Below are 248,158 nucleotides of genomic sequence, written 5' to 3' on the forward strand. Positions count from 1 at the left end.
CACACACACACACACACACACACACACACAGAAAAAGGAATCCAAACATAACACTAAAGATAGTCATAAAATCACAAGAGAAGAGAACAAAAGAAGAAGAAAGAAACAAAAACAGACCTACAAAAACAACCCCCAAACAATTAACAAAATGGCAATAAGAACATATATATCAATAATTACTTTAAATGTACATGGACTAAATGCTCCAATAAAAAGACATGGAAGGGCTTCCCTGGTGGCGCAGTGGTTGAGAATCTGCCTGCCAATGCAGGGGACACAGGTTCGAGCCCTGGTCTGGGAGGATCCCACATGCCGTGGAGCAACTAGGCCCATGAGCCACAATTACTGAGCCTGTGCGTCTGGAGCCTGTGCTCCGCAACAAGAGAGGCCGCGGTAGTGAGAGGCCCGTGCACCGCGATGAAGAGTGGCCCCCACATGCCACAACTGGAGAAAGCCCTCGCACAGAAACGAAGACCCAACACAGTCAAAAATAATTAATTAATTAATTAATTAATTAAAAAAAGTTTAAAAAAAGACATGGAGTGGCTGAATGGATACAAAAACAAGACCCATATATATGCTGCCTACGAGAGACTCACTTCAGATCTAAAGACATAGGCAGACTGAAAGTGAGGGGATGGAAAGAAAATCAAAAGAAAGCTGGGTTAGCCATACCTCTATCAACTAAAATAGACTTTAAAGACTGTTAAGGAGACAAAGAAGGATACTACCTAATGATCAAGGGATAAATCCAAGAAGAAGATATAACAATTGTAAATATATATGCACCCAACATAGGAGTACCTAAATATATAAAGGAAATATTAACAGACATAAGGGGAGAAATCAACAGTAACACAATAATAGTAGGGGACCCCACTTACATCAATGGAAAGATCATCCGAACAGAAAATCAATAAGGAAACACTGGCCTTGAAGTAAGTCAGAAAGAGAAAAACAAATACCGTATGCTAACACATATATATGGAATCTAAAAAACAACAACAACAACAAAATGGTCATGAAGAACCTAGGAACAAGACGGGAATAAAGATGCAGATCTACTATAGAATGGACTTGAGGATACGGGGAGGGGGAAGGGTAAGCTGGGACAAAGTGAGACAGTGGCATGGACATACATACACTACCAAATGTAAAATAGATAGCTAGTGGGAAGCAGCCACATAGCACAGGGAGATCAGCTCAGTGTTTTGTGACCACCTAGAGGGGTAGGATATGGAGGGTGGGGGAGAGGGAGATGCAAGAGGGAAGAGTTATGGGGATATATGTATATGTATAACTGATTCACTTTGTTATAAAGCGGAAACTAACACACCATTGTAAAGCAATTATACTCCAATAAAGATGTTTAAAAAAAAAAAACCTGAACAAATTTTTAACAAAAAGAAAAAAGAAAAAGGAAACACTGGCCTTAAATGATACATTAGACCAGATGGACTTAATAGATATATAGAGAAAATTCCATCTGAAAGCAGCAGAATACATTCTTTTCAAGTGCACATGGAACATTCTCCAGGATAGATCACATGCTAGGCCACAAAACAAGCCTCAGTAAATTTAAGAAAACTGAAATCATATCAAGCATCTTTTCCGACCACAACGCTATAAGACTAGAAATCAGCTAAAAGAAAAATACTGCAAAAGCACAAATACGTGGAAGATTAACAATATGCTACTTAACAACCAATGGGTCACTGAAGAAATCAAAGGGAAATTTAAAAATACCTGGAGACAAATGAAAATGAAAACACAATGACCCAAAATCTATGGGACGCAGCAAAAGCAGTTCTAAGAGGGAAGTTTGTAGCACTACAATCCTATCTCAGGAAACAAGAAAAATCTCAAATAAACAACCTAACATTACACCTAAAGCAACTAGAGAAAGAAGAACAAACAAATCCCGAAGTTAATTAAAGGAAAGAAATCATAAGGATCAGAGCAGAAATAAATGAAATAGAGACTGAAAAAACAATAGAAAAGATCAATGAAACTAAGAGCTGGTTCTTTGAAAATATAAACAGAATTGATAAACCTTTAGCTAGACTCATCAAGAAAAAAAGAGGGCCCACATCAATAAAATCAGAAATGAAAAAAGAGAAGTTACAACCCACGCCACAGAAATACAAAGGATCATAAGAGACTACTATGAACAACTATACACCAATAAAATGGACAACCTAGAAGAAATGGACAAATTACTAGAAAGGTACAATCTCCCAAGGCTGAACCAGGAAGAAATAGAAACTATGAACAGAACAATTACCAGTACTGAAATTGAATCAGTAATTTAAAAACTCCCAACAAACAAAAGTCCAGAACAAGATTGCTTCACAGGTTAATTTTACCAAACATTTAGAGAATAATTAACACTTATCCTTTTGAAACTATTCCAAAAATTTACAGAGGGAGGAACACTTCTGAACGTATTCTATGAGGCCACCATCACCCTGATACCAAACCCAGACAAAGATATCACAAAAAAAGAAAATTATAGGCCAATATCACTGATGAGCATTCATGCAAAAGTCCTCAACAAAATACTAGCAAATCAAATCCACCAATACATTAAAAGGATCATACACATGATCAAGTGGGATTTATCCAAGGATGCAAGGATTCTTCAATATCTGCAAATCAATCAGTGTGATACACCACATTAACAAACTGAAGAAAAAAATCATATAATCATCTCAATAGATGGAGAAAAAGCTTTTCATAAAATTCAACATTTATTTATGATAAAAACTCTTCAGAAAGTGGGCATAGAGGGAACAAACCTCAACATAATAAAGGCCGTATATGCCAAAACCACAGCAAACATCATACTCAATGGTGAAAAACTGAAAGTATACCCTGTAAGATCAGGATCAAGACAAGGATGCCCACTGTCACCACTTTTATTCAACATAGTTTTGGAACTCCTAGCCACAACAATCTGAGAATAAAAACAAATAAAAAGAAACCAAATGGAAAGGAAGAAGTGAAACTGTCACTGTTTGCAGATGACATGATACTATACATAAAAAATCCTAAAGACACCACTAGAAAACTACTAGAGCTCATCAATGAGTTCAGTAAAGTTGCAGGATACCAAATTAATATATAGAAATCTGATGCATTTCTATACACTAACAGGTATTATTAGAAAGAGAAATTAAGGAAACAATCCCATTTACCATCACATCAAAAAGAATAAAATACCTAGGAATAAACCTACCTAAGGAGGTAAAAGACCTGTACCCGGAAAACTGTAAGACACTGGTGAAAGAAATTGAAGACAACACCATCAGATGGAAAGATATTCTGTGTTCTTGGATTGGAAGAATTAATATTGTTAAAATGACCATATTACCCAAGGCAATCTATAGATATTGCCTTGGGTAATATGGTCATTTACCATAATATTTCTGTGAAAAATACCAAGGGCATTTTTCACAGAACTAGAACTAATAATTTAAAAATTTGTATGAAAACACAAAAGAACCCAAATAGCCAAAACAATCTTGGGAAAGAACAGAGGTGGGGGAATCATGGTCCCTGATTTCAGACTATATTACAAAGATACAGTAAGCAAAACTGTGGTACTGGCACAAAAACAGACACATAGATCACTGGAACAGAATAGAGAGCCCAGAAATAAACCCATACACTTATGGTCAATTAATCTATGACAAAGGAGGCAAGAATATACAATGGAGAAAAGCTAGTCTCTTCAATAAGCAGCCAGCTACATGTAAAAGAACGAAATTAGAACATTCTTAACACCATATACAAAAATAAACTCCAAATGGATTAAAGACCTAAATGTAAGACTGGAAACCTTAAAACTCCTAGATGAAAACATAGGCAGAACAGTCTTTGACATAAATCATAGCTATATTTTTTTGGATTTGTCTCCTAAAGTGAAGGATACAAAAGTGAAAATAAACAAATGGGACCTAACTAAACTTACAAGCTTTTGCACAGCAAAGGAAACCATTGACAAAACGAAAAGGCAATCTACTGAATGGGAGAAAATATTTGCAAATGATATGAACAGTAAAGGGTTAACATCCAAAATACATAAACAGCTCATACAACTCAACAACAAAAAAACAAACAACCCAATTAAAAATGGACAAAAGATCTAAGTAGACATTTTTCCAAGGAAGACAAGCAGATGGCCAACAGGCAAATGAAAAGATGCTCAACATCATTAATCATCAGAGAAATGCAAATTAAAATCACAATGAGATATCACCTCACACCTGTCAGAATGGCTATCATCAAAAAGAACACAAATAACAAATGTTGGGACTTCCCTGGTGGCTCAGTGGTTAAGAATCCACCTGCCAATGCAGGGGACACGGGTTCAATCCCTGGTCCGGGAAGATCCCACATGCCACAGAGCAACTAAGCCCTTGCACCACAACTACTGAGCCTGCACTCTAGAGCCCACAAGCCACAACTACTGAGCCCTCTTTCCGTAACTACTGAAGCCCGCATGCCTAGAGCCCATGCTCCGCAACAAGAGAAGCCACCACAATTAGAAGCCCACACAGCACAACGAAGAGTAGCCCCTGCTCGCCACAACTACAGAAAGCCTGCGTGCAGCAACGAAGGCCCAACACAGCCAAAAATAGATAAATTTATAAAAAAAACAAAAAACAAACAAAAGTTGGCAAGGATGTGGAGAAAAGGGAACCCTCGTATGCTGTTGGTGGGAATGTAAATTGGTGCAGCCACTGTGGAAAACAGTATGGAGGTTCCTCATAAAACTAAAAATAAGGACTTCCCTGGTGGCACAGTGGTTAAGAGTCCGCCTGCCAATGCAGGGGACACGGGTTCGAGCCCTGGTTCGGGAAGATACCACATGCCGCGGAGCAACTAAGCTCGTGCACCACAACTACTGAGCCTGTGCTCTAGAGTCTGCCAGCCACAACTACTGAGCCTACCTGCCACAACTACTGAAGCCCGCACGCCTAGAGCCCATGCTCCGCAACAAGAGAAGCCACCGCAGTGAGAAGCCCGTGTGCCACAATGAAGAGTACCCCCGCTCGCCTCAACTAGAGAAAGCCCGCTTGCAGCAATGAAGACCCAATGCAGCCAAAAATAAATAAATAAATGTATAAAAAAAAAAAAACTAAAAATAGAGTTGCCATATGATCCAGCAATTCCACTCCTAGGTATAGGTCCAAAAAACAAAACAAAAACAAAAACAATAATTCAAAAAGATACATGCACCCTGATGTTCATAGCAGCATTATTTATAATTGTCAAGACAGGGAAGCAACCTAAGTGTCCATCGACAGATAAATGGATAAGGAAGATGTGGCATATATATATATATATATATATATATATATATACACACACATACATACACACACACACAATGGAATACTACTCAGCCATAGAAAGAGTGAAATTTTGCTGTTTGCAACAACATGGATGAATTTGGAAGGTATTACACCAAGCGAAATAAGTCAGAGAAAGACACTGTGTGATATCACTTATATGTGGAATCTAAAAACTACAACCAACTAGTGAATATAACAAACAAGAAACAAACTCACAGATATAAAAAACAAACTAGTGGTTACCAGTGGGGAGAAGAAAGGGTATATTGTACAACACAGGGAATTTAGCCAATATTTTATAATACCTATAAATGGAGTATAATCTTTAAAAATTGTGAATTACTATGTTGTACACCCGTAACTTAACATAATATTGTACATCAACTATACTTCAATAAAAAAATAAAATTCCCCAACAGTTGGGAATTGGCCAGACAGGGACGCCAGGACCTTACCCACCTGGGTGCAGGGTAGGACTGTGCATCTCAGCTCCCTTGAAGTCAGATGTGGCCGTGTGACTAGCTTTGGCGGATGAAGTATGAGCCGCAGCGATACTTCTGGTGGAAGCCTCATCCTTCCTTTCCTCTGCCGTGGCAAACATCAACGCTCCAGGTGGTGGCAGTTGTGCCAGCCTCAGTTCCAGAGTGAGCTGTGTGGAGCAGAGGCCCCAGCTGAGCTGGGATGGACGTGCTCCTCAGTGAGAAATAAGTCTTTGTGGTTTTAAGCCACTGACATTTTGGGGGTGTCTGTTACTGCAGCATAATCTAACTTATGCTGACAGATAAGTGGATAATCAGATGGATGAATTCTGGCTGATGGATCCTTCGGCTAATGTGTTATATATCCCAAGAAACAACATAGATTAACCTAATTAAAGTACAAGTCATTTCCAAAATTAAGTCTTTGTGGTAGGCATTGCAAGCACAATTGCAGGTTAGTGGTGGGGGGAGAAATTTGGGAAGTGGCTCTGAGCCTGCTGAAACCCCACTGCTTACTCTGCCGGGCCTAGACGATTCCCATACGTAGGGCGCCCAAGGACGGTGATGGGTCAGGTGCTTAGTTCTCTAATGAGTGAATGGAGACAGCTGCCTTTTACCCTCATCTACTAAAGAGGCAGAAGCACGGTCACAGACCACTTCGGTAAAAGAGGAGAAACAGGTCCCTTTAATGGGTGGGTCTCACCCTTGGCTGCGCATTAGAATTACCTGGGAGCTGAAGATCCCCACCCTCGGGTCACGCCCCAGACTAAGTCAGAGTCTCTGGAGGTGGGATCAGCGTGGGCAGCTGGTGAAGCTCCCTACGTGATCTGTGTGTGTTCCAGGCTGAGCACCACAGCCGTGAAGCCTCTTCGTCCTCCAACAGGGGCCATATTTTAACCAATGTTTGAGGCAGTCATTTTATAGAATTCTCCTGCCTATACCTGTGGCCTGTGTCTCAGGCTGCGACAGATGTTGGAAGGAAAAGGCCTGGAGATTCACCGCAGTCTCCTAAGTGCAAGTGCTCCTATGGGGAGATCTCGGAGCCTGACAGCCAGCCATGGTCCCCTCCTAGCAGGATTTGAGAGTAGACAGACCTGGACTTGAACCCCTGCCCTGCTCTTCCCCATAACAGTTCTGTGACCTCAGACAAGTTGCTTGACATCTCTGAGCATCAGTTTCCTCAGCTGCAGTGTGGGGATAATCTAATACCAACCTAACTGGCTTAGCACAATTGTCTCTGCATAACTACCAGCTAGTTATTATTTCTCCCAGGTGACTTTCCTTGAATGATGAGGTAGGTTCAGGAATATAACAAATTCCATCTGCTGCCTTTACTTGGCGCTCACTCCTTCAGTGGTGAATGGAACCTCGACTCCCCAGCTGCCCCAGTCAGAAACTGGGGAGGATTCTGGACTCTTCAATTTCTCTTTCAATCCCCACATCCAGTCCGTCATTAACCATGATGTTGCTGCCCGCTAAGAATGTCACAGACCCATCCAGTTCTCCCTATCCCTCCCGCCACTCACTCAAGCTTGTGCGTTGTCTGAATAACGCAGTAGCCCCCGGTGGGTCTCCCCAGCGTCACGCTGCCTCTCCTCAAATCCATTTCCCAGAATGTAGTCAGAGTCATCTTTCTAAAATATAAACCTGCCTATTAGATATTAAAGCAAATTTTTAAGTTGTAGTAAATAAAACAGTGGGGATGCTAGTAGATGAATAGACAAACTTATCAATGGAAAGAAAAAAAGTAAGTCTAGAAATAGACCTACATACATAGAGGAAGTTGGTATATTACAAAAGTGACATTTCAAATCAGTGGAGAAAAGATAGATTATTCAATAAACAGCATAGGCACAACTGGGTAGCCATCTTTGCATAGAAATAAAATTGGATCCATACCTCATACTTTACACAAGGAATGGTTCAAATACATAAATGTAAAAAAGTGAATCCATAAAAGTACTAGAGGAAAACATAGTATATCTCAAAGCAAAATGGGCCTTTTAAAATAAGATTCAAAATACAGAAGCCAAAAAAGAAAGCATCAAGAAATTCAACTACATTAAAAAAATTCTCAATGGAAACAATCACTATAGGCAAAATCAAAAGACAAACTGGGAAAAGTATTTTAACTCATATCACAGACCAAAGGTAATTTCCACAATATAAAAAGAGCTTCTACCAATTATTAGAAAAAGACCAACAACCTGATAGTAAAATGGGCAAATATATGGACAGATAGTTCAAAGGAAATTACGAATGACTATTAAGCATATAAAAATATGCTCACCCTCACTCAAATAAGTGAAATGCAAATGAAAAGGACATATATTATTTTTCACCTATTAGATTGGAAAATATTTTTTAAATTGGTGACATAGGAATTGCTGAGAGGGTAAGAAATAAAGCACTGTCATCCATTGCTGCCAGATGTATAAATCTATGGAAGGCAACTTGGGAAAAGTTAGCCAAATGACAGATGATCAATGTGATGGCTATCAGCTTGGCAAGGCTCTAGTACCAGTTATTTAATCAAACACTAATCTAGGTGTTGCTGTGAAGGTATTTTGTAGATGTGGTTAACAGCATCTATAGTCAGGTGACATCAAGTAAAGGAGAGTGCCCTTGATGATGTAGGTGGGCCTCATGCAATCAGTTAAATGTCTTAAGAGCAAAAACTGAAGTTTCTAGGAGGAGAGATTCTGCCTCAAGACTGAAGCGTCAGTTACTGCCTGAGTTTCCAGTCTTCTGGCCTTCCCTACAGATTTCAGACTTACCAGCCCCTACAAATGAGTAACTGCTTAAAATAAGTCCCCCATATCTATCTATCTATCTATCATCTATCTATCTATCATCTATCTATCTGTAATTTATCTATCTGACTGGTGTTTCTCTGGAGAACACTGATATAATACCCTTTAATCTGGCAATTCCACTTTCTCACTTGTGGGAACACTTGTACATATGTGAAACGACCCATGTACAGTGTATTTCATCATAGCTGTGCCTGTAACAGAAAGAATGAAGGCAGCGTGAGTGCCCATCAGCACAGGACTAGTGAAATCGCACTAGCTCAGAGAGTCGAGCCCTGAGCAGTCATCAGAAAGTATGAGGCAATGATAGAGAGTGTTTTCCAAAACTGATCTAAGTGGAAAAAAAGAAAAATAGCACACAATGACAAACACTCTGCACATTGTGCTCTTTTGTGTGTAAAAGGAGAGAAAATATATCAGTGTTTGTAAATGTATAAAATATCTCTTGGTGGCTACAGAAGAAACTAACTCTGAATGCCTGGGGGTGGGGTGTGCTGAGTGCCTGGGGCAGGAGGGAGGCTTTTCACTTAGGCTCTTTGTTCCACAAAACCAGAAACCTAGGGCTTCCCTGGTGGCGCAGTGGTTGAGAGTCTGCATGCCAATGCAGGGGACACGGGTTCGAGCCCTGGTCTGGGAAGATCCCACGTGCCGCGGAGCAACTGGGCCCGTGAGCCACAACTACTGAGCCTGCGCGTCTGGAGCCTGTGCTCCGCAACAAGAGAGGCCGCGACAGTGAGAGGCCCGCGCACCGCGATGAAGAGTGGCCCCCGCTTGCCGCAACTAGAGAAAGCCCTCGCACAGAAACGAAGACCCAAAAATAAATAAATAAGTAAAATTCAAAGTACGTTTAAAAACAAACAAACAAAAAAAACAAACAAAAAACGTGCTAAGCAAGATAAGTCGGACACAAGAGACCACGTAGTGTATGATTCCATTAAAAAAAAAAAAAAAAAGAACCAGAAACCTCATATCTGATCATATTGCTGGCAGGCAAGGGCAGCTACGGTCGTTAAGGTGCAGTCTACACTTTTCACCATGGTTAACAGGGCCCTTTAGGACTCTGCCACTGGCTCCAGCCAGTCCCCAGCCCCTAAACCCACCACTGCCCAATTCTCCATTCCAGTCGTCTGTTTCCTTATTTCTGTTCCTCAGATTCACAAGCTCTCTCTTGCCCCCAGATCTGGAATGCTCCCAGGCTCTCTACAAGAACTACTTTTCATCGGGGTTGCTCCCTCTCTTCAGAGGAAGCTGGGAGGCTTGGTGGGTGTTTGACTTCCTGCTGGGAAGAGAGCAACACCCCTTATTCCCCTGCTGCCCCCTCGTGGACACCCTGGCACCTGGGCTCATATCATTCAGGCTAAGAGACTAAAAAGACCCCCCAGGGGGCCTGATGGGGCATCTCAGGTTTTCTCTGGGTGGCACAGGACAGATGGCTCACTGTCACTGGACTTTACCTACCGGGTCCAGAAGGACCTTGGTTCTTGTCCCTTGCAAAGTATCCTCTGTTTCCAGACATGCAGCTGGTCAGCACCTGGTCCCCAGGAAATCCTGTTGTAGGAGGAAGAGAGCAAAACTGGGGTCTGTTCCCTGAAGCCTTTTCTGGGAGATGGGTTGGATATGAACACTTTGGAAGCACCTCTGGATAAATGCAGTGACTGCAGTTGAACAAGGGCTTGGATTCTGTGTCTTAGGAGAGCAAAGTGGAGTCAGTTAGGAGATGAAGCCATCTAGACCCCAAAGCACAGAACAGGAGAAGGCATATAGGGTGTGTTTTCTCCGCCCCGGGTTGGATATACGCATTTGGTAATGGATGGAGGGAAATGATGTCATGTATGCATTTTATTTCTCTCATCCACAATTTGCTGTCTTTGGACATATTCCATCTTGGATGAGTAACACAGTTATAGGTCAATGCCAAAAGGGACTCAGTCAGGTAGAGGTACTGGAAATCCATGCTTAGCTTTTTCCCAGTGAAAGATCTGGGATAAGCTTAACAGAAAGCAAAGTGGAGAGGTCCAATTGGATAGATTTGATCTTGGGGTTTTGTAGGTTCATCTGACTTCACTCCAAGCCTGTTAGAATTTTATGGCATGGAAAACTGGAATTATCTCCCAAGGATGCTGGCACAAACAGGGACACCCAGTCCCGGCTATGGTCCCCACAGGGAGGTTTAAACTGGAACCTTTCAGCTGTCTTGAGTTCCAATAGCTCTGGTGGGACCATTTCACTCACCAAAGCTCCGATTTTGTTTCTCCTGGATTGGACTTAAAAACATAAAACCTCAAAAAACTGTGGAACACACTATTTTAAAACATGTGCTCTGAGTCAAATGTCAACACAAAGCTGTCTTTTTATAAAGTCTGAGCTTTATAACGTTGCCAAAATATTTCTCTGTGGGTTTTAAAAGTTGAAGTAGAAACCACTGAAGAATGAAAAATATTCCTTGGAGGAAATTCTCAGTCATCAAATGGCCAGGTTCATATCACAGAGAAGTCACTGTCTGTGCACAAGGGCCCCTTGGGCAAGGCTGGTGGGCTGACACCCGGGAGGACAGGGAAAGATCACGCGCTCCAGCGGAGCCCCTTGGTCATAACTGAGATGTCGTGCTGATGTTTGCCAAAGTTTGCAACTTCCCAGGCACCCGCATTTCCTACATTATGTACCTGTGTCCCAAATGCGTGGGCAGACCCCCCCCCGCCCCCCCCCGCCACACACACAGAGGGGCCACCCTCCGGTCTCAAGACACCTGGGCCAGAAACTGAGAGGAGGAGAGTGAAGACCACTGCTCAAAGTTACCATGGAAACGGTGCTCTTTCACGTGACCCATTTCCAAGCCCTTTAGGTTTGGGCTCTAACCTCCCACCACCGGTCCCATTACCTTATGGACCCTCCTTTTCCTTCCCTGCTGACATGTCCCCTTTCTCAAGGATTGCGTTTTTAGCTCTTAGAAATGCCCAGTGAACGAAGCACTTGCCACTTGTTTTAAAGATTTTTTTTTTGATGTGGGCCATTTTTAAAGTCTTTTCTTGAATTTGTTACAATATTGCTTCTGTTTTATGTTTTGGTTTTTTGGCCCTGAGGCATGTGGGATCCTAGTTCCCCAACCAGAGATCGAACCTGCACCCCGGGTATTGGAAGGCGAAGTCTTAACCACTGGACCGCCAGGGAAGTCCCAGCACTTGCCGTTCTTGAGCCAATGTCTATGCATCTCTCAGATGTGATGGTTACTCCCCTGCTGTATGGCAGGCACTGTTAGCCCCGGGGAGGGAGATGTTGGCGTCAGGATTTCCACCGTCTCATCCTGAGGGCGATCTCCCAGTCTGATTTTGCAGGCTGATCCCAGAACTTAGGGAGCCACAACAGGACTACTTTTTAGCAATTTGACAAAATAATTTTGTCTTTTGAATCTAGCATGAGATTGGGGGATTGTGATTTTCTTTCTTTTATTTTTCTTGTATTTTAAAAAAGAATTAGACTATGTGGGTTGGAAATAAACAGCCACCCCCTACAACTAAAATTCACAGGTGGTTTGAGAAGCACCGAGTGAGCTAGGCCATCCTAGAGCTACAGTTAAGCATCCAGAGGCTGAAATGCCCAGGGAAGGGGTAGTTTTCAAGTTTTGTGATGTGTGGATGGAAGATAGAAAATGAGAGTGCTTGCAGAAGCCTGTGGAACGGTACCTGTGAGATCAGTGCCTGAGTTTGATGTGCTAGCACAGCTCACTGGGAAAAGGGGCCTGGACAAAGTGTGGGCTGACACACTGTGCTTGGTGGGGGGGGGGCCAGATCCACCCTGACTGGTCATCTTTCTAGAGGATTAGGTTCTGGTTATGGATGAGATTTTCGATACCCCCAGGCCCTCCCCGCAGCCCCTGGGGACAATAGGTCTTGGACTGATCAGGAGTCAGGGCTACATATAGATGTAGTGACTGTTCAAGGGACAAAACCAAGGTACTTTCACAGGAGTTTGGTCCCTTTTTCTGTTCCCCCGGGCTGCCATTCTCATTAGCTTGGAGAGTATGAGTTGATTGTACCCATCTGTGCTGCTTCTGGATTCTTGGCTCAAACCCATTGCAGCCTCTTCCGAGCCAGTACGCTATATAGATATTCATCCCCCTTCAGTAAATGCAATTAAATCTCTTTTTGGGAGGGGCTGCTAGGGGGATTCCTGAAAACTTTACTACAGGAGTAACCTTTTCTCTAGGATTGAACATTCCATTACAAAGATGGCTGACAAAGAGCTACAGCTCTACTGATAAATTGCTAACTAACCCTGTTTTGGGCACCGTGCTGAGCCCTTTATGGTCCCTCTAATCTCACAACTCTCTTATCTCCCCTCATTCCACACATTTCAAAAGTGAGGCTCAACTTTTCTCTTGTACACTATCTCCTCCTCACAGAATACCGAGATAGAGCTCATTTGGGTTATGGGAATTTAACTGTAGGAGGAATTTCATTTAATGTCTCAGCTTACGAGGCATTTCTTCACTTTTCCAGGGATCGTTTTGGATTTTGCCAGTCTCTTGAGCAGCTTGAGCCTGGCGGAAAGGCAGTCACTGGATGGTCACTGTCACAATGTTAAGCTGTGGTTGCCTCAGAGAAATCTCAGGTTGCTAGGTTTTGGTGGTAATAACCTCCGTATCCTATGTTTTATTTTGTCTTTACCTTTCTTTCTTTCTTTTTTTTTTTTGGACTAGAGTTTTAACTACACAAACCTTGAGTGTCATAGGCCAAAACCCAAACCAAACCCAAGGCTCAGAGAGGTTAAGTAACTTGCTCAAGATCACACAGCCAGAGAATGCTGGAGCCAGAATTCAAACCCAGGTTTGTCTCTCCAACCATATGCTTAACTGACACATTATTTAGAATTTATATTAATGTATATTATATATCTTACTGGAATTAGAAGTATTAAGATTCAAGCCATGTGTATTTAAAACCACAAGGCTCCAAGGAGGCTACTGTTTATGCTGTGGTTAAGGGGTAAAATATGATTTCAAAGGCACTGAGGGTGGAGAGCAAGCTATAAACAGTACCACCTGCAAGGTTAGAGTTTTAATTTAGAAACATGCCCCTAAGTCAGGTGATACATTTATTGGTTACTCTGGGCACAGATCAAGCTGCATAAAATTTTACACCTCTCTCCCTACCTTTTCGTTAAAAAAAAGTAGCTCACGGTTGGAAGACACAGTTTTCATAGAATGGTCAGGGGGGAACAGTCTACAGGGATGTCAGGCTTATTCTTCCTGGCTGGCTTATTTCTAAGATTCAGTTCTTGTTTTCTAATCGATCATATTGACGAAAATGAAAAAAGACACACACCAGTGTTACAAAACCTTGTATTAATCATTTCCCTTCACTTTCAATATAACGTTGATATGAAATATAGCCATGATTCTTAGTTACATGGGAGGAAATGAGTAATAAATACATTGTAGCAAGTTTAAACCACAAGGGTGTTTCACTGGTAACATTTGAAAACTGTACACTTGCAAAGAACAGCTTCTTCAAACATTAGTATATCTGTATATCAGTAAAGCTTTTACATGTAACAAACATGCTATTTCCATATATGACAAATTTAAAAAATATGCATTGCTTGGCAACATGAACTAGGCAAAAATAGTTCTTTGTTCACTAACTTTATACAGGAAAACAGGATGAAAGGCATGCATGTACAATAGGGATGCCTGCACGGGGCATGCAACAAAAGAAAGCTTTTTAAAAGTCAGCTTACATTAGGCATAAATACATGAGGGTTATATATTAATAAGGGAGGAAGTCTTCTGTTTGACATTATTAACATTCCTGTTTTCTTCCTATTCCTCCCAGAGGAATACACATTCACCTTTAAGTAAAGATAAAGGAATTACAAAAAAGTAAAACTCACTTTGCAAACATCTCTGATGACTTGTAAAACAAAAAATCAACATTAGTGTTATCACAGCCCCATGTGCAAATTATCCTTCCCCAGGGCCTTCTTGTAACAGGCACACCTGAACGCCTTGGTTAGGCTGCTTCCCTGCACCCAAGCTGGGGCCACCTGCCCAAGACATCCCCAAAGGGCCACTGAGATGGGGGCTGCTTTCTCCTCCCCTTGCTGCCCTTCTGGTTGTGCGCCTACGCATTCAACCCAGCTCAGCCCCCAGCCCAGGCTCTCAGGGAGAGCCCGGTTCCAGAGGGGGAACGTGCATCTACAAACCTTGCACTGGCAGTAGCTACAAGAGGGGCAGAAGAACAGAAGACCCGGAGAAGGCTCCCATTCCGTAAAAGGCAGCCGACGACACCTCAAAAGAAAACCTTGTTTCCCTCAGTGTCTCTTCAAATGAATGGGAGAGGGGGCCCAGCTCTAGCTCCAATCCTGAGTACCAAAAAGGGACCGTCAATACACAGCATTGGAGAGCTTGGTGCAAACAGCCGCCCTCTTCAGGGCATCTATTTTGTTTGCTGGCCCTTGGTTTAAAAAGTGAAACTCAAAAAGCATGTGGAAAACAAAACAAAACATATCAGCAGCAATGTTTCATTTCTTGTACACAGTTCATGTGTGTCTTCCTACTGTTTCTGGTAAGAAACCACTATGAATAAAAAGCACCAATAAAACATCATACATGATAACAATATCGTAGAACACCACTGTCCCTGGGACAATGTAGAGATGTCAAATACACACTGCTTAAATCAGAACAAGGGGAGAAAAAAAACCCATGTAGTGAAATAGATTTTACTCTGAGATTTTTAATGTTTACTATTTACTTAATATAAAACAGTTGCATTTGGGGGTCAATGGGTAAATACAAAAAAAGGCACTGCCGCTTTATTACTAAATATCCGACTTCACAGCCTTATATGCATGCAACTGTTTGATTTTTTTTTTTTTTTATAAATAAAGTTCCTTTGCTTTAGGATTTTTAGATTGAGCTGTATACCTGCAGTCAACACAGGACTCAAAACAAGGTGGGGACAGGCTCCTAAAATTTATCAGAACACTCAACTTAAAAAAAAATTAAAACTAAGAGCAAAACACAACTAAGTAGATAAATCTATACACAGTCAATGAAAAATAAGCTTTTCTTTTAAAAAAAGAATTATGTTGTTATTAATAACAGACTTTATCATGGTTACCAGCCATAGCAAGTTAATAAGTAACATATCCAAAATAATATCTCTAATAATCAGATAACCATTGTTTCTATATTCAGTGAAGGAATAAATAGAAATTCAGATTTGCAAATACTTTAAGGTCTTCTTCCTTTTAAAGGATTCATGCTAATGTGATTGTGTTCACAATCTGTTTTCTGAACAACCCGAGTGTTTATGGATATATGTGTTTTGCAGCAGATCTGAATGCTTTTTAATTTCTCCACAAGATGTGTTATACCATTGTTTTTTTCTTCCATTAACGTTCTTAGCATCCAAAACACACCTTCGCAAACCCTCTGGTCTTGCCTTTGGCCTTCAACATCTTTGACCTGTCCTTCCCGGCTCACACATGATCGTCCATCCCAACACATTCCCCAAGTAACCCTAAGCTTGCTTAGAAAAGGGGAGTGGAGGATGAATGTTAATGGCACTTGGTTAAAAAATATCAACTAAAAAATGCTGCCTCTTTCTGCAAATGAATTTGCATCTTTAGAACATAGTCACCCATGGAGAGCCCCACTCTTTTTTAAAAAATGCAGTGCAGGATGTTGTGGATTCATGTGTTCTTTGCTTGCTAAAGGCTCTCTGTGGTTAAGATGTTCCCACATTTTAGACCTTAAGAAGACTTTGCAAGCTTCACAACATCCAAGGCTGTGTTGGGTGTACATTTTCAATCTTGAAGGTAGAAGAAAGCTGTTTGGGTTTCATTAAGGCCTTTTAAATTGTATTTACTTCATTATTTAAAAAAATAACCCCAAGCAAACGCAGTGATTTTCATGGTCTGATCTCTTTAATTTCGACTCTGACTTTGCTAAAAAACAAACCCAAAAAATTGTACCAGACACCCATTCAATAAACATGCCTCCTACCATCTCCCTGATCTCGCCTCTGGCTGAGCTGTCACACCATCACTTACACAACCCAATTTTCCAGCGCAGAGCACATTTCCTCTTGGATTTCCTCTAATACCCTCCATTGCATCAAATTCCAAACGTAGTCTTTCTTGCCCTTAAGAAATAGAGCTATTACTTCGTGGTAGCGTAGTTTGTTAATCTCTCACCATGTAAGTAGTAGTTTTGTCTCCCTTCCGTGTGGGTGGATAAATCAGCCGACAACACAGCAAATCCCTGACGTACGGGATAGAATCATCATTTCCATCATGAAGTCGACCTTTCTCACATCTTCTTCCACTGCCCACCTGGGACGTCTCCCCGCAGCTCTCTCTGCCACTTGCTGACTGACCGTTTATACACTGTTGCCGGACCTTGCTCTTCTCCTCCTCTTGCTCAGCGGTGAGCGAGCCAAGGGGCTGCAGCCCCCAGGCTGGGGTTCCTGCGAGCAACCCCCCAAAAGCGGCCTTTTGAGCTTATTATCTGGGTATTAAGGCCTCTTGCTAGGGAAAAATATCCATCCTTGCCTTTTCTCCTCCAGTGAAACTTGTACCCACCTGTGTGTGTGTGTGTGTGTGTGTGTGTGTGGAGAGAGGCCAGGAGTGATAGGATGACACCCCATGGTAGGGTGGGGAGAAAGAGGTTCTCCGGGTGAGAAGCAAATCCAGCGTAGAAAGGGCAGCAGGATTCCTTTAGACTCTCTAGGTGACTGCGCGCAATCCCATAACCGATCACATGGTGGCGCCCTTCCCACTGCTCCGCCCACTCCAGCCACATCCTCAACTCCACCTACACACTTCTCCCACCTACAGGTGGGAGACACAACTCAGGCCTACGTGACTGCTCCGTCTTCCCGACAAGCAGAGCTTGGCAGCCATTTAAAAAGACGACCCTGCTGCTATTATAAAAATAGAGGAAATAAATGAATCCATAGCAACAAATCCTTTACAAAAACCATAGTATGAAGAAAAGTTCTATCCCAACTCTTTACACATTATGTACCCTTTAAAATTGTTATGTAAACAATACACAAATCAAAGTTTATCTGAAATTTTGTTGGAGGGAATTTCTCCCTTCCTGCCCCCGTTGCCATGTGGACTTCTTCTGCGGCTGGATTTCAAGCAGGGGCCTCAGGGAATCCAATCAGGGGAGACATAAAAGAGCGAGCCGCCGTTGTGCTTTGGTCGCAGGCATCCGTGCCTTCCTCCTGGGGCCTGACTCTGAAGGCAGGCTTCTGAGAAGGCTCCCAAGGGCTGGGGCTTCTGCCTCCCTCCCAAGTCTCTCATCTCTTTCCAAGCGGTACCCTCTTTTCTTTCCCCCTCATTTCCATCCAAGAAGCCACTTGCATTCCCTCCACCCGCTCCCAGTCCTATGTTTCCCTTAGAGATCCCTCCCCATGCCCCACACCAAGCCATCCCACGACAGAAACAAATGACAAAATAACCAATCCCAGGTCTACTGATATGTTTACAAGGACGACCTACGCTCTCATAAAATCAAAATGGGAGAGGGACCAGGGGAAAAAAAAAGGCTGCAAAGTATCTTGGAGGATTCTGTGCAACCCTGAAGATGGCTAACACTGGACCCGCAGCAGTCGATTTCACGGCCAGCGCGGTCACTCTCATCTTCAGCTCTAGATTGTGGAGGTCCGGTCAACCCCGTCTGGGAGAGAAAGAAGGACACAATGGGCACAGGTGAGCAAAGCAATTCCATTCATGCCCACCGATTCCAGCGTCATGCATGTTGGACCTGCCAGTCTCTGAGGACAGATAAGGGTTAAATTCATCCATCCATCCATTCACTCATTCTTCACATACCCACCCACTCAACATAGCTATTTTTGCCAGGAGCCATACTGAGCCTGGAAACCAAGACGAAAAGACCTAATCCTCACACTTAGTCCAAGTATATATATATCCTAGACAGGACACAGACATGTAAACTGACAATGACATATGAGGGATAGTTGCTGTAATGGAGTATGTACCAGGCACAGCAGGAACATGGGGGAAGGAGTGTTTAGGTTGCCCTTGGAAGTCAAGGATGGTTTCACAGAGAAAGGAAATGACTTTGTAGATGGTCTGGTAAGAGAAGAAAAGAGGAGGCAGGAGAGTATTAGGGTGGGGAGGGCATACAGCTCATGTACAGGCGTGATGCTGCTCATCAAATGGGGGGCCTGGGGGCGGGTTGGAGGTTTAGGATGAAGGACAGGAGGAGTGGCAGGAGATACGGCAGAGAGCCAGCTAGGTTTTGCAATACACATGCAGGTGGACCTGTCCAGCTCATGTCCCTTTCTTTGGGAGCATCTCCCTCTCCCCCTGAGTCCCTGCTAAAAGGCCGGGGACGAGGTGGTGGTGATTGCGATCCCTGATCACAGCTGAGCAGACCAGGGGGATGCAGCTGACCCAAACTGATCCAGATTCTCTGTCTCAAGAATCTGATCGGGGGCAGAGACACCAGGGTGAGATTTTTTTTTTGGCACCTGGAACTGAAAGATCCAGTGGACATGGAAGAGCGCTGAGGCCACCCAGCATATGCCATGTCAGTGTTATGGAGAATCGGTGAAACCAGGCTATAGAGAAGGTGGGGGACATGCCTGTCAGAGAGGAGAGGCCGTGAGTGAGCCAGACCACAGAGGGAGCCGACGGCTGCCCAACCCCTTTTCACACGGGACTGTGGGAGAGTCCCCAGAATCAGACCATGAGGGTCTTGTGTACTATTAACAGGAGCTTGGACATAGGTATTTGGGGATTTATAAGTGGTAGAGTAACCAGATTTGACTTCAGAATGGTTTCTCTGGCATGGCTGGTGGCAGGAGGACCAGTTAAGAGGTCCCTACAATGGTCCATGCTAGAGTTTCTCCAGTGAGCAGAGAGAGGCATGGATTAGTCATAGGAGGTAGAAATGACTATGTTCAGTGACCACTAAATGAAGGCCAGGATGGGATGCAGGATGCCTCCCTGGTTTCGCTGATGTCCGCATGTCAGTAGATGTGTTTTGGTCTAAACCTCTGCATCACAAGGCCCGTCTAGCAGAGGTGCGTCTGGATGCAGTGGGCATAGCTCAGGTGTGAGAGGGGCGTGGCCAACTGTTCCAGGGAAAGCTGGAGGACCTAAGTGACACAGAGGAGCACTGAGCCCACTGCAGGGGTCTCCTGGCCGCCTCATGGGTGGTGCCAGGCTGGCATCTTGCCAGCAGGGACTTGGAGGAAAAATGTTTCTTTCATTCAGATTTTTAATGAGATCACTGTAGGTCCACATAAGAAATAGCACTCTGTTTCTGGGTTTGCCCCTAAGGTAACATTTTGCAAAAGTATAGTATAGTATTTCCACCAAGATAGTGACATTGATGTAATCTACCCATCTTACAGATTTTCCCAGTTTTACTTGTACTCGTGTGTGTGTGTGTGTGTGTGTGTGTGTGTGTAAAGTTCTACATGATTTTTTAGAGATTTTAAAGAAGGGAAGCAAATGGCCCCTGAGAGCATCTGTTGTTTCAGATTATCAATCCTAGAGGTCCCCAGATGTGAACGAATCACCTCTCCCCGCCTTCCACGCATGTCAACCTTAGCCTCTTGAGTGGTGGCTCAGCAGTGGTAACTGGCTGTGGGAGAACAGTGAGTGTGTGTATGTGTGCACACACACGTGTGTGGGTGGGGTGAGGGTGCAGAGGCCACTCCCTCGTCTGTAGAAGCGCAGTGCACACTCTTGCTGGGCCTCACTCGTCCATTCATTAATGTCAACCTTTCATAGTTGTTGAAGTGAGAAGCTGAAAACAAGAAAATCTCAACTAACCCAGCCCCAAGTTGCATTTTCACAGAATTCTCACCCTATACCTCATCCTCCAAGGGTGATGGTCGGTATTCACCTGCAGGGAAATGACCAGTAGGTTAAGTCCAGACTCACCATTTACAGTTGTGCGGGTCGTGCACTGCACAACTCAAAGGGGCACCATTCACATGCAACCATCATAGGTTTTATAATTATTATGGCAAATTTCAAATGAAAGGCAGAATAATGTCTTGAGAAAGTGGAGCCTTTTCCCGATTTGCACTTATATCGGCTATAAGTGGAGCTTTAAGTCCCAAGAAGAAGTGAGGAGAGAAGGTGAGAAGGAACGACAACGGGATCAGGTGAAGCACAAACCCCAGAACGTCCGAGGATGGACCGTGCATTCCTCTTTATGGTTTGATTCACTATGGACGCCATTCTGCCGGGCGGAGCCTCGCAGACTCATTCTGCTGGTACTGAGTCTCTCTGAACACCTGGGGCCACCAGTCAGGAGCAAGCCCAGCAGAGCCAGATGAAAGCCTTAAATAAAGACTCACAAACCAAGATGGCAGAGGCAACCCACCCCCTGGGCTTCCTCACCGGTTCTGTCGGAGGGGCCTGGGGAGAGAAAAGAAGAGATGGATAGGGAAGGCCAGGGAAAAGTAGCTTAGACCAACACCGAGAGGGCAGCAGTTACTGGAGGAGACTGAAAGAGCAGAGATGCCAGCACAAAACGATGGGCCCCAAGGCTTGGGGCCCGGGGAGCAGCCCCATTAGAATGGCCATCCTGGGATGTGGTGTCCTAGGAACTTGGACACCTCTCCCCTCTTTTCTTGAGATGCCAGCAGAGGAACATCTTTTACTACTCTGCTTTCCTCTCCCTAGTCATTCATCCTCGTGTAAGATAACTTCACTCACTGGCAGAAATTCTGTTCCCAGCAAAGTCATCTCCGTTGGCACCTGGCAGGGGTCGGCCAGCAGAAAGGTGCTGTCACAGTGGGAGGGCACACCGCTGCCACCGCACCCAACTGGGCCACCCTGAACCTAATTTGCATTCCCTGCTCAGGAAGCTGCTTACGAGGCTTCCCACCAGAGAGGATTATTGAGAAAAAACACAGCAATAAAAAGGCTTAGGAGATTAACAACATGAAAACATTAGCAAAAAAAACAGTTCACAGATGTTTCCTGTAAAAATAGAAGAACAGGCTAAAAATGAAGTCTTTCAATGAAGACCTCCCTTTAATAAAGAGCATTTGGCATTACTGCTATTAATGATGATGATGATGTTAGTACTTGGCGGATTGATAAGAGCTTCCGACACACCAATTACCTGAGATCTGTCAAGCCCGGGGGGAGGTCAGTCCTCCTGGCTGACTCTCACAGGCAATGCAGGACTGAGTGGAGTCGCCCCGCAAGCCAGCCCCTGTCAGGTGTCAGGTGGGAGGGCACCTGGGCTGCCTACAGGGGGCTGAGCTTGGCCTGAAGGCTCAGGTCCGGAGGCCTTCCGTTTAGGACAAAACTGAGATATAATTTGCACGCCACAAATTTCACCCTTTTAAAGTGTACAATTCAGTGGTTTTGAGCATATTCACAAGAGTTGTGCAGCCATCATCACCATCTAATTCCAGAATATTTTGTCACCCCCAAAAGAAACCTGGTGCCCATTAGCAGCCACTCTCCATTCCCACCTCCCTCCAAACCCTGGCAACCACCGATCTGCCTTCTGTCTCTGTAGGTTTGCCTCTTCCGGACATGTCACATTAAGGGAATCATACGCGGTGTGGCGTTTTGTGTCTGGCTTTTTCACCCATTAGCATAATGCTTTCACAGATCAGCCACGTAACAGTACTTCATTCCTTTCCAAGGCTGAAGGACATTCCACTGAGTGGCTAGAGTGCATCTTGTCCGTCCATATTCATCTGCTGATGGACCTTTGGGTTGTTTCCCATTACTCCTCAGGGGCTGTCAGGGTGCTGACCCAATCTCCTTGGTTACCTGGAGAAGAGGTGCTGGTGGCACCACACGCAGAGGTACCAGGAGTGAACCAGTGATGCTGCGAAGCTTCTAGGATCTGAACTGAATGGCCAAGGGAGAGAGTGGTGTTTGCAAAGGGGGTGCCCCGGAACCCCAGCGGGGGGTCACGGAGGGAGCTGTGCACCCCACTGTCTGCTCAGCAGCCCTGGGAGGCCTTCAGCTAGCTCCCTTCTGGTACTGAGCGGAGGCTTTCTCCAGGCTATGGAGAACCTCGCATGGGTGAGGTCAGGTGGGTGCAGTCCCGGCCTGTACTCTGCTCCACACAGAGCATTTACTTTTGTCCTATTTGGTTTCAGGATAAGACTGTGTTTGTAGAGACTAAAAATCTAAACATCCCTGGTCAGGAGGACAAAGCTCTCTGGAGCAGTGGCTTATGACAGCCTTTCTTTTTGCTGCTGCTGCTGGGCTAGCACAAATTGTGCCTCTCCGTGTACCCATCTCTGGCTCTGGGGTGGGTGAGCACGTCCAGACCGGACAGGGCTGTCGGGAAGGGTCACAGGAGGCCTGTCTCAATCTCCATGACTCACAGCCTCCCTGGAGGTTGGCAGGAAGGGGCGGACATCTCTCCTCTGCCTGCCAAACATCCCCAGGGCTGGCAGTGAGTCCAGGCCAGAGAAAGGCACACGTTTAGTACCAGGAGGGCACTGAAGGCCTCCCAGGGCTGTTGTGATGATGCAGGGCTGCAGACCAAACACACAGTGGGACGACCCAGCTGCTTCTGGGAGCTCCTCCAGGGGCTGCAGCCCTGCACACCACTGGCGCATCCAACTAGACCGTCCCTGTCACACTGCGAAGGACGCCTCGGACTGCTTGGGGCCCTGGGCGTCGTGGAAGCCATTGGAACAGGGAGATGTAAAAACAAGGAGGGATTTTGGTTTCAGAAATTCTATTTTTAGAGCAAGTTGGGATATGCTTGGACCGGACTGGGGGATCTAGTGCCGAGAAGGAAGGAATCCAGTGCTGTGGGGGAATGTTTCCACTAAAAGCCACGTCTTGTGTTCCTGGCTCCTCCAGCGCCCGCATTGGGCTAGGACAGCTGCGGGGCTGGGACTCCAGTGTGCCCTGGGGGGTGGAGCCTCTGGGGAAAGAGGGCAGCCTCGGTCTCCAGGGACCCGAGTCACCTCCCAGAGAAGGAGGAGGAGCAGGGCGCTGGGGGCCACTGTGTATGGTGTGGCTTGACAAGGGTCCGACAGCACCCTGCAGCCACTCTCCCTCTCCCTCCTTGTCCCCTGCCTCCCCGGCCTGTGCCCTTCCCTCTCTCCCGAGCTGTGGAGGATGGCACGTGGCTGGGGGTTCTCCCAGGTGTGCAGTGCCATGCGGGGAAGATGCACTCACCTCCCAGGGCGTGCTCGGTCATACTGAGGCACAAGGACTCCAGCCTGTTGTTGATGTCAGGTTCAGTCACGGGAAGCTGGAATTCTGCAAGGGACAAAGGGTTCCGTTGGTGACAGGGGCTCTGAGAGCAAGGAGGAAGTAGGCATGGTGTTGCTGGCTCCACCTGCCAGGGTGAGGGTTTGGAGTGCCTCCCTGGGAGGACTTGGGGGACGGGGTGGGAGAGACCAACAGGGCCGGCGCGGAGGGTGAACTGGACGCGGGTTCAACCAATCTCTGAGTCTGTTAGACACACTGAGTCCATTGCAGCTGGAAGAAAACTGGTGACTAAAAATAGCTGTCATGGTCACAGTCTGCCAGGCCTCTGCTCAGACCCCTCCAGCGGCTTCCCATCGGAGTAAAAGCCAGCCCCTTGCCATGGCCTGCAAGGCCCCGAAGACCTGGCCCCTTGTTACCTCTCTGCCCTCGTACAGCAACCCCTTCCTTCACTCCCTACCAGGCCCTTTTCTACCCCAGGGCCTTTGCACTGCTGTTCCCTCTGCCCAGAATGCTGGTCTCTGGACATTTCCATGGCTCACTCTCTGCCTGCTGTCACGTCTCTGGCTCTACTGTCTCCTTGGAAAGGACTTTCTGTTCATTGTATGTGAACAGAATTTTCCCACCCCATCCCTTTTCTCTGCTTTATTTTTCTTCATAGCCATCACCAACACCTGACATGTGTGTATTTGTCACCTCCTCCCAGTTGAATGTTTGCTTCATTGGAGCAGGACTTGGCTTTGCTCCCTGTGCCTAGAACTGGGGCCTGGTGCACTTCTGCTTCATTGCAAGGAGCAGGAAATGGAAACCACAGCCTGGCAAGAGCCTCTTCTGAGTCCAAGACCCTGCTCGGTATCCAGTTCTCAAGTGGGGCTCCCAGAGGCTAAGTGACTTGTCAAGGCTAGCCAGCTGACACGGAGCTGGGACAGGAACCCACACGGGTCTCACCCCAGAGCTGGTGCTCCACTGCACACTGCATGCCTGCCGTGCCTGTCAACACTCTCAAACTCCAAGCACTGAGAAGCAAGGGCTGAGACGTCTGCTCTGTGGGTTCCCGCTACCCAGGACAATACTGTGCATTCGAACCACAAAGCCCCCCCTCTACCATGTGCACCCTCCCTATCTCTCCAGGCTCTGATCCCTCCTCCTCCAAGGGGGAGGCACCCCTGAGCCTCCTCTGTCGTGCTGGGGCTCACCATCAGCACCTCCCCCATCCTCCCCATCCTGTGGAACTCTTGAACACCCTTAACTAGTTTGGAAGTGCCTTGCAGACAGCAACGATGCTCTCAGATTTCTCTGACTCTCCCATGATACCCAGCCATGGCCTTCTGCACACCTCATACCTGTCTATGGAGTGATGAAAAAGATGGAAATAGAAGGAAACTGACAGCTATTGTGAAACTCGGACAGAACTGTGAAAGCCTATGGGGGAGGGCAGAAAAAATCAGCAGTGGGATATGTTCTGAGTGCCTGGGGAGCCTCAGCCTTGCCACTGCCTTCCTGTGTGACCCCGGGAAGCTGTTCCCTTCTTTGGGCCTTAGCTCTCCCATCTGTAAAGTGGGGAAAGGATCCTGCGGCCCAAACTGCAGGCCATTTCCTGGCTCCTTCGCATCTCCACTAGGGGGCGCTTGGGGCCAGAGCGGGGAGGGAATGAAAAATGAGGTTGATGGTTTGGTAGGAGAGGAAGTTGAAACCAATGGCAAAACCAAAGTATTTGTTTTCCTCGAGGAGCTATACATTTCAGCCTTCCCTGCAATCTGTGTTCCCCATTACCAGCTAATTCAGAGGCAGATGTCGTTTCCGTTATTTAAAATTCTCAAAAGAGAAGGTTGGCAGAATGGATCGATATGAAGAACACCGGGGAGCAGATAAGGTTCTTTCTGACACCAGTTCCAGCATCGATGGGTCTGAAAGACAACTGTGCCAGTTCATGAGCAGACAGAGGACGACTGGGCTTCTAGGGAAGCTGGTTTCCCCACACCCGCATCCACCACTGCTCTGAGTAGGGTCGGGCAATTAGACAACCCAGAGGGAAGAGTATTTTAGTATTTTCATCCATTCATGTGAAAATCATATGCATGCAAAAATTAGCAGCCTTCAGGGTGTGAAATCTATAAAATAGAAACACAATTTTATATATAGCCAGTAGGCAAATAAAAAAAAAAAACACCCCAGCAGTTACAGCCATCCATATGCTCATTGTAAAATTTAGTTTACTCTCTAGCACTCCCCTTTAAACAAACACTGTGGAGAGATTTGGATAAATAAAGATGCTCGACATTTGGAGAGAAGTGTTTCAGCTGCAGGATTTCTTGCCAACACGCAGCAAAATGGCATTTTCCAAGCCTGGGATTGCGTGTTCCAAAAAAGGGGGGCTGAGAAATGTGGAGCTCTCTGCTCCAGAATCTCCAAACCCTAGTGGCTGCTCTTTTAGGCTGAAAGTCGGCGTGCTTGCTTTTTATCCTCCAGCTCTCCCTCTGTTGCACGGGGGAGTCATGGCTCCCAATCACTCTCAGAGCAGCTTTGAAAAATTCTAAGTCTTGGAAGAAGCCCGTATGTTCACACTCCAGAGTTTCCTAATAGTGTGACTTTTTAATTGTGTATTTGATAAAAACAGATCCGTGGCATCCCCCTGCACACATGAGACAGCGGGAGACCAGACGGGTGAAGAGCAGCTTCCATCTCGGCTGGAAGCCCTCAGCCACGGGTGGCTTGGTGGGCAGAGCTCTCAATGCCCGGACTAAGCGTTTGGGCAGCTCCTGCCCACAGGTCCACATGGGCCACAGGCCAACTCTTGTCCTTGCTCCTGCTCAGCCTGGGGGCTCATCGCGTTTATCCTGGGCCCCCAGCTGTAACGGACTGGGCAGGTGTAGTTTCGAGTCTTCGGGAGGGCAAAAAGGATAGACTCTGAGCCTTCTGTCCTGTTGCCCTAGCAGGCCTGTTTCCTTAGCTCGGATGGCATCTCTGAGTACGAGGGATTCTTCCCCTCCCCATCAGACTCTTCCAGTATTTAGCATGTATTTGAGGATCCCCAGTTCTAGGATGCCCAAAGTCTAGGCTGATGTGGGACTTTCAAATTGTGCCTTTTCAGAAGTCCCACAAGAACAGGGACTGCCATCATTCAGGCCCAGGGTCAAGAGGATTCCGGAAGGAAGCAGCGCCCTTCCCTAATGAGGTGTTGCTGCAGGGTCCACCTGGGGGACCCCCACGTGGCTTTTTCTTGGCCGAAGCAGCCATTGCAGCTGAGTCTCATGGCTGTGGCACCTGAAGTGTCCTTCTGCCGCTCTCTCCAAGTCCCTGAGGCTGAGGTAAAGGGGCCAATGTTTTTAGGACTTTAGAATAAGAAACAGGTTGGGGCATTCTAGGAAAAACCTTGAGAATCCCACTTTGTCAAGGACAGCTGAGGCCACTCTGCTGAGTAAACCAGGAGGGCTTTGAGTCTGGTTGAGTGAGAAGTGGGTTGTTGGAAGGCGAGAAATTAGGAAAGTCAGGCTCTTGAGGAAGGGGCAGGGAATGCAGAAGTGGGAGCTGCACAGCTGTGATGAGGGGAGGAAGGAAGATAAAGGGAAGGCGGGAACCAAGAGGAAAGGGGGAGAATGGTGTCAAAAGGAAAAGAGATCAGTGCGGGCAGGGAAATGGGCCAATGCGGCCGTGCAGAGCTGGTAGTGGTGGGCGGGCGGCAGGGAACACAGGTACTCAGTCGCTCCCTGAATCTGCTGTGGGGAATGGAGCTCTTCTCTGGGGACCTCACTCCTAGACCTGCAGAACTAAGTGCTGCGGAAATCCTATGGGACCCACGTTTTCACAAAAAACGATGAGGAGACTATGGCACACAACACTATTGTACCATCTTGCCCCAAGTCGGTCTCCCTGAATTTGGCTCTCAGAAGCAGCGGGGCACAGACCCAGCTGGGTTCTTGGCTGTGAAAGAATTGATTCATTTGCCAACCTCTCTGCCCATTCTCTGCCAGTCCTGAGCAGGGCTGTTTGCCTTGGATTACTAGAAGGAGGGAGCAAATGTTGATCAGGTGCTCTAAGTGGGTCCCTGTTCTGGCCTCTGCTTCCGCAGGGCAGCCCCTTCCGTCCCCTCAGTGGAGCCAGTGCACTGACGGCCCTCCCCCTCTCCCCTCTCTTTCTAAAGGCAGTTCTCTGGAAGGAGTCCGAAACTCACTCACACTAAGGAGAAAGGAATGATAACAGCTTTGTGCACTATGCTCCCAGGTATTCTAACGATGGAAGGATTCCAGCCATGAGCCGCTGCACAGGGGAGGTTTGCGATGGAGAACAGATACGTCACATCATGAAATGCTGCCAGGTAAGGCACTGCCTTACCCGTCTCACATCTGGGTGGTCCAGTACCAAAGGTAGTTTGCGCATGGTTTTGTGCAAGGGAAGGATGAGGTCCCCTGTGAGGCTGCCCAGTCTACCTTTCTCCATGCTTTTCCTTTGAAGTCAGCTGCTGGCCCCCTCTGCCCTTTCCTGTCAGGCCCTCTAGGTGGCAAGGAGCCTCCGTGGCCTCCTAGTGTCACGCCAGGGCTGCTCTGAGATCCTCTCTGATCCCAAGGGTGGCGGAGCCCAGGTCAGCAGGCTCTGCTTCCAAGATAAGGTGTCATTCTGCAAGCAGCTTCCAAACTAATTTTCCAGTTGGGAAAACACCCTACCTCTCGGAGAAACATGACCCCTCTCGCCAGGCGCCACCCTGATTTTGAGCTTGTCACCCCCCGGTGATGGTATCAGACCCTGTCCTCCTCTCTCTGGGAGGACCAGCTTCGTGTTTCTTACTCATCCCACAGGCCAGCAAGAGGCAACAATCACCGATGGCTCTCCTGGCTTGTCCTGAGAAACATCTCAAATCTGTCCACATGGGAATGAAGTGAAGAACCACCCCTCCTGCCCTGGCCTCCAAGGGGCCCACGGATTCTGTAGGTCCAGGAAAGAAGGAAGTGTCTCGCAAATTCAAGCACGGTGACTGATGAATTGATATACAACTTGGAGGCTGGTTCTAGCCCCCTGGCTTTTCTTTATTCTTTGGAGACATTCCATCATCTTGATGGGATTATTTTAAGTGTATAGAATCCAAACTTCTTTAGAATGTATTGTAGTCTTCAAGATTTGCTCAGATGGTTCAAAATGGGTGCTTTGAAGACATCTAATGGCCAGGAGGAAACCACTATGTTGGAATGTAGCACAGTTTTCTGAGTATTTAATTTTGGGTTGGTCACACATCTCTATTCCACTTTGCGTTCACAATTACTACTGCTTGTGTAAAGATGAAAGCTGCTTTCTGCCTTCCTGATTTCTGCCTCCCTGATGTGATGCTTATGGTCTAGTCCCAGCCCCTGGCCCTCAGGCCCTAGATGCAAAGGCTGAGGAGGAACTTTCTGCGCCCATGGGGGGACTTTCTGCAGCCTGCTTTCCCTTTAGCCAGGGATCCTGGGTCACAGCTGTGCCCTGCCTTGCCCTTCATGGCCATGTCTCAGGAAGAGCCACCCCACATGGGCCAAGGGTGCTGGGCAGGACTGAGGAGTGGCTTCTGCTGAGCCCTACCCAGGGTATTTGCAATCAGGAAATATGGAGCAGGCCTGTCCCCATGCCGTGGTTACTAGAAATGCCGTGGCTCATCAGGGCCTTGCTGGAAGTGGGTTTGTCATGCTCAGGTGAGAGGTTAATTAAAACAACAGCAACAACAATAACCCAAGGGTTCTAGGGTTCTAGAGTTCTAAGTCCAGTATGGGAAGAACATTATTGAGAGACTTGCAGATAACTACCAGGAAAACTGAAAACAGTTGGAAGTGCTGCTTCTGGAGATGGGACTATGGGCTGGGAGGGGAGGGCAGGGGGAGTCACTTTCTCTTACAAGCCGTTTGGTATTATTTGATTCTTTAACTGTGGGAACAAGAGGCTTCATGGGAAGAGGGTGGAAACAATCTTAGGGTCATAGCTGACCTGAGCATAAGCCAACTGTTCAGCATTGCTGTATAACAGCAGAGGGGAAACATAGTGCAGATGTAGGATTCATATCAACAGACCCAAATGGTTCTTCTCCCAGGGATGGCCCAGCTCTTCCTGGTGGGCCTGGTCTGCCCAATTAAGATGGGGGACAAAGAGGATGACTGAGGACTTGGAAGAGAGGTTCAGGGAGGTAAAAAGAGGTAGGAAAGAATGGAGAAGGCCACAAGTGTGTTAGGATTGGAAGAGCGTGGTCGGCTACGCGAGGGCTCCCATGAGGTTGCACGGTGGCTGGGCTGCAGTCCTGGGGCTGAGGTCAGGGTGAACTATTCATTTAAGGTGAAAGGTCTCGTGCCCAGGATGTCTTCAAATCTTGTCCAGATTCTCTTGTTACTGGCAATGGATCCTACATAATTCTACATGAAAACAGAGGCTGGGACTAAATGACCCAGGGAGAGGGCCTTCACAACCCCCAAATTTTATCAAGTATTTCTTCCTGGGAAGAAAAATAGCAAGTATCAAAATGAAGAAAAGGAGCTTTAAAACAAAAATGCACGAATATGTATAGAGTTCTAGAAGTCAAGAAGCAACTTTCAACCAGCATCTGGAGTATGTGGGTGTCCCCTCCTTTCCTGACATACCTTGTGCCCGGGTGGTTCCCTGCTATCAACACCCGCCCTTCTCCCTCGTGGCCTCTCCTCCTCCAGCCTGCCCGCCCTTCACTCCTCCATGCTTAGCCCTGTCTCACCCCCTACTGCTCAAAATCTTTTATCGATTCCCCACTGAGAGCAGCTGGAGTCTGAGCTCCTCGGCCTTGGATTCAGGGTCTCACCTTCGGCTGCAGTCTTTCCAGCTCCCTTGGTCTACTTGCCGCTACTTCAGCCTGACCCCTCTGCCGAGCCGCCGCGGGACTCGCCGTGGGACTTGATACCCTTGCAGTCTTGCTCTCTTAGCTCCTTCGGCTTGCAACGCCACCCTCCTCTTTCCATCTCTTCACCCTCTGCTCCCTGAAGCTCACCTATGACTCTAAGAAGCTTCCTTGCCCACCCAGGCCACAGTGACATTTCCCCTCAGACTCCTGTAAGACATGGTACAGAGCACGTCTACCCAGGGTGAGGACCTTCTTCCAGGTGCAACCCATGTAGTAATTGCTTGCGGGGCTTTGTATGACTCATGGAGTCTAAGAGGTCACTGTCTGCACAGAAAAAGGGGCAGGCATCTGTTGGCCTGCACATGTATGTAATTCTGGCTACTCTGTTTGAGGAGGCGTGGTCAAAGGTGAAATTGACACGAGGTGCACCAAGCTGCTCTTTAACCAAGTAAAGGGAAGATGGCTGGACCAGCGGTCACGTGTGCAAGGAACTCCCAAACCAGGGAGAGGTCTCTCAGCATCAGCACCGTCAAGTTTTCTTTCTCTGTCTCACTATCTACACATTCCCCCACGTATATACCAACGACACACACACTACACATGAAACCCCTCCCAACTCCCCCCTGAAAACCCCCCAGTAATATCTCTGGGTTAATCAATCTAGAAATATAACTAGGATCAAAAACACCCCCAACAGATCGCAACCAACTCGAGCTCCGTGTGCTGGCTCCCAGCCAACCAGCCGCTATTCATGCTGGCAAGGCACGGTTTAAAAAAGGAAAGGCTTCTATAAGCTCAAAAGAATGCATGGTGACAGTTGAGGCTAAGCACTTTCTGCCTGGGTTCACTGGGGCATCTATTTTGGCGACCTGGCCTCCCCGAGAGGAGAGCGAGGGATGGAGGGCTGGGCCCTACCTGGCTGCTGGAACATCAGCATATTCTGTGGTGAAGTGTGCACAGGCAGCGAGCGGGTCCTTTGGACTGAGCTGTGGGTGCGGCTTGGCATGCTATTGCTGCCCCCGGGGTTGGCGAACCAGAGGTTCTAGGGAGAAACACGAAAGCAGAACCCGTTAGTCCGGACACCTGGGGGGGCCCCCAGCCAGAATCCAGGAGGCAAGTACCCTGGGAGGACTCTCTGCTAATTTCTGAGAAAGGGCTTATAGGCCAGCGCAATCCATCTGCTTATTTAGAGAGAGGGGCTTCAGATTCCGTTCAATCTCCCCCTTCCACCCCCGGCGAAACCTCCTCAGCCCCAGTCTCCTTTCTAAGCCTCAGCTTAATCTGGACACCAATCTCCCTTGCTAGCTCCAAAACTCTTTTTATCCCTTCTGTTGCCTTTGCTTTTCCTATCACTTTTCTAGGAAATGGGGGGAGTTCTATAAATGTCTGCAACGAAGAGCACAAACTATTTCAGGGCTCTCATTTGATTTTCTCTGTGAGATTCTTACAATTTACTACAAAGCAAGGAGGAGAAAAAAGAACCTCTCAGCTGGCAAAGAGCTGGCACAACTCAGCTTCTGTGTTTATTATTACGCGGGTGTCCTAGCAGTGATTTCCTCTTGGACCCATCTGGGGGCTTCCCACAATGGTCAGAGAGTGGGGCTTTTTCCTACCCTGTGCTGCGTCCCTGGGGGGAGTGAATCTTGCCCGTCTTGCCAGGAACTGTTTCCTGTTTTTAAATCAAGCTCTCATCCCTTAGTTTCTCATGACAACCCAGAACCTCAGACTCACTTGGTGTCCCTCTACCCCCAGCCCCGCCCTGCAGAGTCCCCACAAAGCAGGGGCTACACAGGTGGGAGGCACTGGGTGGGAGGGTGGGACTAATGGGACGAGGAGCCAGGGGACAGAGGTTGGCTCTAAATCCCACGGCGAGAATCTCTGGCAGCCTGGCCTTGACCGACTGAGAATGTTTCAATTCTCCCTCTGACAGCCTTTCTCAGGCTCCTTCCTGTGGGTTCTCCACCACAGCTGGGACCACGACAAAGGAGCTATTTGCCTCAGATAAAAAGGCTAAGAAAGCCCTTAGATGCTCTGGAAGCCAAATTTGGAAGGCAGTGGGATCTGCTGGGGCAGGTCAAGGATCAAGGCAAAGAAGAAATAGGTCTTGCATTTCTTCCTGAAGGCCCCCCGTGTGCAGGGCCCCCAAGGTTAAAGCGGTCGTGGGGCAGCCTACACAAATCCCCACAAAGCCAGTTGCTGCCGTGGCCTCGCTTTGTCTTCCCGAGAAACAGTGCAAACAACCTCTGAGCCACAGGGACAACTGTCCTCAGTCTAGCCCCCCTGGGCCTCTCCTCTCGCCTTGGGGTTGTCTGGGGGTACGTCCTGAGCCGGGCCCGCCCACCCTCCTCCCCGGGGCCAAGCAGACCTGTCTTCCTTGTTTCATGATGGTGGGGTTGGCTGTGGTGTTGCGCTGGGTGGAGCTGACGAATCCGCTGGTGCCCAGGAGGCCAAGGCGGGCGGAAGGGACATTCCGGGAGGGGATCTGGTACTGGCGTGGGTTCCGTCTGCCCATGCCACCGCCCACAGAGCCAGCCGTCGGGAGGGAGTTGGACTGCCCGAAGCCGCGGCTGTGAGAGCCAAGAGGGAAGAACAGAGGCCATCAGTCACCCTCAGCCCTTCCCAGCCCCCGGGCTGCCAGCAGGATGCCTCCTTGGGGTCTGCTCACAGTTTGACCGTTATGAGGTCTATGGGGGTCAGGGTTCTATGACTAAATGACAGCTAACATCTGAGAGCTAACATCACGGGCACCGCCCTGGGACTTTGATGTTGATTCTTCAATCCTCACGACAATCCTATGAAGTAGGCACTCTATCTCCATTTACAGCTGGAGAAGTAAAACAGAGAGCTTAATAATTTCTCAAAGGTCACACAGCCATTGGGGGGCAGGGCTGGAATATGAGCCCAGAAGGTTAACCCGTGTGCCCTACAGCCTTCTTCCACTGTGTCACGGGCCCTGAGCACTCACGTTCCCGTCAAGAGGCCACACAGCAAGAAAGCGGCGGAGCCAGGATCTGTGCCCCTTCCTTCAGACCACAGTCCGGTTCTGATGTCTGTCTGTACAGCAGACTTGGAAGGAGTGGCCTCTGAGCCCCACTAGGATGTAAGCTCCATGAGAAAAAAGATGGTGTCTGTCCTCATCAATCCTGCAGGTCCCCCCTGCCTGGATCAGCTCTTGGCAGTAAATGCAGGTTGCGTGAACGAGTGAATGAGTCTCTGGCGTTATAATCACCTCTCCAAATGGGAGAGCTGACCCCATGTCTAGGGCTCTGACTCCAGGTGAAGAGGAGCGATATGAGAATGAAGATGATGATGTTTGCAATCGCTCTGGACCTAGGACACCAACTGCTCCCCACTCCTCAGGCCCTCCCCGCAGAAAGACCCGGAGGTCACAGGCTTCGCCTGGGTCCACGCAGGGAGGCGGCCGCGGACCCGTGGCATCATGCTCGGACACCGTGCTCCCATTGGTCTGGTGACCTCAGCGCTGAAGAACTCGTCCTCTCCAGCAGGCCTCAAGTTCTGGGAGGGTGCACAGCAGCCAGCAGGGTTTCAGGAACCAGCACATTCTTTCCAAGAAGAGTCAGCTTTAGTCATTCACTGATGTTTCAGTCAAAATGCTTTACCTCCGATGGCCACAAGATGGAATAGACTCGCTTTCCCAGCTACACAGGGGAGGTTTGTACCAAGCCTGTGAGGAGACTCCAGGAGACAGGGCTGACGTAGTTTAACCAGATGATGGGGAGGGGAGGTGCTGCAAAACAGTTATTTCCTGAGGGAGAGAGAGGTGTGTGTGTGTGTGTGTGTGTGTGTGTGTGTGTGCGTGCGCGTGTGTGTGTGTGTGGTGGGGTGGAGTATCTAAGTCATCAGCACAGTTGATCTCAGAAAGTGTTTCTTCCTTAGAATTCCTAAATTTCCTGGGGGGCGGGGGAGCAGGGAAGAGAACGCCACAGTGAGCTGGTGGCAACTGATTTCTGGGCTGTGTTTTTCCACTTCTAGGCTTTTGTGACCCAAAAGAATGGTTCCCGATTCCAGTCAGAGGCTCACGTACACATGGTGAGAAGGACACTCACAGGTTCTAGGTCTCTTGGTTTATCTCATTCTTTCTCCCATTTCCCCCCTTTCTTCCTTCTTTTACTAAGGTTTAAAATGTTTGGTTTGAAAGAAGAAATTCGGGCCCAGAGGAGTAGAAGTAATCTCAAGTGATGGAAGAGACCTCCTCTGGAGTATGGACAACATGTGACAGGTGGGGACAAGGATCAAGTGGCTGTTTTTTTGGGTTTTTTTTGTTTTTTTGTTTTTTAAACTATGAAAACTAGTCCTTTGGTTTTTGGAGTCAGAATTTTGGCCACCTGGTATGATGATTTAGTATTCTCCTAAGATTTTTCCTTATTTAGTGCAGACAGCTTTTTTGCTCATCTTCCTTTTTGGTTGGATTTTTCAAAAGTTATTTCATATGCAAAACAGAGCAGTCAGCGAGTGATGCAAAAATGATTTGTGCTTCCAGGCAGGCAAGACTATATTCTTAAGCAATATAATGTAGGCAGAGGATTCTGTAATGGGACACTTAGTCACGGGAGAAACGTGGACTCCTAAAGTTAGCATTCACAGAGCTGGTAGAGCCCAGAACATTTTGGGGATAGGCTGGACGGAGGGGAGAATTTGGTTCGGCCATCAAATGATGGTGGATCTCACCGTGGTGTCCTAAACTTGGTTATTACAAAGTCAGACTTATTGAGGGTTGCCACTGCTGGTAACCAGAGTGAAAGCTTAAGTCACTTAAGATCGCTAGGCTTAATGAAATAATCATTCTTTCTAGGGAGGGAACAAAGTGACAAACGTAAGTTTTCATTTCTCATTTTCTTGCTCTGCCCATCTGTGTCTTTCTGTGCTTTCCTAAATCTAACCAACTGAGTTCATTTCCTTGAAATGCATGAGAAGACTGATAAAATAACATTAATAAGAACCAATTAATTTGGGATTTGTGATAGTTCAAGGAGGGGCTGGGCTGCAGTTACCTTTGTATTATGGGAAAAACAGGTCTTCAAAGCAAATTAATAGCATAAAAAGATCCCAGAGGTAATATTTATGAGAATGAATTATTTTCTGGAGCTTTAGCAACTTCCAATTGACCATCCATAATTGATGACTGAATTCATTCAGATCTAATCAATAAAAGGAGGACCAATCTGGCAAACCTTGGGTTAGCCCAATTCAAGCGTCAGTTAATTACACTGTAGAGAAGTCAAGGTTAAGGGCAACAGTGATGTGGACCAAGGACAAAGCAGGGCAGACAGAAGCAGCGGATGGCACTTTGGGGAGGAGGAGCAAAGAGCCTGAAAGCTCTGTTTTCATCGTCAACTTCTGAATTCCTTCTTCCTCTTGGAACTTGTCTCCCAAGGGCCTGGTGTTGCAAGAGGGGTCCGGATCTTCCTCCTCTTTCTTGGGGGTTTTGCTGACCTTACAAGAAGAGGGAGAGCCTGGGAAGGGGGCAGCCTCAGGGAAGAAGGCTAAGGAGCAGGGCTTGCCTTTCATCTGGGCCCCCAGGAATCCTCAGGGTGCACAGGTGGTCCAGCCCAACCCTCCAGGGAGGCTTGGGGCCAAGGAGCTGGCAATAGAGTATTGTTTTGTCTGACTCTCTTTTCTGCACATCATCCGGGGACCAGGAGAGCTGCCCGCAACCGCAGAGGTTAAGAGCACTGACTCTGGAGCTGGCGCTGGCCTGCCTGGTCCAAATCCCGGATGCCACTGCCTCCCAACTCTTCTGTAAATTGGGGTTAATAATAGCACCTCTACCTCATATGGCTGTTGCAAGGATTAAATGTATTAATATTCTTAAGTGCTTGGATACCCACTTGGCACAAAGTACATGCTAAATGTTTGTTTAATAAATAACTGTGTTATATATGCTGGAATATGATAACACTTCAATTTTTACATTAATCTTCAATGAAGACTTTTCACAAATTCCAACTGGCCTTATCTCCCTGAAGTAACTTATAAAACAGTGATGTTTCAAGGCACACTTATGCAAATAAATGCCAAACATTTTAACACGGACCGAGCTTCTACATATGCACTGAGAAATGAATTCAGAACTTTCTAGGTGCAAGCGAAAAAAATGAGTATTTATCTGCTCATGTTGAAAAAAAGTAAAATAGAATGTTGATTTTTCAGCATATCTGCATCATCATCATTCCCTTGTCTCCCCCAAAACTCCCTGTCATTGTTCAAGGCTTCACTCTACCCCTCCCCGTGATTCCTCCCCCAGATTGTCACTGTAATTCACCTTTAATATGCAATTAGATTCCTCAATTTCAAACCAGATTAAGGTAATGGGTTCTAAAGTACGACGAGGCTTATGTTTAACTGCATCCAAGAAGCTGAAGTACTATGAAAAATCAAGAATGGTACCGCTTTACTCTTAGATTGCAGCTCAGACCAAAATAGACCAGCACTGGGCTCTTCACCCTGCCACCAACTATAATTAGCTTGTCTGCAGCAAGAAGGGAGAAAAAATTACACTACCACTTAAGGTGCGGAGAGAACAACCCGTTTTTGTCCTTTCAGAGCCCCCTGTTGTGGATAAACCACCAAGTGTTTTGTGGGCATTCATTAAATCATACCCACTCCCCACTCGATGCCCACCCGGACTAACACCGTCATTTTGACCGTGTAAATTGAGTTGCCGAAGATCACATTCAGCTCTTCCTCTGGGAATCCTTTCCCTCTACAGCTTTTTCCCAACCCCACCTGTTTAAGGAATGAGATCTGGACTTGTCATAGGGCGCCCTGATAAACAAGGAATGATGCCCTGTGTAGTCCTGCCCCTGGAACCTAAGCAGACAGTGAGGTACTGGAACCACCACGCATTACAAAGACTGAAATCCCAACATACTTTCTTTGCTGTCGATATCCTGATATGTCTAGAAGGGTTTTCCGAGGGAAAGACCGAAAGAGCTTCTGCACCTGCTGTTTCCATGACAACAATCGTTTTTTCTGTGTCTCTGTAAATGCCTGCAAAAACAAACAGGACTTTTTAATGGGTGACGCAGCCTGGCATTAGAGGGAGAAACACGCGATTAATAGGGGAAACGTAGGAGTCCTCCAGCTGCCTTTTCTTCACCTTGTTTCCAACCTGGTCCAAACAGCAGTCAGTTTTATTTGGGAGCTGCCTGTACTGACAATTCAAGTTATTTGACATTGGAGGCGCCTGGTAAGGTACATGCCTTAAGCTTTTGACAACCCTCGATTTTGGTTGCATTTCTGGCAAATCCATACCCACCTTCCACTTGCCCCTGACTCCACTCTGGACTCTGTTTATTAACCAAGAATGAATTGCAAAATTGATTGTTGACTACTCGGGCTTTTACAGGCATTTTCATAATCCATGGAAATGCTAAACCACTCCAAAAAATCAATCTGCTTGATGGTGTGTGTTCACCCTGGAGTGGTCTGTGGGGCTTCAGAAAAGGGAATGTACTCTCTGCGTGTCTGGGCTCTGCTGAGAAATCTCCAGTTAAAGGGCCCCATGCTCTACACAACCCCAGGGCACCATTCCTCACCTAAATTTTGTCTAAGGTTTAGGAAAATGGGTAGATCTGATGCCTTCTCAAGTCTTTTCTAGTAAAACAGGTGTTTGGGGATGCTTTGCCTACTGCCCCATACGTAACGCACTCTCACCTATATCACGTGTCTTTGTGTGTACAGCCTATGTACTCAAGCGCAGCCCAGGGAAGGACTTCACAGGGGCTATGAGACCCCAAGGCGGGGACTCTCAAATTCATGATATATTAGGATCCCACCAGGAGACTGTTAAAATGCAGATTTCTGAACCCCCTCCCCCAACCAGAGCCTGATTTCATAGATATGGAGAGGAGTCTAGGGGGTTTGTGTTTGCAGCAAGTGCCCTGGGAATTCTGCTGCAGATAGGCCATGGCCATGTAGTGTTCTAGATGGTGAGGACCACACATGCAATATAGGAAACCCCTGTCAAGTGCCTAGAACTGTGGTCCACGCACTGTCATAAATCCACCAGATCTGACTGATTAGCAGTAACAGTGATGGAGATATCATACCCAAGTAGTTTTGTCAATAAAGCATGAAATACTTTAAGTAGAAATAAATGAATACTTAGAGTAACAGACTATATGTCTGTTTCCCATAAAGGAAACAGATTCCTTAAACAGACAGAAAAAAATGACAGCTTTATTTTCTTCCAATGACATTTCATCTTTAAGGACCTGAACACAGGAGAGCTATGTGAACAAAAGCAAGAAGATGTTAGTCATATTGTGGAAAAGGTACTGACGACTTGCCAACCCCTTCCTCCTGGGTGACCTTAGCCAGATGCCACTGAGCAGAGTCATCAAGGAGGACTTCCCCAGCAGGCACTCAGTGCCCCGTTAGAGAAAAATGTGCTGACACGCCTTAAGGTGCATGGTGGATGGTCTCACGGCTAAGAGGTGAGTATGTGGTTCTCCTCTGTGGTCCCTCTCATTTGCTGGTTATGCTCAGCGAGTGTCCAGCTATACAGGAATAGCTCCAAAAGCTGCAAAAGGCAAGCATTTCTGCTAGACTAATAAAGGGACGGGTAGATTCTGCTTTTGACCAGCTTATTCAGCCAAATGTTGAGCGAGGACACAAGATGCAGGTGTGCTGCTCAAGATGACTTGGGGAGGAGAGTCCAGCCCAGTGGGTCAGTGGAAGCCTCTGGATGCAAATGGGCAGGGCTCGAATCCCTGCACATCTTTTTTTTTTTTTTTTTTTTAAATTAATTAATTTATTTTTATATTTATTTATGGCTGTGTTGGGTCTTCGTTTCTGCACGAGGTCTCTCTCCAGTTGCAGCAAGCGGGGGCCACTCTTCATCGCGGTGCGCGGGCCTCTCACTGTCGCGGCCTCTCTTGTTGCGGAGCACAGGCTCCAGACGCGCAGGCTCAGTAGTTGTAGCTCACGGGCCTAGTTGCTCCGCGGCATGTGGGATCCTCCCGGACCAGGGCTCGAACCCGTGTCCCCTGCATTGGCAGGCAGATTCTCAACCACTGCGCCACCAGGGAAGCCCCCCTGCACATCTTTATGCAAGTTCCTTTACCTGAGACTCAGCTCCTTCTAAAAACTCAGGTTAATAATACCTCATCAAAGGGATGTTGTAAGGATTAAATGAAATTCACACACAAAGGGCACTTAGGACACTCAGAACACGCCTGGCTCTTCGTCATGGTTCACTGTGTGCTGCCCACAGACGCTCTGACTAGGTTTTTCGGTTGCATGGACCGACCCTTTGGTGGCTTCATAAGCTTTGGTATTCAACCATGCCTTAAACTCCAACCAATGACTTCGAGGTCTCAAAACTACAACATTGAGCTGGTCTGGAGCCCACCTGAGTTTCCAAGTGACAAAGGAGTAAATGGCTCACTTTACAGATGTGCATTCAAAGTGCTTCCAGGGACACTGGTTCATATGTGACATTTCCCATGGTGGCCAAGAGCACCCAAGAAGATGGAAATGTTTACGCCCCCTCAGAGAGGTCAGCTCAGCCACTCAGCAGCGGGCCAGCAGCTCACATAGCTGGGGCTGCAGATGGGAACGGGCCCCTTAGGCGTGCTCAGTGTGTGGCTCTTCTTCTCAGTCCTGGGAGCTGTGGCTGGGAGGCCTGGAGAGGAGCTAGACCATGGCTGGTAATGAGCAATTTCTGAGAGCTGGTTCCCGTGTGTGCCTGCAAATAGCACTCAGTTGTGGGAGCTCTGCTCTCGGCTGGGATGCCAGCACCTCACCTCAGCCCGCTCCAGGCAGCTCTGGGCTGCGCTGGCAGCAGCTTCCTCGGGGGCTGGAGGGGAAGGAAGACTCCACACTCCAGAATGCCCAGACACAGCCGGTCAGCCACTTCTGAGCTCTCTGTCCCTGTCAGGCCCAGACCCATATGTCTGTCTGGATGAAGATGTGTCCTACAGCTCTTGTGGCTGGATTACAGGGGTCATAAAGGGGGCAAGAGCTCGTCTTCCCAGAACCTTCTCAAGACGGCGAGGAGGCGAGAAGCCTGGGCTTATAATCCAGGAGACGAAGCGACTGGTCTCAGAAATAAGATTCAGAACTTTCCTGTCCTTTTACTCCTCTAGGGAGTTGGCTCCTTTGTCCCTGGGGAGGAAGGAAGGTGTCTCGGCAGTCAACACCCTCCCATCCACTGGCTAAAGAACAGCACGATCGGGAGGGAGCCCTGGGTCTCGGAGCCCCGGCCAGTCTTCAGCCCGGATGGAGACTGTGCCTCGACAGGGCCTCACAGGGAGGGTGGGTTCTGCACACACAGAATAACCCGAGGCTGTGGAAAATTATTCACACGTGTTTCCTCTACTCAAATTCAAATCATAAAAAGCCTCAAACACCATTTTCCCTCCCGAAGCAGAGAGCAGGCCCCTGCATCCTGACACGCATGCAGGCAAGCAGACGGGGCACGAGCTCCTTTCTGCGCGTGACTCCTGTCAGCGACGCGCCCCCCTCCACTGCAGTCAGGGGAGATGAGCCCACACGGGGCCACCTTGGCGCCTGTCACTTGGAGCTCCAGGGAGGAAAAGGGGAAAGACACAGAAAGGAGAGCCAGGATGCCCAGGGAGGGCATGCATGACGGCAGGAAAGGGAGAAGCACCAGCGTCGGGGCTGGCGTGGACCAATTAGGAAGCTAGTGCGCCATCCAACGGAGGCAGCTGCAGGGCTCGTTACTCTGTCTCCTGGGCTCAGCAGACTGGAGGCGAGGTGGGAGGGAACTTGTCCTCCAGTATCTTCAAGGCTCAGTGCTGAGCGTGGGCGTGGGAGAGGAAGCAGGGTTCTGGTTTGCTTTTTCAGAAATTTAAATGCTCCCCTGATCAGACCCCGCTGAAGCCTACTCCAAGCGTCCTCCTCCCCTCCGAGCGCTGTTCCCTCTGCCTGACTGCTCTCTTCCGCTTCCTCACGGACCAAGTCTTTCCCACTAAGATTCTGCTCGCCTTTCAGGTCTAGCTTGGACGGAGTGCCTCGGGGCTCTGGGTGGGTACCCACCACACCTCCTGGGCTCCAGTTCCTCGGAGGTGGCCTTATTGTCATATGTGTGATGACCTGTTTTCCTTTTGTCTCACTCACTCCCCTCCCACAGGGAGCTCCCTAGCCAGGGGCACGACCTAGGTGCTTAATAAATATCTACAGAATGAATGAGCTCTAAAATCCATCCCCTGTTCTTGCCTTCTCTCCTTCCTATTGTTTTTTTGCTGGCCCAAATGAGAGCAGCGTCAGGATTGGACACTGAAAAGGGTGAGTGGGAGGTTGGGTGGAGGCTACCTAGAGATTGTCATACTGAGTGAAGTAAGTCAGATAGAGAAAGACAAATATCATATATCACTTATATGTGGAATCTAAAAAAATGGTACAAATGAACTTATTTACAAAACAGAAACAGAGTCACAGATGTTAAAAAAAAAAAAAACTTACGGTTACCAAGGAGGAAAGCGGGGTCTGGGGGAGGGATAAATTGGGAGATATTGGGACTGACATAGACACACTACTCTATACAAAATAGATGACTAATACGGACCTGTTGCATAGCACAGGGAACCCTACGCAATACTCTGTAATGACCTCTATGGGAAAAGAATCTAAAAGAGAGTGGATATATGTATACGTATAGCTGATGCACTTTGCTGTACAGCAGAAACTAATGCAACATTGTAAATCAGCTCTACTCCAATAAAAATTAAAAAAAATAAAAACAATTCCTATAAGAATCACAAGTCAAAATACAGCAGACTAACCACCAAACCACATACAACATACACACAGACACACATTATCTCTTCTGAACGCTCTCCTTTTCTCCCCGCCCTCCTCCAATTTTCCTGAGCTCAAAGGGAAAATGTTTCCACACCCCCGGGGCTAGGTGGCAGGACTGTGGTCGGCCACCCCAGGCTCAGTCCCTCGGGCAGGCTTCCGGAGCCGGACGTTTCTCTCAGGCATTTGCCCCCAAGTCAGAGCTCAGTCCAGGCGAAACTTTGGACCCCAGAGTAATATGCAAGCTGCGTTTAGGTTTGAAGCCACCACAGCCAAGTTCTGCCCGAGCTATTATTAATGACCGCCCCCCACCCCGCTCAAACACAAGGTGTTGGACACCCGAATGATCACAGCACAGAAACTCTGAGAACCACTTCTAAGCAATAAGAAAAAGCAGTTTCGTGAAACCTGTCACTACTCACCTCATGGATTAGACACTTGTCTATGAGCTGTAAATAGGAACTTATATTCTCCTCGTCGGGTCTGGAGACCAAGAGTTGTGTGCACACTGGGAATTAAAAAAAAAAAAAGGGAAGGTGAATTACAGAAATGCACACCCATCCTAACCTCTGAGATCTGCCTCTGATTTCCTTTCAGGACCAATATTTTGAGAGATATGTGTGACTGTGGCTTTATGTCACGTTCACAAAAAAGGCCAGGAGGCTCCTCATTCCACTGAAGTCAAAGGCTTGGTCACCACAGGAGCCCTTGCCTCCAGAAGCCCCTTTGGTTAATTCCACGCATACCATTCTATATTAAGCCTTCTGCAACCCAGCCCGAGACAGACACTCTGGGAGAGGAAGAATGCAGCAGAGTCCCCGAGCCCTGTCTTTGAAAGAGGTTCCTTTTGAGAGGGAGTTCAAAGGCATTAAAGACCATCAGCCCTTATCAGAGAGCAAGAGCCATAATTTTATGAATGAGCCGCACATCTCATTTGGAGGAGTGAGGCTGGCACATCTTTTAGGATGTGAGGTGTGTGGGCATGCACATGAGCAGGGAGCCTGCTACTCAATCAGAGGAGGGTGATTTTCTCAAAGCGATACCCACATTTATACATGCACAGGCTCACATTCACCTACACACTCAAGTAAGTTCTCATAGAGACAGAGCAGAGCTAGTCTGCAGGTGGAGGACACCCCGCCCCACCCCCACCCCCGGACAGGTCATGGCCATGCTAGTGTAGCCCATTCTATTCTCATCCTAGAGGTCCTGATGCTCTGATTTTGATGGGAATGTTTAGAAGGCCAGGTGGAGATGGTTGACCAAAGACGTCAGTAAGAAGTAAAAATGCCTCGCCATGAAGCTTGAAACCGGGCATCAGGATTCCTTTCTCTCCCTAATCCTGCATAACCAATCTGTCATAGAATCCCATTTATACCATTTCACATAGATTTTCAGTATAGCATTGTTGGTAAAAACAAAACATGGAAACCATCTCAATGTCCATTCACTGTGGCCCTGTTAAATTACGGTTTATGCATACAGGGGAATAGTATGCAGCCTTTAAAAAAGAATGAGGTAGTGCTTTTGTATTGCTAGAAATACTGAAAGCATATAATGTAAAAAAAACAAGCTGCAGAGAAACATGTAAGCAAGACCTGTTTGTGTGTAAAAAGGATGCTCATGGGCTTATATATGATTATAATGTTTCTGAAGGGATATTCCGCACCGTTTAGAGTGGTTACCTCTCAGGAGGAAGATGGCAGGGCCTGGGGTGGAGGTGGGCGTATTTTTCGCCTTTCACTATTTTGTTTAGCTTTGATTTTTTATGTAGAGCATGAATTAATTTTATAATTTATTTGAAAGTAGTTAAATTTTAAAAAGACACCATGTCAGAGGACTGCGAATCCCCTGAGGGCAGAGCCCACATGGGTCTTGTCACAGGGAAGGGGGGTGACGCACCACACTCTCAGATAACCACGCCCACCTGTACCTCCACCCACGGGGCCATCTGCTCTAATCCACACAGCAAAGAGCCCACTTGGGGTTGGGGGAGAGTGAGAAGGTGGCGGGACCCACCCTGACCAGGAAGCGACTGGCATTTCAGCTCCAAGGGATGCTACAAACCATCTCCTCTGCGCCAGATTTCTACAGATTTCAGTCTTTTTAAGGACACGTACTACAGGGAAACTCTCACTGCGCCTATAAGATTCAGCTGTCCGTTTCGTTAGAACCCAGTCTTAAATGGTCTGAAATATTGCACAATGGAAGAGAAAAAAACTTGTTTCCCCTTCCCAAAGGAAAAGTACTGGTATTCACTACATTTTTTAAATAATCGAGATTTTTTTGAGAAATACCCCATCAAGCACAAATTATTCTAGTGTCAGACAGGGTCAAGGATATATGCATAAGGGCCGGGCACAGGGCAGTCACAGGCAGAAGGGGCGCTCTTACCCAAAGGACCACGTGGGTAAGCCACAGCGTGGCTGTGGTACCTTCTGTGGCCCGTGGGAAGGCTGCCTTCAGCCTGAGGGTCCAAAGGCCCAATGAGCGCTCCGCCAGCAGGGCCCAGCAGGCCCTGGTCTGAGGAAGTGGGAGAGAAGGGAGCCAGGGTGAAGGAAGACGCCTTTGGGGATCAGAGAGCTTGGAATTCAGATCCAAATACCTTAACCTCTCCGGGCCGCACTTTCCCCATCTGTAAAATGGGCTAATGACATGTACTCTGGTAGTTCGCCCAGCACCCCGGGGAAGGTCCTCGGGAACTGGGAGCTCTGGTCAGTGGTGTCGAGAAGAGGAAAGGGGAGGCGGGAGAATCGGGTCCTACCTTTCCCCATGACACGTGTGAACTGCCCAGGGAGATCCCCCTCTGGCAGGGGGGTGACAGCCAGCTCCCCGTCACAGCTGCTCAGCTGGTGCGGTTGGAGCCCGCCACTGGCCCCAGCCGAGGCAGTGGCCGTGGCTCCGGCGGCCGCGGCGCTGTCTTTGCAGTCGGGGCTCTGGCTCTCCGGGCCCATCAGCGAAGGCGGGTGTGAGGCCTGGGACTCGCGGCGGCGAGCCTCGGGGGTGGCGCTCGGGGAGCTGTAGGCCTTGATGGGAGTCAGGATCATTTGGTGCAGCTCCTGGAGGGGGATGCGCAGGTTGCCCCCCTCGATGATGTCCTGGATGGTCAGAGGGAGAAGACCTCCATGAGGGTCAGGAACTGGGTGACCTTCCTCCATGCCGCCCCGCCTCTTCCCCGAGCTGTTCCCACGCAGGGCTCAGGGCTGCTGACCCCTTCATTAGAATGTTCTTTGGAAGAGCAACCATTTAAAACTGAATCATTCTATTGTTAGCCCAGGTAGAAAACTTGGAAAATACATACAGGTATAGCGAGGAAAATACGATCACTTTAAAATCCCACTATCTAGTGACGATCACTAAAATGATTTTGGTACATTTCCTCCCCTGGCTTCCTCAATGCCTTTCTTTAAAATGCATTTATTTAGTTTACATCCACACACTTTAGGAGCTGTAAAACAAAGTTATACAGGGTCACATGGTGGCTTCCTGACCTGCGTGTGATTTGTTTTAGATGAAGGAACATGCTCATTCACACCTTCATTCAGCGCATGATACAGGCAACATAGGCAGTGGTTAAAAGCACAGACTCTAGGGACAGCTGCCTGGGTTTGAATTCTGACACTGCTGTGTGACCTTGGGTAAATGACTTAACCTCTTTGTACCTCAGTTTCCCTGTGGATAAAATGAAGGTAACAGTAGGACCTGCCTCATCAGGTGGTTGTGATGATGTTAATATTTGTAAAGCTGCAGGTTTCAGTGTTACGTGCTTCTTTGTTAAACCTGTAAGTATGTTTTGGGTGCTCTGACCTGCTGTGCACTGGGCTAGGCATGGGGATATGGCAGGAAAGCCAGTAGGGTTCCCTCAGGGAGTTTACATCCTGCCATGAGATGAACATTCGACATGCTAGAGACTAAGGCACAGGGCAGGGCTGCTGGGAGGGGAGGCTCCGTGATGGGGTGACATGGGAGCAGGAACCCAGTTGAGCCTGAGCTGCAGGTTCCCGGGAAAGAGCACTCCAGGCAGAGGGCACTGTGAGGGCACAGGCACTGAGGTGGGAGCCTGGAGGGTGTGAGGAACAGCAAGGAGGGCTGGCGTAGAACGGGGTGGGGGAGGGGAGGGGGTGGAAAATGAGGTCCAAGGAGCCATGGGGGCCTGAGTGTAGGAGTCAGCAGTCTGGGGCAGGGATGCAAGAATTTCTTCTACAGGAGATGAGAACTGTATATACTATACAGGCAGACCTTGGACATATTCCGGGTTTGGTTCCCAGCCACCTCAATAAACCAGTTATCTCAATAAAGCAAGTCACACAAATTTTTTTTGTTTTCTGGTGTATATAAAAGTTATGTTTACACTACACTATAGTCTATTAAATATTCGATAGCATTATGTCTAAAAAAGACAATGTACATACCTTCATTAAAAAACACTTATTGGGGCTTCCCTGGTGGCACAGTGGTTAGGAATCTGCCTGCCAATGCAGGGGACACGGGTTCGAGCCCTGGTCCAGGAAGATCGCACATGCCGTGGAGCAACTAAGCCCGTGCGCCACAGCTACGGAGCCTGTGCTCTAGAGCCCGCGAGCCACAACTACTGAGCCTGCGTGCCTAGAGCCCGTGCTCCGCAACAAGAGAAGCCACCGCAATGAGAAGCCCGCGCACCGCAACAAAGAGTAGCCCCCGCTCACCGCAACTAGAGAAAGCCCGCAAGCAGCAACGAAGACCCAACACAGCCAAAAAATAAATAAATAAAATAGAAATCTTCAAAAAAAAAAAAAAGACTTCATTGCTAAATAATGCTAGCCATGACCGGAGTCTTTAACGAGTCATAATTTTTTTGCAATAGTAACATCAAAGATCACTGATCACAGATCACAATAACAAATATAATAATAATGAAAAAGTTTGAAATATTGTGAGAATTACCAAAATGTGACATAGAGACATGAAGTAAGAAGCAAATGCTGTTGGAAAAATGTCGCCAAAAGCCTTGTTCAACTCAGGGCTGCCACAAACCTTCAATGTGTTAAAAAGAAAAAAGAAAAAGGCAGTATGTGCGAAGTGCAATAAAGCGAGGTATGCCTGTAATGTATATAATTGTCTGTAATGCATACATGACTTTATATAATAAAATTATATCCTCCTGTACATAGAGTTTTATATCCTGGGCATTGTTTATTAGAAAAAGGAGTGAAAGTTGATTCTGATAGACATCTATCTGTTTGCCAGATGCTCACAGAGGCGCAGAACAGGCTCAGATGCTTGGGGCTGGAGGTCAGGGGTTGGGGGGTCTTCGCTGGTGTGGTGGGCGGACCTGCCCTGTCACAGTGCTGCCCAATGCTTATGCAGGAGACCTCTCCCCGGGACCCGGGAAGGACCGTGACTATCAGGGCCCTGATTACTAATGAAGTATTTAATCTTCTGAGAGCCCAGAATAGCAAGGACATAATTTTAAAAGCCTGAAGCATGAGTACCAACCCGTTCCGGGGATCCTCTTTTACCAAGAAAAATTGCTTGATGATGTCAAGGAACACAAGCTCATGGAACGTGATCATTTCTACACCCAGACCGCCCATCAATCAGTTAGAAAGAGGAAATCTGAAGACGCAGCCTTGGACAGGCGTGTTTCAGTTCTGGGCAGCAAAACACCGACAGCCCGCCCCGTCGCTGGCGGGAACCTGCTTTGTTCGCGGGTTGGAAGCAGAGCCTCAACTGTGCCTCAGCCTAGTTGGCACCCAGGGATTCGGAGGGAAGTGAAATGTTAAGTAGCCACCAGAACTGTCTCAAACCTGGCCAGGGCCACTATCTGGCCTATTTCAGGGGAGAGAATCCATCCCATTTTCCTTGTAAAGAGGCAGGCTTCAGAGAGTCTACCCTCTTCCTTCTAAACCTGGCGGAGAGGGCCGTGTGTGGTGAGACCAGCCTGCAGCCTGTGTCTGCCAGCCTGATGCGTGAGTCAGGACGCTCCTGGTCATTCCCAGTTTTCCCACTGCCCGGGCTGGACCAGCCCTTTCCCAGAGTCTGATGCTGTCACGTGACTGGTTCCTTGACTTTGGACCTGGTGATCTATCAGGGCATGACACAGGGAGGCAAGCTAGTTGACCTATGCCAGGAGAGCCCCTGCCGCCTTTTCTGACCAAATTGTGTGCCAACTGGGCGACCCCTGCCTCGAGGTCCTCCAGTTTCTGCCAACCGCCCAGCCAGCACCTGGCTGTGGAAGGTCAGCCCTGACTGAGGAGGGGAAGGGAGAGGAGAGAGAAGGGATGAGGCTTCCCCATGAAAGGGGGCTGGGCAGGCGGAGCTGGCAGGCCCCTCTGGGTGACCACATGTACCCCTGCTGTGCCATCCCACGTGGCAGCTACCACTGAGGGGAGCTAATGCACGCTTGTGATACTCTGTCAACTGCCACTGAAACCTTGTCTGCTCTTGTCACGTGGCATGAAGGCTTCTGTAGTTACTCAGTGATGGGGAAGGAGATCTGGGTTATGCTAAGAGCTGAACTCCTTCAAACAGGGAACATATACTCGTCCCAAGTTCAGATCTTATTCTATTGGGGACAACTACACCAAGAAGGAAACCATAAACATAATGAATAACGTTGGACACTTTCTGAAAATATCACAATCAGGAATCATGCTTTGTTTGACTTCTGTTTTGACTTCAAAGCCACTGTCTCAAAGACAACACCTGGCTTGTGACCAGTTGGCAATACTCCTGCTTATGCCAGCCTCCGTGGGGTGGCACTATGACCATCCGGTTACATTCCTGACTCTTCAGAGTGAAGTCCGGAACTTAGCACTGAGGACCCAAGTTGAGAAGGGAGCTAGCTCAATCCTGTACCCTCGACTGGCTGTGGGAATGAATTCTCCATGTTGACCAAAACAGGGAATCAGCCCAAGTCTCTACTGATCCTTCATACCCTAAATATAATCCTGTATTATGAACACAAAGAAGCAAAAATGAACACAAAGAAGCAAAGCTGCCCGTTAATTCCGTGCAGAGCTGAGGAGCTCACGTGAGAGCAGAAGTGGGAAGGCTGGTCCTTCCTGCACAGCAATCCACTCAGGCAGGCACAGCTCAGGGCCAACAAGTGGGAAGGAGGCTACCATCTGACTATCCCAGCCTTCCTGGCCTGGCTTTCTTAGGTCTTGGAGGAAGACTGGTTCAGAGCCTCTCTAGGGGCATGTAACAGCCACAAGGGGCACATCATCTGGAAGCGAGAGCTTTGGCTGCCAGTGGCGGCCCCAGCACTTACGTAACTTCCCATGGCTCTATCTTTCTCTCTGGGTGAGAAGAACTGGACTCCTCACCCAACAGATTGCACTCCTGCATCTACTTAACTCTATTCTCCCTATGGGCCGGGCACTGTTAGACACGGGGGGTCTAAAAACAAATATGACAGAATCTTTGCCCTAAGATGCTTACAGTTACCGGGACCCAGGCAGCGTGAGGGTGCTGCCAGGGCAGGGAGCAGTGGGAACACAGACGTATATGTGTGTGAGTGTGTTGTGTGTATCTCCTTTCCCCAGGCCAGGTTCCCAGGCTCAGAGAATGGTTCAGCTTCATCATTTGGGAGTCAGTTGAAAAAAGAAAGTAAATAAAAGCACATGGAAACATTTTCATTATTAAAGATAAATGCTGGAAAATCTGCCCTGGTGACCGTTCTAATCTTCCCTTTTCCTTTTCTACCAAATACCTTGAGAAGTCTACACTGCCTGACCCCACAGCCTCGATATCCTTTCACGCTCCCCGGTTCTTGGGTTTCTGCTTCCCCTCCCATCTCTCTGAAACCCTACTCATCACGGCTACCAGTGAGCTGCTGGTGGCCACTTCCGGGGGGCAGTGACAGTCCTCATGGGACGTGACCCCGCCACGGTCCCGCCCTCCCTCTGTGACCCTCGGGGGTCTGTCGCTGTTTGGTCCCTCCATGTCCTCTGCTGCTCCCCACCCAGGGTCTGTTCTCGGCTCTTATCACTCGCCACACACTTCTGGGGGTACCAACCACCATCCATATACAAACGACCCACAGCTGAGCCTTGCAAAGCCTTGTGGACTCTAGACTTGTTCTCCTGGCCACTGACTTGCAGTTTCTGCCTGGGTGCCCCACAGGCACCTCAGACTGCATCCGCCAAACTCAACTCCATTTCTCCCACGCTATAGCTCCTCCTCTATTTTCAGTTCCCAAATGGCGTGACACCCAAGCCCACACCTCCTGCCAATGCCCAGACTCCCGCTAACTGACTCTCTCATCCTTCTCCACTGTCACGGCGCCCGCCCTGGCTCAGGGGTCCACCACTGGCCACGGGCTCCCAGCGAGTCCTCCCGCCAGCACTGGCTCCCCTCTGCTTTCCATCCTCACCGCGGTGGAGTGGTCTGTTTCATCCCAGGAAGACGTCCCCACCAGCCTCAGCGATGACGCGGATCACGCTGGATTCTGAGAGCGCCCCTACACATCTATCTGTGGTACCTCGTGTCCCGAGCTCCCCGAGGGTGGGGACCACGAGTTCCTCATGGTTAGCCTCCAGTGGACAGGGGAAGTCTAGTCCAAGGCAGCTGCTTAGTAAGTGTTCAGTAACTGAGTGGTAGCGCTCTGGACCTAGAGCTTATCTGCAGCGGCTGCTGGTTGTGAACTAGCCACGGGCGGGGTCCCGGCCATCTCCTTAGAAATCTCTGTGAGGTAAGAATGCCATAGGAGGCAAGGGCATGATGACAGCGTTTCCAACAGCATAATCAGCTGAGGATGTCTGGGAATGTCAGAGAAATGGCTGATTGGAGCCTGTCGCTGGTGGCCTATGTGGGGACGGGTTACCGGCAACCCTCTCCCCGGCAGGGCGGGAGAGGCGCGGCTCCCAGAGAAGAGGGAACAGAGCCAGGGGCTGAGTCCTCAGTGGATGCTGAGGAGAGCTGCCCTCCCACCCCCACGCCATCAGCTCCTGAAGGGACAAGCTCGCAGGTGTCTGGACTCGGGTGTTCCCAAGCAAGCCCAACGTGGTGGTCCACAGCTTCCCTCCTCAAAGAAGTCACACCGAGTAAACTCATCATGCTTTCCGCTTGGCCAGTAGCTGCTTTCAGACTCTGTATTACATCTGTCATCTTTTTAACATTCCCAGTCCAGTGACCCAGGGAGAAGGTCTTTTTGTGGAGTCAACATTATTCTAGGTGTGAAATATAGGACACAGAAAGTGTCACCGACTTATGACAGGCTAGATAGAAAGTCAGTGGCACGTGAGGGCCGCCCGAGCCACCTTGCTGCCCTTGTGTTTCCGCGTGCTGATTTGGCCCAATGTTGCACGCAGTGGAGCCGACAGCAACTCCATCTCTCTGTCCCCCAGGTGGGTGCATATCCTCAGTGACAAGAGGATATGAATGAGTTCTTGAAGGATGCTCCAGAAATAAGTGCGGAAAACATCGCTCTTTTACCATAATGCTTAGCAATCTAATCCTTATGTAAAATGTTTTCTGTGCTTTTTAACAGATAAGGAGAAAACTGGCCTGTTGAATGTTCCCCCAAAGAGAACAGTTATATAAAAACGGCAGTAATCACTCTGTTAGACAAACTGCCTGGTAAAGGAGTTGATATAAAATTAAGAACAACAACAACAACTTCAAGTTCACTTGGATAGGTTACTTGTCATTTGTGATTCACTAAGAACAGGCCTTTCATCAAGGAGGTGCCTATAAGTAGCCTCTATCTATCCATCCAGAGGCTTAAAAACCCACCTTCCTTATAAAGATGCATATTCTGTAACTACATATTACTTTATATTTTATAAGATATGCATTAAGCATAATTTTATATGTTGCCACACGTCTTTGTGAAAAAGGTAAAAAAAATTCCCACGACATTAAAATGTTTATGTGCTTACAAGACTTGCTTTAGCCTCACCTACCTCAATATTTTGCTCCCTTTTAAAGGCACCCTGGGATTACTGGAAGAGATTACAACTCAAGCTCTGAGGGCAGCAAATGTCAGTACCTTCCCACCCACCACTCCCAACTGCCTCCCGACAGCAATATACAAGGATCTCCACACTAGGGCCGAGGTAGCACTGGCTCACAACGTCTGCTCTCTTTTGGACCTTAGATGAACTCATAAAGTCACCAAGCCCTAAAAATGACATCCTTACTATGGTGACATCCAGATACCATGATAGGAAGAGAACATGCTTAGGCAGCACACAAAAAGGGATGGTAGCGGCAAATAAACTGATTTTAACAATGGAATAAACTCTTTTTCAGCACTGTGCATTTTTGAGATGGTTCCTATCAGAGTCATAGGGACCCATTCCGGTAAGTTAATGTCTGAAATTTTTCTCTGGAGAGCCTACCGTGCCTGTCCGTCAAATGATTTTGATCCTCTCTGTTGAAGCCTGGGGTTTACTTGGTGTTTGCCACTCTGGGGGCAGCTTTTCTCAAAATAAGATCCTTCCCTGGGAGGACAGCAGGAATGAAGCACATCTGTATGTTCCCTACACTGATGTGTCAAGATTGCAGCCTCTGATTGTGGGCTGAACACCTCCTTCATCTCTACAAACGTATAAAAGGCAGAAGGGAATATATATAAAACGTTTCCTTAGAGCTCTGGGATGGCCAGTTGTGGGATGCCTGGACGCAGGGAATAAGTACATTTCAGCGGTTAGATTACATAGAAGCATGTATAACCTGGAAACTTCACTTCAAAATCATTTCATTTTTTTCTGACTTTGGTAAGGAAACAGCATGATACTCCCTACAAGATCTGCCGATGACACATTCAACCGAGAATCTCCCTTGGCCCATTTTCCCACGATGAAGGTGGAAGTGGTCCATCACCTGGTAATAACTTACCCTTTCCAAAGACTTCAGGAGGTTTTGTCTCTCTTTGAGCTTCTGAATACTGATGACAATTTTGTGTCTTGCACCTTTGGTAACATTCTATAATGAAATAAAAGTTATATTTAAAAACATATTTTTAAGCATCAGCTTAGAGATTCTTGGAAGCTATTTAGTACTTTACTGTCTTCTTGGTTCCCACATGTGTGCAGACTAGTAAATATCCATTTGTCTCTCTCTTCAACATCCATTGTCATCAACCTCTTCTTACTAAATATTATAACTCCTCAATATCCATGATCATCAACCTCTTCTTACTAAATACTTTAACTCCATCTGGCTACACATTTGCCTGTGTCTTTTGGCTGTGACCTTTAGGAGAACGAGAAATAGCCAATTATCCCATTCAGCATGAAATTTCTTCATAGTCTTAAAAGATCACTTTTAGGTCATACACTCACTCCTTGTGTCCAGGTTTTATCATTTCGGTCCGTTCCAGTTTCCCTGAAGGTTCCAACCCCATACAGAGATACGCATTGCTTTCTCAAAGCTTTCCTATGTTTACCCATCTCGAGGAGACACGAAATCCAGTGCAGTTCTCACCTGGTGTCAGACAATACTGGCTGGTTTTTGTCAGTTTGCAGTCCCTCTTGGTTCTCCGTAAGGAAAACTAAAATAGAGAACTTAAACCTATATTTCCTCACTTCAGATAGAGGATTAGGATTCACAGTTAGGATTATGGATTTTATCTTTTTAACTGTGCATCAGTGGTGAGCCCAAGGATTCAGTTAAACATTTGTTGACTAGAGAGACTGCAAATTTCCAAATAGAAGATCCTTTCTCAAATCAGGTCTCTAATATAAACTTCTGATGACTCTCACAAATATTCATAAAATTTCTCTTAAAGGTGGGAACACCAGAGGTATTGCCTTTACTGAGGAAAATTAAGACTCAAATGATGTCTAAACCCACTCTTTAAGATGAAGCACTGGGGGCATATTTCTGTTTAGCCTTGACTTTGGGTTCAAGTGAATTTTTACTCTGAAAAGTCTGTGCTGGCCTCTGGCTTTGCCCTCTGTGTCAATTATTTCTTGTTTTTTCTCATGTCGAACAACTGATGACCGAGATTTTTTTCTCAACTCTGACCCAAACACAAGAATGCTCTTAGAAGAAGTTCTCATCAGTCCTGGGGATCTCAAGGAGTGATCGAGATAAAAAAGCAGCGGGAGAAGTGTTAGGAAGTTGAAATTAGGGCCTTTCATTCTCTGAGAATGTGCAGTGACTCTGGGCTTTGTCTTACAACTCAATACTGGTATTCAGCCAGGCCTGCAGAGGTTAACTGTGGATACTGAATATGCAGTGGGAAACCAGGATCTGCTGGGAGGTCTGCGTCCAGACCAGCCATGCCCCAAATGGTATAATCTCCTCTTCCTGCAGGGGAAATACTATTAGCCCATTCAGACCATTAATTCTCTCAAATCACCACTCAAAGGAAACTGAGGTCAATTTGAAACATGCAAATAGCATTTTAAACAAGGGAAACAAAGACATTGGTCAGATCTATTTGCCCGAGCACAGCATGGTAGGAAACATGCTTAGTTTCAGGGGCTCTGTTGACTGGCCTGGGCTTCGGTATCCACAGAGGGAAGGAGGAACTTTGTCCTTTTATGGCACACAGAGGGAACTGACATCTGAGACCTGGGGTAATCCCATTCTCGATTGCTGTCCTATGTTATTTAGGGTGGTTAGAAGAAAATATTTTGTACAACTTTCTCCATTCCAACTAAGATCAGTTTGAATGTGTTTTTGGACAAGTGTTGGGGAAGGTCTGAGACAGGAGCTGGTGCTTCTACTTCCTAACTACTAGAAGTCAGGTGATTTGTAACTGGACTGGACAATACACAACCAATCTGTCATCCTCCCAACCAGCCCTGGCTGGGCAGACAGAGGGAGGGGCCCAGGAAAACAAAAGCAGGGACACGGACTCTTTGAGGTCTTGGTCAATGTTACTTCTTCTGATTCTACCCTAGCACCCTAGAAGTGTGCACCTAGGTTATTTCTTTTTCATAACACTCCTTCTCACCCTCATTTGCCCTGTGGTTACCTGCTCGTCTTCCCATCTCTTACTGGACCCTGAAGGCAAGAACCCAGCCCTACTCACCATGGCATGCTGGCCAGCACCTGGCAGTTCCTAGAACAAGGCAAGCTACTAGGTGGGTACAGGTATGGGTTCAAACAAGGTCTGCCTTGGACTTGAACGTCAGATTCCACCCAGGGTACCTTCTCGGGGATAGCCAGCCAAGCACATACCTGAGCCTCCAGCTGGCACTCAGTGAGGGCCATCATCTCCTCGTAGGTCATCTGGGAGAAGAGCGCAGCATACTTGTGCAGGCGGAGGCTTTTTAACCAGGCTGGAACATCTGTGGTGCGAGATGCATAGGAGATGGGGAGAGAAATTCAGAGGGAAAGAGAAGAGATGACAAGAGATGTGGGAAGAGAGAAAGGAAAAGAAGGTGGTGGTCAGAGGGAAAAAAACGAAAGAAAAAAAAAACCTTTATGTTACTACTTGTTTAATTTTGGCAGCAAATTACAGACTTAGAAGTCTTGATCTAGTTCTGATATTCCCACTGTTGGGCTCCCTTACTCTTTACACCAGGGGGTGGCTAACTTGGGGTCCATGGGCTTCAGAGCATATAGCAATTCTCTAAAATTACATCCCAATTTGTGAATATATGGGTGCTTTTCTGGGCAGAGGGTCATCCACAGCTTCTGTAAGATCTCAAAGGGATTCACGACCCAAAAAATGTCAGGGATTCACTGCTTTAGCCAGACGGCTTCATTTTTGATTTCGAAAGAGCTGACTTAGAACATAAACTACATACGATGAGTCTTCATCCTCAAGATAATTTCTTTCTAGGTTTAGTGCAGATCGCCATATGCTGTTTCTGCCACTTCCACAGTGATAGGAAAAAATCCAGGCAGCAGCACTTTCCCCATGGGTGGAGCTGCTGTCATTCTTAGCCTCATCTTTCTTCTGACTTCCTATACCCCAGTGGGAATAAGGGCATCCTGGACTCCAAAACTACCACATAGTGTGTGTGTGTGTGTGTGTGTGTGTGTGTGTGTGTCTGCTGACCATTTCTCCTAGCTAAGTCATGTATCTGGATGTGTCTTTGACGTTCTCCTCGAATGTCAACCACATATCAGGACTTGAAAGGTCCAAAGACTGCCTAGACTATGGGATAATGGGAATTCCAAAGCACATCTGAAATAATTCCTACATTTGGGATTCTAGATTTAGGAAAATTAAACAGTAACTGTATTGAAAATCCACAGGAGAATTATTACCTTGGTAAGTACAACCAAAACAAAGCACTTGCCCATGCTCTTTAAAGTCAGGGTTTTTGAGCTGATAGGATCTTTGAGAAGTCTCTAGAATCATCTTCCCCCACCCCGGCTCATTCTACAGATGGCAAAATTAAGTCATTAAATCTAGATCACAGGGCAAGTATGTGGTGAAATGGGGACTAGAGCCAGGTTGCCAGATTCCCAGATTTTTCCTACATTGCATCAACTTTTTGTAGAATGAGGACCAAATAGTCCATCAGTGGGAAGGCTGAATAAACAGTGACTGTAAAGTCTTTGAAATGCTGAAGCATTGGATAAACGTTATTCATGCTTTCTATGAATTATTATCCATTACTAACCATGTTGATTGCAAGATACTATCTATCGCTAAGTGCTTTATTCTGAGGTGCTGACAGAATCCACAAACACTACAAAATAAGTAGGAAACTTCTAATTTTTTAATGTTTAGAGTAGCTAACTGGGATTGATTAAAGAGGCCTGGCCTACTCTGATATCAGGCCCTGCCACCTGGGTGAACCCAACCTAGTTTTAGGGAATATGGGTATGGGACGATCACCTGAGACTCAAAGATATAGCAGGGGAGAGTGGGCCTGGTGAGGTTACTTCTTGATTTGCAGTAATGTGAAGACCAAAGAGGAGGAATTTCTGGAGAAACAGAATTGGATAGCCAATGGCATTTTAGGAACAGACTCAGTCATCTCAGGCAAGAAATCACTTGACTCTGTGCTTGGAGGCCCTTCATTCTACTGCGACAAGTGGAGAGTCCTTCTGGGACCATTGTTAACCACAAGAGACAGGGCTTCCCCAGCCACATAGTACCAATCCTCACATCCTCCTCAACTCAAGCCGTGGTTGGATCAAGAGTTCAGGACATCTGCTTCCCTCCGGTGACATCCTGGAACTATTCGACCAGACTTGATTCTCCATCATGCTTTTGTTGCTGTTAAAACAATGCTAATACTTCCACAGAGTGAGCAGCAAATAGATATATCTCTGGCTTTTAGGCCACTAACATGTTACTGCTTTGTCACCAGGTTTCACTTTTGTTGTTTACATCTCTGAAAGGCCCCAAGTAGCTGCTCAGAAAACTCAGTGATCATGATTCAGAGAGGTCTGGGTAACCCAAAGCTATGCTTGGGTACAATCTGTCATAAAAGAATATGGAGTAACTTCATGGGCTAAATTTTCACTGGGTGCCCTACAGCTTAATCATGCAAAATCCACTGATGATAAAACAAATAGAATCCCGAGCTACTAAATCATGCTGCAAACTGGGTGCTTTATAAGCCAAGGTGACAATACGGTGTTTTAAGAGTCAGGGAGAGTGGGGTGCAAATCTTGTCTTGGCAAGTCTCAGTCCAATCAGTACTCATTCCTTTCTATAAAAGTATTTTGACAACTAGAATTTCCCTGGTTAGAGGGATGAAGAGCCTGCCTCACTCATTTAATCAAAATGTACGTCACTGGGAGTCGTTTCCCCAGAAAAGGCTCCTACACAGCTTCAGAACATGGTGAGTTAGGCCTTCCTGAAGAGTTATTTCTGGCTATGTTCCAGGGAAATGCAAGCTCTTCTTGGCCATATGTGCCTTGGGTAGGCATGTTGAACCTGCTCCTAGAGGGTCAGTTCCTAGCTCAGTGCCATGCGCCATCTCCTCCTGCAACGTGAACTGATGAACAAAGAAGAGGAAGTCCCAGTCCTTAAGAACGTAGTTTACTAATCTTTCACCCCCTGGTTGGCAGTGAGGCACCTTCCTTTGCCAGGGATTAAAACAAAACTCCATTAAGAGGGAAACACACCAGAGAACTGAGTGCCTTGACCATTTCACTCCTCTGAAGCCAGGAATTCCAATGACTTGGAGGCTAGATTCTGTAAGATGTTGGCCAGGGGCAAATTCTAACTAAAAGCTCAGGTCCTTTCCCATGGTCCAGATACTACATGGTTGGATGCAAAGCTGAGAACCAGCTAACATAACCTCAGGCCTATGGTTGGAAGACACAGACCAACAGGGGTGTTTCCTGGAGTGGCTGATACGTGATTGAAAGCATGCATGCCGCCTGGGCTCCTGCCTCTGGCTGGTACACAGCCATTTAACTTCATCTGGGCTGTTTCTGATAGACATGCCCATGGAGGTCCCAGACTAGAAAGTTATTCTCTTATGCAGTGTGAGAAAGATAAAGATGATTTTACTGTATGCTGGAGCTGACTTCCTTGCCAAGTGTGGGAATCCTGATATTTGCTCACTCAACATTTACTGAATGCCTATTATGGGGGCTAGGCATGTCCCTGCCATCAAGGAATTTTTAATACAAAAAAACAGGTAACTCACAAGAAAATTATAAAAGTTGCAGAACAAGTGCTAAGTCTACTCAAAGTTCTGTGGGGTGGGGGGTGGGGGGCGGGGGATGGGCACAGAACAATGGGCATTTGGATTTGCCTTGAGGAGTGGGATAGCTTCACAGTAGCATTGGTCCTGGAGTCACTGGGCAGACCATCATGAGGAAGCCGTCTGAGGAAGCCATCTGAGGATGCAGGAGCAGTGCATAAGCAAAGCAGAGATGCAAGAGAGCATTCCAGGCCAAGCAAAGGCTTGGGTGAATTCTAGAGAAGAGCTTAGACATAAGATGGGACAAATAGGCAAGGGTCAGATGATTGGGATTTCTAATGCCGAACCAAGGAGAGTCAACCTTGGCTTGGGTGATGAGAAACTGTTGAAATCAGATGAGTATGTAAGAATGATAATGGCGGTCGATGTAAAGGCTGGGCTGGATGAAGTGGGAGTGGAGGCCAGGAGATGAATCCAAGCTCAGGAGGGCAGTGGCAGAGGAGAAGGAAAGTATGTAAATCCACAGCACTTGAAGATTAAGGAAGTACAGGGAATAAGGGAGAGAAAGGAGCCTAAAATGGTTCCTCTGAGTAGGTTTGGTAGGAAAGTACAGGGGAGCATCAGATTTGGGGTGAGAGGAGAGAGATGGTGAACTCCATTTTAGGTCAGCTGAGTGTCATCACCTTTGAGCCACCCAGGCGGAGAAGTCAGCTGGTCAAGACCTCTGAAGAGGGGGCTGAGCTGGAGAACCACTTTCCTTGTCAGTAGCACATGGTAGTTGTTTTAGCCACGGAAGTGGGTGAGATTACTCAGGGAAGAGGGGAGAGCCAAGGTGGAGCCCTGGGAGTACCAGGCTTTTAGGGGAAGGTGAGGGAAGAGAAGCCCATGAAGGAAACTGACAAGGGCAAAGGGTAGGAAGTTTCTGGGAGAAAGCAGCACCACCCATGTGTGGACAGTGGGCTCCCATACCACAGCGTCCATCCTTATGAAGCTCCTCTACATCTTGCTGCAGTCCACGGTGGTTTATCTTCTCATGGGCGTTTTTGATAATAGTGCTTCACCCATCTTTTATACGCTAGTATGTCTACCTGTTGGTCTTTACCAATGGGTCAAGTTTCCAATTACGCTTTCTATTTACCTTTTAGAGTTTGGATAAATCAGCCACAGAGAGGCTTTGTGGTGCATATTACAGCTCACACAGAAGCTGGGCTCCAGTTAGAACTTGGGCTGCTTTGCTCAAATGCCTGCTGCTGGAATGGCTGCAAATATCATTCAGGTCAACAGGCCATGCAGCACCTGCCCCACAAACAAGGAGGCCCCACAAGAGAGAAAGATGGAACCAATATTGCAGAAGGGCTCAATATGGGGAGCAATGTAAAGGGCAGGGAGTAAGGCATCCCTGGAAGACAGAACCATGAACAGCCGCCTTTGCCACAAGAGGCTTCACTGTGGTGGTCCTGGTACCTGCAAATGGAAGAGCAACTCCCATTCGCCACGGAGAGCCAGGCTAATCTCAAACAACTCCCTCTCTCTCTCCAAGACATGACTGCATCCTTGGTCTTTGAGGGAGAAGAGCCAACGTAGGAGCAAGAAGGGACTAACTCTTCAGGGTTGAAGCAAGAAGGAAAACATGTCTTTCGAAAATGAAGAAGTCTAACAGCATCATTAAGATAACTGAAGCCTGTCTATTTTTGGCCAGAGCGGAATGAACAGCCCCATTCCATAACAGCCTTTTAGCAAAAGAAAGAAGGTGCCTTGGTCTCGGGTTCCTGTGGAGCTGGAGTGGGCTCCGCCATCCTGGGACGTGTCCATGGTGGCCTCCGGCTTCCACACTTGTGGGGAGCATGTGTGGGTCTTGGAAGGCACAGAGATGGTCGAGTTTGGGTAAAATACCCTCTTTGAAGGGTTTGATACAAACAGAAGGACTAAATTTCTCGCAGTTTCCATCGGCTATGACACCCGTAAGTGGCTTTCTACTCTTAGCCTGCTTTGCGTCAACAGCAGCTGGGTTCCACATCGACAGCTGTCCTTAAAGCACTTTAGCTGAAGACATACACTTTGTAAGAAATAGCAGCTATAAGTCTCACAACCTTTAGAATTTGGGGGAATCCTGGGGATTTACTTTTCAAAGATATCAGGGCCTCTCAGCCTATCTGAAAAGAGGAAGCACAAGTCTGAGCCCATTAGGACCTATCCACACAGGTTGTACGTTGGCATTTGGGAATAAAGAAAGTGAAGTAAGCTTACTAAATCCTGGCCTTTAAGTTAGATGAATTCGAGGCAGCATCTAGAAAGTCAGCATTCAGAAAATAGTAACTTGTTCCCATAACAGCCATGCTGAAAAGTGTCCCAGCCACACACGGGGCTGTGTCACTCCCTCTCCGTCACTCACATCCTTATGACCCTCAGAAATGCTGTATTCACAACCTTTCTTACAAAGGTTTCTGATGGGTTCCTTTGTCTTACCAAAATAACACTTCTCAATATTTTTTTTTCCTCATCTCATTCTAAGACAGGCAGAAGTTCAAAGGTCTACATTTCAAAACCAACTCAAAACCCCAAACCAGCTATTTCAGAATAGGCAATATATTTCCTTTGCTATGGAGAAAAAAAGTTTACGTAAGTTTCATCTAAGAAAGATTCTTTAGAAAACCTGAGCCTATTTTCATGGTTCCCTCCGCTCTTAATCGCTATGTTTCTATCAAGGTTACTGGACCCAAAGGTTCCTTTTTTACCTTTATCGTGTCTATGCGCAAACAATGTAAGTTTAAATTACCCCTATATTTTTACACTAACATAGTGCCGTACCTCATAAGTATACCAGCCAATGTTAATTCATAATGGGGAGGTTGAAGCTCATCTCAAGAGAAACAGACCCCACCCCCCATCTCTACCCCTCTCACACCGACAACCGCAATGAGAAAATCATGGAGCTTCTCAGTCTTAGGAGACTAAATCTACGGGCCTTACTAGCCAGAAGTCTAGTGAATTCCCCAAATGAACTTCACCGCAGGGAGGCAGAATGCTTACTGTGCAGGTGAGGAGGGGAGCCAGGGCTCTTAGGGGGGCTGAGCCAGGGGAGAGCATGGTGCACTGTGGTCCTGGCTGGAGCGCCTCCACTGGAATCTTCTACAGGTGCCCACGCTCAGCCCCTGCCGCACGCTGTCCTCCCAGTCTGTTTCTTTCCCAATCTACTCTTTGCTGTCGATGACATCATGGGCTACCCAGATGTCCCAGGCAAAAAGCTGGGCATCGTCCTAATTTCCTCTTGCTCCATCCCTGTCTACATTCAATCAGTACGATTCAATTCAGAGCTCTCTCAGGTCTCTCTTACGAAGACCCCACGAACACACTACCTTGTCTCCTTTGTTCGGCTTGGTCCAAATTCATTGTCCTCCTCAGTTACTGAAACATCCCCCACCTCCCAGCTGGCCTCCAAATCCAGGATCCCCTGCCCCTCCCCTACTTTGATATGCCTCCCACTCTTCTGTTCAGGCCCTATTTCTAATATGTAAATCCAAGCAGGTCATTCTGCTGCTAAATTCCTTCCATGTCAGGATAAAAGCTCCAATCTTTTGCAATGCCTAGCATCTGGCTCTTCCCTCTCCAGACATTGTTGCCATGTGCCCCTAACACACAAGCCATCGGATGATGCACTTGATCAAGCTGTCTCATAACCATGCTTTCACGAATAACATTCCCTCTGCATAGAATGCCCTTCCCTCACCTTATATATTTGGCTAATCTGTAATCCTGCTCCGAGCTGAAGCTCCAGGCCTCTCCCTTTCCAGGAACTTTCCTTGACTTCCCTCCACTTTGAATTAGGGCACTCCTTGCTGCCTGCCTCGACCCAGGGCAAGTCTCTGAGACAAGATATGTTCACAGATGTGCACATGCATCAGGTCTCTGTTTGTTGCTCACGTGATAGCGAGTCCCTTGAGGCAGGAACCATCTCCTTCACCTCTGTCTCCCCAATAACCAGTCCAAAGCCTCTCTCAGCAAGCGCTCAAGAAAGGCAGCTGACTTGCTGAGGACAAAAATGAAACCTGTTAATCAGTCTTTCTTCCCTCGTCTCTGTTCCCATAGAATAGCCATATCACTCATGAACACCCCTTGCCTTCGGATGAGCCTTTAGGTGTTGGGTTTATACAAAATTTCTGAAGACGTGATGCTAATAGGAGGGGCAAATGTACTTCTCCCACCAATGAAATTCTGTTCTCTATTTTCTCTTCCTTTCAGGAATTTATGGGAATGTCATTTTTTCCCCTCTTGGCCACCTGGAGGCTTTGTATGAGCGAAGGGGTAAGAGAGCACATTCTACTCATGTGACATGGAGGGGGAGAAGAATATAATTGAGTGTCAACTTAGAATCAAGAATCTTTCCCCTGGGATAAGTCACAGTGAAGCTTTTGCAAGGAACAAGGACAACTGAATTTAGAAACCACAGTCAGCCTATTCAGTGCAAACATGTATAACCAGTAGCCTCCACAGGGCATGTTGAAGGGGAAACTTCCATGTTCCCACTCAGTGTCCCACTTCTGTTCATTAATTTCTAGTTGAGTAGCTGATCCCATGCTTCCCTGAGCCTGAGATATTAGTTTGAGATCCCTACTGCCAGGGACATCCACTCTGTGCTTCAGAGCTGACTTAAACCTTCAGGATGTGTGTTTACTATAAAAGGAAAAACAAAGCAAAGCAGGCAGATGATGTTAATCCTCTGAGAGCAGGAGCTGGTCTACTTGGGAGAGAACTTAGTGACAATCCCTGGCAGGGAACGCTGACACCAAGACAAAAAGAGGGAGAGATGGTTGTTTGTGAAAAATAAAAAGGGCAAGAATGCTGGGCTGTGAGCTTTATTTCCCACTCTGGACCCAAGAGGCACATTCCTAAGGGACGATGTGTAGCCAAACCTGGCTCATCTGTCTGGATGAAAAGGAAGCCTCAGATGAACACAGCGTTTCGGCGAAGTATGCACAGCTGCTGTCAAGAAAGATGAATTCACACTAAATTAAGCTCAATTACGGGAATTTTTATTCTTTTCCCAAGGTGTGGGGTGAGGGCTGACATGCATCCCCTGGAGATTTGGAACTCCTCCAAATTCTACTACAGATTCCTTGCTGTTCTCGTAAACTGGGTGTCTAAAGAGTAGGAAAATAGCAATTAGATGATGGCATCCTGAGGTGGACCAGAAAGTAGCTTTAAAAGGCTGACACTCCTGCCAAAGGGCCAGGTCACAGAAAGGAAGAGACGTGGATCCAAGAGGAAGAGCTAGCTCTCTTTAAAAGCACTTCATTTGATTTCAGATTCCATTTCTCAGAAAAATACAAATTAATTTGGAAATTTAAACCGGTGTCTGCTCTTGGACAGGGGAATCGGATGACACACTCTTAGGACAGGCTCATTAAGGGTTGCTTCTGCGCTCTCCTGGGAGGCCATCCTGAGCAGCGCTGGATGGTGGGAGTCCTCAGGGGTGGCCTTCGAGGGAAGCTGTTGCCAGGTGCAGCGGGGGAGGGGCATTCGTGTGGCGTAAACACTGGCCCCGACACTCTGGAATGATGCTGTTTTCAGGTGTGGATGTTTCTACGGCTTGACCTACCAGCTGAACTGCAAATATACTTTTCCCACACATAGAACCCTCATCGTCTATCATGTTCCTTCCTTCAAATAGGCTTTGCCATTTAATTCACTAAGGACTGTATACGTTGGGAGAAGGACCATTCAGTAGGTCAGCAGAAGGTGGATATACACAGAAGAGGGTCCTCTGTTTAGTCCTGTCACCAAAGAGCCTGTTTTCTGACCACATGCCTTGGGCCTATAAAGAAAATCTTGGCTATCAGATCTTATCTGCATCATTTTCAGATCGAAGAAGCTCTGAGGGGACAATTCTCACCAATTCGAAAAGAAGGAATCGAAGAAGCTGATATACGGGATGTTCCTTGAACTTTGGAATATTTTGGCTTTTATTCTAAAACAGGGACAGGACATTTATTCCATTTTTCTCTCATTCATTTCTCTTTAAAAGCCTGCTCTCATTACTCATTTCTCACCTCGAAAGGCCAGCATGCAATGAGCACACATTTACCTGCTTTGGGAGAATGTCTAAGGTATACAGAGGGCTTCACAACCAAAAACAAAGAAAGAAAACCAAGAAAAGAAAGCAAAAGGAAAAAAGAAAGAAAAGATAACGAAGCTCCTATGAGCAGACAGCAGACCCAGCATTCCTCTGGGCGAGGCCTGTGTCCTGGAGAACAACAGGCTTCCTGCAAGACCCTCCAAGCCCTTCAACGTAAAGGCCAGGCCTCCTTCCCAAGGTTACCAATTAGAACTGCACGTAGCTTTCTTGGAAACCATCTGTCCAGACACTTGCCCAGATATTCCACTTCACTCGGCAAGAAGCTAGTCCTGAGTAACCATGACTTCTACCCCTCTTGGGCCAAGCATGGCTGAGCCTCCCCTGCTACCCATCCCCCGGGCTCAGCTGCTTGAACACAGAACCATGTAGCATAAACTCAAAAATGGGTTTGGGTAGGTCTCCAAAATTACGACACATTTCCCCGAGAACTGTGAAAGAGAAAGAAAAGAGGACACACATCCCCACCGTGCCAAAAGGAGCCATTGTTTTTGCTGCCTGTTAAACACCTTTAATGACTCATTTGTATCACCAGAGAGAGGAAAACATCAAGATGTGTCCCACCCGCTCTGGGCACTCAGCACAGTATCCACCACAGATTGTGGTGGGATGGGAGGATGCTGGCCTGAGCAGCTGGGAGGGAGGAATGCTCCAGGGAAGTGTCTTTGTGTCAGATTCATGTCCCCTGGTGGACAAGCTCCATTTTTCAGCCTGGCGCTCACTTACAACCAGCACCCTGGGCAATGGCGGGCATCTCCCTGTGCCACGCTTCTGTGGTGGGGAGGAAACTCAGTACACAGCCTCCTATGTCAACACTAGTTCTTCTCAAGGGTACGATCAGAAACAGCACAACCTCAGGACTATGCATGCCAGCAACGAGGGCACCCTCAGAGCCTCCCCTCAGCATCGTGGTCCCAGGAGCACGACTAGCTCTTGTTTCTCCATCTAAAACTGTTATTAGTGTGTCTCTGATGAGCATCTTTCCCTAAGGGCTTCCCAGCCCTTGAACAACTTGCATCTAAAAATACAGAATGTGCCTATCCTCTCTGAACCTACCATGGGTAATTTGGAAATCTCTATCTCCCGATGAGTATCTTTAGAAGAGGAGAGATTTACAGGGCAATGTAGGAACATTTATTTATGCTGCACAAAAAGGCCTTTATCACCTGTATGCAAATCTGTTATCAGGCTTAAAACACTGTCAGAGAGTCTCAGTGGTATTTTTTTCATGTCCCTTAAACAGATGCAGAGAAAAAGGGTTTGCAAGCTTCTTTGGATATCAAAGGAAAAGGGAGAGAGGAAAGAAAGCAACACTACGATTGTACACTAAGAGAGATTTGAAAAAAAGATCCTGTGGTTTGTTTTGCTAAATTATTGACGGTTCCCCGGCCAGAGCAGTGAGGTAGAAGGCTGGAGCAGCTCAGCGTCTTTACAAACAGGGCAGACCGAGGAACGTACGTGCAAACAGTAGATGCTGTCACCGCCAGCTGTGACACATTTAATTGTCCGCAAGTCACTGCATTCAAAAAAAAGAGGGTGTTGACCTCTCTTGCTCTTCCCAGGTTTTGGCAAGAAGCCCTGGAAGGGGAATCCAAGCCCTTTCCTCCACGGTCAACTCCATCAGCCTGGGGAGGGGCGGGCTCTTTCCTCCTTGCTGCCTACCTCTCTTCTCACCCTCCTGATTCCAAATAAAGGGATGGACTCTGTTGCCAGTGGTAGTCACTCACCTTTCATACCACTACCTTCTTCTTGGAATGTGTTACGAGCAGTGGTCTGATCTTCTAAGTGTTCACTCCCACCACTTCCTGAAGAGGCTACACTGCTTTGTGGTGACAGGGGGGCATGATCGGATGGGAGGCACTGGGGTCCTCTAGCTCGTAAGTCCTCATGAGACATCCATCCATGTCCTAGAGGCTGGTTTGGCACATTCATGGGTGGGGTAAGGGACACAGATCGTTTCAAAGGGCTGTGGTGTGCCTGGCCTGAGAGAACTGGAAAAAAAAAATAAAATGAAATAGGTTATTCCCCCCCCTTTAGCCTGGGCCACAGAAGAACCCACAGTACCTCTTCACCCTGAGAGATGGCGCTGTCTTATTACTGCATCAGTGGGCATGGGGTGGCCCTTCCCTTTGGGGTGATTAAAAAGGATGCTGTCTGTACCTCTGGGTGGGTTGGGCTTCTCCAGGGAGGCTACATCTATAGTGCCCAGACCTGTGCTTTTGTGGGTTGGGATCTGGGTTTAGTTCCAACTCTAGAAGTCAGGATTTGGAGTAGTAGCCCCATAAATCAGGTGAGGCTTGACAGCCTGGCTAAGTGGCCATCTGCCAAGACTGAAAAGAACATGTCCTGGATAATTTTTTTGCAGGGGAGGAAACACACAAAACCCGACATTACCCATGTCATTAAGGGTGGACTTCTGGAAGGGCAGGCAGGCCGGTCATCATCGTTGGGGATCTTTGCTGGGCTGAGCTAGACGAAGTGGACTAGTCCTTCCAACCAGGAATCGGGGGAACCATCACCTCTGAAGGGGGTGCAGGCTCAGCGAGGGGCCCAACACTACCAGGGGTACGGGACACAGCAGCTGTGCGTGAAAGGGCCGATTCTTTCTCTTGGCTTCGCAGGTTAATGCCAAACTTTATATTGAAAACACTTCCAGGTAACAAGGCGTTCATTCAGAAGCCAGCGGGGTGCGTGTTCAGCCCTTCCGTGCAGTGGGCAACATCTGTGTAGCCCCCATTTTTAATTTCTTTTCCAGAAAACCAGGAAAAAGCAACAACTCACATATAACTAGCCAAATTAAATTGAGGTCATTCAAGGCAGGGATTTAACCAAAATCAATGCCGAGGGAGCCGACGTTACCCTTGGTTGGTTTTTCTGGGCGTGTAAAGTGACAACCTTACAAAATAAGTCTATTCATAACTTTCTCTCTGCGCTGGCTACTGACAGGTCCAGTTTATTTTGACTGCTGCAGTGTTAACATGGAATTGAGCCACATGCATTTTTAAACATTTTTCAGGGAAGCCATTAAGTTCCATCTCAGGCTCTATCCCCTCCAGTGAGGTATTTACTCTCCCAAGTCCGGACTAGCAATGCTTTGCTGGCGTTCATCTTTGTGTGTTTTTTAGTCAGCAGACCTGACATCCCAATGTAAGAAGTTCCGCTTTCTGTTAAACTGCATTCTGCTGGGGCAGCACCCACATAGAGACCTGAACAGCAGGCTCCCTTGCCCCCCACTTAAAAAGACAAAGACCAGAGCCAAAAGTCTGAGTGTTTGCAAAAAGTGTGTTTGGGGCAGTAGAGGTGAGGGCAGGCTGCTCATGGTCAGCTGGCATTAACCAGGCCCCGAGAGCCACGGGGCTCACACCTCTGCTGTCAGTGTTTCCGTTTGGCTTCATGTGGCCAGAAGGGCAGTCTTGTGTGTGAAAGAGGGACAATCAGAAGGGGTAGAAACTTCCTTATTAACAAAAAAGGGAGGGAAAAAGGGAGCTGCCGAGTTTAGTATCTATAACCAGAGAAATTTCTAATTTGGGTCGATTCTATCAAAGGCAAGGAATTATCATCTAACTTCAAAATATGCAAAGGGAACACCGTTAAAAATTTTTTTGGATCCTAACAGGCTGAAACAGCTTGCATTGCCACTAAATAGACTATGGAAGAAACTATTTAAAAAGGCTCCCTGGAAAATGCATTGCTACCTGGTTGGATCCGAATTAGCAAGAGAAAAAGAAAAAGGAAAAAGAAAAAGCAGAAAACGAAAAAAAGAAAAAGGAAGCAGCAGCAAAAATGAAGAGAGAAGCCAATAGGAAGAAAAGCCAGACATCCAGAAAATTCATTTCATGCCTGTCTAAGTATTTATACAAAATTGGGCAGACTTGTTCAGGGCTGCCCCAAGTGCTGGGACTTTCCAGCTTAGATGTCTTTGCTTCCTGGTACCTCTGCAACCATTTCAGAATATCTGGTGGATGCTCTGAATGGTGCCAGCCAGGTGTGCCCAGAGTGGAAACGGGGGCTCCTCTTCACAGCCAGGATTAGAGTGAGCCCGAAACCATAAAAACAGGCCTTGCCAAAGAGAGACACACAGCTCAGAGCTGCTGGAACCCTTAGCATTCCACCTGGTTAGAGGCTATAACTGAATCCATAACCATGAGTGGTGACACTGCTAAGAGAGTCCCCGTTTTTGGATGTGGAGAACAATACCATACACAGGTAGCAGTTGAATTCCGTTATTAGATGAAGCCAATTTGCTTCTTTCCACCGAAAGTTTTCTTAAAATCCATGCTACCTCCCCACTGATGGGTGTCCTTGGGGAGGCTGTCAGTGTCCAAGGAATCTACTAAATGTTTACCTAACTTCCCAGGACTTACAGGGATTTGTTCATAGAAATCTACACCCATTTCTTCATATATCCCTGAGCTTGACTGAAGCTACAGGGATTATGGCACGAGCTTGGTTGGTCTCTGTCTCCAATAAAAATCGATTATACCTGAGGTACAAGGACCTTTTCCCAGGGACTTTCTACCTAAGGCCCCACCCTGTCTGTATCATAAAGATTCCCACAGCTGGCACCAAACTCAGAAATGCCCCCTTAGGAGCGAACCTGCCATAGCAACCAAGCACAGTGCTTCTCGTTAAGCTTCTGGTTTGGTTTGCAGAGAGGGCCGTGGATTGAGAGCCAGCGGGGGCCCACACCTACATGAAAGCCAAGTTGTGCGGGGCAAACACCTCATTTCTCCAAAGGGAACTGAGGCCTGGAGGCAATACAGGCTCACCTTCCTGTGGGAAGGAGACTGGAGCAGGTGACAGGTCACCTGCCGACAAGGCCACTTTGGGGTGAAGACAAATCTTCAGGTAGAGGTAATGGTGACCGCGGAGCCGAATTTGGTATTACTTCAGGTGCTGGAGTACTTTGTTTGGCATAAAATAGCAGAGGAAAGAATAAACGCCATGGACAGAAAGAGTGTGAGAAAACAGGCCACACAGCAGTGGAAGGAATGAGGTGGCCCGGGGCAAAGGGTGGATGGCTGTCCCATGACTCCTTTTTCTTTTCAACCAAAAGAACTCATCTGAAGTGGTGGTAAATGGAGGAAGGATGGATATTCAGGCAAAAATAAATAAATAACATTCCTTTCCCTACGAGTAGGGAGGGGAGAGCAGTGAAGTCAGGCTTCTGAGAAGCTCTTCACACCGTGTTAGCTGCCCCAGAATAACTCTAGCTAGAGGCAGACCTTTTGAATGTTCTCGCTTGCTGACTGCTGCACGCCAGACAACAGCAGCGCTCCACTGAGACTTAAGCTGCCCCAGAGTAATATTCAAATGATGCAGAATTAAGCACAACTTGAAAAAAAGTCTCACTATTGATTAGAAGTTAGCAATTTCCAGCTGAACCGAGGTCCTGAATTTTGTGACTTTATAATAATGAGCGTTGGAGGGACAGCATATTTCAGGGGGGGATTCATTCTAACAATTGCCCAGGGGGGCAAAATTGTGACTCTTGTTCTTGAAAAAACTGAAGCTAAAACTTAATACTGTGTAGAGTATAGAGCCCGTATCGCTTATATTTTTAGGAATAGGAAATCTCAGGTATGTACACATATATATGTATGTATGTATGTGTACATATGACAGTAGAGTACTATAATAGTTGGAACATTTATAACGTCAAGTAAACTAAAAATAAATAATAAATATTGAGCAAGTCTAGTTGAAATATGGGAAAAGCAGCTAAAAATAATCTTGCTTCAGCAGTGGAGCAGTATGATGTGAGGACAGAGGGTCTTATAATCTGGCCAAAAACTCTGTCATACCATTCGGGGCCAGCCGCCGTCTCTGACCTCCTTTAACCTTATGATTTCTTTTTCATCTCCAAGCATCTTTCATGAGACTACTTTCAACACATTTTTAGGGGAAAATACGATACCTGGCGCTGGGTTCTGTTCTTTTAAGTATTTTCTTGAAAGCCTGGAAATCAGATTTCTGTCCCCTTTCCTGTGACCAAACTTGACTTTGCCTTGATTTTTAGCTATTGAAATAAGGTTCAGGAAAAGACTTTTCAAGATAGACTCTTTTAAGAAAATTAGGTATAACTACTTCTCCTGCCTTCTGATATGACAAATAATGGGGTTTGTGGAAAGAGGAAGGTTTGGGATACGGGCCCAGCTATTTCCTTGGTCCACTGTTAGGTTAAGAATTGTACCCCACCGTCAAGGAGTGAAGTGATCCTCATACACAAACAGTTCAGACGACTGAAGCTCAACTCTTACACTGCAACTTTATCCTAACAAACGGTAATGGAGATCTTTCAAAGATACATTGCATACTTCTCTGTTCTCCTTAAATTTATACAGTGAATGCAAGTAATGCTTTAAAATTAGTATTATGAGCATAGATTAATAACATTTCAGAGCTGCAAGGCCCTGAAAGGCAATGTAATTCAATAATCCCTATGTTGTGAGCTGGGGGCCCCTGGGTAGTGGAAGGACCTGGGAATCCCTACGTGCGCCGGCTAGTAGATGAGACGCTGTGCTATATGTGGTTTTCATATGTATGTAGAGAGTATTAAAATTAATAAAATATAAATTCATTTATATTTGCTGAATTCATAGCTCTTTTTGTCATTTTTTTCATCATCAGATTTGAAGTACAATTATTGTTTTATGGGGATCCCAGTTTTTTGTTAAAAACTGAGGCCCGAACTCAATAAATGATAGAGATGACTGCTATTCTCTGCTGTGTTTGCTGAGTTCCACGGGCACCTAGTGGCCTCGGGAACTCGTATGCTTAAAGTCCTCTGGTGCCTTTCACAGTTACACTACCTCCTCAAGTTCACTCCACCACCAGGTCTCATTGCTACCACTGTGAGTTTCCACCTATCTCCAGGCTCAGCACTTTGCCCTGGAGTCTAGAATCTAGACTGCTGAAGCTGATTTCCTTTTGAATAAGGGCATTAAGTACACCCATACTCCTAATGTCATTCTCTTTCATCAAACCCAATAACCTGTCTTCTCAACCCAAGGTTGGGCTCTGCAGCCTCATCAGGCCCTCATGAGTTCAGCCTCATAGACATGATTTGCAATTTCACTCTTCTTTCTTCCTAAGCCAGTCTCTCCATTTCTAATTCAAGAAGTTGGCCTTCACAGAAAAACTTAATGCTTTGTTAATTTTTCAAATTCTAGACGCTCATGTGAGAGAACTCAATCTAATTGCTAGTATGACTAAACTTTACAAAAACAACTCATTCTAATTTAGGGATTTTAAAAAGTAGAATGAGGAAATCAAACATTTGCATATTATTTTTAAATATTAACTTAGAATTTCTTTCCCGAATGAAAAGGTCCGGGTCAATTCCCTACTCGGGTGATACACGTTACGTGTGTCAACAGGCTATGAAAAAGCACGGGGAATATTCGACTTACGTGTTGCTAATGGTGTACTTTAACAATCTTTTCTAGACCTACTCCCCAAAATTCAGGAGTATCAGTAGAACCTTTGCTGAATACACCAATTTGAGAGTTTTGCTGCAGGAGGTGGTTTGATACTTGTCAAGTTTAAAGGAGAAAAAGCTCAAGCCATTGCCAGCTATAAAATAGCTATGGCTATTGTTTCAAAGTTACTGGGGAGAGTGTGTCTGTTCATTCCCTTAGTTTAGGCCTGCTTAACAGGCATCTTTCAGGTGCCATCCCAAGAGTTTCTTCTGAGAACACTGATTTCAGAGCATCTAAGGAACTGTTACTGAAGGCTTTCCATTTTCAAAGAGTAGAGTTCTGCTAACACCACTTGTATGCATAATTCTAGACACTTGCTTTTTAAAAAAGCCAACATCTTTGAGTAAGGCTCAGTGGCGAAACGACATTAGACCCTGGATTCCTCTTCTTTAGTTGGTTTTGTGGTGCCACAACCAGTAATCTGAGGCCCTGTGGTGGGAATCTTTGGGGAAGAAAAGATTAATAGTACTGCAAGAATACATTAAAAAAAAAAAACAAAAAAAACTTGGGTATTTAATCAGTGACATCATGCAAAAAAAAGACAACACCAGTCACATTCATGGCCAAGAACAGATTTGTGTCGGGGGCTGGAGGGGGAAGGGAGTATTAATTATTACGGTTAAAATTAACATGCTCTGTCTCATTGCTTCAGGGAATAGATTAAAAGCAAATCTGAAAGGTTATATGCCTCAACTCTGCATGCTTGTGCTCTGCTTCTTGTCCAAAAGTTTGGAAAACCAGTGCTCACAACATCTGGACACCAGAAGATGATTCCCCCAAACAGCTTTAGACTCCACCTCATCCTGGGGGAAGAAGAAAGAGCAGGCTACAAAGCAAAGATGTAGGGGGTGGACCGGGTGTTCCCGACAAGCCCAGGGAGGAAGTCACACGCTCTCTGAAGAGAAAGTATACACTCGCCTATGCAACAAAACAAAACAAATGGAGACTCTAGAAGAAGACAGAGCTGCAAAGAACATGCCAACAAGGCTGACAAATACCCACTGCCAAATCTCTTTTTCCCTGTTCAGTCTCATTTTCATACCATATTGAAGTGAACACATTCTGACGCAGGGAAAAGCACCTGGAGAGGTTTTTCCATGATGCGAGTCCTTGTCACTGGTGTCAGCCCTTATTACTCCACAGAAGGCTAGGCCTTTGGGCAGAGCAAAGATGTATGTTTCTGCCTTCACATTATCACTTAAACATTTAGGCTTTTAAGAAGTAAATTAGAATGTTTCTGGCAGACTTTTATTGCTGCATTAATCGTTTGTACATTTCATTTGTCCTCTTTTGTCAGTTTCTATAATGGCAAAACTGGGTGTCATCCTAGAAAATCTATTTTAGAAAACTGCTGTTTGACTTTACACTGTCATTATTTATAAGTTAGACAAGAAGACAATATATACATTTTATAGAAATCAGTAGAATCTTACAAGTTGAACTTCAAATCAAGCAGTCCTAAAAGGAAACTGCCCAAATCCTCTCATTCCATTCTATCAAAACCAATGACACCAACTATGGAAGTAACTTGACACCACTGAAGCAGATGTTTCAGCCAATTTGAGGGACTGTGGAATCAACCCAGCCATTTCTAAGGTTCCTGTATATTGGGTTCACTTCTACTTTCCTGAATTATGTTCCTTTTCATATCTATAGTTATATCTATATGTGCTTAACCCTTAGGCTTCTTAGACCTTAGGTTTGTCCGTGTAATTTCTACCCACGTGGTGAGTGAAGAGTTTAGACAGAGTTGCAGAATTTGAATCATTTCGATTATGACACCAAGTAAAGAAAATATTTGAGTCAAGCAAGTGGCCAGGAGTGGACTGAAGCAGCTATTTCCTTTTTTGTTTACCAGTGTGTCCATTAAAATGCTCCAGTCACTGTGTTTAAGGAAGAGAGTGGAGAAACTCAGAAAGTTAGATGTTTGATGACAAAACTACCCTCCTACCCCTTTCTTAAAAGATAACTCTCAAATTGTAATCACTGTTACCTCAGCTCACATGTCTATCCAGGAAGTGCTTCTTAGGTTTACAAAATGCGCTGTCCATCCTGTGTTTAACACTCCCCGGCTGCTGACTGAACGCGGGTACCAGCAAAGCAATCCAAGTTTGGAAGTGCAATAGCCAGGGTTTCATGATTAAGCAACCAAGCCCCCCGTCAGAGCATCAATCCCAAGGCCACTACCAGAGTCACTGAACAAATCATCAGGGTATCCTTTTGCATCTTGACACCACCAGCAGCACTTGTCCAGAGGAGAAGGGGGTCACACTTAAAAGGGGCTTACAAAGGATATTTTGGAGTCTTGTCTACTAACTCCTGTCTTGAGCTGAACTACTGGCAAAGTCTTCACTGCCGCTGGAGCTTAAAAGGCTCCCAGATAAGAGGGCAAGGTGGCTCTTAAATGCAACAGCACTGATTAGGCAAGGACTGGCATCATTAGAAGATGCCGAAATCCTACTGCCATCAGGGTCTCAACTCAGCACCAGCCAAACGCAGGACCGGTGCCAGGATTTCAGAGTGTGAAACTCTGAACTTGGCCTTGATTAAGCAGCAATCTTTTTTCTTTTCTTTCTAGTGTTAGGAGACGGGTTATAAATAATTAGAAATGTATTATGCAGTCCTGACTAATTCTTAACTTAGTTCCTTGATAGAAGAATGAGAACTGGAGATTCTCAGCATTTCGGCCGGCAATTTACTGATGAGGGAATTGGTTCTTGTTTTCATTAAAGCATTCAATCTAAATGTCAAGTGTAACAATACACATAAATGACCATTCAAAAAACAAAAACCACAATTTGAGCTTACACTGCTAATTAGATTATTTGGGGGGGATGTTAATTAAGAGAAATTGGATGGTTTGGGTTCTCCTGGTTTCTTAATTATATTTGATTGAATCACCATGTGATTCAAGACAAGCTATTGAGGCTTCACGCATCCCAATTCCTACCTTCTCTTCACCTTCAGCCTCTTCTCAAATTCTAAACTGTCACAACCTGACCCTGTGGGTGTTGGGACACAGTGAGATTGGTACTGTGTTTGTAAAATTGATTTACTGTGGTCTGTAATTACACATAATGATGTGAATTTTTGACTTGGCACTGCATTTTTCATTTAAACCGGATCGTTCTTCTCTACCCCAGAGAAACAGCGTTTACGTAATTGCTCTCAACTCATCGACTTGGGTATTATAAATCAGTCCTGCAATAAAAGACTTCCAGAGACACTGCAAGCATGAGGTTCCTGGCATAATTCAGGCCCCAGGACTGTTCTAGTTTAAGGACAGGAATTGAACAGCATTCATTTCTTATTAGATATGAGATGGGGAGGGCTGTCTGAAGCCTTAAGATCCGGGCAGCAAAGAGAACAGGCTGTAGGGTGATCAGGGGGGCTGGGCTGACCCCAGACAACCAGCTCAGATCCATAGGTCTCTTTGCTTATCTACATCTATGCCCACCTTGACCTGCATACAAACTATACAGTGTGTGTGTGTTCCTCTATTATGTCTTATATATCACTGATCCACCGTATTCACAGATTCTGTATTTGCAAATTCACCTATTTGCTAAAAATTTCTTGTAACCAAAAATCAACACTCGCAGCATTCTCATCGTCATTCACGGACCTGTGCAGACTGGCAAAAAATGAGTCCTTGGAGCACGTGTTCCTGGCTGGAGTCGAACAGGCCTTGTTGCTCAGCCTTCCCATGTCAGTTCTCATACTGTAAACCAGTGTCCTTTACAAGGTTGTTCAGTGCCATGTTTTTCTAACTTCGGTGTTTTTCGTTGGTGATTTACTGTTTAAAATTGCCCCCAAGTGTAGGGCTGGTGTGCTGGCTAGTGTTGTTCAGTGCAAGGGGCTGTGATGTGCTTTAGGGAGAAAACACATGTATTGGACAAGTTTTGTTCAGCATGAGTAAGAGTGCTGTTGGCCTTGAATGCAGATATTAATGAATCAACAATATGTATTAAATAAGATGTCTTTAAACACATATAAAATAATGTTATGTATTGATAGGTTAATGAAAATGTCATGAGGTTTGCAGGAACCTAGCCTAGTATTTCCCCTAGCAGCAGGGGGGTTCAATGTTTGCTAATTCAGTGTTCACAGGGACTTCACAGAACATCAGCAGTGAAAATAATGAGAACTGACTAATATAGATATGGATAAAATTCTTCATTCCGTCTTCCATCCTGGAGCATTTTTGTCTTAGGCTAGCAGTTCTCAACCTTGGCTGCACATTCAACCCCTCTGGAGCCTTAAAAAAAAATCCCAATGCCCAGATCCCAGGCCAGACCAAGTAACTGAAAATCCCTGTAGTGGAGTCAGAGCATTCATACTTTCTGATGCACGTGAGTGGTTTTAATGGCTAGCCAGGCTGAGAACCACCGTCCTGGGCTGTCTTCTTACCTCAGTGTTCCCCTCAAACTCTGCCCACATCCTGGACATTGCACACCTCCCCAGGTTGGCCGCCTGGTCTTAATAAAATGCCCCCAAAGAATGGGCATTTTTTTACTCTTTAAGTCACTTTAAAAGAAAACATACACATCATCGCTTTGGCTTCACATGCAGAATTCTGCTCAGGCTCTTCAGCGCAGGATTTTATCACTCTTGTCCTGCCCTCCAGGTAAAATAGATATTTTGGAACCAGAATTCCAATGTGAATGATATCTGGGCAGAAATTTCTAAAAGGTTCCCTATACAATGTTTTGACTCCTGGGCAATAGTGCCTCTTGCTGTGGCCATTTCATCCTTGCTAGGCAGGAAGAGAGGGTCAGGGGTCAGCCTCAGGCTCTCTCTGGACATGAATCAGCTGCAGAAAGCTCTGAGTACATTTTCTCTTGGTCTGGAAATTCGGTAGGTGAGAGCATAACTGATTCACAAACAGCAAAAAATGTGTTCTAGATCCACGGACCAGTAGCGTCAGCAACATCCGGGAACTTGTTAGAAAGGCTGGACTCTCAGGCCTCACCCCAGACCCAGAATTAGGACCTGCACTTTAAGATCCCGGGAGATTTGTGTGCACATTCAAGGTTAAGATGTACTGGCTACACACCCAGCTCTGACTTACTGGCTTGACACCTGTTCTGTTGATACTGGGGGAGGCATCATCTGCAGCAAATGCAGCCTGATGAAGTAAGAATTTGGGATTTGGGTTGGAAGACATATGGCCATTCTGTGCCTCAGTTTTCTCCAGCAGTAGCTATCAAAGGCTCCATCATAAGATTGCTGAAAAATTAAATAATTTACTGTACATGAAAGTGTTTTTTAAACTGTAAATTCCTACAGAAATATTTGTTATTAGTTGTCAGAGTAAGAATAACCCAATATAAACCAACACTGCTAACTGAAAAATCAACTCAAAGTACTAGCCAGTCTAATGATATTCATAGAGCCTTTTCAGTGTATTATGTGCAGTATGAAAAATATCTCTGATTGCTTGATAGTGTTTCACAGATTTACAAGAGATGAATTTTCTACCATGGCCTGTCATACCAAAAGAAGTGTCTTCCTTGTTCTTTCAGAATTCTCATCTACAGACAACCTTTTCTCTGCCCCAATCAGAGTAACGTTCCTTTGATTCAGACTCAACTTGGTCTTTCCTTTCCTCCCACTCATTTTAAGTGTTCACATTTCATTTCCATTTTGGAGGGTCAGGGCACGTGAATCACCTTCTTTTCCATTAAAGAAAAGAACTCCTCATGAGACCTTCTCTTTGTCCTGACAGTGGTAAGCAACACCGATTGCCAGAAGTCCTTATTGAAGATTCTAAGTACTTCCATTATATTTAGAAATTCAAGCTAAGAACGTATAACACAGCTAGGTGACACTGGGTTCCTCATATGCAAAACAAGGAGGTTGGACTAGGTGAACTCCTTCCTTCATTCATTCATCAGACATTTGTTGGGTGCCCGTGTGTCAAGCTCTAAAAGCTGAGGGCACAACATTGAAAAAGCCATTACAGCCCAGAGGATGATCTCTCAGCCCCTCCCTAAGCCAATCTGCTACGATGCTATTAGCATATTTATGCAGTGCCATTCTCATTTGGACAAGATATTTTCCTCGCATTGTTTATTTCCCCATATTTTAAAAAAAGTCTGCCTTGTTAATACTGATAGAACAGCCAGTGAGGGTGTCAGGGTAAAGGAGCTGCCAGCCGCTCACCGCAGACTACATTCTGCAACAGGGAAGGCACTAACCGATCTCATCCCTCCCCTTCCTGGCTCATCCCAATGCTCTCCTTTCTCCTGCACATTTTAGGCTTTCATGGAAGGGTGACTGAACGAATGAATGCTCTGTCTCTTTAGTCTCTTTCTTTCTTCCCGGCCCTAGGCTGGGGATACTGTACTGTCCTTTCCCCAAACACAACCCAAAAGCACATCCTTAGGACCGCCTTTCCTGAACCTTCTCCCTGAAGAGGAGGCCACACGAGGGCGAGCACAACCGCAGCACCAGCTACCGTCACTAAGGCTGGCCGAGCGTCGAGCACTGCCAAACGCGCCCTCACATTGTTCCGGTCACTCCTCACTTAATGCCTTATGCGGTGGGTTCTATCATTACTCCTCCCCCACGTACAAACACACAAACACACGTTTCACAGAGAGGAAGCTGAGGTGCAGAGGGTAAGGGGCTTGGCAAAGATCACACAGCTAGGAAGGGGCGAGGGCCAGGTTTCAAAACCCAAGGTTCTCTGACTTGCAAGCTTGGCTTGTGTTCTTCAGCCCAACTCCACACTGTTTCTCATGGAAAAAAGAACTCCAGCCCTGACACTGGGCCTTGACACTGAACACTCAATATCCAAAACCCCGAGCAGGTCCATTGGCTCCGCATTCAGGGTCTCATAGTACTCATCTGGAAAATAGTTATAACAATGATAATACCTCTCCTACCTACCTCCCAGGGTTGCTGTGGGATCACACGCTGCCTATATTATCCATCCATCCATCCATCCATCCATCCACCCATCCATCCATCCATCCAATACTCGCTGAGCATCTGCTCTGTGTTGGGCGTATGCTGGGTATTAGGAAGGATGACAAAGGCCCACTAAGATGATGTACGCAAGATCCTTTTGAAATAAATTTTTTACCTTCCTGCAAAAAGAGTTTAAGCTAACTGCCTTATTCACTCACTCATCCAACAAACACTTAGCTAACATTTCTATGCACAGGGCGCTATGCTAGTGACTAGGGCTACAGGTGCCAAAAAAGAGAATACTAAAAGACAGGGCAGCACAGATGCAAACAGTATCTTCTATCACTTATTAAGCCATCACCTTCTATCATTCAGAAGCACACAGCTGCTAGCAGCTGTAAGGCAGTGTTAATATTTTAAGTAACACTTTGCACGAAGGTGAAGAATTGCTGAAGGAAGTAAAAATGTTAGGTGATTTCAATTTCAATTAATTTGCTACAGTATCTCAAGGACTAATCAGAGTTTTTGAGGAGGTGGTAATGCACCAGGACCAAGATACCTCTCTGAATCCCGGCTCTCCATTTTAGAATGACAGCGTCAGGAGAAATGCATAAAAGTCAGAAAAGCTCTTCTCTTCTCTCTTGCTTCTATGGTAAATGTGCATGTTGTTTCTTTGGCTATTCCATGCAGTCAGTTAAAATCCGTGGCTCTGAGTAGCGTGAAGATTCCCTATAACTGAATCAGAAATCACCTGCTCAGCTGCCTGGGAAGCGTCTCTTCTTCCACTTGGGCTTTCCCTGACTGGCTCACAGGGCTTATGGTTTTGGTCTTGTGTGGGTGTTCTGAGGGCAGAGTCAGATGAGCATTTGCATAAAAAAGCCAAATCAAGATCTTTTCATTTTAAATTAAACGCTAGAGGGAATTCCCTGGCAGTCCAGTGGTTAGGACTCCATGCTTCCACTGCAGGGGGCACATGTTCGACCCCTGGTCAGGGAACTAAGATCCTGCATGCTGCACAGCATGGCCAAAAACAAACAAACAACAAAAAAATTAAATGCTAGAGGAGGAGCAGACTTAAGAGAAACAACCTAGTTTTTTTTCCCCCTTCAAAGATGTAAGATAACCATGAAGTTTCCCTAAACAGAAAGCTGTGCTTCAAGAACATCCCCGTAAAATGAACACTAACTCACCAGATGCCCAATAGGATGGGTATAGAGCTCCTCATTCCTGAGTCAAGTCCTTAAGAGAATTGGTAGAGGCATAAAACAATGCCAATGTTTTATTTTTATTTTTACTTTTTTTTTTAAAGATTTTTTTGATGTGTACCATTTTTAAAGTCTTTATTGAATTTGTTACAATATTGCTTCTGTTCTTTTATGTTTTGTTTTTTTGGCCATGAGGCATGTGGGATCTTAGCTCCCCGACCAGGGATGGAACCTGCACCCCCTGCATTGGAAGGCGAAGTCTTAACCACTGGACCGCCAGGGAAGTCCCCCTATGTTTTATTGAAAAGACGTTGTTTTTGTTTAGATACCCAATGGAGTCGGTCCTGATGGGGTTTTAAAGATGGTGTTGCATTTCTTAGGCCCTTCCTCCAAGAATATTATTTTCAGAAGACTGGAAGGTGTCAGGAGCACCACAGTTTGTTTTCCTCATTTATTTACTCCCCAACTATCTCAGAATTCCAGAACTGTAAAACAGGAAGGGACTTCTTTAAGAATATGATTTAGCAATCATCCAATCTACCCCCTTGCCATTTTATCACTTAAGGAACCAGAGGCTGAAAGAGATACAGCAATTGCCAAGGTCACTGAACACAGTTGATATTGAAGCTAATACTAGAGCCCCTATGTTTTTGGTCTTTATCATTCAAATTATATCAATGGTCATTAGTCTTTATATCAATGTCATTGATAGAGAGGGGGAGATTAATAGATCTGTGATTTAATACAGATAATCTCTCGTTTAACACCAGAATAACACACTGCAGGACCCCAATGTTGAGGCCTATGTACAATGTAATAAACAATGTAACCCAAACACAGCAGGGTCTAGGGTCTCCAAAAACAACAGTATGCCATTGGGTTTTTCCAGAACCAGAGCTGTTGCATCTTCACAGTGGGTTGGCATTTCCCAGTTCTGGGCACTCTGTGCACCTGTTTTTCTCATATTGGCTGCCCACCACTGTTCAGCCATCCGCCACTCAAGACCTGCCACAGGACGCTCTTGTTTTTGCCAAAGTGGTCAGAGAGATTGCCAGCACTGATGTGAAGTCAGGTATTGTCTGGAGATTGGAAAAAGCAACACCTTCTTCGGCCAGAATCTTCACCAGTGGAAGACTGGTTTTTCTACTACAGTTAATCCTATTAATCAGTTTGGGTTGTATTTATTTAATTCTGTGGTTTTTATTGTGACAATATATTTATGCAGATATTTAAAACTGGGATGTCTATATGTATACCTGGAAGCCATCATTAATATACCTAATTATCTAATGAATTGACCAATCTGCCATTTGAAAAGATTGGGCAATTTCACAGGGATGTCACTATCATAACACCTGGGCCCTAGTGATGGTTATTTATTGTTTATTGACACTTTGTAATTAGCAGAACCACAGAATCTGTCATTTTAGAGCCTGAAAAAGCTTCAGGGATCATTTAATCAATCTTTCTGTTCTCCACAGACTACTTTCCAGATAAGACAATGGAAACTGAGGGAAGGTAGGTGACAGGCAGAAGGTCACATTATGAATGAGGAGAACTAGTTCCAGGAATGCTTCTACTTGGCAATGGGATCTTCAGGCAGTCTCTTACCTTTCAAATGCAGACCTTACTTTAACAGAAACAGGTGACATCCTATTAGTAAAGAGAGTTATGGTGGGAAGATCACTATCAGGAAAAGTTTGGGCTTGAAGAAGGAGTTCTAGGGGAGGTAAGATATTTCAGATGCTTCCCATTAAAGATTTTAACTTAAGAGACAGATTTGTCCCCATTTAAAATCAATGGCTGTGAGTAGCATAAAGTTTGGTTTCAATACTTAATCTTCAAAGATTGAAATAATTATGCTTAAGATAGTTATCATTTATTGGGCTGTAAGCATTGTACAAAGAGATCTATATTACATGTGATTCATTCATGCATACATTCATTAAGTATTTATTCAACACCCATGATACGCCAGGGAGAGTTTTGGACAGTAGGAATACTATAGTGAACAAGGCCAGGTCCCAGGCCTCTTGGAATTTATAATCAAGTGGGAGAGATAGATAATAAGCAAATCAACAAGTTAAAATAGACTTCCAACATATGGAGATGTTACCATTCCTTCTGGAAACTCACTAAAAAGACAGCAAAGGCATAAATGCACAAGGAAAAGGACACAGAAAAATGACAGGAGATGACAATGGGTATCAGAAGACCACTGAAGTCAACAAAATTTTGGAAGCTGGGAAACAGAAGGACATGAAGGTAACTGACTCAGTAGACCAAAGAAAGGGGACACATACACCCACAGCAATGGAAGCATGACAGTTTATGCTGCAGAACTCCCAAGAAGTTTAGGACTCCAAGATCAGGTACCTCTGAAGGCAGGGGTGCTGGGAGGCGCTGAAGACGGGAGGTTTGGTAGAAAGTATGTCTAAGGTACAGGGACAACCTCAGATTCTCTATCCTACCCCCCGAAATCAGGCAACTATCCTATCATCTTAGCACCTTTCTCCTGACAGGACCCAGGACCCAGACAGCCAGGCCTGTATCTTCCAGAAGGAGAAAAGGATTCCTCTAGGGGAAATGGACTAGTTCATGAGAAAAGAATTACAGCTGTGAGTCCCCAGGAAACAGCCTGGCCAGGCCCGACCAGATCTCTCCATAGTGAAATTCATACACACAAGTTCTAGTGCCTTCCTTTTAAATGAAAGGACATTTGCTTGAGATACAGGGTCCAAAACAAACAGAAAAATTAACTCAAGGAAGCACAGACAATGTTGGGAGCTGAAAAAGACTCCAAAACTCAACTGTAACATCTTTAGAGATATTAGAAAAGGTTTGCACTCATGAAACAAGAACAGAATGCAATATGAAAAGGAACATTCAAAGAACAAGAACACTTGCCATTTGAAAATATAATAGCAAAAATTAAAAATTATATAGTACGTGTAGAAGATAAAGATATCAACCAGAAAGTAGAACAAGAAGACTAAAAGTAGAGCAAAAAGATTGAAAACAAGAAAGGGAAAGTTAAGGAAATTAGATGATCAAAAGAGAAAAGCTATTATCTGATTAAAATCAGAGAGAATTATTTTTAAAATTTGAGAAAATTTCCTAGAACTGAAGGAGCACACGTTTTTAGATCAGGAGGGTTAGTGTAAAATCTTTGTCTTCAAAAAAAAGGACGGTACTTAGGCTCAGAGAGGAATTTCACAATCACTCATGGGTGGGGATTATTACCCCCTTCTTAAATATGAGAAAATAAAGGCCAAGAGAGCCTAAGGCATCTCTCCAAGGTCGCACAGCTAGTCATCAGTGGAACTGGGAGTCAGTGGAATCAATCAGACCCAGGTTGGTCTGACTCCAAAGCATGTGCTCTGAACCACAAGTGGATATTGCCTGGGACCTTTCTGGACTCTGATTCTGCCATCAGTGTAAATTAGCAACCCTGCCAGATCCATGCTACCAGCATGCGTTCTTGAATTAGCCGAAGTATAACAGAGGAGAGAATGTTGAGAAATATGGGATTATTTGCCCAAACTCTCCCTTCAATCGTAAAAACTAGGCCACCTCCATGGATAGATTTGGGTGGTGATGCAAACTGGGGCAATTCTGGAGAGTCAGACTCATATTTAAACTGTGGGACTTGAGGAAAAGCAAACTTCTCTAGCACCAAAGGAAGACCCAACTCTACTTGTGACGGGCTTAGAGATCGGGTTCCCAATGGGATCCTTATGACCATCATGGATTTGTTTGAGGTAGAAATTTCATCAAAGTTCCCATTGGAAAGACGTGGTGTGGGGAGTCTATGGATTTTTTTTTTTAATTTTTAAATTTAATTTTATTTATTTTATATAGCAGGTTCTTATTAGTTATCCATTTTATACATATTAGTGTATACATGTCAATCCCAATCTCCCAGTTTATCCCACCACCACCCCCACCCCCCCTGCCACTTTCCCCCCTTGGCGTCCATACGTTTGTTCTCTACATCTGTGTCTCTATTTCTGCCCTGCAAACTGGTTCATCTGTGCCATTTTTCCAGGTTCCATTAATATACGATATTTGTTTTTCTCTTTCTGATTTACTTCACTCTGTATGACAGTCTCTAGGTCTATCCACGTCTCTACAAACAACCCAATTTCATTCCTTTTTATGGCTGAGTAGTATTCCATTGTATATATGTACCACATCTTCTTCATCCATTCGTCTGTCGATGGGCATTTAGGTTGCTTCCATGACCTGGCTATTGTAAACAGTGCTGCAATGAACACTGGGGTGCATGTGTCTTTTTGAATTATGGTTTTCTCTGGGTATATGCCCAGTAGTGGGATTGCTGGGTTGTATGGTAATTCTATTTTTAGGTTTTAAGGAACCTGCATACTGTTCTCCATAGTGGCTGTATCAGTTTACATTCCCGCCAACAGTGCAAGAGGGTTCCCTTTTCTCCACACCCTCTCCAGCATTTGTTGTTTGTAGATTTTCTGACGATGCCTGTTCTAACTGGTGTGAGGTGATACCTCATTGTAGTTTTGATGTGCATTTCTCTAATAATTAGTGGGAAGTCTATAGATTCTTTACATCGAAGACAAATCTGGCTTTCAAGCAGGCTTCTTCTAGAGTTCTAACAGCTCAACCAAGGGCCCTAAGTCTTTGCCAGTCTAGATGATTCCGACAGAATCTAAGCTGATTAATCTAAAAGAGGGAGGGGCAGAGGGGAAAGGTATGTCTCTGTACCCTTTTCCCAAAGTCAGGATTCTTAAGTGTTTCGTATCTCTCAGTCCATGCCATTTAGGTAGCAGAGAGGTCTCATAGGGTCAACATCTCCAGAAGTAAATCAATTACCGGATATGATGAAGTGGAGTTGAAAAAACTGACCTGCAGGCAAAACAATCTCCTGGGTCAAGGAATTTCAGCAGCCCTTTTGCTTGGAGTCACACCAGTTTGAGAGTTTGACCCCTGAGTGTATAAAGCTTCTTGCTCCTAAGCCAGTGCAGGGGCAGCCAAAAATACAAAACCTGGGTTAAGTATAGGAACATATCTTTGTTCTCGGCCAATTGGTGGCTATTTTTCCAGTGTGAAGACCTAAGAAGTAAACATGAAATCCTTTACTTGCTCTGTCCTTTAAGAAAAAGCACTTGTTTCTCATGTTGACCTTTCTAAAAAGTTTGTTCATGCAACTGCAAAAGGATGGAAGGCAGCTCACAGGCAGAAGTGTGGACGTGAATGAGGAGATGGTCACGAGCATGACCCCGGCATTGAGCTACCCCAGTCGAGAGCTTAAAGAGCTTTTCTCTGAGCAACTGCTTCTCCAGTACCCCATAATTAGCCTGCTCTCTGAACTGCATACAGATGGAGTGGCTGGGGAAGAGGAGCAAGGGAGTAACTCTAGAAGTAAATAAAAATGATGCAGCTTCTCCAGCTAGAGAGAGATCATCACCAACAGAAAATTAGGGAAAGAACTGTGACCATACAAAGCTTTAAATTCTTTCTCACAAATCGCACAGATTAAAAAGAAAGCATTCAAGCAACACAGCTTTGCTTGCAAGACATCCACCCTCGCTGACTATTGACAAAACTCATTCCTGGACAGCCGTGAGCTATATGACAAGGCTTACCTTGAATTTAGGGTCTGCAGCTCAGATCCTGATTCTGGGACTGGCTGACCTCAGTCACACTGTCAGCCTTATAACCAAATTAGAGACACTCTTGGGAATCAAAACCTCTCAGACTTTGTAGGGGAGCCCAGAGTGCTTTGAGATTCCAGGTGAATTTGGAGCTACCTTGCCAAAATTTAACAAACGGTCATTTTTAGCCAAAGATGCCATTATTGTACTTGCAGTGAGCGCTGACTTTTAGAACAATACTTATATATAACATTCAGTCGGGATATTGAAATTATCCTGCTAAGCCTGTCAGAGTTAATAACAATATTGCAGGCACCAAACAATTTCTTGGATAACGATGAACATGTGTGAATAATCCCCTTTCTCACAAACTATCTCCCTGAGGCCTAATGACTACTCCAAAATTCTTCCAACTTTCCAAACATGCTGCAGTCCTGAGCTTCCTCCCAATGCACCCAGTGGATGCAGACCAGGCATCATTCTAGCCAGGCCCTCACATCCACATCTTTTCTCGGCAAGTTCTCTCTCCAGCTCCTGAAGGTATTTGGGAAGGCCACCTTCTCTGTGTTTAGAAATGCAGCCTGAGGTGGGAATTAGAGCCACCTGCCCACTAAGTCTGGAAGCATAGAATGAAAGCACCATACAGGATCCTTAGGGGTCATCCAACCTCATGCCTTGATAAAGAAGAGTCCCTGAGAGTGCAGGATCCCACACTGAGCTGGAGATGGAGTGACTTTCCTAGGCCACTACTCTTTCCTTCCATACTCTGCTCTCTCGGGACTGGCCACACTTCCCTAGCCTGCATCTATGTGCATAGCCGCATTTATCTCTATTAAATCTTATTCTGTTACTTAAGGATCATTTTAATAAATGTGAATAATATCCTTACACTTATTGCCAATTTAAAAAGTTATTCCTGTTAGCAATGGATCCCAAAGAAGCAACAACAAAATTTTACCTATTCTTATTCTTTCTTTTTCTTCTGGTCCATTTTAAGCTATTTAGTAGATACATCACTGCAACAGTCCTTATGGGGATATAGGTATTTGGGGAAGGCAGCTCTCTACAGAGCTGACTCAAAGTATCTTGATTTCAATTGAGCCTATTGGAAGAGCCGTGTCATAGAGCTGCCCTAGGAAGCTTATTCCACCCTAGTTTACCGCAGAGCCTGGGCTGGTGGATGAATCACCCCTTACTTGTATCAGCATTAACAACCAGTGCAGAAATAATAATAATGAGGTCTATTATCTGTTGAGTATCTCCTATTGGCAAGTGCTTTACATGCATTTTTCACTTAATCCTCACAACCCTAAGAAGCTCTCTTAACTCATCTTCACTTAACCGACTTACTGGACCAACCGGTACTTTCCATTCCCTTCCAACTATTCACAGATGCCCGTGGCTCACGGACTCTTTACGAACTAGAATTTACTTGTGCACTTCTGCTCCCACCAGCTGACTTATTGGTGTACCAAGAGAAGGTTGAATTTGTCACCAAATCTATTTATGCCAGTTGTACTTACTATTGTAAATGTATCACTTTAAAAAGTATAACAGAAATAACATGAATTATAAAAAAAAGTTAACTGCTTAAAAACTTTGTTACAAGCTTTAGAAATATCCATTGTTTTACTTTAAAAAAATCTACTGTTGAATTCAGTGTTAGTGAGAAAACTATAAGCTAAATTATAAAAAGAGAAAAACCAGAATCTAGAAAGATTCTGTGCTCTGTTTTTGCAAATGTCTTCAAATTCTGGTTCCATTTTAAGGAAGTCACAGACAATAATGCATCAAGGATGTGATTTATAGAGGAAAAACAAATAGCAGCCTCAGTCAGGAACCCTATCCTCAAAGAAAGGACCATCTCACGATACAAAAGATGGCACATGAATGTATTTACACTTTAAGTTAAAATAATATGTTTAAGATCTTAAGCCTTTTTTATGATTTCCTGCTTTAAACAGCTATTGCAATTAACACATCAACCATCCACCCTATCAAGCCAATTAAGAGGTCTCCTACCGAAATGTATTCTCATTTTATGGATGAGGAAAGGAGGTTTAGAGGTCAAGTAACTTGTCCACGGTCACATACTCAGTTATTGGTGGGGCTGGAATTTAAAACCAAGACATCTGACTTCAAAGCCACGTTCTTGATTTTGATCAAGACTGCCTCATCATTTATACCCCAAACTTGAATATCTAAAATGCCACTTATAGCCTTATAATTCCCTTTGCATTGCAATGTCTTACTGTGCAAAGGAGAAGGCTAAAGTATAAAATAATGTTATAAATTTTTAGCTCCGTATGGGTTTTGCTGGGCTTTTCCAAACGGATGCAACTCGGCAAGGTTGGCTGTGAAACAAATCTCTAAAGCAAACCCTGTGCTCTCATTGGCTCTACTCTCTAATTGTAGCCATGGAATTTGTCTATGGGAATGGTCCAGACTTTTGGCAAAGAATGACTCTCCCAGGGTATGTTGGGAGTTTTAGCCTTTCTCCAATCCACAAAAATCCTTTATAGCACTTTCCAGACTTTGGAAGCCCCCTGCCTACCTCACTTCCCCATCTCCATATCCCTCCTCTTACTTGACTTAACACCTGAGACTTTCTAAGACCGTATTTTACCTAACAGAATGTCGAGGACTGGGGTGGGGGTAGGTGATGGCAGGAATGATACCTACAGTGTTCAAGAGTTAGAAAATATACCTCAGATTAATAGTAATTGCTTCTACTAAAATTTACCCTCACCTGTCACCATGAAATTCAAGGGTTTAATTTGCTTAATGTTAACAACATCAAAGAGAAGCTACACTCATGATACATCTTTCCTCAGTGTAACCTGAGTTTGTCCCCAGAAATCTTAAAAGTGAGAAAAGAAAAAAAATAAGTAAATGCAAGATTAAAAGATTTTTTTGTCCCATTGTTCGTGGAGTAGCCACTGTTAGACTATAACTCTAAATCTTGTGAAATAATAGAAATTCTAAGACTACAGGGCTCAGAAAATGTCTTAAAGAAGCCAGCCTGTTCATCTCCTTCTTCCTCCCCTCTTCCAGGCTAGTCCAATTTAAGCCATTTATTCCAGCCAGAATCCATCCTATTTTTGAAGTACAGCGGGGAATTAGAAACACTACTGCCTTCCTCTGGAGCTCATCTAGTGTTTAATAACCCTCACTGTCATTACAGTCTAAAAAACTCCTCCTGGATAGAGGCCGGATGGTACAGCCTCATGAACCAAGGCACGTGTACCATGGAGGTCTTTGACTTTTCCCAAGCAGTGGGATCTCCGATGCATAATAAACTAGCAGGCTTCTTGCTTACTACAGTGTTTTTTCTGATTGTTCCTCCCCAAGCCCCAGAAAACAAACACTAGACACAGTGAGGAAAAGCACCGTCCTGTAAAACCTTTGGACTCTTGGAAACAGGAGAAGGATTAGGCAGTGGCAATATTGGGTCCTCTGAGATATCACTGAGCCATCTTCACAATGTCATATCAGGAAGGCCAGGGCCATATTTAAAAAAAGGTTCCCCCAAAGGGGAAGGAAGCTGAAGCTAAAAATATATCATGCCAGCTGTTATAAATGCTTCTCAAAGGAAGCAAAGCAACTAGAGTTACCTCTTTCAAGAGCAAATGAGGGGTTAAGGATCTAAGGGAATTTTTCAGTTACATGCCAGGTTGGCTACGTTTTGGGGAAGAAGAAATTTTCCACCAAGAAAGAAAGTCTGTTGGTAAAAGACAAAATAATTCCATTAAAATTTTAAAGGAACTCCAAAGGACACCAGTGGCTCCCAAGGCTCAGGATGGAGATGACCTGCAGTCTGCAAGAGAGAAGCAAGGTCTCCAAGCCTTGCCCCTCTTTTCAGTTTCCAGGAGACCACTTGCCAAGACCTCTTCTTATCAGGCCTGCACAAAGTTGAGTGTTCTCTCTCCTCCCCTTGAATATTTGTGTTCTAATGGTTTTTTACAGGATGGCTGGAATGAGCTCGAAGTAGCTGGTAGCCTTGTAAGAAAATGTGAAGGGCAGAGAGAAAAGGACTTCTTGCGCCAAACAGGTATCTTTGAAAGAGCTGGCTTTGGCTGCCTAAGGGGCTGATGGAATTGGGTTTGTTTTTTTTTTCAGTTGCAGATTCAGGGTTCCCAAAGGAGCCCCATTTCCTGAGATCCACAACATCCCTCCTTTTTACCTTGCCCTGCTGAATTAGTTTTGTTTCAGGTGTCTGCTCCCTGGGGCCCTGCAGCCATCCTTTCCATGAAGGGATGGACCCTCCACCCCGCAGGAAGGCTGAGAAACAAGGATCAAAGTCCAAGAAATACCAAGGCACAGGATGCTCCAGTAGTTTTTACATTTTAACTTTCAATTTTGAAATAACTACAGATCTACAAGAAATCGCAAAAATACTACATAGAGAGGTCTCATGTACCCATCCCCCCAGCATCGCCCAAGATGACATCTTACACAACTGTAGTGTATTACCAAAACTAGGAAACTGACATTAACACAACACCCTTAACAAGACTATAGACCTTACTCAGATCTCAGCAGTTTTTGTACACACTATTTTTTTGGTATATATTTGTGCATCTTATCACCTATGTAAATTCATATAACTACCTCCACAATCAAGATCACAGTATGTTACTAAAAGTCTGTTAGTATTGAGACCAAGTTGGTAACATAAGTCAGGATGACTGTAAGGATTATGATAGAATGCTAAATGATCAATATTATCACCAAATATTTAGTGAGTTCTCAAGGACACTTTCTTATTTATTTTGGAAATCCATTAATTTCATGAACATCTGCCTAGTGAGCCCAGGAATTTATTAAGTCCCTACTGTTCAGCAAACATTTCTGGCAGGGCGGGCAGACAGGCTTCAGCTCACATGCCATCTCTTATTGAATTATAGTGGCTGCCTCGAGGGGTATATTGAGGAGGACGCAGAGGCCACATCTGGGCTTAGCAGGAGACAGCCATTATCTAAGAGATGCTCTACCACAGGAGAGTGGCAGCTGAACACGTGCCAGGAATTTGCCATCTCCAACATTTCTGTGACTTTTTGAGGGTGTTCAAGGTGCTGGGAAAGAGGGATAAAGAAGACAAAACCCCTGTCCCCAAAGAGTTCATAATCAGGAAGTGGAGGCAAATATGTCAACCAAGAACTGGGACACAGAATGCTCAGTATATGAGTCAGTACAAAGCAAGCATACTTGGGGTACAAGACTTGGATGGTCTGTGACATTGGTCAAGTTGCTTGGCCTCTCTGTGCCTCGGTTTCCTTATCTGTCAAATGGGAATAACAATAATAGCCACATCGTGGGATTATAAGAATTAAATGAGCTAATATTTATGTAAAGCGTTTTGAAGAGTACCCAGCATGTAGTAAGCACGATGCAGCGATTACTGTTAATTTACTTTTCATGATCTATGGTACCCCCAAATTTTTAATGTATTGCTTTTATCATCAGAAAAATCAATTTAGATTAATAAAAGAAATACTAAGGTTCCAAGCTATACCATGAGACTGTAGAAGAAGTGGGCAGTTCAAATGGAGCAGTTTGGAATAATTTTTGTAACGCAAAGTTTCTGAGTTCTTGCCTCAGTCTAGGCTAGCAAAGGTTGGCATGTTTTCAAATCCAAATGTAAAGAATGCTAAGAAAAATCGTGTATTGGCAATGATTTGAATAGAAACAATTTCCTTTCATTTGTAACTGCAGCACATAGTTTTCTCCCAAGTCAAATTCTGCCAGTGAAGAGTAGAAAATGGTTAGAAAGTCAGTCTGGGGCAATGGAGGCGGCACTGACCTGCCCACAGCAAAATTCTGTGGGCTCTTAAGAAAACCCGGATGGTTCTTTTCCTGGAGAGTTTACTTTTTCTATGGAAGACTTGAGACAGAAAGCAAACCTAAAGGTGCTAAGCCAGGTTCTAGGCATGTTGTATTTGGAATTGCTTGTGATGGTCAATACAAAGGCCATGATTTGTGACAGCCAATACCTTGGTCCTTTCTTGTCCCACAGGCTCATGATGAAGAATCTGCACATTCTTGCTCTCAGTCATCAGACCCCTGAGTAGCCTTAAAAGGAGAGCTAGGTACTGAAAATAGATTCTCCCCTCTCGTCTGAAACACCTTGATGCTCTCCAAAATGGTGCTTCATAGACTCTCGATTGTCCCAACCCATTCTTCTCTTATCTCATGGAAGAAAAGCCCCAGCTCAAAGATCCTGTGGGATCTCATTTGATTCAACTTCTGTAATCAATAAAAGGTACTCTCTCCTCTGTCTAAATGGATGAAAATTGGTTGATTCTTGTTAGATTAGGACATAGTTTTTGCCCTCTACTCTTAGCCTCATCTTAATCCCTTCCTTCAAAAAATCTGTGTGGTTCCATCATCTATTTTTTAATGTATCATTTTCTCCATCTCAATGTGCCAGCACCTTCTCAAAGCCAATATACATCCAAAATCAAGCTTATAACTAGTTTCTCTCCCTATCTTGTTTCTTATCTCTTTGGAATCACTAACTCAACTTTCTTCTTCCCTTAAATGCCTATCATGTGTGAAGCACTTCCAATTGATCTCTAAGATCTCTCTTTGATAAATCCAACAGTCACTTCCTGGTCCTCATCTTATTGGACCTATCAGTAGCATTTGACTCAGTTGATCACTTTTTCCTTCTTGAAACCTTTTCTTCATTTGCCTTGACACACACACACACACACACACACACACACACACACATACACTTGAGTTTTCTCCAACTTCAATGGTTTCTCCTTGGTTTGCTGCTTCCTCTGCTTTTCCCCAGCCTTCATGTTGATGTGCTAAGGTTCAGCCGTTGGTTCTCTTCTCTATCTGCATCTCTCCTATGGTAATATCATCTCATAGTTTCATAGCTTTAAATATCACCCATGTGCTGAACACCCAAATGTCTATCTTAGGTCAGTCTTCTCTCCCAAACTGCATGCTCATATATCCAATTGTTTACTAGACATCTCTGATTGTCTAACAGATGTATAAACTCACCATATATGAAACTGAACTCCCAATCTTACCCCCAAACCTACTCAATAAATAGAGACTTCCTCATTTCAACTGATGGCAGTACCATCCTTCCAAGTTGTGTAAGCAAAAACCCTGAAGTCATTCTTGAATTTTTCCCCTCACAACTCATTTATTCTGTCAGGAAATCCTTTTGGCTGTACTTTCAAAAATACATCTAGACTTGACCACTTCTCCCCCCTTCTACTGCAGCCATTCTGGTGCAAGTCATCAATGTCTTGCCTGGATTACTGCAATAGTCTCTTAACCAGTCTTCATGTTTCTGTCCTTGTCCTGGTACAATCTATTCTTAACACAGCAGCCAAAACAATCCCTTTAAAACATGAGTCAGATCACATCACTCGTTTGCCAAAAATCCTCCAATGGGATTGCTGAGAGCAAAAGTCAAAGTTCTTGCAATGGCCCACAATACCCTGTAGGATGTCTCCCTCCCTGTTACCTCTGCAAACTCTCCCACTGCTGTCTACCTCACTCACTCTTTTTCAGCCAGCAACCTTCTTTGCTTTTTCTCAAACAAGCTGGTACTCTTCTATCTTGGAATCTGAAGGCTTAAGGCCAAACCATTTTCTATTGCAGTGAAATGGTCACAGCAGACTCAAGTCCCCCTAGACCATGCTGCATGGTCTGGGCTCAGGAAAGATACAATGCAAATGAGGGCACAGAGTCTGGGGGTTAGTGCTAGCACTTTGCTTCTCACTGTCTTGCCCAGTCTCTCTCATTCATTTAGCAGACACTTACTGAGTGCTTACTGTTGCCAGCCCTGGCCAGGGCTGGGCATTTACGTACATAGTCTCATTTACCCTCACCACAACCCTCGCAGGCAGGTATCATGAATGTTCCCATTTTACAGGTGGGGACCTTGCTCAGAGAGGTGAAGTAACTCAGCCAAGTTGCTAACTGCAACTGCTAATTTCAGGTCTGAGATTTGGATGCAGGAAGCAGTGACACCAAAGTCCTTGTCCTGCCCACTTTGTCAAGCTGCCTCCCAGGTGCTGAGGAGATATTTGATAGAAGCACAAGCGAATGAATGACCCAAAGGATTGCAGTTTTGATAAGCACAATTTAACCACCATTGACAATGCAGAGGGGTAAAGCAATGACATTAATGTTTTGTTAAAGAGATGTTCTTGAAATACAAGTGCTGATATGACCTAAATGTTTGAATGAAACTTTCTGGAGGAGAGATCTGAGCTTTTACCTTCTTTACTGATACTCTGAAAAGGGGCTCTAACCCCTTTCTTCTCAAGATACGTAATATAGTTACCTTGTTAAACCTCCAAGTCCTTTTCAGCTCAAGTACTACACTGGGCTCAAAGGTCTAGGAGGCCATGACAATCATCTAAGCATTTCCTCCCCTCTGTTGGGCGAGGTAGCCACAGTGAAATATAAAAGTGCCTGTTGACTATAATCTGATAACCATCTCAAATTGTACTAATCTTATCAAGACCCCGGAATGTGTAAATCAGCAGAGATGGAAATGTGATGACCCAAGACTAATTTCAAGACAAATGACATAGAACTCAACCCCTTAAAATACAAAAGACCAAGTTTTGAGAGGGTAGGCAGCTCAGAGCCCGCATCTCTCCCAGCTATCAAAGAGTTTTGTAACAATTACTGGATTCTGTCACTGACCCAGGAAACTCCGGCCAAGAAGCTCTGTCATCCCAGCCTGCATGTGTCTGCTTGAATAGTTCAAGCCATCACTCTCCGTCACACAGAGGTTAGTGAAACTGTTCCCTGGATTACTAGTCTGAGAAAAAAACTGTCACCAGAACCTCTTACACAATAAACTAATGATGCAATAATCACCTAATTCCCCAAATTTGCAAATTATCAATATCTAAATATAAAAATGGACGAAAGAATTTTAAAATCTCATGTTGTGGCATTATCAATGCGGTATTTTAAGTACTTCTTTGATTATTCCACTAAAGTACTGTTTCAATCAATGTAGTAAAAATTCAACACTCTTATGTATTTGAGAAAGCCATTTAAAAAGGCCCATTAGCCAAAAGGTCCGAGTGGAGGTAGAGGCCAAGAAACTGTCACTGACAATCCTTAATCCTCTCAGATCTTTTAATTGGGGGTTCCTGCATGTTGACAGGCACATAAGGTCTAACCGCAAAAGCTTTTCCCCAAGAAAGTTATCTATGCACTGACGCTGTCTTCAGGGACACATGCAAACTAGCATCAGGGAACTCTGTTTAATGGTAGGCCACTCTCCCACGTTGCCACTTTACAGAAGCACCAGTGGCATGTTTGTCACTTTGCTCAGCCTAAGTGGGGAGCCATAGAGAGGAGGACTCCTGGCCCTGGTCCCAGCTGTGGGCAGAGTACTTTGCTTTAGTGGTGAAAAGAGGAGGAGGCCGTCCTCTGCTCTCCCCTCCCGCAAAGCCATCCTGCCCCACCTCTCCTAAGGGGTTGGACTGAGCAAGAGAAGGCCACAGCATCCACACCAGGCCACGGCACAGAGCAGCATTCTCAGTTAGCAAACCTGCTCCCCCTGGTCAGGAGGAAAAGTGACTCTGACAACTGGGGATTAAAACCAGGAGATGCAAGGGAGGGAACATTCCAGGGTGAAATTAAAAAATAAAAAAAAAAAGAAAGAAAAAAAGAAAGGAAAAGAAACAAAAGAAGTGAAAAGAAAGGAAAATGCACAAAGCCCATGAGGTTGTCTGGTTAACCATGGGTTAGAATCAGGTTTAGAGAATCACACGGGAACTCAGTGTCTCAGCGAATCCAAAAACCCCAGGTGAAAGATAGCGGGTGAAAGGCATTTCTGTTCGTGGAAACAGGAAGTTTCCTTCTTTCACCACTTAATCTGTCTCATTTAATTTTTTCTTTTTTTTTTTTGTCTATTTGTAACCCGAATTTGGACCATCAATCATTTTTAGCTGCCCAGCATTTTTCTCTTTCCAGAGTTGAAAGAACAACAAAGATGGGGTCCAAAGAGCCCTTTCCCACAGCCAATTCCAATCAGCCCTCCTCTCCCAGGGTTACAGGGTGCTCAGAGCAGACATTCCCAGTGGGATATGCCACACACAGCAAGTCGCCAAACCAGACTGCGCTAAAGGGCTTCTCGGGGACTTACTTGTACTTGTGCTGGTTCCAATCGTATTGATTGTGGTGGGGACGGATGAAGAGGAGTAGAGGGGCACGTGGCCATTCTCACACCCCAGGCTTTTGTCCTGCCAGTTGGAGGCGTTGATGCAAATCCCAGAATCCCGAGAGTTCTGCCACCCATTAAGCTTGTCGTCGGAGTTCTGTCTTTGGTGATAGTAGTGCGTCTGCCCATAATCCACAGAGTCCGAGCGGCCTCGGTTCTGGCCGCCAAAGCTGGTCGACGTGCGGTCCTCCAAGTGGTTCAGCCACATGGCCAAAGCACTGCGGTCTTCCAACGAAGTGGCCGGATGGATCAAAGCATAGGACAGCAGCTGCCTGCTCTCCTCGATGTGCTGGTTGTGTTCAATGGAGTGCGCCAGGATTTTGGGCAGCAGTTTCATATACTCTACTTTTGCGTCGAGGTTTCCTGGCTTCAGCAAAGGCAGGTGAGTTAACAGGAGGGAAATCACTTTATCCTTGGATTCCTGTTGCCATTGGTTAATGATTCCTGAAAAGGAAAATATGCAGGGCAAATAAGCAATTACACCCACAGTGGCACCAAGCACCACATTGTGAAGAGAATTCCTGGGGATTAGAGTCTCAATCTACGTACCCTAGCTAAATTTTCTCAAAACAGCCTCTGCATTGAGTTGGATAACTGACCTCAGGTTGTCAGGGGGCAGTGACTTCAATGAAACATGAAACAAACGCTCTGAGATGTTTGGGTGCTCAATCTAATTCTCATGCAGGTCTCCAAAGAGGCTATGACCACTTCGGTACAAACAAATACAATTTACAGCCATTTTATTTCTTAGGAAAGTCTAGGCAAAGCCTCAGATAGGTGAAGAAGGAATAAGAAAATCTCCATGGAAAAGTGAGTATAATCAAGGGTCCATATAGTGGAGTCCGCGAAGGTACGGCTGCTTTCCCTTCCCCAGACATTTGTGGAAAGTGGCTGAAGCCCTGGCAAAGGCATTTGTTTGAAGTTGGTAAAACTTCCTAGATGGAGAAATCTGTCAGGGAAAAAAGGACACCCCTCAGCTCGGTGAAGTACGCCTGCACCTTCCTCATGAGAAGCTGACTCAGAAAATGACTGTGATCTCAAAGCTAGAATGAACAATAGACCCAAGACTTAGCTCCAGTGGCACCTCCGATCACACATGCTAAGCAAGCTATTTTTCTTTAAATGTAGAAGATCTGTTTGGTTATTTTTATTATGATAAAATATACATAATATTTGCCATTTTAACCATGTTTAAGTGTACAGCTCTGTGGCATTAAGTACATTCATATTGTTGTGCAGCCATCACCACTATCCATCTCCAGATCTTTATCTTCCCAAACTGAAGCTCTGTACCCATGAAACACCCTCTCCCATCCCCTGATGACCATCATTCTACTTTCTGTCTCTATATATTTGACTACTCTAGTTACTGTATTTAAGTGGAATTATATAGTATTTGCCCTTTTGTGACAAGCTTATTGCACTTAGCATAATGTCTTCAAGGTTCATCCATGAAAAGATTTGTTTTTAACACTCTCCCAAGGAACCCCTCCTATTCCCTACTATTCAAAACACAAATTTTTTGCCGTTCGGTAAACATGGATTAATTGCCTTAACTGGCCTTTGAAAAGTAGCTTGTTTTGGAGACTGATAGTTATCCATGGGGCCTGGGATGATAGGAAAGAAAGCTCCCTCCAGAAAAGTCATTCCGAACACCTGAACACCTCAACTGGCCCAGTGATGACTGTAGAAGGGCTAGGGCTTTCACAAAGTATCTGCAGGGTTGAAAAGGCATTTCTGGAATTTAGCAGAAGGGCTTCACAATTCTAGTGAGGCACAAACATACCAGAACAAGCTCAAGAGTCAGTGTTGACCATAAGCTACAAATGCACTAGCTGTGTAGGATAAGGCCTCTCAAGACGAAGGGGTGTATTCAATGAAAAGTATTAGGCGAGAAAGACATGGTAGGTAATGAAAGAATGTGGGCTTCAGAGTCAGGCACACATTGGCATGAATCCCAGCTCTGGCACCTAATTGGCAATGGAACTTTGGTAAGTTACTCAACCTCTCTGAGCCTCAACTCCCTCATCAGTGAAGAGTGCTACCAAGAGCACCTGTCTCTCCTTGTGTTATAAGATTAAATGAGGTAATATATCAAAAGGACCAGTCAAATACTTGATAGTGGAAATAATTCCTTCTATTTGTCTCTGCATTAGTCAGGCTCATGTTAGAGCCATGCTGGGTGGTTTCAGATACCAAGTTTTAAAAATAATAGAGGCCAGATACTCCAATAAAGATCTATTAAAAAAAACAGAGACCAGAGATGACCCAGGGAAGGTCATTAAAAATTATCAGAGTTGATACAAAGCTACAGTAATCAAGACAGCATGGTACTGGCACAAAAACAGACACATGGATCAGTGGAACAGAACAGAGACCCCAGAAATAAACCCACACACCTACGGTCAATTAATCTTCAAGGAAGGAGGTAAGAATATACAATGGAGAAAAGACAGTCTCTTCAGCAAGTGGTGTTGGAAAGTTGGATAGCCAGCCAGATGTAAATAAATCAATGAAGTTAGAACACACCAGCACACCATACACAAAAATAAACTTAAAATGGCTTAAAGACTTAAATATAAAACATGATACCATAAAACTCCTAGAAGAGAACACAGGCAAAACATTCTCTGACATAAATCATATCAATGTTTTCTTAGGTCAGTCTCCCAAGGCAATAGAAATAAAAGCAAAAATAAACAAATGGAACCTAATCAAACTTGCAAGCTTTTGTACAGCAAAGGAAACCATAAACAAAATGAAAAGACAACCTACAGGCTGGGAGAAATATTTGCAATTGATGTGACCGACAAGGGCTTAATTTCCAAAATATACAAGCAGCACATACAACTCAATTACGAAAAAAAACAAACAACCCAATCGAAAAATGGGCAGAAGACCTAAATAGACATTTCTCCAAAGAAGACATACAGATGGCCAACAGGCACATGAAAAGATGTTCAACATCGCTAATTATTAGAGAAATGTGAATCAAAACTACAATGAGGGGGCTTCCCTGGTGGTGCAGTGGTTAAGAATCTGCCTGCCGATGCAAGGCACACAGGTTCAATCCCTGGTCTGGGAAGAGCCCACATGCCGTGGAGCAACTAAGCCCATGCACCGCAACTACTGAGCCTGCGCTCCAGAGCCCACAAGCCACAACTACTGAACCTGCGTGCCACAACTACTGAAGCCCGTGAGCCTAGAGCCCGTGCTCCTTAACAAGAGAAGCCACTGCAATGAGAAGCCTGCATACCTCAACGAAGAGTAGCCCCCGCTAGCTGCAACTAGAGAAAGCCTGTGCACAGCAACAAAGACCCAACACAGCCAAAAATAAATAAATAAAATAAATAAATTTTTTTAAAAATTTAAAAACTACAAAGAGGTACCACCTCACACCAGTTAGAATCGCCATCATAAAAAAGTCTACAAATAACAAATGTTAGAGAGGGTGTAGAGAAAAGGGAACCCTCCTACACTGTTGGTGGGAATGTAAATTGGTGCAGCCACTATGGAAAACCATATGGAGGTTCCTCAGAAAACTAAAAATAGAGTTGCCATGTGATCCAGCAATCCCACTCCTGGGCATATATCTGGACAAAACTGTAATTCAAACAGATACATGCAACTCTATGCATAGCAGCACTATTCACAATAGCCAAGACATGGAAACAACCTAAATGTCCATCGACAGATGAATGGATAAAGATGTGGTACATATATACAATAGAATACTACTCAGCCACAAAAAAGAATGAAATAATGCCATTTGCAGCAACATGGATGGACCTAGAGATTATGATACTAAGTGAAGTGAGTCAGAAGGAGAAAGACAAATACCATATGATTATCACTTATATGTGGAATCTAAAATATGACACAAATGAACTTATCTACAAAACAGAAACAGACTCACAGACGTAGAGAACAGACTTGTAGTTGCCAAGGGTCGGGGGGCGGGGGGTTGGACTGGGAGTTTGGGATTAGCAGATGAAAACTATTATATATAGAATGGATAAACAACAAGATCCTACTGTATAGCATAGGGAACTATATTCAGTATCCTGTGATAAGCCTTAATTGAAAAGAATATGAAAAAGTATATATATATGTGCGTGTGTGTACAGTGGAAGTTAACACAACACTGCATTAATAAATCAACTATACTTCAATAAAATAAAATTTTAAAATATTATCAGAGTCGGAAAAGAGGTAGAAAGTCAAAGGTAAAAAATAATGGGCTTACAACTGAACAATATGAAGAGATACCTGACTTTTGTCAAGTAGGGATTTCATAAGGAGATGGACAGTCAACTACTTGAAGCAGAAGTCTTCAAATTGAAGCATGAGAGAATAAGATTGGATGTGAAGTGCCAGAATGACAAAAGACTCAGAGGAGTCTCCAAGGAAGTCTCTACAACCTCCATCCTCGGGGCTTGAAGAATAGAGATAGATGGTCCAGAGAAGCACTCTCAGATAGAAATGTAATGCGAGCATACACAATTTAAAATTTTCTAGTATTAAAAGAAAAGTTAAAAGGAGGTAAAATTAATTTTAATGATATATTTTATTTAATCCATTATATCATTATATTATTTCAACTTGTAAGCAGTAAAAATTACTGATGAAACATTTTACATTTTCTTTGTATTAAGTCTTCAAAATACAGGGTGCACTTCAGACTACCCAAGGCAAGCTACAGATTCAGTGTAATCTATATCAAAATACTAATGGCATTTTTCACAGAACTAGAACAAATAATTTAAAAATTTGTATGGAAACAAAGAAAACCCAAAATGGACAAATCAATCTTGAGAAAGAAGAACAGAGCTGGAGGAGTCATGCTCCCTGACTTCAGACTATCCTACAAAGATACAGTAATCAAAACAGTATGGTACTGGCACAAAAACAGATGCATAGATCAATGGATCAGAATAAAGAGTCCAGAAATAAACCCACATACATATGGTCAATTAATATACAACAAAGGAGGCAAGAATATACAATGCAGAAAAGACAGTCTCTTCAATAAGTGGTGCTGGGAAAACCAGACAGCTACATGTGAAAGAATGAAATTAAAACATTCTTTAATGCCATATACAAAAATAAACTCAAAATGGATTAAAGACCAAATGTAAGACCAGAAATGATAAAACTCCTAGAAGAAAACATAGGCAGAACACTCTTTGACATAAATCACAGCAATACTTTTTTGGATCCATCCCCTAAAGCAAAGGAAATAAAAGTGAAAATAAATAAACAGGACCTAGTTAAACTTAAAAGATTTTGCAGAGCAAAGAAAACCACTGACAAAATGAAAAGACAACCTACTGAATGGGAGAAAATATTGGCAAATGATATGACCAATAAGGGGTTAATTTCCAACATATATAAACAGCTCATACAACTCAACATCAAAAAAACAACCTGAATAAAATTGGCAGAAGAACTGAATAGACGTTTTTCCAAAGAGGAAATGTAGATGGCCAACGGGCACATGAAAAGATGCTCAACATTGCTAATTATCAGGGAAATGCAAATCAAAACCACAATGAGATATTACCTCACACCTGTCAGAATGGCTATCACCAAAAAGAACACAAATAACAAATGTTGGTGAAGATCTGGAGTAAAGGGAACCCTCTGTTGGTGGGAATGTAAATTGGTGCAGCCACTGTGGAAAACAGTATGGAGCTTTCTCAAAAACTAAAAATAGAACTACTATATGACCCAGAAATTCCACTGCTGGGTATATATCCGAAAAAAACAAAAATGCTAATTTGAAAAGATACACGCACCCCAATGTTCATAGAAGCATTATTTACAATTGCCCAGGTATGGAAGTAACCTAAGTGTTCATCAACAGAGGAATGGATAAAGAAGATGTGGTACATATATACATGGAATACTACTCAGCCATAAAAAAGAATGAAATTTTGCAACAACATGGATGGACTTGGAGGGTACTATGCTAAGTGAAATAAGTCAGAGAAAGACAAATACTATATGATATTACTTATATGTGGAATCTAAAAAATACAACAAACGAGTGACTATAATAAAAAAGAAACAGGGCTTCCCTGGTGGTGTAGTGGTTAAGAATCCACCTGCCAATGCAGGGGACACGAGTTCAAGCCCTGGTCCGGGAAGATCCCACATGCCGCGGAGCAACTAAGCCCGTGCGCCACAACTACTGAGCCTGCACTTTAGAGCCCATGAGCCACAACTACTGAAGCCCATGCACCTAGAGCCCATGCTCCGCAACAAGAGAAGCCACCCCAATGAGAAACCTGAGCATCGCAACGAAGAGTAGCCCCTGCTCACTGCAACTAGAGAAAGCCCCCTCGCAGCAACGAAGACCCAACGCAGCCAAAAAATAATAATAAATAAATAAATTTTTAAAAAAAGAAGCAGACTCAGATATGGGGAACAAACTAGTAGTCACCAGTGGGGAGAGGGAAGAAGTGGCAGTACAGGGGTAAGGGATTAAGAGGTACAAACTATTATGTATAAAGTAAGCTACAAGAATATCTTGTACAACACATGGAATGTAGCCAATATTTTATAATAACTATAAATGGAGTATAACCTTTAAAAATTGTGAATCACTATACTGTACACCTGTAACATACACAATATTATACATCAACTATACTTCAATAAAAAAAATTTTTTTTTTAAATCCAGGGTGTACTTTACCACTGACAGCACATCTCAACTTGGACTAGCCACAGCTGAAATGCTCAGAGGCCACGTGTGGCTGGTGACTACTGAATTGGCGAGCACAGGGCTGGAGACATTCAGATGGGGAAGGCGGGTGGGAGGGCACAGATGACCTCAGCAGGTCCCTCCAAGCTCCCTATATTTAGCAAATTGCCACCTGACACAAGACAACCCTCATGCATTCCACTAGGTATATAGCCTTTCTTTTAAAGTTGCTCTGGGAGATGAAGGAAGCACCAGTTCTAACTTTCTCATCAATACATTTTCAGCAAACACCCGGCATGTTTTAAGTTATGAACATGCTTAGGATGAAGATAAAATCTATTCATTAAGCCCAAGGAACTAAAGAGGCACTGGCAAGAAGCAAAAGGGCCTGAAGTGAAGATGGATCTATGTCCAACGCCAACACTGATCACACATAGCCAGTGTATTTTTCACCCTGAAAAATGTATGTTTAAAAATAAAATTTGGGAACAACCTTTAATACAAATCCTTGAGGCTGAGGAACTCCCTAGCTTTTTGCGAGGTTACTTCCCTGTTTGGATATTCTACCCTTCCATGAAAGGTCAGCCTAAAAAAAGATTAGGAACAAAAACAAAATTTATCAATAAATAGGACTCAGAGTACAAACTAAACATGTTATCTCCAGGTAAGCCCTCTCTGGCAGGGATTAACCTGGGATCCAGAGGAGGAACAAGCACAGCAAAGAGGCTGCTGACCCTTGGTCCCTTCCAGGCCTGAAAAGGTTTTTTCTCTATCCCCGGGACAGGGCTTGGATGCTGTGGGGCTGTGGCATGGCCATGAAGACAACTATGACTTTTGTTTACTGCCTCTGGGAACATGGAAATACGATGGCCTTCTGAGAGCTAACTACACCTACTGGATCAAACTGTTTCTGCCACAGCTCCAGCTGCCATGCTGAGAGCTAACAACAGTACTGAATGTTTTCTGTGTGCCAGGGACTCTTCTAAGCTCTGTGCATGTAATTCCTCGTTTCATCCTCACACGAAGCTTATGACACAGGTCCTATTACAGCCTTACTTTACGGATGGGGACATAGAGGCACAGAGAGGTCAAGTAACTTGCCCCAGGTCCCCCAGCTAGGGAGGTGGCAGAATGGGGGTATGCAAATTAGCATAAAGATACATAATGACTATCATACTAGAAGAGCTTGGTTATAAGCTAAATATATTAATATTTATAATGCATACCTAATTATATACTACATATATAATTATATACTACACATGTAATTATATAATACATTAAAATATAATTATATATAATTACACATACAATTAAAAAAAATTTTTTTTAATTAAAAAAGAAAAATTTTGGCCACACCCCATGGCATGTGGGATCTTAGCTCCCCGACCAGGGATCCACCCCGCACCCCCTGCATTGGAAGGTGGAGTGTTAACCACTGCACTGCCAGAGAAGTCCCTAAAATGTTTATATGTACATTATATTTACAAATATAATAATGTAAAAACATTTTAAGAATACGTGGATAAGCAGAAGAGTTGGGTCGGCTATGGAAGTGTAGAAAAAAGGAAGGTACAGAGGACAATGTACTTTTTGTGGTTTTAAGATACGTCCACTATGTCTTTGTCAGTCCTCTCCAAAAGGTGGAGCCAATCAACTCCCTCTGAGAGCAAGCTGGGGTTAATGAGTCACTTCTATCGGATAGAATGTAGCAGAAGTGACAGTGCGTGACTTCATGGATTAGAAGAGGCACTGCAGCTTTTATCTTGCTCTCCCTTGGGTTACTCACTCTGCGGGAAGCCAGCTGCCATGCTGCGAGGACTCTCAAGCCACCCAGTAGGGACAGAGGTCTGAATGGTAAGCGACTAAGCCCTGCTGCCCGCAGCACCAACTTGGAAGCAGAACTCTTAGCCTCCATGAAGCCTTCGGGTGACTACACTCCAGTGAACATCTTGAGGGGCCCTGAGTCGTATTCCTGAGCCAGAGAAACTGTGTGTGATAACATGTTTATTGTTGTATTCAGCGTCTACGTTTGGGGTAAAGATAACTGATACACCTATCTAAGTACCCCTCTAGGAAAAAGGAAGTTTTAGCCCTTTGGCTTCTAGTAGTTCAGTCCTTAGTGCAAGGTCATTCCCATTCTGAGCTGGACTCATGAAGCTAACCTGTTGCCACGAAACATTCCCCTCACTTAGCTTCCCTCATCCTGGTTATCCACTCACCAAACAACCTTTGGACTATGATTGAGCTCCCCAGGTACCTTTAGGGAGAGGATGAACTGATCATACAGACAAGGGATTTCTAGATTCTGTGATGACGATTTTTCGGGGCAACTTAATAAATGGTTTCTGATTATGATCTGTCTTCCTGTGGAGGCCCTCCTGTGCTGATTATATGGACTTTGAGAACATCCAGTCTCTCTGGCATCTTTGAGTACATAAGGTCCCTCCTTATGGCAAATTAATCAGCCAGCACTGATTGGCTGAATCAGTCTCTCAGGGGGAGTATCCCCAGAGCACTGACGAGAGTGAGAATCTCCACCTTCAAACAGAAGCCAGGCCCTGCATGCGGGGACTTGGTATAGGAATGGCAGGTCCTGCCCAGCTGCCCACTGGCCTTTGTGTCATCCACACCACCTTCCAGGCAGAAGGAGCCTTTACTGAGATGTGTATTCAAGGAATTCTCCTTACTGGGGAAGACCCAGGAATCCTCAAAATGTTCAACTAATCGATCACTTTTGTGATTCAGTTTCCATTATTATCCACCCCAATATCAACTGTAGTCGGTAGACAGTCTAGAGAACGGAAGTCCAAGAACAATAAGGTTCAATGATGCCAACTCACCTCTATTACTTTCTCTGAATATTTTCTTTATTATTTCTCTGGATAAGCAGCAGAGATAAGAGTTTTCTGGATGTTTTATGTGGGTAAAAGCTAATGATTTATAATTTATAAACCAGTGACATAGGAGTAGTAAAAAAAAATCTTGAACGAGCTATAATTAAAGACCATGAGGATTAGGAAGCTGTCCCAGTGATTCTTGGAGTGACAAAGAATATGTTTAAATACCAAATCTGGTATTATTACTACACAATGGTATGTCAATGTTTAAGGGCTCCAGTTGTTAGTAAATTACCTTTAAAGTGCTATTTTATTATACCCTTGTTTTCAGTTTAATAAAATTTACCATAAAAGAGTTTCTCACAGGTGTATTTAGGCAATTTGCTCATGCAAGAAATGGCTGGAAATTAAATGCACGCGTACAAGAAGTACTGGTTAAATAAATGCGCTAAAAGGCAGGAATACAGTGGGTCTTAAATGGTCAAAAGCTCCCTGGAAGAATTTGTATTACAAACTCAATCCTAGACACATCATGTAATAAAGGCTTCTAACTGTAGTGCATCTCTGCACAAATCAGGGACCAAAGGACAGTGGGAATACCACACGCCATGCATTTGGTAGGGACGGGAGCTGAGAGGGCACCTAAAAAGTCAGGGGGAAAATGGCAAAAACCAACATGGCAAACAATGGGATTCCTGTGTTGGCACCTGCATTTGCCTACTGTCTCCCAAGGGATCCTCTTGAGCTAGAGATGGCTAAAGAAACATCCCAGTAATTTGGTGGAGCCCTGCAAGAGATGTGGATTAGACCAGTTGTGATGGGGGACCCCAGATAACATGGAAGTGGTGCTGCAAGTGGTGCTTTGAGCAGATACAAAGGATTGAGAAGATAGAAACCTCCTCCCTATTTTCAAGGAGGGTGATTGCTGGCTGGTGGTCCCCACGGATCCTTGCCTCCTGGTCTTCATGCCCTTGTGTACTCTCCCCCAACACTGAATCTGAACAGTTGTATGTGACCAACAGAGTGTGAGGGAGGCGTTCTGAGATTAGGTCATAAAAGGCATTGCAGCTTGCACCTCACTCTCTTGGTTCACTCGCTCTGGCGGAAGCTATAGCCACTCCAATTGTGAAGACACGCAGGCAGCCCCAGGAGAGGTCGCCGTATGGGGAGGAACCCAGGCCTCCTGCTAAAAGTCAGCACCAAGTTGCCAGCCATGTGAGTAAGCCACCTTGGAAGTGGATTCTCCAGCTCTAGTCAATATCTTGATTGCAACCTTGCCAGAGACTTTAAGCCAGAACTACTCAGCGAGGCCATCTCAAATTTCTGACCCTCAGAAAACTGTGAGATAAACGTTATTATGTGAAGCCATTAAGTTTTGGGGTAATTTGTCATATAGCAAAAGTTAACTAGTACAGGGAGCTTCATGTTACTTGGTAAAAAGAATCACTCAAAAATGCTGCTGTCCCTTGAATTCACTAGAAAAGGCAGGGATCTACGTAGTGGACTCCATAGCCCATTATAACCACCAGCGATTTCTCTGAAAGTACGATGGTGGTTAGGGGCTGGTCATTCATAGGCACCTGACTGTCCTCAAAGAGCAAGAACCAGACACCTCTGGCCCCAACAGATACCTATAATAATCCCTTACTGCTCCCAAGTGATCTTGTCATCTCTTCAGTGGGGACTTTCCATCTTAGTCCCTTTTCTCCTGGGTACCAGCATGGCTGGGCAATCCAGGAGGTCTCCTTTGCTCCTGAAGGACCCAGGTCAGCAGTAACTAGTCTTGAAATCTCAAGTTAGGGTTGGGATTCACCTTCAGGCTTCTGACCTCCTCCTGGCAATGGCTAACTCTCATAGGTCTGAGGCTGCCCCACCCCTGAGGGCACATAAGACAGGCCAACTCCCCCTGCCACTTGCCTCAGTTCTGACCTCTGGCCTGACGACTATGCAGACAACTCCTACAGTTGTATCTCCAGCACAGGTTAACAAGTCCCAAACTGAACTCTTGCTTTCACTCTCCCTAGACCTGCACCTTTTGTCTTCTTTTCTATCTCAGCAAATGGCTTTTCCATCTTCCCAGTAGTGCAGGTGGAAACCTTGGAGTATCCTTGACTACCTTTACCTGTGAGCAAATCCTACATGCTGGATCTTCAAAATATATCCAGAATCTAACTATCAATGTAATAAGCAGAATGATCTTCTTATACCAGAAGATAGGTCATGTCACTTCTCTGATCAAACATTCCAATGGTAAAAGCCATAGAACGGACTATTAGTCCCTCTGTGATCTAGCCCACCCCCTACTACTGTCCCTCATTCACATCCTGGCTCCCTTGCTGTTCCTTTACATGCTAGACCTGGGCCTACCTCCCAACATTTGCACCTGCCTGGAACGCTCTTCCCCCAGACCCACATCCAGCCTCCCTCAGTTCCATCTTTGCTCACATGTTACCTTCTTAGTGAGACCTTCTCTGTACACACTCTTAAACTGCCCACATCGCTCCCTCACCCTACACTCCCTCTCCCCCTGTCCTGCTTTACTGGTCTCCACAGCACTTATCATGTGACCTGCTGTGTACCACACTCAGTTTCCATCGTTCTCTACTAGAATATAAGCTTCATGAGGGTAGTGATTTGTCTCCATTTCCCCTTGCATTACCATTTCCTTATTAATCACATTTTAAAATGGCTATATAAAATTGTCCCCAGGCATTTTGTTTGATAGTTTATTAGACTTTGGGATTTCTTACTCAAAATCTGAGGTTCTTTCTAGAAATTTCCTTTAAACAAAGACTGATGGACTGGGTGACCTGAGAGCGATAGTAGGTACCAACTGTCACCCCAAAACTGTTCAGTCACCTCTTTCTTGTTTGACTCTGGAATTCTGATTAATTCCAGCTTTAACGTCAAATAGAAACAGGAATATGTAAAAGAGGAAAATAAAATGATTAGCTCAGTTTTCAAAATCTTTACTACATGCCCCATTTCAATATTCTATTTAGGATGGAAAATTTCCCCAAGTGCTAGAAAACAAAAGCATACTGGGAGCTTTTCCTGATTGTAACTGACACCAATTAAAGTAATCTTCATGATAAAGATTTGTTAGGCTGAGACAGCAGAATTAAATGCATTTAATATGACTCTTTTGCAAACATCTGTTGAAGAAAGAGACAAAACCAATGCCAATAGGGCTGTGTTAAGGCTGTGGCGTGTCCAAATTTTTTTGGCCATAAGTGATTATGTTCTAATAAAACCTCATAGGAATGGGCCTCCTAAGAGTCATATAAATTAGAGATGAAGAAAATGTTACCTTACTCTTGACAAATGCAAGACAAATCTTTGCAAACCACATTCAGCTAGTTTTTTTTATACTCAAAACCCCTCCGAGGAGAGGCGTTAAATGTTCTCAAAGCAGGAAGCTTTCCCAGTCGCTAATCTTCAGTGCCCCTCTCGCCCTCCCAGACCACCACTGACAAACCCCACATACCACAAAATGACTCTCCAATCGTATTTCAAAATAATGAATTAGCAATCCTCACGCTGACCTTGTAGAAGAGAAAAACAGGCTTTGCACTCCTGCGCTTAGATTCAGGCCTTGCTCTATAAGCAGCGCTGGAAATGAGAGCATGAAAAGAAGCACACTGTGGTCCAGGGAGCTGAACTGCAATGAGATTTGTTACCGAAGAACTCCAGGACCAAAATCCCTGGCAATGTCCAGACACAGTCAACGAAGGAGTGTCAGGAGGGATATAAACAAGGCCAAATTACAAAGGAGTAGTCTGTGCTCCATCCAGCAGACCCAACTGAACAACAGCCACTTCACACAATAGGTTTGTAAACCTCACAAGTCTGGCGAGGGCCAGAGTGAACCACCTCTGACCATGTGGAGGCGTACTATGTCTTGAAATGAGTCTGGACTATTGAGTCACCAGGTCCCACACTTTCTACAATAATGAGGAAGTTGCTCGACAAAATTTCCCATCTTGAGAGATGGGAATCCAAAGTGTGCGTGTGAATGTGAGAACCCTGGGATGCGTGTAAATATTGTCACCAAGGAACAGCCCACACATATGCCCAAAATACCCATGTTGGAAAAGTTGATAGTAACATGTTTGCATCACTCCCTTAGGTAGGAATTCTTAAATACATGTACAAGTTATTTGACAGAGGATAGAATGGACAAATTTGTGAAGGCAGGATATTTGAATCCATGGTCACAAATGAACTGTTAATGTATTTGAAAAGAAGGGCCTGGTTAACCGCCCAAGGACAGAGTTGGGTGACTAACCCTAGGACGGAGCCAATCCCACCCTCTGGTCCTCACTACCCACAGCCCTGCAGAGGGAGTTAGAAGCACACCTCCCTTACTGGGAGTTAGAAGCACACCTCCCTTACTGGATCTCTTGAGCTATTAGTCAACTCCAGGAATTTATGCAAAGGCAAGCAGAAAAGGCAGGTTATTTTCACCTCTTACTTGTGCACTGAACTCATTTTCAGGTTAGCAGGTCTGTCGAGGCAATCACACAGAATAAGACTTTTCAGATTTTTTGAGAAGGAGGGCTACTTTTTAATTTCTGAAGTTCTCCTGGGCAGTGGGGTCTGAAGGAGAAAAAGATGGTAAAGGATGTAATTCTCTAATCAGAAATGAGAGGCCATTTCCCTCCTTCTGGGCATCTCACTGTGAAATTAAACAGACCCACAGGGCAGTGGCTGGGCCAGAATCAGCAGGACTGGCCGGATGAGGGCACTCTGCTTTAGGAGACTTTGTGGGAATGCAGCGGGAGAAGACAAGAGCTCAGAGCCCATAGTTATAATGTCTGTGGACAAGGGCCTCTTGCTCATGCTTCCTGAGTCTCAAACATACCGTCTAGAATTCTAAACCAAAGAAAGACACGAAAACAGTGAGAGGACTTAGGCCACACTAGTCCAGAGCAGGGAGTGACAGCAACGGCCTGTTTTGTTTTAATCTGGCTTTACGCCACCACCTTTGGAGGTGGATGTATTTATCCACTGGATATTTATCTTTGGTCCCTATCAATGTATATGGCCTGGTTCTAGGATCCCTCTTTTTCAATGGGGTGTGCAGGGTCAGAGATAGCCATGGGAAAAGTTTTGTACCCCATAGAGAAGTCTGTAATACAAAGAATTTGGAAAGAATCAGACCAGAGGGGTAGAGAAATACTTTAAAGAGCTCTCCATTTATAGAACAGGCAACTCTCTAATGAGTAGAATCTATTTTCTAAAGTAACTCCAGAACCTCCAGCAGACCTCCAGCCAGCATCTGACACATTATTTACTAGAAAAACATGAAGAGCTTAATCAGTTACAACTATACCAATAGAGACTTAAGCTTGGCTGTTCAAATCCTAAGAGACTATTATTTATCATTAAATATTCTTTGCTGTAGATATGCCCTGTATACATCCACACTCGCTCCCTCCTGCCCCCGCCATTATCCATGACATGGTTTAGGAATCTACCTCCTTCCTTGAATCCTGTTGATCTACTCTGGCCCTCACTACTTCTCTACCACACTGTCTACCTCAGTGGCATACAATACTCTTTCTCCTCCATTAGACCGTGGGCTCCTTGAGGGCAGGGCCAGTGCCTCCCACTTAAGTCTCTACTGTTTGTTTGCCAAGGACAGTGCTGATCACACACGCTTGCTGGACCAGACTGGAGAAAAGACACATGCACTTTTCTATCACAGCTGATGACGCAGATGTGTTCCTTCTTGGCTTCGTCTGTCTCTGGTTAGGGTGCTAAGTGTCCATAGCAGAAATCTCCGGACCAAGGCAGAATGGTGAGGGGACACTGGGCCCCAACAGAAGGGGAGGTCTGGCCTCTCTTCACAAGTGGACACCCCCCGGCGTCTTCACATCAGCCCCCTCCCGAGGTCCTATCCACTGAGAGCCCTTCCCACCCACCCACCTCCACACACACACACACACACACACACACACACACGCACACACACACACACACACACACACACACACGTGGGGAAGCCGAGCCGCCTGGAGACTCGGACCCCGGGATGCAGATTACAAGTACCTAAGATGGGCTCAGTTGTCTTGGGGCTCCTTTCTGAGGTATTCACTTCCAAGAACTGTAGGAGTACCAGGTGCTCTAAGTAACTTGAGGAAAAGGAAAAGAAAGATAATAAAGCATTGAGAGCACAGATTCCGGCTGTATTGTTTGGGTCTGGGTCTCAACCTTCCATTTAGTTAGCTGTGTGACCTTGGGCAATTCTGTACACTTCAGGGCCTCATCTGGAAGATGGAACACTTCATAGGATTGCTGTGCTGTTTGAATTATTTAATCTGTGTAAAGCATGGAGACCAGTGTCTGGCCCATCGTGAATGTTCTCTAATTGTTAGCAACAGTCCCCATTATCTGAGGAACTAGGCTAAGGCTCCATGGGCCCCTCCCCTGCAGGCTGGGGAAGGGGGAGGAGGGGAGAATAGGAGAGCCAAAAAGACCTAACACACTGGTTCTCCAAATGTAGGAGGCTGCACACCTGGGAAGTTGTTAGAAATGCAAATTTGGGACCCCTCCCTAGATCTACTGAATCGAAAACTTTGTGATTAAAAACCCCTTCAGGTGATTCGGATCCAGGCTTAAGTTTGAGAACCCCTGGTCAAAGGAACTAAGAGAAAATCGTAGCCTCCTTGGTTAAGGCAGCTCCAATTTCCACCTCTGGGATGATCAGCAAGGTAAGGCTGGTGTGAAACCAGGTGGGAAAACTAATTTCTTACCAGGAGAAGGGCTGAGAAGAATCAATTCAAAGGGCAAAAGGAATCTATTTTTAAGAGGAAGTTGCTGGATTAAAAAATTAACCAACAAATAAGCCAGCAAAATGCCATAATATTTCTAGGACAGGGCTGATCTCTCAAGTTTTCTATTCATAGCCATCTAGCCAGATAAAAGGAGTGATAGCGCCTTCTAAGGCTACACGGGGGAGCCACGATTTGGCCCACGTGGGTTTTAAGAGTGTTGTCAGAACAAGAAGCAAAGTCTGACCAGGCCTGGGAAGGCTCATGAACACAAAGAAGGTGAAAATTCCTGTTTTAAAGCATTGTTACCATAGAATCACGCCTTCACAAACCACCCCCTCATCTTCCCAGAGTTCTGTGTGGTCCCAAGGAGGAGGGTGGAGAGGGGTCTGCAGGAGACCCAGGGGAGACTGGACCACAAAGCCAGGGCATTACCTCTAAACGGTTGCTCCAGAGAGCCGTTTAGTGAAGAAGTTATCAACTCACGGGTCTGACAATGAACCACGAGACACATGCAGCAACAGGAGCAAAATTCTCTTGATCAGAGGACCACGATATTTTGCTGAGTTTGGGAGGGAGGGCGCAGACGCTGTACACGTTGTATGGAGCTGAACACATTACACTTGAACCAGATGTTAGGTGAAAAAGTTGTGAGTTGATGGGATTATCACATAAGGGATTGCTCCATCTCCTCCCTCTCCACTTTGTCCTCCGCCTTTTCTTTCCTCCTCTGGTGTCCACTGGGCACAGATCAGCATTATTGAGTGTCCAGCTGGCTATTGTGATGTCAGAGGCATCACCCACAGTGGATGATGCCTGAGGAGACTAAGCAGCCCAGCCCTGTTTGGGGACACAGGCCTGATGTGAGCTCCCGTGACACCACGCTCCCTCCATCTACCTGATCACATCTCACATCTCCTACATCTCTGGAAGTCCTTATCCTCCCCTCCCAAAACCGATATGGTGCTTCAGGGAAACTGAGGCACAGAGAAGCTCACCCAAGGTCAGGCAGCCATACCCTAGTATGGCCACGAACAGTGCCAGAGCTTCCTGACCGCTTGTCCACACCACTCCAGGGGACCCGGCTGCCTTTTATAGAAAGTTTCCACACACCTTCTATTCCTAACCCCGATCACAAGCATCGCCAGGCCGCATGCCTCCGAAGCACCAGCAGACTCTGTGTCACAGCCTTAGTAACGTGTCTCATTTAGGACCATGAGCACAATTTGTTTGCATGGGACACTGAATTCCTGATATTCTTCCTGGGCTGCTTTTTTGTTTTTATTTCAAACACGGCTAACTACTCAGGCCTTCTATATATCGAGAACGCTGACTTGATTCTCCAAGAAAAATGAGCAGTTTTACCACACACAACTGTTCTTGGTCATCCCCAAGGTGCCAAGAATGTCAAGAGTTTGCAGTGTGAGGGTAGGAAGGATACTTTGTTCCTAACGGCCCATGGAGAGGCAGGACCCAACTAACAAGTATTTGTTTTTATTTTGCAAGCTAACAGTAACAGTACTGATAAGATGAAAGATAATCTAATAAATAGATAATCTAATAAATAAATATATATATGTACATATACACGCACACACAAACACACATATATGTATTTTAAAGTTACCAGAATGTCTTGATTGAGATCTAAAATGGGTAGAGCCTTGGGAAGAAAAGGAAGCAAGACCCTCAGAATAAGATCTGCATGTGAAGGTGAAGAACAGATATATAACCTTCAGTACGTGGCTTGCTCTACTAATCACTGAACAGATTCCAGTACCTAAATAAAGCCTCAGAAAGCACACATATGGGAAGAACTAGCTCATTTATAAAACAACTGATGGGCCAAGACAGGAAGCGCTCACCAGCCAATAAGGTGGTTTGGTTTCTGAACATGACAGAAGTGCATTTTAACTGTGTAGTAAATAAAATAAAACTTCATTGTAAAAGAGCCCCAATGTCCCCCATGTGATCTGTCTTTGCTGCCTCCTCATGTGACCGGCCTCCCAATTTAGAGCGTAACCAACTCCCAATGACCTGTAATAACACCATTCCCAAATTAGAGCTCTCAATTTGACTTGGCCTCGGTCCCTCCCTCAAAGCAAAATAAAGCATCCGTTTTCTTTTTTTTCACATTCATAATACTCTCCTTTTGGAGTTGCCAACTCAAACCCTGTTCCAGTCAGATTGAGCCCTTCCTCTATTTTTTTTTTTTTTCTGGTTAGCCAAAGAGCCTGATGGAAAAACACCAAGAGACAAAAACAAAAACAAAATCAGATGAAAATTCCAAGTAAGTGACATTCAGCTGGAAAAGTGATGATTCACATGCAAATAAAAATCTCCCTGAATTCACTGTTATATGACGCAAGCCCCTGGCTTCAACATAAAAAGGGCAGGATGAAATCACCCACAATTAAACTCACCGTGGAATACTGGAATTCTCTGGCTAGGCCTCCCCAATTAATGATAAGAAAACCCCCAACTGTAACAGAATGAAGCTAATTGTGCTGGATCCCAGGGCATCCCCACCTCAGCTGACATTCACTGCCGGATATTCCCCAATCCAGCTTTCTCCACCTTCCCTCCGCCCTGACCTGGACCAGCATAGCCTACATGAAGATGGGGCTCCGGTCTCCCAGGGGCAGCCCTCCTTTCCGGGAAGACATCAGGGGATTGTGCTGAGAACCCTGGCCCTCTCACCCCCACTCACCACCCCCAGACGCTAGCGTGCTAGGGAGCTTTCTTAGGCGCTCTGGGGAGCTCTCCCCAAGACTAAACAGAGCCTTTGTCTGAGCTTCACATCATCATCAGCCTCTGATCTCAAGTCCAGCCAGAGATAGTTCAGCAAGTCACCTCCCCTGACTGATAAATAATTTACCATTTCACTTTCCCTTTTTTTCCAGGGGAAAGTTGGTCAGACACCACTTTCTTCTTCTCCAGATGGTTCCCTTAGGATGCACAGTCCATCAGCCTGAGAATCACAGAATTCTGGAGATGGAAGGGCCCTCAGAGATTCTCTGGCCCTTCCTTTACTAGTTGTGGGCCTCCCACCTTTGTTCCTCCCTGATGGTCAGCTGGGCTGAGCCTAGCCACGGGGAGCCCACTTCCACCATCAAAGAGAGCTAGAATTATCGAAGCCCTAATCCGTCTCTCTGCAACTTCTTTCCATTCAACAGAGGTCAGTTTTTCTGAAACTACAAAGAATAAATCTACAGATACTTGTACACTCGTGTTCATAGCAGCGTTATTCACAATGACCAAAAGCAACCCCAAAATCCATCAATAGAGAATAGAGGATGGAGAAACAAAATGTGGGCCATACATACAATGGAATATCATTCAGCCTCTAAAAGGAAGAAAATTCTGACACGTGCTACAACATGAATGAATCTTGAAAACATTATGCTAAGTGTAAGAAGCCCCATACAAAAGACATATATTGTAGGATTCCACTTAGATGAGGTACCTAGAATAGGCAAATTCATAGAGACAGAAAGCAGAATAGTGGTTACCAGGGGTTCAGGGGAGGGAGGATACTACTCTTTAAACTGTAAAGAGTTTCTGTTTGGGATGATGAAAAAGTTCTGGAAATGGAGAGTAGTGATGGTAGCACAATATTATAACTGTAATTCATGTAATAGAACGGCACATATAAAAACTTTTAAAAAGCACATTTTATGTAATGTCTATTTTATTACAATGAAAAAATACAATAAAAAATCAACTTCCCCTTTCACAAGATAGCCATCCCCCTAAATTTTCTTTTTCAGGCTAAAAATCCCCAGTTCCTTCTAATAATCTTTTTTTTTGGGCCGCACGGCACGTGGGATCTTAGTTTCCCAACCAGGGATCGAACCCGCGTCCCTGCTGTAGAAGTGCAGAGTCTCAGCCACTGGACCGCCGGGAAAGTCCCATCATCTTTAGATAATATGATTTCTAGACCCCACGGCCTCCTGGCCACCATCCTCTTGGTCCAGGGTCCTCAGTGTCTCCCCAGGGTCTCCCTCAGAGGCACCCAGCTTAACCGCCAATCGAAAGGCTCACAGAACGGGCCCACGACCTGCCTGTTTTGGCTACCAGGACAGAAAGGTCTAGGTTCAAAACACATGCCCTATTCCACCCCACCCACCCTGCGGCTGCTTCCCCAGGCCCAGATCCATTTCCCAGACAGCTGTGGGCAGCTGCAGCTGAGAAGTGAAACCAGCAGAGGCAACTGGCGGAGGGGTGGGAATGGGGGCAGTATCCTAGCTGAGCACGCTCTGGCCTTTACACAGATCTCCCTCGTTTCTGTGGGTGTCTGGCAGATGGAAACGGGGCAGGCACAGGAGGCGTTTCTCTCCAGGCACTCGGGGATGCCTCTTAGGCACCCACCAGAACACACCAGCAGCCTGTGGCCAGCATCACGGGGGGGCTCAGCTACCCCGGCTAGACCAGCCTCGCTGGGCTTGAAGCACTCGCCCCTATCGGACCATCTGGAAAAGGTTTGAAAGTCTGAGGCAGGGAAAGTTCCCCTTTGCATTTTAAAGGATGTTGAAACTCAGCAGCCTGGGTGTTGGTCTGATTCCACAAGTGAGTAATCCATTTCCTGAAAGTAAACTGCTCACCCTTTGGAAGTGGACCAGGGATTTTGGGGTGCCATTTGAAGTGTCACTAGCTGGGTAAATATTTACTGGCACAAGCCATGGAGCTTTTCTAGGAATGTCAGTTAATTTACTAAATTAATGACCCTTAAGGTGGCACCCTTAAAAAAAGTTAATTTGTCTTTTATAATGGGTGAGCAGTTTATGCCTGGGATGGGGTATTGGGGGAAGGGTGCTTCTCTGACTGCTTAGAATAACCACATATAAATTAAAACCAGGCCTGACTTTAAAGTCTCTACCTTCTAACTTTTCTTGACTCCTGATTTTCTATTAAAATCTGAGCCAATGATGGGTTGACTTTGGAAAACTCTGTTTTCTCTGCCAATAATTTGCCTGGAGTTTCAAATGACAGGATTTGAAAAATCCCTTCTCTGTGAGTCTAGTGGCCTCAGGGATTCCATACAGATCTCCTACATCCCCACTTATTCAAAGACTGTGCGCCTCTGGATATACCTGGAGACATGCCTCCCGTGCTCCTGTGTGGAACAATTTAGACTTTAATCAGGTGGCTTGGAAAAGGCTTTTGTGTTGAAGAATAAAAAAGGTGATTTCTTTTTGGCTCAAATGATCACTTAAACAATCCTCTCAAAAAGACTCCTGTGCCTCCTGCTTCATGAAACAGGCAATCTGCAGGAAGTAATCTAAATTTTCTGATTAAAACTATGCAGACAGAGGACTGTTTCTGGAGCTCTGCTGGAAGAGAAGTGTGTGTGTGTGGTGGCCTCTGAGATAGGAATAAAGCAAACTGAGAAGCGATTCTCAGTGGAAGAATCATAGAAGTTTACGAAGCTGATAGAGAAAAGGTCACTCTGGATTCCCAATCTCATGCTCAGCCTGCCGCCAGCACTCTTCAACCTCTCTCAGAATGAGCCCTTTTAGAAACGAATTTAGGATCCATATGTGACTGTGTTGGGCTCAGACATCACCGCCACCCTCGGGGGTCTTCCTAGACAGAAATGGGGGTTTCTGTGACCCTGCCTGAACCCTGGCGTGGTCCTGCGCCTCCGACTGTGTTCTACCTCACAACCACTTGTGCCCAGGTTTTAGGCCAACCCTACAGTATCCTAGAATCAGATGCCATCTACCTGTCTATTCCATCCCCATCAGGGGTACCCCGGGAGGGAGATGGCTGTGACTCCGAGAGACGACAGCTCTCCCCCAGTGTTCTGGAGCCTGAGCCTGTAAAGGCCAGAGCATCAGCACATACTTCCATCCACGGAGAACCAGGCCGGGTGCTCGCTTGGGTACACAGCTTCCCCCAGCAGGGCCCACCTTCAACAGCACTGCAGAGCGGCTGGCGACGGAAGAAAACAATATGCTGGCTGCCAAGAACACAGGCTTGGTGATCCAGGTAGCCAGCAATGCTGAAAACGGTGTTTTTCCTTGTTCATTCGTTTCCTTCCTTTCCAACAGGCCTATGTACAAGGCAGCATGGCTTAAACAGAGGTCACCGAATGTCTGAAAAATAGGGCTGGCCTATCCTGTTAGTAGAGTGGAAATTTGCTCTTACTTTATTTCCTTTTATGCTTTAATTTGGCACACATTTATTCTCCATTGCATTATCTTTCGTACTTATCTTTTGAAGAATGCAGCCATAGTCAGAGTACAGATCCAGAACAGAACATCATGGGATGTTGATTGTGTGCTGAGAAACTCCATCTTCAATACTTTTTGGAACAAAAGTAAATGCTTAGGGCTTCCCTGGTGGCGCAGTGGTTGAGAGTCTGCCTGCCAATGCAGGGGACACGGGTTCCAGCCCTGGTCTGGGAGGATCCCACGTGCCGCGGGGCAACTGGGCCCGTGAGCCACAACTACTGAGCCTGCGCATCTGGAGCCTGTGCTCCGCAACAAGAGAGGCCGCGATAGTGAGAGGCCCGCGCACCGCGATGAAGAGTGGCCCCCACTTGCCACAACTAGAGAAAGCCCTCGCACAGAAACGAAGACTCAACACGGCCAAAAATAAATAAATAAATTTAAAAAAAAAAACAATGCAAAAGTAAATGCTTAAAATACAAGTGATGATCAGTAAGCATTAATATCAACAGGGTTACCAGGAGCTGGGAAATGTCAGAGCGATTCACAAGATGGGCACTGGATGAGAGTTAGGGGTCCACATGTGGTGTGTGTCCCTTGGTTACCATTGGCACTAGCACTCAAGAGCCCCCAGGAAACCACCTTATTCTATTTTCTGTGACTCTCTCTTGTACAGACCTGGCCTGGGAGATGGAGAGGTCACAGAAGAGAGCAAATGGACTGAAACAGTAGAGACAGGAGGCCGACAGGGAACTGAACAAGCCCCAGCTACGTCTGCTGCTTTCTGAGTCCCAGGAATAGGTGGAACTTACAGACGTCTCCCTCTATAAACTCATACCTCAAGATTCTTCCATGCATGCAGCAGGCTCCCTACGACCTCAGACATTAAAGCCCATATTGGGGGATGAGAACAGGGCTCCTTCTTCACCCAGGGATTCCTGAACCACACGCCCCTTTAATGGAATACCCACCTCAGGGGTATTCATAATAGTCACCCCTGCACTCCCTGTAAGGCCAGTCCTGTGACCAACACTGGATGTCATGATAGCTCTCTTCAAGAGCTCTGCATTTCTTCTTAAAGTGGGATATTGCATCAGTCATAAATCTTTTTCCATCATCTGGAGCAGTGGTCCGTCACAACTTACTTCTACTGCTTGTCGTTGGGGAGATTTCCAATTCCCACTTTGTTTAAACGTAAGGGAACTGCTGAACTGGTCTCCCTGAATATTTTTCACTTGGGGCTCCATCAAAAAGTGACTAAAAACTTTTCCAAAATCAGCGGTGCTCCACACACATAATGATCAACATGCTCACATAATTACATTTACCTCCTCAACCTCTGGTTATGAATATCTAACATCTGTGGAGGACTTTCTTTAAAAGTTGGCAAAATCTCTATCTAAACATTATCACATCTAATTTTCAAGACAAGTGTGACTAGGCAGGCGGTGAGAAGCTGAGGCTGGTGGAGGTGAAGCCATGTGCCCCAGGCCCTCTGTGCAGGCTTAATCCCCGCTCCCCAGCCCGGAGCTGCTGTCCTCTGGCCTCTCGCTGTGAGAGGCTAAGGCTTGCTGGAAGAAGGTCTGCACCGCTCAGCCTGACCTGTTCACTGTTTTCTTAGTGATTCTTACGAATGACTCTAAATGTCCTGGATGGACATCAGAAATTTAATAATAGTTTACGCGCACATCCCAGCATGTCTCCAAAGCAATGGAGAATCAGATTCTAAAAGCAAATAAGACACTGCTTTATTCTCCTTTCTCTGGCTCTGCTGGCGGAGTGTGAGTGAGTTGGGTGTGTCGGGTGAGGGGAAAGAGCCTCCAGAACATACCATTATGATTATCTAACAATAACAACACTCTCACTGGCAGCGTCCACTGAAAAGATTAAGAGCATGAGGTTTCTTTTACTCTATATGGCCACGAGCTTCCGAAGTAAAAAACATAAAGTAAAAATATAAACTGCTTCATTAGGTCTCAGTGATGCTGGGTACTTTGATTGAGTTTTCGTCGAACTTTAACATGATGAACTGAAAAATGTGTTGGAACAGAAGTTTCTGGATCTTGTTTCAACTAAATCACTTCTCAATTTGCCAGAAAAGGATATGTAACAAATGTGGCTCAATTTAAGTAACTTAATTTAGTTAACTTTCCCTTAAAATAACCCTATCAAAAAGTAATCATACACTAAAAAGGCCTCAATACCCGCATTACAGCCCTAAATATCACCTCTGCTCACAGCCCAGGGACAAACACAATCCAAGTCTCTCAGCCACAGACCTCAAAATTACACCACCTTGGCAAGATGCGACTCTACGGCAGATGCATTCGAAAGTGAGTGGTAGTTATTAAGGCCCAATTCTCCACGCGTGGTCTTATTAAGTTTTATTTTCTGAGAGGTAACTTTTTTTTGTCAAACCGAAGAGCTGGCAGTTGTATTAAGACAGTTAGTCTTTCACTTGCATAGTTCTTATTCTACAGCTCCATAAAGCCTAAGAAAAGATTTCTGTCTAAAGAAATACACAGTGATGTCAGACATGCTGGTGAGGTTTCCTACCAAACAACACGGGAATGAATGAATGATGGTGAAGGACTGTGGAACAGCACACTCACAAGGGAACGTGGCCCAGCGAGACTCTGAACACACACACTGCATCTTCTCTGGATACACACACACCTGTCCCAACATCTCTGCCTCCAAATCCTCCAGGTCACTATCCCATCCTGTCCTGTCTACCTCAGGTCACAGACAAGATCCTCTTGTCAAATCCTGAAGGTTATCAAACAGAAAGCAGTACTTCCCCTCACACATTCTGAGAGATGGGTGGATCTGGTAAGGAGAAACAGGTGGAAGAGTTACCGTGTGGAAACCAGCAACACGAAACAGCTTGCTTGAAAGTTGTTTCCCAACTGCACACGGGGTCTCCGGGTCATAGCCTTAGGTATTCAGCCTAGGAATGTAATCTCTTGTGCCTCAGTTTCCTCATAAGGAAAAAAATACCCTTCCATCACCAGCCACTTCCAAAGAATGACATGGCAAACATGATTTGTACATCTAAAGTCAGCATGAAGTGTAATGATAAGGCATTCGCTCTGAAAGTCCTTGTCTAAAGATCTTTACTCCTATGAGCTAAAAGCTTCACTCAGGCTCAGGCCTCAGGGTATACTCTGAAATCCAGTCTTTGCCTAGGATCCTGCATCATCTGGAAAGGGAAGAAAGTTTAAATGTTCTTCGTTGCACATTGGTATTTTTAGCACACTTAGAAAAGATTAGACTGTTTTTCATGTAATTCATTTCTCATAATATTAGCACTTGTGTTTTAAGAGCATGTAGCAGGGACCTATTGTTAGAGAAGACAAGATTAGAATAAAATGGCTGAGTTATCAGGTATACTGCTCATTCTCTTCTGTTGCTGAAAATATCTCCTCAATGACTACTTTCCAATTAGCAGCGCCCAAATATTCCTGGTCCAATGGACTGTAGACATATAAGAATCACCAAAAGCCAACTTTAAATATTTGACCTTCAGTCCCAATCTCCAAGAATGATGGGCAGCTGGCTCATCTGTGAGTTTCCACAAAGTCCTACCAGTCTGTCAGACCCAAAATTCAAACCCAAGTCAGTAAAAAATAAGCGCTTGGGCTTCCCTGGTGGCGCAGTGGTTGAGAATCTGCCTGCCAATGCAGGGGACACAGGTTCGAGCCCTGATCTGGGAAGATCCCACATGCCGCGGAGCAACTAGGCCCGTGAGCCACAACTACTGAGCCTGCGCATCTAGAGCTTGTGCTCCGCAACAAGAGAGGCCGCGATAGTGAGAGGCCCGCACACCGCGATGAAGAGTGGCCCCCACTTGCCACAACTAGAGAAAGCCCTCGCACAGAAACGAAGCCCCAACACAGCCAAAAATAAATAAATAAATAAATAAATAAAAATTAAAAAAAAAAATCATTTAAAAAAAAAAATAAGCGCTTGAATATCTGTCTTCCTTGTTTCCCCCACTTCTTCCTGCTGCCTATTTTTTGTATTTTTAACTACTAACTACTTTTAAATGTTACATAGCACAAAGAACGGGGAATGACACTTGAAAAATGTTTGGGGACAAGTTTGGGTCAAGCAGAAGGTAAAATAAAAGGTTGGGATTATCCAGGGTTTCAATCATCCATGCTCTCCCAGTAGACTGTATATTATATATATAAATAAATGTGCCACATGCACACACAATTATAGATAGGTAGGTAGACAGAGAGATAGAGGGATAGAGAGAATAAATGAATGATATTTGGCTGCAAGTCATTAGAGACAATTTAAAAGGAATTCAGATACTAGCATAAACCCCAGGAGACTAATTCAGTAGACAAAAATGCCCTTTCAACCAAATAGTTCCAACATACGAGAGAATTTCCTCCTTTCACCAAAGCCAAATATTTTACTGTGCTTTAAAAGACTAATTAAAACAACATTGTGGTATTCAAGCATGCGTGGGTTATGGAGAAGAACCTCCACTTCATGAGCAGACACTGAATCTATGGCAAGAGTTATGCAGGAGGAGCAGAGACCTTGCTTTGTTTCATTAATATTCACACATCCACTTGGTAAGAACTGTAGCTTGGAACTATGATTTCCATTACAAAGCCCCTGAAATGCCAGGAATGAGTCATGGCATTGTGCCTGGGCAGTGCACTGATTTTCTCCATTAACCAGGCGTACATACTGACAATTTCCAGGAGAAAAGCTGAATGAGTCAGTTTCAGGAATAAACCACATCAGAATGCTATGTGCGTGGGGGAGGTAGGGTAATAAGAATGGCGTTTTTGGGTTATTGTTTTGTTCTCTTTAAATAGAAGCATTCATAAAATGTATTTCTCCAAAGATTGCCAAAAGCAATAGATCCATCCAATTACAAGGATTCTAACACCATGACCCGTTAGTTACCCAAACACTACACAGTGTGGTGAAACTGCTAGGACCGATAATAGCTTCTCAAGGACAATTCCACAGCCCCTTTCACACACACTGCACTACCTTTTGACCACTTCCAAACACCGTCTCTTGTCCTGACTTTCTTCTTCAGGTGTCTTCCACTAGCCGGCTTTCACAGAGAAATGGGAAGTCGCTAGAAAGTAACAAGTTGGATAACAAAATGGCCAGAATTCAAGCAGGTCATGGGCAGTGTTTCAGCAGGTACACACAGACCTCTGGCTTCAGTGGGAAGCAAAATGCATAACGCAAGGCTCTAGACCATGGGGACCTCTTCTGCATCCTGGCACGCTCCCTCTTGCCATTCTAGCTAAGGAAATTGGAGTCCAGATGTCTTTAGCTGTCCTCTTTCTTGAGAATAGCTTCCTAGGTTTAAGAGATAAGGACCTAGAACACTGTCTTCCTGGCTATCTATTAAGAAAATTTTTATTTGAGCGTATTTTGGGAAGCCCAGCAAGGTAGAAATATTGAAACTGAGAAGAATCGCAGTGAATGGAGAATTGTGAATACGCCAAAAGCACTTGTAAAGCCAAAATGAGCAGTTAACGAACAAGGGTGATTACGAAGAGCCGGCCTATCTCTTTTCTAATAAGGACCTGCTGCAGTATTCAGGGGCTCCTTTGTCCAGGATTATACTCAGTTGTTCTACATCTTTCCTAGGACTGAGCCACAGGCTTGCTTTTTCTTTTTTTGGATTTGGCCTCCAATGTTTAGGCACGAGTCAGTACACACAGATGAATAGATTAGCTGAGCTAATTTAAGGGCGCCCTACCATGGAAGGATTCTTTTTTAGCCCTCTATATTTAGGTTAAGGTTTGTGCCTGAGCAAGACACTAACTGAAGGGCTGAATTTTCTAAACCGTGCAAGGGAGGAAACGCTTTTATGAGATCTTCCTAACAGGCTACTCGCTTGTTCCCTGGGCTCTGATGTCCCCATAGCCACAGAGCCTTAAAACAGGCCAATTATGGTGACCTCACTGATATTACGGGGTGACTCTAGCCTCGTTTTCATAAATGCAGTGAGCACACGCTGTGTTGGGGAATCCTGGCTGGTAAATATCCCTGCCAGACAAAACTTGATAAAACTTAATTTGATATGACAGCTTGATTGAATTGCTACCAGAAGCAATCATTGTGATTAAATCACAGAGTTCCTAAATCTTACAGTTGGTAACAAACTCAAGACTTTGAAGCTCTTCACTGCTGAAACATGAATTCGCATGTTCTTACCCTGTTGCTTAATCAGACCTAATGCGTGGCTAAGGAATAAGTTTAAAGTTTGGCCCTCAAGCAAACACTTCAGAAAGATTCCGTGGCTTCCTGGGTATAAAATAAGCTGCTCTCCATGGTAGAGGATGCTGTGCCTTCTTTTAAAATCTCTTCCCATCCCATTGATTTGGGTGTCATTTGGGGCATGGCTACATCGATGCTAAGGGATATACTGCACTGTCACTATGACGGTGTGTCAATGGATTTCCTTCTCATGTTTTTGACATTTAAAGGCATCTGCAGAAAGGTAGACTCCACCTGTGTCCTCCTGCTGGCAGAGACTAAACACCTGCATGGTAGAAACCACGCCAGGATCCACTCAGTGTCAAACGGGCCTTTGGAGAACAGAATCAATTACCCACTGCCTTTTCTTTTGTTTCTCAAGTTTTAAGCAAGCTGCTGTTGCATTCTTACTTGTTTAGAGAATTTCTATCCAAAAAGCAACTTAGAAGCGCAGCAAAACTCCTGCCCTTCTCTCCCCAAACGTGGACTAGATTAACTTGGCAGCATCTTTGCTGCCACTGAATATATTAACTTCTTAAACGAGGCAAACCTTTCCAGGTTCTTCTCACTCATTCCGCAGGGACATAAGCTTGCTTTGCATAACCCCTTCTTCCCATTGAAAAGAATGAGAACGCCATGCTTTAACATTTTGGCATTTCTTTGTGGATGCAAGTGGAATGCTAAGAGGGATTTAGGTCCCAGTGGGGAGAAGTAAATGAATTTTTCACACGCCTCCCCCTCCTTAACTGTATGTGCCCTAAGCATGGCTTTTTAAGACTCAGAGAGTAGGTTGCATGCTCAGATAGCATCGGAGGCTTCAGAGAGCAGGGAAGACTGGTCCCCGGAGTTAAGGTCTGAAAAAGAAAGCAATCCAGATCCATGGGCTGAGGTTTGAAGTTTAACAGTAATGGCTGTGACTGTTTACACAGACAGAGGACAGTTATTTAAGGGTGAAATTTGATCTACCTTTAGCTCAGCCAAAATGATGATCGGAGAGAAGCGTTACGCTATTTCTTCTTAGACTCAGCTGCTGAAGGGCCCGCACAGCGGCAGGGCTGCCAGGCGAGGGGCCGCTGCTTCTTCCCAAGGGCCACAGAGCCACCCACCCTCACCCCAGGGCCCAGGGCCCCACTGTAGAGCTTCCTCCAGTGATGCCTGGGCACCCTGACAGCAGGTGGGGATTCAGTGGACTTCCCGAATGTTCCTTCTAAGCGGGCTGAGAGGGTTAATGAAACCAGTCCAAACTTCAAGTGCTAAAAGCAACAGGCAGCCTGCTTTGCTGACACCATCACAAAACCCACGGTCAAGAACAAGACAGCCATTATTTCTTCACGGATCCTGAGGGAGCGTCTACTGCCTGTATTGTTTTCTAACTTTGGAAGCACTAAATAAGGATAACTTTTGGTTCAAGGTAGGAGACTGAATGTTTCTATGACCTCACTCTTTCTTACATAATATATTAATCAGGACCTTTAGGCCTAAGTTTGAAAGAGCCAAATTCTGCCTCTGGACATGTGTCACTCCCACTGAAGTTGATGTGACTTGGCCGTCAGACAGCTGGGGGCAAACTTCACTCTTCATCAAGGATGTGATGGATAAGCAGTGGTTTCCAAGAACAGAATACAATGCTCTGAAAAAGAGCCACCAGAGGAGGATGGAAAAGATGCCTTTAAAGCTCACATCAGCAAACACTCCTCATCATTCCTGAATGTGCATGTCTACCTTCCTAGCTTGTGAGGGAACCTTTGAGCAACGGCCCCAGGCACCTCCCTGGAGATCATTCTAGATCTCAGGTGCACCACGGCTGCAGGCAGAATGCAGCCTGGGCCAGAAGATCTCTCTTCCAACCGTTAATACGGTGATATTTCACTCTCAGTCGCTTCGTGGGAAGATGCATAGCAGGTTTCAGAGCCACAAATGACTTTATAGTTGCACTTTATCATTTCATTGTTCCCACATTACAGACAGACTTTTATGGAAATTGATCTTGATTTGGTACATATATAGATTTATCGTGCATTACCTTGTTCCAAAAAGAATTTTAAATGACTTACATGTGGTCTTAGGAACTGCTCCCACATCCCCATAACACTTAAAAAACAATACAGTCGGCCCTGCTGTCCACAGGTTCTGCATCCTCAGATTGGAATCTGCGGTTGCGGGACCTGAGGACACAGAGGGCTAACTGTATCATCCTCTTGTAACTTGGACGATTCCCTAAAAATTGAATGTAGCCTTTACACAGCTAAAGTTGAAAGTAAATCAAACCTAAGGCATTCCAACCCTCCAATTTTTCACTTAAAAACAAATCCCAAGATGACGGGCATCCTCTCAGGGGCTCTGTGACTTTCTGCAGCCCTTTCTGAAGTCCTACTGACCCAGCTATGAGTGCGGAGAGGACGGGGCAGAGCATGACAGATTCCACGCCCGCACAAAGCGCAGCACCCACAGATGACTGAAAACAAAGTCCTCTGTGATTGGTTTTGATCATCCCCACCTCCCCGCCACCCTAGCAAAGAGAGTAAAGATGACTGCGTGCATCCCGAGGCTTAAAAGAAATAAAACAACAACAAAAGAGCTGACTATACGCTAAAGAAAAAAAATCTGTAATCTGAAAAGGAAGCAATAGATGGGGGCAACGTGTGACGTTTCCTGCCCTCGCCCCTCCCCCGCGCCATGCCTCTGCACCTCCCACCTCTTTGTCCCCGACTTTAACTTCCTGCTGGGGCTCTGCTGCACATCTTCCCTGAGGTGTCAATTCAGGCCTGATAATCCAAGCTTCGATTTCACGGCCGCTGGCATCTGGTTCATCGCCAGGTTCACTGGGACTGAGATGTGGAGACCTACCCTCAGACAGGTTCAGATTCTGGCTTCACGCACACCGAATTCTGGAAGACTGAGTACGTTTCACATTTTCAGTAAAGTCCAGGGTTCCTGGCCTGACACTCAAGACCCACCACGGTCTCATCCCAAGCCGCCTTTCTCCTCTCTCACCTTCCCCAAGCCCGTGCCTCAGTGTGGACTCTGCCTTGGCTCATGCAACCCTCCATGTGGAAGAACGCCGCCCACCTTCCCTTGAAGGGTAAATCCATGCCTGTCCTTTGGCAAATTCATTTAACAAACACTGACGGGGGACTCACTGTGTGCCAGGCGTTGCGCTAAGCACTTTACCTATCTCACTTAATCCTTGCAACAACCCTGAGAGGTAGGTACTATCATTATCCCCATTTTAAAGATGAGGAAGCAGAAGCACAGAGATGTGACCTAGCCTGGCGCTCGAGGAGCCGCAACCAAGTAGCAAAATGCCAAGGTTCAAACCTGGTGATCCAACTCCAGAATCTGCATTCTTAATGATGATGCTGGCTGCCTCCTTCATAAAACCTGCATGTCCCAACTCCAGCTAAAATTTCTCTCTCCTCCTAAATTCCATAGCCCTTTAGTGCTCTCTCTCTTATGGTCCTACCATTTTCTTCCTAACTTTCAAGATGTTTATGGGCGTTTCCTCTTTCCTGGTAGCAGGTAAGCTCCTTGAGGACAGAATCCATGTCTGATTCCACGTTGGCCCCTATGATTCGCCCCCAAGCCCTGCACACGCTCCGTGGGCGCCTGTCAACCTTTGCGTGTTTGTAGGTGGAAGAAAGCAGACAAGGAGGGAAGAAGGGACCCACTCGGCTAAGGGATCCCCTGCTAGAGTGAGTAAACACCTCATTCTTCGTTTTCATCCCTATGTGGCTGTGACTTTTATGTTTACTTTGGTTGTTCTTTTTTTCCTTTTTGGCCGCACCGCGCAGCATGTGGGATTTTAGTTCCCTGACCAGGAATCGAACTCGTGCCCCCTGCGTTGGAAGCGTGGAGACTTAACCACTGGACCACCAGGGAAGTCCCTACTTTGGTTGTTTTTGGAGCAACTGTAGCTGCTGTGGTGGAAGGCAGGTAGTTTTGAAGACTAAAGCTGTGTGCTATGTGCATGTGAGGCATCAGCCGTCAAGTTCCCCTTTGTTCTTCCCAAATGCACGAGCTGCTTATAGAGGCAGCGGTAATGACAGTGATGGCAAGATCAGCAATAACAACAACAAAAACTCCTATCAATTATCGTATACCCATGCTAGGCACTTGCTATACAGCATTTGCAATCCTTTCAATAAAGCTGCATCTAGGCCTTATTATCCTTATTTTACAGATGGGAACCGAGATTCAGAAAGGCTCACTCTTTTGGCCAAGGTCACAAGCTGGTAAAACATATAGTACAGAGTTGTAAACCCAGTTCTGCTTCCCTCAGGGTTGATCTGGGCTCCTGCAGGAGCTAAGAAGAGCAAGTCACCTGGCCTGTTCATTCCCTACTTCCTGGACTCTCTCTGTGGTTTTTAGTCTTTTAGATGAAAAGCTACCCTCACACATGCACAGTTCTTGCAAGAAACCAGATGAACAGTAACCTACTTTCACATTGCTCAGAGAGCCCTTAATTACTAGGAACAGACAGGATCACAGTCACAAAAATGTACCATGACATCTACAAGAGGGGGGTGCAGGTGGGGACGGGGGGCAAGGGATGGGACCAGACAGATTTGTTTGGAGTCAAAGAGGCAGAGAGAGAACTAAATGTTTTGTTTAGAAGAAAGAATAAATCACTTTTCATTAATCTATAAAGTTGTCTTAGTTGGACCACAAGAAACACTCGATGCATTCAGAACTTCGCCACAAAAACATGTTACTGGTCTGGGGCATAAACAACTATTTTTCCTCATATAGGAAGAGCAATGCTTTTCACCTCGCAGGGGCAGGGCAGGAGGGAATCCCTCAAAATACAGCACACACTTAAACACGATTCTGCTCTGATTCATCAAATCTGCAATAGTGTTCAGTTCACTTTAGGATTCTTGGCACAAAATGTTCTTTAAATAATTGAGAAATCATCTTTCCAATCTCCTAAGTGATAGGCTACTTCCCCTAATGTGCTCTTAAGCTCACGACAAGTTTAAGTTAGACTTTTCTGTGTGTGAGAATAAAGTGGTGCTATCACAAGCAGAAATACTAACAGCTACTGGGGGTCAAGTTAAAAACCAACCATGTTGCAGCTCAATATCAAAAAAACAGACAACCCAATCCAAAAATGGGCAGAAGACCTAAATAGACATTTCTCCAAAGAAGATATACAGATTGCCAACAACACATGAAAGGATGCTCAACATCACTAATCATTAGAGAAATGCAAATCAAAACTACAATGAGGGGAGCCTGTGCTCCTCAACAAGAGAGGCCACGATAGTGAGAGGCCCGCACACCACGATGAAGAGTGGCCCCTGCTTGCCGCAACTAGAGAAGGCCCTAGCACAGAAACGAAGACCCAACACAGCCATAAATAAAAAAAAAACAAAAAACAAAAAACTACAATGAGGTATCACCTCACACCGTCAGAATGGCCATCATCAAAAACATCTACAAACAATAAATGCTGGAGAGGGTGTGGAGAAAAGGGAACCCTCTTGCACTGTTGGTGGGAATGTAAATTGATACAGCCGCTATGGAGAACAGTATGGAGGTTCCTTAAGAAACTAAAAATAGAACTACCATATGACCCAGCAATCCCACTACTGGGCATATACCCTGAGAAAACCATAATTCAAAAAGAGTCATGTACCACAGTGTTCATTGCAGCAGTATTTACAATAGCCAGGACAAGGAAGCAACCTAAGTGTCCATCGACAGATTAATGGATAAAGAAGATGTGGCACATACATACAATGGAATATTACTCAGCCATAAAAAGAAACAAAACTGAGTTATTTGTAGTGAGGTGGATGGACCTAGAGTGTCATGCAGAGTGAAGTAAGTCAGAAAGAGAAAAACAAATACCGTATGCTAACACATATATACAGAATCTAAAAAAAAAATGGTTCTGACGAACCTAGGGGCAGGACAAGAATAAAGACGCAGACGTAGAGAATGGACTTGAGGACACGGGGAGGGGGAAGGGTAAGCTGGGACGAAGTGAGAGAGTGGCATGGACATATATACAGTACCAAATGTAAAACAGGTAGCTAGTGGGAAGTAGCTGCATCGCACAGGGAGATCAGCTTGGTGCTTTGTGACCACCTAGAGGGGTGGGAGAGGGAGGGCTGGAGGGAGACGCAAGAGGGAGGGGATATGGGGATATATGTATACGTACAGCTGATTCACTTTGTTATACAGCAGAAACTAACACCCCACTGTAAAGCAATTATACTCCAATAAAGATGTTAAAAGAAAAAACAACCAACCACATTAACAGTGGGCTAAATAAAAGAGTCAAGGTCGCTTCTAGCGATAAAAGCCCCCGTTAAATATTCTTCATCTGCTTGTTTTGCTGAATTTGACATATAAGCTACTCATTTCTAGTCGTGGTGATTTCAAGTCTATGACTTTTTCTTTAAGAAAGCATTCCACGGAAAGCACACGTTCTAGAGCAGCGGTCCCCAACCTTTTTAGCACCAGGGACCGGTTTCAGGGAAGACAATTTTTCCACAAACGGGAGGGGTTGGGGGGATGGTTCAGGCAGTACTGTGAGCGATGGGGAGCGGTCCAGGGCCCAGGGGTTGGGGACCCCTGTTCTAGAGGGAACCTCAGAGGAGAAAGTGGCAACCTTCCCCTCTCTAAGGGACTCTGAGTTGGGGGCATGTAGACTCCTTAACAGACCCTGGACTAAGTCTCCTATAATGAAGAGACTACAAGGAAGAAGATGTGGAGCTGTGTTGGGGGAGTTTCACAGTAATTACCTTGCAACAGGGATCCAGGCAGCAGCTACAGACTCAGCAGCCTGGCCACTGCTCTGGCTTATAAGTGGTGCTTCTTCTCAGTTTGAATTAAAAGAAGATGAAACACAGCAGCCTAATCTAAATTTCCTCTGCTCAGTCATCTTGGACACTGAATTGAGCTCCCTGCTTCTTTCTGTATCCTTCCCTGTCTGTCAGTCCTCCCTGACCCTCAGGGGAACACGGTAGAGGAGGAGCACAGACTCGGGGGCCAGACTCCCTGGGTTCAGGTCCCGATAAGTGTCACTCACCAGCTCTGTGACCTTGGGCAAGTTACTTACCCCTCTTGCTTGTAAATGGGGCTGGGGATAACAGTACCTATTTCATAGGGATGTTATAGGGAGTAAACTAGAAAGGGGATTAAATTAAAATAAAATACCTGTATATGTTTAACTGATTCACTTTGCTGTGTACCCGAAACTAACACAACGTTGTAAATCAACTACAACTATACTCCAATAAAAATTTTTAAAAAGAAAACAAAAGAAACTTAAGTGAATAAAATTAAAATAGAAGTGCATGTCAGTGTTAGCTATTATTATTTTTTCCTTCCTGTCTTCTTTCATTTGCTTTCTTTCAACAAATAGTTACTGACTATCCCCTAGATACAAGCCTCTACACTAGACGCTACATGAACTTTAAATATAGACAGGATAAAGTCTGTGCCCTCCAAGGAAGGACAGAAGGTAAAAAGTTATCGCAGGAAAAAATCACCAGTCTGGGATTTGGGGAAACTGAACTCCAGCCCCATCACTGCCAGTAACTTCTTTATGGCTTTCTCGCCTGTGGACAAGATCCTTCTAGGAATCTTGACCAGAGAAAGGAATAGTATGCAGCCAGGCCTCATGTCATCCACCATGTCATCTGAGTGATTACACAGCCAGTACCACAAAAACTCAGAAGGAAGAGACACAGTTTCTTGTCCAGCCAGTCAGAGAAGGCAGCACAGGCTGCCAATCTGTGCTCGGCCCTGAAGGATGGGGCGGAAGTAGGGAGACGGAAATGAGGGCAGGCTGTTTCCGGTGGAGGAAGGCACACGTGCAGACGCACAAGAGTATTTAGGAACTAGGAAACAGAATATTTCGGCTGTTGCTGAGAACTGGTTTTGGGAAAGCAGGAGCGAAGACACGAGAGGTCAGCTTTTGAAGGGCTGGTGCGTGAAAAAACAAGTGGCAGTTTTTGAAGAGCATGACACAGTATGGGGAGATCCATCTGCTGGTGGCCACAGGAGGGAGCCGGGTGGAGAGAGAACAGTTGGAGGACAACTGCACCAAGAAGACACAAGGACACAGGGTGAGGGGTGTCTGCAGCCTCGGGAGGGAGGGGGCCCCCATGGAGCAGCTGTCAGGTCTGGGGGGCTCTCTTAACCTCTCTTATCCACAGTTCTCTCATGTTAACAAAATGATAACACAGCGAAGTGTAAGCACAGTGCCTACACGTGGTAAGGACTCAGTAAACGTTACCTAGAAAATAAAGTGATGGATGTGAGAAAAACTGTCAGTGGAGAATTACTGTTCACCTGGAAGTCCCAGTTATTGGTGAAACAAATAGCAGGTGACAGCAAGAAAGAGGGGACCATGGAGACTTCCTCCAAGTCACCAGCACAGTGGGCTGGGAGAAGATGACCAAGAGAGCGGGTCATCCAGGAGAATGTCAGGATGTGGAGGCATGGCATGCACCTTTCCTTGACTCTTCAATCAGAATGACCTGGGGTAGCAATACTGCAGTTGCCATGGAGACGAGGGAGAGAATAAAAGTCAATGCCCTTCCTGGCCCTGGAGCCCTGATCTCCACACATGGTCCCTGAGGAAGAGATGAGGGGTTCTACCCTCATCTCTCAGCACAAAGCCACTAATGATGGCAGTCACAGATATTACTGCATCCCCTAAGAAGACAGTAAGCATTATTGTTTCCATGTTCAAGGTGAGGAAATTGGGCTGAGGTCACTTGGTGAGCTGGTAACAGCTGAACCCAGAGCCTGGACTTTGTCTTGGACTTGAAAGCCTGTTCCTCTCCCAGCTGTCTCTCAGGCTGTTTTTACCCCATTCAGCCTTCACAAACAGATCTAAAACCATACTGCAAAATACAAGAGCATGAAATTGGAAATAAAATAGGTGCTTCTACATCTATTTAAATCCCATTTATTTTTAATAACTACTGAGGTTAAGCTTTGTGTGATAGGTGAGAAGTTGGTTTAAATCTTGATTTATCTCTTGGTTGACTAGTAAAATATTGTCATTCTGCTCAAGTGAAGAAAAGGCCCATTAAAAATGTCACACTTATTTAGCTTTTCTTAAAACTAAGTGTACACCTCTGGGGCCCTTTCTTCCAGGGTCTTAAGCACCTGTGATTTGCCAGCTTTTAGTCTGCTGGTATATTCCATTCCTCCAACATGTGGTGGGTACATATGTGTCTGCAGGCCTATGACAACGAAAAGGCTAATGCTCATTCTGTCAATTACACAGAAATTCTCATCTTAAGTGGGAATCATTTGTCCTTCTAGTTAAGTGTCTTTGACAATATATGCTATTTATAAATCAAAGGCATCTGGCTCTGAATGGAGGCTAATTACAACCACAATAAAAATAATAAATACAAACTGGTTAGCAGGAGAGTCTCCAGTATGAGCAAAAACAATTACGTCAATAGGCCTACCCTAACACGGAAGTTAATGAGAATACCAGGCCATCGATCAAGGACCTCACAAAGACATTTTTAAATTAAATCCACAAAGCATCGCTGTCCCTAGTACTTCCCATAGGTCCCTCCTTCCATTGATCTTGAGGGTTGCCCCTTGACCTCAGTGGCCCAGAACAACACTTCTGGCGTTTTCCCACTATCATCTGCTGCTTCTTATGCCTTATTCCACAGTTGGGGTAACCGCTAACTCTCTGTCTTGCTTAGTTACGGGGGGCTTCGAGTCTCTCACCAGACTTAATCTAAGAACCCAAAAGTCTCTCTTTTACTAGGTTTTACCTGAACAACAGTGGAAGCAATTTGTCTCTTAAACTCACTCCCTGAGCTTTAGGGTTCACACCCTGCCCAGTTGTGCCTTCTCATTACGAGGAAAGAAAATCCACTATTACTCGAAGTAAGGAAAACCAGATTCCAGGTTGAGACAGCCCCTTTCTTCCAAAAGCCTGAAATATCAGGTGAGGAGTTCTTTCAATCTGTTCAGAGTTTAGTCAGCACATTGTGGTTATTCTGGACCCAGAAAATCCTCAGAAACCAGGGTCCATTATGTAGGGTCAGAGAGATGGGCATGGATGATGATCAAACAGGAATTAATGAGGATTGAGGAAATCCAACCAATTTCACCTGGAGATCTCTGTGGCCATCCATCTTTTCCGCCATCTGCTCCAAATTTGGACCTATGCCCTGAGAGGCAAAAGAAAAATCCATCCATCTTAAAAGTCCACTCAGGTGAAATGCCATTAAATTGCACTATTGTCCAGAAGTGCAGAGAGAAACATTTCTTTTCTAGTTTATCTGGCAGCCATCAGTTGTTCCTCATTACCCTGAGAGAAGCATCTGGTTTAGGCTCTAGAATAAAATACCTCACAATCTATCAAAATCAAACCCCTAAGAGCTAATACTGAAAGGAAGGACGGCCTCTTACTTGTTGGAGGTGGGTGGATTCATGCTTTCCCATGGAGTTCATATTCTGGTGTACTTATCTTTGGGAGCTGCATTCCCTGGGTGAACAGGAACCCAATCGTCATACCTGTTTTATGATTTTAAGCATTCCACATTAGCATAAATTAAAGCACATTCATATGGCTTTTATTGTTCAAGATGACAGCCACCTCACTGTAAAATATTATTCTTCCTGAGGTTCTCAGATACCTCTGTTAACTTGTCCGGAATCCACAGGCATTCTCACGTTTTTCCTGCAGTTGTTTGTGCTCTGATACAGAGTCTAGACACAGCACAGAAATAGAGGGAGGTCTTTCCACAATGTTTGTAGACCAAAGAGGATAAAAAATGACTTAAAACACACTGGGTTTTAGGACACTTCAAATAAGATTTCTTTCGCTATATCCTGATCTCACTTCATGAGAAATAGGTATATTCCTAAACCATCTAACGTAAGCCACATGGTAATAAATCAAAGCTCGTTATTTAAAGGAATTCCCTCTCCTTCTCTCTCTCTCTCTCTCTCTCTCTGCTGAGTTCACATAAATAAACATATATTCAAACCGTTTTAAGCCAAAGATCTTATCTTTCTTGGAACAAGTGCTTTGAAATATATTGTTGTTCAACTCCAATGGTTTCTCCCCTATTTATTTTGGAGTTCTTTGACCTCAACTACATTTGCATAGGGAGAGAGAAGGAGAGAGAAGTAGAAAGAAGAAGAGGAGGTGGTAGAGAGGGGAGAGAGGAAGAAGGGGAGAGAGGATGGGAGAGAGGAAGTGAGTGTGCTCCAGAGAGCTTGTGCAAAGGGTTCAGCCTACACTTTCCCTCAATTAGCATGTGTCCTTGGATGAGTGTGCTAAAGAAGGTGTGTCTGCTCTCTCCTCAGCCTGGCTCAGCTCTCTTGTAAATCACATAGTATAAGCATCTTGATATGCTCAGTAGACATGTATATTTTACACAACATGCCGCAACTAAAAAAGAAACTCTAATCCAACACATAGAGTAGCTTGGATTGGGTTGACAATCTAAAAAAAAAAAAACTGGTTAAAGCATGGAATCACAAAAATGATACTCTTGTTATATATATCAACTGACATTTATTCATAGATATTTAAATATATGAGCGTACGCTCATTCACAAATTTGGTACAGGAGCAATGCCTTTTCTTTGATGATGGGTCCAACTGTCTGGAATTCCCAATTGTCTTTCCTGTATAAACCAGAGATCTACTATAATTTTCAGGTTTAGTTTCTTAAAGAAGAAAACAACCCCCAAACAACTGAAAAGCAATCTGACTGGGGAAGCTGCCTAGATTTCTATGAATTTTCCCCTAATCTTTTAGAATTATCTTGTTTATACTTCATTTGGCCACAGATTTCGGGTTTTTTTAAATCAAAGTCATCATTGACAAGTCTTTCCAAGACAACAGTATAGTTTTCATAGAAACACCTCTCCTTTTCACACTCATATATATCTGTTTACATAATATTTAGCTACATGTCCCAAATGGAAAAAGTACAACTGGCATAAACAGGTTTGGCAACAAGCAACTCTCAACTGGCTTCCAACTGAACTGACTGGAGAAGGAGGAGGGCCCACAAGAGAGCAGCTGACTACCCCAGCATGCCACAGACATCTGGCACTTGCCAGAGGGAAAAGAGCACAGCTTGATGGCTGAGTGGATCCAATGAGCTTCTCTGTACCTCATAGAGGCTCAACCAAAGAAATAGCTAATGATCTATTCCAATAATGGAGGGGGGAAAATGACCAAGTTGGACCTAGGGAGGAACTGTAAGTCGGTCTCTAACCTGATGCCTTCCTAAGACTTTGAAGGATAATTTGGGCTTAATTTTTTTTTTTTTTTTTTTTTTTGCCATTTGGAGGATGTATTTTTTTTATTTTTGGTCTGCTTAATTTTTATCTTACAGACTATTGGATAAACCTCCTCATAAGATGCAATAAGTAACACTGCTGTAAACAGGACAGAAAGAAAAAGTAGCTGTGCTTTTGGCTAAACAGAAAGAAAAATGAAAAGACAGGATATACATTATATAAGTATATAAATATATAAGTCTATTCTATACAGGTATGTATATACTTTTAAATATATAGTATATTATATGTAAAAGTACATATACTATGTATTTTAAATTATATGTATACTATATACTTTCTATAATATATACTATATACTTAAAAGTAACTATTGTATTTGTATAAAAGTATATATTCTATACATTTTAAATACATAGTATATATTATATAAAAATATATACACTTTAAAATGTCTAGTATGTTATATATAAAAGTATATATGCTATATATTTTAAAGTATATATACCTGTCTATATATTATATATAATATACTGCCTTTTAGTTATATATGTGTATATGTTATATATATAAGTGCATATACAGATGTCTATGGCATATACGTTATGTGTGTGTGTGTGTATACTTATCTGATGGTGCTTTATGAGGTGTGGAGGTTCACACTGTATCTTAAGATCCTTTGACTAAAAACTTGAATCCCTAAAATTCCAGCTGGATTGAAAAATCGACTTAGTATCCTTGGTTCAGTACTTCAGATCTCAGTCTATCATTTTACTCATCATTGCTACTATACAGGGTTTGGATAAAAATATTCTAGATGAAAAGTATCTGAGGCTGAATCCAGTCTCAGTGTTGAGGAGTGAAAGCCCTTAATCGTCCATCCTGGCTAATTCCACTTTGCAATACTTGCAGCTGTGAGGGATGGTATATTTAAAGGGGTTTTATTTAGCTCTGGAGTTTTATTTATTTATGATTTATTATTTACATCCTGCCTACTTCCATGAAGGATTTGAGGCAGCTTGGCTCTTCAGTTAAGCCCGTCCTAGATCAGTTCAGTCACTTCTCCGTCATACTGCTACGTCCAACTTCAATGAGTAGTTTTCCCAGTGTGATCAATTAACTCGGACCCCTGTGGTCCGGGCCTTCCACTGAGCAACAAAGGCGGTGCATTTGCAGAGTCTGTGACCTTTGGTTTGCTGCCCAGTGCAGGAAGCCGCCCCAGCAGCACAGGAAATCCTGGACGAACTTCCCAGGGCATCCCCTTTGGTGGCCAAACCTCTCTGGGGGATGCATGGAGTGTGGAGACCCACAGGGTTGTCAGCAGCTCCACATCCTGTGTCGAGGGAGCAGAAAAGTGGCCTCAGGATGCTCCCTGGTGAGAATGTAGGGTATCAGTAAGTGTCCCAACCAGTAGGGGTCTCCACCGATATGTTCTATGATCACACACCCTTCTGTGTGAAGCAAGAGAATGGGGAAAGCCTTGACCCTGGCTCCCATGGATCTCCACTCTGTCACGTCTCTGACTAAATGGAATAAATGCTTACACAAAAATTTTTAAATAGCCGTGATAAAAATGGATACCACCAGGGAAGGTGGCAGGTCTCTTGTGAACTGTGAGACAGTTCTCAACCATGACATGTCTCAAATGCATCTCCACAGGCTGTGGAGATATTGATCCCCTCAGCCCTCGAGCAGTCAGGGACGGCCCAGGGTAGCTGGGTGATCCCAGTGTGCTGAACAAATGTTAGCACTTTCTCACATGCCCGGGCACATAAGGGATTGAGAACCAGCCACAGCCGTGTGGAACTGCAATCCTAAACATCTCTCTTTTGTACAGAGCCAGAGATAAGATGGATGCTACGTTCCCAAGTGTCATTAATACTTCCTTGCCTGATTCCTCATCTATGATATCAGGCCCTCACAAGTACCCTGTGAGCAAGGCATCCCCAATGTACAGGTATGCAAACTGAGCCTCAGAAAAGCCAAGCAACTTGCCCAGAGCCATCTTTTTCAAAGCATCAGACTGGCCCAGTTCTGCTCATTCTCTACTTCCTGCACAGTGTGTAGGACATGCCCAGCCATGAGGTGCACCTAAGTCCCCAATCTGACCTCTCTTCTAACGAACAATCATAAAAGATTATTCGTTAAGATTAATCTTAATGAATAAAATTAAGAGTGGGAATCAAAAATGAAAAGTAAGGACATTATGCTGGGAAGAGTTCCTTGGAGGAAGCCTGTGAAGATGGACTGACCCTCATTTGGGGACTGAGTGGACACCACAGTGGGAGCATGACAAATGGCGGAGAGGGCAGGCAATACTGGGCGAGGAGGAGAGTCTTCTTGTCGGGCAGGCTGTGATAGGGCCCTGGCAACCCAGAGCAGGATGTCATACAAGCTTTTGGAAATGTGGGTCTGAGGCTTGGGATAGGGGCTATCTAAAGATGGGACTTGGCAGTCATTTGCTCAGAGAAGAAGGCTGAAACTTTGGGGCTGGCTAAGGCCTGGCAGGAGAATATAGCCCAGATCCAGACCATGAGGGGTGTCGCTGAGCCTCTGTGAGAGGTCTGGGAGCTCTGCAGCTCCAGGTTAAAATTTCTAATGAATTAGAAAACAGATAGCTACACCTTCCCTTTAAGCACCTTTCACATCTACTTCGTGGGATTCAATGTAAGAAAATTCTTGACCTCAAGATCCTAGAACTTAAAGCTGAGCTGGGCTGTTAAGGGTATCTTTACCCCGCAGAGCCTCAGCTCCTGGGATGAACGGAACAATCTTCAGACTATCCACATCTACCAATTGCAAAGTAGAACCCAAAGAGGACATTCTCATGCCCAAGGTATAGATGGGAAAAAGGCTGGCTCTTCATTGGCTGATTTCAAGTCCTCATATGAAGTTTCTTGACATTATCACTTACTGCACATGGCTGACCTGGCCTACAGGTGCAGCTGGCCCCTAGGAAGGAGCTGGTGGTCATTTTACATGACTGCACCACTGCAGAGGACAGACAGGTGCCCATGCCTTAGTAGAGAACCCAGCACAACTTTGACAGCAAGATTGCAACACTCTCTACAAAAAATCTTGACCACAAAACTAGAAATAGTACTTCCAGCTGACCTCAACTCTTCCCCTCTGAAAACCTAGCATCTGACTTCTCAACTGGCAATGAACAAGCAAGACCAACAGCCCAATCACATTGTTAATTCTAGCTGCCTTGGAAAATAAGAAAGGGGTCAGGGAGGAAATCTGTGCTTACAGGGATGGGAACACAACAGAGTAGTGAGGAAAAGTATCTATGTGAACCTTACTTACAGAAGGAAAGTTTTACAAACTTATGGTTACCAAAGGGGAAAGGGGTGAGGGAAGGATAAATTAGCAGGTTGGGATTAACATATATACACTACTGTATATAAAATAGATAACCATCAAGGACCTACTGTATAGCACAGGGAACTATACTCAATATTTTGTAATAACCTATAAGGGAAAAGAATCTGAAAAAGAATACATACAACTGAATCACTGTGCTGTACACCTGAAACTAATACAACATTGTGAATCAACTGTACTTCAAAAAAAAAAAAAAAAGAGAAGGATTAGCTGATTATCAGTTTTAGTTTCTTATTACACCACAGATAGGTGGTAGGTGGATTAATTTGCTTCAGTGGCCAATGTTCCTGGAATATTTTATAGTAAAATATTTTAATGGCTAATATTAACTTGTAATTTATTACTGTAAGTTTAGTGAGGAAATTGAAAAATGATCACACTACAGGTGCTAAACACATCTATAGATTCGATGGAATGCATGCATTCCTGTAAAAGGCATCCTGAATACCAGTCAATCTGGCACTGACTCCCACTGGAAAATAGTTGTTAAGTTTCTCCAGGGTATGGAGAAATGGAATATAATCAGGTTATTTGTCACCTTGCCCTGTGGGCTTAGCAAAATATGAGGAAGCACATAAAAAGCTAGTCACAGAATCAGCTTTACAATTATTTTTGCTACTTATTTTAAAGCACATCTACACAAGTGTCTCAGCATCACTCGCTATCTTAGCAGACAGGTTCATGCCCGTCTGGTATGTCAAGAGCTACCACCTCCAGATAAGGCAAGTTCAAACTCAAGGGGGAAAGTCCAGGAAACAGTGACCTATGGAAGAGACCCAGACAGGAGTCCACCGCACTGAGAACAGAAGACTCTCCAAAGGTGCACGTTGGGAAGAGAAGACTTGACAGCTTCAGATCAGAGTATCTCTCCATGTCAGGACGGAACAGTACACAGTGAAAAACAATCTAGACAGTGACATGATATGAAAATCTACTGAAATGGTGAAGGGTAAAACCAAAACCAAAGGTTACCAGAGAGTTGAATTCTACAGTAAGGAAAGTTAAAGGGTAAGAATCTAACCCATTCTGACCATCTGATTTGTATTCATTTTTCCATGTCCACTAGCTTCCTCAATAATAGTCATTATAATAATAATACGTATGTAATGATCATTTATTATATGCCAAACACTCCTAAGCACTTTCCATGTATCAACTCCTTTCCTCATCAAAACAAACCTATGAGGCAAATTCTATTAATATCTCCATTTTACAGATGACAACATTGAAGCACAGAGAGGTCAAATAAATTACCCAATGTCACACACCTAGTAAGAGGTAAAGCCTGGATTTCCAGACATTTTGGCTCCAGAGCCTTTGCACTTAACCGCTCTGCTTTCCTGTCTCTCAACGAGGAAGAATGTCCAAAGGAGAGAAAAAAAAAACAATGGCAGTGAATAAAATGGGCTCTACCTAAAGCTTGCTGGAATAAATTCAGTCTACCAGTTCCTGCTGCTCTGGGTCTGTCGTCCCCAAGGAAAGTGGACGCCATGATTGCCCTCTCCCACCGCAGCATCCATCCCACCTCACCCCCACTGTAGGGAGGACATGGGATTTGGGCAGACTGATTCATGGATGTGGTCTCTGAAAAAGCATATCTTCTACATGTAAAGCAACAAGCTGGCATTTTTGTTTATGGATTAGCCTCCTCTGAACTTGGGAAGTGTAAGTCTTCCCAGATCATCCATGAGGTAACTGATCAAATCAACCTTCAGATCTACAAAGCTGAAGATCAGACCTCAGTCTACAAAGAAAAGAAGCAAAGAAAAGCAGTGTCCCTTGAAGCCCAACCCGAAATAGTCATTCTAATGAATAGCCTAATTCACTTCTCCAAGAGAGAATAAAAATAAACACCATTTACTGAACACTTCCTATTACTGAGGAGCTATTTCATAGGCCATCTTCCTCGTGCATTCTTCTGTGCTCTCCCTGGAGAGGGGGCAGGGGTCTATTAGCCATGGAGTGAAGGCTGGCAGTTCCCAAGTATCACAGGTCAACACTGCTTCTAGGACAAAATTTATATTGGCCTATGGTTTAATAAGAAAAATCTGAACAACCCAATATGAGTTTTTCTGGAAGCTCTATGTGTGTGGTATAGAAGACTCTCCTTTATTTTGAGATTATATTCTTCCTACTTCTGGTGTTGAAATATCTTTTCTTTTATGAAAAGATTATAACATTATATGACAATTTTTCTACTGCTGTTTTTAATATCCTTACTCCCCAAGATGAAAGCTAACAACTCTATATTGAGCCTCCTGAATTAAAAAAAAAATTGTTGTTAGATCATAAAATTCCTAAGTGTAGGGTTGCTAGCCCGGGGGCTGACATCCTGGGTTTTGCTTGACCTCAACCACAGAGAAAATTTAGAAAACAAGGAGACAATTGGGTGGCTGGAATGTCCCCTGTGCTGATGTCTTCCCTGCTAAGCTCCTAGCTGACCTCCAGTTACTCCCTTAGTCCCCCATGGCTGCTACCAATAGGGTTTCCCTATCCTTCCTGGCCAAGCTGACGTGCTGGGCAGAGTTCAGGACACAGCTTTAACTGTGGTTTCCTGATTAGCAGAGAGACTCCAGTTAGGCAGGAAGGAGTTCAAGCTTGAATATTATATGTCATAGTCATCTACCAGTTCTTAGGAATGAATACATCAACAGAAATGACCTGGAGCAAAAGAGTATTCCTGAGAAAATCCCCAACAACTCAGAGAGAGACTCTTGTCACTGCACTTCATCTTTTGTGTCTTCTTTTGACAAGAAAGTGACACATTTAAGACTCAGTTACTCTAAAATGTCATTTAAGCCAAACAATATTTGAGAAGGTTAACGGTGATTGAGAGAAATGAGTGCTAACAGGAACCAGACAAAACATCTACACGACTTCCTGGCTAAGGAAGAGCATGATGAGAAGAGACCCCAAAACAGGAGTCAGGAAATGGGGTAGTTGAGTGGTTCTGCCATTAGATTGCCTTAGAATCTTAGGAGAAACCATTCTCAGGTCTTCTACTTCCTCACCTGCAAAATAAGATGGCTGGTCACTCTGCATCCTAAAATTCCCTGATTCTGTTCATTGTCTGGAGAAAAGAACAAAGTACCTTCATGTGTCAAGAAGGATTGTGAGAAATAATACTGAAAAAAAACCCTTGAAGGTAAAGTGGAAAGTTCCTCAGGGGTCTCAAGGCCCTGATCAGACACTGATGAAAGATGAGCCCCAGGATCGGAGCCGCAGGAACACCTCCAGAGGGGTTCTCCCCAGAACAAGCTTCCAGCCAGAGCTGAGAAATGAAGAATAGGGCCTGTATTGCTGAGACCAAGAGAGAGAAGGTAAGGAAGAGAGCAGGAAGAAAATAGGAGGGAAAGAAACATAGAAAAGGCAAAGGCCTAAAATAAGTGGGATCCTATGAGTATCAAAGAGCATGTGAGGAGAGAGCACGGATGAGTAGATCTCTGTAAGGGGTTGATAGCATATGGGGGAGGAGTGGAGTGGAAAGAAGAGAAAGCTGAAAAGAGAGACAGGGCAGAAGAGCAGAGGGAGAGCAAAGAAAGAAGGAAAAAAGATAATCAAGACCTCTGCCTCTCATTTTGAATACAAGTAGAATTTCTTAACTCTCCCATCACCCATTCATCAAAATAAGTCACCAGATGTGAGGTCCCAGGGCATCCTGCCAAATTAAATAGAGAAAAGCTGCACCCTTAAAGAGAACAAGATAGTATTTTATATAATTCAGTGCACGCAGAGGCAGCCCATCTACACACAGATATGGAAGGAAAAAGTCCACCAAGGGTCCATAGCCTTAAAAAAAAAAAAAAAAAAAGATTCTGGCCTAAGCTATCCAGAAATAGAACATTTTGATTACAAAATAAAAACTAGGTCAATAAGATAATAGACATGATTTAAATGAAAATCACAGTATTTGTAATGGGCTAAAAATGGTATCAATATTACTGCAAAGAAGGAATATAATTAAATGTATTTTTAAACAGCAGCTCCCCGACCCAGCCCTACAAATCCCAGACCGGCCACCAGTATTTCTCCACCTCATCGCAGAGGAATGTGCTGGCATGCCACAAGTTGGTCTGAAGAATGCAGAGTTTCCTACTACTTTAGAAGATCCCAAATGACACTGGTGAGCTACATTCTTTCACTCGTAGATCACTGTGATTCATTTATAAAGCAAAGAAATGGAAAGGTTAGAGATCTGACCATTTCATTCTTTTACCATTTTGACTATATGGCCAGGAAATATGCAATGGAGGTCTGACTGCCACAGTTCTCTCAGGTCCACTGAAACCAGGAGAATTCCAGACCATCATAGGAGGTGGTTATAGATCCTAAGAGTTTAGCACAGGCTAGGAATTAAGATAAAGGGTAGAAGTGTAAATTTCTGGTTTTCTTTCTACAATTTGCGGTGTGAACTTGCAGAGAACTTTAACTCTTGAGTATAATTAATCTTCTAAACCCTCACATGGGAGGAAGGAGGCAAAAAGGAGCAAGATGAATTAGCCGGAAGGAATAATGTTCTGGACAGTGAAGACAATTACTACAATAAGCACACAAAAGTCCTTGGGCATTTCCTCGGATGTCTATACAGAAGCCAAGTCCTAGGACTCTGTTTATGAGGAAATATCAATGGCCCTTCCAAATTTGGGAGGCCTTCAGAGGTCAAATAAAGATTAAGTTGAATACATTACCACTCTGGAATATATATGTATACACACATATGTATAGTATTCCTTATTTAAGGATATTGTATCAATATTTATATCACGGATATCTCAAATAAGCTATCAGCATGACTACATATACATATTAATCATCCAGAAGAGATTATTTACAAAATCTCTACTAGTGCATTTCTACTAGTAAGTTTTTAAAAAGAATCAACTCTTTAATATGCTTAAATTCCAACATACCAATTTAGTTGCAAGGCATTCATTCATCCTTAGAAAGCATAAGCTTACCTCCCATAAGGAAAATCTGTTAAATGACAACTGAACTTGTCAAACAAAAGAAGAGTAGAGAACTTAGTCATTTCATGTTACAACTCATGTAACTGAACTTCCTCAGGGCAATTAAGTGTGTGTGTAAAATATCATTAAGGTAGTGTCCACTTCACCCCCTCTTTACTTTGAGCATTATAATAAAAGGCATTTCAATAATCAGTGAGTTGACAGATATCATAGCCATGATATGTCACTTTCTGTAAGTGACATAAGGAGCTCTAAAGGCCCTGTATTCTGAGTCAAGTGAAATAAGTCACTATAATAGGTCTTAAGGAATTCTAAACCAAGAGAAAGGCCAAAAAGTTAAGGATCATCTGAGCTCATCCTACCACTCTCGGGGTTGTTCTTATTTATAGTTCCTCCCTATCACCAGGGCCTCTAAACCTTGAAATGGAAATAGTGAAGCAGAAGTATGGCAAGGGTTGCTGCAGACAGGAGAAACTTCTGCAATATCCAGAGAGCACGGAGCTCAGTTTTTCAGATGAAAAGCACTCAGTATCGGTTTTAACTCTGACCTTCCACGACCTCAGTCTGGAGATCCTGATAGGGATGAAAGAAAAGAACTAAAAGGGCCAAGCAAGTAAAAACCACAGAAAGAATGCTCAGTGCAGGCATACGACATGGGCATGCCTCTCTCTGTTCCGTGAGTCTGGTGGGGGGAAAATGGATTATTTATAGGGGAAGGGAAGGAGGATGACAAAATAAGCTCTTGACAAAGAGGATAAAAGCTTATGCTGGGAAAAGGCATCGCAGTCATTTGCACTCTCATGGGATGAACTTGGTCTAGCAGTGACTTGGGCATATTCTGGTTTCTCAGCAGGGAGGAACCAGCTGGGGCCTGAGGACACTGGTGTTTTGGGAGAAACAGCTGCTTGAGCACGAGTGTCGGAAGGAAGTCCTCTTCCCTACTGCCAACCCACAAGACACAGAACTGTAATCCAGTCGCAGGAGCTACTATAATGAGACAAAGGGGGACAAGATTGAGTCAGTGCCGATTAGTGCCCCAAGAGTTTGACAGTGGGACCATGCCAACAAATGCAAGAAGGGAAAACACCAGCCAATAACAGGGGGATCCTCGTCTAACAACAGGACTTGGGGAAGGAATTCTAATTTTATCTATTTAAGCAACTATTAATTACTTATACAGGTTTAGGAACACGATGGACTGGTGAGTCAATAAGGGATGTAAAGGTTTCTCTATAAACAACATGTAAACCCTCTATTCCAAGTCTTTTATCTGATAAAAGTTGTGAGTCTGACAGATTTAATTCACTTTCATTCACTTCTGTCAACTTGTCAGTGAACTACTAGAGAGGAGGTAAGTGGGAAGACAAGAAACCTCTCTCTAGAACAATCATCCCCTTAGTAAGAGCTCTCGATAACCCCTCCCATTACCCTATTTGTACATTATAAGCCAGTAAGCATAATAGAAAACCTTCTCCTCCTTTTTAATAGCTATTCTTTCCAATGGCTAAAAGTCTGAATAGGCTAGGAACTAATACTGAGTATATCAACACTGGCCATTTTAATGGGAAAAAATATGAGATATATATCTTCATGTAAATGGAAGTCCTACATTATAAAAGCAGGCAAGATGATTATGTGTGACAAATACTTAACAGTCAAATGAGAAAAAGTAGAAAAAAGTTCCCCCTTCTAAAATAAACTAATCTTTTTCCAGCGTACAATCCTCCTAAATTCTGACATTTATGCTTGCTTCAAAAAACAATTTAAGTCAACACTTCCCACTCTGTTATTCTATCCTGAGGCATACAAATTTTATTAAATAGCCTAAAAATGCTCTCATGCACAAGGAGCAGGCAAAAACTGACTTGCACCATGACAAAGTCAAGCTATAGGCTGACTTCTACCCCGTCGTTGTGCTGGCACCAAACTAACCTTGAGTTCTGCTTGCCCACTCTCTCTCCCTCCCTTCCCCCTTCCTTGAGAACCATACCAAAGCCCCCCAGTGTGCGCTCTCCCAGTGATCACCACCACACTACGCCGGTGTCTTCAAAAACACCTTCTCTGTTTCAACAACATCACAGTCAGAATGACATGTTCCTCTCCTGGTCAAAGCCTCCATCCCAAAACAGGATCCTGCGAATTCCTAAAACCTCTGTCTCACTCTTTTTTTTCTGGTTAATTCTTTTTTTTTTTTAATATCTTTATTGGAGTATAATTGCTTTACATTGTCATGTTAGTTTCTACTGTATAACAAAGTGAATCAGCTATACGTATACTTAAATTCCCATATCCACTCGCTCTTGAGTCTCCCTCCCACCCTCCCTATCCCACCCCTCTAGGTGGTCACAAAGCACCAAGCTGATCTCCCTTTGCTATGTGGCTGCTTCCCACTAGCTAGCTATTTTACATTTGGTAGTGTATATATGTCCATGCCACTCTCTCGCTTCGTCCCAGCTTACCCTTCCCCCTCCCCGTGTCCTCAAGTCCATTCTCTACATCTGTGTCTTTATTCCTGTCCTGCCCCTATGTTCTTCAGAACCATTTATTTTTTTAGATTCCATATATATGTGTTAGCATATGGTATTTATTTTTCTCTTTCTGACTTACTTCACTCTGTATGACAGTCTCTAGGTCCATCCACCTCACTACAAATAACTCAATTTCGTTTCTTTTTATGGCTGGGTAATACTCCATTGTATATATGTGCCACATCTTCTTTATCCGTTCATCTGTCGATGGACACTTAGGTTGTTTCCATGTCCTGGCTATTGTAAACAGTGCTGCAATGAACATTGTGGTACACAACTCTTTTTGAGTTACGGTTTTCTCAGGGTATATGCCCAGTAGTGGGATTGCTGGGTCATATGGTAGCTCTATTTTTAGTTTTTTAAGGAACCTCCATATTGTTCTCCATAGTGGTTGTGTCAATTTACATTCCCACCAACAGTGTAAGAGGGTTCCCTTTTCTCCACACCCTCTCCAGCATTTATGGTTTGTAGAATTTTTTGATGATGGCCATTCTGACTGGTGTGAAGTGATACCTCATTGTAGTTTTCATTTGCATTTCTGTAATGATTAGTGATGTTGAGCATCCTTTCATGTGTTTGTTGGCAATCTGTTTATCTTCTTTGGAGAAGTGTCTATTTAGGTCTTCTGCCCATTTTTGGATTGGGTTGTTTGGTTTTTTCATATTGGGCTGCATGAGCTGTCAGTATATTTTGGAGATTAATCCTTTGTCGGTTGCTTCGTTTGCAAATATTTTCTCCCATTCTGAGGGCTGTCTTTTCATCTTGTTTATGTTTTCCTTTGCTGTGCAAAAGCTTTTAAGTTTCATTAGGTCTCATTTGTTTATTTTTGTTTTTATTTCCATTTCTCTAGGAGGTGGGTCAAAAAGGACCTTGCTGTGATTTATGTCATAGAGTGTTCTGCCTATGTTTTCCTCTAAGAGTTTGATAGTGTCTGGCCTTACAGTTAGGTCTTTAATTCATTTTGAGTTTATTTTTGTGTATGGTGATAGGGAGTGTTCTAATTTCACTCTTTTACATGTAGCTGTCCAGTTTTCCCAGCACCAATTATTGAAGAGGCTGTCTTTTCTCCACTGTATATTCTTGCCTCCTTTATCAAAGATAAGGTGACCATATATGCATGGGTTTATCTCTGGGCTTTCTATCCTGTTCCATTGATCTATATTTCTGTTTTTGTGCCAGTACCATACTGTCTTGATTATTGTAGCCTCGTATTATAGTCGGAAGTCAGGGAGCCTGATTCCTCCAGCTCTGTTTTTCTTTCTCAAGATTGCTTTGGCTATTCGGGGTCTTTTGTGTTTCCATACAAATTGTGAAACTTTTTGTTCTGGTTCTGTGAAACATGCCATTGGTATTTTGATAGGGATTGCACTGTATCTGTAGATTGCTTTGGGTAGTATAGTCATTTTCACAATGTTCATTCTTCCAATCCAAGAACATGGTATATCTCTCCATCTCTTTGTATCAACTTTAATTTCTTTCATCAGTGTCTTATAGTTTTCTGCATACAGGTCTTTTATCTCCTAAGGTAGGTTTATTCCTAGGTATTGTATTCTTTTTGTTGCAGTGGTAAATGGGAGTGTTTCCTTAATTTCTCTTTCAGATTTTTCATCATTAGTGTATAGGAATGCAAGAGATTTCTGTGCATTAATTTCGTATCCTGCTACTTTATCAACTTCATTGATTAGCTCTAGTAGTTTTCTGATAGCATCTTTAGGATTCTCTATGTATACTATCATGGCATCTGCAAACAGTGACAGTTTTACTTCTTCTTTTCTGATTTGGATTCCTTTTATTTCTTTTTCTTCTCTGATTACTGTGGCTAAAACTTCCAAAACTATATTGAATAACAGTGGTGAGAGTGAGCAATCTTGCCTTGTTCCTGATCTTAGCGGAAATGGTTTCAGTTTTTCATCATTGAGAACGATGTTGGCTGTGGGTTTGTCATATATGGCCTTTATTATGTTGAGGTAAGTTCCCTCTATGCCTACTTTCTGGAGGGTTTTTATCATAAATGGGTGTTGAATTTTGTCAAAAGCTTTTTCTGTGTCTATTGAGATGATCATATGGTTTTTCTCCTTAAATTTGTTAATATGGTGTATCATATTTATTAATTTGCATATATTGAAGAACCCTTGCGTTCCTGGGATAAACCCCACTTGATCATGGTGTATGATCCTTTTAATGTGCTGTTGGATTCTGTTTGCTAGTATTTTGTTGAGGATTTTTGCATCTATGTTCACCAGTGATATTGGCCTGTAGTTTTCTTTTTTTGTGACATCTTTGTCTAGTTTTGGTATCAGGGTGATGGTGGCCTCGTAGAATGGGTTTGGGAGTGTTCCTCCCTCTGCTGGTGTTAGCTCTTCTGTAAATGTTTGATATAATTCGCCTGTGAAGCCATCTGGTCCTGGGCTTTTGTTTGTTGGAAGATTTTTAATCACAGTCTCAATTTCAGTGCTTGTGATTGGACTGTTTATATTTTCTATTTCTTCCTGGTTCAGTCTCAGAAGGTTGTGCTTTTCTAAGAATTTGTCCATTTCTTCCAGGTTGTCTATTTTATTGGCATATAGTTGCTTGTAGTAATCTCTCATGATCCTTTGTATTTCTGCAGTGTCAGTTGTTACTTCTCCTTTTTCATTTCTAATTCTATTGATTTGAGTCTTCTCCCTTTTTTTCTTGATGAGTCTGGCTAATGGTTTATCAATTTTGTTTATCTTCTCAAAGAACAAGCTTTTAGTTTTATTGATATTTGCTATCATTTCCTTCATTTCTTTTTCATTTATTTCTGATCTGATCTTTATGATTTCTTTCCTTCTGCTAACATTGGAGTTTTTTGTTATTCTTTCTCTAATTGCTTTAGGTGTAAGGTTAGGTTGTTTATTTGAGATGTTTCTTGTTTCTTGAGGTAGGATTTTATTGTTATAAACTTCCCTCTTAGAACTGCTTTTGCTGTATCCCATAGGTTTTGGGTCCTCGTGTTTTCATTGTCATTTTTTTCTAGGTATTTTTTGATTTCCTCTTTGATTTCTTCAGTGATCTCTTAGTTATTTAGTAGCACATTGTTTAGCCTCCATGTGTTTGTATTTTTTACAGTTTTTTTCCTGTGATTGATACCTAGTCTCATAGCGTTGTGGTCGGAAAAGATACCTGATATGATTTCAATTTTCTTAAATTTACCAAGGCTTGATTTGTGACCCAAGATATGATCTATCCTGGAGAATGTTCCATGAGCACTTGAGAAGAAAGTGTATTCTGTTGTTTTTGGATGGAATGTCCTATAAATATCAGGTAAATCCACCTTGTTTAATATATCATTTAAAGGTTGTGTTTCCTTATTTATTTTTATTTTGGTTGATCTGTCCATTGGTGAAAGTGGGGTGTTAAAGTCCCCTACTATGATGGTGTTACTGTTGATTTCCCCTTTTATGGCTGTTAGCCTTATGTATTGAGGTCCTCCTATGTTGGGTGCATAAAGATTTACAATTGTTATATCTTCTTCTTGGATTGATCCCTTGATCATTATGTAGTGTCCTTCTTTGTCTCCTGTAATAGTATTTACTTTAAAGTCTATTTTTTCTGATATGAGAATTGCTACTCCAGCTTTCTTTTGATTTCCATTTGCATGGAATATCTTTTTCCATCCCCTCACTTGCAGTCTGTATGTGTCCCTAGGTCTGAAGTGGGTGTCTTGTAGACAGCATATATACAGATCTTGCTTTTGTATCCATTCAGCCTGTCTATGTCTTTTGGTTGGAGCATTTAATCCATTTACATTTAAGGTAATTATCGATATGTATGTTCCTATTACCATTTTCTTAATTGTTTTGGGTTTGTTATTGTAGGTCTTTTTCTTCTCTTGTGTTTCCTGCCTAGAGAAGTTCCTTTAGCATTTGTTGTAAAGCTGGTTTGGTGGTGCTGAATTCTCTTAGCTTTTGCTTGTCTGTAAAGCTTTTAATTTCTCCATCGAATCTGAATGAGATCCTTGCTGGGTAGAGTAATCTTGGTTGTAGGTTTTTCCCTTTCATCACTTTAAATATGTCCTGCCACTCCCTTCTGGCTTGCAGAGTTTCTGCTGAAGGATCAGCTGTTAACATTATGGGGATTCCCTTCTATGTTATTTGTTGCTTTCCCCTTGCTGCTTTCAGTATTTTTTCTTTGTATTTAATTTTTGATAGTTTGATTAATATGTGTCTTCACATTTTTCTCCTCGGATATATCCTCTATGGTACTCTCTGTGCTTCCTGGACTTGATTCACTATCTCCTTTCCCATATTAGGGAAGTTTTCAACTATAATCTCTTCAAATATTTTCTTCATTCCTATCTTTTTCTCTTCTTCTTCTGGGACCCCTATAATTCGTATGTTGGTGCATTTAATGTTGTCCCAGAGGTCTCTGCGACTGTCCTCAACTCTTTTCATTCTTTTTTCTTTATTCTGCTCTGCAGTAGTTATTTCCACTATTTTATCTTCCAGGTCACTTATCCGATCTTCTGCCTCAGTTATTCTGCTATTGATTCCTTCTAGAGAATTTTTAATTTCATTTATTGTGTTGTTCATCATTGTTTGTTTGCTCTTTAGTTCTTCTAGGTCCTTGTTAAACATGTCTTGTATTTTCTCCGTTCTATTTCCAAGATTTTGGATCACCTTTACTATCATTACTCTGAACTCTTTTTCAGGTATACTGCCTATTTCCTCTTCATTTGTTTGGTCTGGTGAGTTTTTACCTTGCTCCTTCATCTGCTGCATATTTCTCTGTCTTCTCATTTTGCTTAACTTACTGTGTTTAGGGTCTCCTTTTCACAGGCTGCAGGTTCGTAGTTCCTGTTGTTTTTGGTGTCTTCCCCCAGTGGATAAGGTTGGTTCAGTGTGTTGTGTAGGCTTCCTGGTGGAAGGGACTGGTGCCTGTGTTCTGGTGGTTGAGGCTGGATCTTGTCTTTCTGGTGAGCAGGACCACAGCCGGTGGTGTGTTTTGTGGTGTCTGTGATCTTAGCATGATTTTAGGCAGCCTCTCTGCTAATGGGTGGGGTTGTGTTCCTCTCTTGCTAGTTGTTTGGAATGCGGTGTCCAGCACTGGAGGTTGCTGCTCGTTGAGTGGAGCTGGGTCTTAGCGTTGAGACAGAGATGTCTGGGAGAGTGCTCACTGATTGATACTACGTGGGGCTGGGAGGTCTCTGGTGGTCCAATGTCCTGAACTCGGCTCTCCCACCTCAGAGGCTCAGGCCTGACAGCCGGCCGGAGCACCAAGACCCTTTTGGGAAGTCTGAGGTCTTCTGCCAGCGTTCAGTAGGTGTTCTGTAGGAATTGTTCCACATGTAGATGTATTTTTCATGTATTTGTGGGGAGGAAGGTGATCTCCACATCTTACTTCTCCACCATGTGTAAGGTCCTCCTGGTTAAGTCTTAAAATGTGTGGATTTCTATCCTCCAAAGAAACTTTTAAAATTCTCGGGCAGCCGTCCTGTCACAGAGTCACCCGAGGGCCAGGCGTCCTGTGGGGGGCTCCTCTCCTCGGTCCCGGAGACACCTGAGGGGCAGCCTCCTGTCAGGGGCTTCCTTGTCAGGTGCAGTCGCCTGAGGTCCGGGCGTCGGGTCTGAGTCATGCGGGGCACTGGGGTACTTGCCTCCTCTGCTCCACAGCGCAGCGTCAGGGTGTTCGGCCAGCGTCTGAGGCCCAGGTTACGGCTTCCACCCAGATTTACACCTGGGACCCAGGTTTACGACTTGAGGGGTGGGTGTTTACGTCTCCCACTCTTGAATACTCTTGTCAGTCAGCTTCTCTTCCTCTCTTCTGGCTCCTCCCTTCCCCTAAAAACCTTAATAAACCACAACTCCTCAAATCATGAGACAACTCCAGGATCACATGTTCAACTGCCCACTTGACAGCCCCACTAGGATGTCTCATAGGCATCTCTAGCTTAATATGTCCAGAACTGAATTCTTGATTTTGGCTGTAAACCCCCAGTATTCCTTCCATGGTCCCCATCTCAATAAACGGTACCACTCACTTAGCGCAAAAGCTTAGAATCACCCCCGACTCCTCTCTGTCTCTCACACCACATATTTCCTCCAACAACAAATTCTGTTGATTCTGCCTTGAAAAATTATCTCCGGAACCCACCCACTTGTCTCCACATCCACCATTGTTATGCTGGTCCAAGCCATCAGCATCCCTCACCTGGAATACTGGAGTAACCTACCTGAGCTCCCCGGTTCCACGCTTACTCTTTCACTAAAGTCTATTCTCTGTACCACATTCAGAGTGGTCATTTACAAAGTCCAATGAAACTCATTGTTATCAAACTTTTCCAAAGGCTTCCCATCACACTTAGAATAGAATATAATCCAAAGTTTTACATGGACCGTACGGCTCCTGGTAGCCCCATAGCCTATAAGGCTACGCCTCTAACTTCATTTCCTACCACACTTTGCCTCACTCACTCCACTCCAGTCACTGACTTTGCTACTATTTTTTAAATGCTGTACAATAACTCTGAATGTTTTCTATGCACATGGATTAAATATTATCACTATGCAAATGTTAAATCTATTTATCCATCTACCAACCTGCTTCTCAGATATAGCCTCAGGATACATACTCTGTTTATAAGGCATCTCAAGCTAGATGTCCCTCTGCCAACAGAAATTAGTGCAGAAAGGAGCTGTTTTTCCATCACCAGGCTGGAAGCCTTGAAGTAGCTGCCAACCTCCACTGTACTTCAACCCACAATCAGTCAGCTGCCAAATCCTGCCACGTTCCCCACCACAGAAGTCCCGGTTGGCCCTTCTCTCTTGTTCCCTCTATTCAGTCTTGTGCCTGCCCCACTCATCTCATGTCTGAAATCCCACACCTCCTCCAGTTGCCCCTTTGCTTCCTCATATTGCTGTAACAAGTGTCCTTCCAGAGGGCTGACAAGAGCTTCTCTCTACACTCAAGTTCAGGTCCATGCATCTCAGCCTCCATTCCTGCCTCCTATGACTTAATCCTTCTACTGCCTTCTACTGTCCCCCTATGCTATCCAGTATGATAGCCACTAGCCACATGTGGCTATTTACGTTTCAATTAATTCAAATTTAATAAAACTAAAAATTCAGTTCCTCAGCTGAGCTAGTCACAATTCAGGTGCTCAGTGGCCACATGTGACTGGTGGGTACCCTGTCAAACAGCACAGCTATTCAATTAATTGAATATTAATTCAGTTTATATCTTTTTCAGTGCTTGCTCAGCTGTTACGCCCTTACTATCTGCTCAATAAGGTTTACTATTTTAGACTGAATGCTCTTGGGGGCAGGGCCAATATTTAATGATGCCAGGCATAGAGAGCTCTTTAAAAAGTATGTTTTAATAAGGGTAATAGCATAGTGGGAAAGCACTTAGGCTTTGGAATTACCCTGCATCTGAGTTCCTTTTCTGCCACTTGCTAGCCAGGGACCTTGGGCAAGTTATCGAATCCCTCATCATTCTTGGTTTAAGCATCTGTAAAACAGAGGAAATAATAACTGTCTTCCTCATAGGGTTGTTGTGATAATCAAATGAGATCAGATCTGTTCATCTCTTAGCAATGTTTGATACATGACGACCACTCACTTATGTCAGCTGCTGCTGATGATATCAGTTATTTTCAATAGTTGCAAACAAAATAAACTTCAATACTTGAGGAAGCTGGAAGCAAGATGAAAGAGAAATCCTGAATACAATTGCTCTTCTTAGAGAGTCAAATGAATATCTTCAGAATACAATGTGATGGATATTACTTAAATATCAAACTGTGGAAAATATGTATCAGAGTAACATAAATTTGAACATTTCCATTCTGCTTCTTGTATGAAAGCTGCATAGAGTTTCCAGTTCTTTGGAAAATTTATTTCAGGGACAGTGGAACCTTGCTTGGCAAGTGAAACAACTTTCCATTAGTTAAATGCAAGAAGGATGATTTCATTTTAAAAGTGAAATGTGGAAAGTGGTTAAATGGGCAGGATATAACTAATCATGCTAGTCTTTTTAAAAATCTGAAAAACAAAACAATAATAGAGAGAAGAAAGACTTATAATTGAAAGCACATGTGGGTATTATTTGATATTGCGTACTTAAAGGTTCATCATCCCAGTGAACAAATAAAGTGGGTACACACATTCCACGCATTTGGAGCATTAAGATCTCTCTCCCTGTCTTCAGTAGCTGAAATTCAGATGTGGGCCCTGAATCTGGGGTAGCTCAAGCAGAGGAGCCATTCATTAGGCCTCCTCTTGGACAGGTGGTATTAAAAGATCTTCAACTAGCTCTCCCCTGTATAACTGCATGATTTGGATTCAGCCTCCCTCACTAAAACTTGACTCTCTGATGTGAAAATTAATGAAGTCATTAATGATACTGAACAGAACCCAGGAAGCAGGGACTCCTGTGGCTCAAAGGCACCAGCAAGCTAAGCTGGGTCATGTAGAGGAAGCTAACCCTGGAACCATGCATTCTATCTACACAGAGAATGGAGTCAAAATCACACAGCCCCAAATCGCACGATTCAATTTACTTGGACTTTAGAGGAAGAGTTCCTGATTTACAATGAGACACAGAGTAACAATACAAAGGATGGAGTACTGCAACTAATTTAGGAAGGCCCCCAACACTTCTTTACTTTTGATCATTGTGAAAAACAAAAGAATCACAGAATTATATAACAAAATCCTACCAGCTATACGAAAAACAAAAAAGAAAGATACAGGAAATCCTCTCCAGAGGTTTTTCAAAACATAATACTTCTTAACAGTCAAAACTCATTTAGAGGGAAATGGAGAAGTATCCTGGATTCTCAAAACTTGAATCATCATGCGAAAGTTTTTTTAAGCAAGAATGCCTTAAATGACTTTTGTTGTCATTTTTTAAAAGACCTAAAACAAAAGGAAAGCTTATTTTAATACTTTGATGCTTCCATAATGTTGACAGTTATATTTTCTCAATTCTAATATAATATATATTCCAGCAGAGTGCCTTATTCATTTTTCAGTGGAAGGAAATAAAATGCAATATGCATAAATTTAAAGTCTTGTGCTTTTTTACAAACAAACAGGTTTTGTTCGAAAAATTTTTTTTACCAAGTGCACACAGTCACATATTGTTTTTATAATTAAGATAATTTCAAGAAACTAGCAGAGTTATAAATTCACATAAAAGATGTGTTGCATAGTTGTATATGTAGAGCTAATTTCTAACACTAGTTATGTCTGGGCAGTGGAACTGGGGGTTCCACTGGGGGTTGGGAGGCAGAGAAATAAGACTATTACTTCTTCTTTTTTTCTTTTTAACATCTTTATAGGAGTATAATTGCTTTACAATGGTGTGTTAGTTTCTGTTTCATAACAGAGTGAATCAGCTATATGTACACATATATCCCCATATCTCCTCCCTCTTGTATCTCCCTCCCACCCTCCCTATCCTACCCCTCTAGGTGGTCACAAAGCACCGAGCTGATCTCCCTGTGCCATGCAGCTGCTTCCCGCTAGCTATCTATTTTACATTTGGTAAAGACGATTACTTTTTCACTTTAAATCCTTGAGGCCTATTCAAATTTATTTTTGTACCTATTTTGTATAATTCTTTTAACTGTACTAGTTAGAAATCAAATAAGTTAACTTGAAAATAATTAATCCATATTATTGGACCATTAACCTTTTGTATCCATTTCATTGACTGCTACTTAATAACTCTAGGTAGCGTTTTCAGTTAACTTTTCCTACAATTTGAGTATGGGATCACCAGATGACAGAGGCTCTCAACTGGTACAACTCAGTCAAGTTGCAAATGAAGAAGCTGAGACCCAGAGAGGTTAAAGGATTTGTCCATTGCTTCAAACTGCCTGACTCTGGAGGCAAGGCTCACCCTCAGCTCTTGGGCTTTTTGGTTTATGCTCCTTCTTTATCATATTGTGTTGCCCGTCACAGGTTCTACAGCACCACTCATGGGTTAATCGAAGGTCTGAATCATAATCATGAAGTTACTACAGTGTTACAAAAACATAACTCCTCTACAACTAAAGCTGTACACTGTAATTAAACCCTGAGCTTAAGGATGGTCTTGTGCAGAGGACCTGTATGCAGGCAGTGATGGGAGGACTTAAGATCAGGGATTCAGCAGTTTTCTGCCTGAATCTGACTCCTCCACTTCCTAACTGTGTGACTAACTGCATGTAACCTCTTTTTTGTTTTTAATGAATGGTTCTTTTGTTCATTTGTCTATTTATTATTTTTTGGCCGCTCCACGCAGCATGAGGGCTCTTAGTTCCCCGACCAGGAATCGAACCCGTGCCTCCTGCAGTGGAAGCGTGGAGTCTTAACCACTGGACTGCCAGGGAAGTCCCTGCATGCAACCTCTTATGCCTTCTTTTTCTCATCTGTAATATCATAATAAAAAACAATATCTACCTACTTAATGGAATTGTGAGGATTAAATGAAATCATTTATGTCAAGTACCTAGCCAAATGCCTGGTATATAATAGGTGCTCAATAAAAGTTAGTTATCATCAATCAAAATTTAAATTCATAAACTAGGTATAATTTAGAACCTTCCACACTAATTCCTGTTTTCAATCTATTACAACCATAGCCTCTTCCCCCAAATTTGATTATAAGTGCTCATCTTTGAGAAGATCTGCGTTTACCACAAGTTAGTAACCTCAGAAAAGGCACACCTCCTTGTCTCATTCTTCCCAGCAGTGGGACAGACAAGCTCGAATTTAACAAATATGTGTGAAAACTCTACGGAATGGTAAAGTTTCCTAAACAGAAGATATACTTTGTTTTGAGCCACCCCTGCATCACGGCTGTCATTATGGTTTGCTCTCAAGTCCCCAGATCACCCAACTGACCTCTGACTGTGTCCCCAGCTCGCCACCAAAATGAGAGCTTGTCCTAATAGGTCCCTCGTGGGCCTGCCTGCCTTCCCAGCGCTGTGTGAAGCCTCTTCCCTGGGCACCCCCATCCATTAGAGCCCTTCTTTTCTCCTTCCCACTGGTGGAGAGGGCTCTTTTCTCTAAGCCAAAAGCGAAAAACAAAAAACAAACAAACAAAAAACCTGTGACTCATTTCTTTTCAATTCTGGAGAAGGCAGTTTTCCACTATTCTCTTCAGTAAAGAAGAAGTCAAATCCCTGTGACCTCCTTAACAGAAACACTCTTTGAAGGCACAACAGAATAAGCAATAACTGACAATTTAAACATACCTGGAATACTTTGCCACACATACTTCTCTGAGTGTCTTATAACACCACAAAACTTCAAACAGCATACCAACCCCTGCCTACCGGCTTAAATGGAAATTAAACTTTCTAAGCCCATTGTCAAGGCATTTCAGGGATATTTTAAAATGCTTTCTGGATATGATAACAACCTACTGAGAGCTCCGGCTGTAAATCTTTGGGCCTAAGGAGACTTCCTAGCTCCAGGCTGGTACTTCCATTAAAGGGCAGACATTTGCCAACGTCTGGTTTAGCAACAAAGTCAAAGGAGCAGCTCTGGGTTTTGAAACCAAACAATCATGGGTGTTGAGGCATGCACTTGCTGTGACCAACAACTGGGTTGAGAAGAAGGTTCGCAGTCAATTCATCTGCGTGGAGTTAGACCAATAATGAGCTTACTCAGTGAGTTTCACAACTAGGGCAAACAATTCTGAAGGGTGTATTCCTTTTTTCCCTTTCCTATTGTTCTTCTTTTTCAAAATCAGATTTGTTGAAGAGGAGTAGAAGGAAAGTCAACAGAGCAGGGGACGGAGTTCTTTTTTTTAAATTAAGATATAATGGACATATAACATTTTATTCATTTCAGTTATACTACATAATGATTTAGTATGTAGTATAACTGACACACACACACAGGGAAATGGTCACCACAATAAGTTTAGTTAATATCCATGACCACACATAGTAACAAATTTTTTCTTGTTCTGAGAACTTTTAAGATCCACTCTCCTAGCATCTTTCCGATATACAATACAATATTGTTAACTATAGTCACCATGCTGTACACTACACCCCCATTAAGTCCATAGTAAAGGCATTTATCTTGTAACTGGAAGTTTGTAACTTTTGACCACCTTCACCCATTTTACCCACTCCTCCCACCTCACCCCCACCTCTGGTAACCACAAATCTGATCTCATTTTCTACGAGTTTGGTTGTTTTTTCTTTGGTTGGTTGTTTGATTTTAGATTCCACATATAAATGAGATCATACTGTATTTGTCTCTCTCTCACTTATCTCACTTAGCATAATGCCCTCAATATCTATCCATGTTGTTGCAAATGGCAGGCTTTCCTTTCTTAAGGTTGAATAACACTCCATTTTAATATGTACATCTTCCTTAAGGGACGGAGTTCTTGGAGCGAGGTTCTGACTAACTTCCCTGCTCTTGACTGTTGTCTAAATGATTTTTACCAAGTTGTCTGCTGATTCAATGCTTTATTCTTACTGAACATATGCCTTCCTACCCAGATATTAGAGGAACTAAAGATACAGTTGAATCAGTAAATTGCCTTGAGACCTTTGAGGAAAGGAAGTTATTTTCCTTTACAGTTCAGGGCTTTCCAACTGCATGTTGGATTCACTGCTGGGTTCTCCATCATTTAGAGGTTCTGGCAGGCCAGTAACACTGTGTGATAAATCGCCTAATGGTTATTAGTGCTCACCGGCGTATGACACCATGTTCAGAAATGCAGGGTTTGCAGGTATGGTTACAGCAGTCTTGCCTCCCCCTTGATTCAGAAAGCTTTTCTCTTCATCTGACTCTCTGCCCTTCCTCCTCCTCCCCTTCTCCCCCAAACCCCCACCCAGGAACCAGGAAGCTGGATTGTCCACTCAACAGGATCTTTCATCCCTGTTATTTCAGTGACTAACGCAGCACCAGGCACACAGGTGGTATTGAGTGAATGTCTGCTGAATGAATGAATGAACTTGGTATCTATTGCTGCCCAGGTAGCAGAGCAAAGATTTTCCTGGATTTGGGGCCAGGTCAGCACCAGATGAATTAAAAAAGGATTCTTCTACAGCCAATGCCAGGCCAATTTGAGGGCAGCAGTTATGTCAGGTTTGCAGACATCTTGTTTTTGTATCACCTATATCCACCTTCAATTCTCAGAGTATACCTGGTGCCACTCTTGTTGAATGGAGAGCCCTTGTATCATACTCCACTAAGACTACTTTTCCAGCATAGACAAAGTCTCATCCCTAGTGTCATGACCTCAGTCCTCAGTGTGATGCCAGGAAAGAAACCTGGTAAGTAAGTTCAAGGCATAGTGCTGGGAGAAGACTAGATATATGCATTTTAGAAAGAGACTTAGAACTAATAGTTACTTTCCAACAACTTAAAATGTACTGACTTTTTTTACTGACTTTACTGACTTTACTGACTAGTTAAAGCCTAGATAGAAAATTAAATGTCTTTGCTCCTCCACACACAATAAATGGCTCCATACGGAAACTACACTGGACTTGGAGTCAGAAGACGTGGGTTTGCATCTTGGGTCTGCCTTTTACTGGCTGGTTATCATAAGCAAAAGATGTACTCTCTCTGATCTGAAATGTTATCACATGTAAAATGGAGAGGGTAATGCCCTCATCTCATAGTGCTGTTATATTGATTAAATGTAGTTTAATTTATAGAAGAGCTTTGTTAAATCTGATGTAGTAAATGAATGAGTGAGGTGACAACAGTACAGAAAAGAAGGGTCAAGAAGACTAGTCCTTGAAAATCCAAAATATAAGATAGAAGGGAAAATTAGTACCACATGAAATGAGTTCCAGAGGAGACTTGGGTTGTGATCTGTACGGCCTAACACATAATCATAATATCAAAATTACAAGTGGTCCCTGCCTATAGACCCAGAATGGTTGGTGATGTTGGTGATGAAGAAAGAGATGATGATGATGACGGTGCCTTTACTGAGTGAAGACCACGTATCTACCACTATTCTGAGCACTTTATATGTTTTATCTTGTTCACACTGACAATAACCCTAAGAAGTAAGTAATCCTATTATCTCCATTTTACAGATGAGAAAAGAAACAAAGGCCCAGAGAGTTTAATTCATCATACAGTGCAATTCTCTCCGAGCACATATGTTTCTTTTCAATAGACTGTTGAATGGGAAGCGAAAAGCATCAGGAAGTAAAAGCAGACTTTTATTCATCAGGACTGAAAGGTTGAAACCCAGAGTGGTGAAGTTCAAGAGCAGGGGTGGAATGAAGTTATAGACCCTGAGAAGAAATCTGGGAGGAACCTAGTGGAAGAGACCAAAAGGAAATTCTTTATTATGGAAGACAAAACCTAGTCTGCCTGGAAGGCGAAGGCCAGTAGGAAGCAAGGAGAATGTAACCGTTGGGAAATCAACAGAGATCAGACTGTGGCATTTCCCCCACAGCCTGCCCAATGCACCAGGCACACTAATTAGCAGGTGTTATCCTCCGAGGCACGACCTGCTGCTGTGACAATTGAGGACTGGGGTGAGGGCACACTGATGAAGCTGCTGCCATCCCAAAGCCTCGTGCCACCTCTGAGTATTCAGCACCATTCCTGTGAGCAATGACAAGGGGAAACAGCTAGAGCTAGCTGTCACCACCAGACTGCTAAGGAAACCAGAAAGTCTGCAAACAAAACCGCCAGCTTCTTCACGACCACCCGGAACAGTCTAAATTCGGAAAAGGAGCCCCTTCTGCTGGGAACAGTTTCCCTCAGTGGTGAGCCCCCAAACAGGCTTGTCTTAGAGACCGTCAACCAAAATGAGATCTATAAATCCTGACAATGTCTTTGCTGTTCTGTATTTTTCTCCTTCACAATCAATAAATAATTGATTCTGTGTCAATTGGGACCTCTTACATCCCAAACACAGATAAGAGATTTCAGGGATTAGCTACGGATCTTCATGGTCATGAAACAAATTTACAAACCAGAGTAAAACGTGGAAATCCATGGCACAAAAACTGCCAGATACTGTTGTGAGAAAGAGAGAAAGAGACACAGAGAGGCAGAGAGAGATAGGGAGGGAGAAAAGAAGAGAAGGAAAGAGAAAACACTTCTGAGGAAAGGGTATTTGGTCTTGTTTAATTGGGGCAAGGAAACAGAAGCCACTCTCTGCCTTGACTTGCTTGGGTAAAAGGCCTGCACTGGTGATTTGAAGGCACACGGAAAACAAAATACCAAGGTTATTTTTTTTTTATCAACCACAAGTACTTTACTCTAATGAGTCAATTTATGCAGACTTTTTGGCCAAACAGATCCAATGAAAATAAACACAATCGCAAGGATTTGGCACTTTTAAAAGGGAGTAATTTGTCAATAGAAGAATGTTAGACCTCTTTACATCCTCATCAATGAGCCAGATGTATTAGAACTAGAAAGTGGTAGCATGTAAGCATGTGTGTGTGAGTGTGCGTGTGTGCGTGTGTGTTCTAATCAACGCCGACTTGACATTCAAAACATCTAATCAACGTAGGCAAGTAGCAGGCACCACTAGCATCCTGAGGAAATGGATGCAGTGATATGAGCTGGCCTGTCTGAAATCCCAAAGCAAAGGACAAACAACCTAAAAACCACGGGGCTGAACATGGGGAAGCAGGCTCTGCAGAGAAATGCTGAGAGATTCTGAAAGTGCGAGGAGCCTATCTGAGGGGAAAGGAGGGAGACACTGACATCACCCCCTCCACAGGTCACCCCGGCTGCTGCTGCTTCATGTGGCCCAGCTGGGAGTGGCTGCGAGAAGCGGTCCCCACTTGTGAGGCTGGCTGCCCCCCACCTCCTCCTCTGCCCCCTCACTCCCAACCCTGATGCCTCCATTGGAAGAGAAGGTGGGGCTAGATGAGAGCAAGGTGTTTTAGACAAGCATGTAACGCACACGGGAGAAACAAAGATGCTGAGATAGTTCACCAAGGCTCAACCACCATGTTTGTTTTCTTACATCTTCAAGACTGCAGGGTAGAGGAGATCACAACAATAATAATAATAGCTGCCATGTATTCCATGCCCCTACGCACCAGGCACTGTGCTAAGAACTTCACATAAAATATTTAATCCAGTTCTCACGATAACTCTGTGATGCAGGTTATTTACCCCAAAACAGAGATGAAGAAACAGTCTTAGAGAGATTAAAGTCACTGCTGGGATCAATAAGTACCAAGTGGCACAGTCCACAGAGCTGCTAAGCCATGTCCCTTCCTCTAGCGTGCCAACCTTGCTCAGCCATTTAGAGAGATATATGGGATTCTGTGCCCTAAGGTTAATAAACCTAAACTTGGTCAGATTTTAACAAGTAATAAATGCCAAAAGGCAAAATCAACCCTTTCTAATATAAGGAGAAATGTTTTTCAACAACAGCATTTATAATAGAACTGGCTACATGTCCACTCTCCTAGAACATCAGTAGACACTGGATCCAGATAATAAAACTAACTTTTCAATTTCTAGCTTAGCTAGAAATTATTACAAATAGTTTTCATGATAACAGAAATTAATTTCAGGATTCTATTATAACTCAAAGTATAATCTATCCTGAAACAGTAAGTGACCAGCTTAATCTCCTAGAGAAACCTTTCTTGCTGCTCAAAGATAGTAACAGAAACTGTTCTTTTGTTGTTGTTGACGTTGTTTTTTATTGGAGTATAGTTGATTTACAATGTTGTGTTAGTTTCAGGTGTACAGCACAGTGATTCGGTTATATACATATATATATAGTTATAGTTATAGTTATAATTATAGTTATATATAGTAATATATATATATTCTTTTTCAGATTCTTTTCACTTATAGGTTAATACAAAATATTGAGTATAGTTCCCTGTGCTATATAGTAGGTCCTTGTTGGTAGAAACTGTTTTACTTATAGACGAATCTGCTTTTAAATCAGGAAATTTAACAAATAGCTTCTTTGATAATTTATTATAACTCCTCTTCTTCTTTCACGTTTATTCTGCTTAAGAGGGAATATCCATAAGATTAAAAGTTTATAATATCCATCACTAAATATTCACCTTCAGAATAGCAATATTCTAGAATTCTATTACTTAGGTTCAAGGTAAAATATTAATGTACACAGAAATTTGGGTAGGATTAACAGCCATCTTAGCATGACAAATGGGGCAAATTCCATGCACAACATTATGGGAAACATCAGGTTAGAATGCTCCTCAGACCAGCTGCTCTGTGATGTGGCTCCCTGGTACAGTCACCCATGAGTCACGAGGATCACAGTTGCCCTAAGCCTGTGGCATTCACCAAGTGGCCTGCTTAAGCAAAGACAAGACTTTGCTTCTGCTCCTGGAGAGTGAAGACTCCATATGTTGTGCCATATTTTCCTTGTAGCAAAAATAGCCTTGAGGATTTACATCCCTTCAGGAAGGAGTGATGTACGGATGGTGACCATTTGGCAAAAAGCTACCAACGTTGGGTCTCTGTGCAATAACTGAGCTGTTCTGTTGCCCTTCCTTAAACATAAGCGCAACGTGTTAGCAGAGAGGCTATTGAGTCTGGGCATTGTTTATTGGTGTATGAGGAAGTCTTAATAAAAATTTTGAGAATTCAAGGGATCCTCAGTGGCACATGAAACAAAAGGGAAATAAATTTCATCTGCTGGGGATTCTAAAAGGCCATTTAGAACCAATTTAAGACAACCAGTGTCAAAAAAGGGTCAAGAAGTCATCACTGTGTCACTAACAAACCTACCTTCCATCCCTGCTCATTTCTCTTCTTCCTGAGAAGCCAGAACTGCTGGAGGAAGATGCTTCCCTTTTCTTCTGAGGATGCTGTTGACAGCTCTGCGTCCACTAGGTCTCTTCCCAGTCTCCTCTGTGCTGACACACAGTGCTGACTGCTAGATCTCTACTCCATTTGGAAGAAGGTAAGACTCTCACTTGACCTGTGAGCAGCTCTGGACACAGCACATCATTCTCTCTTCCTTGATGATCCTTCTTCATTTGGCTTCTAGGGCTCCACGCTCTCCTGGCTTTCAGCCAACCTCACTGTTGGCTCCAATTCATCCTCCTTGGCTAGTTCCTACACTTCTCTCTGACTCTTGATACTGAAATGACTCAATTCTTAGTCCCTGTCTCTCCTCTATCTTCCCTCTCTCCCTTGGTGATCTCATGCAGTCTCATGCCCTATAGATGATATTTAAGGCAAACAACTTCCAAATTTATATCCTCACCCTTAATCACTCTCTTGAATTCTAGACTTGTATACCCAACTGCTTATTCAAGACTGGACTTGGAGATATAATAAACAACTCAAATTCAATATGTCCCAAACTGAAAGCATTTTACACATATTAAGTCATTTATTCATAATCACCAGATGAGAATGCTGAAATTACTCTCATTGTATAAAGAACAGTGAAGTACAGAGAGGTGAGATTACCTCCCCAAGGTCATACCTCTAGTGAGTGACAGAACCAAGAAGCCACCATCATCCTGAGTCTTCTCCCTCCCTGTCTTCCTCCCCTCTGCCTCCCACACCCAAGCCCTTAGTCCTTTGTGTCCAATCCATTAGCAAAGCTCGCAGGCTCCACCGCCCCCATCTCTACCACCACCCCAGGCATTCAAGCACCATGCTCTCTCTTGCATGGGTCACTGCAGTAGCTCCTAAGTAATATCCCTGCCTCCCTCCACTTGCCCCCAACTGTCTACTTTCAACCCCACAACCAGAGTGATCTTATAAAACCAAACTTTATTCCCTCTACTGGCTTCCCTTGCATGTATCAATAGACACTTCTGAGTAGAGTCAATGTGAACCCTGTCTTCCTGTCCAACTCACAGCCTGGTACCCTCCTCCTCCCCTGCCAGCCTTCAACCACACTGGTCTCCTTTCATGCCCTTGGACACACCAGGGCCACTTCTGCCTTGTAGCTTAGCCCCAGCTGTTGTGACCCTAGATCTTACATGGATGGCTCTGTCTTATCATCTAAGATTTAATCTCAATGTCACATCCAAGGAGTGACCTTCCTTGACCACTCAATTTAAAGTAACCCCTCCCTCTACCCCACATACTTTCCCTTATATACTCTAGTTAGGACTGTGGATTGATACAATCTCTTCAGACAGCCAGCTGGCAATATCCATCAATACCTAAAGGCACATACATAGCCATTTGACCCAGCAAATCTACTTCTAAGAATTCATTCTAAATATAAACTTGTACATGTGTGAAATGATATATATTGCAGGGTTATGTATTGCTGTGCTGCTTCTTATAGACAAACACTGCCAACAACCTTAATGTCCATGCATAGGAGCTCCTTAAATAAACAAGCCTATTACAAAAAATGGGCAAAGGACTTGAACAGACATTTCTCCAAAGACATGCAAGTGGCTAATATGCACATGAAAATATGCCCAACATCACTAATCATTAAGGAAATGTAAATCAAAACTACAATGAGGTATCATCTCATACCCATTAAGACGGCTACTATAAAAAAAAACCCAAGTGTTGGCAAGGATGTGAAGATATTGGAATCCTTGTAGACTGCTGGTGGGAATGTAAAATGATGCAGCTGCTATGGAAAACAGTATGGCAAGTCCTCAAAAAATTAAAAATAGAATTACCATATGATCTAGCAATTCCACTTCTGGGTATACACCCAAAAGAACTGAAAGCAGTATCTCAGAGAGATATTTGTACACCCATGTTCATAGCAGCATTATTCACAATAGCCAAAAGGTGGAAGGAACCCAAGTGTCCATTGACACATGAATGGATAAACAAAATGTGGTATACACATACAATGGAATATTATTCAGCCTTAAAAGGAAGAAAATTCTGACGCATGCTACAACATGGATGAAACCTGAGGAGATGTCAAGTGAAATAAGCCAGACACAAAAAGACAAATACTGTATTATTCCACTTATATGAGGTACCTAGAGTAGTAAAATTCCTAGAGACAGAAAGTAGAATGGTAGTTGCCCAGCGCTAGGGGTTAGGGGAAAATGGGGAGTTTTTGTTTAATGGATACAGAGTTTCAGTTTTATAAGACGAAAAGAGCACTGCAGAGGGCAAGTGGTGATGGTTACACAACAGTGTGAGTGTACTTAATACCACTGAACTGCATACTTAAAAATGGTAAATTTTATGCTACACGTATTTTACAATTAAAAAAAAAAGCTAGGGCTTGCCTGGTGGCGCAGTGGTTGAGAATCCGCCTGCCAATGCAGGGGACACGGGTTCGAGCCCTGGTCTGGGAGGATCCCACATGCCGCGGAGTGGCTGGGCCCGTGAGCCACAACTACTGAGCCTGCGCATCTGGAGCCTGTGCTCCGCAACAAGAGAGGCCGCGATAGTGAGAGGCCCGCGCACCGCGATGAAGAGTGGCCCCCGCTTGCCACAACTAGAGAAAGCCCTCGCACAGAAACGAAGACCCAGCACAGCCAAAAATAAATAAATAAATAAATAAATAAATAAATAAATAAATAAATAAATAAATAAAAATTAAAATGGAGATTTCTTTAAAAAAAAAAAGCTAAAGACTTAGAGATCTCTAAGATACATGTGTCAGCTTTAAAAAGAAAAAGTTGCAGTAAAATGCATACAATACAGTCCCATTATATAAAAATGAACGTAAATATACATGCATAGAAAGGAGACAAATTGTCATCAGCAGTTGTCAGTAAGATGGGAAGGGGGAGATGAAGCAGAATGGGAATGTTCGTGCATCACCGTGTGCCTCTGTATCGACTGAACCTGGTACAATAAGAACATATTTGTATTAGCTTCCTAGGGTGGCAGTAATGAACTGAGTGGCTTAAATAACAAATTTATTCTCTCCCAGTTCTGGAGGCTAGCAGTTTGAGATCAATGTGTCAGCAGGGCCACACTCCCTCTGAGACTCTGGGTGGAGTCCTTCCTTGTCCCTTCCCAGTTTCTAGCGGTGGCTGTCTATCCTTCCCGGGTGTTCCTTGGCTTGCAGCCGCAATCACTCCAACCCCGCTGCTGTCGTCACACGGCGTTCACCCTGTGTGTCTCTCTTCACTTGGCATTTTCCCTTCTGATAAGGACACCAGTCATATTGGATTAGGGCCCACCTTAATGACCTCATCTTAACTTGATTCCATCTGCAAAGACCCTATTTCCAAATAAGGTCACATTCATAGCAACTGGGGGTTAGGACTTCAACGTTTTTGAGGGGACACAATTCAAATTATAATAATATTTGTGTTTAAAAAAACTATATTGTGTGTATATATATATATATATATATACATATATATATATATATACACACACCACATCTTCTTTATCCATTCATCTGTTGATGGACATTTAGGTTGCTTCCATGTCTTGGCTATTGTAAATAGTGCTGCTATGAACATCGGGGTGCATGTATTTTTTCTAATTAGAGTTTTCTCCAGATATATGCCCAGGTGTGGGATTGTTGGATCATATGGCAACTCTATTTTTAGTTTTTAAGGAACCTCCATACTGTTTTCCATAGTGGCTACACCAATTTACATTCCCACCAACAGTGTTGGAGGGTTCCCTTTCCTCCACACCCTCTCCAGCATTTGTTGTTTGTGGACTTTTTGATGATGGCCATTCTGACCAGTGTGAGGTGATACTTCATTGGAGTTTTGATTTGCATTTCTCTGATAATTAGTGATGTTGAGAATCTTTTCATGTATCTATCTGCCATCTGTATGTCTTTTTTTGGGAAATGTGTCTTTAGGTCTTCTGCTCATTTTTCAACAAGACATGGAAGCAACCTAAATGTCCATCGACAGATGAATGGATAAAGAAGATGTGGTATACACACACACACACACACACACACAATGGAATACAACTCAGCCATAAAAAACAGCGAAATAATGCCATTTGTAGCAACACGGATGGACCTAGAGATTATCATACTAAGTGAAGTAAGCCAGATAGAGAAAGACAAATATCATATGATATCACTTATATGTGGAATCTAAAATATGACACAAATGGACTTATTTACAAAACAGAAAGAGATTCACAGACATAGAAAACAAATTTATGGTTACCAAAGGGGAAGGGGGTGCAGGAGGGATAAATTAGGAGTTTGGGATTAACAGATACAAACTACTGTATATAAAATGGATAAACAACAAGGTCCTACTGTATACCACAGGGAACTATATTCAATATCCTGTAATAAACCATAATGGAAAAGAATATGAAAAAGAATATGTATATATATGTATAACTGAATCACTTTGCTGTACACCAGTATCTAATACAACATTGTAAATTAATTATACTTCAATTAAAAAAAAAGATTTTTAACAAATCTAATTTAAAAAAACTACAGTTAAGCTCCCTTGAACACTCTACTTACGAGCCTTCAAGAGGATAAGTAAAGATCCTTTAGAGCAGCAGTCCCCAACCTTTTTGGCACCGGGGACCTGTTTCATGGAAGACAATTTTTCCACGGACCAGGGGTGGGGGGGTGGGGATGGTTCAGGCGGTAATGCGAGCGGTGGGGAGCAGCAGATGAAACTTCGCTGGCCTGCCCGCCGCTCACCTCCTGCTGTGCAGCCCACTTCCTAACATGGGTCCCCGGGGGTTGGGGACCCCTGCTTTAGAGGCAGTATTTCAAGAATTAAGAGCCTGGATTCAGGAGTCACACGGCAAAGGCTCGAATCCCAGTCAGCCATTTACAAACTACATAACCTTGGGGAAGTTTATTAACTTCTCCTTGCCTCAGTTTCCCTTATTTTAAAATAACAGCATCTAGTTCAGATTGTCAGAAGGATTAAACGAGGTACAAAGTGTTTAGGGCATCCTAAGTGCTCAATCAATGTGAGCAATTGTTGTCACGGTTATCACCATTTATAGGATCTCGAAGACCCCTAGAAAGCATTCCTGGGCACAGAGTGCCTTTATTTTTGCAGCACCTACTGAACGCCCTTCTCCATCATTCCTTGCCCGAGAGTCTCATGCCTGACTTCACAGCTCCAGCAATTTCATTTGATATAGGGTTACACTACTACACTAAATACTCCTCCTCCACACAGCTATCCAACTCTCATCCTGGGTGTGATCCCATCTGCAGTGTGGCAGTTGAGCTCTCCGTGGCTGACAGGGTCTCTGAGCAGTGCCACCTAAGCCATCAGGGCAGAACGCCCATCACATCACGTGCAGCCCACAGAGGGATGCAGAGTGGTCCTTGACCTCAGACCTCCCACTTTCTGTGATCAGTGCCCTAAATTTGGATTTTGATCCTGGCCTCACTTGCTGCTAAATCTGTATCCAGTTAATCTTACAGGGTTGTGGGGGAGGAGTCATGTTGCTATGGCAACCCAACAACTCTGGGCAGAAGAGAAGAAATGGAATCTCAGGATGGAGACCACCAAAGGTTCAGAAACTGCCATTTCTGCCTTTGTTTCACAGAAATGAATCTTGATATGCTAAAATAAACAGACCTCTCTTTTCTTTCTTTCTTTTTTTTTTTTTTTTTTTACAAGTTTCCAGCCATTGACAAAAATAAAAGCCTGCTCATACAAGTATTCTATTCACATGTCATTTCCTAACAGGATAGAAACTAAAACTCACACTTCATTCAGCAAGTCAGGAAGTCAGCTGATTTCCTTTAAAGCTCTCTCTCTGCATGAAACGAGCAATTGTCCAGTCTGGATTTTATACATAATATTACTTTTTGACCTGCAGTTTACAAATAAACTAACAGAGGGACACAAATAGAACCTGGTCCCTCTCATCTCCCAGTGGTTTAGAGGAGCCGGGGGAGGGCAGAGAAAGATGAAAGAAGCTGCCTTGGGACGCTGAGACCTCATCTTCCAGCAACTTCTATGCTGTCCACGCTGTGACAGAGCCGCTCACATACACCAAAGCTGACTCACTAGATTTTCCTGTCTTTGTTTTCCTGTCTACATTCTGGTGGAGCTTCTAAGGAATAGTAAACGATTGAAAAGGTAATTCCCAGTCAAACAAACACATGAACACAAACCACGGATTGTGTACCAGATATGCAGGCACTAAGTAATCGAAATTTGACCAAAGGGACTTCCCTGGTGGTCCAGTGGTAAAGAATCTGCCTTACAACGCAGGAGACATGGGTTCGATCCCTGGTCAGGGAACTAAGATCCCACATATCGCGGGGCAACTAAGCCTGCGCGCTACAACTACTGAGCTCGCGTGCCTCAACTAGAGTCCATGTGCCGCAAACTACAGAGCCCACCCGCTCTGGAGGCTGTGCACCACAACTAGAGAAGAGAAAACCCTCAGGGCACAACTAGAGAGAAGCCCGCGCACCCCCAACGAAGAGTCTGAGCGCCCCAACGAAAGATCCCGCGTGCTGCAACTAAGACCCGATGCAGCCAAAAATAAATAAAATAAATAAATAATAAATAAATCTTTATAAATAAATAAATTTAAAAAGCCGACCAAATAAAGTTCTGGTACACTAGCTCAGACTAGGACCAGCCAGAGGACAGCAAAGTAACTAACAGGTTTTGTCTTTGAAAAACTACTCTGGGTTAAACTGAGAACTGACATCTTAGGCAGCAGTTAAAATTTTCTTTAAAAGAAAAAAGGGTCAGAAGCACCCCTTGACCTGATTTTCTTTACTTTCTATCATTTTTACCTCCTTTCCAAAGACAGTTTTTTTTTTGAGCTTGAGTGAGGAACAGAGTCAGTACTGGAGTAGAATTTGTTAACTCAGGGGTCTGGGAGTGGGAAGGTAAAAAGATGATGAGTTAGCTTGGTTATGATTATGTAACTTTTCTGAATTTCTAAGGGAATGGCAATTGCTTAGAATTACACAATAAGATTTTATGCGTAAACAGCTGAGAAAAGCAGGATGTGATCAGGAAAAAAAACTCTGGAGCAGGAGTCACAGACTCAAGTCCTTGGCGTGGCTCTATCACTGAACAACAACCACATAATCACAGACAAGTTAATAAACTTCCTGAACCTTGGCTGTTTTAACTGTAAAATGGGTATAAAAACACCTGCCTTGACCTCAATAATTCAAATTGAGGAGCAAATGAAACCACATACATGAAATCCTTTTATAAACTATTAGGTACTGCTCAGTGAATGTATTGTTATTTCAACTAGAATCTAGATTTACTGGATGTTCTCCTGCTTTGTACATCCTTCAGCCTCCACAGGAGTTCCTTATATCTAGTGGGGACAAAAATGCAATTGAAAACAAAAATATGCCAACCAAATATGCATATAGTTTTTTAGACCAACTTCCCCAAAGTTGGTTTAAAGGTAAGCTGTTCTACTTAGAAAGTCAAAGGAGTCAGCCATCACCCAGAAATCAGCGATGCAGCCACAAGGTACAGAACACCCGTAGGCAAAGCAGTTTTTCTTCCTGAATGGCACTTCCATAATGAGTTCACTCACTGTTGTGCAAGAGATAAAAAGTTTTAGTTCATAAAATTCTAGTTGGTAGCCTGCCATGTCAATTAGCTTCTTACTCTATGTTCATAGCATTAACACTAGATTAGAACTAATTACCCTCCAATTAACAATTTAGAGGCCATTAAAATATAGATTAGCATGAAAGAAATACAGTATCCTGTGGAAAGTTAAATTCTGATGGAAAGGAGATGAACTCTAACATCTAACATTTCGTGTGTTAATGACCCTGTGTCAGGTGCTAAAAGAGGACGTTAATTAAAGTAGAGCTACTACCTTTCCTGACTTCCTGAAACTTGTGTTTAAAAGGACAAAGTAACTCAGACACGCACACACACACAAACACGTATGTGTACAAACACCTAGCAGTAGAGCTGCTATCCAGTATGACAATACCAAACCTTGGTATTGTTTGAAACAGACTTTGCTTAGCATGTTTCAGAAACAACTAGAAGTTTTTAAGCAGAAGTCAAAGAGAGATCAAATCAGAGTGGGATCATTTAGAGGTGCGATGTATAGAGAAATGATGCAGGAAAGAAAATGAAGAAAGGAAGGCCAAGGAGACCGTTAATCATGATCTGAACAGGCCCAATGAACAACGCAGCACAGCGGAATTCAGCAAATTTATGTTTTAAATTGTTTTATTATAAAGTTCTATTCCTTAAGTACTTCTTGAGTACTTTACATTTCAAACTGGCAACCACCTAACTATGGGGTCCTTTCTCCAAGAACACTTGCAAATGTGGAAACAGATTTTTAAAGAGGTGTGAAGGGATTTAACATCTCATTGTGTAAACATCACCTGGTGATCAGAAGAGTAACATTCTGTCAATAAACGAGCCCCACCTGGGTTCACAAACAAATCAAAATGGCTTTTCCAGGTTCTAGAAGGAAACCGTATTCTTGCTATTTTTGCCACTGAACTTTGGGGCAGCTAATTACAGAACGGCAGTGTTTACCTTACTTTCCCTACAATCTCACACCTAGTGTAGGGAAGACTAATGACAGTGTGGGGAGGCAGAAACGTGGGAGTAATTGCTCAGCAAGTTGGAGCACTTGCACTCTGGTTGCAACAGCAGGAGGCCCATTACTCCAGTTGCCGAATTATGTCTCACTGGAGTCAGGTTTACAGAAATATTTATAGGATTAGCAGAACACTATCATTGGCAGTTTCTTTGGGTTGCCTGATCTCCTGAAAGCTTTTTTATTTTTTGCAAGGGATGGAGGGTTGGGGAAGGAGGAACAAGGGAAGCCACCCACCAAAAAATGCTGTGTTAAAAAAGAAATGATTGGGTTTTTTGCCGCAGCACTGTAGTGTTCAGAAAAAGCATGGGGGCCCAAACTCACGTCACTATTCATCCTAAAGAACAAACAGACTGACGATGGCTGTCAACTCCAGATATGCGTTCCAAAGACTTCGATTAGCCAACAAAATCCTTACATTTGGAATGCCCTCTGGAAAGTTGTATTTATTTTTCTGATACTTTTTAAAAAATTATTTATTTTTGGCTGCGTTGGGTCTTCGTTGCTGTGTGCGGGCTTTCTCTAGTTGCGGCGAGCGGGGGCTACTCCTCATCGCGATGCGTGGGCTTCTTATTGCGGTGGCCTCTCCCGTTGTGGAGCACGGGCTCCAGGTGCGTGGGCTTCAGTAGTTGTGGCACACAGGCTCAGCAGTTGTGGAGCACGGGCCTAGTTGCTCCGCGGCATGTGGGATCCTCCCAGACCAGGGCTCGAACCCGTGTCCCCTGCACTGGCAGGCGGGTTCTCAACCACTGCGCCACCAGGGAAGCCCGATTTTTGTGATACTTTTTAAGAAAAACTACTGCATATCTTTCTGTATGCTTCAAGTTTTAGTCATTTGTGGTCACTTTCCCCCACAAAAATAAAATCTCTTTTCCCAGGTTGTCCTACATATTACAAAGTAATTGTGATGTTCATCAACTGAACGCAGTAATTGAGAGTAATTGTACAGTCATATGAATAAAACTATTTGCTTTCTTGGCAGTTCTGTCAGTTCTCAGTCTATTAAAAGTCACAAGTGACTCAGAAGGAAAACAGCATTCACTTTCTAGGTCTCAACTGTAGGCTTTTTACCAAACCTCAGTGAGCACATCATTTGCACTCAGTTAAATTGGTTGTTTCTGAAATTTCCTGCTAGCACTGAAATAGATGTCAAAGCAGGTGGTCTCCAAAAGGTCTTAGATCAGTAATGCTTGGGATCCCTGGCTCAGTGAGGGTTTGTGTAATAAGAGTCAATGGAAGTGGTTCTGGAAGAGAAGTATGGAGTCATTGAGTAATATTTGATGTCTTTGTCCTTCTCACATTGCACAGTGATGTGTAAGTTACCATGCGACTAGAGAAGACATCATAGAAATTAAATAGGAGTGGATGAAATCAAACCAGTTCCATTAGACTGTCTCTTCACACTAAGTTCTTATGAAGACAGAAATATCCTTCTCATATTTTTCCTGGTTGCAAACTTAGAGGAGAAGGGCCCTGGGCAGCCATAGTCCATTTCCTTCCAACAGTTCAGGGAGAGTAGAAAGAATGAGAATATTCCAGGCCAAGAGATTCTAAAGGAGGTAATGCAGTAACAACTGGGAGCTCCCATATGTTTTCTCCAACTGTGTTCATGACATTTCTACATTGATACCCTCCCTTAACTCAAATTCAACAAGTCCAAATCAAGCTCATCCTTGTTCCCTTCAAAACAGATCCCTATCTTGATTTCTCTATTTCCACCAATGAAATTAGCCATCAGTTTCCCAGTGTCCAGTGATTAATACTTTGGAACCATCTTTTACACATTTCCTTCCTTTTCACCAATGGCCAAGCTATTTCTGAACAAAGTTGCCATCATAGTTATCAATTAATATCAACAGATTTGGGCCCCCTGCCCCACGCTCCAATATTCACTGATATGGACTTGACTTAGCTGTGAATGTAAATGTTCTCCCACCTGCTCAGGGTCTTTAAAAAATGGAAGTGGGCTTTATGATACTAAAAACAATTTGGAAAGTACACAAGGACTACACCGAGGTCCTGCTGAGAAGCTAGAAACAGGAGAAGTAAGACAGCCTCTAAGAGACAAAACACAGGAGCAATACCTGGGACAGGTGTGTAGGCAAGCAAAGACACCTAATGGGACTAAAGAGCAACCAGGCCATCAAGACCTCAAAAGAAAAGAAGCTGGCCAGCCATGGGGTCAGAGCATATGGAAAGTCACTGGGGGAAGCATTGGCGGAAGCCATGCAAGGCCAGCACGCTCCTGGGAGCTGGGAGAACAGCAGTGAACAGAACAAGTCTCTGCGCTCACAGGGCTGTCAGTCTAGTGGCGGGGACCGAAAACAACCAAACTTAGAACATAAGCCTTTCCATCCACCCAATCTCCCTGTTCTGATCCCCTACTCACCAAGCAACCTTCTGGTATGATCTGCCTTTTCATCTAGGTCTGCTTGCAAGGAGAAAAAGCACTGCCCTGTGGCAGTCATATTTCTCACTGTAAATTCTCCATGGTCTGTTTTCATACTTTACTCTCATGAGTTTGGAGACCAAGTCTGCCCCTAGAGATGGATCTCCTCCAGGTATGTTGACACATCAGACCAAGGACTGGACCCAGGAGTGTGGTTCATTCATGGCAATATCTTGACACATTTTCACTTAACTTTGCCAAGTTCTCAGTCTACAGTAGAATCATGTGACTCCCAATGATCCCAACTGTACTCAACAAAATCTGCCTTTATAGAAATGATCTCAGCAGCAGTGATGTTTCTGTTTTCAAAACAACAAAATCTATTCTAGACACTATCCAATGGGTTCCAACAGTTTCTAAATCAATTCATTATTCAGCTACAGAACGAAACCACTTCCATTTGCAGCTGCCATTCAGACCCATCAGCCTAGGAGGGCTGTAAAAAGTGATCCTCAGACTCGACGGTACATACCTGGGATGCGGGCTCTGATTCTGTAGTGCTGGCGCTGGGCCTGAGATTCTGATTTGTAACAAGCTCCCAGGCCATGAGATGCTGCTGATCTATGAACCCCGCTTTGAGGAGCAAAAATCCCAATACCCAGGCTGCATGACAGACCAATGAAATCAGAGTCTCAGGGACTGAGACCAGGAATCAGTAATGCTGAAAACTCCAGGATGATCCCACGGGCAGCCCAGGCTGAGACAGACCGGCCTAGATGCTGGTCCAGGGGCCAGGAGCCTTCCCACAGCCTGAATCGCTGCTCCTGACACTCAAGAGCAAATCAGCAAAGCCCTGTCTGCAGAGGACTGAGCTGATTCCATTGTTTGAAGTTCCTAATGCCAAGGCAGAATTACCCAAATTGTGGCATATTGTGAGTGTTTACATTTATCACGCCAAAGCCTTTACACGAAGTACAACTTTACATGTAAGTTCATTTGAAGATAACATCACAAGTGCACATCTGAAGCCCATCATAATCCTACATCCTACCTCCCCTGGCAGACCCTGAACAGTGCCTCCACCAGTTGCCTGGTTATTTGAGAAAATTTTTCTCTGAGAACTAGATAATGAGAATGCAAAGTGGAAGAGAGACATTATAACTATTCCTTTCTCAGTAAAACATCAAAATTGATGTAACAAAATAACTAACCCTAAATGATTAACTTCTAATTTAAACAAAAACAACAGAATATTAATATAAAGAAATAAGCTTTTTTCCCCACTAACAAGCTGTATCCTAGTGTCACTACCACAAAACTACTCCCATTAAGGAAAATTAGTTTTCTAAGTCAAAATCACAAAGATTGTACACAGGTAGCACATTCTTATACATGAAAAATCAATGAAATATTTCCCTTCCTCCAGAGGAAAATTTTCATAAAAGAAATAATCATTATTCTATTCTTAAATTTCATAGGTTATGAGTAACTAAATGAATGAATAAAAATAATTCTTAAAGATTAATTGCTGCAGAATTCCCTCCAAAATATTGTTCTCCTCTGCTTCACTGACATATCAAAAGTGAGTCTGATTGTACTTGGACACTTTCAAAATCAGAAGATTTCCCCTTTTTATTCTTAGACAATGTGTTAGAAAGCATCAATGTTCTGTACATTTTAGGGAATAGATTTGTTTTGTGTTTTTGTTTGTTCTGGGTTTTTTGGGTAGAGGAAACTAGAAAGAAAGAATCTGATCTGGAATCTAGGGGAGGGTTCTGTCCCTCAAAAAGGAGATCTGAAAATAAACACAAATTGAACAGCCTTCAGGCATTTTTAACCCTGAGGGTCTTGCTTGGTGATAGCCTTCTTGGGTTCTCTGTGTGGTGAGTGCTAGCAAGTGGAGGCTATTCTGTGATTGTGCCATTTGGGTTCAAGAGTTGCTATTTTAAAAATTCAAACAGGAAATCTGGGAGTTGAAATGCACCAAACCTTCCCCTAGAGGTCACACCTTCAAAATAGCTCTCAGATTCAGCTCTTCCTTTCTCCCTTCGTCACCTGATCTCATATGAAACTTCAGTTGAACATAAAGAAAAAGAAATGGAACAATGATTTTTCCCCCTAGGTTCAATTTTTAAATTACGCCTACGTTTGCTCATAAAACCCCATAGCTTTAGCCCGTATTCCTCGAGACTTCTTTCCTACCTGGTTTAATTCCAATTAAAAAAAAAAAAAAAAACACGAGCTCAGATCTAAAAACAGTCAAAATCACTCCACCTTATACCAAGAGAAGCTGTTCCTAAACTGGGACGGCAGGGCCAATGCCATACAAATCTGCACTACTTATCCGTTGCCTCATTTGGGAATCCTCTGGGTAGACCACAGCCACCATAGCAGAGAGAATGCCACTGACTGTTCTATTCACTTGGCACTTTAGGCAGGGCTGTTAGCCCCAATTTGGGGATCAGATTGACCTAGTTTTGATGATGATGATGATGATGATGGAGGCGGCTAAGACTTAACCAGTGCCTATTCTTGTTTCCGGCACTGTTCTCAGCAGTTTCCATTTGCTAATTATTTTAATCCTCAAACAACCCTATGGGATGGGCACTGATGTGAGGTCTCTTTACAGATAAGTTTGGGTTTGATAGCTGCTAACTGTGACGCCTAGGATGAGTTAGTTAAACTCCCAAACCCTTCATTTCAACATCTGAAAAGTGAGGATTATAATATTGTCAACCTCGTGAGATGATGTATGGAAAGCTCTCCACACTGGCCTGGAGTATATATGGTACCCACCGAATGGTAGCCATCTATATCAGTTGGATGCCTGGAGCAAGAGGTGCTCACCGTAGTCTCATGGCTATGCATCACCTCACATCACAGGTGAGGCTGAATTAGGGAGATGCTGTCAGTGGTTAGTATGGCTAAATTTAAGGTCATCCACATGATAGTTCTCCTGAGATCAATGAAAAAAGACAAACATCTCCCAAGTTCAAAGGAGAACAATATTTTTAAAAAGTAATTGACTTGCCTACCTTTGTTTTTGTCTTCCAGCTGAAACAAAAAAGGTTATCCCTAGCCACAAGCATGATCTCCTTCCTGATTTCTTAACATGTTCTGGATTAAATTAGTTCGAGTCATTTCTCCAAGTATATGTTATGCAGGGAAAGAACACCTGTTATGTTAAATGCACTGAGTGCTAAGATGCGTCTTACAGACACAGCCAGAAGAGAAAAATGTAAATGAGAAGGCAGGATCTCAAGATTATCTCTCCTGCCTTCAAGGAATTAAAGAATTTTAAATATAATTTAGAATGCAGTGGTAAGAAAGTTGTTATCATTTTCAAAGTCTTGATAACAACTATATCTGAATACCAGAAACTGATCTTGGCTAATTAACATTTTGACTTGAAATAATTACCTATTAATTATATCAATAAGTGGATTATCATTCTTAGCAATTTTTCCATTTATAATTCATGCTAGTTTAAATCATTAACAGATGATGGCAGTTGTATTCACGTTGGAAAATATTCTACAAACCTACTCTCAAAATATATTTAAAGTGACATATTGATCCATAAAGGCGTGCTTTCTTATCCTCCTATATGTAAACTATATATTTTTTCAACATTTAAAAAAAGACATGACTTTTTTATAGAATGCTAGCCCTATTGTATAGTTAGCCTTAGGAAAAAGTACATTACTTTATAGAGGTCCAATAAATAGTGAAATAAAACATTTTTCTTTCCTGCCCAAGACACCTCTAAGTAATCTTCCAAAGGACAAATGTTAGTTTAAAAATAAAACAAACAAAAGAAAAGGGGGAAAAAAGGAAAGGAAAGCATCTTAGTGATTGGCCAACTTCTGTGAGTACCAGTCAAGATTAGCAGACCTGAGGGAATATACCTTAGTAACTGTACCTGGCTCTCTCCACACTAGAGAGAGATCCCGGAAAGATCTATTAAATCAAATTAACATTTAAAAATATATTTGAAGACATATTTATCTATCCTAACATAGGCTTAAAATCTCTAGATCATTTTCAAGTTTGAAGGGAGATAAATTTGATAAATGCTTGGGTGGAGGTAGTTTGGCTAAATCTGTGATTTCTCAATGTCAAAAGACTTATTTGATATTTCCTTTATGATTGATTCTTGGTAGATATTGTTTCAAACCTCAAAACTGCAAAATGTACTATCTCTTGGTTTTGAAGCAGTAGTATGTTAGTAAATGTTTTAACAACTGATTCTCTGTGGGGTGAAAGGCAGGATTTATAGCATGTGCCAATTTCCCTGGTATTAAGACTACCAACATGGTTGATTTCAGACTACCTAGGTGATGTCATTGAAAGTGCAGTTGGGAAGAGTTGTTCTCAATCAGCTCGTGGGAGCTGGTGTGAGCTGACTCTAGTACACCACTGGAAATAAAGTACATCAGCAATACCATATAGCTCTAGGCCAAGTTTATTCTGAGTTGTACCAGAAGCCACCTCATCCAAATTGAAAGCACTGAACTGTTTATTCTTATGATGTCTGTCACCAAAAGACTAATAGTTTGGGGGCACAATCAATTGCACACCCTTGAAAAAAAGCAGGGTAATGAATGGAATGGCTCCTTAAAGACCAAATCCTCTCATACTAATCTCCTCCAATAACCCAGGGCCAGGCCTAAAAGGTATCATCTATCTTGATGTCAGGAAGGCTTTATGTCTTTCCCACACAATGTAGTCATCAATAAACTTGTGAAAACATAGTTTACATCGTGCTTAAAATCAGGTACCCAATTTTCAAGAAGTTTCTAAGCGAGGCATAGTTATGAGTTGCAGAGAAAAGAATTGTTTTGGGTACACTTACTGAATGGTGATCCAGGTCCAGTTTAAAGTTACCATCATTAGTGCCTGACTATTAATTCTATAGATAATGTGCAAGTAGTGGTAGTTACAACTCTGATGGAAAAAGAGGTAGGATGACTTCTTAAAACTAATCATGAAATCCAATGGCTCATCAGAATGACTACATGCAGTATGGGATACCAGACATTTGCTCATTTTCTCAGCTTCAAAGAAGACCAAAATGTGAATCCACCAGGGAAGGGGCTACACCGAAACTATCTTCCTATACCACTTTTCTCTGAATTGTGAGGTTCTTCTTCCTCCCATAATTTTAACAAACCAAGCCTGAGCTCATGTCTTTAAGAAAATGGTTTATAGCTTTCAGTAAAATTACTGACATAGTAATTCATATTTGCATGTTCTTATATTATAACTTATTGATCATTTATGTATTTTAATGCACAGTTGTATTTCTTTCTGATTGAAAGAGCCTACTGTGTTTGGGGAGCCACAATCTTTTCATGTACAATTGAGAAAGAAATACCTATGGAGAAATATCCTGTGGAATATACTACCTCAAGGAAATGAATGACCTTTTCACCTTCCCTCCTTTATTCTCAGAGAATTGCAAAAAATGGTACCACATTTAAACACCTCCACTTTATTAAATACATAACTTCAGTACCTTTAAAAAACCCTTTGGTTTGTAAATATATATTTTGTTACTCACCGGGGTTTTGAATAACTTGTTTGACACATAAGTAAATCAAGGATAAATTTTACTCAAGGGTAAGTTGACTGGAAAGAAATTCCAGTTCTGGCTTCAGCTTTCACTAGCTCACATTCAAAATTCTCCTTTCTCAATTAAAGGGAATTATTTCTTTATTGCTACCTTATAAAATACAATTTCACATTTTTTTGAAAATTCAGAATTCTTGAAGTGTGCATTGTTACTTCAGGAAAAATAAACAAGGTTGGTGACAAGATAGGCATTAAAAGGCTCTGAATTTGTCAAAACAAAATAATTACATCAATTTAGCAATAATAAATCAACAATAGTAAGTTTAATTCTATCAAAGCTTAGTTTAATCAAAGGAATTCACAAGTCAAGTTTCCATATTATTAAATTCTGGAATAAGCCAATGAGAGAGATTATGCTGACTATATCCAGTTATCTAAGGATGGGGTGATTTGTTTTGGATGATTTGAGATATCGCCTTGCCTCAACCAGCAAGCTTGGGACCTCAACCAGAGCCTTCCCACGCGCAGATCCTACGCTTTAAAGAGTACTGACACAACCACCAAGACATATGCAGCTTTATACAATGGCACAAAGCTCTAACCAGCAGAATAGCCTTCTAATGGGATACGAAGAGCAAAACAGCATGATAGATTAGTACGTAATCTTTCTGGGAGATGTGTCTGTTCATGAAAGACTTAAGTTCTAAAGAGTCAAAAACAAAAACTAGGCCTTGCCACATAACTCAACAGAGTTATGGAAAAAATTTTTCCCCAGAATATAAGAAAGTGTGGAGTAACTCTGAATAGTTTTAAAGAGAACAATATAGACAGGTATAAAATGTGCATGAGCAGAGGCAGCAAGGCAATTTATAACCTTTCCTATGGGAAGGTTTATATTTTCATTCTCTACACTTAAATAGAGGCAGCTATTTAATGGTAGTTATCTTCTCTAGAAATAATGTGTGGTTGATACAGAGTCTCATGGGATATACTGTAAATTGTATAGCCAACTATAAATACAAGTAAATTTTATTTGAAAGAGGATGGAGTACAACGAAATTTTATTCTTACACAGGAAATTTCTGATGAGAGAATTTTTTCCCCACTCACTTCTATTATATAATTATATTTGCCTTCCATGTGGGCAAAAAAGTTCCTGTAATTATTAATAATGTTTTATGTAATATTATATAATAATGTAATATAATAAAATAATAGAGTAAAGCTTTTTGAAATAGTATATTTTTAACACTATCACTTTCAGGTAAAATATTCTTACTTATTAGTAATACCACATTGCGATTTCAAATAAGTCACAAAATAAAAATGATAAACATTAAAATAGAGAACAGACAGTACCTAGCTGCAGAATTTTTTTGTATTCTCTGAGCTTATTTATATACAGGTTATAGAGAACTTGCAACACCTTTTTCAAGAAACAAGGCTATAAGAGGCGATGAGGGTCCTAGGTCAACCCACAAATATCTATGTAGCCCAGGATGTTCCTGAAATGTGGTACTTAAAGTGTCCAGTCCTGAAGAACCACAGGTAACAATATTTCTATATGAAATAATTCAGAGTTCCACCTTGAAAAGTCAAATACATCTCCTGTGCTCTGAACAGGTGTTTCTCAAGGGTCAAGAGACTGGTTCATGTTTTTGTATTGTTAGGAAAAAGAATAAAGTGTCATCATTTACTAATCACATAATCTCAGGTATTTCCTCAGCTGCAAAATGAAAGTAATGACACCTGCCCTAGTTACTTCAGAGGTTTGCTGTGAGCATTCAATGAGATAGAGTACCAGAAAATTACATTCTAAAACTACCTCCCTCCTCTCCTGGCAGGTAAGTCCTCATTTGACAGATGACCCAGAGCACGCGGGAGGCTGGGTGACTTGTCCAAGGTTGCAAGGTGAGCTTGTGAGAAACCTAGAGAAGCAGCCAGGGCCCTTGACTTCTGGTCCATCTCCCTCTGCACTACATGTGGCATCTAACTTACTCTTTTGGCAGTTAATCTTTATGGAACACACACTGGGCAGAGTACCAAAGAAAGGTGGCAGTAATAATGGTACATTTTGAGATGACTGAGCTGAACTCCGGAGAACCACGTCCCGACCCTGGCCTCACCTCTGACTCTAGGACTTAATTAGACAATCACACAGCCACTTCCCACTTCACAAGCTCTCTCTCTTTAAATTGGGGGAAATAATGTGGCTTCTCCAGTCTTCCTCTTAGGAGGCTGTTCTCTGGCTCTTATTTTAACGGGTAAATAACTGAAAAATCAATGAAATTTTGTTGTAAAGCTCTGTGTCCCTTAGGCAAAAAGGGCAAAAACTGCTTGCTTTTATTAAAGTATTGCTGGCAACTAGAAACATTTTATGAAAAGAGAATAAATAGTAACTGTTTCCCACGTATTTATACAAGGCCTACATCAGGTTTTACAGCTAAGGGGATTTAATTGGCGTGTAGGGGGAAGAATGAAGAGGGAAACACACTAACCACTGGCACAGAAGACAAGAGAGATCCAGACCAAGTGCCTTTTAAAAGTCACTTCTAGGGCTTCCCTGGTGGCGCAGTGGTTGAGAATCTGCCTGCCAATGCAGGGGACACAGGTTCGAGCCCTGGTCTGGGAAGATCCCACGTGCCGCAGAGCAGCTGGGCCCGTGAGCCACAATTACTGAGCCTGCGCGTCTGGAGCCTGTGCTCCGCAACAAGAGAGGCCACGATAGTGAGAGGCCCGTGCACTGCGATGAAGAGTGGCCCCCGCTCGCCGCAACTAGAGAAAGCCCTCGCTCAGAAACAAAGACCCAACACAGCCATAAATAAATAAATAAATAAACAAATGCTTAAAAAAAAAAATAATAATGACTCCCTTCTAAAAAAAAAAAGTCACTTCTATTATCAATATCTGATTTTATGGTATATATTTATGTCATTTAACAACCAAATTTTTGCATTATCCATAAAATGCTTATTTTAAAGCTGAGGTTCTCAAACTTTTTAGTCTTAGGATCCAGTTCCACTCTTAAAAATTATTGAAAACCCCAAAGAACTTTCGTTTATATAGATTATATTTATCCAGATATACTATATTATAAATCCAGATTAACTATTATAAATTTAAATGAAGAAACTTTAAAAATATTTATTCATTAGTTTATTTTAAAATAAGTAAATCCATTACACATTAAAGTAAATAACATATTTTTATGAAAAATGACTGATTTCCAGAAAAAAAATTTAGTGAGAAAGGCCGCAGTATTTACATTTTTGCAAATCTCTTTGATGTCTGTCTTAACTGAAGTCAGCTAGATTTTCATATCTCCTTCTGCACTCAATCTGTTGTGATGTTCTTTCAGTTAAAGTATATGAAGAAAATCTAGCCTCACAGAAATGTAGCTGGAAAAGGAAGGAATATTTTAATAGCCTTTTCAGATAACTGTGATATTCTTCTTTGATAAAGACTAAAACGTCACAACTGGTCGTTTCCTTAAAGGTTACTTGCAACGTGGAACCTGAATCTTTATTGATGAACTTGTACTCTAAATAGTCATGAGATAATGAGAGCGAAAAGGCAAATAATGTCTTAGTATTATTGCGAAAATGTGTTTGACCTTGCCGATCCTCTGAAAAGGTCTTAGGGATCTTAGGGTTCCCCAGACCACACTTTGAGAACCTCCGCTTTAAAGATACAAACTGTCTTATGATATGTAACTGGTAGAATGAGGGATATACTATGTGAAACTTAAGGAACACGGTGTGGAAGAAAGATCAAGTGCAAACAAATCAGTCACCCCCTGGTCCACCTTCATGTGGACGTGGGAACTGGAAAGCAGGCGTTATAAGGCAGGAGCCCCAGCTGGAACCCAGCAACAGTAGTTGCACCATAATGGTCCAAACATCTCAGACAGGGTGACCTTTTCAACAATATGTGAGAACCCTTGGGCACATTGTAAAGACATTTTTATTGCATCATGACTGCTCACAACCAGCCGCAGACCTTTAAACCAGCCTAGTATACATACACCATAACCTACTACCAACAGAGGCAAACCAGAAACACCCAGTCCTGGTCATAGCAATGCCTGCTACCTGCTTCACGTCATCCCAACCTGTTCCCACCTCCCTCCAATCTCCACCCAGCTGCCAAGCCAAGCCTTCTGCCCCTGTACGCATCCTGTTATGGCTGTTAGAATCAGCGAGTATATTTGCTTCCCTTGGCTCTTCCTCTTTAGGAGGACTGTGTCTCTTTCCACTACTGACTGTCTCAGGTAGCCCCCCTTTCCAACCTCCACACTGGTTTTAGCCCCTCACACTCAAGTCCTGACACCCAGGTAGATGAGTGGGTGCAGCTCCCTCAAAAGGGCCATTCAAGAAAACTGATATTTTTCAGTCTTCTTGTACAAATTTTTCTTTTTGTCCGTTTCTTAACATAGCGCGACAGAGAACACGGAAATAAGTCATTTTCATGCTATTAGCACATTTAGGAAACAGGCTTCCACAGTAATTAATCTAATGAAGATGACCCTAGACTGAAGAAACAGCAATTAGAGTTGCCGGAATAGACATTAGGGAAAATGAAGACATTTACATTCAAAGAAAGATAAGATTTTTAAATAAGAGGTAAAATTAATAACAGCCCAAATTCTATGGAGCAGGAAAGAGCTTCTAATGACTCAAAGAAGGCTGGGAGACATGCAGATTACACTGTCATATTCAAGTGAATATAAAAGTGATGGTATCCTATCATGAAAATATGGACATTAAGGGATAGGCTAAAAGAAAAGGAAAATTAGAAGAAACTGACTAGCTATATGCAATCTAATGGAAAGGATTTTCTCTGAATAAAAACTTTTTCCAGGTAAATTTTCAGTTGTTACTTACCAAACATAAATAACCAACTGTTTAAGTAATAATTCAAATTCTGTGCTATTCAGAGATGCAATTTGGAAACCAACAGAAACCCTGTTCCAGTGGTGCAAGGAACCCACTACTACCTACCCAGCTGACCTCAGCAAGGGGTCTGCACATCCGGGGGGGTCGATCAAGGGAAGGCCCATCTGGGGGTTTCCATCCAGATTGAGGAGATCTGTTGACACTAATTATTAGCAATAACAACAGCTCTTGCTGGTTTATTTCTCATCAAACTCAGTGTGTTACTAGAATCTAGTATGTCAGGCTCCCTTTTTGACCTTATAGGAAGCCAGGGGACAAAACCAGAGGGGAAAAGCCTAACATAAGAAAGAGTTTCTTCAAATACCTTCTCTATGCTGATTTCTACGTAAAGGTTGATCAAATGGTTTGCGGGGACCTGGGGCTACCTAGGGAATTTCGGCCCACTCTGGAAGGCAACCAGTGTTCTGAGCACTGCACACTCACCGAGCAGAATGCAGAGCTCTGTGAAACCTCGAAGGCCACTTGTAGGGCAGAGAAGGAATATGCTCATTATTGTTGATGCTGTTACTATTAATAAATGGGGCTTTATGAATAAAAAGGGAAGTGAGCTATGACATCATTAACATTAATTTTCCCCTATTACTTCTTTAGTTTTTAGGTTTTTTAGGGTTTTTTTCTTCTTTAAGACCCATATGCCCAGCCAAGAGTCAAAGGCTTCCTTTCGACTAAAGTACTATATTTCTATGCCATTATTATATACAGCCTTGAGTAATCACAATTAATATGATTTTTAATGTACAAATTAAATGTGCTATAAATTCTAGATATCATCATGCTGGTTTTTAATCATTATTATTAGGTGAAACCTTAGAAAAAATTTAAGCCTATCATGGGCCCTATCAGCTTCTTATGTTAATTCTGAAGATTTGGGCATATCTGCTGTTCAGAGAGAGAAAGAATCAAAACTTCCTCTTTTTCCATCTGGCTACAAGTGCTTTTCATAGCTTATTTTTTCCACACTCATTCCTAAAAAATGCACTAGAGCTGAGCTATCGTGAGATTGTGTCAGAGTCAAACTATTATATCATTGACTATTAGCTATTTCACAGGAGAATCAAACTGCCTGACTTTTTAAAAAAATCAGAATGGACTTTTATAGTAGTAAGACTTTGTCAACAGAGACTGAGTGCTACATGCAAGTTGGCTCAAAAAAAATTGAAAGCTTCAGAAATTAACTTTATCACAGAAAACATTTAGCTGTAAGCAATATCCAGCTGTAGAGGCACAGAACCAAAGGTCAGAGAAATGTACGAAAAAAATAAATACTTTTCAGACACCGAGTGGAGAGAATAGTAAGAGCTAGTGTCAGCCTGTTGCTGTGCCAGGCTGAGCTAGCTGGTAAGTTCTCCGGTAAAGAAAACGCTTTTCTGGAATGATTATAATGGGTACTCTGTGAGCTCTGGGGCCTGGACTTGCTTTTCTATAGATGACTTTGTTCCTTCTTTACATTGTAAAGTTCAGTTTATATTTCTGTAGAAATACATTCTCATCATTTCAAATGACGATGCTGATTCGGCCACATTTAAGTTTTATTCTCATTTGAAGAACTGAGCCCTAGCTTGTTTGGAAGAGAAAATGCTACAAAAACTCTTGCTTCCTTTTGAAACTTTTATTAAATATTCAGAACTGAATGAAAGTAATCTAGCTCTGGAAGGGATGGGTCATATTTATAGAGAAAAACAAAAACCAGGTTGTGGAAAGATGGAAAGACAAAAGGAATTCACTCACCAGACGAAAGTTAGAAACACATGATACGTAGTCGAATCACCTGTGATACTCCAGCTAAAAATCAGCAGTGCCAACAAAAGAGGTTTCTAAAAGTCATAATAGGCTTCCATTTTTCAGAGAGTAAATAAATTCTTTACTGGGGAAAGAAATCCACAAAGAGATGGTAATTTTACTTTTATTTCAAAGACTAAACAATACAAGATCCCACAAGCAAGTTTAAACACTCCAAGAAGATATTCTGAATGATTTTGCTAACTTTTGCTGTCAGTCTGACTCATGAAGGACTTAACTAACTGCACTTTCTTTGATAGCCAAGAAAGGTCCACTCAGAATAATCATGTAGCAGAATAAAGAAGTGCAGTGTGGCCAAGAGGAACCTGTGATGATTTATTAGTCAATTACAGCTATTTCTTTCAAACTGTGTCCTATTAAATTCACCTTCCTCTCCAGATGCATAAATTAACCCTGCACAAAAGCATCTGAATAGCAAAAAGCACATTATTCTCCAGAGGTGAAACATCGGGGGCAGACACAGCCTCCCTTTGGTGACCATACTGGAACTGTATTAGTTTCCTGTTGGCTACTGTAACAAATCATCATAAACTTAGTGGATTAAAAAAAAATGATACTTTTACTATCTTATAGTCCTGGAGGTCAGAAGTCCAAAATGGGTCTCACTGGGCTAAAATCAAGGTGTCAGCAGGGCTGTGTTCCTCCTGAAGGTTCTGGGGGAGAATCCATTTTCTTGCCTTTTCCACCTTCCAGAGGCCACCCACATTCCTGGGTTCACGGCCCCCTTCCATCCACAAGGTCAGCAGCGGCTGACAAGTTTTTTCCCATCACATCTCTCTGGCACTGACTCTTCTTCCACCTCTCACTTCCCCTTAAGGACCCTTATGATTACATGGAGCCCACTCGGATAGTCCAAAAGAATCTTCCAGTTTTAAGGTTAAACTAAGAACCTTAATTCCATCTGCATGTGTGCCATGTAACATGAGATTTTCCCGCGTCCCTGGGATTAGGATGCAGACATTTTCTGGAGGCCGTTATTCTGCCTCCTACAGGTACAAAGAATAAGACAAACATTTTACCTTCCTCTGCCTCTCTTCTGTTACAAACTGTCCAGCCAGAGTTACTCCACATCCTTGGGTACAGGCACCTCACCTTTAAAAAAGTGGTAATAATAAATCTTGCTTCTCCTGCTGTCCCCTCTACCTCTAAATCTGTGACTCTATGACTAACAATTCTTTCCATGTTTTCACCTAATAAAATCATAGCCTTCATCTCCCACTAAAAAGACAACGTCGGGTGGCTCTGAGTACGATTCCCTCCTTCCAGCTAGCTTAAATGCAAAATTCACAGCTCAAAGAATTTGGCAAGACATTTGTTCATTCATTCACATATATTAACTCAACACCTACTGTGTGCTAGGCACAGCAAGACCAGTATTAAACAAAAGAGACATACCCCGTGCCCTAACTGGGCTTAGCTTAGCATTTTCCTATATTTGCTGGCAGGATATAGAGGAAAGCTATTTTCTACTATTTATGCCCCACTTCTTTTCAATACATATCTGAGAACATATGATAAAAACACAGGTGCATTGCGAATCTATAAAATCAGGCAGGGTGTAACAAAAATTAGTAGTTATCATGACAGGTGAAGGTCTGGATTGAGACATTGGGACTCAAAGCAGATTTTCTAAGTTTTGTATGAGACACCTCAACATACTAAGTGCTTTCCAATACATTATCTCCTCTGATCCACACTACGACTTGGTCAGGTATGGAAAGTGTTCTAATCATCCCCAATTGGCTGGTGTGAAATTCCCCAGAAAGCTTTAGTAACTTGACTAAGGCCACACAGTAAATGGCAAAGTCTGGGACTCAGATTCAGGTCTTAATTCAAATGATTTGCTCTCTGTCATTTTTGTGCTATTAACTGAGAGCCCTTCTCCTTGCCTGGCCTGCAGGATGCCCTGCTGCTTCTCCTAACTTCGAAGCCCTCCTTCTTCCTACACACTTCTTACTATCTCCTACCATGAGCACTGCCCAATACTCCATTCTCTTCTCAGAGCTTGAACCAGCTCCTCTTCGTAAATGGAAACTATGTCTACCTCCCATGACTGCCTATCCCTGTGAGGAACTTCCCTCTGACACGGAGCTCTATAAGCTCCACCGCCAGCTCTCTCCACCTGCCCATCAGGAATGTCCACTGGGATGACGTAACCCAGGCCCTCCATTCCCTGGCCTTAGCTCTATTCCCTATTTCCACCACTGACATCACTAAGCTCCTGTCTCTCCTTTATATCTTGTTCTGTCGAGGCCTCGTGTTCTCATGACTCCAATGGTAACCCAGCTCGGGTAAGAGTCATCCCCTCAGACTCTGTGCAATCGCCACTGGCCAGGCTACCCTCTGACCCCCACGTCCCACCAGGCAAGAAGGAATATACAGCCCAGAGATGAATTTCCCCCCAAAGTAGGCTCAAATGTTCTCTCTTCTTGGGTAGCACCAAAGACAACGTTGGCAAATACATGAAGATGTGTCAACCACCCTTACACCTTCTTCAGCATTTCCACAATGAGGAAGAAACCCAACTGAAGATTCTCTTCAGCCACCAAACTAAAGGACTACAAGAGGCGGGTATCAAAAACATGGTGCCAGGTATCATGAAGCTTGCTGAATGAAGAACTTTCTGAGTCACTAAATCTCTCTGGACTTTGAAAACAGCCTTTCAAACAGACATTATGAAAAGACATTTTACAGAAAACCCTCAAGAAATGTGCTGAATGAATGCTGACGGTCTAGTGATGATTTTTAGAGCACCGGGCCTGTGCCCTTCACCTTTCCGAGGTTACTGTGCTGCCTCAGAGAAGCAGCCTTGCGCCACCCTGACTGTGCAGGGGCCATACTCCCTGCCAGGATTCAGCTCTGCTTCCCACAAAGGGACACGTTAGAAGCAGACACGTGCCACGGGTTAAGCAGCACCAAGCAACATTCCGCAAGAAGCTTGTAAACAGTAATGTCCTATCAATCTGTGATGGGCAACCAGGACTGCAAGGTGCTCTCCAGTCTTGAGCTCTCACTACTGGAAACTACATGTGAGCCTGCCTGAGGCATGGAAGCAATGTTGCAAAAGCATGTGCGAACACACACACACGCGCGCGCGCACACACACACACACACACACACACACATACACACATACACCAGAACTAAGCCATGTAGAGGTCTGAGTTCTTTTCCTTACAGTAGAAAGGACACGCTTTCTAGTTCCTAAAAGGTGGGGCTGATCCTTAAACTTATCTTTACAATTTCCTCTCCCTCCTAGTACTGGGCTGGCCAAAAAGTTCGTTTGGGATTTTGTAACATCTTATGGAAACACCCAAACGAACTTTTGGGCCAACCCAGTACTTAGAACAGTCCTAAGGTAAAAATGGGCACCTAGTAAACACCGAATTGAGTTCATTATTGCTTTATTCTAAGTTAAGCTCTACTCTTTCTCTACCAGAGAGTCAGAAGAATGAGGATAACTTGCTTTTAACTATTTAACGAGGATGTTTTAAAGACACAAATTCCTTAAGAAGTCTACTTGTAAAGTCAGTCATGGTGGAAAGTGATTATTATGAAAATTAGATTTTTAAAGTTATATATATATGTGTGTTCTTAATGACCCAATCTATTTTTTAACCATTTTTTACTGAAGTATAGTTATTTTAGGAAAATACAGTTTATTCACAAAGATTTTTAAGAAAAAAATTAATTATAATATTCAAATACCAAGCAATGGAGCAGTTTAGAACTTACAGAGCCATTAAAATTATATTTGTAAAGATATTACAATGATAATACTCATCATCATTATGTTATCATTTTAAATGTAAAAGGGTGCAAAATTGTTTAGAGTATGATTATGATCACAACGATATTAAAAACAGCACAGAAGAAAACAGAGCAAAGTATTAACAGAAGTTGTGTTTGGATAGTGGTATAAAGTGTTTTCCCTATTTTATTTATACATATTTTCTAACCGTTCTATTATAAACATTATTGCTTATAATAAAAAGTGAGTTATTTCCTAAAATGTTAAAATATCTGAATAGTCTCAGGCTTCAAGAAATGCTCAACACTGACTCTCCATGTTCTGCAAATTAGCTCTTCTTTCCTAAGCATGCACTATATGCCAGGCCTGACCAAGTGTTTACAGTCTTTACTTCTTAGTCCTAAGCACCACCCTAGGAGGAAGGAAAGGCTATTATCCCTGTTTTACAGATGAGGAAACTGAGGCACACAGCAGTTAAGTGTACTTGCCCAAGGTCACAGAGCTAGTAAGTGGCTGAGTGCAGTGTGAGCCCAAATGGTCTGCCCCAGAACTCATCCTTGTAACCCCGTGCAATGCTCTCTCTACAAGACTCTAGCACAGACACTGATTAAAGTAATGCAACCCTGGCAGGTGCTGCAGCTTCTCTGGGCCTCAATTTCCTCATTTATAATGGCACCTACTCAATAGAGTTGTTGTGAGATGATACATGTAAACACAGTGCTGAACACGATGCCTGGCACACGGCAAGCACTCACTTAATGTCAGCTCTGGTCATTTCTAAAAAAGAACCAGGGGCTTCCCTGGTGGCGCAGTGGCTAAGAATTCGCCTGCCAATGCAGGGGACACGGGTTCGAGCCCTGGTCCCGGAAGATCCCACATGCCGTGGAGCGACTAAGCCTGTGTGCCACAACTACTGAGCCTGCGCTCTAGAGCCCACAAGCCACAACTACTGAAGCCCATGCACCTAGAGCCCGTGCTCCGCAACAAGAGAAGCCACCGCAATGAGAAGCCCACGTACCACAACAAAGAGTAGCCCTCGCTCGCCACAACTAGAGAAAGGCCACACGCAGCAACAAAGACCCAACGCAGCCGAAAATAAATAAAATAAAATAACTTAAAAAAAGAAAAAAAGAACCAGCACCTTTGGCCATGGCCCCAAACCTGCAGCAGGATGGGCAATCCACAGGGCCTCCTGAGAACTGTCCTGTGAGACATCTGCATCACTGTGGGGCTTTCCTTCCTATTTTAAGTGACGCAATGTAATAGCAACGTGATAGCTACTTCACTGCAATGTAATAGTACCCTTCACTCTCCTTTTTTCAAAACTCTGCTTTTCACCAAAGCACATACTTTTTTAAATATATGCATCCAATCTTTCCTCCTTGGAATTACAGATGGCAAAGAAAATCCAGGTCACAAATGAAAGTGTGACTGACTTCAATGCCGCTAGCATGCACCTAGGAAATAATGCCAACTTATCTGGATTTAATGTTGATGAGTTAGAGATAGTTTCCATTAGATATGCTCTCCTGGTCTTTCGCTTTCTCCGGGGTGGATTTTCAGCATCCCGGCTCCTTGCTTTCTTTGCAGCAGAACCTCAAGCTGACAGATATTCATCCTGTGCTCAGGGAAGCTACCGCCACTGTAACTGTCATGTGAGCAGGAAAATTAAAATCACAAACAATGCTATTATTTTTCAGCAGGCTACTTAGCTTACTAAAGATCAGTTTCCAAGTGGTAAAACTTAACTGTTCTTAAGTCCAGAATCAGACAGATTGCAAACCTGAAAAGGTCTGGGCATGAGGAAAAATGGCTGGGCCACTGTCACGGGGTACCCACTGATGCTACAGCTCACAAATAAGACACTGCAGTGCACGGGTCTGCGACAGTAAAGCGGCCTAGAAATGCACATTAGCAGAGACAGCTTCAAAGACTGTGATGCTCTATTTCTCAGTTGAGGAGCAGGGGCGGTTATTAATCTTTAATGGCACATAAATATGATGTACTCTTTTGTATGAGTGATAGATTTCATGATTTAAAAAAAGATCAGGGGCTTCCCTGGTGGCGCAGTGGTTGAGAATCTGCCTGCCAATGCAGGGGACATGGGTTCGCGCCCTGGTCTGGGAAGATCCCACATGCCACGGAGCAGCTAGGCCCGTGAGCCACAACTACTGAGCCTGCGCGTCTGGAGGCTGTGCCCTGCAACAAGACAGGCCACGACAGTGAAAGGCCCGCGCACCGCGATGAAGAGCGGCCCCCGCTTGCCACAACTAGAGAAAGCCCTCGCACAGAGACGAAGACCCAACACAGCCAAAAATAAATTTAAAAAAAAAGATCAGAAGTGCAATGGAAACTCAAAGTGCATATTAGATAGAATATAAATTTAAGGCAGGGAGCTCTTTTTCTCTTCATTTAGGATTGATAAACAACGTTTGTAAGAGTTCATAAAATTTCAGACTACAAGAGATTGAAGACCACCTAATCTAATGGGTTTCCAACAGTGTTCCCAAAATAAAATTCCATCTTGCGCAGACACACCATAAACTCCTTACTCAGAACTGGGAGGTTTTTTTTAAGAAAAATGATTTTTATTAATAGTTTACTAGATTTTCAGAGAACTGGGAGTTTTCTTAGCACTGGAACTTCACTTTGTACATCAGAAGAGTGGCCTAAGTCTCTCCATTACCTGCCACCAGCCCTGGTTCTTCCTTTCCTTCTTGATTCAGGAGACTCTTTCCCATCACCTGAATTGCTTCAATAAAGATACAGATTTAATTTATGTGTCTTCAAGAAGTTCAGAGAGAAATGTACCATGTGCCTTACAGAGACATATTCTATTTAAAAGGCATTATGGAAATCTACCATTCTTGCTGAAACAGTTACTAAAGAGGGAGAAATCAGCAACTTCAAATACCAAAAACGAACAGCCAAGCAAGGAGCAAACGGCTAACAATACCATAAACAACTGTGGTCAGCAAGGGTGAGCTAAGGGAATAAAGCACTCAAAAAAAAAAAATAATAATAATAGTGTATATGGGCAGGGGGCCTACAGAAAATCTTTGTACCACCCCCTCAATTTTCCTGAGAACCTTAAAGTGCTCTTAAAAAAACTGTCTTAATAAAAAATTAAAATAAATTTTTAAGAAAGCAAAAAATTCTTTAAAATAAAATAATGGAAGTAGAAAAGATCTCCCTTTTTAAAAGATGCCTTCTATGTACCAAATGTACCAAATTACAAAAGAATCCTGTGTCCCTGGGAATGACTAATCCACATACACCAGTCCTGGAATAGTCCAACTACTTACTCATAGAGTAATACTAAAACAGGACTCACTTGCTCCATCATACAGTTGGCTGTAGGCCAAATGCCCATACAACCATTAAAAAAAATCAATTTCACAGGCTAATGGGCATTATGGGAGCCAAGCTATGCACACTGAACTCCAGACAGAGGTAGGTACCACCAGCTTTGTAAACACTAGCACTGATTAGTTTCTGCTAGCTCAAAGCAAAAGGTAGCTATTGTTAAATTACCCGAGAGCTCATGTATGTCAGAGTTCAAAACTCATATTCGTACAACTAAATTATATATATTCTACAGTGTTCTCAGGTTTAATTATCTTTGGGCTAATGAAAGTAAGATAAATAAAACAATGACACTTTAAAGTAGTAATGGCACTACAACCAGTTTTATTTCTTTTTAAGTAAATCACTAGATTTCTCTATCAGTTTTGCCTTAGCAGTTGGGAACCACCATGGCCCTGACAGAGATGCTACAAGTTAAAGGAAAGTCCAAGAGTCTTGGGCACTGTATACAACGTGCCTGGCCTGGCCTCTCCCTCCTACAAGCCCCGGTCGTGTTCATGCTTGTCACATGGCCCTGCCCACCCCCTCATCCGGGATGATGACATTAGGGTGGGCACCCGATGAAAAGAAACTACTCTGTAAGTAGCCAGTGACCTACACCCGTGTTCCTCAAACTTTAATGGGCAACGAATCACCAGGGGGTCTTGTTAAAATGCATATTCAGATGGGGAGGGTTGCACTTCTGTCAAGATCACAGATGAGGTCCATACTGCTGGTCCCCAGTCTGCACTTGAAGTAACAAGGACCTAGACATTTGGACTGACAGACATGATGCACTGAGACAGAAATCCAGCAAGTAGCTGTCTTGAGGGCACAGATCATCTCAATTCTAGCCCCTCTGAGGCCGGAAAGGTTCCTGTTCATGGAGTCTCATGCCACTCCCCCGAGAACTTATTTGTATGCCTGCAATAGAGCCCCATTTCCTCAAGCCAGCTCACGCTGGCTTCTGTTTCATGTAACCAGAGGAGCCTTGACTAGGACAGGCACAAAGGGACGTACCTTCATCCCTGAAGCCACTGTTGGTGCCATTCTGGTTTAAAAGGTGGGGGGGGGGGTTGGGGGGTGGGCATCTTCTAGCAATAGGTAAATACTTTATTCCAGTTGAAAATAACGCAGCAGTACATGGATGTGCTTCCCCTTTGAACAGCGATTTTCCACTTAATCCTAAGGGAATGGTCCAGACCTGGAAAGATGTTCCAAGTAAAGGGGTTGCTGATTCCATGGTTACCTAAGCTATGACCACTCACTCCCACATCCCCCTTCTAAACCACAAGCCTCCCTGGGTCCAGCTGAGACTTTGAAGGAAGAAAAGTTGTTTCTGGTACCATCTGGATCCCCAGGATCCTGCTGTCTCTGTCTTGCTTTCCCCTTTGTTTTTATATTGTTTTCCTTGATATTCTCTCCATCATTCTTGCCAGATGCCTTTGGAGTTTTCTCCTTTTTCCAATGACCTAGAATCATCATCTTATCCTAAAGTCTTTAAGTCACTCTAGCCAGACTGTAGCCTTATAAGCCCAGCACCCATATCAGTTCTTATGGAAAGTGACATAAGGGTGTCTGAGTTTTTTCTCCAAGTCATCAGCCTTGGTTTCTGCTTAAAACAACAACTCTGCACCAAGACATGCGATTCAACTAAAAAATGCTTTATAAATTCTAACCCTAAAGTCTCCAGGGGAGCCCTGGGCTGTGAGATCCACTATTCAACCTCAACAAAGTCTACTAGCCAATTACTCTAACCCTTATACCGTACCTAAGACAAGTGATGGCTCTTTGATTTACATGAAAATAAAAATATTTGCACAGTAGCCTTTATAACGTTATATTTTAAACTATAAAAATGTTGCCCAGCTTCAGTTGAGGATTGTATTCCTTTTTTGCCCCTATTCCTGTTTTTCATCTCTATCCAAATATGAATGAATCAAAAAGGATAAAGAAGTTCAGAGGGAAGCAGGAGACTAACACCAAAGACCAATCAGTAATGTGACTGTGACGATAATGCAAGCGATGCTATTTTATTTATAATCTGAACTACCTACTTCCATAAAGGATTTTAAATGCCTTAAAATAAACACATGTACAGGATAATTGGAGTAAAGGAAAGAAGAGCTAATCCACATGGAAGAAAGGGGAGATAACTACCAGGAAATAGAGATGAGAGTTATTGTAACGAGGCACTAATTTTGGCTCTCAGCTTAGGAAATCACAGCTAAAAAGGAAACATGATAGGTTAGGAATTCTCAATTTCGTAAATGTGGAAGCAGATGGATCTGCTAGAAGGGACAGTCCATTTTCTACTGCTGAGCTCAAAGAGGAATTTATGGCATAGTCCCTCCAAAAAATAAGGAAGGGGGACTTCAGCTGAAGCCAGGTGGCCATTTCCTCCTTGAACTGTTGGAAGCAGCCAAAGCCCATATGCTGAAACCCAGATCTGCGCACAGCTGAGTTAGCATAGTCTAAGCAAGCTGGTCTCTGGTGCTAACATGGTAAAATGGTAGCTCTTGGAGAACTGGAGTAACTGATGACCAACCTGCCCTGCAGACTGTTTCCTCAAGGAAGGATTAAGGTTGTGACGAGCGTTTCAAGTGCAGTGTGTGGATACTGATGGCTGATGTTCTGCTAAGAAAATGAAGGGCACTGCCTTGAAATCTTACCAGGAAAAGGGCTCTACAATAGCTCCTCCAGGCAAGACCCATATTATTTATCAGTAGCATGCTTTTAATAAGCTTCACATGCTAAACCAGTTACTTGAGAGATACCAGCCCAAAGTTCTAGGCAACAGAGAGAAATCATGTTAGTCTAGAAAGTAGAGAGCAGGGGTTCTCTGGTGGCTAACTCAAGTCACAAAAACACCACAGCACAGTTCCAACAGAATAACAAATTCTGAGAGAAATCACATCCTGTTGATAGTTCACCAGATTCCAAGCAGCTAGGTCAATGTAAGTACTGGGTGAACTTAATAAAGATTTTTTTAGGAACAAACAGAAAAACGAAACCCGTAATAAGAGCAACAACATCCTGGAAAACGTCTTCCAAAGATCCTAATTTCAGGTGTGGGCACTTAATGCTGCAATATTATTTCATAAGTAGCTGCCTCACCAGACTGCCTGGGTTTATGACAGAGGAGGGGCCTGGCTCCCCTTTGGTCTGGCAGAAACCAGGCATCTCACTTGCCTAAAAACAGAAAAGGAACATTTGGCTATAATTTAAAAAGAAGAAAGGCCAGGACACGGCTTTGCTTCCTGGATTTTAAAATTGAAATCTGATCTGCCAAAAGGTTGTTATTACTCACTCCAGTCTGGCATTAGGAAATAATGTGGTACAAGGTTTGGAGTAGAATGAAAGTAGGATTAATGATCTGGGAGTATGCAGGAGTACATGTCTCTTCTCTCCAAGATCTAAGACTACAAGTCCATAAATCCTCCTGAAATTTTTAGTTCGAATGGAGAAACCCCAGTGTTTTAAGAAGAAAAGAGGCACAGAGTTTTAATGGGATGTCCACTGAACTAATTAACCTGTAATTTGAGGACTAATCAGAAGGAACGCTACCTGGAAAATTTAGGAATAGTATTACTGCTGTTATTGATGATATCGGTATATTTGTATATTGCTTTGTAGTTTACAAAGTACTCTATATTTTCACCTAGGTATTATCTCATTTAATTTTTATGATAATACTGGGAGTCAATTATGGCATTCTTCGTCACCGAATAGATGAGAAAATTAAGACAAGCCAAGTAACCTGTCCAAGATCATATAGACAGAGAACTACCTGGTCCAGAATTAGAACTCAATTCTTCTAATTCTAAATCTTTTATCATAGAAATTGGAGCCCGTTTCTCTTGATACAACCCAAGCACTACAATGTTTTTTAAAAATCTGCTCGTACTACAAAGAAAAAAAATTTTTTACGCAAAATTTTTGGGCTCCACATCAACTGATGAATGGATAAACAAGAGGTGATATTTCCATACAACGGGATATTATTCAGCCATTAAAAAAAGAATGGAGTACTGATACATGCTACAACATGGATGAACCTTGAAAACATTATGCTAAGTGAAACAAACCAGACCACATATTGTAGGATTCCATTTATATTAAAAGCCATTTATATTAAAAACAGAACAATAGAGTCAGAAAGTAGATTAGTGGTTGCCTGGAATTAAGGGTGGGCACAAAGAATCTTTTACAGGGTGATGAAAATGTTCTATAATTGGACTGTGGTAATGATTATGCAACTGTAAATTTGCTAAAAATCATTGAATTGTACACTTCAAATGGGCGAATTTTATGGCATGTAAATTTTACTTCGAAGAATCTGTATAAATAAAGATTAAACATTTTAAAAATTATGGGCTCCAATTTTTCCACCTATAGTTTAAAAAAGATAATTTAAGGTTCTGAGATTATTTATAATGATGGCGCTAGTAGATAAAAATGTAGTGTGTTCCTGTCACACTACAGGTTGACCTACGTAACAGGTTGACTTTATGTTGGCTTATGTATGTCCATATCTGAGACCTCACTTCTTTGAATAGTGGCTATTACTCCAGAAATATAGGTCAATATGACAATAGAAATTAAACATCTTAAAAATAGGTATATTATTTGGGAATATCTTTCAAAAATGTAAATGTGCATTACCCCAGGGGCTTCCCTGGTGGCGCAGTGGTTAAGAATCCGCCTGCCAATGCAGGGCACACGGGTTCGAGCCCTTGTCCGGGAAAATCCCACATGCCGCGGAGCAGCTAAGCCCATGCACCACAACTACTGAGCCCATGTGCCACAACTACCGAAGGCCGCACACCTAGAGCTCGTGCTCTGCAATGAGAAGCCACAGCGATGAGAAGCACATGCACTGCAACAAAGAGTAGTCCCCGCTCACCGCAACTAGAGAAAGCCTGCACACAGGAACGGAGACCCAACGCAGCCAAAAATAAATAAATAATTTTTTTTTTTTAAATGTGCATTACCCCAGCAATTCCTCTCCTCGGAATTTATGCTAAAGAAATCAGGGTAAGTACACAAAAGTGTGAGTAACAGGATGTTCCTGACAGTGTTGTTTATATTAATAAACAGGTTGTTTATCTTCTTCTCTGCTTTGTCTTGATTTACTTATTTTTTGCCACGAGCTTGTGTTTCTTTTAAAATTAGAAAAATAAAGCAATTTTTATAAAGAGAGAGAGAGAAAAAATAACTTTTGACACAGTAAACCTATTTTTCCTAAGGATAAGATTAGGGTCAGTGTTTGACAATATGTGCATAAAAAAAGTACAGCACAGTATTTTATAATAGTGAAAAACTGAGACAAAACTAAATTTTTTTCTATGATAACAATATTTAACAATCATGATATCTTCATAAGATTGGCCATTACATAGTCATTAAAGATGTTGACGTTTGCTTTTATTACTGAATACAGAAAGCCAATTATAAAAGAGGATGTATACAGTATTACCTCATTGTGTGTATGCACATAGCTATATGCATATATTTGCAGGGGAAAACTTTAGAAGGCTGTGGCTATGTTGCAATTAGCCTTGGTGGACAGGATAACATAATGGTTATATTAGGCAAAGACTCCAGAACCAAACTGCCTGAGTTTGAATACTGGATGTGCCATTTTCTGTGTATAATCTTAAGCATTTTAACCTTCTTTGTGCTTCACTTTTCTCATTTGTAATGAGAAGAACAATCATGACTACCTCATAGGCCATTATGAGGAATAAAAAGGTAAAGCACTTATTTAGCAGAGTGCCTGGCACACAGTGAGGGTCACACACATGCTATCATCATTATCCTTGATGCTGGGGTCATCCATGGTTGCTTTTATATTTTATCTGTATCTTCCAAGTTTTCTACAGTTTGTGCGGGTTTTACATGGATTACATATGTAATGTTTAAAATAACCAATTGGGGCTTCCCTGGTGGTCCAGTGGTTAAGACTCCATGCTTCCACTGGAGGGGGCACGGGTTCGATCCCTGGTCAGGGAATTAAGATCCCGCACGCTGCATGGCGTGGCCAAATAAATAAATTAATTTTTTTAAAAATAAAATAACTGATGGCAGGGATTTGAACAGATGTATGTACACCTATGTTCATAGCAACATTATTCACAATAGCCAAAGGTAGAAACAACTTAAATGTCCATCAACAGATGGGTTGATAAACAAACTGTGCTATGTACATATGAATGGAATGTTATTCAGCCTTAAACAGGAAGGAAATCCTGATACATGTATACATCTTGAAAATATTGTGCTAAATAAAATAAGCCAGACACAAAAGAACAAATATTGGATGATTCCACTTATATGAGGTACTTAAAGTAATCAAATTCATAGAGACAAAAGTAGGATGCTGGTTGCCAGGGGCTGGGGGAGGAGGCATTGGGGAGTTAGGGTTTCATGCACACGGTGTTTCCCTTTGGGAAAGATGAAGAGTTCTGGAGATGGCTGGTGGTGATGGTTGTACAACAACGTGAATGTACTTAATTCCATAGAACTATACACTTAAAAATGGTTAAAATGGTAAATTTTATGTTATGTATGTTTTACCACAATTTAAAAAATTACATAGACAATCTTTAAGCTTAAGGAGAGGGGAACTCTGAGTCCATTCACTCGGGCCCCAGCATGTACCCAGCTCTCGTGAAGGGACAGAGCAGCAGTTAGGAGAAAAGAATGGACCAAAGAGCAAAAAGGCTCCTCTCCCTATTTCCAGAGCCTCCTCATCTTCCCTCTGTTTCAAGGTCCCCTGGGCCCCACCTCAGCCTTTCTCTTTCCCTAGCATGCCCTTGTTCTGAAATAAGGGATGAGTTGGGAACACATGCCATTCAACAACCGTTGCTCTATGGAAAAGAATGAAAAGTTTAAAAGAAAACTTAGAGACTGACCTAAAAGAGTAAAACTGAACTTCATTCATCTATGAAAAACCTTCTCCTAGTTAGTCTAACACTCAGACTGTGTCTCTAGGGACAAGATTAGTCTCCCTGTCTATTTCCTTTGTAGAGAAGTGTGTCTTCCAAGACAGAGTTCATTCTCTTTCTAGATTGTGTGACTCATCTGTCCTTCCTTCTCTAAATTGCTTTGTTGAAGCCAGGTTCATGAACTCAAATGTCTACAGGGACCAGGCAGAAGCAATATGGGTTTAAGACCACAATAGGGAATGGTGGGGATTGAGGCAAAGTGAAGAGCTCCTACCTGTCTAAAGGGGTAGCTGCTACTAGGCTTAGCAGATTGTTTCCATACAGGAATGCATGTTCAACGCTCCCAAATTTTCCACTTGCCAAAAGAAGTACAAAACTCAGATTTTGATGTGAATCTCCCCAAAGACAATATAGATTTTTTTTTTAAAGAAAATACCGTGACCCAAACAAAACTCTTCCGCATGGGGCTCCCTTTCATGACATCTGATTTAGAGGTTAGTCTGCAAGCAATAAAATCCTAACAAATGAAGCACACCAGTTAACCCTTCAAATGAACACAGGAATGCTATGAACAGGGAAGGCTACTTTTTATAACTTAAAGACTTTCCTCCCCAGCTGGATATTCTCCATTTGCCCCTCCAGATCCACGCCCCCCTCCTTCTTACCTTGCTCTGTGACCCAGGAGGCCACCCTCCTCAGACTACATCTCTTGGCTCCCTGATCTCTGGGGTTTACTTGGGTCATCCAGTGGAATGGCTGGCAGGAAACCAAAGGGAGGGAAGAAAGAAAGGCTGGGGTATTTATCCCCCAGTTCCTGCTGCTGCAATCTTCCCCTGAAAGGCCACAGCTCCTGTCAGGCAGCACTTTCCTACAGCTAAACCTCTTACAAGTTACAAGAGAGTCTCTCTGTCCTTGTCTCCTTAGGACCAAGGAGTGGCAATGGCTTTCTATTGTTAACTCTAGGATGCTTCGCCAATTTTTGTTGATTTCCCTGACCTCTGCCTAGATTTCGTTAGGAGTCCCCCTTATTTCCTCCATTACCCCTTTTGAGGGAGCCAATCTCTTTCTTGCCAGGACCTGCCTGGCACATCTTCCCATATCACATACCACGATGTACTTATGATATTAAACAGACAAGATCAAGATCCCTCCCTTCCACACCTACAAGTCTGAATCCACAGGGAAAGAGGTGAGGCTACCTTGACTCTATTTTTTCTGGCTTTAAAGGATATTAATTCTTGAACCTTACATGAACTCTAATTTCTAAATCACAGTTCCGAATTACTAAAGTCCTTAGATTACCAGTGCCACTCTGGAACAGGTAACAGGAAAGGCAAAAAATGGTATCCTCCCACTAAAAATAAAATTTAGAAATCATATATGCTCCACAGGGCAAAGATCTTTTTCTTATATTTTCTTGAAATGCCCACATAAGATGGTTAATAATTTTGAAAGAGATGTGTCATTAAGACATGTTATATTGACGCTTTTCCTCCCATTTAACCCCATTAAACACTTTTAGGAGCAGGGAATTCCCTGGTGGTCCAGTGGTTAGGACTCCGTGCTTCCACTGCAGGGGGCACAGCTTTGATCCCTGGTCGGGGAACCAAGATCCCCCAAAAAACACTTTGAGGAGCAATGCTTAATCCAATTATCTTAATAGTCAAGTATCAATATCATACACTAGAGAACAAATGTATGGGTGGGGGGAGGAATTGGGAGATTGGGATTGACACATATACACTATTGATGCTATGTATAAAATAGACAACTTATGAGAATATACTGTATAGCACAAGGAACTCTACTTAATGCACTGTGGTGACCTAAATGGGAAGGAAATCCAAAAAAGAGGGGATATATGTATATGTATAGCTGATTCATTTTGCTGTACAGCAGAAACTAACACAACATTGTAAAGCAATTATACTCCAATAAAAATTAATTTTAAAAAGTATCATAAAAGACCTGCACTAAAAGACCTGCACTAAAAGACCTGCACTAAAAGACCACTAAAGACCTGCATTAAGAGGGACACTACTCCTCTAGTCCTCTCAAGACTGTTTCTTGACTCCTTGTATTGTAGTTAGGAATGTAAAGATTTTAGTCAACATTACTAGATTTTTCATTTCATTTTTAGAGAACTTTTCAGTCATTTATTCAGTAACTATGTATTAATCTATATACATTTAGCACCAACTATGTATCCATTCTGACTCTGAGGCTGTGAGATATGAGGTCCCTGACCTCAGAGAACTCAGTATCTATGCTATTTACAAGACAATGAGATAATGCTTTAGTAGGATGTGTCCAAATGTGAGAACATCAGCGAGGAATCTGCTAAGTCAGTCTGTAGAGCTAAAAGGGCTGGACATCATAGGTGACCTCTGTGTTGGGACATGAAGGATGGAAGAGAGGAAGGTATTCGGATGGGAAAGCATGTGCAAGACACCAAAGAGTGACAGGGGCAAGTCTTACAAGTTTCTCTCTCTAATACTGAGTATAGCTCATGGCACAGAGTAGGCTTTTTTTTAAATGAATGAACAAAGTGGTATTTCACATACAGAAATTCTACTGTTTTCATTATTTAAACACCTGTTAGAGTAGCAATATAATTAATCATTCATGGTTGGCCCTAAACTGTAAATAGACCTTGTGAAATTCATTATTTGCAGTGTTCCCAAAATTAAAAGTCCTAATGTTGGCAATGTACATTCCTGTCACTTAAACTGCAATGCAAAAATTAAGCTCCAACAAGTTGCTGATATGTTAGTATGACTGAGACTAGCTTAATATTTTCAATTCATTCATGATTTAGTCATCTTGTCATAGTGACTATTTTAATGTGTTCCCAAGGGAAAAAGTACAACCACCAATTAAATCTGATTCCGTGATAAAAACCTAACCTCTGAATAATAATATTGGGCTCTTAACTCCTTCCTTTTCTTAAGTCTTCCCTTCTCCTATAGTTTTCTATACCTAACAAGTTCTGTCCTGTTATTTGCACTTAGCATCTTACCTCTAACCAGGAGAAACTGCATGTGGTCTCTATACTTCAAAGGTCTGGACGGTTACTGATTACCAAATTAACACAAGCATTTTAAAAGGTAGCATTTTTTTCTGTACATTATTCATACAATATATGCTAACATGGTCATTCAGTGGCAAGGAGTATGGGTTATGGGAGACTTTTGCTTTCTAAGTTATACACATCTATTATAAAAATCTGAAAATCTACTTTTTGTTTTACAGCAACCATATTTTACTTTGTAACAAAAGAAACAGTCATTTTCTTAGAGTAGGTAGGTACATGAGTCATCTTCCTGTATATGATCTGGTCTAGAAATTTCAGCAGATACTGCAGAAGAAATCCCATCAGAACTAGGGCAACAGTAACCCTTCCTTCATTTTCACAGGGAACTAGTAATCCTACCACCCATCCAATTCTCTCCCTTGCTCATTCTCCCACAGCTCACAATGGGCCAGATCTAAGAAAACCATCTCTCTCCGCTGCCTGAGAAACTACCTTTTTAAAGAGAAGCTGTATGTAGGTCCTCTCCATTTAAAGATGCTGGGTTTTTTAATTAATACCAAATATACTTGTTAAAATACAAATTTAAATCAGCTGGATAAAAACTCTTATACATACTGGTTCAAGTGCACCTAGTTTAGGTAGATGGTCACTATTCCAGCCTATAAGCGGGGGCCATTTTTCAAGCAAAATTAAGCAAAATAAAGTATTTGTAAAATAAATTTCCATTGGGCAAAGACTATAATTTACCAGATACTGTTTCTCCTGAAACCATTTTCTCTTTCCTTCTTGCGATTGTCTCTTAAATTATCTAGAAAGTAAATACCATTCTTTTACATTGCCAGTTTTCAGGAGTTTTTTTTCTCTAAAAAAAATGAACAGAGAAACATAACTTGTTACTGTAATTCATTTGAGACTCATTCTGGCTAGAACAAGAAATATTTGATGGATGGAGAAAAGAAAAATGACAATGAAACCAGCCACAGATATGAAATATAATAAAAATCCCAGAGGACAAAACTAGTAATAATCAGTTACTTAATCATGAAGAAATTAATTAGGTTAACCAGGAAGCAAGAATAATAATTATGACAAGAAGAACAAAAACGTAAGGCTCTATAATTACAGAAAACTAGAAATCATCTAAATTTACAATAACAGAGAAATGCTTAAATAAATTATGTATCATCCAAACAATGGAATGGTATGCATCCATTAAAAACCACATATTCAGAATGGCAGAATGCTGATGTTACTGACACTGAATGCTGGGTATCTAGGAATTTATCATACTGTTCTATTTTTTGTATGTCTAAAATTTTCAGTAAAACCTGTTTTATATAAATATGTTTCCTAAGACTATTTAGTAACGAAGGACAATTCTTGTGATATAACATTAAGTGAAATAGGCAGGGGGTAAGCCAAATACAAACCATATAAAGTACGTGATTCTAATTTTGTTAAAAACATAGATATACACAGAGAAAACAGCTTGAAAGGAAATGCTCTAAAATGATAGGCAGTGAGTGGCTCTGGGTGGCAGATCAGTAATGATGGTTATTTTCTTCTTTTACTTTTCCATAAATGTCTTAACAATGAACGTGCTTTACTTTTATAATGAGCAAAATGACAGACAGGAAAGAATTCATATTTGGGAAAGGAAAGAAGACAAGAGAGTGCAGCCCATGAGCGAGGGCTGGCGAAACATCAAGCATTCCTAGGCACTGCATGGGACGAAAAGACTGAGTCAAGTGGACCATCTGAAGCTTGCAAGCTATTCAAGGAGATAACTTAAACATAAAAAGATACCTGATGCCACTGGGCTGCAGACAAGTGTTGAATAAGGAGTTCTTACAAGTGCTACAGTAGTTAAGAAAAATAGAAAGTCACTGAGCTGTGGTAGTTGAGGAACGATGACTTCACAAGGCTGCCCAGGGAACTGGGCTCTGATGGGTGGGTGCGGTTTATAGAGAGGGAGATGGAAGGAACTTGGAGGAGAAGGGGTGGTTTGAGGCACACGTGGAGGGAAAGAAAATGTGGGACGCAGAGCAAATAACTTTGCCTGAAACAGGGTTCATGTAGAGGAGTAGTAAGAAATATAACTTCTGTCAGGTTAGAGTGAAGGTTTTCAAGCTCATCAGACTCCACGCCCCCTTTATAATCTGTAATGAAAATCACAGGTAATATAACGTAATCCACAGGCAATTCTAATAAATCAATGTTACGACCTAGCTGCAATATAAAGGAGAGATAAAAGGAAAATAATTTATAATGGTATAATATACATTACAATATGTACATTTTCAGACACGAGATCTCCAGAAGACAAAATGAAGTGGTCAGATCCTCGCCCCTATCCTACAATCACTATGAATGCAACAGCTATGCACACCAACTGATAGCCAGTTACAAACCACAAGTAATGGTGCCAGTGTGGAAGGTGACTCTAGGTAAAGTCCAGAAGAAAAAAAGATACAGACCTCCAGCCAAGTTGTGCAAAAGTACCTTTTGCTTATAGAGTTGGATGTAGGCTCTGATAATTATCAGTAGGGTTTTTCACTTCCCTGTTGCCTGGTGGACATTGGAAAGTCAAGTGGGAAGCAGGGAAATTCTCCAAGGTGGGCATCTGCCCCATGCATTGCAGGACTTCTAGCCTCCTTGGCCACGCCCATTAAATGTCAGTAGCGTACCACCCCCTAACGTTGTGAAAACCAACACCATTTCACAGGTTTCTAAAGTACCCCATAGAGGCCATGACCACCCTTGTTGAGAAGGACTGGGAAAGAATCAGCATTTATGCTAGGGGCACCTGGGCAGGACATTTTTCTCACGGGCACAACTGTCTCCTGTCTCATGTCTTGCAGGATGTTGGGTATCCCTATCATGGGTGCTAAAATCCTGTCATGGTGATAACCAAAGAACAGCCCTCATCCACCCTCTTTGGGTGCTACCACTTCACCTTTGAGAGACACTAGCTGAGATCCTAGAAGGTTTGAATGACAAGCTACAGAAGCAACTGGGGAAAGGGAAGGTCTGAGATAAGGAGCTCTGACTTAAAACTTGCAAGTCTTTCTATTATGCATCTCTCAAAGAACTTAAGTTCAGAATCACATGATTATTATGTAAAAAATGAAAACTATAATAAAAGCACCCTTGAACACTTACTAACATTTAACTTTCTCTCAAATCCTAAGGCAACCTTTGGCTACTTCTAAGCTAGCTGCTGGAAAGCATGTCACCTGAGTGTCTGGGAAATACAAACTCAAGAGCTGACCACATTTGGGTTTTCATGTTACTCAAGTGGGAAGGCCCACTTGGAGTGAGGCATGAAAAGAATGTAATGTCACGCCTTAGAAAGACTCGGCACAACTAACAGAGTGGCCATGACACAGCTGGGAGAGGGGAAGACGCAAAGACACTCAGGAGAAAGAAAAGAGAAGATAAGGCTGTCTAATCAGTGTCTTCCTACCTTTTATAACCCAGACCCTTTTAAGATAGACATTTTTAAGATCTCTCTGTCTCCTTACCCTGCTTTATTTTTCTTCATAGCATTTATCACCACTTACAGTGCCAGCACATCACAGGCATGCAAATATTCAGTGAATTAATTTATTCAACAAATATTTATTGCGTGCCTGCTATATTCCATGTTCTGTTTCTGATGCTGGGGTGGGAAAGCAGTCAACAAAACTGACAACACCCTTCTTTCACGGACTTTACATTCTAGAGGGGGGTTTGGATGATAAACGGATACATAATTTAGTATGTCATATGGTGATGACATGGTGAATAAAAGAAACCAGGGAAGAGATTTAGAGAAGGTGGTCAGGAAGGTTTCTCTGAGAAGGAGACATATGAGCAGAGACCTGAAGGACATGAAGAAATGAGCCACACAGACATCTAGGGAAGAGGGAATTCCTGCCTTTGAAAATTAAAATGAAGCTATCATGATTAAAACAAACCAAAGCAATGGACTTTGCTTTCAAATTAAGGAAAGGGCTATGTCTTGTATACTGAGGGATCTCAGTTTCTAACACCACAGGCGTCGCTTCTTACCAAAAATACAGTTTTGAATAGGCACAAAATAAAATTAGTGAATGAATGAACGACACAAGTCACCTTATTACCTTCTGGAAGGACACGCATACTCCCCACATTGAGAATCACTGGCTTAACTGATGTTAATATCACTTGGCTTCTGAAATAATTTCACAAAATTGAGTCTTGCTATTTATATGGCAGCACAAATCTGATTCAGAATGGACAGAAAAATATCAACATGGAAAATCTAACCAAAGTATTCATACCACATATGGCTACAAAATTCCATCCCTGGAGTGAAAAGCATGAGGCTTTTTGACCCAGTAGGTGTCTATGAATCAGAAAGTCATCAGCTGTGACAGGCCTATAGCAGTCATTGTTACCATCCCCAAGTCTGGGCATTCCTGATAGATGAGTATGTAAATTACTCTGTCTTCAGAAAATTTCACACACAATGAATCACTTACCCATTTTAACTCTTGTCCCACCTCTAATGTGCCTTGATATAAAATGGACCAAACTCCAAAATGAGAACTTTCTAGGATGAAAGTACTAATTTGAGCTTGTGGGTATACTACTCAAACAACGCAAATACAGACATATCTTGATTCTTAATATGTAAGTTGTATACATTTTAGTAACTTAAAACTCTTCTGAAGGAATTAAACTAAAACTGAGCAGCTACCTCTTCCTTCCTTCTGGAAAACTAAATGATACCACACAGGAGGAGAAAATAAGCTTTTGATAGAAATATCACTTGCTCTCAAAAATCCTTTTCCTACCAATAGACTGACTGCATCAAAATCTTAAACTTCCGGACATCAAATCACGTTATACAAACTGGAAGGAAAAAAAATATATATGTGATAGTGATCATAAATTAGTAAGTAAAAACAAATGCCCTGATGGAAAAAGAGACAGAAAGAAAGGATAAAAACTATAATTGAACCATAAATATAAAAAAAATCATCAAAGAAATGTACCTGAAAATAAGAACCTAACAAAAATAGGTTTCTTTTACTTGCTTTTAATTATATCCATTGTAGAAAAAAGTGTACAAGAATTAAATAATTAAATGTTCACAGGAACAGTCATTTGCCCAAACTTTCAGAAGGGCAATATGGTTAATATACTATAAACAAAATTGTAAGGATGTGTGACCCAGAACTTGCATTTCTGGGCATGGATCCCAAAGTAATAACCATGCTTTAAAGGCTGCTTATCACAGCATTGTAAAAAACTGGAAATAACCTAAATGACCAAGTATAAGGCTTTGGTTTAATAAATTATGGCACAGCCATACCATGAAATCCTATAGTCATTAAAAATACTGTTGTAAAAAAACTAATGGTGATGCGTTAAAATATGAATGGTATATTAAGTTTTAAAAGGCAGTTTAAATATATTTTTTCAGAGAACAGCATATAAACACATGTATACACTACATATAAACACTACAATATGTTCATATGGTCCTAATTTTGTGTATGTGTGTAAAAAAATTGTGTACTGATGGTAGGAAAGAAGACTCAAATATATTCGATAAAATGAGAAATAAAATTACAGGGGTTATTTATGTGATCTCTCTTTTTCAGTTTTTCCCCATAGAAATGTAGTTCTTCTTATAAGAATGTTGTTTTGTAAAAAAAAAAAAAAAAAACCCTTCTACCCAATTTGCTAGGACCTGATTTGCACAATGTGATAAATCTTTTCAGACACAGGAGAAAGTACGCTTACTAAAATAGACTTCTCAGAAATAGCTATTGTGACAAATTCCATTTCATCCATTTAATGCCTCTAATTCCTTATATTATAATATTATCTAGAATAAACTTAGATTGGAACATTTATTTTAATCAGAAAACATGTTAACAAGTGTGTTGCCAAGCAATTGAGTAAAGGGCAGTAACGGAAAGATCTAATTCAAGTAATTAAATCATATAAAAAGTTAAATAATAACCTAAACATAACTATCTATTTCATTCTATTGAACAAATTTTACTGTGAGTGCCTACTATGTGCTAAGCACTGCACTGATAATTAATTTGACAGAGCCCTCTCCTAAGACCAAAGAACATTTAAGTCTAAAGGGTTCACCTGAACAGTTGCCCCTAAAGCCCAGCAGAACAACAGCTCTTCTGGTAAAAATTCCTCTGCTTCATAAAGAAGATCCTGGATATTTCATCCCTCAGCTGCTATGTCTCATCTGCAAAGCTCTCCTGTTCCTGCACACGCAAGACAGCCTACCCTAAACCCAAACCTCAACACTGACATGCGATTTGCCAAAAATGAAGTCAGTCTAGCACATAATCACAATTCCAATGGTAAAATAATGCAATGCTTTATTTGAATCACATTTCAGTGAACGCAGGCCAACTGAAGCCACCTGTTACTTGCATAGACCCCTCTTTTAGCAGCTCAACAAGAAAATACTATAAATATTCATTCTTTATAAATTGCTCAAAGGTCACTTTTAAAGGGAAGGTTATCAATGGGACAGCTGGCAATAGACTAGCTGTATTTTAGACTCTACACCTGCATTTTAAAAGGCACTGATAATAGAGATCACTGTAATGTACTATTACTACATTGGTGGGGAAAATTAATGGAAAATATTACTACATGTATAATCCCTAGGAGCATTATATTTGATAATTTAACCGTGAACATCAAAATCATTTAAATTCTATACAATACTATTTGCCTGAACAGGGTGCACATCTTTTCAAAAGGTTCACTGAATAATACCAGTGTTACAATAATACCAGTGTTACAAATAACCTCTTTAACCTGCTGTAGCAACAGTCTAGGTTTTCAACAGCTGTCAAAACAGATTCCAGCATCCATTCTACTCAAGTGTGTTAGAAGAAGATCTTAAAGCTGTCAGGAGTGTCAGGATGTGGGTAACTTAGTATAAAATGTAACCCAGCTGACTCCACCAACTACAGAGAAATGGAGAAAGCTCGCATCAGCTCAAAGAGAAAAGATCCATCAAAGGGAGTAGGACGAGGAGGAGATCAAGTCCAAGAACAGGTAAAGCCCCAGCTCCGTGCTCAGACATGATGGGTCTTACCTAATAGGAGCCTTCAGATCAGGATTCTGAAAAGCCATGTCATTCATTCCCCGTAACAGGGGGGACATTTCCTAGATACATCCCTGCCGCTACTGGGGGCACTGCTGGTTCAGGACAGGGTTGCCAGAATCAGCAAATAAAAATACAGGAACCCCAGTTAACTCTGAATTGCAGATACACCAAACAGGTTTTTTTTTTTTTTTCTTTTGTATAAGTGCTATATGTATGTCCCATTATTCATGGTGCATCTGCAAGTCAAAGTTACCTGGGCATCCTGTATTTTATCTGGCAACCTACACGAGGGTGATAAAAAAACACAGGCCCTTCCTTCCTGGAGCCAACATTTCAGTGAAGGATATCAAGAACTAAGAAGGGTAAACATGTTGAATTTTTTATTTAAAAAAATGTGTTCTTTATACATTTCACCAAGATTCACCAGTTCTTAATCTTTGTCACCTTACATATGATAACCATTTGAGAATAAGTTGCAGACATCATGTCCCTTCACCCTTAAAGACTTCAGCATGCATCTCTTAATAATAAGGACATTTTCTGATGTGACCAAGGCATAAGGATAATATTAAGAATATTTAAAATTGATATAGTATTATCCTCTATAGTAGATAGAGCCCACATTTAAATTTCACCAATTGTCCTAATACTGTCCTTCATGGCAATATTTATTTTCCCAATCCAGGATCCAATCCAGAACCCCATGTTGCATTTTGTTGTCATCTCTTTGTAGCTTCCTTTACCCTGGAACCGTTCCTTAGCTAACACAGTAATTTCAGCCCAGTGTGCTAAGTGCCAAGCTGGTCGTGTGCGGAGGGGATGTGGGAGCACCGGGGACAGCAAGGCACCTCCTGATTTGTCTTCACACACAGACATCTGCTCTATCTAAGGACTGAGCAGCTCATGAACACCACTCACCATTTGACTTCCTGTGGAGTTCAACAAAACACTCCAGCATTTCCTATTTTAACTCTGGGAATCCTTCTCTCTCAATGAAAAGGGGAGAGCATCTTAAAGAAAACCAGCAGTAGCAGCAATTCTTGTCCAGATTACTCCTACTGAAAATACTGCCAACTAAACCTATATGCACCGTGGTGATTTTCGTGTAACTCATCAGCACCTTAATATCAGAATCACACACGAAATCCAACTTTGATCTCACAGCTCACAGTTTCAATATTTTAACTGTGCTCAGATCATCTGCAAATACCACAATAATCTGGAAAATTTGCTAACACTGAAATTCTGCCACTAAAAGAAAAATGTGAGGATAGCAAGTTTTGTTTAAAAAAAACAACCAACAAGAACAACGGCAAAAGACAGTTCTCCTTTTCCAACTAACGCTTGTTCAGTGCAAGGTAAAGGTGAAGATAATATTAAAGAATAAAAAGCAGAGTGTAATTATTTTCTTGTTTAGCTGAGGTATACAAAAATACTCAAAGGTTTCCCACTGCATGTTTTAAGTTGGATAATAACTTTTACGAAAAAGTTACCTGTTTAATAATAAAGCTTAAATAAAAACTTAACTATCACAAGTTTTTAAAGAATCCAGACCTGCCAATCAATGTATAGAATCCCTGTGGCAATGTTTTCATGCTCTACGAACTCTCATACCAGAACATTTGCAGGCAGGGATATAGTGGTCACCACACAGCATTTCACGTAACCTTCCCCAAAAGAAATTCTTTAGCACTGACATCTGAAGTCCTTCAAAGTGGAAGAGAGTGCACTCAATGATCTAATCAATTAAAAGGATAAAAGTGGACACAAGTCGAACTTTGACAAGTTACAGCCAGACCAGCCTGTGGGGACTCCGGGCCATCAGCTACAAGTCCCAGTTGAATCATCAGATCCAGGCCTTGGTCCAGGCCCAGAGGTGGCTGGTATTTATTACTAGAACTGTGTGTTTATTTCAGCTCTTGCTAACAAGCAAAAGTCCTGAAAAAGAACCCATGGTTATCTTTTCCTGGACCTCTTAAACACCCACATTCCCGAACTTTTTATCCCATTGTTTCAGTTGGTCATTTGAAAATAATGTCACCCCGCATTTATATAACATGATTCAGCTTACAAAGTACTTTACACATAGGTGATCCCACCTCATCCTGGTAACAGCCCTGTGACTCTTGTAGAGGTAACTCCATTTCACAGATGAGGAAACTGAGGCTCAGAGAGTTTAAATCATTTTTACACAGTGATACATTTCTAAGCAATGATGCTAAGCTAACCCACGTCTTCTGTAAGGGACTGAAAAGTAACACATCTATTTCTCTCATCTGGCCTTTATCACATACCTCTTGGTAACAGCACTAGCATTATCATCTTGTCCTGTTTTTATTACTCAGTCTTTATGCAATTAGGCTTTTCTCACATCCAAGATGTAAGCCCCGTCTGGACAAGAGCCATGAGTTAAATTTCTTAGTATTCACTCATCCATTCTTTCAACAAAAATGTACCAAAACCACTCGAGTCCAGGCACAATATTCAGTGCTGGAGGACAAAAGTGACTAAGACACAGACTAGTCTGGAAGATGAACAATGACAAAGTCTTGCGACAGATGCTGTAAAGGAGGTGCCTGCAGGGTGCCAGCGAGCCCTGAGGGGTCAGGGGACGTTCTCAGGAGGAGTCTCGGCTGCTCAACAACACCAGCATGCAAAGGAACTGCTTCACCAACCAGTGAATGAAATCCCTCCCGTAGGGGCCGTAGGGGCAGTCATGAACGACACCCAGTTCTCTGCTGGGATTGAGGGTAACTCCAGTGGCTGAGTGAGATCCTGCATAAACCAAGAGGACATTACTGGAACTGTGATTAAAACATGCCAAAATAGAGCTTCCCTGGTGGCGCAGTGGTTAAGAATCCGCCTGCCAATGCAGGGGACACGGGTTCGAGCCCTGGTCTGGGAAGATCCCACATGCCGCGGAGCAATTAAGCCTGTGAGCCACAACTACTGAGCCTGCACGTCTGGAGCCTGTGCTCCGCAACAAGAGAGGCCGCGACAGTGAGAGGCCCACGCACCGCGATGAAGAGTGGCCCCCACTCGACGCAACTGGAGAAAGCCCTCGCACAGAAACGAAGACCCAACACAGCCAAAAATAAATATAAAATAAATTAATTAATTAAAAGAAACGTTTAAAAAAAAATTTAAAATAAAAAAAAATATGCCAAAATAAAGCCAAACCTTCCTACGCTATAACTCTCTGTCATTTCAGAATATGAGTGCTAATCATTCTCCAATGAAAAAAAATCTGTGCTTTATTGTGGGTAAAGAAACAAAAAAGAGGGGGGGGTCTGGAAACAACTTCGAGGAAGGAGACCATCCTGATGAACGCTTTGACAATCAGGTAAACAGAACATCTCCCATGCCCAGCACGGTCATTCAATGTGGTGACCACGGTGGCCGAGTCAGCTGTGGGAAAGTTGTGGGAGATCAAGGTCTAGGACGTAGATGGCCGAGAAGCAACTGGCTGTAACACCAGCCCTTCCCTACTAGCAGGTACCCTTAGTGGATCTCAGTCTTCTCAAATCTTCAAAGGAGGGGCTGGAGTAGATAAGGCCTCTTCCACCTCCTTAATTTTTATGCTGCTAGAAAATGAAATAAGTAGAATTCACTCTTAGACCAACTATATGTTTTCCTAAGCTAATCTTCAGAAATTTTCCACCATTTACAAACAACAGGAGAGCTTGTTTTAATTTACAGCCCTCAAGTTGGTGCTTTGCCCAATTCCAAATCCTAAGGAGATCCTGACCCAGGATCACCAATTGCTAGTTTGTCAAAGTCAAGGATACCACGAGCTATTAGATAACTCATTCCTCATTCCTTCCTCTCTGCAGCTTGCTGAGCCTGTTTCCTTCACCAAATCCTGCCTGTTCAGGCAGAGGTGGCAGAAGCCTCCTGTCCCATGAATCTCCCTAATAGGAAGGGAAATGTTTGAATCAATGCTTTTCACTTAATATTTTTTTTAATGCCAGAGGAAAAAAGAAGCCAAGCCATGTCAAGCTACATAGGATTAAAATGTGATCAGTAAGAGGGACATTAAAATAGACAAGCTGAAAAGAATTTTTCCAAGATTGAATTTATAAAATGTTATTCAAACTACCATTAAATATCCTTAAGTACTTTTCTTTTAAACACCAACATTTTATTTACCCAAGAACTGGAAGAGATCTGCAGCATTCTACAGTGACGAAGATTCAATATGGGCTTTTAGATCACAAACACCTCGGTGACCTCAGCACATTTACAACCACTCTCAACCTAAGTTTCCTCATCTGTAAAATGGAGACAATATATAGTTTCTATTATATACACAGTATTTATTATACTACTTTGTATTATGCACATACTATTATACTATTTGTATTACCTACATAGTATTATGCTACCTTACTTTATATATATATATATAACATATACACACAAAATACATAATTCAGAAACCAGTTATTAATCACTTACTATCTGCTAGACTCTAGGTAATAATAAGTACATTATCTAATTATTGCAATATATTGCATTAATTTTTACAACCATTAGTTCTGCCTCTTCGTATCACTCATCTATTCAATAATTGAAGATAGTTGTGTGTGTGTAGCTATCTGCACAGTGCCCGACACTACAAAATGCTAAAAAGGGGGGGAGGGGAGAAAAGGTATCTAGTACCATATAAAGAATATCCTATAGTCACTTTTATTTATTTATTTTTTTGGCCGTGCCACGTGGCTGGCGGGATCTCAGTTCCCAGACCAGGGATTGAACCAGGGCCAAGGCAGTGAAAGCCCAGAATCCTAACCACTAGGACACCAGGGAACTCCCCTATAGTTACTTTTAGAACTACACAGAGGGAACAAAAAAGATTTGGAGACACAGATAGCAATTATGATTTACCTTTGCTAATAAATGACTGATACACTCAGAGATTATCACTGCTATTGTGTGACTCAAAAGAAACAAGATTGCATTCAGTTCGTTACATCTCTTCTTAAATGTGGTAGCCCTAGTCTTCATGGTGACTTAGCCTCACCACACTGCCTACTTCAAAAAAAGCACAGAAAATCACTCTAATTTGTATTTCCTAAACAAAGTGCCACAAATCTGTAGCCCAAACAGGCTAAGAAGCACAGGAGGAATACGCTGGAAAAAATTTGAAGAAGACTTTTAAGTCTTCTTATCCATTGACTCCTTCCCCCTTATCCATTGACTCCTTCATTCATTTATTCATATTCTCTCTCTCGTTCTTTCTCCTCTGCTCTGGACAGTTCTGGATAAGTTTTATCTTTATTCCTGATTCACAGAAATCATAGAATCTTAAGGTTAGAAGGGACTTTGGAGGTCACTAAGAGGTCATGCTTCTTTCCTAAAGAAATACATACTGTCTCCCTGCAGTGGAGAAGCACATGGAGGCGTTCTGAGGCCGAGCTGCTTGTTTCCTCCCTGACCAACAGAAAAATGACAGCTCCTACCTCATCTCATAGGGTTGCTGGGATGAATATATGCAAATGATAATGTATGCAAAGAATTCAATAAGGTGCCTGGCACAGAGCAGGTGCTCAAGAAATAGGGGCCAACCTTATTTAGAAGTTATTCTGTGCCCTGCATGATGTTGAATGCTTGCCCACCTCTGGTGAAACTCAAGCCTCTGCCTCCTAAAGCAGCTTGTGCTGTTGTTTGGGAGCTCTCACCATTGCCAGGTTTTCCTTTACTTTGAGCTAAATGAGCTTTGGCTTCCACACTCTGCCCTCTACACAGATATGGAATGGAACCCCTCAACTCCAAGCTAACTTTTCAGGGAACCAATGACAGTTGTCCTGTTCTCTGCTCATCCTTTTTTCCAGCCTGAATGTTCCCCCTGGTTCTCAAGTGCCTCACCATCCTCCTTCTGCCAGCCACATCCTGACTCATTCATCTTCCTCAAAGTGTGCAGTTCCTCAGAACTGCACCCCACACTCCAGGAATGGGCTGGCTTGCCGAGAAGGCCTGTTCTGAATAAAATATTATTATACATTGCATTGTATATACAATGTATTGTTAAAAGTTTAGCGGCTTTGGGGGCAACCCCCTTGTGACATTATTCATACTGAGTTCTAAGTCCACTAAAAGCCCAAAGTCCTTTTCCTGCACACTACTAATAAGCCATGTCTCCCCCAGAGGAGGTCTAGGGGATGCAAATCTAGAGGCTACACTTTTAGTGGTTTAATAGTCATCTTGTTATATTGAAATATTTTGGATCATGATTCTGTCATCAAGCTCTCAGCTATCCCTCTGGGTTCACCCACAGATTTGATAATTACACCTTCTCAGTCCAGTTTACACCCCATTCCTTGCCGTGGCCACCAGCTTCAGGCAGGTGTAACCTGACAGCACCCCACCTCCATCACGCCACTTCTCTCTAGCTCTCTGCCTTGGGGCTTCTCCAACACCATGCCTGGGACACTGTGGAAAGGATCAGCACTTGCACATGTGCAAACCTGGAAGTACGGGGACTTAGCACCCTGGGGCAACCCTTGACTAAGAGGAGAGGGGAGCCCGTGGATAAATGCCCACCACGTCTGTCCCTTCTGAGGCACAGTCTGCATGGCCCCTCAGAGGGTCCCATGGGAGTGAGCCCCAGTGCCCATGACAGTGACCAGCTCAACCACATAGGCTTGTGTTGGCTTCCCCTCCTTCCCTGTTTCTCTCCTCCCCAGCCCCCTTTCCTGTTCCCCAGGATCACTGCCAAAAATAAACTGCCTGCACGCCAGCCCTTGCCTCACGCTCTGCTTTCTTGGGGACCCCAGGCTAAGTTGCAGTTAATATGAATAATGATGTAGTACGTGTGAGCCCCAAGGCACAGCACCAAAGACCTCCCTTAAGGCCGACAGCGGCAGAAGTCACTCTAACGCCACCCAGACCTCTTATGGGTGGGTGACTCTCACCCAGCCCTCCCCTGTCTCCGTTTTACTCATCAAGAAATAAGGGGCTTTGTCAAAGGCTGTGCTGAAACTTAGATATGGAATGCCTACCAGAATTCCTGTAATCTGCCCAGAATACAGAAGACTCTCCGTAGATGTCAATGGTATCTCGCTTCCTTTCCTATTCCCCCACCAAAAAGGAAATGACATTAGTTCTCCATGACCCAGTCTTCCCATTCTTAGGAAAACCAGGCTGCTTCCTATTTCCTCATCCAAATGCTCATATACCAAGTTTCAGATACTCTTCTGGTATCTTGCACAGGATCCCTGTTGACCTCACATATCCTTACAAGGTACAGAACTTACTTTTTCCCTCCTTTTTGCCTTCTCAGAGACATCATTATTTATGGAGGCTTCTGATGATTCCTCTATTATTCCTTCACAACTCTTGAGAAATTCAAAAGTGGTTTCGCATCGCCATTCTAGTCACATATTTAAATCACTTATTTGGTGCACATACTCTCTCAGATATAAACGTATACAATGAAAGTACGGATTCTATATGTATTTATGCTACACACACACACTTGAATTCTACTGACAAATCAGGATAAGCTGCTTCAGAAGTTCCGATGTTGCATTTTATGGGAGGACGCTGGGGAAGCAGGAAGAGATCTCTCCCATCCGGTCTCTGGAGTTAACATTCCTGCTCTTACCGGCTCAACTTTACAGTCCATAGCGTCAGCACACACACACACACAAATCTTTCCTGGAACCTCATTTTCCATGGGACACTGATCATTAGAATGCCTGGAAATTCCAGCAGGGGCACGGCCAAAAAGCTCGGGAAATGCTACAACATAGCCCAGATCTGCCTTCCTCAATCCCAGCCTCCATTCAGGCTGTGACGATCTCCAAGCCTGGGGAAATCACAGAGATTTCAAACTGCTCTCCTTGGAAAGTTAGTGTTGGGGGGTGGAGATGGGGTTTGGTGGGAGGGGGACCATCCACTTACCATAAGCTTTCATCTAAGTTTTCATTTGCAAACAAAAACCTTGCGATACTCATCCATAAAACCTGAAAGCCAATGCACCAATTACCTCTAAATTACCTTCCACCTCTAATAGCCTATGATCTTTCTACTCAACGTGTGGTCCACAGACCCGCAGCAGCAGCACCACCTGGGAGTTTATTAGAAATGCAGGACTGTGTCTTTATTCCCGTCTTGCCACTAGGTTCTTCATGACCTGTTTTTTTTTTTTTTTTCCTTAGATTCCATATATATGTGTTAGCATACTGTATTTGTTTTTCTCTTTCTGACTTGAGAGAGTGGCATGGACATATATACACTACCAAATGTAAAATAGCTAGCTAGTGGGAAGCAGCCGCATAGCACAGGGAGATCAGCTCGGTGCTTTGTGTCCACCTAGAGGGGTGGGATAGGGAGGGTGGGAGGGAGACGCGAGAGGGAGGGGATATGGGGATATATGTATACGTATAGCTGATTCACTTTGTTATACAGCAGAAACTAACACAACATTGTAAAGCAGTTATACTTCAATAAAGATGTTTAAAAAAAAAAAAAAAAAAGAAATGTAGGAACTCTGGGCCCCCCACAGGCCTCCTCAATAAGAATTTTCGGTTTAACAAGATCCCCAAGCGATCTGTAAGCATATTAAATTTTGAAAACTAGTTTAAGACACTTTTATCTTTTCCTATAAGTCAGCGGGCCCCAACCTTTTTGGCACCAGGGACCGGTTTCGTGGAAGACGATTTTTCCACGGACCGGGGTCGGGGGAGGTGGGTGGGGGGGATGGCTCAGGCGGTAATGCGAGCGATGGGGAGCGGCAAATGGAGCTTTGCTGGCTCGCCCTCCGCTCACCTCCCGCTGTGCGGCCCGGTTCCTAACAGGCCTCTGACTGGTATCAGTCCGCGGCCCAGGGGTTGGGGATCCCTGCTGTAAGTGTTTAACATGTTTCTTCTTAACACTAGTTCTAATCAAAGTAACATATGGAAGTATTCTACTAAAAGGAACCAAGAGAACTAAGTCTCATAATTTTAATGGGTAATTTTAGGGAAAAAAATTTAGGGTGAGCTGATATGTTGTTTTCCTCCTATGTTAGAAATCAGAGGCGTGTCTGGATTGCTCCTGCTTCCATTCAAGAATTCACTCCTGATGGACAATATGCACCATGCTCCCCTCTTTCTAATGTACTCATACTCATCTTTCAAAGGCCCAGGAAGGACTTCCCTGGTGGCACAGTGGTTAAGAATCCGCCTGCCAATGCAGGGGACACAGGGTTCGAGCCCTGGTCCGGGAAGATCCCACATGCCACGGAGCAACTAAGCCCGTGAGCCACAACTACTGAGCCTCCGCGTCTGGAGCCCACGAGCCACAACTACCGAAGCCCAGGGGCCTAGAGCCCGTGCTCCACAATGAAGAGTAGCCCCCGCTCGCCACAACTAGAGAAAGTCCGCGCACAGCAACGAGGACCCAACGCAGCCAAAAATAAATAAATAAATTTATTTTTTTAAAAAAGGCCCTGGAAGCCTGCCCCTTACATGGTCCAACGGACTCCCCCTATATGTGTGGTTTTCTTGACAAAACTTTCATTAAAGGTACTAAAAAGGCAAGAATCTTGTAAGCTCTAAAGCACTTGTTGCAAATGACCCACTCAAGTTTACTTCTTCCATTCCTTACTTCTTGGACGACCCAACCCATCCTGTTCTCTCCCCTTCACTCAAGTCCACTTTTGTTCTCTCACTGGAAACACAGCATTTAGCAACTTTTCACGGTCTAATTATTATATATACAGATCATCCTTAGCTTACAACGGGGTTGCCTCCTGATAAGCCCACTATGAGTTGAAAATGCATTTAATACACTTAACCCACCTAGCTTAGCCTTGCCCACTTAAATGTGCTCAAACACTTTCATTAGCCTACAATTGGGCAAAACCATCCAACACAAAGCCTGTTTTATAATAAAGTGTTGAATATCTCATGGAATTTATTGAATACTGTACTGAAAGTGAAAAACAGAATGGTTATATGGGTCCAGAATGCTTCTAAGAATATCGGGTTGTTTTCCCTCATGATTGTGTGACTGACTGGGGGCTTCCACTGCCCAGCATCACAAGAGAGGACCGTGGGGCAGATTGCTAACCTGGGAGAAGATCAAAATTCAAAATTCCAGGAACGACTTCTATAGCAGACATATCGCTTTTGGAATCGTAAAGTCAAAAAATTGTCTAATTCAAACTACCGTTAAGTCAGGGATCACCTGTATATATGTTGTTTTACCTCCACAACTCGAGTGTAAGCTCCTTGAGGGGAATCATCACACCTCCTTTGCCTTTGGACACAGCTCCCAGCTCTCGGCTGCAGGACTTGGTGAATTAATAAGTAGTGAGGAACTTGATCCCACAGTTTCTTACCAGATACTCTTCTCCAGGTACCACTTAACAGTATTATCTATTGCAGAAAAGAAACCACTGAATCGTTTGATTGATTTTTTTCTCCCTGCTAAACCAAGACAAGGAAAACTGTATTAAAATGATGATACCTAGGTGAGACCAAAACCCTAGAACTAGCTTATGAGTCCCAAGGAGTGAAATGCTCCTACATGTAATAAAAGCAGCAGGTTCCTCTGAACTCCGGCTGGCTCCTGGAGTGCAGGCTTCAGAGCAAAGCCCAAGCCTTGACTAGCTAACCTTGAGAGAAAGCTTGGCTCCTCTTCTGAAAGTTCTGCTTTCCTTGGGAGATTCCTGCCTCAGGCAGCTTCCACAGAAGCAAAAAATAGCTCAGAGGAGACGTCTGATTCTGCATCTTAATCTATGTGAACTGGATGAACTCAGTAAGGCCTTGGAAGGAATGATTAGAAAAGATGGAAAGAAAGGAACAGGCTAAAAATTCAAAGTAGTAATTATATTTTTAAAAGAAAAAAAGGATTTTAATGAGCACCACAGCTTTCCTAGCAAATGACTTATGTAAGGCACTTCCCTCATGGATGAAAACCTCCAAATTTTACTCAGGTCAAGGAGGAGAGTATTTTCTCTTCTCTGGTGTTGTCAATTCTTATTAGAATTAAGCTTCTGCAGGATATACTGGGGAGTTTTCAGTTACTTCTCAGCCCTTCTGACCCTCATTTCACTCTCAGTTTGTTTATTTAAACATAAACAAACCAATTTGACTGCTATAAGTTTGTCTGCCTTCTACTTGCTTTGATGGGACCTATTTATAACACATACTCAAGTTGCTAAAGCCTTTGAGCATCCAAGCTAAACAATCACATGCAATTTATTTGCAACAAAGATCACAAATGTGTGTGACCTGCTCCCTGTCATCCCAGACCAACCCAAAGAAAATTACAACACCCAAAGTGAAAAGTGTTTCAGATATAAAGTCCCTAGATATTTCATTCCTCAAAATGATTTCTTTTTTTCACATTCACCAACTAAAGGTAAAAAGTGTTGACAAGTTACTTGGGAAAACTGGGTCAGGGCTGTGTTTTTTAGGACTCAACATGATTTAAAATAGAGTAATACAGCTAAAATATAGAAGGTGGAGCAAAGTAGACTCATATCTTTTCAGGTTCCAAGTCATCTTCAATCTCTTCCGGATAATCCTTTAAATAAAAGATGCCCTATCAGGACTTCCCTGGTGGCGCAGTGGTTAAGAATCCGCCTGCCAGTGCAGGGGACATGGGTTCAAGCCCTGGTCCGGGAAGATCCGACATGCCGTGGAGCAAGTAAGCCCGTACGCCACAACTACTGAGCCTGTGCTCTAGAGCCCACAAGCCACAACTACTGAGCCCGCATGCCACAACTACTAAAGGCCGCGTGCCTAGAGCCCGTGCTCCGCAACAAGAGATGCCACTGCAATGAGAAGCCCAAGCACCACAATGGAGAGTAGCCCCCAATCACCGCAACTAGAGAAAGCCCGCTCGCAGCAATGAAGACCCAATGCGACCAAAAATAAATAATTTTTTTAAAAAAGATGCCCTATCATTTAGGAAAACATTAGTTACATAAATTTCATATTAATTAGAGGCAAATTTAAACCTGGGGGACAGAATAGGTCCTTACTGGATTGTTAACAAGTAGCTTCCAGCCAATAACAAGGTTTCATTAGTCCCATTCTACAGATGAGAAAACTAAGGCTCAGAAATCAAGTGACTAGCCCAATTCAAAATCCATACTCTAAGAATCCTCTAGACATATCCCCTCCTATGGATATAAATAAATGGTCACCTGGTAATACCTTCTTTTCCTCTCTATCTCAGTCTTTCCTTCTCCCCCATACAGCAATGCTGGAGCAACAAAGCTGCCTTGGGCTGATGATGCCACCATGTGGCCAAAATGGAAATTGTCTGAACCAAACTTTGCCTCATTTCTCCCATTTTTGCCTCTCAGAGAATCATGCATATATTACAAAGCTTTCCCAAAAGTGTACACAGACACACACACACACACCCCTTTCATCTTTTAACTTCCTTCTTCTTCCCTCCTCATTCTCAGAACACCCCTGCCTAAAAGTCTTCTTGGGTTCTCTATCATCTCTGCAGGATTAAGCCAAATTCCTTAGCTAGCAAAGTCCTGCACACACATGACTTCTGTTTTAACTTCTCTCTCTTATATCCCAGCATTCTACACCCTTTGAGCCACTCTGAACTCATTATTTCTTGCACACAACAAGGCCCTTTCATAAGACAATGTTTTTTTTTTAAATTAATAGCTACTCTATTTATTTATTTATTTATTTATTTATTTATTTATTTATTTATTTATTTTTAGCTGTGCTGGGGCTTCGTTTCGTGCGAGGGCTTTCTCTAGTTGCGGCAAGCGGGGGCCACTCTTCATCGTGGTGCGGGGGCCACTCTTCATCGCGGTGCGCGGGCCTCTCACTATCACGGCCCCCCCCGTTGCAGGGCACAGGCTCCAGACGCGCAGGCTCAGCAGTTGTGGCTCACGGGCCCAGTTGCTCCACGGCATGTGGGATCTTCCCAGACCAGGGCTCGAACCCGTGTCCCCTGCATTAGCAGGCAGATTCTCAACCACTGCGCCACCAGGGAAGCCCAAGACAATGTTTTTATAAATGCTATCTCTTCTGCTTGGAAAACACCTTCAAGCCTGCTCTCTACAATCCTTTTTACATACTGAACCAACTCCTATTCACCCTTCAAAACTCAAATATATCTCCTCTGCAACGGAGGCTTCCCTGACTCCTCCAGGCAATTAGCTGTACATTCACAATGCTCCCAGAACCTCTCCCCTACCCTTTTTATTCCTATATCTATGTTTCTGTACCTGTGATACGGTATTAGTCATTTACTCAACACTGGGTATCCATGCACCAGGCATTGGAATACAGTAAATTACCTTTGTATTCCCACTGCATAACACAGGGCCGGGAAAGTAGTAGGCAGTCAGTAAATGTTTGTTGAATGAAAAAGTGAAAGGAGACTGGGCCGGACTGAAGCTAGACTGTGCTCAGCGTGAGGCATCAGATGAATAAATTTTGTTTTAAGGCCGAACAAGTGGGTTAACCTTACCTAAGATAATCGTGAATTACAGCGGCCACAGCAAGAACTTTTAACCTGGATAAGCTTTTCCATTTATGAGGTGCCCTAGAGAAAAAGGGTTCTCGGCCAAGCACTCACTAAAAATAGAAGAAGGAAAACTATTTTTCTGCCTCTTCATGACCTTCTGGTGGCCAGGATAAGATCAGCTGGGACATCCCACTCGTTCCAGAGCCTGCAGAATCCTGGGGAAAACTGGCAGAAGAAAGCAAAGGCCGTGTGGCTGACAGGGTCTTGGTGCTATGGCCGGGTGTCAGGCCTGTGCCTCTGAGGTGGGAGAGCCGAGTTCAGGACATTGGTCCACCAGAGACCTCCCAGCTCCATGTAATATCAAACGGCAAAAGCTCTCCCAGAGATCTCCATCTCAACACAAATACCCAGCTCCACTCAATGACCAGCAAGCTACAGTGCTGAACACTCTATGCCAAACAACTAGCAAGACAGGAACACAACCCCACCCATTAGCAGAGAGGCTGCCTAAAATCATAATAAGGTCACAAACACCCCAAAACACACCACTGGATGCGGTCCTGCCCACCAGAAAGACAAGATCCAGCCTCATCCACCAGACCACAGGCACTAGTCCCCTCCACCAGGAAGGCTACACAACTCACTGAACCAACCTTAGCCACTGGGGGCAGACACCGAAAACAACGGAAACTATGAACCTGCAGCCTGTGAAAAGGAGACCCCAAACACAGTAAGTGAAGTAAAATGAGAAGACAGAGAAACACACAGCAGATGAAGGAGCAAGGTAAAAACCCACCAGACCAAACAAATGAAGAGGAAATAGGCAGTCTACCTGAAAAGGAATTCAAAGTAATGATAGTAAAGATGATCCAAAATCTTGGAAATAGAATGGAGAAAATACAAGAAACACTTAACAAGGACCTAGAAGAACTAAAGAGCAAACAAACAATGATGAACAACACAATATATGAAATTAAAAATTCTCTAGAAGGAATCAATAGCACAATTACTGAGGCAGAAGAATGGATAAGTGACCTGGAGGATAAAATAGTGGAAATAACTATCGCAGAGCAGAATAGCGAAAAAAGAATGAAAAGAATTGAGGACAGTCTCAGAGACCTCTGGGACAACATTAAATGCACCAACATTCAACTTATAGGGGTCCCAGAAGAAGAAGAGAAAAAGAAAGTGACTGAGAAAATATTTGAAGAGATTATAGTTGAAAACTTCCCTAATATAGGAAAGGAAATAGTCAATCTAGTCCAGGAAGCGCAGAGAGTCCCATACAGGAAATATCCAAGGAGAAACACACCAAGACACATATCAAACTATCAAAAATTAAATACAAAGAAAAAATACTAAAAGCACCAATGGAAAAACAACAAATAACATACCAGGGAATATCCATAAGGTTAACAGCTGATCTTTCAGCAGAAACTCTGCAAGCCAGAAGGGAGTGACAGGACATATTTAAAGTGATGAAAGGGAAAAAACTACAAGCAATATTACTCTACCCAGGAAGGATCTCATTCAGATGTAAAACCTTTACAGACAAGCAAAAGCTAAGAGAATTCAGCACCACCAAACCAGCTTTACAACAAATGCTAAAGGAACTTCTCTAGGCAGGAAACTCAAGAAAAGGAAAAGACCTACAATAACAAACCCAAAGACCCATATATATGCTGTCTACAAGAGACCCACTTCAGACTTAGGGACACATACAGATTGAAAGTGAGGGGATGGAAAAAGATATTCCATGCAAATTGAAATCAAAAGAAAGCTGGAGTAGCAATTCTCATATCAGAAAAAATAGACTTTAAAATAAAGACTATTACAAGAGACAAAGAAGAACACTACAAAATGATCAAGGGGTCAATCCAAGAAGAAGATATAACAATTGTAAATATTTAGGCACCCAACACAGGAGCACCTCAATACATAAGGCAAATGCTAACAGCCATAAAAGGGGAAATCGACAGTAACACAATCATACTAGTGGACTTTAACCTCCCACTTTTACCAATGGACAGATCATCCAAAATGAAAATAAATAAGGAAACAGAAACTTTAAATGATACATGAAACAAGATGGACTTAATTGATATTTATAGGACATTCCATCCAAAAACAACAGAACATACTTTCTTCTCAAGGGCTCATGGAACATTCTCCAGGATAGATCATATCTTGGGTCACAAATCAAGCCTTGGTAAATATAAGAAAACCGAAATCGTATCAAATATCTTTTCTGACCACAACGCTATGAGACTAGATATCAATTACAGGAAAAAATCTGTAAAAAATACAAACTCATGGAGGCTAAACAATATACTACTTAATAACCAAGAGATCACTAAAGAAATCAAAGAGGAAATCAAAAAATACCTAGAAACAAATGACAAGGAAAACACGAGGACCCAAAACCTATGGGATGCAGCCAAAGCAGTTCTAAGAGGGAAGTTTATAGCAATACAATCCTACCTCAAGAAACAAGAAATATCTCAAATAAACAACCTAACCTTACACCTAAAGCAATTAGAGAAAGAAGGAAAAAAACCCCCAAAGTTAGCTGAATGAAAGAAACCATAAAGATCAGATCAGAAATAAATGAAAAAGAAATGAAGGAAACAATAGCAAAGATCAATAAAACTAAAAGCTTGTTCTTTGATAAGATAAACAAAATTGATAAACCATTAGCCAGGCTCATCAGGAAAACAAGGGAGCAGACTCAAATCAATAGAATTAGAAATGAAAAAGGAGAAGTAACAACTGACACTGCAGAAATACCAAAGATCATGAGAGATTACTACAAGCAACTATATGCCAATAAAATGGACAACCAAGAAGAAATGGACAAATTCTTAGAGAAGCACAACCTTCCGAGACTGAACCAGGAAGAAACAGAAAATATAAACAGACCAATCACAAGCACTGAAATTGAGACTGTGATTAAAAATCTTCCAACAAACATAAGCCCAGGACCAGATGGCTTCACAGGCGAATTATATCAAACATTTAAAGAAGAGCTAACACCTATCCTTCTCAAACTCTTCCAAAGTATAGCAGAGGGAGGAACACTTCCAAACTCATTCTATGAGGCCACCATCACCCTGATATCAAAACCAGACAAAGATGTCACAAAGAAAGAAAACTACATGCTAATATCACTAATGAACATAGATGCAAATATCCTCAACAAAACATTAGCAACAGAATCCAACAGCACATTAAAAGGATCATACACCATGATCAAGTGGAGTTTATCCCAGGAATGCAAGGATTCTTCAATATATGCAAATCAATCAATGTGATAAACCATATTAACAAATTGAAGGAGATAAACCATATGATCATCTCAACAGATTCAGAAAAAGCTTTTGACAAAATTCAACACCCATTTATGATAAAAACCCTCCAGAAAGTAGGCATAGAGGGAACTTACCTCAACATAATAAAGGCCATATATGACAAACCCACAGCCAACATAATTCTCAATGATGAAAAACTGAAACCATTTCCTCTAAGATCAGGAACAAGACAAGGCTTTCCACTCTCACCACTATTATTCAAAATAGTTTTGGAAGTTTTAGCCACAGCAATCAGAGAAGAAAAAGAAATAAAAGGAATCCTAATAGGAAAAGAAGAAGTAAAGCTGTCACTGTTTGCAGATGACATGACACTATACATAGAGAAACGTAAAGATGCTACCAGAAAACTACTAAAGCTAATCAATGAATTTGGTAAAGTTGCAGGATACAAAATTAATGCACAGAAATCTCTTGCATTCCTATACACTAACGATGAAAAATGTGAGAGAGAAATTAAGGAAACACTCCCATTTACCATTGCAACAAAAAGAATAAAATACCTAGAAATAAACCTACCTAAGGAGACAAAAGACCTGTATGCAGAAAATTATAAGACACTGATGAAAGAAATTAAAGATGATACAAATAGATGGAGAGATATACCATGTTCTTGGATTGGAAGAATCAACATTGTGAAAATGACTACACTACCCAAAGCAATCTACAGATTCAATGCAATCCGTATCAAACTACCAACGGCATTTTTCACAGAACTAGAACAAAAAATTTCACAATTTGTATGGAAACACAAAAGACCCCAAATAGCCAAAGCAATCCTGAGAAAGAAAAAATTTACAAACAGCTCATGCAGCTCAATATCAAAAAAACAAACAACCCAATCCAAAAATGGGCAGAAAACTTAAATAGACATTTCTCCAAAGAAGATATACAGATTGCCAACAAACACATGAAAGGATGCTCAACATCACTAATCATTACAGAAATGCAAATCAAAACTACAGTGAGGTATCTCCTCACATAGTCAGAATGGCCATCATCAAAAAATCTACAAACCATAAATGCTGGAGAGGGTGTGGAGAAAAGGGAACCTTCTTGCACTGTTGGTGGGAATGTAAATTGATACAACCACTACGGAGAACAGTATGGAGGTTCCTTAAGAAACTAAAAATAGAACTACCATTCGATCCAGCAATCCCACTACTGGGCATATACCCTGAGAAAACCATAATTCAAAAAGAGTCATGTACCACAATGTTCATTGCAGCTTATTTACAACAGCCAGGACATGGAAGCAACCTAAGTGTCCACTGACAAATGAATGGATAAAGAAGATGTGGCACATATATACAATGGAATATTACTCAGCCATAAAAAGAAACAAAATTGAGTTATTTGTAGTGAGGTGGATGGACCTGGAGTCTGTCATACAGAGTGAAGTAAGTCAGAAAGAGAAAAACAAATACCGTATGCTAACACATACATATGGAATCTAGCGGAAAAAAATGGGTCTGTAGAACCTAGGGGCAGGAGAGGAATAAAGACGCAGACGTAGAGAATGGACTTGAGGACACTGGGAGGGGGAAGGGTTAGGTGGGACAAAGTGAGAGTCGCATGGGCATATATACACTACCAAATGTAAAATAGATAGCTAGTGGGAAGCAGCCACATAGCACAGGGAGATCAGCTCGGTGCTTTGTGACCACCTAGAGGGGTGGGATGGTGAGGGTAGGAGGGAGACACAAGAGGGAGGAGATATGGGGATATATGTATATGTATAGCTGAATCACTTTGTTATAAAGCAGAAACTAACACACCATTGTAAAGCAATTATACTACAATAAAGATGTTAAAAAAAAAAAAGAAAAAGCGAAAGAAAGAACTACAAACAAGATCTTATCCAGGAAATATCATCAGGAAAGCCTATACTCTTCTGCTTTCCTTTTACTCAATTTATGATCTAAAAAATCAACTAAGGTATGGCATACCTATACCATGGAAACCAAAAATCATAAAAACATAGGACCCACATCTTTGCCCTCTAATGAGAGTAAATATACCCACAAGCCCTTTTTAATCTCCACAATTAATTTTGTCTTTAACACCACCATTTCAGATAATCCTTTCTCTTGTATTTAATTATAAGTAGAGTAACAATCTCTTTGCCATTTATTTACTACAAACATACGCAATTTCCCCACAAAATATGCACTGTTTTGTGAATTAATAAATTTGTGGATTCACTTGTGAATCTCCACTTATTACACTATCTCCATTGGAAAAAATATTTCAAGTTCAAATGACAAAAGCCCTAAACTAGTGCCACACAATCCATCTTTCTTTGAAGATTTCCAAGTAAAGTCAGCGGGTTCCATTTTTAGGTATCAAATGACATTTTAGCACCAAAAACAGACAGCTACAAACTGAGACTGGCCAGAAATCTCAATGTTAACCTGGGCTGGTAGCTGAAGGGCACGTATCTAAGGTTATGAGAGTTCTGGAAACAAGCCTCTACTTTAGAGATCTGATCATGACCAGTACCCACTGACCAAACCTGGAGTGAAACACACACACACACACACAACACACACACAAATCCACAAGGACTAACTCAACCATGTTCTTTGGATCTCAGATGACCACGAACCTGAGGCAAAGGATGAACCAGTGAACCACTAGAATCTCAATAAATGCTAAATTTAAGAGAACAAAAAGTTAGTATCAAAATATATCCCATGGATCTCAAATAAACCATGTTTAATGTGAAGGATTATCTATTTAAAGTTAGTCCTGTAGAAAACAGAGCCAGGTTTGCACTATTAGTAATTTTTTTGTTGTTATACTGAGGTCAAGCCCCAGATATGAATTTCTTTCTCATGCACCAAGTTTTAAAATCTCTGAACACCAGAAGAAATATGTGTTTGTTTAATTGATGATTACAAAATAAAGTCACACATGATGATTTTGGTATAGGAAACCTCAGCCAGCCAAGGAATGAGTCATTCTAAACAGCCTAGTTTTCTGAATGGGTAATAGCTTCACATGCCAAAAGAGCTCTGGAGGTTAATTACCTTGAGTGTTAATATTTCCAATGTTTATGGCATATTTCCCTCTCTTCTCAAAGAGTGTATTTTAAAATTTATCTTTTTTGGTAGTTCACTCTCATTAATGGTAAATGGCAATTATGGATTTATGTTATTACAAAGTAATGTCTGCAAGTCCGATTGAGGGTTCCTACCTTAATATTCCCAAACCTTCAGGGCTTTTGTTCCCAACTCTTGTATCTAAAGTTATAATTTTTCTGTTTCTTCCCTAGTTGTCAAGCTGTCAGGGGTCACTTTTCACCACTGGTTACAGCAACTCCTCACCCCATTCTAAATGTGCTACTCCATATATTCTATGGATCATTTTTCAAATAAAAAAAGTTAGGATTGTTATCTAAAGTAAGAGTAAGTTCTGAAAGAGCATCTGAAGTATTCTCCCAGACTTTACGCCATCTATTCCAATGCTGAGTAGGCGTTTTTGCCCCTTTCCTGGTTCTTGGCTAGGTTCCAGATACGTAAGAGAGCTGTGCCCCAGACAGGCATTCTACGACAAATCTTGATGTTCCTTATGATCCCTTAATGCAGAAGTAAACCAAACCACCACATGACCTCACTAATAAATTTCTGTCCTGGCCACATAACAAAACAAGTGCAAAGTTTCCAAGGAAGCAAAATATCCAGGTTGAAAGATTAATCCAGAAACTGGAAAATGGTCCCTATCTTACATAATGGTTATGGTTTCATATATCTACAGCATTTAGCATCATGAACAGGTAGGCAGCTTACACAAATAAGTATGGTTAAAAAAGTTTTTTTGAGGGGAACAATAACCAAATGATGTTTTTAAACTCACAGAGGGTCAATTATTTTCTTGGTTTATTAAATTAAAAGATTTTTAAGCTAAGCAACTTCTTCTTAATTCCATACATCTAATGGCTTCACTTACTAAACGGATGGCTGCTATGTTGGGAAAAGTCTTCTCCTTTACTCAAAGGGAAAAAATGTTGCTCTAACATTTGAGTAACCTGAGTATTAATTATCATTGTTTTAAACAGCCCCTACAAGCACTGAGGTCAAGCATTCAACATAAATCACTGTACTTAAATTCTGTGCATTCTATAAAACACAAAAGTTTATATAACCTTGCTTGTCAAACCTGTAAAAGCAAAATCAAGCAGGTGATCCAGGCTACCCTGTCACATTAAGAATGGAAGTAAAGAGGGACTTCCTGATGGTCCAGTGGTTAAGACTCCAAGCTCCCAGTGCAGGGGGGCGGGGTTCGATCCCTGGTCAGGGAACTAGATCCCGCATGCCACAACTAAATAAGATCCCGCACGCAGCAACAAAGATCCCCTGTGAGGCAACTAAGACCCGGCGCAGCCAAATAAATAAATAAATAAATATTAAAAAAAAAAAAAAAAAAAGAATGGAAGTAAAGAGAGCAGGTCATCGGTTATCCTAGTTATGTTTCCACACCCTTATGAAGGAGACTGGCCCTTCAGCTATTTATAAACACAGAACTGAAAGGGAAGGGGGCCCTGCCACTGCCACCCTGGTGAGTAACCAACAGGGTGGGCTGTTAGGCTCAGGCTGAATCCCAGTGGGACCTGTGGGATCTCCCTCAGGATGGCCCACCATACTAGGCAGCACCGGATCCTCTGGGTGCAGTCCTCTCTGGTCAGGAGAAGGACTGAGGATTTCCAGCAGTCACTGCCAGCCTATGATTCTATATATGGAAACATCCCATCCTAGTGCTTGCAGCACCATGAGCACCACACCAGGGAGGAGGAGTGAGAAGCAGGCCAGCCCTCCTCTTGCTGCCCTGCCGGCACGCTCACTTTCGTGTCTCCCAGGCCCTGCTGCCCTGGACTGGACCCTGCCATCAAATGGCAGCCCAGCCCTCTGCTGAGTCTTGCAGGCTGGCGGCTCTAACATGGAACAGCTGGAAGAGGACCCTGCATTCTTTTCTCTGTGTAAACACTGGGGGCTCTGTTCACCCTCCTGCTGCAGCATGAACTAAAGAATTTTCCCCATCCAAAATTACAACCAACAGACCTTTCCCCATCCCCCATCCTCACCTCCCACCCTCAGGCCCAGATATAATTTCAGTCTGTCACCACCCATGCTAGCAAACAGCAAACTGCTGAACCTTTCAGTACATTCACTTTCTATGCTAGTCGAGGTGTCTGTAAATACACTAGCAGGGTAATAGGAAACAATTCTGTTATGTTCAGTAAAGTTTCCTGACAAAAGCATTAAGGACCCTGATTCATGCCTGCTCCCTATGAGACCCTTTCCACAAGATGTATATCAATATAAATACTGTCGTGATAGTTAAGTATAGCCACGTAGTATACGAACTGCAAATATTTTAATAGTCTATAGCATCACCTACAAATTATTCTGAAGACAGACCTCTAAAATTGGAATATCCGTGGGGAAAAATGAATAATAAAATTGGATTTTCATGTATTCCTCATACAGCCTCATCAAAGCTTGTCTTCTGAAGGGCAGTCCCAGGCTTCTTCATGTGTTGCTGAAATCCAGAGAGCCACGTTGCCCAAGAGAAGAAGAAAGGGGGTGGTGGGGGGGAAGAGCCCAGAAAATCCAGACTCTACGTGACCTGACTTACTTATTTCCCAGGAAACTGCATGAGAGAAAAATCAATCATTCATGCTACCGTAGCTACCACACGGAATGGACTGAGGGAGTTGACAGTGGGCAAAAAAAACGAAGCGGCCAGCGGAGGTTAGTGGGTGGCAGGGCCTGGGGCGGGGGCCGGTGGCGGGAGACGCCAAGGACCCGGAGGCCTCGAGGTTCTGTCGCCACGGACCAGCGGTCGGGGGGCGGGGCCAGGCCCGAGGCTGGGAAGGGGCGGGGGGGGGGGGGCGGTGGACAGGACAGCGGGACGGCGGCGGCCGCGCACTTACCGGGACTGTTGGCCTCGCCTTCGAGGACGTGCAGCTCGGTGCAGTCGGCCAGCGAGTGCTCCAGGCAGAGCTGGAGGAAGCGGGCCTGGGTCTGGCTCACGCGCTTGAGCAGCGACAGCAGCGCAACAGTCTGCTCGCACTCGTTCCAGCCCTTAAACCAGCCCGCCAGCACCCCGACCTGGTCGCGAAACATCATGGTTAGGGGGCGGCCCTCGGTCTACAAAGCCCCCTCCGAGCCCCAGCCCGCCCCGCCCGCCCCAAAGTTTGGCGGAGCCGCAGCCCAGCGGCCGCCGGAGACGCGTTCCCGTTCCGAGGTGGCTCTGGTGCCCGGACGCTGCAGGTACTGCCTCGGCTCCTGCCTCTCTCGTCTGGTTTCAGTTACGTTCTGGTGGTTCTGGCTGATTTCCCCAGAGATGATGACAGACAGTAGCACGGAAATGTTTTTTGTTGTTTTTTTTTAAATTACGATTAAAAAAAATTTTTTTTCCCCACAAGGCACACCAACTGAAGAATGCTCTCTTTCCCCCCGCCTTCTTCTCGCAGCTTCGGGATGGTGATTTCCGGCGTCCCGGGGTCTCTCCCCCGCTGGGCGGCAGCTCGGACCCTTCACACCCGCATTCCCGAGTGGCGATCACCACTGGAAGGAGAGAAAAGGCTGCAGTGAGACCTCGGCCAGCGAGGGAGCGCGCCCGGGAAACGAGTGCATTAGAGGGGGTGGAGGGGGGCGCCCCGCGGGGGGTTTGGTCCCCCAAATTCCGGCCGCCCCCTCCGCAGCCGGATGCTGGAGAGGAGCTATTCCCGTTCTGGGAAAGGCAAGAAGCCTCCTTCCCAGGTGCGTGAGGAGACCGCCCGGCTCCCTGTTGCTGCCGCTGCGAACCGCTAGTGCCCCCCACACACCCCACCCGGGGTGGCCTCGGGGACTGTGCCTGCAAACGCCCGCACCAGCAACAGATCTTTCTCGCGCAGAAAACTTGCAATGCGGCTGCGGAGGGGCGCGGGGGTGGGGGTGGGGGCTAATGCAAAGCAGAGGCGGAGGCAGCAGCAGCCCGAGTTCCTTCCTCCTCCTCCTCCTCCTCTCCCTCCTCCTCCTTCGCCACCTCCTCCTCCCGGAGAAGCAGCCGAACGGCTGCAGCTCCATCTACAGCAACAGCCAGCATCTCCACCGCCAGGCGCCCCTCTGGATTTAGGCCGTGAGCAGCCGCGGCAACAGCTCGAGACAAAAATAAACTCTCCCCACCCAAAGCTCAGCGTCCAGCGGGCGGAGGCGCAGCCGGAGCCCCGGCTACCCCGCGCCGCGCCGCTCCAGCCCACCCGGGAGGGCTCCGAGGGCCTGCTTCGCCCTGAGCGATCAGATGTGTGCGTGCGTGTGCGTCTGTGTGTATGTGAGTGTGTACGCGTGTGTGTGCTGTAGGCATCCTGCCCCCGCTGCCGCCGCCTACGGGCGGGTCTGTCCGGCCCACCGCCTCGCCCGCGCGTCCCAGGCCGAAGGCAGCACGGCTACGGGCGAACGCCGAGCGCGGAGACAGCCGAGCCTACAGCACTGCCTCCCCCGGCGGGCAGGGCGGCTCCGCGGGAACTGCGGCTCCGCGCCGCCCGCACACGCCCCTAAAGGACCGCAAAGAAGAAAAGTTCGGTTTCGGGGGCTCCCCCAGTCCTAACCCTGTTCGGGTGGCAGCCAGCGGGCGGCGAAGAGAGCCCAGCGACTCAGCCAGCCTGCGAGGGGCGGCTCGCTCCCGGCACCCTGTTTCCCGGCTCTCAGAACTTCCCGGCTCCCAGAACTTCTCCCCTCCGGAAAGGGGACCCAGTAACCCACGGGCCCCATGCCTGAGGCAAAAGAGAGAGGGCGCTCACCTGGGAGAGGCTCATCCTGGCGGCTCGCGGCCCCAAGCGCGGGTCCGGGACCGCAGCGGCTCTCAGCGAGGTTGGGGGCGCCCGGAGCGCGGGCTGCGGGCCATGCCGTCGGAGCGGGCGGCGCTGAGAGAGTGCGGCGCTGCGGGTCCGGGCCGCCGCCGCCGCCGCTCCTGCTGCCTCCAGTGTCGGCTCGCGGAGGACTGAGCCGCCCGAGCCGGAGCTCCCCACATGCTACTGATTAACATACACCATTACATCATGGGCTTGGCAGGGAGCGCCCGAGAGGGGGGGAGAGGAACCCGGGCGGCGGCGGCAGCGGCGGCAAGCGGGGGGAGTCGGGGGAGGATCCCCGGGCCCGGCCTGCGGCGGGGGTGTGGGGGCGGGCGGATTCCTCAGTGGGGACCAGAAAAGGGGAGGGGAGCGGAGAGGGAGGAGCCTGATGGCGCAGAGGGGTCGGGTTGGAGGAACGGCCGGGCGGAGGGAAGAAGTTTGGGGAAGGGGAGGGGTCCAAGTGAATGCCTGCCCTCTGCTGCCTGCGTGTTCCGGAGGGGCCGGGGTGCTCGAGACGCCGGAGTGCGGGCCGGAGGGGACCCAGAGGGCGCTTGAGCGGGGACGGTGCTGCCACCGGCTCCTCGTCCTTGGGAATGTGGTTCCCCGACTCGGGTGACCCCTCGGCCCAACTGGGGCCCGGGGGTGACAGAGACCTGGGGTCAAGGGCGCTGGAAGCGTGGACGGGTTCCGGGGGTCGAGGACGCGAAGGGCGGAGGAAGCCGAGGGGCGGTACGCAGTGCTGGAAGTGCCTGGACGCCGGACGGCCCGGGTCCGAGGAGCGCGAGAAGTTCCCGGGCTGCTCACCCCTCGCCCGGGTCGGACCTTGGTTGCCCTTTGCTCCTGTGGGCGGCCTCGCGGCTAGCCCCACACCCCTCTCCGGCCTTTCTCTCCCCTGGGGAAGCCGCCTGACTTCTGGGGCCAGCCGGGGAGCTACACCTGGCGTCCGGGCTGCGGCTGCGGCTCCGGCTGCGGGCCTGGAGCGGAGAGGAGCGTCGCCCCAGGCGGCAGGGAGGCGGGCGAGGCCACCTGTCAGCGCGTCTGAGTCGCGGGGCTGGGCAGCCTTTATCTGGCCCTGCAGAGTGCACGAGGCCGGGCAGGGGGCTTCAGAGGTCTTCGCCGCGCACAAGAGGTTGGGGGTGGAGGTGCAGCGCCGAGGCCAAGCAGTTAAGGGAGGGCTGGGAAAGTGCCCTCGGGTAGTCTCGAAAGTAAAGGATTGGTTAAAAATACTCTAAAACGTAACAATCGCTGTGCCTTCTAATAGTAATCGAATATTCACAGGAGGACTTGATGACCAAATCCAGGCTGTCTCTGTGTTTTCAGTGAACAGTGAGACCTGGAACATTTCTCCAGCAACTTGAGGAGAAATACTCTTTATAAGAGTACTTCTGATAAATTAGTGAAACCTATGCTTCAAATCCTGCCTTCCCTACTCTGGCTAATACAGTATTTCTGAAGATAAAGTATCTGAGATATTATTCCACTGATTTACCACTTCCTTCTTTAACTCCAGCATATGTTCCTGGATTTTCAATCATTTCTTCCTTCCGTCCTCAAACCTAGTTTCTGCACCGCTTAGTTCCTGTGAGACATGTGACAGCACCTAACCATCTGTTGGAGTATTGAAAGGTCTTGTGGAGCTGCAAAAATGTAGGTGTTACCATTAAAATAGGGTGTGTGAATAATTTTCTTAAGCTCATCATTAACCAGCCAGGAAAGGTATCTGCATAATTTAATGAATATTTTGCCCTAAAAACAATTCTAGATTCAGTGTTTTAATTTTGTTTTGTTTTATTATTACAGAGGCAGGAAATCTTGAAATATTTTCTCCAAAACATCATTATCATTAGCTAGTACTTAGTAATAACTTCTATCAAGAAATGGGGAGAAGGCTTAGAGCATGGTCTATCTCAGTGTATACCTTGCTATCAACAGCAGCCAAAGCAGAAGTTCCCCACCTGGGGATTTTGGAAGCCTCCAAGAGTGATTTTTTAAAAGAAAGTGAAAAAAAATCAGTTTCATTAACTTATTTATTGTCACCTGCAGTTTACTAAGCGAATAGTAAAACTAAGAAACGAAAACAACAAAACCTTGAGGCAAATTGAATTCTGCTTAAACTGAAGAAAGAAAATACTGCCACCTACTGGAAAAGTGTACTTCTTACAGCAGCCTGTGACCTAAGAAATGATCTTGATTTAGCTAATTTTTGAGCTATTTTTAAAAAAATACAAAGAGGAGCATGACTCATGAGTTGCCAGCCTGCCTTGTTTTTGTGGGTTCACAATACTTGTGATTTCCCTCACCTCTGGGCCTTTTCCCTGACTGGAAAGGGAGTGGAGATAAAACCCAGTGATGCTGCTTCACTATTCCTCACAGAGTGAAGTCAGGACTGAAGGAAGGAAAGTAATACTATCAACTAAATATATATTTTTGTCTTAAATATGGACTTTCCTATTCGAACCTTTACCCAGTTTTTATGGATAATTAAGAAGTGGCGGGGCTTCCCTGGTGGCGCAGTGGTTGAGAGTCTGCCTGCTAGTGCAGGGGACACGGGTTCGAGCCCCGGTCTGGGAAGATCCCACATGCCGCGGAGCAACTGGGCCCGTGAGCCACAATTGCTGAGCCTGCGCGTCTGGAGCCTGTGCTCCGCAACGGGAGAGGCCGCGATAGTGAGAGGCCCGCGCACCGCGATGAAGGGTGGCCCCCGCTTGCCGCAACTGGAGAGAGCCCTCGCACAGAAATGAAGACCCAACACAGCCAAAAATAAATAAATTAAAAAAAAAAAAAAAAGTGCCAGGATTTAAAAAAAAAAAGAAGTGGCTTTGGGATTGACATGTACACACTGCTATATTTTAAATGGATAACCAATAAATTTTTTTTGTAAAAAAAAGTGGCTAACAAGTACTAAATATCCACATGACTTGGAGTTTTAGAGCAAATTCTAACTTCCAAAGAACAGTTGCTTAGGCAGTAATCTGGGGGGAATGGGATTTAGGTGAGCTAGAAACATGGCTGGCAGGCAGGGAAACCATTTCTTGGTTAATGGAGACAAGCCCAGGTGCTTCTCCGTACTCTGTACTCAGTAAAGGTGCAGAACCACTGATGAGCATGGAGGCAAGAGTAGGCTACTCAGGCCAAGATGCAGAGAAGGAATTGACTATGAGAAGATTAGACTTGGGGGCTTCCCTGGTGGTGCAGTGGTTAAGAATCCGCCGAGCCCTGGTCCGGGAAGATCCTATATGCCGCGGAGCAACTAAGCCCGAGCGCCACAACTACTAAAGCCCTTACGCCTAGAGCCCGTGCTCCGCAACAAGAGAAGCCACCGCAATGAGAAGCCTGCACACTGCAACGAAGAGTAGCCCCCGCTCACTGCGACTAGAGAAAGCCCGCGAGCAGCAATGGAGACTCAACGCAGCCATTAATTAATTAATTAAAAAAAAAAAAAAAAAGATTAGACTTGGGTGACTGAACAGAAGTGCCCAGGAGTGAGGGACTTTGAAGACTGATTGAAAGTGAGCCAAGCTGGCATCTGCATCAGATAGAACTCTATCTGTGTAATATTTGCCACTGGGCTCTAGTGTGCTTCTTGAAGAGCATGCACAGCTACAGTAAAGTAGTTTTTGTGATAAGAATATTATTTACAAATAATTGTAATGCCTGCCCTCATAAGGTCTGAAAATAACTGGCACATTACTTGGCACATAGGAGGTACTTGATAAGTATTAGTTTTCCTTCTTTGTAGGTACAAATTAGAGTATGTTAATTTGCCTAATTTACATCTTGGGTCTGCCTCACATAGAAGCATGCTTTTTCATTCTTCTTCAAAGACATGCCCTCTCAAAAGCCATGTAATAAGGCCGAGGACAGTATTGCCAGGGCTTGAATCAGGATTCAAGGGGATGAAGAGAGAGATGTGGAGGAAGAAACTGCAGAACTGGTGACAGATGGAATGTGGGAAGGCTAAATCAGGAGTCAGGTCTGCTAAGATAGCAACAGTGAAAGGCAAGTTGGGTGAGGCCCAGGAGCCGTGGCTTAGGGAGACTAAACTGGAGTTCAGATCTCATTAGAAGAAGTTCAGAAATATCTCAGTGTTGGCAGGGGCACACATTCAGATAGGAAGCTGGTGTTCTGTTAGCCCAGGGCAGAGTGCTAATGGCCAGCACCAATTTCCTATACCCCTAGCACGTTTTTATACTGACGGGATCGTGGCAGATAACTGGCCCAGGGTAAACCTGTCTGGCCGAGCCTCAGGTAAAGCACTGGGACTCTTGAGGAATCTGCTTTCACTTTTCACTGAAGTTCTTACCACTCTCAGGATAGTTTTCAAATTTTCTTCAGTTCCTCAATTTAGAGAATTTTTCCAGAAAAAAAAGACTTCTTAAACCCAGTTTTAGGTAAATAGAATGCCACTACCCAAAGGCCATACCAGGTGTGATTAGTTACTCTTCAGGAGTCAAACAAGAATATGAATTGGATGGACATGCTGAATCCATAAGGAAAAGGTCTTTTTTTTTAATTTTGGTAAAATATGTATAACATAAAGTTTACCCTTTTAACCACTCTTAAGTATAAAATTCAGTTGCATTAAGTACATTCACATTGTTTGTGCAACCATCACTAACTATCCATTTCCAGATCTTTTCCATCTTCTCAAACTGAACTTCTGGGCTTGTTAAACAATAAATCCCCATTCTTCCCTGCCCTCAGTCTCTGCTAACCACTATTCTACTTTTTGTCTCTATGAATTTGTCTGTTCTAGGTACCTCATATAAGTGGACTCATACAGTATTGTCCTTTTGCGTCTGGCTTCTTTCACTTAGCATAACGTTTTCAAGGTTCATCCATATTACAGCATGTATCGGAATTTTATTCCTTTTTAAGGCTGATTAATATTACATGAAGAAAACTTTTGAGACAGCTTTCTCTAGAATGGAGTTAGATAAGAAAGGTGACCTCTAGTTTTTAGAATGTTTAGTCAGGTACACTGTCTATTTGACTGATTTCTAAAGAGTATAATCCAAACCAATTAACTGGTACTTAAATCAAATATAAATTCAAGCAATTGAACCACAATTTCAAACACAAATGCAGATGGGTTCACACTTTTTAAAAATAAACAAATGTGTGAAATATTAAATTATAATTTTTTACAGTAAAACATCTTATAAGGCATCATAGATACATTTTCAAATAAATACAGTCAAAAGGTTAAATGTAAGTGCTGCAAAACTACTCCTATTTATAGGATTTGTATAGGTCAGGATTACAAAAGTAGGAGCTTAGACCTTTTAGAGGGATAACTTGTCCCAGATTGGCATGAGAGAAAGAAAGTAAAAATTACTCCTTGTAGAAGTCATCAAATCCTAATTCTGACCTTTGTTGTTGATTAAAGAATTGCCAGTATCTTTTCCAACTGCAAGTGCAATTGAAATGTGTCCACAGTTTTAAATAGCTGAAATTTTTAAATGTACAAGTCTAAAGTCATATTTCTATAATCTAAACAAAGATCAGACTCGCCTTCTCCAATATTCTTTAAAGCAACCTCTGTGATGAGAATATTCCAAGACTGCTGGCACCAACAACTTTCTCTTTACCAGGTACTATTGTTGCATAGGATACATTAAATATTGATTAATCCCACATTTTTCCACATCCTTGGAATATCCCCATTCAGAAAATTTATGAGAAACTGCCTGGTTATACATTTAAATTTTACTGCAAGATTTCTCAGAGCCTTCATTATGCTAACGTTCATTGTGCTCTTCTGGAGAGTACAGTATATGGCAGGTCCTAAAGTGACTTGAGCCCAGAACACATTCTTCCTAGGTCTTGTAGTATCATGTTGCCTGGGATATGTTTTGGGAAATGCTGGGTCTGATAATGGGTTCAAGAAAAGCAATAAAAATGATGAAAGAATTTAAAATTGTACCCACAGTTCAATGTTGAAAAAAACCATGTCCTTTTCATACAATGTAGTAAGGTGACTAGTGATTGAGAGCACAAGCTTCAGGCAAAACAAAACAAAGCAGAACTGGATTCAAATCCTAACTCTACCACGTAGTAGATGTGTGATATGGGCTATTTAACCTCAGTTGGTCTCAGTTTTCTGTCTACCATAGTAAACTGAGCCAGGTATATAGGAGGTAATATCTAATTGCTATCAATTAGAGTAGCCAGGAGAGAGACAACACCAATTATTTTATCAGAGATCATGCATATAAAGAGTTGGTAACTGAAGAGTCGAAAGGAAAACATGAAGGTATCTCACAGGTAGCAACTGCAGGAAGCAGCTACCATCCACAGGGCTAGGGAAACAAAATGAAGAAGTTGGAATTATAAAAACTTAGAAGTTTGGAGGACGGGCCCTCAGAGCTGGAACGCTCAGCCCTCTGAGGAGGGGGCGTTGCTAGGCTGGGGCTGGCGTCCTGAGGTGGGGGTGAGGAGGCAGGTTTGGCAAATGTTGGGAGGACTGCAATCTGGATTCAACTGCCGCTCCTGGAATCAACCACCATTGCCAAGGTAAAGAAGCGAGGCTCCGGCGATGCTCACAGGGACAGGAAGCCAACGTGAAGCCCACAGGAAACAGACAGGCAGGAGCAAATCCCTCCTTCCTCCTGTCTTCCAGTTTCCCTCTATTGCTCCAGTTTGCAAAGCCTCATAGGGAGCCCCCTGGCAAAGCATAAATGTGGTTTGCAGAGTGTCACCCCAGCATCACAAAGCCGGTCGTAGAAGGGTGGGTTTGCAGCTGAGACGCAATAGCTTAACTGTTGGCACAAATACAAAGCGCTCAGAGCAAGGAAAGTATCTGACAGCTATTCCTCCTCCCCTAACCTGACTAACTGACTCAGTCCTATGCCTGGGGCGGATTTGCAGAGTTTCCAAAGGACCTAGGTACAGTAAAGAGAGAGGAGAGTAAATGCCTGGAGGTTCAACTAAATAAATAAAACAAATAAGGTAAGCTTGACATCATAGCTCAAACTTCTAACAACTAAAACTGAACCCCTGGTTCTGCCCCCTTCCTCCCTCCCCAAGATGCATTCCCCCTCAGTCTTTGAAAATTGCAACTTGGACAAGGTTACCTCCCTTCTTTGGCTCTCCAAGGTCTTCCCACTGCACAAAAGACTATCCTAACTCCTGCCCATGACAACACTTGCCCTCTCTCCAACCCCAACCACATTGCTCCTTCGCGTTTATTCACTTCTAGTCACATAGGCCTTTTCTCTCCCTCTACTACCCAAGCTTTTTTCACTTTGTGCTTTTTGTTCCTTCCATCCAATATGCTGTGCTCAGGCTTTTTTTTTTTTTTTAACACCTTCATTGGAGTATAATTGATTTACAATGGTGTGTTAGTTTCTGCTTTATAACAAAGTGAATCAGCTATACATATATATCCCCATATCTCCTTCCTCTTGCATCTCCCTCCCACCCTGCCTATCTCACCCTTCTAGGTGGTCACAAAGCACCGAGCTGATCTCCCTGTGCTATGCGGCTGCTTCCCACTAGCTATCTGTTTTACATTTGGTAGTGTATATATGTCCATGCCACTCTCTCACTTCGTCCCAGCTTACCCTTCCCCCTCCCGGTGCCCTAAAGTCCATTCTCTACTTCTGCGTCTTTATTCCTGTCCTGCCCCTAGGCTCTTCAGAACCCTTTTTTTTTTTTTAGATTCCGTATATATGTGTCAGCATACAGTATTTTTCTCTTCACTCTGTAAGACAGACTCTAGGTCCATCCACCTCACTACAAATAACTCAATTTCGTTTCTTTTTATGGCTGAGTAATATTCCATTGTATATATGTGCCACATCTTCTTTATCCATTCATCTGTCAATGGACACTTAGCTTGCTTCCATGTCCTGGCTATTGTAAATAGAGCTGCAATGAACATTTTGGTACATGACTCTTTTTGAATTATGGTTGTCTCAGGGAATATGCCCAGTAGTGGGATTGCTGGGTTGTATGATAGTTCTATTTTTAGTATTTTAAGGAACCTCCATACTGTTCTCCATAGTTGCTGTATCAATTTACATTCCCACCAACAGTGCAAGAGTGTTCCCTTTTCTCCACACCCTCTCCAACATTTATGGTTTGTAGATTTTTTGATGATGGCCCTTCTGACTGGTGTGAGGTGATACCTCATTGTAGTTTTGATTTGCATTTCTGTAATGATTAGTGATGTTGAGCATCCTTTCATGTGTTTGTTGGCAATCTGTATATCTTCTTTGGAGAAATGTCTATTTAGGTCTTCTGCCCATTTTTAGATTGGGTTGTTTGTTTTTTTGATGTTGAGCTGCATGAGCTGCTTGTAAATTTTGGAGGTTAATCCTTTGTCAGTTGCTTCATTTGCAAATATTTTCTTCCATTCTGAAGGTGTCTTTTCATCTTGTTTATGTTTTCCTTTGCTGTGCAAAAGCTGTTAAGTTTCATTAGGTCCCATTTGTTTATTTTTGTTTTTATTTCCATTTCTCTAGGAGGTGGGTCAAAAAGGATCTTGCTGTGATTTACGTCATAAAGTGTTCTGCCTATGTTTTCCTTTAAGAGTTTTATAGTGTCTGGCCTTACATTTAGGTCTTTAATCCATTTTGAGTTTATTTTTGTGTATGGTGTTAGGAAGTGTTCTTCTTTCATTCCTTCACATGTAGCTGTCCAGTTTACCCAGCACCACTTATTGAAGAGACTGTCTTTGCTCCACTGTATATTCTTGCCTCCTTTATCAAAAATAAGGTGACTATATATGCATGGGTTTATCCCTGGGCTTTCTATCCTGTTCCATTTATCTATATTTCTGTTTTTGTGCCAGGACCATACTGTCTTGATTACTGCAGCTTTGTCGTATAGTCTGAAGTCAGGGAGCCTGATTCCTCCAGCTCCGTTTTTCTTTCCCAAGATTGCTTTGGCTATTCAGGGTCTTTTGTGTTTCCATACAATTGTGAAATTTTTTATTCTAGTTCTGTGAAAAATGCATTGGTATTTTGATAGGGATTGCATTGAATCTGTAGATTGCTTTGGGTAGTATAGTCATTTTCACAATGTTGATTCTTCCAATCCAAGAACATGGTATATCTCTCCATCTCTTTGTATCATCTTTAATTTCTTTCATCATTGTCTTATAGTTTTCTGCATACAGGTCTTTTGTCTCCTTAGGTAGGTTTATTCCTAGGTGTTTATTCTTTTTGTTGCAGCGGTAATTGTGTTTTAAGGAGTGTTTCCTTAATTTCTCTTTCAGATTTTTCATCATTAGTGTATAAATATGCAAGAGATTTCTGTGCATTAATTTTGTATCCTGCTACTTTACCAAATTCATTGATCAGCTCTAGTAGTTTTCTGGTAGCATCTTTAGGATTCTCTATATATACTATCATGGCATCTGCAAACAGTGACAGCTTTACTTCTTCTTTTCTGATTAGGATTCCTTTTATTTCTTTTTCTTCTCTGATTGCTGTGGCTAAAACTTCCAAAATTATTTTGAATAATAGTGGTGAGAGTGGACAACCTTGTCTTGTTCCTGATCTTAGAGGAAAAGGTTTCCGTTTTCACCATTGAGAATGATGTTGGCTGTGAGTTTGTCATATATGGCCTTTATTATGTTGAGGTAAGCTCCCTCTATGCCTACTTTCTGGAAGGTTTTTATCATAAATGGGTCTTGAATTATGTCAAAAGCTTTTTCTGCATCTAGTGAGATAATCCTATGGTTTTTCTCCTTCAATTTGTTAATCTGGTTTATCACATTGACTGATTTGTGTATATTGAAGAATCCTTGCATTCCTGGGATAA

At 43.4% G+C, this 248,158-nt stretch overlaps 1 protein-coding gene across 6 annotated transcripts; it reads right to left on the reverse strand.

Moving 5' to 3' along the window:
* Positions 1–13,976: 13,976 nt before the first annotated feature.
* SAMD4A (sterile alpha motif domain containing 4A) lies at positions 13,977–238,636 on the reverse strand. Of its 6 annotated transcripts, none has more exons than XM_068545287.1 (13): positions 238,337–238,605; positions 236,486–237,122; positions 96,471–96,989; positions 66,820–67,083; positions 55,580–55,689; positions 53,285–53,371; positions 45,225–45,558; positions 42,883–42,968; positions 37,566–37,684; positions 33,039–33,240; positions 31,589–31,715; positions 23,821–23,904; positions 13,977–18,343 (listed from the first exon to the last, which is right to left on the reverse strand). In XM_068545287.1, exons 2-13 carry the CDS (start codon positions 236,679–236,681, stop codon positions 18,315–18,317), a joined length of 2,157 nt encoding a protein of 718 aa, XP_068401388.1. In that variant the 5' UTR covers positions 236,682–237,122; positions 238,337–238,605; the 3' UTR covers positions 13,977–18,314. The 6 variants fall into 6 exon arrangements, with proteins under 6 accessions (XP_068401388.1, XP_068401414.1, XP_068401369.1 ...); XM_068545268.1 differs by lacking the exon at positions 13,977–18,343 and adding an exon at positions 18,350–22,446 and having other exon boundaries at positions 238,337–238,636; XM_068545277.1 differs by lacking the exons at positions 13,977–18,343; positions 238,337–238,605 and adding exons at positions 18,350–22,446; positions 237,723–237,819.
* Positions 238,637–248,158: the final 9,522 nt, after the last annotated feature.

This window comes from Eschrichtius robustus, chromosome 1, assembly GCF_028021215.1.
Source record: "Eschrichtius robustus isolate mEscRob2 chromosome 1, mEscRob2.pri, whole genome shotgun sequence".
NCBI lineage: Eukaryota > Metazoa > Chordata > Mammalia > Artiodactyla > Eschrichtiidae > Eschrichtius > Eschrichtius robustus.

What these genes read in the sequence shown, in the direction of transcription:
- SAMD4A (XM_068545268.1), bottom strand. Translation starts at nt 236,681, where the DNA reads ATGATGTTTCGCGACCAGGTCGGGGTGCTGGCGGGCTGGTTTAAGGGC. An exon ending in AGGCGAGGCCAACAGTCCCG is followed by an intron (nt 96,990 to 236,485) that starts GTAAGTGCGCGG and finishes TTTCCTTTTCAG; the next exon opens with GAATCATTAACCAATGGCAA. An exon ending in TCATGAAACAAGGAAGACAG is followed by an intron (nt 31,716 to 33,038) that starts GTCTGCTTGGCC and finishes GTTTCTCCCTAG; the next exon opens with AACCTCTGGTTCGCCAACCC.